The 288,358-nt window shown below is 44.9% G+C and overlaps 5 protein-coding genes across 6 annotated transcripts; 4 read left to right on the top strand and 1 right to left on the bottom strand.

Moving 5' to 3' along the window:
- The first annotated feature begins 31,716 nt into the window (after positions 1-31,716).
- USP40 (ubiquitin specific peptidase 40) lies at positions 31,717-95,438 on the top strand. Its single transcript, XM_044304120.1, is given in 33 exon segments — positions 31,717-31,916; positions 34,309-34,528; positions 39,936-40,003; positions 42,141-42,254; positions 46,689-46,853; positions 47,910-48,056; positions 52,162-52,305; positions 53,485-53,613; positions 58,885-58,968; positions 60,222-60,332; positions 63,086-63,359; positions 63,456-63,537; positions 65,010-65,181; positions 67,178-67,262; positions 72,781-72,851; positions 75,246-75,565; positions 75,675-75,801; positions 76,008-76,065; positions 76,169-76,219; positions 78,365-78,453; positions 78,774-78,860; positions 81,545-81,581; positions 84,979-85,046; positions 86,069-86,143; positions 86,260-86,365; positions 88,060-88,154; positions 88,811-88,852; positions 88,854-88,930; positions 90,682-90,747; positions 90,832-91,042; positions 91,271-91,366; positions 91,450-91,544; positions 94,465-95,438. Coding segments are annotated over 32 exon segments (3,630 nt in total). The 5' UTR covers positions 31,717-31,916; positions 34,309-34,329; the 3' UTR covers positions 94,550-95,438.
- A 14,525-nt stretch (positions 95,439-109,963) lies between these two features.
- On the bottom strand, positions 109,964-118,162 carry LOC122945271 (anterior gradient protein 2-like). Its single transcript, XM_044304295.1, has 8 exons — positions 118,005-118,162; positions 116,223-116,399; positions 115,967-116,030; positions 115,180-115,232; positions 112,829-112,905; positions 112,616-112,679; positions 112,449-112,532; positions 109,964-110,629 (listed from the first exon to the last, which is right to left on the bottom strand). Exons 2-8 carry the CDS (start codon positions 116,392-116,394, stop codon positions 110,580-110,582), a joined length of 564 nt encoding a protein of 187 aa, XP_044160230.1. The 5' UTR covers positions 116,395-116,399; positions 118,005-118,162; the 3' UTR covers positions 109,964-110,579.
- A 51,604-nt stretch (positions 118,163-169,766) lies between these two features.
- Positions 169,767-212,749, top strand: TRAF3IP1 (TRAF3 interacting protein 1). 2 transcript variants are annotated; one of them, XM_044303654.1, is made up of 15 exons: positions 169,768-170,072; positions 173,194-173,262; positions 180,603-180,764; positions 187,688-187,831; positions 189,936-190,499; positions 193,988-194,065; positions 194,694-194,775; positions 196,738-196,758; positions 198,301-198,370; positions 198,747-198,830; positions 199,296-199,419; positions 199,496-199,532; positions 205,507-205,574; positions 209,339-209,562; positions 211,616-212,749. In XM_044303654.1, exons 1-15 carry the CDS (start codon positions 169,950-169,952, stop codon positions 211,779-211,781), a joined length of 2,016 nt encoding a protein of 671 aa, XP_044159589.1. In that variant the 5' UTR covers positions 169,768-169,949; the 3' UTR covers positions 211,782-212,749. The 2 variants fall into 2 exon arrangements, with proteins under 2 accessions (XP_044159590.1, XP_044159589.1); XM_044303655.1 differs by lacking the exon at positions 196,738-196,758 and having other exon boundaries at positions 169,767-170,072.
- Positions 212,750-219,108: 6,359 nt separating this feature from the next.
- On the top strand, positions 219,109-242,167 carry LOC122945691 (ankyrin repeat and SOCS box protein 1-like). Its single transcript, XM_044304838.1, has 5 exons — positions 219,109-219,181; positions 232,573-232,717; positions 235,386-235,688; positions 237,585-237,967; positions 240,520-242,167. The coding sequence occupies exons 1-5, from the start codon at positions 219,115-219,117 to the stop codon at positions 240,648-240,650; spliced, it is 1,029 nt and encodes a 342-aa protein (XP_044160773.1). The 5' UTR covers positions 219,109-219,114; the 3' UTR covers positions 240,651-242,167.
- A 5,082-nt stretch (positions 242,168-247,249) lies between these two features.
- LOC122945672 (ankyrin repeat and SOCS box protein 1-like) lies at positions 247,250-285,297 on the top strand. Its single transcript, XM_044304815.1, has 5 exons — positions 247,250-247,305; positions 272,230-272,332; positions 279,221-279,523; positions 283,103-283,479; positions 283,798-285,297. Exons 1-5 carry the CDS (start codon positions 247,251-247,253, stop codon positions 283,926-283,928), a joined length of 969 nt encoding a protein of 322 aa, XP_044160750.1. The 5' UTR covers position 247,250; the 3' UTR covers positions 283,929-285,297.
- Positions 285,298-288,358: the final 3,061 nt, after the last annotated feature.

Here is a 288,358-nt window from a genome sequence, read left to right as displayed (position 1 = left end):
CGCAGGATCTCCAAGGTCTAAACCATTAAATTGTGGGGGGGAGCAGGACACTTGATGTCTGGACCATTATATCTGGGGACTGGCGGTGGGAGATTTAGGATGGGTGTGGGAGGTCTTGGAGGAGTGTGGGGATGCTGGTGTGGGAGGTACTGGAGGGGTGTTTGGGTGGGAGCTCTGGAAGGGGTGGGAGGTCTGAGAGGTATGTGGGGGTGGGAGATCCGGGAGGGGGGCCCATAATTTTTTTTGCTATGGGGCCCAGTCATTTCTAGCTACCCTGTCACTACAGCTTATGTAGAAAAGTATTCATACATTCTCATGCTTTTTTTTGGAACATTTGACTGGTGAAAATACAATATCAAAGTATGTAAAAAAAAAAGCCACTAACCGCTAGGTTTGAAGTGTGCCAAGGTAAGTACTACAAATCCATCTCCTATATTTTACCATAGTTTGGAGTATAAACATGTAGTACAAGTCCACTTATTAAAGGCTTTGTCTTAGCTCAACATGTATGGCATATCGCTAGGATTTCTCCAGAACGGGTCCCTTGGCGTGAAGGGAGAGCATCTGCACATGCGCGGCCACCCTCCATTCACTGCTATGGGAGCTCCAGAAAAAGTCAAGAGCTGGCTTGGCAGTCCTATAGCAGTGAATGATGAGGAGGTCGCACTTGCTGAGTTTGCTCTCCAAAAATAGTGAAGCACGCTGTTCATGGAAGTCCCATTGCAGTAAATGGAGAGAATGCTGCTCTTCAGTCGTGCGCTCATTCACTTCGGGGTCCAATGGGAGACGCACCTATCGGACATTTGTGGCATACCCTAGAGGGGGGACAAACCCTTTAATAACTCAAGCAGCTTTTCTTTTATTAATACATTTTAGTAAAGTATAAATAGGGGCGTAGAAAAACACAAATCTAGTTTTGCAACAAAGTGTTCTGTTGATTGTAATATTTAAGAACTGATGTTTTGTTTGTCAATTTTGGACCTACAGGTGAGGGGGCATTCACACCACCGTATTTTTGGTCCACATGCGATCCACATTTTTTGCGGTTTGGATGCAAACCCATTCATTTCAATGGGGCTGCAAAAGATATAAACAGAATGTCCGCATCTGTATGTCTGTTCCATGGCCCCACAAAAAAAACTAGAACATGTCCTATTCTTGTCCGTTTTGTGTATGGGATGTACTGATCTGCAAAATGCAGAAAGCACACGGCCAGTATCCATGCTTTGCAAATCCACAATTTGCGTACTACTGCAGCTGAAGATATAATATTTGAGTATTGATACTAATAGATATCTTGAGTATGAAACATTTTTACGGTAATTACTAGTCAGCTACATAGTCTGATGTCCTATTGATCTCACCAGATGATAACCTAGGCTTGCGCATCACCCATATCGAGTAATAGTATTACACTGTTCCATGATATTAGGCATATTCCCCCTTGGGTGCAGTGTAAGAGTAGCAATTTTGGGGGAAGTGTACTGGCTCGCCTTTACATTTGGGTTCCAGGGAAGACAAGCTATTATACACACACATTTCCAATGGACGCAGATACAGTTGAAACCTGTATGTACCTTATCCATCCCATGACGGTGGGACAGCTGCTGAAATCAGGGACTGCTCCGCTGGACCTGGAATGGTTGGAAGGTAAGCCTGATGCTCCGAACAATAATTAACGCTTAGAACACCACAGCATTATGTACCCACCAGATGGCCATGTGGGGGACTTAGTTTGGCCATTGGGAACCTTCCCGCTGGGGTCTATGAAAGTCTGCACCTGGCTGTTACCATCAAACTAAACTTCACTTTCTCATCAGGGTGGTGGTGTACAGTATTGAGCAGTGCAATAAACTAAGTCCCTTTTAGAGACCCTCGGGATATCAATATATAACAACTTGGATGGTCAATATAGACCTAGAATCCCTTTAGGGGTCTCTAACTAATATTAAAATTAATATTTTTATTGATATGTATTAAAAGAAGATTATCCTTCACACACACAAGAAAAGGGGAGTATATAAAATTATCAGTGTCTGGTAACATGTGAGCTAAATCCTCTTATAGTGACTGCCACAGTCACTAATTGCATATGTCGGTTCACGGACAACCAAATGGTGGGTGTGTTTGTGGGAGTCGCGCTAGTATTTGACATGTATTTCACACTTATATTCTGGTAGGCAATACGGGTCTCATCCACCCGTCTGTCACCACCATCAAGAGTTACTCAATAAATATTTTGCAGCGATCTCCTAGACACGGTACACCACTTGCTACACACGTGCACTCCTGTCAGGGCCCACAGTCTCTATTCCCTGCCAGGGGTAGACGCGCTGCAACAATGTTGCCACGTCTCGCCACTATCTGCACTTGAATTGGTCCTCAGCTGACTATCGCTGAGGGCCTGCCTCTATTACTATTGATAGAGGTCTAGCAGTGGCCTATTCCCTCAGTCTAAACACACCTTACACACTAGCTGTCCCTCGTCCTAGCTAAATCCGATCCTCACTGCCAAACAACTGTCTAAAACCTAAAGACGCGCTATACCACCCCTCCCGACATGTTTCGCCACTGCAAGTGGCTTCGTCAGGGGATATGGGGTATACATAGTATTGAGCAGCACATCTTTATGGTGCGTTGTGTACCTGAAAATTTTTGAACAGTTTATGAATCAACTGGAGGAGAAATTTGCAGGACTAAAATATATTTGGTGTTGCCGCACCCGTAATAACTGACACTACGCAAATATCAAGGCCCCCCCATGTGTGAGGTAACTGAAGTTGACTTCCAGCAAGATGGAGTAAAATGTCACACGTCGGAAAGGAACATGGCAGAGATTAAGTCCTTTTTCGGCAACAAGGTAATGTCAAAGGATTTTTGGCCACCATGGTTGCTGGATCTGACACCACCAGACTTCTTTCTTCGAGGTATACTCAAAGGAAAAGTCTATTGGAACAAGTATGGCACCGTGGAAGACTTCAAGGAAATCGATTACAGAATTTTCGGGTCCTCTTTCGAGTGACTCTCCCAGTATTAAATGGTCATAGTGACATAGCAAAAAAATGACTCTGACCCTTGATTCCAAAATGAAATTGCTGTGCAAATAGTGCTGTATCACGGCATGTCAGATCATCAGACAAAAAAAAATTATCTTGCTAACCTTGTAACAGTTTCGACACACAGATCCACGTGTCATCTTGGTGCTTATCCTACAGATGTAGTAGAGTTAACACACATGGTTTATGAGATGTGTTATCTAAACTAAATGCGTTAGGCAAACACCTTCAATTGCTTTTCAATGGCTTTTGTTTTAAGATAGCGCAATGAGTTAAGAAATTTGAGTTAGATCGCAGCTTACAGACCCTCACCAATAGTCACTACAGGTTATGTAGAAAAAAATATTCATACATTCTCATGCGCTCTCTTGGAACATTTGACTGGTTCCACCTTTCATTTTTGACTGCTCCTTTGGGAAATGAAAGGTGGAATCTGATTGGTTGCTATGGGCAACTAAGCCAGTTCTACTTTACACCAATTTGATAAATTACCCCATTTATTTCCATTCACATTAGCAGAAAAAACTAATATATCTATATATATGTATATATTGTGACAGTATGCGAGGCGAGGTGGTGGATGATAGGTATGTTTCACCTCGCATGCGCTCTGTTGTCAGGGACTGAACCGGAATCCGGCCCGGGTTTTTCCAGCCCCTGTGGCAGGCTTGGTTCCGGTCCAGAGATTGTGGTCCACTGGAGTTCACCTCCAGGTGGACTTTAAATAAACAGGAAAAGAGCACAACAGGGCTCTCATGTGCTGAGTCTCAGGACTGTAACCTGTGTTGCTGAAGAGAGAGCAATGTTTGGATGCGAGAAAAACAAAAGGTTTGCTTTACCATTTGTGTTGGCGGTGTCAGGGAGCAGCCCCACACCGTATAGTCAGGACACGACTGTATAGCTTAGCGCCGGATGGCAAGGATTTACTTTATGTTTTGTTTGTTTTCTGCTATACAAACCTTTTTGCCTAAATAAACCTGGCAACCAGACAGATTTTCAAGGAAACTGCCTGCTTACGGACTGTCTGTTTCAGAAAAAGTTGATCCCCACGAGCTAATCTCCCACACGTGGCGGGCATTTTCTGAAAATGGAGGAAATGTTAAAGGCCCTGCTACAGGCCAATGCTGCTCAGCGGGAATTCAACCGCCAAGTCGCAGAGGCCGCTGCAGCACAACAGGCAGCCCAACAAGAGATGAACCGGCAGTTCGCAGAGGCTATTGTGGGACTGAAAAAGGGGTTCGCACCTCCTGCGCCAGGGGAACCAAAATTGGTACGTGCCTCCTACCACCTACAGAAGATGACACCTACTGATGATGTTGAGGCCTACCTTGCAACTTTTGAGAGAGTTGCTGTCCGCGATGAGTGGCCAAAAGAACAGTGGGCGGGTCTAGTGGCCCCGTTTTTGACCGGGGAACCTCAAAAGGCGTACTTTGATCTTGAACCGGATAAGGCCCAGGACTATGAGACACTGAAGACGGAGATACTTGCACGCTTGGGTGTCACCATGGCAGTCCGAGCCCAGCGTGTGCATCAGTGGAGTTACTCCAGCGGCAAGCCACCCCGTTCTCAAATGTTTGACCTGATCCATCTCACCAGGAAGTGGTTGCAGCCATAGACCTTGACCGGCCCTCAGATCGTGGAGCAGGTAGTAATGGACCGGTACCTGCGTGCGCTCCCTGCGACACTGAAGAAGTGGGTCGGACAGGGGGGCCCCAACACTGCAACCCAGTTGGTGGACCTAGTGGAGAGGTACCTTGCTTCTGAGGACTTGCTGAATCCGTCTATGCCCCACCGTGGAGCGTCTTGGGACGCAAGATCACCGCCAGGATCTGGTAAGACTGTTCCAGGGTTCAAAAGCAGAGGTAATGTTAAGACTGATTTTGCAGCTAATGAGACTGTGGGTCTTAGACCTGGAGACTGGCCAAAGAAGCCAGGAAAGTCTTTGGGACCCTTCAAAGGACTGGGGGTTGAGCACATACAGTGTTATCGGTGCCATGCATTTGGGCATATTGCTGCAAACTGTCCTTTAAGTGATGAACCTATGCAGTGTGACTATGCTTACAGGAAAAGACACATTTCTCTTATTGCACAGGTCACGTGTACTGCAGCATGTTCGAGTCACACCGAGAGACAAATGTGTGCTATTTCTGTGGATGGAAAACCACTCACAGCCCTGCTAGACTCGGGAAGTGTGGTGACACTAATCAGGAAGGATTGTGTAAACCCCCCCAAACTACACCCCAGTACTATTGGGGTCATTTGCATTCATGGGGACACACGGGACTACCAGACAGCAGTGGTTGAGGTTCATACCCCTTGGGGCAGTGTGACACATTCAGTCGGGGTGGTGCCATCACTGCTTCACGAAGCATTAGTGGGGAGAGATTTTCCCCATTTTTGGAGCTTATGGGAAGGCAAGGGGAGACTGGTAGATAGAGCTCCCCCTGCTGGGGAGGCACGGGAGCTCTCGCCAGATCCTTTTTTCCAAAGGGAAGGGGACGTTGTTGAAGAAGCAGGAGATCCTCTTCCTTTCCCTGTCCTGGCTGGGGAGCCGGAGGACCGGGAAGCTAGCCCTCAGTACGAGGGTAATGAACAGGAGAACGTCTCTGACCCTGACAGTGAGAGTAGTCCAAATGTTATGCCAGATTTAGAAGTCAGGAGAGAGGATTTCTGTACCGAACAACTGCGAGATGTTACCCTCATTAGAGCTAGGGAAAATGTTAAGATAGTGGATGGGGAACCGGTGGTCCCTAACTGGGGGGTGTCCTTCCCCTATATGGCCCTCAACAACAATTTACTGCATCAGGTGATAAAACGTGGAGAAGACGAGGTCGAACAGCTACTGGTTCCCAAACCCTTCCGCAGGGTCGTACTAGACCTGGCACATAGTCACGTGATGGGGGGGACATCTCGGCGTTGAAAAGACCAGGGAGAGAATCGCCCAGAGATTTTTCTGGCCTGGGTTGCATGCAGATGTCAGGCAGTACTGTGGGTTGTGCCCCGAGTGCCAATTGTCAGCACCGGCGCCCCATTTTCGCAGTCCCCTGGTCGCTCTACTAATAATTGAGGTCCCTTTTGAACAGATTGGCATGGACCTGGTGGGGCCAGTGGTGAAGTCTGCCCGGGGTCACCAGCATATTCTGGTGATCCTGGACTACGCGACACGCTACCCTGAGGCCATCCCCTTGCGTAACACCTCCACTAAGACTATCGCCAAGGAGTTAGTCCAGGTGTTTAGTCGAGTCGGGATCCCAAAGGAGATCTTAACCGATCAAGGCACCCCATTTATGTCCAGGGTCACCGGTGATCCCTGACGTCCCCATAACGGAGTGCCTATCCCTGGTGCAACAAAGTGACGTTAGGGCGTTTTTGTACAAAAATAGAGACTTTTTCTCCCCCTTACCCGGACGAACCAACGTGATTCAGCATGACATAGTGACAGAACCTGGGGTTTGCGTAAATGTAAAGGCATATAGAATACCGGAGGCCAGGCGAGAGGCAGTCACAAAGGAAATAAAAATGATGCTAGAGTTGGACGTGATAGAAGAGTCCCACAGTGATTGGTCGAGCCCCATAGTGCTGGTCCCAAAACCCGATTGCACTGTTAGGTTTTGTAACGACTTTAGGAAACTCAACAGTGTCTCCAAGTTCGATGCCTACCCGATGCCTCGGGTTGACGAACTTGTGGACAGGTTGGGGCAAGCCCGCTACATAATGACCCTAGACCTGACGAAAGGCTACTGGCAGATACCCCTAACTGAATCGGCCAAGGAGAAACAGCCTTTTCCACTCCTGAAGGCTCGTTTCAGCATAAGCGGATGCCTTTTGGTCTGCATGGAGCTCCTGCATCATTCCAACGAATGATGGATAAAACTTTGAGCCCACATCGCTCGTATGCAGCTGCTTATTTGGACGATGTGGTCATCCACAGACTAGATTGGGAATCGCACCTGCTCCGGGTACAAGCAGTGGTAGATTCCCTTAAGAAAGCAGGTCTTACGGCCAACCCAAAAAAGTGTGCCATAGGCCTGGAGGAAGCCGAATACCTTGGCTACGTTATTGGCCGGGGACTGGTCAAGCCCCATACCAATAAGGTTGAGGCAATTCAAAAATGGCCCCAGCCGATAAACAAAAAACGGGCCTTTATTGGCATTACGGGGTATTACCGGCAGTTTATACCCGACTTTGCCACCATTGCCGCCCCTCTGACCGACCTGACAAAGGGCAGAGGGTCGGCCATGGTTAAATGGAATCCTGAAGCTGAGGAGGCCTTCCAGAAGTTAAAGCGGGCCCTTTGTGTACTACCGGTGTTAGTAACCCCGGACTTCTCAAAGGAGTTTGTGGTACAGACGGACACCTCTGAGGTGGGTATACCTGAGCACCCAGTGGTATACCTGAGCCGAAAGCTGAACAAGCATGAAAAGAACTATGCCATTGTCGAGAAGGAGTGTCTGGCTATTAAATGGGCCCTAGACTCTCTGAAATATTACTTATTGGGAAGGTCGTTTAAGCTCGTCACCAACCATGCACCCCTAAAGTAGATGTGTGACAACAGGGATAAAAATAGCCGCGTGACAAGATGGTTTCTGGCCTTACAGCCCTTTAAGTTTTCAGTAGAGCATAGGCCGGGCAAGCTCCAAAACAATGCAGATGCCCTCTCCCGGATACATTGTATGCTGGGGACAGTTGCTCAGCCGCGGGGGCTAGAGCAGGGGGGGGGGGGGGGGTATGTGACGGTATGCAAGGTGAGGTGGTGAATGATAGGTATGTTTCACCTCGCATGCGCTCTGTTGTCAGGTACTGAACCGGAATCCGGCCCGGGTTTTTCCAGCCTCTGTGGCAGGCTTGGTTCCGGTCCAGAGATTGTGGTCCACTGGAGTTCACCTCCAGGTGGACTTTAAATAAACAGGAAAAGAGCACAACAGGGCTCTCATGTGCTGAGTCTCAGGACTGTAACCTGTGTTGCTGAAGAGAGAGCAATGTTTGGATGCGAGAAAAACAAAAGGTTTGCTTTACCATTTGTGTTGGCGGTGTCAGGGAGCAGCCCCACACCGTATAGTCAGGACACGACTGTATAGCTTAAATAATATATATAAATATATAATACCACAGCTTGACAAAGGCCTCATTGAGAAGGCTGAAACGTTGCTGGGAATAAAGTTTGGGGTCGACACCCTATCACCAAAAACTGGAAGTGCTGCCTCTTCATTCGTTGAATATAAATATATATATATATATATATATATATATATACACAAACCGGATTCCAAAAAAGTTGGGACACTAAACAAATTGTGAATAAAAACTGAATGCAATGATGTGGAGATGGCAGATGTCAATATTTTATTTGTAATAGAACGTAGATGACAGATCAAACGTTTAATCCAAGTAAATGTATCATTTTAAAGGAAAAATACATTGATTCAAATTTTCACGGTGTCAACAAATCCCCAAAAAGTTGGGACAAGTAGCAATAAGAGGCTGGAAAAAGTAAATTTGAGCATAACGAAGAGCTGGAAGACCAATTAACACTAATTAGGTCAATTGGCAACATGATTGGGTATAAAAAGAGCTTCTCAGAGTGGCAGTGTCTCTCAGAAGCCAAGATGGGTAGAGGATCACCAATTCCCACAATGTTGCGCAGAGAGATAGTGGAGCAATATCAGAAAGGTGTTACCCAGCGAAAAATTGCAAAGACTTTGCATCTATCATCATCAACTGTGCATAACATCATCCGAAGATTCAGAGAATCTGGAACAATCTCTGTGCGTAAGGGTCAAGGCCGTAAAACCATACTGGATGCCCGTGATCTCCGGGCGCTTAAACGACACTGCACCACAAACGGGAATGCTACTGTAAAGGAAATCACAGAATGGGCTCAGGAATACTTCCAGAAACCATTGTCAGTGAACACAATCCACCGTGCCATCCGCCGTTGCCAGCTGAAACTCTACAGTGCAAAGAAGAAGCCATTTCTAAGCAAGATCCACAAGCTCAGGCGTTTTCACTGGGCCAGGGATGATTTAAAATGGAGTTTGGCAAAATGGAAGACTGTTCTGTGGTCAGACTAGTCACGATTCGAAGTTCTTTTTGGAAATCTGGGACGCCATGTCATCCGGACCAAAGAGGACAAGGACAGCCCAAGTTGTTATCAACGCTCAGTTCAGAAGCCTGCATCTCTGATGGTATGGGGTTGCATGAGTGCATGTAGCATGGGCAGCTTGCATGTCTGGAAAGGCACCATTAATGCAGAAAAATATATTCAGGTTCTAGAACAACATATGCTCCCATCCAGACGTCATCTCTTTCAGGGAAGACCCTGCATTTTTCAACAAGATAATGCCAGACCACATTCTGCATCAATCACAACATCATGGCTGCGTAGGAGAAGGATCTGGGTACTGAAATTGCCAGTCTGCAGTCCAGATCTTTCACCTATAGAGAACATTTGGCGCATCGTAAAGAGGAAGGTGCAACAAAGAAGGCCCAAGACGATTGAACAGTTAGAGGCCTGTATTAGACAAGAATGGGAGAGCATTCCTATTTCTAAACTTGAGAAACTGGTCTCCTCGGTCCCCAGACGTCTGTTGAGTGTTGTAAGAAGAAGGGGAGATGCCACACAGTGGTGAAAATGGGCTTGTCCCAACTTTTTGGGGATTTGTTGACACCATGAAATTCTGATTCAACATATTTTTCCCTTAAAATGGTACATTTTCTCAGTTTAAACTTTTGTTCTGTGATTTATGTTCTATTCTGAATAAAATATTAGAAGTTGGCACCTCCACATCATTGCATTCAGTTTTTATTCACGATTTGTATAGTGTCCCAATTTTTTTGGAATCCGGTTTGTGTATATATATATATATATATATATATATATATATATATAGTATATATATATAAAAATAATACTGAACAGAATGTAAATCTGCCCCTCATGTCTGGATTATCTCACCCACTGGCAGCGGGTACAATTAATGGTTTCTCCTCTGCCACTGACAAGAATTTCCACACACCCAATCTTATTATAGCTGAGTGGCTATTATCCCTGAACTTCCCTCAGCACAGGCCGGGTAAGTATCTCACACCACACATCACATACACCTCATTGACACTAGATGGTAGGTATAGGCACACTAGACAATAGGTATAGGCATACTAGACAATAGGTATAGGCACACTACACGACAGGTATAGGCACACTACACGACAGGTATAGGCACACTACATGACAGGTATAGGCACACTACACGACAGGTATAAGAATACTACATGGTAGGTATAGGCACACTACACGACAGGTATAGGCACACTACATGACAGGTATAGGCACACTACACGACAGGTATAAGAATACTACATGGTAGGTATAGGCACACTACACAACAGGTATAAGAATACTACATGGTAGGTATAGGCACACTACACGACAGGTATAAGAATAGTACATGGTAGGTATAGGCACACTACACGACAGGTATAGGCACACTACACGACAGGTATAGGCACACTACACGACAGGTATAGGCACACTACACGACAGGTATAGGCACACTACACGACAGGTATAGGCACACTACACGACAGGTATAGGCACACTACACGACAGGTATAGGCACACTACACGACAGGTATGGGCAAACTACACGACAGGTATAGGCACACTACATGGTAGGTATAGGCACACTACATGGTAGGTATAGGCACACTACACGACAGGTATGGGCACACTACACGACAGGTATGGGCACACTACACGACCGGTATAGGCACACTACACGACCGGTATAGGCACACTACACGACCGGTATAGGCACACTACACGACAGGTATAGGCACACTACACGACAGGTATAGGCACACTACACGACAGGTATGGGCAAACTACACAACAGGTATAGGCACACTACATGGTAGGTATAGGCACACTACACGACAGGTATGGGCAAACTACACGACCGGTGTGGGCATACTACACGACCGGTATAGGCACACTACACGACCGGTATAGGCACACTACACGACAGGTATAGGCACACTACACGACAGGTATAGGCACACTACACGACAGGTATGGGCAAACTACACAACAGGTATAGGCACACTACATGGTAGGTATAGGCACACTACACGACAGGTATGGGCAAACTACACGACCGGTGTGGGCACACTACACGACCGGTATAGGCACACTACACGACCGGTATAGGCACACTACACGACCGGTATAGGCACACTACATGATAGGTATAGGGACCCACACATAGTATAGAGACAAGGATATCGGCTTTGGTCCAAGGATTTATTCTGATCGCCATATTTGGGGTCGGGAAGGAATTTTTCCCCTTAGTTGATGACAATTGGCCTATTACTCACAGGGGTTTTCATCTTCCACTGGGTCTACACAGCCATAAATAGGTTTAGTATGATAGATTAGCTGACACATTAGTACTATAATAAAGATTTAAAAAACACAAAATAAAAATATAATTTAGCTTAAAAATATACTTCACACAAAAATTAATAGAAATCTATAAATTAGTATAAAATTCTTCTTATATTTATCCCCATATCACACAAGTATCAGCCTTTGATCTTGGGATTTAAGGTGGATTTACACGTGCCAAGGACCAATAGATTTTTGGGAAGGAAGCTTTTCTTCTCAACTGTCGGCTGCTCATTAAGATTTGGAGTCAGGAAGGAATATACAGTGCTTCCCATAATTATTCATACCCCTGGCAAATTTTGACTTGAAGTTACTTTTATTCAACCAGCAAGTAACTTTTTGACGGGAAATGACATAGGTGTCTCCCAAAAGATAATAAGACGATGTACAAGAGCCATTATTGGGGAAAAAAAAAAATTCTCAGCTTTTATTTACATTTGAACAAAAAGTGTCCAGTCCAACATTATTCATACCCTTCTCAATAATCAATAGAAAAGTTTTTATTGGCTATTACAGCAATCAAATGCTTCCTATAATTGCAGACCAGGTATTTTTGCCCATTCATCTTTAGCAATGATCTCCAAATCTTTCAGGTTAGAGGGTCTTCTTGCCATCACCCTGATCTTTAGCTCCCTCCACAGATTCTCAATTGGATTCAAGTCTGGACTCTGGCTGGGCCACTCCAAAACGTTAATGTTGTTGTCTGCTAACCATTTCTTCACCACTTTTGCTGTGTCTTTTGGGTCATTGTCCTGCTGAAATGTCCACTGGTGCCCAAGGCCAAGTTTCTCTGCAGACTGCCTGATGTTGTCGTTGAGAATCCTCATGTATTGCTCTTTTTTCATGGTGCCGTTTACTGTCATTAGGTTCCCTGGCCCATTAGCTGAAAAACACCCCCAAAGCATTAGGTTCACACCACCATGTTTGACAGTGGGGATAGTGTTCTTTGGTTTGAAGGCTTCTCCTTTTTTACGCCAATTGAAGGAAACATCATTGTGACCAAACAATTCAATTTTTGTTTCATCTGACCATAACACGGAAGACCAGAAGTCATCTTCTTTGTCTTCTCTGTCCAGATGAGCTTTTGCAAAGATCAAAAAATTACTTGCTGGTTGAATAAAAGTAACTTTAAGTCAAAATTTGCCAGGGGTATGAATAATTATGGGCAGTGCTGTAACCCCCTGTTAGGCGGACAATTGTCCCATTCCTAACAGGGGGTTATCACCTTCCTCTGGATCAACACGGCCCATAAATAGGTTTTAATAAGATAGATAAATAACTTACACATACATATACACACTAATAGTCTTAACACATATTATAAAATATTTCAATAATAATAAATCCCCCCAATTATCTATAAATAAAATTGGCTTTTTACCCCTCTATATCGTTGTCCTTGTCTTTAATCCTGCTGGGCATCCATGTAGTAATTTCTGAATAGGGCTGGGTGATTAATGAAAATAATCTTCTCTTTTACAGTCAAGAATAGGACATGTTCTGTCTTTTACGTAACTTACACACAGATGCAGAAAGCACATAGTCTAGATCTGTGTGCTTTCCACATACGCATTTCCATTCCCCAGGATAGGTCATCAGTGGCAGATCGGTGGGAGTCTGACATCCAGAACCCCCACCAAGAAGCTGTATGAAGAGGCCGTTGCGCTTACTGGAGCTCGGGGTGAACCCGGTGGCATTCTTGCAGCTTAGCAAGGACAGTGCCACCCACTGGTTGGTGGCTGTGCTTGGTATTACTGCTCAGCCCTATTCTCTTGAATGGGACTGAGCTGCTCTTAGGCCATGATGTACAGTGATGTCACTGGTCTAGGAAGAGACCTAAGGGCTCATGGAGTATCGCGGGCTCTTCGGACAGGTAATTAGCGCAGGTCCCAGGCCTCAGACCACCAATCTGAGGATAGTCTATCAATTAGGAAGCCGCCACCCGTATCAGGTCCACACCAGAAACTTCAGAAATCCCAGTAAGCGCTCATGTACATGACCGCAAACTTAAATGGGTCCGAAATCTGTGAGTTATGGCGCATGCAGTACCTTTTTGAAGTGCGGACTGTCAGAAGTGAATCGCGGACCTCAATCAAGTGAATGGGTCCTGTGTCCCCATATAGCGGCAACTTGTGGTCAGCAGCACGGGCCCGGCCGGCATACATTCGTGTGCATGAGCCCTAAACCACAGTCTAAGGGCTCATGCACACGGACGTTGCCCAGCTGTGCTCGTTATATGGCCCTCAAACAGCAGGTCCGTAATATGCGTGCACCCCGCATCACGGATGCAGATCCATGCACGGGCAACATCCCTGCGGATTCCGCAGATGGAGCCGAACCCATTCAACTTGAAAGGGTCAGTTCGCACCGCAAAAAAAAAGTGCATGCAAATTGCGGTCCCCAATGCACAGAACAGCCGAGCAATGGCCATGTGCATGAGGCCTAATACGAACCTAGGAGTCTGCTGTTGGTATTAGACTATCTTGTTGATAGGCCATCAGTATCAAAATTCAGGAGAATCCCTTTATGCCGCACCAAACCTGTGGAAACGTGATTCCCGCCAATCTGATACTGATAACCTAAAATGGCTCAACAATATCACTTGTATGAAATTGAATTGATAACTATTGCTTTTTATTTCTTCATTGATATATTTCTGTGCTCCATAATGATTTTATATTATTTGATATCTCATATTTTATTACCTATTGATTTTCAGGTATTTTATATATTTTTTAACATTTTAATGTTTTTATAGTTATTTATATATTTTCATTTAAATGCAACATGATACAATAACCATTTTTTCTGGGTGGTGACTATTCACTGCAAGATACAATATTTCCCAAAAAAACGCATATAGGAAATAAAAAACGCATGATCATATGCAGTTGAAAAAAACGCATAAAAAGCCGCACTTATAGAAACAAAGCCGAATCCTTGATTACTGACTCCACACCATCAATTTGGACATACCTGGGCGGCCTATAAATAGCCAGTCCAAAATGGGAGAGTAGCTGCCACTGAGGAAGGGGTAAGAGGTCCCCGAAACGCGTCTGGCGTGAACCAGCGTACTGCTCCCTTTGGACAATAAAGAGGCCTCTTTACAAATATCTGCAGAAAATTTGAAATATATCTTTTCGGTCTTCATCCCCGAAAGATTGGAGCGCTCCGAATTCCGTCACAGTTTCTTCCATCCGAAATCTCGGCACCAAGTCCCGCGATACTTCTAGCGGTGAATTACATGCTACGGCTTGAGACGTGACCACGTGACATGCTGGCGTCCGTACGAACAAGCCAGAGATAACTAACGCAGCAGCGCTTGTTCCAAAAGAACATTTCCTTCAACATCCAGGTCTGGAAGGCTGCAATTCTACATATATTGCCTCGACCAAGGAGAAGGTAAGACCCTATATAGGGTTCAGGATAATACAAGCCAGCATTACATTGCTCCAACAACTTGGACATTGACCCATTATTTGCAGTCAGACAGGACTTCTCTTTTCCCACAGAGGTCTGTGGATTGGGGAACAGACTATTATCCTTTCTAAGAACCATTGTACCATTTGTCTGCTTTGTTCCATACCATCGATCCCCAGCTACATTTCGCTATTGATTTATTCATTTATCTGTATACCCCCAGGTGATAATTGCATTTATTGAATTTTACTGTGTATTATATTATATTGTTCATTGTTTTAAATATTAAATGTACGTGATCACTTTATATTGTATTAAGGATTGTTTTTATCCACACATACAGAGTGCCAGTCCATAATTTTCTCTTTATTCACAATTTTCTATCTGTATGGGTGATACAGCTTCTTTGGACTAGAGCACCTGATCCGTATCACACAGAAGTGAGCTATTCCCATCACCTAACAAGTTTACACCTTTTTCCATTCACCCTAATTGGAATTTAGCTCCTTCAACTGTGAATATGGATGTGTGGAATCATATGGAGCACAAAATTAAAAAAGTAGATACGTTTATTTTTTATGTCTCCGAAGGTATTGATCCATCACAAAATAGAGAAAAATCAACATCTGAGATTTTTAGAGAGTTGGAAAATTTACTCTTAAAACAATTAAGGCAATACTGGGAAATCAGATCCTTAAAACAGTATTTGAGTCAAAATGCAATACCTATTGGCCTGCAATTGACTAAAATACCAGCACAGGATCTATGGAGTGAAGAATTTAACCAAGAATGGGACAACTTTTTAAATACACAGTCACGGGCATTGATTGATCTAATTATCAAACGTAGAACACAGATTCTAGCCACTATAGTAGAAAAAATTAACCAAATTAAGATTAGTATGGAACATCTAATAAAAGATGAAATATATAATAGTTGGCAAGAAAAAATCTGTAGAAGTTTGGATAAAGCAGAACAGGATATTATTTATAAGAAAAGCAAAAAATTAAAGAAATTTGAAAAACCAAATACACAAGAAATAAAATCCAAACCAAACGAAATACCAGATATGGGAAACACAATAGAAACAATCCCTATAGAAAAACAAAGATACAACATACCAGTTAGAAACCGGTATGAAAATTTTGCAGAACAGTCTTTTTTAGACCGGACCCCACCACACCATTCAACACGAATAAGACACAGACGGTCAATATCACCAGTACACAAGAAAACACCACCAAGACACCCATACAATTTGAGATACAACAATGCACAAGTAGAGAATCCACACCAACAGAAACATTCACGGACACCGAGATATGTGGAACATCAATTTACAACACCGATACACAAACAGCACTACCCAGAACAGAGAGATCAAAGAAAACACGTAGAGGAAGAAAGAAGACACAAAAACTACAGAAGGAACTAAATGAACAAAATAATATTATTAACTTGAGTAATGCAAACCTCACCCAAGCACAAACGTCACTTCTTAATAAAGGACTTAAATTTGCCCCATCTGCAAAATTAAACAAGTTTGATACCTACATTGGCATACAAAAATTCATAAGGAATCTCTGCCTAAAAAAATACTTTTTAAAAAATCCAGTGGTCCCACAGATACAAACAACAAATGAATTCCCACATACAAATCTAAAAAATAAATCAAAAAAATTTCCCAGAAACGAAATAGGCCCGGAATTATCTGGATTTCAAAAATGTGTTGAAACAGATCTAAGACATTTAAAAGAAAAACGTATCCATAAAAACAATCTATCAAGAAAAGAAATTTTAGCAATTAGAGAGTTTCAAGAAAAAGAAGAAATCACTATACGGCCCGCAGATAAGGGGGGCGCTATAGTGATCATGAACACCAAAGATTATAATAATGAGTGTTGGAGACATTTATCTGATGCCAGTACATATAAAATACTTAAGGGTGACCCAACTGTGACCTTTAAAGAAAAACTGCTGAAATATAGCAATAGAGGACTACACTTGGGGATCCTAACAAAAGCAGAATTTGATTTTATTGTGGGTACGCCAGGCAGACTTCCAGTCCTTTATTGCCTACCTAAGGTGCATAAGGACCCTGTTAGCCCGCCTGGCCGTCCCATAATATCTGGCATCGGATCTCTAACGGCTAATCTGTCCAAGTATATTGATTCATGGCTCCAACCGCTGGTTAAGAAAACAGCGTCATATTTAAAAGATACTACACAAATTATAGAAATTCTGGAAAAATTTACAGTAGAAGATGATTGGATTTTAGCAACTCTTGATATACAATCACTGTATACAGTGATCAATCATGATCAAGGTATTAACGCTTTAAAGATCCAATTAGAAAAAGATAAATTTAAAGAAGAACAACTGAAATTTATAATAGAGGGAGTGAGACATATATTGGAACATAACTTCTTCTATTTTGAGAAGAACTACTACCTCCAGATAACAGGGACTGCCATGGGTACCAGGTTTGCCCCTAGTTATGCAAATTTGTTCCTAGCATATTGGGAGAGCTTGTTCATCGATCCATCTAGAGGGGGCAGCCTGGTACTCTGGCAGAGATATATTGATGACGTTATCCTGATCTGGAGGGGTAATGAAACTACCCTACAGTCATTTATCTCTGAATTAAACACCAATATATACAACTTGACTTTTACAGCTAACATCAATAAACTTGAGACAGAATTTCTAGATCTAAATATTACTAAAAAGGGAGATAAATATATATGTCGAACATTCCAAAAACCAACAGCGAGGAATGGGTATATTTTATACTCAAGTTGCCACTTGCCATATTGGTTGATGAACGTACCTTTTGGACAATTTCGTCGGCTCAAAAGAAACTGCACTGAAAATTCCCAATATCTAGAGGAAGCCCAGACACTTAAAAATAGATTTATTGAAAAAGAATATTCTACACACGTGTTAGAACGAGCACTCTGTAAGGCAAATGAAATACCTAGAGAATCCTTTTTTGTAAATAATAATAAAAACAACACAAGGGGAGAAAATATAGATTTTAGGATTATATTGTCCTTTTCCATACAACATAAACAAGTTGAACATATTATCAACAAATATTGGAATTTGTTAACCCAAGACAAAACAATAGGTCCACTTATACCTATCAAACCGAAAATTACATATACAAGAGCACAAAATTTAGGACTCAAAATTGCTCCTTCTACCAAACACAAATCTAATAAAATTTCCCCTCATATAAACAATTGGATCAATTTAAAAGGGTTCTTTAGATGTGGCAAGTGCCAAGGTTGTAAGATAACCAAACCCCCTAAAAAGATCACAGAAGTTACCTATGAGAAAAAGAGGGGAGGAGGAGGGGAGGGACTGACAGTAAATCATTTGTAGTGTACGGGAGCTGTAATGCCCGTTACTACAGAAGGGTCACTGGTGTGCTGTCGTTCCCCCTTATGTATGGGGAGGTTGGTATCAAATCATCTTGCTAATGTAATGCTACGTACCTCCCTGTTACTGTGAAATGTGCATGTGCAGGCCGGCTAGGGGTGTTATTCCAGCTCTAAGTCACTAGAGGGAGCTAGGCTAGTGTATATAAGGCCCAGTCAGGGAGTAGAAAAGCTGCAGACAGTGGGAGAAAGAGTAGGAGATGAGACTGTGTCTGAGTAAAGGCCAGGCCATGGGCCTGTGAGAGTAGAGCAGGCCTGGAGCCTGCAGACTAGGAGAGGGTAGTGTAGGCCCTGTAACCGGGTTCCGGATCCAAGGAGAAGGTTCCCCTCCTGAGTCTTAGCTGCCCAAGCAGAAACGTCATATTTAACCAGCCTGGACACAGCGCGAAACAGAGGCAAACTTGATAAAGCAAGAGGTACTCAAAGCAACAGAGGAGGTACTTAATAAGGACATACCCAAGGATACGCCAGAGATAGGGCATCAGACCTTGGAGAATCAGTTCCATATTTTCAGGATCAGTCAGGAATAGAGTGCAAGCCGCCTGTACTGTAACTCCTGTGTTTAACCCTCTGAAATCCATCTTGCTACAACCGGCCTGTCTGTAACGTATGCAAACCAACTGTCTTCAATGGAACTGCGCTTCCAATTATGTCCATGCATGACGATTACAGAATACAAGTAAAGTTCCAGTTTTGGTTGGCTATCACGTGGCTTCTGCGTTGTTCTTGCTACCAACAAACGGTGTGCCACCGTTCAATTGGCACTGGCGTCACGACATTAATCACCTGCCTGTTCCAGTGCTGACCCGTTTGAAGACGACAGTGAGTCCCAGGTTAGTGGGTTATCCTGCACTACAAAGCCCAGCATACCTAAAGCTACACTACTGACCCCCTGGGACACTGCACATTGAGTTTTCACGATCTCAGTGAGAGCGTGAAAACTCAAATCCAATGGTATATTCTAACCCCCAGGCGTTCCCATGGTGACAGGGACGCTTGCCTGGGGGTTAGAATATACAGGGCCACGCCGCTCACAGGAGCACATTTATAAACTAAACAGTAACTTTAATCAGCGACTCTTTACTTGTATACCTTACTCTGTCTTAGCTCCGGTAACAGCAGGCAGTGCGGGCGGGCGGCGCTCACTCACTGGCGTCACGCGCCTGCTCCTCCCACTAGGCAACGCAGGCGCGTGACGTCAGTGAGTGAGCGCCGCCCGCCCGCACTGCCTGCTGTTACCGGAGCTAAGACAGAGTAAGGTATACAAGTAAAGAGTCGCTGATTAAAGTTAAAGTTACTGTTTAGTTTATAAATGTGCTCCTGTGAGGGTCATGGAGGGGGATCTGTGGATGTCACTGTTTAGGGGTCAGGGATCTATGGGTGTCACTGTTTAGGGGAGGGGGATCTGTGGATGGCACTGTTTAGGGGAGGGGGATCTGTTGATGGCACTGTTTAGGGGAGGGGGATCTGTTGATGGCACTGATTAGGGGAGGGGGATCTGTGGATGGCACTGATTAGGGGAGGGGGATCTGTGGATGGCACGGATTAGGGGAGGGGGATCTGTGGATGGCACTGATTAGGGGAGGGGGATCTGTGGATGGCTCTGTTATGAGAGGGGGATCTGTGGATGGCACTGATTAGGGGAGGGGGATCTGTGGATGGCTCTGTTATGAGAGGGGGATCTGTGGATGGCACTGATTAGGGGAGGGGGATCTGTGGATGGCTCTGTTATGAGAGGGGGATCTGTGGATGGCACTGATTAGGGGAGGGGGATCTGTGGATGGCACTGATTAGGGGAGGGGGATCTGTGGATGGCACTGATTAGGGGAGGGGGATCTGTGGATGGCACTGATTAGGGGAGGGGGATCTGTGGATGGCACTATTTAGGGGAGGGGGATCTGTGGATGGCACTATTTAGGGGAGGGGGATCTGTGGATGGCACTATTTAGGGGAGGGGGATCTGTGGATGGCACTGATTAGGGGAGGGGGATCTGTGGATGGCACTGATTAGCGGAGGTGACTCAGCTCCCTGCTGTTGTGTGCACTATGCACAGGGCAGCAGGGAGAGTGTAAAGTCCTTAAGGAGGCTAATAAATAAAAAGTAAAAAAAAAAAAAGTTTAAACCCCCCCCCCCCAAATATAGAAAACAATATATCGCGATATATATCGCATATCGCACGTGCTTTAAATTTTATCGCAATATAGATTGTATCATTGGGGGACACAGAAGACCATGTGATGTTAAAGAGCAGTACCATGGGGAGGGAAGAAGAATAGAACGAATCCAAGGCCGGTCATAAGGTCCCGCACAGGAACACCAGGAACCCTGAAAAGGGACAGGAAGACCCATTCCCGCAGAGGCTCCGGCTGGACAGCCCGGGGAATATAAGTCACGGCTTAGGAGACTTCAGAAGAAGTGGAGAGCACACAGAATATCCACAAGGTGGGCAAGAATGAAGACAAGACAGTCACCAAAAGCAATGGAACAATTGCGGAAGATACACGAGAGAAATACGTAGCCTGGATCCAGAGGAAGAAGACGAATTGAAAATGGCGTCTGGATATCAAGGGCCAAAGAACTGCAGATGTGACAAAACTAGACCCCATGGGGAAGAAATAGGGATTTCCGAAGGCAAAGGACCCACACACCACACCAGACTGCCAGAAGAGAAGAACACTCCAGCAGGACCATGACGAACACGTCAGGGCTAGAGAACCTGGAAGTCAGGCATGAGAACGGCCAACAAGAAAAAAATCCAGAACAGGAGGAGAGAAGCCGTCTGATACTCCACGGAAGGCTGACTGAAGTGGCAGACCTAATTGGAAGCTGCAGACAGGAACCAGAGATAGGAAAAATATTGCGGCAGGAAGGGAGTGTGGACCCCAAAAGCCACAAAGTCCCAGAAAAAAACTGGTAACAAAACCAACACCACCCACGCCGGCACCCCACAGCAGAAAGGGGGCTTTGGGGACTGAGAGAATACTCACCCTTATGGCGTTTTCTGCCCCCCTGGCTCCAGCCGGGTAACCAGCTTTAGTGTGCTACCCCTTGGAGAGGATAGATACACCGGTAACAGAGGGGATTTAACATAGGCTGGTCCTGGTGACCCGAAAGCTGGCGGGATACAGAGGCTTTAGGAACCTCTGGTCCTCCTTGCCTTCTGGAGACCGGGAACGAGCAGCAGGCTTGGGGACCCCCTGGACTCCAGTCTCTTGGGTGGCAACACAGGCAGCTTGGAGACTGCCATCAGCCCAGCTAAAAGAAAGAAAAAGAGAAAATTAAAAATAAATAAAAAATCAGACCTACAAAGCAGGGAGGTCTGCCTCTTACAGACACTAAGCTAAAACGGATTAGCTCAGTGTCTGCAGGAGGGATATAGCTGAGAGGAGGAGCTCACACTTTTTTTGCTTAGTGTCGCCTCCTAGTGGCAGCAGCTATACCGAAGGTCAAGACTGTGTCCCCCAATGATATGAGAGAGAAATGAAAAGGTCATGTGAATCCAGCTTAATCTGCACATAATCTGTATAATCCCATGTGTAGTAATAGCTGCAGTTTGATGAGATTATACACTGCAGACCTCGTGGTACATATGGCACATTAGTCCTCTACCAGGGAGACTCTTCAGGTCTCTTCTTCTGCCCTAGGGGGGCAGTGTGGCTGCTGCAGTATTCAGACTTCAGTACTACGCTAACCAGGGCCAGAGGCAGGTGGTGGTGGCAGCGGCGCTCACAAGCGGGTCGTCCTCAGCTGGGTTGGCGGGCGGTCCAGTAGTCACAGCGCTCCTGCTTCCTCATTGGCATTGCTGGAGTGTGTGCGACTGTGTAGATTGGTGGAGTAGTAGTTCCTGTTCACTGCTGCTCCACCAATCAGCTTAAGGGCACTTTCACACTTGCGTTGCTGGATTCTGGCAGGCAGTTCCGTCGCCAGAACTGCCTGCCATATCCAGCAATCTGTATGCAAACGGAAACCATTTGTAGACGGATCCGGATGCGGATCCATCTCACAAATGCATTGCAATACCATCTCTCAGGTGTCATCCGAAAAAACGGATATGGTATTTATTTTTATTTTTTACATTTTTAAAGATCTGCGCATGCGCATACCGGAACACCGGATCCGTCAATGAGGCACTAATACATTACAATGGACAAAAATGCCGGATCCGGCATGTGTTCAGGATTTTTGGCCGGAGAGAAAAATGCAGCATGCTGCGGTATTTTCTCCGTCCAAATACAGTAAAAGGACGGAACTGAAGACATCCTGATGCATCCTGAACGGATTTCTCTCCATTCAGAATGTATTAGGATAAAACTAGGATGGAACTCAATACCGGAAAACTTTGACGCAAGTGTGAAAGTAACAACACTTTCCGCAGTCAGGGTGAACACTTTCATATTCCCCAAAAGGAGGACATCGTACTCAGGACAGTGGGTGACGATAATACAATGCACAGAATGGAAACCATAATCTATATGACATTACAGGAAGGAGGTATAAGAGAAGAGGACTACAACTCCCAGCACACCCAAGCAGATATTATGTGATATCAGAGGAAGGGAGGGGGTACAAGAGACGATAACTACAACTGATATTATGGGATATCAGAGGACATTACAGGAAGAGGTGTAAGAGGAGAGAGAGGACTATAACCCCCAGAATGCCTAGTTCGTTATTCTGGGATATTAGAGGACATTTCAGCCAGGGGGTATAACAGGAGAGGACTACAACTTCCATTACATCCATGTTGTTATTGTGGAATAACAGAAGGCATTTCCAGGAGTGGGTATAAGAGCCAAATGCAGCATACGGGTAGGCTACCCGACACTGCTAGATTTGAATGTGCATTTCCCTTTAAGCCAGTCAGGCCGGTTACCGGCAATCCTTATCACAGCCAGCAGAGGGAGCCCCCAGTTCAGTATAAATAGGCTAGGGCCTAGCTCAGGAAGATTAGAAGTTTCCAGACTCAGTGCAGAGAGGGTTCCCCTCCTGAGTCCGTATGCATAGAAGTCAGAAGGGCATAGCTAATCAGCCTGAAGACACAGAATACCACAGAGGCCGATCAGATAAAGCAAGAGGTACTCAAGATAACAGAGGAGGTACTAGATAAGGACAGCTTCAAGGGTACGCCAGATAAAGGGCATTAGACCTTGGAGAGAAAGTCACATGTTTCAGGACCAGTCAGGAATAGTGTGCAAGCCGCCTGTACTGCATCTCCTGTAATCAACACTCTGTATAATACATTGCTAAGACCGGCCATTCTGTACTCCCAAGAACCAGCTGTATTCACTGATATTCAGTAAATGTTCCAGTTTTTGTTGGCTATCCTATGCTTGCTTCATTCTTCTACAATACCATACACGGCGTGTCACCGTTTAATTGACACTGGCGTCACAAACTTTTAAATACCTGCCTGTTCCAGTATTTGCCCCAATTGAAGACGACAGTGGATCCCAGGTTAGTGAGTCAATCTGCACTACAAAGCCCAGCATACACTACTGACCCCCTGGGACACTGCATCGCTCTTTTTGGCGTCACGAACAGGATCCGCATACTTCTGAAGTGCAGAGAAGTGTGAACTGTGTGCTTTAACTATTCCACCACCGTATTGCAAAGACTGTAACCTTTATTCCCAAATCTGTGGATTACAATTGTGCCTGGGAGGAATCGGAGGCGCTGTACTGTGTTGCGCTACCCCCAGAGAGAAAATCGTATTTGTGGACTGTGATTTATTAGACTTTGCAACACCCTGCTTGCTGTCAGGGAATCGTGATCAAGATGGCCACCGGCCGCCTGGAGTAAAGTTTCCCGCGCTGCTGAGGACCTCCGTGGGCGGATCCCTTCAAAGACACAGAGAATCCCGCCCCTCTTCATCATCGCACCGCCGCGACCCTGCTTTTCCTGCGTCAGCAACGTCACCGCGTACACAGGACGTCCGGAGTCTCACGAGATTTGGCCTGCGCGAACCCGGCGATACCGGTAAGAACTTGTATCCGGAGGGAAGGGGATTGTTCCGGCCCCTTTAGTCACCAGCGGCCACCTCGTAATAAGTTAACATGTCAGATCCGGGAGTTGCCGAGCGGCCGGACCCGGGAGAGCTTGCGGCTCCTAATCATCCTATAGCCCCCAGCATGATGCCCTTTACCATGCCTTACTATTTTGGGGCCCCATGGTTTCCCCGCTATAACGGAGAGGCCCATACCCTAAGAGACTTTAAAGAAAAGTTGCTGGCCTTATTCAAACTGTACCCCATAAATGCCGATCAGCAAATGGAAATCTTGCTAGCGCAACTGGAGGGGGCTGCCCGCAGAGAGGTATTATCCTGGCCTGCTGCTGAAAGGAGTACTCTGGAGCAGATATTCACCCGCCTCAGGGCCACTTTTGAAACGAGGACTGCCTCAGAGATAAAGATGCACTTCTTTGGCAAGAAACAGAAGTCCGGTGAGTCCCTCCGTGACTATGCCCTATCACTTCAGGAGGCTTTGGGGGCTGTAATCCAGATAGATCCCAAGGAAGCTGATAACCAGGATCAGACCCTGAGGGAACAATTTATTACCGGAGTGTCTAGTGAGCAAATAAGGACCCAATTAAAGATGCTGTCCGCCCAACACCCTAACAGTACCTTTCTGGACTTTAAAGAACTGGCTATAAAAATTCTGGGGTCAGCAGTATCTACAGAGTTGAGCACCCCACCTGAGTTATCAGCCGGCAGGTCAAAACCGTTTATCATTAACCGAGCTGAGGCCGGTCAAGCTGTTCAAGCTACAGCTACCGATACTATCGCCATGCTGACAGAGCAAGTAAATCACCTCACTAAAAGCCTAGAGAGAGTGTGCAGAAAAATGGAGGAATGGGAAAAACCTATGATGTCAGAAGAGGAGTTCCTGTCACCCTCTAAGCCGTTCCCACCTCCATACCAAGAGACTCACCCCAGGGATCCTGGGAGGCGCAATAGGGGTCGCAAGCGGCCCGTGTGTACATACTGCAAAAAGTTGGGACACACAGAATCCACTTGCTGGCAGTTAAACGGGCAACCCCTGAGGCTGAGGACCACCCCTCGGGAGGTAGAACACTAGGTCCAAAAGATCCAAATTGGATGCCACGGTATGTAGGATCCCATCCTAAAATCAATGTGGAGATTAACGGGGTCCCCTTTGAAGCCCTATTAGATACTGGGTCTCAGGTCACTACTATTCAGCTGCCCGCCTTTGAAAGATTCTGGGACACCAATCAATTGACCCAGCCGCCTGAATCCTGGGTAGAGATTATCGCCAGCAATGGCAAACCGGTAAAGATCCATGGATACTGGGAACCCACCCTGCAGGTGGGAGAAGTAACCTTGCCTCAACAGGGGGTGATAGTAGTACAGGCCGGCGACAGAGGAGGACATCCTGTCATTCTAGGCACCAATGTCTTCAAAAACTGTTATGCTGAAATACTTGCCGTATTACATCAGACTCTGCCCACCGCTTCCTCTGCATCCAAGAGGGTGATTCAAAAGACTATCACTGTGTTAAGTGCCCAGCAGAGGTTTGCTAACGGGAAAGGAGAAATTTGTACTGCCAAGATTCGTGATAATAAGCCTGTGACTTTGCCTCCTAATTCCCAAACTCTCTTATGGTGTCGTGCTGTCCTGGGAGTCCAAGGCCAAGATTATCCAGCCCTGGTGGAGCCAATCCAGATGGAGAACTACCCTTATGTGAGAGCTGCCAAGTGCCTGGTGAACGTCTCCCAAGGTAAAGTACCTGTCCGTCTGATTAACCTGAGTGATCATCCTGTTGCGCTTACTAAGCATTACCCTGTTGCCCAGCTTTCTCAGGTGTTCTTCCAAGACATCATCCGTCTTCCAGTGACAGAAAAGCCGCCAGCTGCAGTCAGCGGATGTCCGCCGGTGCCCCAGTCACAAGCACCCTGGTGGGAAGAGCTACATGTCGGGGACGAGACTACCCCCCAACATCAACAAGAAGGGATACTACGGCTTGTCAAAGAGCACCACCAGGCCTTCAGTAAACATGCTGCTGATTATGGAGAGGTTAGTGCCATACAACACACCATACCTACTGGCTCTCATCCTCCTATCAAGGAGAGATACCGACCCTTACCGCCTACTTCATATCAGACTGTAAAAGAAATGATCCAAGAGATGAAAGACTCTAATGTAATCCGGGACAGTCGTAGCCCGTGGGCGGCACCCCTGGTCCTTGTAAAGAAGAAGGATGGTGGTATCCGTTTCTGCGTGGACTATAGAAAAATTAACCAAATAACCCACAAAGACGCGTACCCACTGCCCCGCATTGAAGAGTCACTAACTGCTCTGGGCTCCGCTGCCTATTTCTCCACATTGGACTTGACCAGTGGCTACTGGCAAGTACCCATGGCCCCGGCAGATAGGGAAAAGACTGCTTTCACCACTCCCATGGGCCTGTTCGAATTCAATTGTATGCCGTTCGGGTTATGTAATGCCCCAGGAACTTTCCAGAGACTAATGGAGCGGTGTTTGGGTCACAAAAACTTCAAAACAGTGCTGCTGTATCTAGATGACGTCATTGTGTACTCAAAAACATATGAAGACCACCTGAAACACTTAGCAGAGGTCTTTGAAATCCTTGTCAAATATGGCCTGAAGGTAAAGCCATCTAAATGCCACCTGCTCAAACCTGCGGTAAAATACCTGGGGCATGTGGTAAGCGGGGAGGGCGTACAACCTGACCCTGATAAGTTAGCGGCTGTCCGTAACTGGCCGGTACCCACTACCGTCAAAGAGGTGAGGGGTTTCCTTGGTTTTGCCGGCTACTATAGACGTTTCATCCCCCATTTTGCTCAAATAGCCGATCCTATCCAGGAACTCTTGAGGGGGCAGCCCAAGAAAAGTCCTAGAACTCCAGTGCTCATTGAGTGGAATGAAGAGAGAGAGATAGCGTTCCAGTTGTTAAAAAAGAAACTGACCGAGCCTCCCGTGTTAGGTTATCCCGACTACAGCAAGCCCTTCCATCTGTATACTGATGCTAGCAAGCGGGGCCTGGGGGCTGTGTTAGCCCAGATTCAAGAGGGAAAAGAAAGAGTGATAGCTTATGCAAGCCGCTCCCTGAAAGGAGCTGAGAAAAATGACCAGAATTATAGTTCCTTCAAACTAGAATTCCTGGCACTAGTGTGGGCAGTGACGGAAAAATTCAAAGATTATCTAGCCGCTACCCCATTCATTGCATTCACTGATAATAACCCTCTGGCACACCTAAATACAGCTAAATTGGGGGCTTTGGAGCAAAGATGGGCCTCTCGTCTCGCCAACTATGATTTCTCTGTAAAATATCGCGCTGGACGTACTAATGACAATGCTGATGCTTTATCCAGACTTCCCACAGAGACAGCTCCTGATGATGTGCGAGATGCTTGGGAAGATGTAGAAATGCCGGCCTTCTACCATAAATTTGCTCAACAGGATCAGGCTCGGGCTACCAGTAACAGAGCTGCAGTTCCTTCACTCTCCAGTAGGCCGGAACTCAAAGAAGAAAAGTGGGTGAAACTACAGTCTGAAAGTAGAGTGCTGGGTGAATTGTTAGACTTCATTACCAGTGGCAGAGCCCCTGAGAGGATTCGGCGTAAGAGTACAGATCCTGAGCTCATCAAACTGTGGAGACAACGCCATCAACTCTTCATACAAAAGGGCCTGTTGCTACGGAGAAGCCTAGACCCAGTGTCCAACGAACGAGTGCATCAAATTCTCATACCCCGACGAGATGCAGGTATGGTGTTGGAGATGTACCACAATCAATCCGGTCACTTTGGGGTCCAAAAGACTGAGGCAAATATCCGCCAGCGGTTTTACTGGGTGGGCATGAGAGAAGACATGGAGAAGTGGTGTCGGGAGTGTGTAGCCTGTGCCTTGAAACGAGGTGAACACCATGATCAGAGGGCACCACTGAGACCCATTGTAAGTACTCGTCCTCTTGAACTTGTCGCCATCGACCATGTGAAACTGGAGCCTAGTCGCTCAGGGTATGTGTACGCTATGACTATTATTGACCATTTCACTAAGTTTGTTGTAGCGGTGCCTGTGAGAGACCAGACGGCCAAGACTACAGCCGAACTGTTCTGGAAACACTTCCTCCTGCCCTACGGTTGTCCAGAAAAGATCCTCACCGATCAAGGTCCTGCTTTTGAGTCCCATCTGTTCCAGGAACTGTGCCGCCTGCACAACTGTAAGAAGATCCGGACGACGGCCTACCATCCGCAAGGTAATGGATTATGTGAAAAAATGAATCAGACCTTGATAGAGATGCTGAGGACCGTGCCTCCTGAAACCAGGGGAGATTGGCCTAATCTGTTGCCACAGCTCATGTTCACATACAATCATACCATACACTGTTCCACCGGGTATACCCCCTTTTATTTGATGTTTGGGCGCCAAGGATTATTGCCTGCTGACCACTCCTTGGATGTACTCGTACCTGATTGCATCAACCCATTCCCTAATACCGACTGGGTTGCTGAACACCAAAGGCGATTGAATACGGCCCAAGCTATTGTTCAGGAACGTATGGACTATGCTAGAGACCGGCAGCAGAGAGACTATGACCAAGCAGCCCATGCAGAACCCTTGACAATAGGGGCTGTGGTATGGTTAAAAAATAACCGCCGTACCAGTAAACTGGACAGTAAATGGGAGCAAAGTCCCTATGTTGTCACTGCAATCCCAAATGTTGGAACTCACACTTATGAGATCACCCGGGAGGGCAGGGGATCCCAAATTGTGCACCGAAACCGGTTAAAGCTCTGCCTGACACCAGGACCCAGTGCCGAGAGTTCTATATCTGAACCCCCTGTGTCAGAGTCATCGATACAGCCTGAGGATCCTATGCAGGCTGTCCGAAATCTAAGGTATGACGCTGATCCCATGCATTGGCTTCTGACACCATGGTTGAACTTGTTGGTGCCCGCTCCGGCACCTACTGTGCCTTTACTTCCAGAAGAGCCGGTTCAAGATGCCCCGGATCCAGTTCCCCCTCTAGTGGATCCTGTTGTTCCTGTTGTTCCCGTTGTTCCTGACCAAGGTCTCACGGATGGAGATCCTCCTGTTGCTCCTCTCTCTTCTACCTCGGTGCTAAGGGAAGAGGAAACCCCTGTGTTGAGAAGGTCCACCCGGATGACCAGGGGACGTCCGCCAGTCCATTTAAGAGACTTTGACTATGCTGGTGGTGTCTCCTCCCGAACAGTTACTATCGGAAATAGCCTGCTTGATGTTTGTGCGCAAGAATGGACTCCTCCACGTGAGCCCTTGCCTGTTCTACACCCACGGGGAAACCCTGTGTAGTTCCTTATTATACTTCAGTCAAGAAAAATAGACTAACCTGGTTCACCTTAAGTCCGCTGTGCCAGGTCAGCGGCCGTGCCTAAGAAGAAAGAAGACGCCCCTTTTTCTTGCGTCATTTGTTGCAAATGTTATATTTTTGTGTGAAATAGTTGTTTATCATATTTATAATGCCATGTTTAACTTATGCATCAGCTTATGTTGGTTCAGGGATATGTGTGAGTACGAGGCCTTACTCACGTTAAAGTCTGGGGGTGTGCAGCATACGGGTAGGCTACCCGACACTGCTAGATTTGAATGTGCATTTCCCTTTAAGCCAGTCAGGCCGGTTACCGGCAATCCTTATCACAGCCAGCAGAGGGAGCCCCCAGTTCAGTATAAATAGGCTAGGGCCTAGCTCAGGAAGATTAGAAGTTTCCAGACTCAGTGCAGAGAGGGTTCCCCTCCTGAGTCCGTATGCATAGAAGTCAGAAGGGCATAGCTAATCAGCCTGAAGACACAGAATACCACAGAGGCCGATCAGATAAAGCAAGAGGTACTCAAGATAACAGAGGAGGTACTAGATAAGGACAGCTTCAAGGGTACGCCAGATAAAGGGCATTAGACCTTGGAGAGAAAGTCACATGTTTCAGGACCAGTCAGGAATAGTGTGCAAGCCGCCTGTACTGCATCTCCTGTAATCAACACTCTGTATAATACATTGCTAAGACCGGCCATTCTGTACTCCCAAGAACCAGCTGTATTCACTGATATTCAGTAAATGTTCCAGTTTTTGTTGGCTATCCTATGCTTGCTTCATTCTTCTACAATACCATACACGGCGTGTCACCGTTTAATTGACACTGGCGTCACGAACTTTTAAATACCTGCCTGTTCCAGTATTTGCCCCAATTGAAGACGACAGTGGATCCCAGGTTAGTGAGTCAATCTGCACTACAAAGCCCAGCATACACTACTGACCCCCTGGGACACTGCACAAAGACTACAACTCCCACCATGTCCAGGCTGTCAGTATGGGATATCAGAGGATGTTTCTGGGAGGGGGTATAAGAGGACTACAACTCCTAGCATACCCAGCCTCTTTTTATGGGATATCAGACGACATTACAGGGAGGGGCTATAAGAAAAGAGGATTACAACTCCCAGCATGTCCAGGCTATTATTATGGGATATCAGAGAATACGTCAGGGAGGGGTATAGGAAGAGAGGACTACAACTCCCAGCTTGTTCTTATTATTATGGGCTTAAAGGGGTTGTCCGGGTTCAGAGCTGAACCCGGACATACCCTTATTTTCACCCCGGCAGCCCTCCTGAGCCTAGTATCGGAGCATCTCATGCTCCGATGCGCTCCCGTGCCCTGCGCTAGATCGCGCAGGGCACAGGCTCTTGTGTTTTCAATAACACACTGCCGGGCGGTAACTTCCGCCCAGCAGTGTGTTCGGTGACGTCACCGGCTCTGAGGGGCGGGCTTTAGCTCTGCCCTAGCTGTTTTACTGGCTAGGGCAGAGCCAAATCCCGCCCATCAGTGCCGGTGACGTCACCGGGCTGCCTGTCAGCCCCATAGAGAGCCCCGGTACGTCACCGGAACTCTGAAAAATGCCTTTGCCCTGCGCGATTTAGCGCAGGGCAAAGGAGAGCATCGGAGCATGAACTGCTCCGATGCTCATGTCAGGGGGGCTGCCGGGGTGAAAATGGAGGTATGTCCAGGTTCAGCTCTGAACCTGGACAACCCCTTTAACAGAGGATATTTCAAGAATGGGGTATAAGAGGAGAGGACTACAACTCCCAGCATGTCCAGACTGTTATTATGGGATACCAATGGGTACTTCAGGGATGGGGAATAATAGGAGAGGACTATTTCTCAAGCTCACCACTTCTGCACTGATGAGATCCAGCCCCTCCTACACTGATCACATGACGGTGACGTCACCGCAGGTCCTTCAGCTCTTGCAGTGTAGCAAATACAGAGCTTGTATGGCCCTGCCATGAAACCGTTGTCCAGTTTGTTCGGTAGCTAATAAAGTTATCGGACGCTTACTGTTCATTTCCCGAAGCCGGGGCAGCGCACTGCATGCCGGTATTTGTAGTTCGATAGGCCATGTTACATATTATTATTGTCTACGCTAGGACTACATTTCCCAGTAGATCTCTCAGACTGACAGCCCATACAACAAAGATGGCAGCTCCCAGGTAGCAGACCTAGTACTTTGTATCATTTCTGTCCGCTTGGCCGAGTTGCTGGCAGGTAAGACATCCTCTTTACAGTGCAGGCAAGCCGTGCACCAGTCCTGTAATGTGAGCGCCAGGGTTTCATGGCCGTACAGGCCTCTGCGGGGAGCGCGCAGTCTGGCACTTCCTTTATGTCTGCAGTGATACACAGCTGTGATTTGTCAGTAGTAGATGTGACATGTGGCAGCTCCTGCTCAGCACATTGTATCTGCCCTCTTTCTTCCTTGTCCTGGAAAATTCATGTTTGCTTGAGGGTTGTGGTTGTGAATACTCATGGTTTCAGAAGAACTACTACACCTATCATGTTAATCCCGATCTCCACCGGCCGGTTAGGTGCTTATATGAGAGCTGCGATCAGGTTGACCGGGTAGATGCGGAATGTGTTTCATGTATAATCCAGAACTGGGGTTTTGTGATTCACAGATCACCTCACCCAGGTCAGAAAGGAGAACACGAGGAGCTCACCGATCCCCAATATTCTGTTTATGTAAAGACACTAGGTTTCAGTGCGTGGATTTGCCGTAGATGCTTTGCAAAGGGTGAAATCCGCAGCAGATATCCGCCATATCAATTGACAGGCTGCCTGTTTGAAACCCGCACCACAAAGGCAGATTTCAGAGCACACACGTTTTGCAGAGTATGGATGAGATTTTTTTTTAAAGTCTCGTCCACTTTGCTGCTATCATAACCACTGCAGATATTCCACACACGAATCCTCTGCCGAAACTCTGCAGCGTGTATGCTACATATGAGCGTACAATAAAAGAGTGAGGCAGGAGTAATAGCTGGAGTGGACTTCATGACACAATGCAATTCTCTAAGGAAACGTGTAGGATTAGAAATAATAGAGTCCAACCACTTGTGAACTGGCGGCTCCTTTACATACACTACTCGCAAAAAGTTAGGGATATTTGGCTTTCAGGTGAAATTTATGGAAACCGTTAAAAGTTCCCTCTACAGTGATATTATATCATAAAAGTAGGACATTTAAGTAGAAATGGTGAGTTCCTCATCTCAAACAATTATTGAAACAAAAGCTGACCCCAGTGGTGGGCATACCCCCACAAAAATGTCAGTGTCTCAGTAACTTGTCATGTGGCCTTGAGCATCAATTACAGCTTGACAAAGACGTCTCATGCTGTTCACAAGTCGACTTATTGTCTGCTGAGACATGGCATCCCACTCTTCTTGAAGGGCGGCCCTCAGGTCATTGAGGTTCTGGAGTACAGTTACGAGCCTCTACACAGCGACTCAGCTTATCCCATAGATTTCCAATGGGATCCAGGTCTGGAGAAAGTGCAGGCCACTCCATTTGAGGTATCTCAGTCTCCAGTAGCTGCTCCCTAAGGATGCGACCTCGATGAGCTGGCGCATTGTCGTCCATGAAGATGAAATTAGGCCTGTGTTGTTCATGCAGAGGCACAATGACTGGATAAATGATGATATTCAAACGAGTATGGGCTTGTCACTGTACCATTCACAAAGTGTAGGGCATTTCTGTATTGAATAGACACACCTGCCCAAACTGTACCACCACCACTAAAGGCTCATCTGGTGACAACAGTGGCTGATGCATAGCGCTCTCCTTGACGTCTGCAACAACGTTGGCGGCCATTATTTCTGTTTAGTGAGAATTGACTTTTATCATTGAACAGCACCGAGGCCCACTGCTCCCTCGTCCAGCGTAGATGCTCCCTGACCCATGCAAGAAGATGACGCCTGTGCCTGGTCGTATGGTCAGGTACCCTTGCAGGTCATCTAGCACACAGACCACACTGATGTAAACTGTTTTAAATGGTCTGACATAACACTTAGGTGCCTTTCATCTTTCTTAAATGTCCTGGAGTTGTGTGGCATTCATTATCTGGTTCTGCAGGGCATTGTTCACAATGAAGCGGTCTACAGTGTGGAATGTGGCCAAAGCACGTCCACTTCTATGCCTTTCTGTGACTCTTCCAGTCTCTCTGTATCTCTGTTGCAACCTGCTGGTGACACTCTAAGCTTAGTGGCCACTTCCGTCTGAGAACATTCTGCTTGAAGCCTCGCAATGGCGAGGTACTGTTGATCAGTTGTTAGGTGTTGTCTTGGTCTCATGTTGTCATAATGTGAACAGCATGATGAGGAGGACTATTTAAATACCAATTCTAATTGAAACAGGAAACTTTGCAGTTAAGCTCCTTGTTAGAGAACAGCAAGTTGTGCAAAAAGTACTGAAACACTGAACAGTTGGACATGTGCATTAAAATTTTTAGAGATGGTCACATTAAGTTCACCTGTAAAGGTTAGAGTACATTTTAGGTTCATCCTGAAATTTCACTCGCAAGCCAAATATCCCTAAAACTTTGTGAGTAGTGTATATAGTGGCTCCTTCAGCTGTTTGTGCATCTTTTTTCTTTTACATTTTGCAGGTTTACTCCACTCAATCAGAAATGTTTGGGGATCTGTTTGAAGAAGATGAAGACTTCTCATTCCTTTCAAGCAGTACAGCCACCAGTAAAACCAAATCCAAAGATTCTGAAATACTGGAACCAAGGGGAGAAACTAGACTAAGTGGCCTCAGGAACCAAGGAAGCACCTGTTACCTTAATTCCTTGTTGCAGACTTTACTTTTCACTCCAGAATTTCGAGGTATATTAGGAGTATTATCTATAGTACTGCTAGCATTTCCATGAAGGAAACATTTGTCTCAAGTTTCATAAAACCTAGGACAAGGAGGTGGTGGGTAACTCTCTTAGTAGCCATTCTGTTAAAGGAGTTTTCCGAAACTTTTATAGTTATGACCTAGTATCTGATTGGTGGGGGTTCCAACACCCAGGAACCCCGCTGATCAGTTGTTTGAGAAGGCACCGGTGCTCACAGTAGGCCCACGGCCTGCTTTCCCTAGGCTATGTAGCGTAGCTCAGCCCCATTGAAGTGAATGGGGCTGAGGTTCAATACCCAGCACAGCTGCTATACTGTGTTCGGAGCTGTGCTTGTTGAGTTGAGAGAAGGCCATGGCACTACTGTGAGCACTGTTGCTTTCTCAAAAAGCTGATCAGCGGGGGACCTGGATGTCAGACCCCCACCTATCAGATACTGTTGACCTATCTAGAGAATAGATCAGGGTTTGGAGAGACCCTTTAACTTCTTTTTTACAACAACTTGCGTGAATTCCATAAGCAGAATGCATAAATGTCAGTCTGTATTCTGACACATTCACTGGGAAATGGCAGCGTAAATCTATTTCCTGTGTTGAGTGCCTTGCCAATAGAGGTCATCTTCCCTGATACATTGGACTGGATCTGGTTGTAAATATGAGTATCTTTATCTTTATTCAGCAATAGCATCCAGACATCTTGGAAGTGGTCAGAGATTGAAAGTGTATTAGAAAGTTGTAGTATAGATTTAGTATAGAGGTATTCTAAAGACATTTATGAATGACATGCATGGTATTTATTTACACCTTGTCAGAATGGACTCTATGTATGTGTTTTGTGCAAGAAAAGTATATAAAATATAATTTGGTTACATCAAACCAGCAAGTCTGCAGATCCGTTTTTAAAGTAATGCAAAATGAGAAATGTATCATTGGGGGACACAGACTTTACCATGGATCCTGATAAGGATCCTCTGGACATGCTGCGTGGAGGGACACAGGCTGGGTAAGCGCTGTTTTCCCCTTCCTACAGGGTTAAACTACCCCCCTCATCCTCCTTCCTGTCACTGTAGGGTTGTCATTATGTCCGAGCCCAGACCCTAGGATCCGAAGCAGGAGGTCACTTCTGTGCGCCATTTTGTTTGTGCATCATGTCGCACAAAATTTCCATCCGGTCAATCGGATCCCCTCTGCTCTGCGCGTGCTGCTCCACCGTCAAGTGGCTCGGCCCTGGACCCAATTGCCCCTACTGCCCAGCCTATGGTAAAGCCGGAGTGGGCGCGTTCCCTGTCAAGGATGGTACAGGATGTCTCCAATACCGACAAAGCTATTGTGGAAATATTGGGGCAGTCCTCTGACCAGTCCGACCCTGGGTATCATGGGGCTCATGCCCATCGCGGCCGTCCGGCAGAACGGGCCAGAACATCCTCCCCCAAAAGGGTGTCTGTGTCTCCCGTTTCCTCGGCCTCTCCTCCTCCTCCTACCAGAGAGTCATGTTCGGAGGAGAAGGGGTCAGATGAGGATGTCGTCTCTCCGGAGGGTCAGTCATCCAAACTGTCCACCATGGAGGATAATCTTATTACAGCGGTTATTGAGATGTTGCACTTTTATCGGCCAGCTTGGGTTTTTCCTTTAGAAGGTCCCATTGCTCGCCACAAGTGTTTCTCCAACCACCAGGATTTTGATTCCTCTCTTTAAAATGAGTGGGATTTTCCTGATAGACGTTTTGCCTTGCCAAAAAGCTTAAACGTCCTTTATCCATTTCCAGAGGATTTGACTAGGAAATGGTCGTCCTCACCTATAGTGGACCCGCCAGTTTCCCGCTTGGCTAAACATACTACCTTGCCAATGGTGGATGTGGCTTCTTTCTCTGATATCAGGGATAAGAAACTGGAAGCTTTTGCAAAATCTTCCTTTGAAGCAGTGGGCACAGCACTGCAGTCGGTGTTTGCCTCTACATGATGAGCAAGGCTATGGGGGAGTGGACAAATAATTTACGTCAGGGTCTCGCCTAGGGAGTCCCCTCTGGGGAACTGGCCGAAATGGCCCTGCAGCTCTCTCATGCCAGTGCATATATTTGTGAGACCTCTTTGGATGCGGCCAGGCTTATGGCCCATTCGTCAGCCCTGTTGGTGTCTATTCGCCGTACCCTATGGCTCTCCTGCTGGGCGGCAGATAATGCTTCAAAGTGGACCCTGGCGGCCCTCCCCTTTACCGGCGGCAGACTTTTTGGTAAGCGCCTGGATGAGATCTTTTCTGATACTACAGGGTGGTAAGAGCACCCATTTACCACAGAACGGGGGGGAGCCTCTTTTTCGCCCTTTTCAGAGTTTTTCCAGCCCTGAGAGGTCGGCCGACAAGTCTGCCCCAGATCAGAAGCACAAGCCTTCCTTCAAGCCTCGCCCCCATCAACAGGGCTCCAAGTCCTATAACCCCAAGACCTCTGCGGCTTCCGGCAGCTGGCTTCATCTGTTTCGGCATGTTTGCCTGGCGCACATCTCGGATGCTTGGGTGAGAGAGGTCATTGCAGAGGGCTACAAGCTGGAATTTAGGTACTCCCCCGTCCCGATTGTTTTATTTTTTTTTATACATTTTTTTTGGGTCGTTTTTGCTGACGTCGGGCCGGTCCTTCCTTACTCTGGTGGACGGTGTTGACAAAGGACGCAAGCCTCAGGGGTTGGGGGAGGAGTGCTGGGAAATATCTCTGTTCAAGGCGTATGGTCACGCGAGGAACGCTCCCTCTGCGGCATTGGACGTCTGGCTCAGGTTCAGTCTGACAACTCCACGGCGGTGGCGTACCTCAATCACCAGGGCAGCGCCTGCCAGCCATGGCGGAAACAGCTCTGATCCTCAGATGGGTGGAGAACCATGTTCCGGCGCTGTAGGCAGTTCACATCCCCGGTGTCGACAACTGGATCACCTACTTCCTCAGCAGGGAGCGTCTCGATCCCGGCGAATAGGCTCTTCACCCGCAGGTTTTTTGGGACATCTGCGAGCAATGGGGTCAGCCGGATGTGAATTTCATGGCCTCCCACTTCAACAGCAAGGTCAAGGACTTCATTGCGCAGTCCAGGGATCCCATGGCTCTGGCGTGCGACGCGCTGGTGATTCTGTGGAGTCGGTTCACGTTCCTTACGTGTTGCCGCATCTTCCTCTCATTCTGCGTCTCCTCCGGAAGATCAGGTCCAAAGGACTACTCGTCATTCTCGTGGCCCCCGATTGGCCACGCAGAGTGTGGCATGCGTCTCTAGGCAGCCTTCTCGCCTACGAACCCTGGCGTCTTCCTCTTTGGGAGGACTTGCTGTCACAGGGGCCGATCTTCCACCCGAATTTATTGTCGCTACATTTAATGGCATGGCTGTTGAAGCAGCCGTACTAAAGGCTCGGGTTTTATCTGATGCCGTGGTCCGGACCATGATTCGTGCCAGAAAGCCGTCGTCTTCCCGAACTTACCACCGGACCTGGAAGTTCTACTTTAGTTGGTGCGAGCAGCATCAGCTGTCTCCGGTTTGGTTCGCTTTGCCGCAGCTCTTGTCTTTTCTGCAGTCGGGCATGGACTTGGGGCTGGCTCTCAGCTCCCTCCAAGGGCAAGTTTCGGCTCTCTTCATTCTTTTTCAGTGGAATTTTGCTTTGCTTTTGGTGGTTCAGACTTTTCTGCTGTGGGTGGCTCATGCTGCGCCCCCTTTCTGTCCTCCGTTGGATCCTTGGGATCTTAATCTAGTGCTCAACGCTCTCCAGTTTTCACCATTTGAGCCTTTGCAGCAGGTGTCGCTTCGCTTCCTGTCTTACAAGGTGGCATTTTTGGTGGCAATCACTTCCATCCGTAGGGTGTCTGAACTCGCGGCTCTTTCATGTTGGTCGGCTTTCCTGATCCCCCCCCCCCCCCCCCCCAAAATCAGGATAAAGTGGTCCTTTGCTCTGTTCAGTCCTTTCTTCCGAAGGTGGTGTCAGCATTCCATCTAAATGAGGTGATTATTCTCCCTTCATTTTGTCCAGACCCTTCTCATCCTCGGGAGCAGTCATTCCATACTCTGGATTAGACTCGAACGGCTCATATCAATCTGTCCCAGACATCATCTTTCCGGCGGACGGATTCCCTGTTCGTGATTCCAGAGGGGCCGAGTCGAGGGCTGGTGGCATCGAAGACTTCCATTTTCCGATGGATTCGTGTGGCCATTGTGGAAGTGTACCGTGTTAATAACCAAGCCCCACCCTTCCGGGTGAGTGCTCATTCGGCTCGGGCATTAGGGGCCTCTTGGACGGTGCATCACGGGGCTTCAGCTCTTCAGGTGTGCAAGGCGGCTACCTGGTCGTCTTTGCACACTTTTTCCAAGTTTTACAGAGTGCACACCTTTTGCGTCTTCTGACGCTACTCTGATTGGCCGGAGGGTTTCTTATTAGGCCCACCCTTGGGACTGCTCTGTACGTCCCATGGTCAAGCCTGTATCCCCCAATAATACGGATGAGAAAACAACTAGATATTTGTACTTACCGTAAAATCTGTTTCTCTTCCGTTCATTGGGGGACAAAGCTCCCACCCCTCTTGTTTACGGGTGTTTTCTGGTCTGTGTGGTTCTGTGTTTGTACATATTTTTATTTTTTTCCTTCTTCTACTGATTTAGCTTAGTCCCTGTAAGAATGGTATAGCTGAAGGGAGGAGCTCACACCTTTGTTCTTAGTGTCGCCTCCTAGTGGCAACAGCTATACCCCATGGTAAAGCCTGTGTCCCCCAATGAACGGAAGAGAAACAGATTTTACGGTAAATAAAAAAATCTAGTTTAGTATGGGATACACTGAATTATTAAAGAAAAGTATTTGATGCCTCATACTGAAAGGGGTTGTGTCATCTAATATATTGGTGGCATATCGCTAGGATATGCCCCCAATGTTTGATAGGTGAACCTATCTCTACAATTGACACCCGTGGGGTCCGCTCTCCTTCTTTTTGCAGGCTCCTGGGACCTGCACCTATCAGCCATTGGGTGCATAACCTAGCGATGTACACCAATGTATGAGATGGGCCAACCCTTCAAAGCAGCATTGTTAAAATGGACATTTATTACCAATCCACGGGATAGGTGATAAATATCTGACCACTGGGACCTCCACAATACCACTGCAGTTGTGACATTTGAATAAAGTGATAACACTTGAATGGTCCTAATACATTCAAATTCTGTGTGACTGACGGAGACCGACAAGTACCATGTTCAGTTGTTTTAGTCAACCCCAGTACACATTGAATCGAGCTGCAGGATGGATGCTGAACCACAGGTCATTTCAAATTCTGACCACAGTGAGGAGAAACAAGGTCTTGGGGCCCCTATTCTAGTAACTGTGAAATTGTTACAGTGTCTGAACATCTCCAATTCACAGTCCTTTGTATTTGTGTTTCAACAGAAGCCCTGTTTGCATTGAGCACAGAAGAGCTTGGAACTCTAGATGAGAAAGATGTCCCTGATTCCAAGGTATGTCCCTCGTAGGGAAGATTACTTACCTGCTTCCTGGCATTGGCTCCTCGCTCTTTCTCCACCAGGCCTGTGATGCTTCACTGGACTCCCTTGCTGAAAACATCCAGTTTGACATCACCTACGGCCAGTAATTGTTAAACCGGATGTTTTCTGCACAGAGGAGCATTGCAGGCAGAGAGGAGAAGGAGCCAACACCAGGAAGCAAGTAAGTAAGCTTACCTTTACAGGTCCGGCCAAGTGTGGGGATTTGCCAAACCCCCCCATACTTGCAAAACCCTTTTAAGGGTCATTTGGCTCAGCATATGTCTGCTCATTAAGTGATTAAGTCTTGTTTTTATCGTCGTAGTTGCTTGTAGTCTACTGTATAATCATTCTGTCCTACCTGGAAGGAAAATTATCTAAGTATTGACTTCCTAACAGACTTTTGCTGGACTTCAGCTCATACACATGAGGTAGCCTGGACACAAGCAGAATAAAGCATTAGGGGGGGACAGGACAGCAGCCTGAACTACTTATGAGATCGCCGCAGACTTCTTTTGTAGCTTCTGCCAGTTGGGGGGATATATCTGACTTAGACGTTCGTGGTATATCCACATGATGTGCCATGAATGTATTATAGAGGCAGATCCCACTTCAAGGACACACACCTTTCTATAGAAAATGGGATTTCCCCATCTCGAATAGTGAAATGGTGAAAATAAATATGCACTTCTATGGGAGTTGGATGACCAAGCATGCCATTTCTATAGATGTTAATGTAGGAGAGCCTCGTATATGTACGGCCACCACTTCAGTCATTTTCCATTAGGATGTGGAAGCCAATGGTCACATCACCAGGTGGGACAGGGCTCAAGGAACCTGTGCTATGGAGAAAGATGAGGGTCCTACCTTTGTAACCCACATCAGAAATGTATTGCCTATCCTGTGAATATGCCATAAATGTCTAACATTTCAATACCCCATTAAGCTGCACCTGCCAATTATAGTTACCTGCTAAAATAACAGGACTAAAAAGCAGCTAACACATAATGGGTTGTCCAGTAGTTTGATATTGATGGCTTATTCTCAGGGTAGGCTATCAATGCCAGATTGGCAGGGGTCCAATGTCCCACATCCCGGCCAATCCACTGTTAGGCCTCCTGCACATGAACGTGTGCTGCCCGTTGCCGTATTGCGGACCGCATTTGCGGATCCGCAATACACGGCACCGTTCTGTGGGCGTTCCGCATCATGGATGTGGACCCATTCACTTCAATGGTTCCGCAAATCCGAAGATGCGGAATGGTGCGGAACGGAACCCTACGGAAGCACTACGGACTGTTTCCGTGGGGGTTTCGTCCCGTACTTCCGTTCCGCAAAAAGATAGAACATGTCCTATCTTTTTGCGGAACGGGCACATCGCGGACCCATTAAAGTGAATGGGTCCGCAATCCGCTGCGGCTTCCCCACGGTTGGTGTTCGTGCATTGCGGCCCGCAGCACAGCCACGGGGAGCACACGTTCATGTTTAGGAGGCCTTACCTTGTAGTTTCAGCACCAGAATTCCACAGCCCCGTCCATTGTGTAGTGAATAGCAGCAGCGTTGCATTTGCACAATAGCAAAGCTGTGTAGTGCTTCAGCTACAAGGCTAACAGTGGATTGGCTCACGGGGTTGGACCTCAGCCAATCTGATGTCAGTATCAAAATCCCGGAGAACCCCTTTAAGAAACTTTTTTATCTATTTTCTTTCAACGTGCATAGATTGTAAAAGGAGCAGCAGTGTCCATGCTTGACTCCAGTCAGACTTCTCCTCGCCATGGTCATTCTGCACTCCCGGTTCTAGTGATGGATGGGGCCCCTAGCATTAAATCAGTTATTACCTATCATAGAGGTGATAAATGAAATTGGGGGGGAAAAACCCCTACAAGGGAAACAGATTCACCATTGGCAGTTACCACGATCATTTGTGTGGTACTTTCTTTCAAGATCCCTTGAATTTAATAAGACTGTGCTGCTTAAAAAAAAAAAAAAAAAAAAAAGGCCAGAAAATTGAAACCACAGAAATAGGACATACATTTTTCGCATGTTTGTTCCGCACACTTGCTTGTTGGCAGCTTCTTTATAAATGATTTTATCCTAATATATTATTTTCCAGGTTCGAATCATTCCACTGCAGCTGCAGCGACTGTTTGCACAACTCCTCCTGGTGGATCAGCAGGCGGCATCAACCTCCGACCTTACAAGTAGCTTTGGCTGGGATAATAATGAGGTATTTTTGCTTTTAACTATATATTTTTAATCAATGGATATCTGTATGGTTTCCCATTCACTGCAAAAAAAAAAAAAAAAAAGGTGAAATGTGTGTTTCCAGTGTTTGTCATAGGCAACAAGAACACGGTGGTAATATATGCTTGGCACTTCTTGGGTCTGCTAGCTGGAAAAATGTTCCTTTCCTAGCATTTTCATCTGCATCTTCCATCCAAAGAGATGAGGCATCTGGCTTCCATTGTGTGAAAACTTAAAAGGATTTTCCGAGATCTTTATACTGATGACCTATTTTATGGATAGGCAATCAGTATCTGATTGGTGGGGGGACGACACTCGGGACCCCCATTGATCAGCTATTTGAGAAGGCACCTGAGCTCGCAATAACACCACAGCCTTCTCTGAGCTCACCAAGCACAGCACAGTACATTGTATAGAGGCTGTGCTTGGTATCACAGCTCAGTCTCCTTCGCATCTATGGGGCTGAGCTGCGCCTAGGCCGTGTGACCAATAGACGTGTCGTCACATGGCCTAGGAAGAGCTGTGAAAAGGCCGCGGTGGTACTGTGAGCGCCCGTGCCTTCTCACACAGCTGATTGGTGGGAGTTCCAGGTGTTGGACCCCACCGATTAGATACTGATGACCTATCCAGACGATAGGTCATCTGTAAAAAGATCTCGGAAAACCCCTTTAATTGCCCCTATGGTAGACCCCAGACTATAGTATGAACGTCCTGGTAGACTGCGTGCTGAAGTAACACCCACCACTTTTACCCTGCAGAGATGTGCAAAGCTAAGTTACGCACACTCATAGAAGTCAAAGGGGGAAATGAGGTTTTTACAGTGTGAACCAAACCCTTATTTCTTTGGATGCTGCTTTCAGAGGTTTCCACTACTTTCCTGTGAGGAGACAGGATATGATTCAGGTATAAAATAGCATAGCAATCAATGGGGACATTTCTATGGGACTACTCATCTCTGAAGACTATGGATACTGCGGTAGACTGCACGCAGTATCCATTGTGGTGGAGACCTGTGAAAGCCATGTCCAGAACATATAGCTTAGCCTAGTAAACCACATCTTTTATCCAAAGAGATTGGACGTACAGCTTTGTGAAAGCCCCTCTCGTGATTTTTTATTTTTTTTGCTGGTTTAGGGTACTTTCACACTAGCGATTTTCTTTTCCAGTGTTGAGTTCCGTCACAGAAGCTCAATTCCGGAAAAAATCAGTTTTGTCCTAATGCATTCTGAATGGGAGAGCATTCCGTTCAGGATGTATTAGTTCAGTCCCTCTTACGTTTTTTGGCCGGAGAAAATACCGTAGCATGCTGCAGTTTTCTCTCCGGCCAAAAATCCACTTGCTGGAATGCCGGATCTGGCATTAATTTCCATTGAAATGTATTACTGCCGGATCCAGCATTAAGTGTTCCGGCAAAACGGATCCGGTTTTTCGGTCTGCGCATTCACAGATCTTTAACCTTCTCCGAACCGCCGTACGCAGGATTGCGTCCTGCCGGCGGTCCTGCTCTTCTGGGTGGACGCATATACGCGTCCTCCCGCGAGAGCCGAGATTTCCTGTGAACGCACGCAGGCGCGCGCGCTCACAGGAACGGAAGGTAAGAGAGTGGATCTCCAGCCTGCCAGCGGCGATCGCTCGCTGGCAGGCTGGAGATTGTTTTTTTTTTTTTAACCCCTAACAGGTATATTAGACGCTGTTTTGATAACAGCGTCTAATATACCTGGTCCTCTGGTGGTCCCTTTTGTTTGGATCGACCACCAGAGGACTCAGGCAGCTCAGTAAAGTAACACAAAACACTACACTACACCCCCCCCCCCGGTCACTTATTAACCCTTTATGAACCACTGATCACCCCATACAGACTCCCTGATCACCCCCCTGTCATTGATCACCCCCCCTGTAAGGCTCCGTTCAGACGTCCGTATGATTTTTACGGATCCACTGATACATGGATCGGATCCGCAAAACGCATACGGACGTCTGAATGGAGCCTTACAGGGGGGTGATCAATGACAAGGGGGTGATCACCCATATAGACTTCCTGATCACTTCCCTGTCATTGATCACCCCCCCTGTAAGGCTCCGTTCAGACGTCCGTATGATTTTTACGGATCCACTGATACATGGATCGGATCCGCAAAACGCATACGGACGTCTGAATGGAGCCTTACAGGGGGGTGATCAATGACAAGGGGGTGATCACCCATATAGACTTCCTGATCACTTCCCTGTCATTGATCACCCCCCTGTCATTGATCACCCCCCTGTAAGGCTCCATTCAGACGTCCGTATGTGTTTTGCGGATCCGATCCGTAAAAATCATATGGACGTCTGAATGGAGCCTTTCAGAGGGGTGATCAATGACAGAGGGGTGATCAGGGAGTGTATATAAGGTGATCACCCCATATACACTCCCTGATCACCCCCCTGTCATTGATCACCACCCTGTAAGGCTCCATTCAGACATTTTTTTTTGGCCCAAGTTAGCGGAAATATTTTTTTTTGTTTGTTTTTTTCTTACAAAGTCTCATATTCCACTAACTTGTGTCCAAAAAATAAAATCTCACATGGACGCACCATACCCCTCACGGAATCCAAATGCGTAACATTTTTTAGACATTTATATTCCAGACTTCTTCTCACGCTTTACGGCCCCTAAAAAGCCAGGGCAGTATAAATACCCCACATGTGACCCCATCTCGGAAAGAAGACACCCCAAGGTATTCCATGAGGGGCATATTGAGTCCATGAAAGATTGAAATTTTTGTCCCAAGTTAGCGGAAAGTGAGACTGTGAGAAAAAAAAAATAAATATCAATTTCCGCTAACTTATGCAACAAAAAAAAATAATTCTATGAACTCGCCAGGCCCCTCATTGAATACCTTGGGGTGTCTTCTTTCCAAAATGGGGTCACATGTGGGGTATTTATACTGCCCTGGCTTTTTAGGGGCCCTAAAGCGTGAGAAGAATCCAAATGTCTAAAAATGCCCTCCTAAAAGGAATTTGGGCCGCTTTGCACATCTAGGCTGCAAAAAAGTGTCACACGTCTGGTATCGCCGTACTCAGGAGAAGTTGGGGAATGTGTTTTGGGGTGTCATTTTACATATACCCATGCTGGGTGAGATAAATATCTTGGTCAAATGCCAACTTTGTATAAAAAAAATGGGAAAAGTTGTCATTTGCCGAGATATTTCTCCCACCCAGCATGGGTATATGTAAAATGACACCCCAAAACACATTCCCCAACTTCTCCTGAGTACGGCGATACCAGATGTGTCACACTTTTTTGCTGCCAAGGTGGGCAAAGGGGCACACATTCCAAAGTGCACCTTTCGGATTTCACCGGTCATTTTTTACACATTTTGATTGCAAAGTACTTCTCACGCATATGGGCCCCTAAATTGCCAGGGCAGTATAACTACGCCACAAGTGACCCCCTTTTGGAAAGAAGACACCCCAAGGTATTCCATGAGGGGCACGGCGAGTTCCTAGAATTTTTAATTTTTTGTCGCAAGTTAGTGGAATATGAGACTTTGTAAGGAAAAAAAAAAATCATCATTTTCCGCTAACTTGTGACAAAAAATAAAAAGTTCTATGAACTCACCCCGAAATGGGGTCATTTGTGGGGGTTTTCTACTGTTTGGGCATTGTAGAACCTCAGGAATCATGACAGGTGCTCAGAAAGTCAGAGCTGTTTCAAAAAGCGGAAATTCACATTTTTGTACCATAGTGTGTAAACGCTATAACTTTTACCCAAACCATTTTTTTTTTTTTTGCCCAAACATTTTTTTTAATCAAAGACATGTAGAACAATAAATTTGGCGAAAAATTTATATATGGATGTCGTTTTTTTTGCAAAATTTTACAGCTGAAAGTGAAAAATGTCATTTTTTTGCAAAAAAATCGTTACATTTTGATTAATAACAAAAAAAGTAAAAATGTCAGCAGCAATAAAATACCACCAAATGAAAGCTCTATTAGTGAGAAGAAAAGGAGGTAAAATTCATTTGGGTGGTAAGTTGCATGACCGAGCGATAAACGGTGAAAGTAGTGTAGTGCAGAAGTGTAAAAAGTGGCCTGGTCATGAAGGGGGTTTTAGCTAGCGGGGTTGAAGTGGTTAAAAATGCAAAAAAAAAATATACCGGATCCTTTTTTCCGGATGACACGGAAGACAAATGCCATACGTTTGCGTCCGCATTACGACAGAACTGCCTGCCGGAATCCTCTGCCGCAAGTGTGAAAGTACCCTTAGTATTATTTGGTCCCTCAAAAGTAAAAAAAAAAAAAAAAAAAAGCATCAATATTAGTTGCACTGCATAACCAGACTAGTTGTAATGTTGTGCATTGTTCAGTACATCTTATAACTGTTTCCATTACCTTTCAGTTTTTGTTTCTTTACCCTTGTTTGATTCCTTTGCAGCAAACTGGCCAGCATGATGTCCAGGAGTTAAACCGCATTTTGTTTAGTGCCTTGGAAAGCTCTCTGGAGGGCACTTCTGGCCATGATCTCATCAAGAACTTATATCATGGAACTATTGTTAACCGTATCCAGTGCCAGGAATGTGGACATGTCAGTGAGCGGCAGGTGAGCTCCGCTGAACCCTCAGTGACCACAGCATGGCCGCTCAAAAGTTGTTACCACTGAAAACAAAGAATAAGCAGGTTTCAGTATTTAATCAATGAATTTTATTTACCCCAAATACTTCAATTCATTTCTGTAAGCTGTCAAAATGACGCAGGTACTAGTATTTGTACGTAATATATGTGCTCTAAAGACAACCTGTCACCTTCCATTTTGTATCTTAGTTAATAACATCAGTCTGATATACATGGTATTTCTGGGAACGTGTTGTCAGACAATAACGTACTGTTTATTTAAGCATCGTTTTTTTTTTTAATTTTTCATGGTATGATTTATATATTTCAAAATCCTAAATCCTTACCATTTTTATTCTGGCCACTGAGCCTCATAATAGGTTGACACTCCCTATTCTGTAGAGAGCACTTCCCAGCAGTCATCTCGCTATAATACAGGCAGGATTACAATGAAAGGCAACAGATTTTTATTTTTATAGATAGATCCACCATTCACAATAGGTGATGGTCGCAGCTTATCGGAAAAATATAAATAAAAATGATTGCTTTCAAAGACGCGTGTACTTAAAAAACAGAAAATGCGCCTGCTCAGGAAGGCAGGGTAAATGGCCTGATCAGGAACTGGTTAAAATAAAATAAAATAAATGCCACCACAAGCTCACATTGCAGCTGCTGGCTTTGTCACGTAATCGTGATGTTCTCACTGAAACTACAGTATATAAAAATACTGGGATTTATCCCTGATAATATTAAATTACAGTATGTAACTGTGTGTGCGCCATCTACACTCATGTAACTGTGTGTGCGCGCCATCTACACTTATGTAACTGTGTGTGCGCGCCAGCTACACTTATGTAACTGTGTGTGCGCGCCATCTACACTTATGTAACTGTGTGTGCGCGCCAGCTACACTTATGTAACTGTGTGTGCGCGCCATCTACACTTATGTAACTGTGTGTGCGCGCCATCTACACTTATGTAACTGTGTGCGCGCCATCTACACTTATGTAACTCTTTAATGACTGTCTCTGTACTTTGTATACAGGAAGATTTCCTTGATCTTACAGTAGCTGTGAAGGACATGGGCAGTTTAGAGGAGTCCTTATGCAGCATGTATGTGGAAGAAGAAATCTTTGATGGAGACAACCTGTATCGATGTGGATCCTGTAACAAACTTGTCCCAGCTGCCAAGGTGCCTTGCTCTGTTTCCTTTGCTTAAGGAGCATGTCCAACCCTATGAAACCAGGCAGACTGCCTTGTAGGGTGGATCACGCTGATTAAAACAATGCCTCATGTATGTCTATACAATGCAGCGTTCCACAGGAAACTGTGCTTTTCTTAATATGCTAATTAGCTAGTCAAAGCACCGAGGGGTCGGCCAGAGCCTTTGGAGCACCAGGTGTCGGTACTCCTGCAGTCTTAGCCTCTCCCCTTTTCACCTGGATCTCGGGGGATGTCTCGCCCTGTCAATCCAGCAAATCCGATGATTTCCTTCAGTATTTTAGGTTTACTTTCATTTTAGCAGAGAGAGGTTAAAATTGGGTGAGATCCCCATCTTCTACCAACTGTGAGGAGGAGGAGCTGATTCTATAAAGCATCTGAAGGGTAAATGGAGCTTTGTGCTCAGATCTGGCCACGATTTGCCTGGTTCGCTGTTTTGTCAAGTTGCCGTCCATAGAATAGAATTGGAGGATCAATTCCGCTATTCCACAAATTTTGCCTAAAGCGAATTGTAAATTTGATTAATTATTTCGCACATACATCGTCAATGAACCAGCAACTTAAAGGGGTTGTGGCATTTATCATGTGCAGATTCCAACCCAAAATAGAACATGCAGCTACTTTCTTCCGTGTAGGAAAAAAATATAATATATGCTTCCTATTGAAATGAATTGAAGGCTGTTTTGAGGCGGCAAAAAACTCAACTGGACGTAACAGTTTCCTAGGTCATCATTATCTCTCCAGCGGGGGTATGAGTCCCGCGTTCCCCACCAATAAACTATTTCAGAGAGCGCCGGTCTCACAGGAGCGCTGGTGAGTGCTGCAGGCACCCGGCTGCTTTCCAAGGACAGCGCTGCACATGGTATAGTGGCAGTGCTTGGTATTGCAGCTCAGCAAGCTCATAGACTTGAAGGAGCTTAGCTGCAAATGGGCCACGAGACAGATGTACGGTCATGTCACATGGCCTTGAAGGGGGCTGTGGTGCTTACTGAGTGCTGGCCTGTTCTAACAGCTAATCGGTGAGGGTCCCAGGTGTCGGACCCCTGCCTATCTGATATTGATAACCTATATATAGTATAAATTCCCGCATAACCATTTTAAGGGACCAGATTTCCTATCAGGGTTTTCCTAAGTATGTATAAAAAAAAATAAAAAAAAATAAATATATATATATAATTGGATATAAAAAGTCTACACACCCCTGTTAAAATGTCAGGTTTTTGTGATGTAAAAAAAATGAGACAAAGATAAATAATTTCAGAAATTTTTCCACCTTTAATGTGACCTATAAACTGTACCACTCAATTGAAAAACAAACTGAAATCTTTTAGGTGGAGGGAAGAATACAAAAAAAAATAACTAAAATACTGTAGTTGCATAAGTGTGCACACCCTCTTATAACTGGGGATGTAGCTGTGTTCAGAATTAAGCAATCACATTCAAAATCCTGTTAAATAGGAGTCAGCATACACCTGCCATCATGTAAAGTGCCTCTGATTAACCCCAAATAAAGTTCAGCTGGTCTAGTTGTACTTTCCTGAAACTTTCTTAGTCGCATCCCACAGCGAAAGCCATGGTCCACAGAGAGCTTCCAAAGCATCAGAGGGATCTCATTGTTAAAAGGTATCAGTCAGGAGAAGGGGACAAAAGAATTTCCAAGGCATTAGATATACCACGGAACACAGTGAGAAAAGTGGAGAAAATATGGCACAACAGTGACATTACCAAGAACTGGACGTCCCTCCAAAATTGATGAAAACACGAGAAGAGAACTGGTCTGGGAGGCTACCAAGAGGCCTACAGCAACATTAAAGGAGCTGCAGTAATATCTGGCAAGTACTGGCTGTGTGGTACACGTGACAACAATCTCCCGTATTCTTCATATGTCTGGGCTATGGGGTAGAGTGGCAAGATGAAAGCCTTTTCTTACGAAGAAAAACATCCAAGCCAGGCTACATTTTGCAAAAACACATCTGAAGTCTCCCAAAAGCATGTGGGAAAAGGTGTTATGGTCTGATGAAACCAAGGTGGAACTTTTTGGCCATAATTCCAAAAGATATGTTTGGCGCAAAAACAACACTGCACATCAACAAAAGAACACCATACCCACAGTGAAGCATGGTGGTGGCAGCATCATGCCAAGGGGCCGGTTTTCCTCAGCTGGAACTGGGCCTTAGTTAAGCTAGAGGGAATTATGAACAGTTCCAAATACCAGTCAATATTGGCACAAAACCTTCAGGCTTCTGCTAGAAAGCGGAACATGAAGAGGAACTTCATCTTTCAGCATGACAACGACCCAAAGCATACATCCAAATCAACAAAGGAATGGCTTCACCAGAAGAAGATTAAAGTTTTGGAATGGCCCAGCCAGAGCCCAGACCTGAATCCGATTGAAAATCTGTGGGGTGATCTGAAGAGGGCTGTGCCCAGGAGATGCCCTCGCAATCTGACAGATTTGGAGTATTTTTGCAAAGAAGAGTGGGCAAATCTTGCCAAGTCAAAATGTGCCATGCTGATAGACTCATACCCAAAAGACTGAGCGCTGTAATAAAATCAAAAGGTGCTTCAACAAAGTATTAGTTTAAGGGTGTGTACACTTAGGGTCCATTCACACGTCCGTTTTTTCTTTCCTGATCTGTTCCGTTTTTTCAGGAACAGATCAGGACCAGATCTGGACCCATTCATTTTCAATGGGTCCTGGAAAAAATCGGACAGCACAATGTGTGCTGTCCGTTTCCGTTGTTCCGTTCCGCATGTCCGTTTAAATATAAAACATGTCCTATTCTTGTCCTGAAAAATCGGATCCTGGTACAATACAAAGTCAATGGATCCGCAAAAAACGGATGACATTCGGATGTCATTCCGTATGCCATCCGTTTTTTGCGGATTCCGTTCCTGGAAACACATACCAAATTATTTTTTTTTTTTTTTTTTTTTTTTTTTTTTCAATTTTTTTTCAAAGAAATCCAAACAACTTTATTTGATTATTGAAATGTATACATGCTCCCGTTTTTTGCGGATCCGCAAAAAACGGATGACATACGGATGACATACGGAAACATTTTCAGGAACAACGGATCCGCAAAAAACGGACCGTTTTTCAGGATGAAAAAAAACAGGACGTGTGAATGGACCCTTATGCATATTATTTAATTTTAATTTTCTTCCCTCTACCTAAAAGATTTCAGTTTGTTTTTCAATTGAGTTGTACAGTTTATAGGTCACAGTAAGGGTCCATTCACACGTCCGTTTTTTCTTTCCTGATCTGTTCCGTTTTTTCAGGAACAGATCAGGACCAGATCTGGACCCATTCATTTTCAATGGGTCCTGGAAAAAATCGGATAGCACAATGTGTGCTGTCCGTTTCCGTTGTTCCGTTCCGCATGTCCGTTTAAATATAAAACATGTCCTATTCTTGTCCTGAAAAATCGGATCCTGGTACAATACAAAGTCAATGGATCCGCAAAAAACGGATGACATTCGGATGTCATTCCGTATGTCATCCGTTTTTTGCGGATTCCGTTCCTGGAAACACATAACAAATTTTTTTTTTATTTTTATTTTTTCAATTTTTTTTCAAAGAAATCCAAACAACTTTATTTGATTATTGAAATGTATACATGTTTCCGTTTTTTGCGGATCCGCAAAAAACGGATGACATACGGAAACATTTTCAGGAACAACGGATCCGCAAAAAACGGACCGTTTTTCAGGATGAAAAAAAACAGGACGTGTGAATGGACCCTAAAGGTGGAAAAAGTTCTGAGATGATTTATCTTTGTCTCATTTTTTTACATCACAGAAACCTGACATTTTAACAGGGGTGTGTAGACTTTATATATCCACTATGTGTATGTATGTATATGTGTATGTGTGTGTGTTGTGTGTGTGTGTGTGTGTATTGTGTGTGTGTGTATATATATATATATATATATATATATATATATATATATATATATATATATATATATATATATATATATATATATATATATTATTTTTATTTTTTTTGAAAGAGGTCAGAAGCTCCAGTTTGCTCTTTAAAACTAACACCGTGACTCTTTTTGTCTCCGCAGTCTGCAAAACTGAGAAAATTGCCTCCTTTCCTCACAATTTCTCTTCTGAGGTTCAACTTTGACTTCACAAAGTGTGAGCGGTATAAAGAGACTTCACGATACACTTTTCCTACGCGCCTCAACATCCGCCCATTTTGTGAGCAGGTTTGAGAGGGGTTCACTTTAATTTTGTCTTATATCTTTGTACAAGCACTTTGCACCTGTTTTCATAAAAATTGGTAGTGGAAAATTTTATTGCCTTAATTATCATCATTATTTTGTTGTCAGACAGTCCGCCATGGCAATTAGTTTCATTCTGGTGTCGGCTTTAATTTTATTTTTTTGTACTATAATGCAGAGTGGTAACTACTTCTGCTCATCAAGTGATATCGGAGTGAACAATGTGCAGAGGAGGGTGTCCTGCCTAACAGATTTTTATGGAATGTCCTGTCAATAATGCATAAATGTTTCAGATGGGGAGTACCCCTTTACAAGTTGGAAGGTGGCATCAGAAAATGACCTATTGGTTAAATTACATTTTATATCAAACATAGGGGGACATTTATTGACTAGTGTTTTCCCCGCTGGTCTCAATTCCCTCTGTGCTCCAAAATTATTTAGGCGCCGGCCACTATATAAGTTTGGCACTTCGCGTGGGACCGACAACTCTATGCCCTTTGGGTGAAATAGATTTAAGCCATTTTCCACGCCAAAAATCAACGTGGAAAATGATAAATGAGCAGGGCCGGCCCGCACCACACTTCTTTTCTTTTTCTCTCCACTTTGAAAAAGTGGCGAGAGTGGGGGAAAAGTTCCAAGTTTTGCCGTACATGAGCAGTGTGCCAAGACTTGCAACAGCTTTACGGCACTTTTGGCATGGTAATTGTCCCCCAGGTTACACCTATATATAGATAACGCAAGATCCACCATTCACAATACGTGATGTCACAGCTTATCTACTCCCCCTCCTTGCAGAGTGTCCTCTGCTTAGCTCACGGACCGTGTCTAGTAAACTCTCTCATAGAAGTTAGAGTCGTCTCCTGACTATAGTTTCCTATGGTCCATGTGGCTACTGTAAAGCATATCTCTGAACTGCTTTTAACTCAAGCTCAGGCAAGATGGCCGCCCCCATAATAGTGCAGAAGATAGAATAACAAAATCTGCCATCTAAAAAAAAATATGCATTAGTATCTGGTTTTAATTAGTAAAACATACAGGGGATACTTTCCATTTGCATTTTGTAACGTTTTTAAGGCATATTCTCAGCTTTTAAGGAGCATTCTCATATTGCACATGCTTGTGCTCTCCTCTCTGGTCATTCACTGCCTCGCTTCTCTCTTTTAGAATCATTTGGAGGATTCAGTGCATTCGTATGAGCTTTTTTCAGTTATCATACACAAGGGAGGATGTTATGGAGGCCATTATCATGTATACATCCGGGACGTAGATGAGCTGGGACACTGGAGTTGTCAGGTAATTATGTCAGTTGCTAATCACAGACAAGTTATCAGTTTATAATGTAATGGTGCAGTCCACCTTTTCCTGTAGCTGGCCATAGACATTGGATTTTCTGCAGATCCTGTAGAAATAAGTGGCCTCTGCGGATGACTGACTATTGGAGGGGTCTGGCAGATGTTTCCCTGATTGCAGAGTGGGTTTTAACTCCTTAAAGGGAACCTGTTAACTCCCATATGCTCCCAGACCTGTTGATTTCAGTGGTCTGTCACTCCTGTGATGGTGGTCAGTAATTTTAGAGTACTGACCTGCTAAAGCCAGCGATGCAAGAGCAATGAGACCTATGAAGCATGTTGCACCCCACCCGTTCTCCCCTAGCTCTGGGAAATCACTGACAGTTTTCTTTCCTATGCACAGCAAAAAAGATGAGCAGTCGGCATCCAGAGGACGGGGCCAGCGTGCTTCATAGGTCTCATCTCTCTCTCAACAGTAACCTGCAGAATGTAGTGAGTCAGTCGAGCTATGATTGAGATTTTTTTCTGACTGAAACGCTTAAGCACCGTATTAAGGATTGTGTCTAGTGTCTTTGTAATAAAGAATTGGAGATTTTACACCACCATCTGGAGTGCCAGAGATGTCTGCTTAATATTCCTGTGTGAGTTCTCAAGCTTGTTCCCTTGCACCCTCCAAGATTAAGTAATGGGGTCTGCGTGAGCTGTGTGTGTGTTTTATGTAGTTAGGGTTAAAGGAGTTTTCCAAGACTTTTTTAACTGATGACCTATCCTCTAGACTACCAAACTACCAGGGTTAGGAGTTCTGGAAGTTCTTAGAGGAATTGAACACCTCATCCGTCCTCTGAAATGGAATAATCCTTTGGTGCTTAGACATGTACAGCTCTGCCTTCCAGGCTCTACAAATGTACAAACAACACGTATCCAGAACACGAGTAAAAAAAAATTACATTTTTACTTTGTCGAGGACACAAAAGATTTGCTTTTTTAATTCGAGGTCCAGATATCCTATCAGTTTTCCAAAACTGCAGCAGGAGCCTGGCTCTATATTTTTACAGCACTCCATCTGCTGATCTCGTGGCTACAATGACAGTGCCCATAATGTCATTGTGATAGATAGAGATATATATATATATATATCTATCTATCTATCTATCTCTATCATATATAGAAAAATGAGTGTCTGTCTGTCTGTCTGTCTAGACGTTCTTTATGCGCGACCAAACGACTGTACTGATCTTCACCAAATTTGGCACATGGGTACATCAGGTGTCCGGGAAGGTTTTAGACCGAATCTCAGCTCTCTAGGACGTACCCTTACTGAGATATTCCCCAAAAATTACCCCCCCCCCCCCTCCAAAAAAAAGACAAGCCTGCAATTCTTTCTCTTCAAAGCCCAACTGCCATAAACACGGTTTTACTCCAGGTTTCCATAACAACTCAGCCATATTTCTTTTCTGCTTAAAGGGGCGGGCACTGTAGAAGTCACTTTTATGAGGGAAACTGTTGATATTTTTTTACGACACACGGAAACATAAAAGGAAATAGATTAAATATACCCGTGCGAAGCCGGGTCGTTCTGCTAGTACTGTATATAAGGGATAGCTCTCTCACAGGGGGTCGGTAATGACAAACTTCTCATCAAACAAGGGGTTTCCAAGCCCAAACAGTGCTTTACCCTGGGTTCACACCTGCACGTTTTAAAGCGCGTTCCTACGCGCTGTAAAACGCTCAACAAGGAGAAACCAATGATTCCCTATGGGAATGGTTCTCACCTGGGCGTTTTACAGCGCGTACGATCGCGCTGTAAAATGCCCGACGCTCAAAAAAGTTCTTGAGCTTCTTTGGGGCGTTTTATCGCGCGTTCCCGTACATAGAGTTTCGGGAACGCGCGACAATGGGCGTTCGCTTGTCTCTGTATGCGCGATTGCAAATGCCGGTACAATCGCGCATACAGAGCGCTCCATTGCGAACGCTCAGGTGTGAACCCAGGGTTATTGTGTCACTTTAAGCAGTACAGATGATCTTTCCAGTTATCACGTCACTGGATGAGGTTCCAACACCAGCACCAGAAAGCATAAATACAAAATAAACACCTGCCCGTCTGGGCTCCAACTATTCACCATTCACACGTCCACAAAATGGATCCGGATCCGTTGCGGAACGGATCCGGACCCAGTAATTTTCAATGGGGCCGGAAAAGATGCGGACAGCACTTCCGTTCCGCAAAAAATAGAACATGTCCTATTCTTGTCCGGAGGCAAGGACAAGAAAAGGCATTTCTATTAAAGTGCAGTCCGCAAAATGCAGAACGCACATGGCCGTTGTCCGTGTTTTGCGGATCCGCAATTTGCGTACTGCAAAACACTTGCGAATGTGTGAATGGACCCTAACATATAGGTCTCTATCTCACCTCTAAGCCACTGTTCACACTAGGGACTAGTTCCAGCTCCACTTAGCCATATGGTCCAGCAGCCTCCTGGCTGTGACCAACATGTAACCTTGAGGGGATCACAGTCCAAAATCTGTGTTAGGCCGAATGCAACCAATGACGCCATGCACTCCTGCTGTCAGCCGTGTGCATTCAGCCATTGTAAGCACTTCTCCTTCGCCGAGATAATCCATCCCACCTCACAGGTGTGGCAGATCAAGGTGCTGATTAGACAGCATGAATATTTCACAGGTGGGCCTTAGACTGCCCACAATAAAAGGTCACTCTTAAATGTGCACCGTTTTTCCTTACTGGGGGAAGGGGGGGTCAGAAAACCAGTCAGTATCTGGTGTGACTTGTGATGGGGTGAGTCACCAAAAAGCAGAGCACCTCTACCATAGTATAAAAGGGGGGGGTGAGCCACTATATACGTTTTTGTATCAGTATCTGCTGTGGCCACCATTTGCACCAACACATCTCTGTCGCATTGAGTTGATCAGGTTGTTGATTGTGGCCTGTGGAATGTTGGTCCACCCCTCTTCAATAGCTGTGCCAAGTTGCAGAATATTGGCAGGAACTGGAACACGCTGTCGTATACGCTGATCCAGAGCATCCCAAACATGCTCAATGGGTGACATGTCCGGTGAGTATGCTGACCATGCAAGAACTGGGATGTTTTCAGCTTCCAGGAATTGTGTACAGATCCTTGCAATACGGGGCCATGCATTATCATGCTGCAACATGAGGTGATGGTCGTGGATGAATGGCACAACCAATGGGCCTCAGGATCTCGTCACGGTTTCTCTGTGCATTCAAAATGCCATCATAAAATGCACATGTGTTCGTTGTCCATAACATACGCCTGCCCATACCATAACCTCACCGCCACCATGGGCCACTCGATCCACAACATTAACGTCAGCAAACCGCTAACCCACACGACGCCACACACGCTGTCTGCCATCTGCCCTGAACAGTGAAAATCAGGACTCATCCGTGAACAGAACGCCTCTCCAATGTGCCCGACGTCATCGAATGTGAGCATTTTCCCACTCAAGTCGGTTACAACGAACTACAGTCAGGTCCAGACCCCGATGAGGACGACGAGCATGCAGATGAGCTTCCCTGAGACGGTTTCTGACAGTTTGTGCAGAATTTCTTTGGTTATGCAAACTGATTGTTGCTGCAGCTGTCCGGGTGGCTGGTCTCAGACAATCATGGAGGTGAACATGCTGGATGTGGAGGTCCTGGGCTGGTGTGGTTACACGTGGTCTGCGGTGGTGAGGCCGGTTGGATGTACTGCCAAATTCTCTGAAACACCTTTTGGAAATGGCTTATGGTAGAAAAATGAACATTCATTGCACCGGCAACAGCTCTGGTAGACATTCCTGCAGTCAACATGCCAATTGCACGCTCCCTCAAACGTTGCAACATCTATGGCATTGTGCTGTGTGATCAAACTGCACATTTCAGAGTGGCCTTTTATTGTGGGCAGTCTAAGGCACACCTGTGCAATATTCGTGCTGTCTAATAAGCACATTGATATGCCACACCTGTGAGGTGGGATGGATTATCTCGGCAAAGGAGAAGTGCTCACTAACACAGATCTAGACAGATTTGTGAACAATATTTGAGAGTAATGAGGGGACCCCGGACATTATGGAGGGGGACGCATGGCCATACTGGCATTTGCCTGATGGCTGTCTGCCCTGTGGGATTGTCTGCCCGGTGACAGGTTAGTTATTTTGGGAGGCAATTTGGCGGGAAAAGGGTTTCCCGCTCTTGTGGGATCACTGGGCAGAGGAAGATTTCTGCCCAGTGAGTGTCCTGCAATTGGTGGGATTTTTAGCCTATGTTGTCCCAGGCTTTCGGGGAAGGTTAGCGGAGCCCTGGAGACGACATCTGATTGGCTTATTGGAATGTTGGGGGGCTATAATTGTCCGTGCTCCGCAGGCTGGGCTTGTCTTTGATGTGAACCTGTCTGTGGAGCCGGACTCTTTGTGCCCCTCCCGCCCGCCCTTATGTATGGTAGGTATTTGGGGCCGTGCCTGATGTTGGGTGAAGTAATGATAGTCGTCCCGTGATGGGATGGACTCTGATATATAGATATATATATTTATGGTATTGGAGTCTGAGTTTATGACTAGGCTCTTAAAAGTTTGTATTTGGTATTTGTTTAATAAATCAGGCTTTGGCCGTTTACCTCCACTCTCTAGTCAGTGTATTTTTATTTGATGGTATGCATGTCTAATAGTTTTGCAGGTTGGGCATAATATGCCATGTATTGCCATGGCTCTTTTGTGTATGTAGAAAATGTTTCAGATCTTTGAGTTCAGCTCATGCAAAATGGGAGCAAAACCAAAAGTGTTGCATTTATATTTTGGGTCAGTGTGTGTGTGTATGTGTATATGTATATGTGTATATATATATATATATATATATATATATATATATCTATATCTATATATATAAAATAAGAATAAATGGCAGCACCAACCTTGGAATATATTGGAGATTGGGTGCAAGCTCCAGTGGGAATAGCGTCCCAGGATAATATCAATGAAAAACAGAGCAGCACTCCAGTAAGGTGAATTCTTTGTGTGTTATTAGTTTAAGCAGACTGCGATTGTCTATTGTTGTGACTTAGATGAAGATCAGATCACATTTTATGACCAATTTGTGCAGAAATCCATATCATTCCAAAGGGTTCACATACTTTTTCTTGCAACTGTATGTATGTGTGTGTATATGTGTGTGTGTGTGTGTATATATATATATATATATATATATATATATATATTGTGTATATAAAAAATTATATAAATTTTCGCTTCGGTTTCTATGCAGGAAGAGAAAAAAAGCAGAGAAGCAGGCGACATGTTGGATGAACAAGACTGTCCTGCTGTTATTCTTGCCACCATTATTGCAGAGGTACGTTTTCTAGTAATATGTACATTGGTAGGTTGCTTAGTTTGTGTAAACATAAAATGAGTCTGTGCAGTCACAGATATCTGCCACTTCCATCACCTTAGGCGCACGCCCCCTTTTTACTTGAATTGCCTGTTATTCCCCCCCCCCCCCTATATTTCTTCCAGCCTCCTCCTAGCGAATCAACATTTTTGTTGGTAAGTTTGGGGCATTTAGGACCTGCCCACGGCCCACTCGAAATCCATCCAGGAACTCGTACATCTGGGAAAGGTTTACATGGACCCTGCCCATTTTTGAGCCAGGACAACACAAATTTTCTGGGATTGGCTCTGAAAATTCAGGATAGTCCTGGAAAATTCTAGACTGTGGGCAACTATACCTCTAAATGTTGTATCCTGCTTCTGTGTATAGGCCCAATAAGAGGTCTGACACCCAGTGCATGCCCTGACCACATATTTCTAAGCTTTACTATTGTTTTGACCCTTGATGCTTCTATCCCATTAGCCTTTTATTTATGCCTGTCTTTATTGTATAATCCTAATACGTATTTTGCAGTTACAAAAATATATTTTTGTGTTTTTTTTTTTTTTGGGGGGGGTCTGAAGGGAATATTTTAAGCACTCCTTTCCCTTTCCACTTTTGCACAAAACATTAAGGCCTCATGCACACGACCATTGTTTTGGTCCGCATCCGAGCCGCAGTTTTTGCGACTCGGATGTGGACCCATTCACTTCAGTGTGGCCGCAAAAGATGCGGACAGCACTTTTTATTGCATTTTTTTTTTAATTGCGTTTTTATTCATTTTGGCCTACAAATGATTTTTTTCAATTGGTGTTTATTAAAAATGTTTAGCCGTTTCTGAGATGCCAAGTTAGAGTCAAAAATCACTATGTTTACAAGCTGTTATTTGTGTTTTATTTGAATCCCATCATCCGACTGCTCATTTGTTAGCTCTTATCTCTGATCCCCTGACCTCCTAAACGCCTATTTAAGCCATATTCTTATCAATTGGATAATAATGAAGCTACAATAAGTGTTTGTATGGTCTGGAGATCAGAGATTAGAGCTACACATGAACTGTCAGATGATACGATTCAAAGAAAACAGACTGTTTTATCTCTTGTATCTCAGAAACAGCTGAACATTTTTAATAAAGACCAATAGAAAAAGGATTTTTAACCCAAAATGAATAAAATCCACTCATAAAGGCATCTTTTGAGGCATTTTTTTTTTTAGACTTGCTTTTTTTTCCCTAGGCTGGTGTTGATAAAATGGTTCCCATGGATCAACTGAGTCAAAAGCTGCTGGAGCACACAGGATTTTCCTGGAATAGGGCTTATAGGAAGCAGCATGGAGCCCTCCGGAAGGTACAAGTATTAAACAGGGATACCTGATCTAGGCACATTGGACCCTTTTCTATTACATCAGTTTATATTGTTAAGTGTAAGGATAGGTATATAGACACTTGTTTTTCTCTGTTCGGCTTACATGGTGCATCAAAAATCTATGTACATGGGCAGTAGTGAACTTTATAGTTCCCTGATTTCTGAATTGGTCCTCCAAGGTCCACAGGTGGGAGTACTTGGAGACCAAAGTAAACCGGAAATGGATTGTATTCCCCACGTGACAATTTTGGTAATTTTTCTGTTTTTGCATTAATCTCTTGCATTTTGTAGAACTGTAACTCTTTGTCATAGTTTTATGGAACGCAGTTAAAGGGGTTATTCCATGACTAATGTAGAGATCATATAGTACATGGCAACCTCTTTCTAGCAAAGCTAGAACCAGCCCTGTACCTCACATGGATCCAGAGATCTCCCCATTCATTGCTCTGCTAGATTTATATCATGCTGGCAGCTCAAGGGGAGTGTCGTTTCTGCTGGAGCGAAGGGGGCGTGTCCATGCTCTCCCTATCACAGCTCAGAGGGCGTGTCTCAGCTCTCCTTATCACAGCTCAGGGGGCGTGTCTATTCTGCAGGGGCTCTCTCCCTATCACAGCTCAGGAGGCAGTTGAAGGATGAAACTGAGCATGTGCGGCCATCTCAGTGGGCAGGTCAAAGAAATAAGAAAAAAAAAAATGCAGGTGGCGCTATACAGATACATTTTATTGAATAACTCATTGGCTATACACATTTTTTAATTACAAGCAATTACAAAAGAATTCAGATCCTGATGCTGGTTTGAAAGCTGTAGGATATTTTTTTTTGTGGGACAACCCCCTTTAAAGACGACCTGTCATAATTTTATGCAATTAAAGAGGACCTGTCACCTCAAAATGCAATGCACTGTGTTATAGGGCAGGAGGAGCTAAGCAGATTGATATATATTTTTGTGGGAAATAATTCGGTAAAGTTTAGTAATTTATACATTTTTATCTTTGATTTTGTTCACCACCTGTGAAGAACTAGCGGTACAGGAGGGAGGTGGTATCAGTGCTTGACAGCTATCTCTTATGCACACTTATACACCCAGTGCTACTAATCACTGATAACGCCTCCCTCCTGTACCGATAGCTGTTCACAGGAGGTATAAATGTATAATATTAGGCTTTATACAGGCTTTACTGAATCGTTTCCCATAAAAATGTACATCAATCTGCTCAGTTTCTCCTGCTCTACAACATGGTGCTTTCAAATTGCATAACATTTTGTGGTGACAGCTCTACTTTAAATGCAAAACATTAGATGTATAATATGTGTTTTAAAGGGTTTATCCACAGGATAGATGATAAATAATGGATTGTGGGGGGAGAGGGTTGTACAGCTGCTGGGGCCCCTCATGATCCCAAGAGAAAGGACGTCTCCGAGTGGAGCAGTGTTGCTCACGTCTGTATTTACTTCCATGCTTCTGACGGAGCCCTGTCTACATGGCTAAATCGTGGGATAACCCCTATAATAGTCCAGTAGAAGTAATGGCCGTCAGGTAGAGCATGTTTTGGGAAATAAAGTGGCAGTTTACCATTTCCTAGGTATAGAGATTTTAGATTCACCCTATAAGTGCTAAACACAGTGATAGGAGTGTATGGTTTTATGCGCTGCATTTGTGTGAAGATATTTGTATGTTTGCACCCAGCAAGCTGCTGAGATAGTTTAGGGGTGGGTGGCCTTGCTACAATTTTGTGTGAAACCTCTTAACGATCAGTAGTTATTGCTGACACTGTTACCATTATTTATGTCACCTTTATGGAAAGTATGGTAATTGAAATTGCAGTAATAACATGGTACAATGTTGTGCCCCTACACCCTGCCTTACTTCTATCGTGTTTGACTTCTCCCTATTTTCTTTCCAATTCTCCTTTACATAAATGAAGTATGTCCATATAAAAATGTAAAGTACCGTAGAAAACGCCTTACATCTGTGATCCAGTACTTTAATGGCTATGTACACCTTCAGAGGCAATTTTTGTTTGATTGCATTTTACACATTTTTGGCTAAAAATCATATTTATAATTGGCCTTTATTAAAATTAAGCCATTCTGTCATAAAGGGTAAATTTTTTCTAAGGCTACATTCACACAACCATGTTTTGTGGTCCACAAATTGCGGATTTACAAACATGGATATACCGGCTGTGTGTGCGTTCCGCATTTTGTGGACTGCACATGACCGACGCTCCATAAAAAATGGCTATTCTTTTTGCCTGGCCGCGGAATGGAACAACGGATGCGGACAGCACACAGTTTGCTGTCTACATCTTTTGCGGCCCCATTGAAATGAATGAGTCGTGTGTGAATGCCCCCTAACTGTGTGACTGGTACTTTCCCCTTTACTTTGTGCCGGTCATCTAATAACCCTCATCTCTGAACTACTAAGAGGTCATAAACACTTATTTAAGCCACATGCTTATCAGTAAGATAGGAACTGAGCTATAATGAGTGTTTATAATGTCAGAGAGCAGAGTCAAGGAGCCTGTCAGCTCCCCAAATGACGGAAAAGACTGAAAATACACAGGCTGCTAGCAGAGCGTCTCAGCTATGTACAAAAGAATAGATTCCATATTTTTTAATAAAGACCAATTGATTTTTAGCTCAAAATAAGTGCAATGCAATAATGTAAAAGGTGTACATAGCCTTTAAGAGATCATCCTAGATCTCTGTATTGTTGTATCTTTTATTTCTAGTTCCTGCAGAACCATACCTCCATTTTTCAGCTGAGCTCAGATGGTTCTATGGTTGGTTTGGCTCATTCGGTGAACGGCACAGATCCGCAGTGTTGTAAGCCAAGTAATACAGGAAAAATGGCCCCTCCACAAAGAAGTTGTAGTCACTGGTTCGACTTCAATGACTCTGCAGTGCAGTGCATCCAGGAAAAGGGCATTGAGAAACAGTTTCAGGGAAAGGAGAGTGCGTATATGCTATTCTACCGCAAAAGCCAACTAAAGAGACCACAGGAAGGTAATCCTATGTACGACGGGTGCCCGCTCATGTAGTATCGTACTAGCAATATGTATAGTAGGATTTATATATATATATATATTTTTTTTTTAATAGCTAAAGGCAATGCTTGGTATGGAGTCCCTGAATACCTCCTACACCAGATGGATCAACTTAATGAGGAGCTTCAACAGAAAAGGCATGTTTTAATTTCCAGCTTTCCGTTTCACTTCACTTGTACTGGTATTGATTCCCTTTTGAGGACAATCTTTACTTGCATTTGTATTCTTTGAATATTATATTTTGTTAAATAATATAATATTTAAAGGGGCTATGTCATGATATGAATGTGTCCCCTATAAACAAGATAGGAGATATGCATCTGATCAGTGGGGGCCTGTCCACTGGGATACCCACAATAACAAAAATGGGGGTCGAGCATTCATTCTCAGTGGGACTGCCAGAGATAACAGAGTGCTGAATTTCTGGGAATCTAATAGAGAATGAATAGAGGGGCGGCACACATGCTCAACCTGCCGTTCCATTTATACTGCCCATGGGACACCCATTCTCATGATCCATGGCCCCCACTGGTAAGATTATCCCTATCCCTTATTCCCCATCCTGTGGATAGCAATTTCCCATTTCCACAACCCCTATTAATAAATACTTTAAATTATAATTAGGAACTTGTACTGTATTTAACTATATTAAAATGTTAAACTCCGCACCGTACTGTGAGTGTCAGTGTTAACACTGTTCCTGTGACTGCTGCCCGCTGCAGGTTATCTGATGAACAAGCAAACAAGCGATTGCTAGTTTTGAGAAAAGGACTTAAAAGTTCAGATTGAGGGACGAGGGCTGTTTTAGCTGCTTATATCTCAGGATTGGTAGCAGCTAGAGATATGGGCCTTGTCTTGTTTCAAAACTGGCATTTCAAGCTTTCAAACGACCGGAATCACTACCTCAGGAGATATAGCTGTTAAAAATCAGGTCAGGACTGAAAACAGTGAAACCTGCTTTTACTTTCACTTTCAGCTGCATTTACTGCCAATCAAATTTCTCACAGCTATATCTTCCGATGTAGTGGAGATAATGCTGTGGTCTTGTTTGAAAGCTTGGAATGCGCTTGACTATTTTCAACGGCCCCTGTAGAAATGAGCGGTGCGTCCTCCTTAACTTTGCTGTCTCAGTTTACGAGATAGGTGCGGGTCCCACCTCTGGGACCTGAACCTATCAGACAATGGGAGCATATTCTAGCGATTTGCCCCCCATTGTCTGAGATAGGAAATAAACTAAAACTAGTTATGTCGCTAAGGAGTTAGCAATGCAGTTTTGTGCCTGGAGTTGTGTGCCAACAGTATTTACTTCAGACTTAAAAATCTACAATAAAAAAGTGATATTTTGGGGAGGATATTTCCAATTTTATTGTGACTGTTAGGAGGTTAAAGAATTTGATTTTTTTTGAGTTATTAAACCTGGACTGGAAGAAAACATGAAAATGTTCTTCAAAATTGTAAGTGTTTTTTAGTTCTTTCATGTATTTTGGTTTATTCTTAAGAGTTATAAAGAATTACAATGGAAATTGATTTTTCTTATTTCCCTAGAAAGCCATACTACACATAATGCGAGAAGTTTCATAACACTTTCTAACATTTTCTAACTTCTTAGATTGGAGTCTGACAGGAAAGCCAATTGCATGAACCTGCGCCTCCACTTGTCGTCTTGCTACCGTTTGAATAATGGTGCTCTGCATCCAGTGACTTCCCAAGGAGATGCTACTCTTGATATCGGTGTGGACCAGCGCGGGACTGTTGGGGACTTCAGGCAAACCGTTTTCCAGGTAATATTGTCATTAAACATTACATTGCTCCAGTATTTTAAATTCTGTCTGCTCCTTATTTTATTTATTTTTTTATTCCCGCTGGATTTTTTTTTATTACTTTGCATTCTTTGCGTGTGCTTTTGCATAAAACAGAATTATTTGTAACATTTCTACAATATATTTGTATAAAACAATTATTAGGTCACATTATTTGACTCTATAGACAGGAATGAGGACGGGCACGGATTCCCAGATTTCTTTTGCCTTCTTTCTTTTCAGGAGCGCTCTGTGGGTGGCAGAGTCATTTATCAGAGGTGACATTAACAATGATTCCATGTCGTGAATGTAGCAAACAAAAGAATGATCTTGGACTGGAATGAGACTCTGCTGATCTTGGCATTTGTTTCATGGGGAGTGGGTAGAGAAGATGTTAAAACTCCATTGCAAGTTGAATAATTGGGTTTTGTGTAGAGTTTAATGAGGCTCGGTTTACACGCCGCAGACAAAGTCTGCAGAGAAGCCCTTTCGAAATTACCACTTATCTATCTGCAACTGCTGATGCCTGAACAAGAACAGGGGTCTTGTGTCCCCCCATTTGATTTACACAGCGTTCCCAAGCATGTACACTGCCGCTCTATGGGTATTCCACAGATAGTGCTGTACTCCGCAATCTTCAGCAGTTCTATAGCTTTGAATGCAGCGTTGGCATGTATGCTTGACTGGCGGTCAAGTCAAATGGGGGACACATGACCCCTTGTAACGCACCTAGTTGATCAGTTAGGATCTCAACTGCGGAAGCAATGGACATCCACTATTATCCCACCACCCTTGTGTTTGGCTGTGGGATTCGCGGTTACTCAGTATGTACCCCAGGCGTCACTCTCAGTCTTAGGCGGAGAGTTTGGGGTAACAAAATCATTTACCGCTATCCATCTAATTAGTTTTACTGATGGTAAGGGGGGACTCTCAGAATTACAGGAGTCACGAGTTAGTATAAGCTTGTGCAACGTTCAGAGTTAGCATCTAGTATGCAATAGCTTCAGAGTTAGTATATAGCATGTCCTCAGTTTAGTATATAGTATGCCATAGGTTCAAGGTTAGTATATAGCATGTCCTCAGTTTAGTATATAGTATGCCATAGGTTCAGAGTTAATCTAGCATATCCATAGTTTAGTATACACTATGCAGTAGGTTCAGAGTTAGTATAGCATGTCCACAGTTTGATATATACTATGCAGTAGGTTCAGAGTTAGTATAGCATGTCCACAGTTTAGTATACACTATGCAGTAGGTTCACTCTGAGTTCCAGGACATTAATCAGAGCAGGTAACAGGCATATACTTGCGGTTAGTTGGTCCTGGCTAGAAAGCCAGTGGCAAGAAGGTAGACAGTCCTTCACAATGTAGTTAGGCATCCAGGTTTGGATAGGTGGACAGAGTCTTCAGATACCATGGAGCTAGCAGGGTGCGCACTCCATTAGTGGAATACCCTGCTTAGCACCTGCCTTCAATTTAAGGGCTGAATGGTAAGTGGGCGGAGTCACAGACGGCCCGGCGGCCACTGCGTTCCACGCTGGAGCGCAAGCCAGCGTAACAACACAGGCGGTCGGTGTGTTCCACGCTGGAGCGCAAGCCAGCGTATCGTCACAGGGAGCCGCTGCGGTCCAGGCTGTATTGTTACACCCCTGTTCTTGTAATTAGTGGGGATCCCAGAGGTCAAACCCCCACAGATCAGACACTTATCCCCTATCCTGTGGACAGCCCCTTTAACATGTGGAGTTGCATGAGGTTTTTACTGCATTATTTCATCTCTCTCATCAGAGTAAGTGAGATGCAAATCTGCAGCAGTGTAACATCTCTAATGTGTGTTCTTGAATCCACATATCATCCCACATGTATGTACTGCACTTTGTGGATTTTTTTAAACATGAAAATGTATAAAAGTTTATGATGAAAATATTTTAATAATGTCATTATATTGTGTCTGTATTTTTTTTACACTTGTATTGTTACAGCTTTTAGATCCATCAGTAGAAGGACATATTCTGAGCATTGCAAAACTTCTACCTGCAGGATTACATGTCTTCCAGGACCTTTGTGGTGAGTATTAGAAATACCTAAATATGTACTGGGTGCAGCAAACAATGTATAGAAAGTGTCCGGTCTGTACAATGGTCCATACCATCGAGCACTTCCTGTAAGTCTCCATGTACAGCTAGTCTTTTTAAATAGAGTCGGTGCCCTACCTAAGATGCATACTCCGTACTGACGAGGGGCAAGCACGCGAAACGACTGTCTACGGAGGGATATTTGGCTTGGCTAGTTTCCCTTGTCATGTCCCAAGGCTTGTTAAAAAGTTTGATTTTGACTCCTAGGGAGTCCCTTCCACAAGGTGGTGCGAGATGGTCCTCTTTCCTTGGGAGACACCATATTTTTTGCTTTATAAGACGCACTTTTTTAGCAAGAAAAAATCTTCTTAAAAATTGCCTGTGTCTTATAAACGTCAGAGAGATCCAGCATGGCCAACCCCCTGACTGCTTCCTTCATGATTCGGCAGAGCGCACATTTGAGCGCTTCGCCCAATCAGTGAGGTAGCTGTGCATCTGCACTCATCAAGGGGAGGAGCCAGAACTATACAGCCGGCACTAGTGCAGGGAAATGTGAGTTTTTATTAAAGAGAAGTGTGTGTGCGGATTTGTGTAGCAGAGCTGTATGTGTGTAACAGAACTGGATGTGTGTAGTAGAGCTGTATTTGTGTAATGGAACTGGATGTGTGTAGCAGAGCTGTGTGTGTGTGTGTGTGTGTAGCAGGGCTGTATGTGTGTGTGACAGAGCTGTATCTGTGTACGGCAGTGATGTGTGTGTGTGTGTGTGTGTGTGTGTATGTGTATAGTACAGGTGTGTGTGTGTGTGTGTGTGTGTGTGTACCAGAACTGTGTGTGTATGTCACAGACAAATATTTAAAAATAATTTAGCAGATCAAGAAGCATGGCCAGATGCAACAGTAATGACAGGAGACACATCTATTTGGATAGGTACATTTAATGAGGTGACCACGCACGTGCGCCATTGCTGGTTGTTACAATGGTCAGCAGATGGCACGGTAAGGGTAACAAGAGCTGACCAAAACTATTCCCCCCCCCCCTCCCCACGTTACCCCCTAAAGTTACTGACCTTGACCCCACTTCAGTAAACCACATTCCCTTCAAAGAGGACCTGGAAAATATATTTCTCACTTTCTGTTGCCTAAACCTGGGGTGTGTCCTATAGTCCAATGTGTCTTATAGCGAAAAATACGGTACCTCTTTATATACAATAATCACAATGTATAAAAAAAACAATTGCTGTGCTTCACCAGTGAGTATATAAAGGTACAAATAGTATATAGGATACTGTGCACCTCCTCTTCGATAATCACACCGATTTCCCCCATTACAGGCAGCCACTAACACATGTCAATCCAAATCCAAGATTACCTTGCTGTTGATACTGTATCCGTGGCTAATGTTTTCTTTATCCTTCTCTGTGGGTTTTAATTCCGGGAATATCGGTCAGGTATCTGTAGCATGGAGCGCGCCCCGGCCGGTGGCGCCGCTCCGTATAGTTCAAAAGCTTGCACTCACGTGGAGCAACTAGTGACGTCACTATTAGAGCCAGGGAAAGTCGGCAGTGCCAAATGCCCAACGCGCTTCGAACAGTACGCTGTTCTTGATCAGGGAATCAATTTGGCTCCCATAGATACCTTACTTATATACTCCGTCGGACTTCCTATCTTAACCCTTCCCTCTCAGTCTCTAATGATCAGATATTTAAAACCACCAACGATTTTATTATCCATTTCTGACCGCATATAGCTCCATTTCTACATCTTACTGCGGTTTTCATGCTCTCACTCTAATCAAACGCAAATAGCTCTATTTCAGCATTCAAACCCATAGGTACTAATGTGTTCATATTAAAGGTCCATTTTGTTTCTGCTCTTGACATTTAATATAATCCCCTCCTCGTTTATCCATTTTAACCATCTCCAAGCTAGTTGCTCCACTTGAGCGCGAGCTTTTGAACTTTTTTGAGGTTTTGAACCTGGTAATAATTTCAAACATTCGGACTTAAAGCCGAAATCTAAATATCAGCCCCTACAAGAATATTCACCTGCCTTTTAATACCTTCATGAATTTAGTAACGAAGGAGATAAGGAAAATAAAAAAGCCAAAAAATCCTAAATATATTACTAATATCACAAGAAAGGAAAGATAAGCGGTTATCTCCATGCAAGAGAATAAAAAGATTATCATTCGTCCAGCAGATAAGGGTGGGGGCATTGTTGTTATGAATAGAGAGGATTATGATAAAGAGGCAAAAAATATATTAGGGGATGAGAAAACATATAAGTGACTAAAAAGTGACCCTACAGAAAATTATAAAAAAAGGTGTAAGGCAGGGTATATAATAGGTACATTAGATGTCAAATCGCTATACACGGTTATTGAAAATAAAAAGGGATGTGATGCGGCGCAATTTTTCTTACATAAAAAAAGGTAAGATGCCCAAAATGATAATTGAATACATAGGGGAATGCATTATGTTTATTTTGCAGAGGAATTATTTTATTTTTAAGGAAGATTTTTACCTCCAGACATGGGGGACCACGATGGGGACGAGGTTTGCACCGGGGTTCGCCAATTTATATGTGAGATTGTGGGAAGAACATTTTATACATCTGAATGGCGAGCTCCGTGCGTTTCTCGTCTTCTGGCAGCGTTTTATTGATGACGTGATTTTTCTTTTTGGGAAGGGTGGCGAAGAAGTCTTATTAGAGGTTTTTTTTTTTTAAGTATAAATAAAAATGATTTTTATCTAGAATTTACACCCAGTTTTAGCACTAAAGAAATACATTTTTTAGATTTATCTATTTATGTTGAGGGGGATAAAATATGTACCAAAACGTTTAATAAACCAACTGATGCTTTATTTCTAAAGAAAGTTGTCATCTTCCATGATGGCTCGAAAACATACCGAGAAGTCAGTTTTTACGCATTAGAAGGAATTGTACCCAGATAGAAGAATATATAAAAGAAGCGGAATACATGCAGAAGAAATTTGAGTCCAAGGGATATGATAAAGAAAAATTGATAGATCAAAAAATTAAAATAGGACAGTTGAACAGACAAACGCTGTAGGAAGATAAAGGAGATAAAAAAAAATGTTTAAACGAGAAAAAAAAATTAAATAAACCATTCCACCTATTATTATACCCTATAATGGTCAAACAAAACCTTTTAAAACGATCATTAATAGATATTGGGGCCCTCTGAAAGAAGATAAAATAATTGGAACTTATATTCCAGATACTCCGAGATTTGTGTATCTGAAGGCAAAAAGCATAGGTAATATGATAGCATCCACAGGGGCATGTGTGGCTATGGGTAGTCAAAAGATAGAAAATAAATGCGCTGTAAAAGGCTTCTCTCTATTGTAAAAGATGCATGGGGTGTAAAAAAATCCCAAAATAATAATAAAAAACAAGTTGGAATAGAAAACAAAGATGGATCATATAAATACAAGATTAGACAACACATTACTTGCCATAGCCGGGGGGTAATATATGCGATCACATGTCCATGTGGTAAATGTAAAATCTATATTGGCCGTACAAAAAGGCAATTAAAGAAAAGAATAGGAGAACATATGTATAACATTCAGAGAAAATTTGATGTGTACCCACTATCAAGACATGTAGAAAAACATGAGGGTAAATTTGGAGGGTCCACATTTTCTGGCTTGGAGATGGTTAATATGGATAAACGAGGAGGGGATTATATTAAATGTCAAGAGCAGACACAAAATGGATCTTTAATATGAACACATTAGTACCTATGGGTTTCAATGCTAAAATAGAGCTATTTGCGTTTGATGAGAGTGAGAGCATGAAAACCGCAGTAAGATGTAGAAATGGAGCTATATGCGGTCAGAAATGGATAATAAAATCGTTGCTGGTTTTAAATATGTGATCATTCGAGACGGAGAGGGAAGGGTTAAGATAGGAAGTCCGACGGAGTATATAAGTAAGGTATCTATGGGAGCCAGATTGAGTCCCTGACGAAGAACAGCGTACTGTTCGAAACGCGTTGGAAATTTGGCACTCACGACTCTCCGTGGCTCTAATAGTGACGTCACTAGTTGCTCCACGTGAGCTGCGAGCTTTTAAACTACACGGAGCGGCGCCACCAGCCGGGGTGCGCTCCATGCTATAGATACCTGACCGATATTCCCGGAATTAAAACCCACAGAGAAGGATGAAGAAAACATTAGCCACGGATACAGTATCAACTTGGATTTGGATTGACATGTGTTAGTGGCTGCCTGTAGTGGGGGAATCAGTGTGATTATCGGAGAGGAGGTGCGCAGTATCCTATATACTATTTGTACTGTGCAGTTTTCTCTTTTTAAGCAGCAGGGAGTGCGGTACTACTGCGATACCGCAGCATAGACGGACAAGGTGAGCACAAGCGCCAGTGGAATAGTGTTAGTATTGAGTATATAAAGGTAAGGAAGCTGTAACCTATTTTCACAAGAGTAGGCCGTTCACACCAGCCGTTGTCCAGTCCACAAAACCTTTGCAGACTCTGATAAACCAATCATTTCTCTGTTCATATGAAAGACAGACTTGGTGGGAATTGCCTACTCTTCACAGTAAGGCTCCATTCACACCCCCGCAATTCTGTTCTGCATTTTGCGGAAAGGAATTGTGGACCCATTCATTTCTATGGGGCCGCACGATGTGCTGCCCGAATCTGAAAATGCGGATCCGCACTTCCGAGGCCGCATTTCCTTCCCCGATCCGCAATTGTGGACAAGATTAGGCATTTTCTATTATAGTGTCGGTGATGTCCGGTCCGCAAAATGCAGAATGTACATTGCCGGTGTCCACGTTTTGTGGATCCGCAAAACGCTTACGGACGTGTGAATGGACCTTAATTGTACGAAAGGCACCTCCTCCTTACAGAAGCATATATATCATATACAGTTAGCTGTAACTTAACCCTGTCAAGTAAGTTTTTTGGGTTACATATTTGAGAGGATGTACAATATGTCTCCAGGTTGCTTTATTGCAGTTGTCGATACATTATTAGACCTATAATATGTATAAAGCAACCAGTTAGATGTACTGTATGATTGTTCTGATCAATACAGGCAGCTTATGTACATTTACCTGCGGTGCACTGTTCTGGGTAAGTGACTGGATGCGATTTCTAGCTTGTATTATTTCAAGAAACACAGGAGACCATGGGTATAGCTGTTGCCACTAGGAGGCGACACTAAGCAAAAAAGTGTTAGCTCCTCCGCTCAGCTATACCCCTCCTGCAGACACTAATCCGTTTCTAGCTTAGTGTCTGTAGGAGGCAGACCTTCCTGCTTTAGTAGGGCACCTATCTGCCATTTTCTTTTATTATTCTCTTTTCTTATTTTACCTTTTTTCCACTTTAGGCATGGGAAACAGAGACCCTTGACCTCTCTGTTATCCGGGTGTCCGTTGTGCCTCTTATCAGATACATTTTCATTTACATTTGTTCTTATAAGCAAACCTTATACCTTTTATGTTTCATCATTTTTCTAGATGCTGAGCAAAATCTCGTGAGTGTTGGAGTGCACGATGGATGTGATATATTTGTTTGGAATGGAAAGCAGGTAAGGCACAGCTTGAAATTATTTTGACCAAGTTTCCGGCAATCTGAACCGCATAAATATGTATGGCATATTTTGTGAGAGTTCTTCTTTAGTAGGCAAATTGTACCTAAATGGATATTCCCATCTTGTAAAGTGAAGATATGGTGTTACATTATGATGGGTGGTGGTCTGACCTGTGGCGCACTTACCAATTAAGGTCACCGTCCCTGTACAAGGAACCTGCAGCACAGCTCCGTTCTACTGAATTCCTTCAGTCTCCGGGTCTGTGTAGGACCAGAGGTCAGACCCCCACTGAATATAAAGTGATGGCAGATCCTAGTGATATTAAGGCTACATGCACACGAACGTTGTTTGTTTCTGTATCCATTATTTTTATTTATTTTTGAGGATAGGATGCGGACCCATTCATTTCAATGGGTCCGCAAAAAATGTATCAGTATGTCCGTTCCGTAGCCCCGCAAAAAAATAGAACATGTCCTATACTGGTCTGTTATAGGCATTGTTACAATGGATCCGCAAAAAAAACAGATTGCATAAGGATGTCATCGTATGCATGTAGCCTAAACAAAACAAAAAAAACTTTTTAGACTTAATAAATACATGTTTAATCTTGTAGCCTGATGAGCATCAGCATCCACAAATTGCGGATCCACAGAACACTGATGCCGGCCGTGTGCATTCCGCATTTTGCGGAACGCACAGGGCCAGCGCTATTCCTTGGGCTTGCTTCATATTTTTTGTGTTCTGTCCGCATCTTTTGTGGGCCCATTGAAATGAATGGGTCTGCCCCCGTTCCGCAAAAATTGCGGATCCATATTAGCAAGTGATGACCTGTCGCAAAGGATTCTGAATGTATCACTTTTAGTTGCAAAGGTTGTGACACATACTCCTATTTGACAACTGCCAGACCAGTCCCAGATATAAAGTTGCGGAAGATGGCAATGACGGCCATGACCCAGTAGTATATATCATATATCATTTTTGAATGCTGGGGTTTTGGTGACAGCCGGAAGAGACAGTCGCACCGCCTTATCCTGCCAGCCTTTCTCAAAGAGCATTATGAATAAGGCCTCATGCGCACAACTGCATTTTGGATCCGTGTCTTCCATGTGCTGTCTGCATCCGTATGTCTGTCCTGAAAATTATAGAAGGTGTCCTATTATTGTCCGTTTGCAGACAAGAATAGCCATTTCTATTAATGGGACTGAGAAAAATGCAGAAGGTATCCATATTTTGTGGATCCGCTGAAGAGGGGATTTTTGCTTCTTGGGAAATGGAGATTTATGTAGATCTCCGTTTTCCATCCCTTCTATTCTATTCCTAGCATGTTGCCCTTGTTTCCCATACAACCCGAATATCCTGTGTATAATTACACCTCCTCCAGTCCCTCATATACCCCAGGAGCAACACACAACCCTCGCAGATACTTGTATATAAAAATAGTTTACTGATAACATAGAGATGACAAAGTGATGGACATTATACATAAAGATACAGATAACACAATACATAGAGGACACCACCACACACAGCCCCCTCCGTTCCTGCCCACCCTGGATGCTAAGCAAATGTGGCTAATAATGTGTATGTATATACAGTACATCCAGAGTCCACCAATATACAGTCTACTGGATCTACTCTTCTAACCAACTCACATCCAGTACCTGACCATTAGTACATGTACATATAGAGACTCCTGCATAAACAGAGTCTATTGGTAATACAATCGCCGACTACAAATATCTGTATGTATGCATATAAAGTCTACTGGGATATTATACTTGTATACATACCCACACATATAACTTAGCTTGCTCCTGAAGTGCTGTTGTTCCAGTGGGTGGCAGGGTCTCTGCCTCCCTCCCAACTTTCACCTATATCTTCCTGTGTCCCAGCCCCCCACCATAGACTCCACCCTGTGACCACCCAAATATCTTCCCCCATCTCTTGGTCAAGAGGATGTTGTTCAACTGCCTTAGATATGCTAACAAGGAACACAATGCTACTGGCCATACTGAATGGGTGAATACCACTGGGTCCAATTATTAGGCATATTTGTGTGGTCATCCGGATGAGGTTCTGGCTAAAAGCCATATTTCACTTAACATCCGCGGTTTGTGGACTACAAAACGGATATGGTCATGTGCATGTAGCCTATTAAAAAAAAAAATATATATATATATATCCTATTGATTGCAAAAATTAAATTTTGTTGTCCTGCCCTAAAAACTATCAGTGCACAATCTTTGACTCCTTGTTACTGCATCGTTTTATGAGGCAACTTTATGCTCTGTCTGAAAGAGTCAACAATGAATCTTAGTATCGGCTTTTGTGGGGCTGATGTGTTCCTGTGCTAACGATATGCACTGAAACCTCCTTTCATTTGCAATGCAGGTTGGCGGTCTGTGTGTGCAGAGCGGAGCCGACTGTGCTCCTCTTCTTCTAACAATCATGCGTCCATGTCAAGCCGAAAGCAGCAGTTGCTCGCAGAAGTACTCGGAATGTCAGAGAGTTTTCCCGTCCAACTTTCAGTTGAGAGACCTGCAGCAGACATTGGCCGGGAGCCCCTCAAAAGAGTCATTGTTGTGCTCCCCTTCCACAGAAACCAGCGAGGGCTGGAGTGTTTTTGCCATGGAAGATATGAACAAAACCCTCAAAATGTTGGGCCTCAGAGACGGAAGCTCCCTTCTTCTACTAGATTCCCATGAAGAGGGGTAAGAACTCAACCCAATTAGGATGGTGTATACACAGACAACGTTTATTTGATAGGAAAAGTTCTTTACTTACGATGGTTACCATATAAAGGATAACTTTTCATTTCAGAGAAATGGTTCTTGCTGCGGGAAAAGAGATGGCTGTTGACCCGAGCTTATACTACATCCAAGTCCAGGACTGGTACAGTACAGGATCTGAGAAGAGAATCGTTCAAATTACTGCAGACCCTGATTCTGTGAGTCACTAAGATTTTATATTCTTCATCTGTCCGTTTTCCTCTCTGCTATAGTAATTGCCTTCCAGCTGATCAGTATAGTCCGTGTGAAGACACGAGGAAACCATTAGTCTTTTGTCATCGGAGCTTGCCATCTACAGTTTAGGAAATGGTGAAGAATAATGGGAAGACTCTTTTGAACTTTTTTCAATTTTTTTTGTTTTCAGACCATGTTAAGTCTCCGCAGAAGAGCAGCTGAACTGTTGGGGCTAGAAGGGGAATGCGGTAAGCAATTCACTTCTCTGTTCACACTTTGACAGGTTTGCTTTTGTTGTGCATGAACCTCGCTCTTAGTCTTACAGGTTGGATTTTTGTTTTTCCATATTAGGCGAAGCCTGCCTGAGACCTGTGCATAAAAGCGGAAAGCTGCTCCCACCGGGTGAGATGCCAATGCTGACGGTCTAAATTATTTGACACATCTAATTGTTTACAACCTAAGGCCTCATACACAACCGTGTCTGTTTTGCTCTCTGCAAGTTGCGGATCCGCAAAATACAGATGCCGTCTTTGTTGCATCTATGTTTGCAGACTCCGAGACTTCATTAGGTCCAGGGACAAGTAATAGGACATGTTTTATCTCTTTGCGGAACAGACATAGAGATACGGAATGTTTTGCAAAGTGTGTACCATGGATCCTTTGAAAACAATGGGTCTGCAAATAAAGACGGCACACACGCCACATCCGTTTTTAAGGATCCAAGCTTTGTGGACCACAAAACGGATACAGTCGTGTGCATGAGGCCTAAAACTGCACATTTTCTAGCAGTTATATATGATATGGACAGAGATGGATACTAGTCAGAAAATAAGTAATTCTGTTTAATAACATTCACAGGACACTTGAGCAGTGTGCTGTGTAGTAATGTTTAAAGACTGCCCTATAATTGGGCAGATTATCGAGGACGAACGTTCCTTCAAACAATCTGTCCGTATAAATGTGCTGCCAATCATCCAATGAACAAGGGAACGCTCGTTCAGCGGGTGATCCTGTTGTTCGTTCAGGCACACCAATTATCAGTTCTGGGCAACAGATCATGCAGTCTAAACAGCGATCTGCTGCCCAGACACAATTATTCTGTATGAGGACGAGCAATCGCAATAGCAATCCTTAGTTCTAATACCGTGAAGGAGATCGCTTCATGTAAATGCAGTGATCTCCTTCACTGAACGAGCTGCTGACTGTCGGGAAGAAACGATTCCTTCCCAACATTCATCTGTAACATTGTGCAGTGTCTTAAGAGTAGTGAAGGGAAGATGATGCAAACTGAAAAAAAACTGGGAGAAGGTGACACTTAAAGAGGACCTTTCACCGCTCCTGACATGTCTGTTTTAATAGCTTCATGCATTCCCCTTGTAATAACAATTCTGGAGCATCTATTCTTATGGCTCTATGTTGTGCCATTCCTCTATTATTTCTACTGGAAGTTATGAATAATTGCTAGCAGTCTGCAGTAAGGGTACAGAGGGGAGGTAACAAGTTGGGGGTGTACCTGCACAGTCTGAGAATGGCAGCACTGATTGGATGGAGTCTGTGCAGGTACAACCCCCCCCCCCCCCCCCAACTGGTTACCTCCCCTCTGTACCCTTACTGCTGACTGCTAGCAATTCATTTATAACTTCTAGTAGAAATAACAGAGGAATGGCACAACACAGAGCCATAAGAATAGATGTTTCAGAATTGTTATTACACTGGAAATTCATGAAGCTATTAAAACGGACATGTCAGGAGCAGTGAAAGGTCCTCTTTAAAGGAGTATTCCGGTTTTGAGCATTAGTTGACAGGAAGCAACACATTATCACTTACTAATAGTGACTGCTTATCTATAATGCTCCGTTTTTGCCGGATTCCATCTTGGTCACTGGACGTTTTCCGCTGTATTGGTTTACTATCCCGATTACAACACTTTGAAACCTGAGTCTTGGGAAGGTTTGTAAGGCTCTGCTCTGTCGACATCTCTTACCTGCTCATTCTCCTGGACCCTGTCTTGTAGACGTGATGTCGGCAATGATGCCGTGTGGTAGAGCTGGGTTTTTCCAGCAGGGCTTTGAGCAGGCTTGGATCTGTGACATTCGAGTTAGAAGGGGAAGGAAAGGCAGAGACCTGATGCCTCAGACACTCCTGTTAGTCTTGCACTGGGATGGAAACACAGGGTGCGGGTCGCATCTCGCAGATTTTTTGTGCAACTGAAAAACCCCTTCAGAGGGGTTCTCCAGGACTTAGATAGGTCCTCACTGTCAGATCAAAGGGAGTCTGACACCCAGCACCCCTACCGATCAGCTGTTTCAGGCAGCCGCTGGCACCAGAAACTATACCGTGCACAGAGCTAGAAGCAGACGGCACTGTAGCTCTGTGTGTGGGGCCTTCTGCTTCTGTTCTGTACACTGGCTGGAGAGTGTCAGACCCCCACAGACCTCTAAGGATAGGCCATCAATATCTGTAGCTCGGACTACCAGTTTCATTGATATGTTTTGTGTTCCGATCACTAGTAAAGCTGTTCCTTACTACCTGTCTCTCTTTCTCCAGTTTCTGAGCACAGCACAGTGCAGGAGGCTGACATTAAAGCTGGGAGAATTTTGGGTCTGTGTAGAGGCAGAGCACCCAACCCTTCGGAGGTATGGCGTTCTACCTGCACCATTGTGTATTGTATAAATCGCAGATTAAAGCTATGCTCCCCTATTAGAGCATATGAAGGTCATTGTGGAGGTTCCCTTACAGCTGATTACTGGGGGTTGTAGAAGTTGTTTAGATAAATCAGCTGCTTCTTGAACTCCTATAGAAGTGAATGGAGAGATCTGCGCACGTGCCCTTCCAGCTCTCCATTCATGGCGGCCAGAGGCAGGACCAACGTCTATAAGGCATTTATGGCAAGGTGGGAATACACTTTTAAACAGTGTAGGAAGCGTCTCATATAAACTGCATTATGTCTATGCAGGTCTTCCTCTCATTTGTTCTTGCAACTGATCTTCAGGAAGGACAGGAGCAAGACATTATCCTGGAGGAAACCGTGACCGTGAAGGAGGTATGTGTCCAGATGAATAGCTTTCCCAATTGCTTGATATGATGAGACAGATTTTTAATAATGCTTTAGGTCATGCTCCTACTACAGCCTAATAACACACACTTAAAAGCCGAAACTGAAAATTAGCAGGAAAAAATAGAAATGGTGTTTTTTTTTTTGTATATATAGCTATGGTAGACAGCACTACCAGCAGATTTCTGTACCCTCTTGACTTGACATGACTATGTATTAAACCTCATCGAAACTGTGAAATATGCAGGTTTAAAGAGTAAGTGCAGTTTCAAAAAATAGTGACTTATCAAGTGTTTTGATCCGTGGGGGTCAGAGTGCCGAGACCCGTGCCGATCTCTAAAATGAGGAGACAGAATGGCACGTCTGAGTGCTCTCTCTCCTCGCTACATTGAAAGAGACGGGAGCCCCTTATTCACTTAGAGCACACTCTACAAGAGGCATTGCTGCTTCTTGGGCAGAGAGATAGTCGGCCTTCATACAACAGATTTGTAAGGCGGCAACCTGGAAAGCATTACAAGCTAGACATTTTTTCTGGCGAAGACATGGCCTTTGGGTGGAAAGTCCTTTGAGCTATTGTTCGCCCCTAATATATTCTTTATTTCTCAGGGTGTGGTGTCATGGAGACGACTAGGGAAATGAGTATTACACTCGCCAGTAATCCGGTTTCCTGGAAGTCTCCATGACACCACATACTTCCCACCTGTTTATTTTAGTTCATAGATTGAATATATTTTATTTTCCTAAATCTAAGTCACTTATTATCCCTTTATCCTGGTTACGTTGGAAATACACTGGTGATGGAGGGGAAGGGCTGGGATTTAAACCTCTCTGTGTTTTTCCTGTCCTATCAGAGGACGTCATTCTCAGGGTGTGGTGTCATGGAGACTTCCAGGAAACCCGATTACCGGTTAGTGTAATACTCGATTAGACGCCGGTCGTTAATAACCCCTATACCTGGCGGTGGCTCCGCCATAGTTATGAAGAGGCGCCGGCCTCTACATAGCTTCGGCGTATTCACTGCCGATTCTAAATGTAAGACCGCTTCCTAGCTGTCTTAGATTTAGACCATTTTCTACGTCTGAACCAGTCGTAGAAAATGATGAATAAAACCAGCTCGCCCCCACACCACGCCCATGTTTTTTAGATCTGACGTGAGCAGAGAAGAAGTCACAGATTCTGCCCCACCATGGTGTGCGACAGAATCTGCGCCAGATATACGCCACAAATATTTCCTTTTGTTTCTAGCTTTGGCTTATAAAACAGCATTAAAAAACCTGAACATCGAAACCCTGGCTTAGAGTGAGTTCACAAAGAGTTTTTCCGGCGTGTATTTGGGTGGAGATTCCAAACCTATAATCTGCACAGAAAATGTGTGCAATTTCCCTCCCATTGATATCATGTAACAAAAGAGTGACATGTTCATTCTTGGTGTGGATTCTGCTCCGAAACTCCCATTGAAATGGGTAGAATTTTGAGTTTTGAAGCAGATTCCAAGTCTGCGTTTTGTTTTAGGTCACCATTAGGTAGGAAGTGAACAGCTAGTTTTTGAACTGGATGTGTTGGAAGCAGGAGAAATGTGTAAGGACCTGAGCAACTTTGAGAAGGGAATAATTGTGATGTCTGGACGACTGGGTCAGATCATCTCAAAAACAGCAGGATATTGGGGTATGTAGTGGTTAGTACTTACCAAAATGGTCCAAAGAACATGTACCACATACCTAAACTTGTATAGGCAATTGCACACCTTCATGGCAGTGGCCTCTTACAGCAATATAATGTGCCACACTGCAAAAATTGTTCAGGAATGATATAAGAAACTTGAAAAAGAGTTCAAGATATTGACTCAGACTCCAAGTTCCTCAGATCTCAGTCCAGTTGATTATCTTTGGGATGTGCTGGAAAAGCATCCCTCATCCATGGAGGCCCCACCTCAAACTTTCAGGACTTAAAGGATCTGCTGCTAATGGTGCCAGATACAAAAGGACACCTTCAGAGTCAAATCCTTGGCGGGTCAGTGCTGTTTGAGCAGCACAAGGGAGGCCACTGCAATTAGGCTGTTGGTGTATATCAGTTATCCATGTACCACACGTGGAAATTCATGATTTTAAAAGGGTTTACCAAGATTTTATAACAATATCTGATCGGTGGTGGTCTGACACCCGGGCCCCCCCGCCAGTTGTTTGAGAAAGCATCGGCGCTCCTGTGAGCCTTGCGGCCTTCTCTCTGCTCACCAAGCACAGAGCCGTACATTGTATAGCGGCTATGCTTGGTATCGCAGCTCGGCCCCATTCACTTCTATGGGGCTGATCTGCGCCTAGGCCACGTGACCGATGTACATGAAGTCACACGGCCTAGGAAAAGCTGATGGAAGACCGCTGCGCTACTGTGAGCGCCACCGCCACTGCCAAACTGTTGATTTGCGGGGTCCCAGGTGTCAAACCTTCACCGATCAGATACTGTTGACCTATCCAGAGGACTCGGAAAACCCCTTTAAGCATTTTTTATTTATTTTTTATTTATTTTTTTGTGGTGGTTGGGGGGCAGGCGGTTAAGTATTTCTCTGACAATATTCATTGAAGATTATTTACTCAAAAAAGTTGTGTTCTTATGCAAGTATCCGAGTATATATAGTCCTCAGTGCTGGACATCTTATGACCTATGTTTTATTTCAGTGCTTGGATCAAATGCTGCAGAAAGCCGGCTTACCAAGTGAGAAACATTTAATTTTTTTTTTTTACAAAAAATGTACATTAAGATTTCCTCCAGTCTCCACAGCATGATGATTTTGTGTTTGTAACATGACCTTATACATGGAACCGAGCTCAGCGCCTTGTTTCACGCTGACCTTTTGCATGTTTCTCTACATCAGGTTATTATAAAGGTGCAGGTATAAAGATTGTACAGTCCAAATCACAAGAAAAGTTCTGGTCTATAGTACAGGCTGTAAAGATCTTGGCTTTTTATTTAGATGAATTCATTATTTAGATTGAATGCATGTGAATCTGCACTTTAAAGGCTATGGAAACCGTAAAGGGTTTCTGTCACCACAATTTTTGCTATTAAACAGGCTGACATTATACATGTGCAAATGTCACCTGAACTTAACTCTGCTATTCTTTTTTTTCAGTGTGCCCCCATTTTGTGTGCAATTATAACTTTTATTATATGCAAATTAGCCTCTATGAGCAGGGGGGGTATTGCACCTGCTCCTAGAGGCTCGGTTCTCCCACCCCATGTCACGCTCTTCTACTCTTGATTAACAGGGCCAGGCCAGCATTGGTCTCCTCCTGCCAGCCCTGTCTGCCGGGGAAATCTCGCATCTGCATCGTCCCATTCAGTATTCGGCGAAGGCACAGTGAAGGAAGGACGCTTGCCGGCCGCCTCACTGCGCCTGCGCCGAATACTGAATGGAACGATGCAGACGCATGATTTCCCCAGCAGACAGGGCCGGCAGGAGGAGACCAATGCTGGCCTGGCCCTGTCAATCAAGAGTAGAAGAGCATGACATGGGGTGGGAGTACAGAGCCTCTAGGAGCAGGTGCAACGCAATCCCCCCCCACCTCCCATCCCCTGCTCCTAGAGGCTAATTTGCATATAATAAAAGTTATAATTGCACAAAAACGGGGGGCACACTGAAAAAAAGAAGAGTTAAGTTCAGGTGACATTTGCACATGTATAATGTCAGCCTGTTTAATAGCAAAAATTGTGGTGACAGAAACCCTTTAAGGGCATTTTTTTTAAATGATTAGATTGTACTCATTTTGGGCATAAATCAGTTTTGAATTGGTCTTTATTAAAAAATTTCAGCCATTTTTTAACTACAGGGTTTAAAAATCTGTCTTTTTGCAGAGTATATGACTTCTTAGTCCCGTCAGCTGAAAGCTCATGTGAGGCCTTATCTCTGAACTCCTGACCTCTTATTATAGCTAAACTTTTATCAAACCAATAAGAATATGGCTTAAATGAGTGTTTATGAAGTCAGGAGATCAAAGAGAACGCTTCACATGAGATGTCAGCTAAGGGGACTGAGAAGTGAAATAAAGACTAATGTTTTTTAGCCCAAAATGAGTAAAATGCAATAATAATCACTTTCCTCAAAGGTGTCCATAACCTTTAACCTTTTATAATGTTCTCTTTTGTGAATATCAAACATTTAAGAACTGAATATATGTAAAGGCGTTGTGCAAGATTTTGACACTGGTGGCCTGTCCTCAGGATGTAACTAATAATATCAGATTGGCAGGGATACAACACCTCACACCTCTGCCAATCAGCTGTTGCCTTGTAACTTTGGCGCCGTCCCTATACAGCTGCGTCCATTGTGTAGCGTACAGAGCTGGTTACTGCAGCAATGCTCCCATTCTCTTCAAATCGCATCCACCACATGTATTGCTAACTAACGTGGCTTCATAAGGGATGTGTGTAAAGAATGGCAACCTGCCTTTAAATCCGATTCATTTTAGATTCATCTGTAAATATCATACACGCTGGATATGATAACTTTTTTAAAGAAAAATGACGCACCCAGATAGAAATGTCAGATGGCTACAAATCCTCTGCTTGCATTTGTGTCTCAGGCTGTATGTAAATGATTACAGGTGTGGAGTGCATAAAAGTGCTCCCCCGCTGCCCTATACCAAGGTTCTCATAGGCTACTTTTGAGTAGTGCACCTCTTGGTGAGAGATCATGGACTGCTAGACATGCCTGTATGACACGTTTTGCCCAGTTGACAGACTCTCAGTGGGGGCACATCATTGGACTGAGAGAAGCAGCATGTTCATTTCAAAATATTGCCCACCATCTAGACCAGGCATGCTCAACCAGCGGCCCTCCAGCTGTTGTAAAACTACAACTCCCACAATGCCCTGCTGTAGGCTGTTCGGGCATGCTGGGAGTTGTTTTGCAAAAGCTGGAGGGCCGCAGGTTGAGCATGCCTGGTCTAGACTGTTGTGACCTAGCTTTTAGGAGCGGTGGCTCTGGACAGCCCAGACAGACCACCAGAACAGGGGGATCATTTGATCTGCCAAGCATCAGCAGCTCCCACAGTTTCGTTGTCCACCATTCAGACACAGGCAGCACCTTCATTACACACCCCTGGCTCTGCCTGGACCATTTCCAAACCCTTAGCAGAAGGACATTTGGTGTCATGGCGCCCATTCCGTGTCCCGCCATTGACAGCCTGTTACCATCATTTGCAGTGGTGTCTTGACCAAGAAACCTGGACTGCTACAGACTGGAGCCAGATCATCTTTAGCAATGGATCCAGGTTCTGTTTAGGATCCCACAATGGTTGTGTTCCAGCATGGAGGTGTCGTGGTGAGCACTTCAATCCTGCTGTGATGTGACACTGCTGGTGCGGGGGCCATCACATATGTAGTGATACAAGGGACACTAACAGCTCAGTGATATGTGCAGGACATCCTGCGGCCACAGATGTTCCTCTCATGACGGGCCTTCCAGCCTGCATTTTAAAGCAGGATTATTGTCGCCCACACAGAACATGGGTTTCCCAGGAATGTCTTCACCACATTGGAAAACTTCCTTGGCCTGCCTGGTCGCCAGATTTATTGCCAATTGAGCATTTATGGGATCAGCTGGGACACCAACCAGCGTCTGCAACCTACAAGTGTGCGGGAGCTACAGGCTCCGCTGCAACATCTGTGGGCAAATATGTAGCAGGACACCATACAGAACCTGTATACCTCCATGCCCAACCATATCTCATCTAGTATCCAGGCTAAAGGCGGCCCAACAGGGTCCTAGAGCCTCTTTTCAATTGTACAATTTTCCCCAATAAACGTATCCTTTCCCTCTAATATTGTAATCGCATATATCATCATTACATTCACACATAGAAAGTTTTATATACGGTATACACTGTTTGCCTTCTCTGTCCTAAAGGTAGGCCATGAATATCGATATCCTGGCCAGCCCTTTAATATGTTCTATTTAGTGACTATACAGTATGGCTTCACAGCACTACATACATGCATTTATTAATATGACATGAGTAATTTGAATAATACCTTTCTAATGGCACTTATTAATGTCTTGAAATTCAAAACCATAATTCAGTTCAGACTTGATATGAGCCTTTTTTATTAGGTGATGCTGGTTGGCACCTAAGAAGGATGGACTGGTGCTATGAAGCTGGAGATGCTCTGACTGAAGAGGTAATGGCACCAAGTGATGTTTTTAGTATATATTCTGGCATAGCCTCTTTTTTCACTTTTGTATATTCTTCCTTTTAGGAACTTGGCGGCACAATTAGACTTTGCTGCAGAGAAAAACTTCAGCCTCTTGCTTGTTTCTCCTTAAGGAACTGTCACCACAAACTGCAGTGCAATATGCAGGCAGCATATATAATACAGCATTATAGAGCAGGAGTAGCTGAGCAGATTGATATATAGGTTTATGGGAAAAGATTTAGTAAAATGTGTAAATTTATACATTTATTTCTCTGCTTTTTCTAACAGAAGACCATCCCTGTGAACACATCTCTGTACATGGGAGAGGTGTTATCAGTGACGGACAGCTATCTCTGTATACACACTTACACAGGGAATGCTATCAATCACTGATGACGCCTCCCCCGTGTACCGCTGTCAGTGACGGACAGCTATCTATGTATACACACTTACACAGGGAATGCTATCAATCACTGATAACACCTCCCCCGTGTACCGCTGTTGGTGACAGACAGCTATCTATGTATACACACTTACACAGAGAATCCTATCCATCACTGATAACACCTCCCCCGTGTACCGCTGTCAGTGACGGACAGCTATCTCTGTATACATAGCAAGATGTCCTTAGAAAGTAATAACTCCAATGTCTAAGTAGGCTGCTAGAAGATCAGGGTACCCTAAGGGCAGGCCCGCGTGTGACTGAAATGCTGCTGAGAATGCTGCAGCAATAAAAAAAAGCACACCTAATGGTGCGGTATTTATTGGAGACTTCATCGCAGAAACGCTGCTGATTTTATACCGATTTCACTCTCTGTATTGCAAAAAGTAAAATCTGTGATGAAAATACACAGCATGGACGCTGTAGATTTACCATCTGTACCACAGAACAGTGAAGGAGAGATGCTGGTACTGTACAACCTTGCAGGGGCAAATCTGCAGCATTTCAGTCTCATGTGAACATACCCTAATTATTATATATTTTCCTCCTTTCTCTGTATTTTCAGGACTCTTCATTGAAAGATTTAAAAATTCGGTCCGGAGACATTTTTGTTATAACAGAAGGAAGACTTCCGCCCAAGGTCAGTGTTTGTTAGCACTCTAATATCGCAGACCGCTTTGTTATATCATTGACTTTCCTATAGTCCATATTACTTCTGCTAAGAAAATCTCATTGTATGTGATCACTTCCTCACAGGGCTTCCTGAAGTTATCAATATGGCTGTACTGTCCCAAGACGCAGCACAATTCCATTAATCATGTCGTGTCTCATCCTGCCGCACTGCTGATACACCCATCTGGAGGTAGGTGCATTAGGAATGTTAAATCTATCAAAAACTTGGCAGGGGGGGATTTACTAAGACTGGCATTTCATTCACCAGTGCCCTGGAGTAAGATGCCACAAAGACACAGGCCCCTTACTAACTGTGTGGCATCTTAATCTGTCCATGCACCAGAATACCCAGAGCTACCATAGAATAAATGAAAGTAAATCTGTAGAGGTAGGAGCCATGGGAGGTCCCGCACCTTCTGCTAAGGGGGGAAAAAAGTGCCGTGAGTGGCAGGAACATCACAAAATTTTGGTCAAATTATGTTTTTGTAAAAATGTGTGTCTTTATGATGCGGGTGTTTTAGCACAAAGACAATAATAATTCCCCCCCATGTTGTTTTTCTTTTCTGGTTTTATTCCAGGTTACTAAATAACAGCAGCACTTAAACAATATCCTTCTCTTCCTTGATCCATTTTTGTCCAATAGTCCGTTTCAAGGCTTATCTACATGTTAGTGCCCGTACGAACACTTGTTAGGGTCCATTCACACGTCCGTAAGTGTTTTGCGGACCGCACATCACAGACACTATAATAGAAAATGCCTTTTCTGGTCCGCAATAGCGGACAACAATAGGACATGTTCTATTTTTTTCAGGAACGAAATTGCAGATCCCAAAACAACAGATGCGGATCCCGAAAATGCGGATGCGGATTTGCATCCGTTCCAGCCCCATTGAAAGTGAATGGGTCCGCAAATTGCAGAACGAATGCGGACCCAAATTACGGACGTGTGAATGGACCCTTATCAATCATCTGCCTGGGTAAAGGTGCCGCTGATTACCCGATGAACGAGTGAAACGCTTGTTCACCAGGTAATAGGTTGGTGTGGACACCTAAATCATTTTTTGCGTGCAGCAGATCCTACCGTCTAAACAGCCTCTGCTGCCGGCAAACAATGATTCTGTATAGGGACGAGCGATGGCATTACCGATCGCTCCTCCCTTCACTGATGAGCAGGCGATTGTCCGAAAAACTGTCTGCTCATTTGAGAAGTGTGAAGTGGCTTTAAGACAGACCTTCCAGAGTGGACGACCCACAGTGGAGCTCATACCTACCTGGTCCTGGCCACTGGGTTCAGAGTCTGGCGCTCCCGGGCCAGCTTTTCCTCTCCTTGTCACTCTTAGATCAACATCTGTTGACAGGGGGGGCACGTGACTGCTGCAGCCAATACCAGGCCTCAGAGGTGACCTGCTTCCCATGGATCACGTGCCTGGGAGCATCAGGCATCGAACCCTGCAGCGGGGACAGGTCATTATGCTCTCCACCGCTGGTCGGCCACTCTGCAAGGTCTCTATTACTCTTGGATAACCCCTTTAAGCTGCATTTTCTCTGACTATGAAGCAGATTGTGGCAGATATGTCTTTAATAGAGACCGGGCAAATTAAGCCCACCCGGTAGTTGATCCACTGGCAGAGGTGTAGGGGAACATGAGAAAGGGTTGTCCAGGATAAGAAAAACATGGCTGCTTCCTTGCCACACGTGTCCACGGGTCATGTCTGCTACTGCACTTCAACTCCATTAAAGTAAATGAGACTGAGCTGCAATACCTCTTACAACCTGTGGACATGTGTGGCACTGTGCATTTATGACACTTGTTGGCTCACCACCTGTGAGCGGCAAAACCTAATTGGGTCATTCAACAATTTGCTGTTTCTCTGCTTTTCACAGAGAATTCCCTACAGGCAGATGTGGAGTCTGAGTTCTGCTTTGTGTGCCACATAGAAATATCCAAAGATGCTTCACTACAAGACCTTAAATTTCAGGTATCTACAAGTTGGCAGCAAGTCCTTGTGTATTGCATTGTGGAGCTCACAAATAAGCTTGACTAAGGCTACTTTCACACTTGGGGCAGAGGATTCCGGCAGGAAGTTCTGTCGCCGGCAATCCGGACGCAAACGGATGCATTTGTGAGACAGATACGGATGTGGATCCATCTCACAAATGCATTGCAATAGTGGATCCATCTTTCTGGTTGTCATCCAGAAAAACAGATCTGGTATTTTTTTTTCCTTCTCATTTTTAAAGGTCTGCGCATGCGCTGATCGGGAAACCGGATCCGTTTTTTGGGGGCATCCGGCATTAATGCATTTCAATGGAAATGAATGCCGTATCCGGCATTGCGGCAAGTGTTCAGGATTTTTGGCCAGAGAGAAAACTGCAGCATGCTTCAGTATTTTCTCTGGCCAAAAAACGTAAGAGGGACTGAACTGATGCATCCTGAACGGATTGCTCTCCATTCAGAATGCATAAGGATAAAACTGATCAGTTTTTTTCCAGTATTGAGCCCCTGTGACGAAACTCAATGCCGGAAAAGAAAAAACGCTAGTGTGAAAGTACCCTTAGTGTCCATGTTGTCTTAGTATTGTGCGCTATGACTTGCAGATGTTTATCCATTTTCATACTTTCTTTCTCTGTTCAGATTATGACGTTAACAGTTTTTGATGCTCTTGGGATTCCTTCTCCCTGAGTACCTTCGTGTCTGGACCTTGGACAACAAGGGTTTAGGAAAATTGCTGCGGTTAAATCACGTGCAAATCAGGTGACCTGTTAGAGCATATGCACATCAGACAAAGGGGTTTCCTGTTAAGACAGTCCCTATCCATATGCCCGTGAGGGAAAATGGACATCATAGTGGAAGATTCCTCCCCACTCAAGATCCCTCTCCATGAACCAGAACAGAAAGCTGCTCTGTGACAGGGAAGCAACCCTTTTAGGGCATCTAAAAACTGGGATTCAGCTCCTTGGGATCCCCTTTAGTTCCGCATTGGTGGGAGCTGAGCATGCTTGATCTCCATTTGTAGAATAAACAGTAGGACATGTTCCTGCTGCTGAAGACTAACAGATGAGCTGATCTGAAGTGGGGGGAACTTAAGGGGGTTTTCTTAGAGGTAAATATTAATGACCTTTCCTTAGTGTAGGCCATCAATATCAGATTGGTACCGGATCTGCGCTGATACTTTTGACCAACTGAACTGTTTGATGTGAACGGTTTCCAATCCGGGTGGAGTCCTAGCAGGTTTAGTGCCTCGGTTCACACCCTCCTTGACTGCCGGCAATGCTGCCTCTCTGTGTTGTGGTCCTAGTGCACAGTCGTAGCACGAATAGTGACGTTCCACAAACGCAGATTGCGCAGAATAGACATTTATTTACTTTCAAGATTTTGCATATAAAACGTCACTTCAAACTGCACAAAAGCAGCTTTCACACATCGAGATAAAACTTCACTAAGGAGTCCGACCCGGGTTTCGCTCTGCTTCATCAGGGGCAAAAACACTGGGTCGGGGTTTTTAGTGAAGTTTTATGTCGATGTGTGGAAGCTGCTATTGTGCGGTTTGAAGTGGTGGTTTATATGCAATTTGTTGACGGCGATCTTGAAAGTAAATAAATGTCTATTCTGCGCAATCTGTGTTTGTGGAACGTCACTCGTTCTACGACTGTGCACTAGGACCACAACACAGAGAGGCAGCATTGCCGGCAGTCTGTGACCCTGGAGAAGGAAACAAGGAGGGTGTGAACCGAGGCACTAATCCTGCTAGGAGTCCACCCGGATTGGAAACAGTTCACACCAGACAGTTCAGTTGTTCCAAAGTATCAGCGTGGATCCGGTATTTATATTTTGTTGGACAGTGGAAACTTTTTTCCTGCTAATATCAGATTGGTGGTGGTCCGACTCCTTGGACTCCTTCTCTTAGTATACCAAGCACAGTGCCGTACATTGTAGTGGCTGTGCTTGATATTGCAGCTTAAGGCTAGGTCTACACGACGACATTTGTCACGCAACATTTTGTTGCACTAATGTCGCGCGACAATTTTTATAATGGCAGTCTATGGTGTCGCACTGCAACATGCTGCGACGCAACAGTCGCAGAAAATCCATTCGAGATGGATTTTTCTGCGACTGTTGCGTCGCAGTCGCAGCATGTCGCATGTGGCAGTGCGACACCATAGTCTGCCATTATAAAAATTGTCACGCGACATTAGTGCAACAAAATGTCGCTCGACAAATGTTGCGCCCTATCTGTCGCGCGACAAATGTCGTTGTGTAGACCTAGCCTAATCCCATTCACTAGAATGGGACTGAGCAGCACAAAGGCCATGTGGCTGAGGAAGTGCTTGTGCGATCTCAGTGACCCCTTCCATCAGCTGACCGGTGGGGGAGCTAAGAGAAGGACTTCTACTGATCATTTATGGATGCCCTAGGACAGGTCATCTGTATTTAACTCTTGGAAAACTCTTTAAAAAATTAGGTCTTGACCATATTATTATTATTACTTTCTCTATTCTTTGCAGTGACTGCAAACTAGGTTCTAACACAACCCTTTGTGTGGAGCCGCTGCAGGTGGAGGAGATTCTCGGGTGAGTATTGCACTACGCAATGGAATATTAGAAGGCATGTAGTATGAAATTAAAAATTCTAAAATTTCCACCTTGATCATATAGACCTCAAGATATACTTCTGCGGATTCAACTTTCCGTCCCAGGGGAGTGTCGATACTTCCCACCTGTGGACATCGCTTGGAATATTTCTCATGGCTGCACAGCATCTGCTCTGCGTCAGAAGATTGCCACCCATTGCTCTTTGCCCGTGGACAAAGTTGAGATTGCAAAGTACTTTCCAGATAAACATGAATGGCTTCCGATATCCAGCTGGGTGAGTGTATGTATTTTTGATGATATGAAAAAACTAGTGCTCCGTTCCATTCATACAATTGCCCACCCATTGTCAACCCATTAGTTTCATCTACAGTATACCCAATGACCATCCATTTTAATAATTTCTTCCCTTCGCCATGGATTTATCCACAACAGAAACCCAATGAGTGTTTTGTAGAGATTTAATTAGACTGCTTATGTATGTCTGAGATGTTGTCCTCCACAGACTCAGCAAGTTTCTAAGAAAAAGAAGAAAAAGAAAGCCGATAACCTGCAGGTGGCACCATATAACCTAAAAGATGGTGACATTATTGGGGTTAAGGTGAGTTGCATCTGTGATCAGACTATTTTTATGTATAATTCTGTGGAAAGGGTTCTGGGTATTGACTTGTTGGGTTTTGGCAGAACCTTTTCTTAGATGACAGAGTGGACTTCAGCTCAGAAGCAGATTTTATTGCTAAGGAAAAGCAAAGACAGATTGCAGAGGACAAGAAGAAGAGGTAAGAGTCTGGGGCATTTAAAAGGATTTAATAATCCAAAATGTCCACCAATTTCAAAGATGCCGGAACGAAAAAAAAAATGTTATGGTATTGTACATCCGCACATACTGTGATACCAAACATCTTTCTGACATGTCCTATCATTACAGGTTTATCAGTGTGATCACGTCAGCTTGCTAATTCCTCCTTTCAATGGAGCTATGGAGATATGTACATTATAGCCACTGCAATGGATCCTGCAAGTCAGGACTTACCTGACCCTGCAAAAATACAGCCCGGTCCATAAATATTGGGACATCAACACAATTCTAACATTTTTGGCTCTATACACCACCACAATGGATTTGAAATGAAACAAACTAGATGTGCTTTAACTGCAGACTGTCAGCTTTAATTTGAGGGTATTTACATCTAAATCAGGTGAACGGTGTAGGAATTACAACAGTTTGCATATTTGCCTCCCACTTGTTAAGGGACCAAAAGTAATGGGACATAATAATAATCATAAATCAAACTTTCACTTTTTAATACTTGGTTGCAAATCCTTTGCAGTCAATTACAGCCTGAAGTCTGGAACGCATAGACATCACCAGATGCTGGGTTTCATCCCTGGTGATGCTCTGCCAGGCCTCTACTGCAACTGTCTTCAGTTCCTGCTTGTTCTTGGGGCATTTTCCCTTCAGCTTTGTCTTCAGCAAGTGAAATGCATGCTCAATCGGATTCAGGTCAGGTGATTGACTTGGCCATTGCATAACATTCCACTTCTTTCCCTTAAAAAACTCTTTGGTTGCTTTTGCAGTATGCTTTGGGTCATTGTCCATCTGCACTGTGAAGCGCCGTCCAATGAGTTCTGAAGCATTTGGCTGAATATGAGCAGATAATATTGCCCGAAACACTTCAGAATTCATCCTGCTGCTTTTGTCAGCAGTCACATCATCAATAAATACAAGAGAACCAGTTCCATTGGCAGCCATACATGCCCACGCCATGACACTACCACCACCATGCTTCACTGATGAGGTGGTATGCTATGCTTAGGATCATGAGCAGTGCCTTTCCTTCTCCATACTCTTCTCTTCCCATCACTCTGGTACAAGTTGATCTTGTGGTGAACCCTCTGTATTCACTCTGGTGAAGTCTTGTCTTCATTGTTGACTTTGACACACATACACCTACCTCCTGGAGAGTGTTCTTGATCTGGCCAACTGTTGTGATGGGTGTTTTCTTCACCAGGGAAAGAATTCTTCGGTCATCCACCACAGTTGTTTTCCGTGGTCTTCTGGGTCTTTTGGTGTTGATGAGCTCACCGGTGCGTTCCTTCTTTTTAAGAATGTTCCAAACAGTTGTTTTGGCCACACCTAATGTATTTGCTATCTCTCTGATGGGTTTATTTAGTTTTTTTCAGCCTAATGATGGCTTGCTTCACTGATAGTGACAGCTCTTTGGATATCATCTTGAGAGTTGACAGCAACAGATTCCAAATGCAAATAGCAGACTTGAAATGAACTCTGGATCTTTTATCTGCTCATTGTAATTGGGATAATGAGGGAATAGCACACACCGGGCCATGGAACAGCTGAGAAGCCAGTTGTCCCATGACTTTTGGTTCCTTAACAAGTGGGAGGCTCATATGCAAACTGTTGTAATTCCTACACTATTCACCTGATTTGATGTAAATACCCTAAAATTAAAGCTGACAGTCTGCAGTTAAAGCACATCTTGTTTGTTTCATTTTCAAATCCATTGTGGTGGTGTATAGAGCCAAAAATGTTAGAATTGTGTCGATGTCCCAATATGTATGGACCTGACTGTATATTGTAGTCCCCAAAACCTCTAAAAGTACACAGAGTAGCTCTTCTGTATCCAGCTCCTCTCCACCTTTCTCCACAAACATCATTAGGGTCCATTCAAACATCTGCATGAATGGGTCCTCATCCATTGCGCAATTTTGGCAGAACGGGTGCGGTCCCATTCATTTCAATGGGGCTGCAAAAGATGCGGACAGCACACCATGGGAGGAGGGGTGTGTAGACGTCGGTAGGCGTCACATAGCGGTGCTCATACTGAAAAAGCCCGCCTCCTGGTGCTAGAAATTGCCTGCCAGCAAAGGAATAAAAGTATGATTTTATCAACAACCGTAGCGCTGACAGTGAGGACAAATGTATTGTTTTAAACTGCAGGATCACCCCCACCAGGCTATGTGCCTGGTTTAATAGGGGTGATCTGGTGACACAGCCTCTTTAAAGGCTTTGGTCAACTTTGGGAGATTTTTTTTATTTATTTTATGATTGCATTTTGATTATTTTGGGTTAAAAATCTTTTTTTCACTTGGTCTTTATTAAAAATGTTCAGCTGTTTTTATGATACAGGGGTTATAAATCATTCTGTTTGCAAAGTATCACTTCTCAGTCCCTTCAGCTGGCGGCACATGTGAAGCCTTATCTCTGACCTCCGGACCTCATAAACACTAATTTAAGCCATATTCATATCCATATTTCGCATCCAATTTGAGTTTAGCTATAATGAGTATTTATGAGGTCAGGAGATCAGAGATAAGGCTTCACATGAGCCGTCAACTGATGGAACTGAGAGGTGATACTCTGCACATAGACTGATTTTTAACCCCTATAACTCAAAAACAGCTGAACATTTTCTATGTACACCAGGAATGACCAACCTGCGTCCCTCCAGCTGTTGCAAAACTACAAGTTCCATCATGCCTGGACCGCCTACAGCTATTGGCTTGCTGGGAGTTGTAGTTTTGCAACAGCTGGAGGGTCGCAGGTTGGAAAAAATTTATTTTTTTCATGAGTAAAATGCAATCGTTAAAAAATAAAATTCCATAGCCTTTAACGTTTTTAGTAGACCTTCTTAATAATTGCCAAGATTTCCACTTCTTTTTTCCCTTTCTCTTTCACAGTTCAGCACTTTGCAGTGAAAAAGCTTGTCCAAGTGTGCGGAAGACGGAAGCATCTCTATCCATCCGAGTGGGAGTATTCAGATAACAAAGACTTGCTCCAGAGCTTGGGGCAAACAGTCTGGGATACGGTTTCCCTTCTTCTCAGGGATAGGCATACACGGTCAGTGGAAGGCAGTGTGATTTGTGGTATCTAGGTCTCTCTTCCCCTGGAGGTCGTGATCTCTATTTGCTGTAGACCACTGCTTGTCACAGAACTCTTCTGCAAACCGTCAGGGACATTTTTTTCCTCTGTGGATGTGCCTTCTCTTTTCTCATCATCTCCAAATTACTTGTCACGGTTCTTGTCCGGTTGCTGCTCTTGGGTGAAAAGAGAAAAGCACATTGCTGTATTCATCAGCTCTCTTTCACTGTGGCTTCTCGTAATGGTTCCATTCATTCTAGGTTTGCTCGGTGAAGGTTTACATTCCTGCTGGGGGGAAGAAGCTGCTCTTAATCGTGGTAAACTGCACCCTGTTAAGGGCTTGTTAAGATACTTGCAGGCTTGAGATCTTGTTGCATAGGGTAGGTAACATGTAAAGCGAGTCGTCTTTTACAGCGCAGCTGATATCTGTTGGTTTTCTACGTCACCCATAAGAATTTCCTTAATGTGCCTTTATCTGGTTAGCCGTCCCTTCCACCCTGCTGCAGGCATGACTTGGTGACCTGTCTTTGTCAGATTGCTACCATGTAAGTACTATTCTGTGTTCCACAGAAGGTTTGTGAAAAAATGAAAAAGAGACAATCTAAAAAACTGTTATTTCTGTATGCGGATAATAGCACTGATGATATGCAGGTTGAGTGTTTCCTTGTGTAAGACTCGTTAGAGTTCTGAAATGGTGGTTTTTTAGCTTGTTGGTTCCCAAAATAGAAGTCTTTTTCAGACTCCTCTCACCACATTAAAGGGCATCTGTCAGCAGATTTGTACCTATGACACTGGCTGGCCTGTTACACGTGCACTTGGCAGCTGAAGGCATCTGTGTTGGTCCAATGTTCATATTTGCCTGCATTGCTGAGAAAAATGATGTTTTAATATATGCAAATGAGCCTCTTGGCGCAACGGGGGCGTTACTGTTACACCTAGAGGCTCTGCTCTCTCTGCAACTGCCACACACTTTGTTGACAGGACTAGGCAGTGGAAACATCATCATATCTGACCCTGTCAATCACAATGAATAGGGCGCAGCAGTTGCAGAGAGAGCTGAGCCTCTAGGTGTAACTGTAACGCCCCCATTGCTCCAAGAGGCTAATTTGCATTTATTTAAACACCATTTTTCTCAGCAATGCGGGCACATATGAACATGGGACCATCACAGATGCCTTCAGCTGCCAAGTTCACATGGAACAGGCCAGCCAGTGTCATAGATACAAATCTGCTGACAGATGCCCTTTAAACATTTTTGCATAGGATGTCTGAGCAGTGAGTAAGCTCCTGCCTGCCTGCAGACAAACGCTGGATGAATGATGATCCTCATCTCTTGGCCAAAGTAGAGAATGGTTTTTAAAAGACCCCATACACATTAGTGCATTGTTGGCTAGATGGCCGTTTACACACACAGCTCTTTTGTTATACACACCAACTATTGGTCTGATTGGACAGAAATTGGTCAGATAATCTGTTGGTGTAATACAGGCTTAAGAAGTAGGAACAGCCTCTTTACCATTATAAACAACCTTCTATAATGCTGTGATTTTTATTTTATTTTTTGTTCATTGCTTTTTGCCAAGACTATACTTCCCAGTATGTGAATCGCCAGAGAAGTCCTGTTTGGACTGGTGAATGATTTTTTTTTTAAGGCTACTTTTACACTTGCGGCAGAGTGATCCGGCAAGCAGTTCCATCGCCAGAACTGATGGCATTTTTAAGACTGATCAGGATCCTGATTAGTCTTAAAAAAGCCTGATCAGTCAGAAAAATGCATTGAAATGCCGGATCTGTCTTTCCAGTGTCATCCGGCATGCGCAGACCGGAAAGGATGGATCCGGCATTCCGGTATTTTTAATGCCGGATCCAGCACTAATACATTCCTATGGAAAGAAATGGCGGATCCGGCATTCAGGCAAGTGTTAATTTTTTTTGGCCGGAGATAAAACTGTAGCATGCTGCAGTTTTATCTTTTGCCTGATCAGTCAAATAGACTGAACTGAAGACATCCTGATGCATCCTGAACGGGATAAAACTGATCATTAGGATAAAACTGATCAGTTCTTTTCCGGCATTGAGCCCTTTTGACAGAACTCGTGCCGGAAAAGAAAAACGCTAATGTGAAAGTACCCTAAGGGCTCTTTCACACCTGCGTTCTTTTCTTCCGGCATAGAGTTCCGTCGTCGGGGCTCTATGCCGGAAGAATCCTGATCAGTTTTATCCTAATGCATTCTGAATGGAGAGAAATCCGTTCAGGATGCATCAGGATGTCTTCAGTTCAGGACCGGAACGTTTTTTGGCCGGAGAAAATACCGCAGCATGCTGCGCTTTTTGCTCCGGCCAAAAATCCTGAAGACTTGCCGCAAGGCCGGATCCGGAATTAATGCCCATTGAAAGGCATTGATCCGGATACGGCCTTAAGCTAAACGTTGTTTCGGCGCATTGCCGGATCCGACGTTTAGCATCATTCTGGAGCGCCCCGGGAGCCGCACGGACTGTAAGTATGCCGCTCCCCCGCTACCACTATGGCAACCAGGACTTTAATAGCGTTCTGGCTGCCATAGTAACACTGAACGCATTTTGAAGACGGATCCGTCTTCAAATGCTTTCAGTTCACTTGCGTTTTTCCGGATCCGGCGCGTACCTCCGGCAAGTGGAGTACACGCCGGATCCGGACAACGCAAGTGTGAAAGAGGCCTAAGATTAGCACCATGCAGCTCTGGATGAGAGTAGGCCATATAACATGCTCACACACGAGCCATGCAAGATACGATTGATTGGTGTTCAGGCTTGAGCTTAAACTTTGGGTGAACTTACCTTATTCTGGGCAACGATCAGGACATTTCTCCATAGAAATACTAGCTGCATTAAAGGATTTTCCTACTTAAGACTACTTTACTTAACAGTGCATCCCATAGTAATCTGACTTATAAAGGAGGCTTCCCAGCATAAGCATTGCTAGCATATCAACGTAGGGCTATGGCCTTGTGGCTCTGTTTTGTAAAAGAGAAAAAGCTGTAGCCTTTGTTATATATCAGTATGGTATCAATGCTTATGGGGGTAGAACCCCAAAGAAACAATGATGAGCATAAGGGCTCATTCACACGATCAGGAAACATGGCTGCATCACCCAGACCGCCAGCGACTCCTCTGACCAAACTCACTGCGTGATTTTACAATGCAGTTATCTGACCGCTGGTGCGTTGTATTGTGCTGTACTCAATCATCGTGTGGGTACAGTAGCATAGACCAGTGGTCACATAGGAACTCTGCATGGGAAATGGCTGTAATGCAGTGAGTTTGGGTCAGAGGAGCCGGCGTCTGTCCAGGAGATGCAGCTGACACACTGGTCGTGTTTCCCAGATGGAGCGTGGTCGTGTGCATGAGCCCTAAATTAAAGGATCATTAAGTTACTCTTCACTCTGGATTCCTTTCTATGGCAATTCCATTACTAGGAGTGTGTCTGAATTTATATTTAAACCCACATAGGAAAGCTGGAGATGACGGCATGACCAGATGTAACTGATGTCTGCAAGTGGAAAGACCCTTTTCAATAGGAGCAATATACTGTATGTCTGGGAGGTGTAAAAAAACTGACCATTTCAGTTAAGAGATTGGAAAATAAAAATTTTCTCTGTTATAAATGTCACGTGTCTATCGTTTTTTTTTTCTCTTCTATAGCTTAAAGGGATTCAAAAGTTTACATGAAGTATGGCTAATCTACCTGCAAGTGTTTGTATGCCCGTTATCCTTTTTTCTGATTGATATTAAATGTTAGCCTCCTTAATAATTAAATATATATTTTAAATAAATCAACTCTGAATTGACTGTTCTCCCTTGGTTTAAAAGGTAAGAATGCTGACTACCTGCAGTTACCACTAGAGGGGGCAAAGCACTTACTGCATAATTATGCCCTGAACTCCAGTATTGTACTAATCTCCCTCTAGTGGCAGTTGCAGGTAGTGAAAAGCATTATCTTTAAAACCCATGTCTATGGAGACTATCTGATCTCTGTTCCAGAAAAACAAACATCCCTATAAAACTATGTAAAGGAAACAATCCATGCAGCATGTTTTAGCCTAAAAATATTATGTAAGGAGGAGTTTCACTTTAGAAAAGCAATTTTCAAATATGCTATCAGAACATTGTGGGCTAATAGAAGAGATTCTTTTTCAACTATTAGCCAGAGTGAAAGAAGATGGTGTTGCTGCATGAAATTAATAATATAAACCGAGAAAACAGGATGCATACAGCCAGTATCTGTATTTTGCGGATCCACAGTTTGCGGAACGCAAGACGACAGCAACGACAGTGTGCATGAGGTCTAAACAGAAACTTACCAGGACCAAACTAAGGAGGAGGGTTGGTCAACAAAGTGGTGTAAATTTAGGCTCCTGGGCCACAATGCAATGTCTGTAACAAGGTCCCCAGGTACCATGTATAACACTGCAGTCTTCTAGGCCTTTAGGCTGTCCTCCGGTGTCAAGGCGTGACTGCTGTATTTGCCCTCCTATAGCTATACTCCTGCCATCTATATAGAGTAGAGGAGTGCCGCTCAACCCCAACCTTAAACTGACGACGTTTTGAGCTGAGCACCCTCCAGATGACTACCTTCGCGTATGATCTAACAGCAGCGGAGAAGATTGTCTCTGAAGTCACAGTTTCTAGTGACTTCTTACACGTACCCCACAACGAATACCGTACACGTGACTGGGAGCGTGAGTCCAAAAAACAGATCTCTTCGGAGCTTCACTGCGCAACTCTCGCAGAATACTATAAACATAAGAGGATTCCCAGAGGATTACGAGTCCATCTGCGACCAACATTATTCCCGTCTAATATTGAATACTGTACTAAGTTTGAAAATATTATAAACAAATGTTCCCTTGATATAATTGTCCTCAGTATAGAATATCTGCAAAAAGCAATTCAAGACTCCAAAGAGAAACTTACGGCTATTGAAAGTCAGCTCCTTTCAACAACCTCCACCTCCGAATGGTCCGAACTAAAGAAGAAGACAGACAAAATACTAGACGAACATCGCAAATACCTGGAGAATACCAAGCGCACCAAATTCATCCGTGATACAGAGGACTATCAACTCAACAAGGTTTACAGATGGCAATGGCAAGACTCACGAACAGGATATGGATACACCCCATACACAGGCTACGCATCCTCCTCCTCAGGCAGCGAGAGATCTACAACATATCGCTCCCAGCGTTTTTTTCCCAGGCGCGGTTACCGACAACGACGAAGAAACACATACGCCGAGGACGAAGTACCCATGGACCCAAAACCAACAGGAATCCAGACCCGCTCACAGGTAGGAACCTTACAGTGAACATTTCCTCACGAACTCTCTCACCAGCTGAACTGAATGTCCTATCAAAGGGACTCTCATTCTGCCCATACGGCAATCTAAGATCCTTTCTTTTGGAACAGGAACTTAATAGATTCTACCGAACACTAAGGCTTAAAGCCCATTTCTCACAACAAAGCACACCACCACTTACAGTCACATCACCTACCCTCTTATCTATTAAGACACTGGGCTTGAGAAATAAAAGTAACTACATGCCCCCCAAAACATATTATGGTGTAGAAGCATTTATCGATCTCATAAATCGTGAAATCAAAATCAGCACTAGTGCCCTTAAAAATGGTGATTTACATGTTCCATCCAATTTAAAAAGTGAGGAACACATGGCCTTAAACACACTACAGTCAGACAAAACCATTACCATTAAACCAGCTGACAAAGGAGGGGCGATAGTAATAATGGATACTTCATTCTACATCCAAGAAATACAAAAACAATTAGCCGATACCACCACCTATGAACAGGTTCAACACAATCCTACCTTTCAACTTACCAAGGACATTACTACTTTCCTAGACCATCACCTCCAACTCAATACCATTGATAAACCTACTTATACTTTCCTTCTCAATAACAACCCTATTCTTCCAGTATTCTACATTCTACCTAAAATCCATAAAAATCTTACACATCCACCAGGTAGGCCCATTGTAGCCTCCACCGACTCTTTACTTTCACCGCTATCCAAGTTTCTTGAAAAAATACTAACCCCACTCATCAAACAAACACGTTCCTTCCTATTAGACACTTCACAATTCCTATCCATCATCTCAAATTTACAAGATCTACCCCCAGACAGTCTGCTAGTGACACTAGATGTCAACAGCCTATATACTTCTATTTCGCACGACAAAGGAATCAAAGCAGTCACAACATTACTAAACACCTCTGAACTTCTTCCATCAGCACAGACTTTCTGTATATGTTTATTAGAATTTGTACTCAAACACAACAGTATTGATCCTGATTTACAATTCACAGCTCATACTGACTCACAATCTATTAGCTTCTTAGACACAATAGTTATCAAGACTTCCACCGGTACACTAACCACTGATTTATATCGTAAACCCACCGACCGAAACACCCTCCTACACTACTCTAGCTGTCATCCCCACACTACTAAACAATCCCTACCCCGTTCCCAGTTTCAAAGAGTATCAAGAATTGTCAAGGACCCTTTACTCCAAAAACAAAGATTACAAGAAATGTCCCAAAAATTTCAGGATAGAGGATATCCACTTAACCTACTCAAACACGAACAAACCCTTCCCATACGCCCGGATTCCCTTTCCAACACCACCTCATCATCCTCCCGTCTTCCATTGGTAGTGACATACCATCCCATCATGCCCAGAATTCAAACAATTATAAAAAAACACTGGTCAGTTTTGCAACAATCATATCCTGATATTCCCGAATTTCAGTCTCCAGTACGGTTGTGCTACAAAAGACCCCAAAACCTAAGAGACAGATTAGTGAAAGCAGATATTGGCCCAATTAAACCCTCCATTAAACAAACTACACTGGCACCACCAAAAACAGGCACCTATCCATGTCTTAATTGCACCCAATGCAACAATGTCATCAGAGGCAATAGGATCATCCACCCCCACTCAGGCAAAATATACCATCCGAAAGGTTTCTATACATGTTCATCTTCATATGTTATATACTTGATCCGTTGCCCATGCGGCCTTGCATATGTGGGTGAAACTACCCAATGTGCACGGGACCGCATTTCTAAACACAAATCGGACATACGTTGCCATAAAACCGAATTACCGGTACCACATCATTTCATCTCGGCAAATCACCAGATAAATCAATTAAAGTTCCAAATATTAGAACAAGTAGCATCGGCAAGACGTGGAGGAAATAGGATTGCGCGTCTAAAACAACGTGAGGCTTACTGGATCTACGAACTCAATACCTTGTCGCCCCGTGGATTAAATAGAGACTTTGATTTTTGCATTACTTGATTTCCTGTATTTTCTAATTCATGGGTTGCTGCTCTTACTTTTATTTCCATACCTTACAATGTTCACCTTATTACATTACCTTTTCTCCCCTATAGTCTATGAATTAGGACAGCTCTAGGACTCCATGCTTATATACTGAATGTGATAAAAATATTTGTTCCATATATTAATTTTCTTTTTCTCTCCCCCCCTCCTTTTTATTCCCTACAGGTGAAATGATCATTATCAGACAGGTAGTATTATACTACTAGTAATATAATATGATGCCATTATAGTAATAGATTTAAATAGCTATATACCTATAGACTCTTGTACTACATATAACTATAGTACCCTGCTATTAGAATACACTCTTTCTTTAGTATATATGCTATAGGAGCCACCATGAATCCATATGTCCCTTACAACAGGCGGATACCTCTTTGAGATTTACCACTGTCAGAACACATGCGCCCGCCTCCCTAATTATTTTATCAACTACGAGTTGCCAGTTCCCTTCTTCGACTATATTGTGCCTCTGCGCATGCGCCCGTTCACTACAACTCCGGATACTATCCATCAGCCCTGCGCTGACGCGCGTCTCTCTGCGTCTCCCTACGTCATCACCTCAGCGCACGCCGCACCTCCCTTCGGCGTCCTCGCTGCCCCCTTATATTAAACAGCTTCACTGCGCTGCCGCACCATCCACCATTCTCCCTACTATACAGACTAAGGTATGAACAAGCTTCTGAGACGACTGTGATCTGATAACATGCCTATTTTACTTTACATTATAGATGTTCTGACTATCTATCACACTGATGCCTAATGGTCCCTCTTATTATCCTTTAGCTCTGTCCTAATGACTGTCTTCCCTAACTATATTGTGTTTTATTATATCTATGCAATCATTGTTCAATGTAAAATAGCAATATGTGATACGATACATCTCTTTGGTCCCTAATTCTAACATTATATTGTTTGGATTCCACAGATATAACATCCATATCCTGCCAACTCTTACTGGAGATCCTTATCTCACAATACTACTGTTCCATTTGATGCTATTATTCCCTTTCCCCTTTCTTTCCCCTCCCTCCCCCCTCCCTTCCCCCCCCCCCTTCCTGTCCCCCCCCCCCCCCCTTCTTTAGTCTATAAAGCCGACCAAATTTTTTTAACAAGCTCCATACTAGAACTACATGGTTGCTTTGGATGCGCTATTTATTCTCCTGCATATTAGACATGTTCTCCCTTATACATGTTATACCATAATATGACAATGTCAACATGAGATATATGTAATAACTCCTTGTTTCACTTTTGTATATATTAATGTAAATATTTATCTACTTGTCTATATACTAGGCCGTGATCAAGGTCTAAGATTAGACCGAAACGTTGGCCAGTGGCTACTATTATGGATGGATTTACAAAAAGATATGAAATATAATAATAAAATAAGCAACTTATAAATTCTCTATAGAGTGCCGTGGTTTTTTGATATAAATCTATATAGAGTAGACCATGTCTTATTATAACTATATCTACATTATTAGGAATTTGCATGTGTGTAATACACATAGAATGTATTGGGAAAATAGGGTTGTCTGGTGATCTTTGACACTTAGAGTATATTCACATGTTACAGATCAGTTATAGAAATTTCTGCAACTAAAAATCAGTTCCAGTCATCTGAATGGTGGTTATATTGATGGCAGGCACATGGATTTTTACAATCCCCATTTAATAAATGGGAAAGTGACAGAAATGTCTGCAAGAAAGCTGCAGCATATGAATATAAAGGGGTTATCCAATCCTTTTTTCTCTTAAATTTGCCCCCTAGCCAACAGGACCTGTGGAGAAATCTGCACTCACTTGGTCCCCTCCAGTTGGTTCCAGCTCCTGGGCTGCCTTCACTGGACTTTCAGACCCTGTCTGTTACTTGCATGGCCAGGGTCACGTGTCCCTCTGCAGCCAGTGATGATCTCAGCAGTGACATGTCCCCTAATGGCATGTTACTGTTGAGTGACATGCCGCTTAGGGGATACTTCACCGTTGAGGCCAATCATTAGCTGCAAAGGAACACATTGACCCCCATCCATGCAGGAAGTCAAACAAACAGGGACCAGATCCAAGCAGCGGGGATCAGGGGAGTATGGCTAGGGGGCATATTTTCTAAAAACCAAAAACTGGACAACCCCTTTAAGATGCTTATACTGGTAATGGTGGGTTCACACCAGCGTTAGGGATTCCGTTATGGTTTTCCGTTATAAAATGGTTATAACGGAATGCCCAGACAGAATGCAAAACGGAAGCCTTTAAAAGGCATTCCGTTTGCTTTCCGTCCTAATAGAAGTCTATAGGAAAGCATAACTGATCCGTCTGGGTCCCGTTATGCAAGACGGAAAACAAAGTCCTGTCGACAGGACTTTGTTTTCCGTCTTGCATTACGGGAAATAGACAGATCCGTTTTGATTCTCATAGACTTCTATTAGAACGGAATGCCTATTTAAAGGCTTCAGTTTTGCATTCTGTCATAATACAAGTCTATGGGCAGAAGAACGGATCCGTCCTTCCGTCTAATGGATTCCGTTATAACCATGTTATAACGGAAAGCCATAACGGAACCGACCCTAAGAGAATTGTTGACCTGACAGCTGATGAGAACAGGAGGGTAAATGGGGGAGGTGTACACGATGGGTTCTAAACAACTCAACTAGTTGAGGCTCGCACTCAGTATCTGCACTGCCATCCATCACGCCGTGCAGCGTGTACAGAGGCCTTTACCACCGGCCACCTTGCAATAAGAATAGTGCAAATATTGCTGAGTGCAATACCAGTACCTATCATATCCATTCATCCATCCAAAAGACTTGATAAAGGGGTCCCGGAACCCCGAAACATGTCTATTTTGAAAATGACACAACAATAAGGCTTCTTTTATCCATTTGCTGGTCGTTCCCTGCACTTGCCTCAACCAGTTGTGTTATTTGGAACCCATCAGGTACACCTCCGCTACTCACCCTCCTGTTCTTCTGGTTGGGTGGCAACCTTTGTCCAGAGGATTCCATCTAAATGCGTTGGCACTGGCTGCAACAATCTCATCATCTCCACCTATGAATCCTACATTTCCAACACACTCATCACCAATACTGGTGAGCACATAAACTGTTTGCGGCTTTTACCTGGTGCGGCGGCGGTGGTGCCATCGGGTCCCCATGGGGCTGTGGGGGGGGACCTGATGGCATGGAAGGTAGCGCGATGCCTTAATGAGGCATCTGCGCTGCCTTCCGGTGAAGAGCCTGTGAGATCCAGCCCCCTGGATCTCACAGGCCCCGGAAGCTGTATGAGTAATACAGACTGTATTACTCATACAGCCAATGCATTCCAATACAGAAGTATTGGAATGCATTGTAAAGGATTAGACCCCCAAAAGTTCAAGTCCCAAAGTGGGACAAAATATAGTGAAAAAAAAGTTGAAAAAATAAAGTTTTCCCCCAAAAAAATTAAAAGTTTCAAGTAAAAATAAACAAAAACGTCATTTTCCCCAAATAAAGTTAAAAAAAATTGGTAAAAAATAGGGGTGGGGGGGGGGAGTATACATATTAGATATCGCCGCGTCCATATCGACCGGCTCTATAAACATATCACATGACCTAACCTCTCAGATGAACACCTTAAAAAATAAAAACTGTGCTAAATAAACAATTTTTTTGTCACCTTACATCACAAAAAGTACAACAGCAAGCGATCAAAAAGGCGTTTGCCCACCAAAATAGTACCAATCTAACCGTCGCCTCATCCCGCAAAAAATGAGCCCCTACCTGAGACAATCGCCCCCAAAAAATAAAAAAAACTATGGCTCAGTATATGGAGACACTAAAACATAATTTTTTTTTGTTTTAAAAAAGCTGTTATTGTGTAAAACTTACATACATTTTTAAAAAAAGTATACATGTTTGTATCGACCGGCTCTATAAAAATATCACATGACCTAACCCCTCAGATGAACACGGTAAAAAATAAAAACTGTGCTAAATAAATAATTTTTTGTCACCTTACATCACAAAAAGTGTAATAGCAAGTGATCAAAAAGTCACACGCACCCCAAAATAGTGCCAATAAAACCGTCCTCTCATCCTGCAAAAATCATACCCTACCCAATGTTATCGCCCAAAAACTGAAAAAATTATGGCTCTCAGACTATGAAAACACTAAGGCCCCTTTCACACGGGTGAGTATTCCGCGCGGGTGGGGCTGTTCACATGAACTGTGATTTTCACGCATCACTTATGCGTTGCGTGAAAATCGCAACATGTTCTATATTCTGCGTTTTTCACGTAACGCAGGCCCCATAGAAATGAATGGGGTTGCGTGAAAAGCGGATGCGGTGCGATTTTCACGCATGGGTTCTAGGTGACAGTCTATTCACTGTAATATTTTCCCTTATAACATGGTTATAAGGGAAAATAATAGCATTCTGAATACAGAATGCATAGTACAATAGTGCTGGAGGGGTTAAAAAAAAAAAAAAAGTTAACTCACCTTCTCCTCTTGATCGCGTAGTTCCCGGTGTCTTTACTTCTTTAATGATGAGCTGTGGGCTTAAGGACCTGTGGTGACGTCAGATCACATGCTCCATCACCACGGTGATGGACCATGTGATTGGAGCATGTGATCTGATGTCACCACAGGTCATTTAGCCCACAGCTAGTAAAGAAGAGACCGGGAACTAAGCAATCAAGAGGAGAAGGTGAGTTAAAGGGATTCTGTCACCTCCCCTCAGCCAAAAAACTATTTAAAAGCAGCCATGCAGCACAGCTTACCTGGATTAGGCTGTGCTCTTTTATCTTGAAATCCGTCCAGCAGTTACTTCAAAAAACGACTTTGATCAATGAGGAAATGCGTCCTGAAGGTGCCCAGAGGGGCGTTTTTTTCTTCCTAGTGAGCCCAGTACCGCCCCTCTTTCAGTGCCCAGCCCGCCTTCCTTGTATTTTCTAACCGCCGCCCCCAGCCTGCCACAGCCTCCCCTCCCTCTCCTCCCCCTCCCTCACGCCGAACGAAGTCTCGCACAGGCGCAGTACCCACTGAGGGCTGCGCCTGTGCGATCATCAGGAGACTGAGGGCGGCAGCTTCATCTTCGTCACTGGGCATGCGCCGAGCCCAGTGACGTCCGATGCTCGCTCTTCCCTCAGTCAGCAGGGAAGAGAGAGCATCGGACGTCACTGGGCTCGGCGCATGCCCAGTGACGAAGATGAAGCTGCCGCCCTCAGTCTCCTGATGATCGCACAGGCGCAGCCCTCAGTGGGTACTGCGCCTGTGCGAGACTTCGTTCGGCGTGAGGGAGGGGGAGGAGAGGGAGGGGAGGCTGTGGCAGGCTGGGGGCGGCGGTTAGAAAATACAAGGAAGGCGGGCTGGGCACTGAAAGAGGGGCGGTACTGGGCTCACTAGGAAGAAAAAAACGCCCCTCTGGGCACCTTCAGGACGCATTTCCTCATTGATCAAAGTCGTTTTTTGAAGTAACTGCTGGACGGATTTCAAGATAAAAGAGCACAGCCTAATCCAGGTAAGCTGTGCTGCATGGCTGCTTTTAAATCGTTTTTTGGCTGAGGGGAGGTGACAGAATCCCTTTAACTTTTTTATTTTTTTAACCCCTCCAGCACTGATGTACTATGCATTCTGTATTCAGAATGCTATTATTTTCCCTTATAACCATGTTATAAGGGAAAATAATACAATCTTCAGAACCTCAATCCCAAGCCCGAACTTCTGTGAAGAAGTTCGGGTTTGGGTACCAAACATGTGCGATTTTTCTCACGCGAGTGCAAAACGCATTACAATGTTTTACGCTCGTGTGGAAAAATCGCACGTGTTCCCGCAACGCACCCGCCTCTTATCCGGACCAAAAATAAGACGCCTGTGTGAAAGAGGCCTAAAACATTAATTTTATTTTTTTTTGCTTCAAAAAAGAAATAATTGTGTAAAACTTACATAAATAAAAAAAAAAGTATACATATTAGGTATTGCCGCATCCGTGACAACCTGGTCTATAAAAATATCACATGATCTAACCTGTCAGATGAATGTTGTAAATAGCAAAAAATAAAAACGGTGCCAAAACAGCTTTCTTGTTATCTTGCCTCACAAAAAGTGTAATATAGAGCAACCAAAAATCATATGTACCCTAAACTAGTACAATACTGCCACCCTATCCCGTAGTTTCTAAAATGGGGCCTTTTTTTGGAGTTTCTACTCTAGGGGTGCGTCAGGGGGGCTTCAAATGGGACATGGTGTCAAAAAAAAAAAAACAGTCCAGCAAAATCTGCCTTCCAAAAACCATATGGCATTCCTTTCCTTCTGCGCCCTGCCATGTGCCCGTACAGCAGTTTACGACCACATATGGGGTGTTTCTGTAAACTACAGAATCAGGGCCATAAATATTGAGGGTTTTTTTGGCTGTTAACCCTTGCTTTGTTACTAGGAAAAATGGATTAAAATGGAAATTTTGGCAAAAAAATGGAAATTCTGAAATTTCATCTCCATTTGCCAATAACCCTTGTGGAACACCGAAAGGGTTAACGATGTTTGTAAAATCTGTTTTGAATACCTTGAGGGGTGTAGTTTCTTAGAGGGGGTCACTTTTCTGGAGTTTCTACTCTAGGGTTGCATCAGGGGGGCTTCAAATGGGACATGGTGTAAAAAAAAAAAAACAGTCCAGCAAAATCTGCCTTCCAAATCTGATGTCACCCGAAAGAGAAGACGTCATCGGCGCAGGCGCACTGAGGAAGTGCTGAGGAAGCGAGCGTCCTTCTCTCAGAGCGCCTGCGCCAAATGAGGTGCAGGTGCGGCATTTGAATTGCAGACAGGGCCAGCTGGAGGAGGAGAGTACTCGCTGGCCCTGTCAATCAGCAGGAGGAGGGGGCGTTTTTTTTTTTTTTAAAGGAGGATGCGGTGGCTACCAGCAAGTAGACTCCCTACTTTCTGGTAGAGAGGTAATTTACATATTATAAAAGTGCAGTTTTTAAAGAAACTAGCCGACAGAAAAGGGTATGAGCCCTATATATAGAAAAATCGCAGTATAAGGATTTTAATTAGCCTAAAAAAAATATGACTTTTGGGGGGGGGGGTGACAGAAGCCATTTAAGGCTACATGCACACAAAACACGGATGCCGCCTGTGTCCGCTTCACAGTTTTTGGAACGGAATGGGCTGCCCATTAAAGAAATGCCTATTCTTGTCTGCAAACGGACCAGAATAGGACATGTTATATTTTTTTGTGGTCCACGGAAAGGAGCAACGGATGTGGACAGCACACAGATTGCTATCTGCATCTTTTGAGGCCCCATTGAAGATAACGAGCTGCAAAAAATGCGGCTCGGATGCAGACCCAAACAACGTTCATGTGAATGAGGCCTAAGGTTAAAAAGTGAGATTAGACCTGGATTATGGCACATTTATTTTTCTGCGACCCTTAGAAATGTTGCAATAAAAGTGGCATCCTGCAACAAAATGTAGTTGCAGTACTTGAAAACTGCGCCATTTCATAAGTTTGGTGCAACCACACAATGCAAATCCTGACTTAACAGTGACATGAAAACAATCTCAAATAATAAAAGTCCCATTCCCCCTCCCCCAATTCTTTTCTTCACAGGTGAGATGAGCTGCCACCAGAGGCAGCAGCTTACTCCCTTCATCCCACTGAGAACATATGTAAGGCCTCATGCACACGGCCATTGTGCATGAGGGCCGCAAAAGATGCACGCTTTGCGGACAAGAATAGGCAGTTATATTAAGGGCTGTCCGTGCCGTTCCACAAATTGCGGAACGCACATGGACGCCATCCGTGTTTTGCGGACTGCAAAAAACTGAAATGTCGTGTGAATAAGTCCTAACTGTATTGCCCCTATAAGCACCAAACACAGTGACCTCGCCCTGACAAATATTACCGAAATAAGTGATTAGTCAACACAATTGTTGGGATAAAAACTGTTTATTTGTTACAAATGCATAGTAAATATTTTATATAAAATGTATACAGTTACAAAGGTGACCTGGATAGGACGTGGGCAAAGAGAAAACTGTGAGGATCTCTAGCCTTTTCAGTGTGGACTGTGTGAAAGTTGAGGAACAAATTGGGCAATAAAATATATTAAAAGAGAAGAGGAAAGACCACAGTGAGCTCATTATTAGCAGGGTGACGGTAATATATTAGGATCTCCGCTACGCCGCTACCTACTCGGTGATAATGTATTCATCGTCTACCAAGAATGCCATTATCGACCAAAAGGCAGTTTCCTATGTTTGCTCGGTGCAATGTAAAAAGGAATGACGATTGAGCAGAATGGCATGGATTTTAGCTGAGCGTGGGAGCGTGTAACCAAAGTTCAAAGACAGAAAGAGCAGTGAGAGGTGCCAACAGATACAAGCTGTAGCCTATACAAAAGGTAGGAAACGGTAACCGCAGGAGGAATCGGAATGTTCGCTGCTTCTTCTTTTTCTGGGGAGCTACTATAGTCCTGTGTGATTGGGGGCGTTCAGTGCATCGCGGTCACCATTGCTGCACTGGAGGATCTCCTCTGTGGTCAGACACTCACAATTCGGTGTGCAGGACGTTTTTAGCTTTCTTCATGTTTGTGACCACTGTGGGTTAAGAAGAAGATAAACTTTATTAATCCCTGAACAGGGAAATTGCATTGTTGTAACAGCAGCGTTCCCCACAATAAGGCCTCTTGCACATGAACTTTTTTTTTCCAATTTCTGTTCCGTATAGAGAACCATTCATTTCAATGGGTTTGCAAAAAAAAAAAACTGAAGGTACTCCGTATGCCTTCCATTTCTGTATTTCCATTTTTCTGTTCCGTTTAAAGATACAACATGTCCTATTTCTATTGTCCGCATAATGGACAAGGATAGTACTGTTCTATCTGGGGCCAGGTGTTCTGTTCCGCAAAAAACGGAATGCACACGGACGTCATCTGTCTTTTTTGCGGACCGCAAAATACTGAAAAAGCCATGCGTTCGTGTGCAAGAGGCCTAATGCCCATATATATTAAATAATACATACAATCATTAAAAAAAAAAACTCAGAAATTAAGTAATTACAAAAATTGCCACCAATTAAAAAATGTACTTCGAGAAGTATACTTACACAAACACTTCTTTCTAAAAACTGCACCTGACACGGTCTGATTAAGGTGGACCCGTCCGCTCTCCTGACATGTCTGTTTTAGTATACTTGCATTCCCCATGCAATAACCGTTCCGGAACATGTGTCATTCCTCTGTTAAGCCTCATTCACACGTCAGTGTTTCACGGACGTGTGCTGTACATGTTCTCCACGGACAGCGCGCGTCCCTCATTCATTTTAAATGTGTGTATTCACACATCAGTGTATTAGCACGGTCCGTGGGTCCGTTTTTTGGGGTTTTTTTTAGCACGGATGCATGCTCTATTTTGTCAGTGTTCATGGATCCATCATGCCCATTATAGTCTTTGGGCCCGTGAAAACCACGGATGCCATCCGTGTTTCACAGATCATTAAGAAGAGATTCTTTGAAAATTATTTTTCAGCTGTTCAGTGAAACAATGACAGCAAAACACGGACACCCCTGATCTTTCACGGACGCGTCACTGACCACCTGCTCACTGATTTGAGCACGGACACGGACGTGTGAATGGGGCTTTATTCCTCCTACAAACTTATGAATATACACTGACAGCTGGGTGTTGGGCGTTGTGTTGGACACAAAAGGAGAATTGTAACGCCCAGTTGGCAGTTTATTCATAAACGGCTAGGAAGAATAACCGAGGAATGGCGCAGGACAGCGTTAGAAAATAAGATTCTCCAGAATGGTTATTTTCTGAATAATATCTATAATCTTCCTCTAACCTTGGCTTTGATGCAGCATGGTATAGAATGGGAGGAGCTGAGCAGATCGATGGGGAAAGATTCAGTAAAACGTGTAATTTATACATTTTGCTGTAAATCCACTCAGCAATTCCTGCAGATTGCACTGCATTGTCTGCTGACAGGTCCTCTTTAAAGACAAAATAAAGGTGTCCTGGTGGGAAAACCTTTCCATATGTCCTATTAGGGTATCAAAAAAACACTTTGGGTGTTCCCCCAGTCCCCTCTATGAGCCACAGCCCCTAAAAAGAAGTCTCATTTGCAATGGCAGACTTACATAAATGGCCACTCTGAAGGCTTACTATCAAATATTACAGAAATGTCTGACTAGCGGCAGCTTTCCCCACAAAATCAGCTTTTTTGCTGGGGCACTTGGAAGTCAGACCCACTGCAGTCAGCTGATGACCGCCCCCGCCATACTAAAGGGGCTGTCCGCAACACATTGTTAATATCCTTTCACTGGAGGTTTTGTGGTTAAAACAGGAATTTCCACTTGTTAAACCAGTTTTTTTTTTTCCTTTGGAGATACAGTATATACGGTATAATACTCACACTCTGGAATATCGCCAGCTTCATAGGCGTACAGTCTGTTTGCGTATCTTCCTGCAAGATCTGTCCTGACGGTCATTGATGGATCTGCATTACAGAAAGTACAATAGTCAATACTTAGAATCACCCGTAAAGTATTAGTATATGATTAGTTGCCTAATAAAACTCACCCACAAACATGACTCTGGGTACATAGAATCCATCTGGAGACTGGTTCTCATCGGCCACGGGGTGCTGTAGAGACAGAGATCTGCATGAGCATATACAGGACCAGGGTACATGACTATCTAGGTTTACCACCGGGCCCTTCTGGCATACAGCATTACATCATGTACCAGGGCTACATAAGGCTCTACATAGTAGAGGAAAAAACATAAACTCACCACAACGTTTAACATGACAAAATCCTCTTGTGCCAATTTCTGTGCCATAACATCAGCAGCAAAAGCTTTCTTCAGTTCTACATGGGCGAGAGAAATCGTAAGGGTCTAGCTAAAAAGCAATATAGGAAAACCTTTAATATGTACAAGAGGCTGCAATGTGTCCAGCGTGCGCTATAGGGTAAAGGGGCTATACCGTGATGTAAAGATTAGAAATCAGATATCATATAGTACATGAGAATCAAACAAGGTAAGCCTACATTCACACTTGCGACAGAGTGATCCGGCAGGCAGTTCCGTCGCCGGAACTGCCTGCCGGATCAGGCAATCTGCATGCAAACGGACAACATTTGTAGGCGGATCCGTCTCTCCGGATCCGTTTCAATTTTTTTTTCACCGAAAGGACGGATCCGGCATTGCGGTATTTTTAATGTCAAATCCGGCACTAATACATTTCAATGTAATGTGTTCCGGAATTTTTTGGACGGCATGCTGCGGTATTATCTCCGTCCTGAAAAGTCAAAAAGACTGAACTGAAGACATCCTGATGCATCCTGAACGGATTACTCTCCATTCAGACTGCAATAGGATAAAACTGATCAGTTCTTTTCCGGTATTGAGCACCTAGGACGGAACTCAGTGCCGGAAAAGAATAACGCTAGTGTGAAAGTACCCTTAGAACCAGCTCTGTATCTCACATGGATTCAGAGATCTCCTAATTCATTGCTTCAATTGCTCAACTAGCATGTGTCCATCTCAGGGGCCGTGTCCATTCTGCTGCAGCTCTCTCCCTGTAATGGCTGGTGGCAGCAGAAGATTTAAAGGGGTTGTCCAAGTTATATTTATTGATGACCTATCCTCAGGATCGGCGGGGGTCCGACACCCCCTCCGATCAGCTGTTTGAAGAGAAGGCGTGCGCGGTGTCAGCGCTGCCCCCCCTTCACTGTTTACCTTCTAGCCGTTGCATCTGCAGTGGTGAGCAGGTGTAATTACACCCAAGCCTTCCTATTGAAATTAATGGGACTGCATGGGTGTAATTACACCTGCTCACCACTGCAGATGCAACGGCTAGAAGGTAAACAGTGAAGAGGGGGCAGCGCTGACACCGCGCACGCCTTCTCTTCAAACAGTTGATCGGAGGGGGTGCCGGGTGTCGGACCCCCGCTGATCCTGAGGATAGGTCATCAATAAATATAACTTGGACAACCCCTTTAATCTGAGCGTGCGTGACCACCTCAGTGAGGTGGACAAGAAATAAGGAAATGAGCAAACAGTAGGTGGCGCTGTATAGATACATTTTATCGAAAAACTCAGCGGCTATACAAAATTTTTAATTACATGCAATTACAAAAGTATTCAGATCCGGGCACTGGTTTGAAAAATGTAAACTGTGTTTCATGGCAAACCTCTTTAAATGTAGATGAAATGGTTCTATATATACTCCCCAAACTGGACACATCATTGTGTTATTGAGCATAAAGTCTGTCTCATTAATGATCTGTCTCATTAATAGGGAGACTATTATAATTGATTAGGCATATATGAAAGGGGGGCTTCTATAAGCCAAAATGGAAAGTCACTAAGAAAGAACAGTTCTGACAGACCAGACCAGCCATTTATTACATGGACGGCCATTCATTTGAATGGCCAACATGTACAAAAATACTAAACTTCCTTACATCCCAGCATCCCCTTAGATCTCCCTGATTTAGCTGCACTCGCAGTTTGAATTTGGACAAGCCTTTAATAAGCTGCTGGTATCAGATCTGCTGTTCAGGGGTTTTCTGACATTCTGATATTAATGACCTATCCACAGATGGGAGTTCGACACTCAGGATCAGCTGTTTGAAGAGGCTGCGATGCTCGGGTGAAGGCTGTGGCCTCTTCCTTGGCCAGTGACTTCACATTCATCGGTCATGTGGCCCAGGCGCAGCTCAGTCCCATTCAAGTGAGTAGGCCTGAGCTGTAGTACCAAGTATGGCCACTATCCAGTGGATGGCGCTGTGCTTGGTAAGCTGCGATAAGCACAGCAGCCTCCTCAAACAGCTGATCGGCGGGGGTGCAGAATGCCGGATCCACCTGCCAATCTGATGTTGATGACTTATCCTAAGGATAGGCCATTAGTATCAGAATCAAAAAAAAAAAAAAAACTTTAAACAGCAAAACTTAGATATTCCAAACAGAATCCTGGACATATTAATTAGATAACCTGCAGGATGTATACAGTTACAGAAGGCATAACCTGCCAGGATCTGTCAACAGCAGCTTATTTCATAGTTTCCAGGCAGAAAGTTCCTGGAACTTTTAACTATAGCAATCTTATATAACAATCCCTCTACTGGAATCAGGTTTACCTTGGCTGAAGGGACAGTCTTCCAAGTGATGAATCACCATAAGGGGTTTTCTTCTGCAGAGGGAATTGGACAAGTACATTTAGGGGAAAATACTTAGATATTTAGTATAGGATGTATATATAATACTGAAGACATTATCAGGATAGCTCATCAATATCAGATCGCTGGGGTTTTCACTCCTGGCACGCTACCTATCAGCTCTTACCTTCACCAGAACTACCACTGAAAGTGGAAGAGGAGGCACAGCGCTGTTCAAAGTGTAGTGGCCATGTCAGGTTACTGCAGGCCATTAAAATGAATGGAACAGAGCTGCAGTAACCCAGTATGACCACTACACTTTGAACGGCGCTGTGCTTCCTCTTCCACTCTCAGTGGTAGTTCTGGTGCCAGCAGTTGCAGGTAACAGCTCATCAGTGGGGGCGTGCCGGGAGTCGGACCCCACCAATCTGATATTGATGCGCAGTATTGTTAGCCTGAAAACCCCCTTTAACATAACATATCATTACCATTTTATTCTGATTTCAAAATGCAGAAAATGATCACCGGTATGTGATATAAATAATTACATAAAACACATGGGTAAAAGCAATGTCAATTTAGAATATTTGACTCCCGCTGGACCAGAAATGGGTAGCTTATATCCTCTATGTAATATTCCGTTGCTCCTAAGCACACTGCTAACATTTGCATTTTCGCTATGAACCAAATCTAATTTCTTTCTGTACAAAATGAATTGGTTCTGCATTTTCTGCGTTGTTTTATTTCATCTTATAAGGCATGTACTTACAGTTCCCTACACTTGGCCAAAGCTTCTTCATAGGTCTGAATCCACTCAATGTTGTCACCCCAGCCTGCAAAGAAGAACCACCATTAGTAATGCCTGCTGGGCACTGGGGTTGAGAATGAATTGTATTAGCCTCAGCTCTCTTGATATTGATAGGACTGGGCTTTGTAGGGTCACATTGTCTCGCTCCTATCACCTTTGCAATACATAGTAGAACAAAATAATAAATTATAATTCATTGTACTACATAGACACTCGCCTCTTGCAAGGGTTTTGACTTGTGGAGTAGCCGCAGGGGCTTCTGCTTCGGGTTCAGCTTTGACTGTGCTGCCGGCATCCGGTACTGGCTGCTTTTTTGGCTTTCTTGTAGCCGCCTCTCCCAACGCTGAGCAGAGGAGAAGGAGGCAACAAACAAACAGGTTGGTCTGCATGGTGTCTGTAAGGGAAAGTATAATGCTCAGTGAACAAAAACCGGATTAGAGCACGTAACATTACTGAGCAAACGACAGTTTATGACAGGTACAATATGCAAACAATGCGCAGGGCGATGGATTTATCAATATCCTATCATTCTACTGACTGTCTATTAATCAGCATGGGTATAAACCACTGAGATGGGATCTTGGTTTATTGATCACCGTACATACAAGTAATTGCCAAGTCAAGATTGCTATCTATAGGCGAGGGTTTGCCTGAAAGAATTTAGATTATGAGCCCCATCATGGACAGAGATGTGAGTGAATGCATTCTTTGTACAGCACAGCGGAACCTGTTGACGCCATATAAATGCGTGTTTGATTGTAAGGCCCCCATGCACATGACCGTATTTTGGTCCATATTTTTTGCGGATCGCACACGGACCCATTTAAAAAAAGACGTATGTCCATACATAACATAGAACATGTCCTATTCTTGTCCGTTTTGCGGACAAGGAAAGGCATTGTGACAATGGGTTTTGCAGATCTGTGGTTTGCAGACTGCAAAATACATACGGTCGTGTGAATGCACCCTAAATGTCATTGTAAAGCACTGCGGAACATGTGGGTGCTATATACATAAAGATTATTATTCATATGTATGCATTTTAGAACCTACTATGATTTTTTATTATTTTTTCTGATGTCTCAAGTTTAGAAGTCCAAATCCTGAGTGTTTTATACTAGGCTGGACTCTTTAGAAAATTCATATAGCAATACAAATTCAGCTGATATAATATGCTATGTTGAACTAAAGAATCTGCATTGGTCACTTTTTTAGATCTAGAAGTTCAAAAAGCAGTGGAGATCCTCCTTGTATCATTAGAGATCTTTTCTGTCTGTGTTCACCTAGACGTGGCGTTAGTCTGTGTTCACCTAGATGTGGCGTTGGTCTGTGTTCACCTAGATGTGGCGTTGGTCTGTGTTCACCTAGACGTGGCGGTTTCCATTTAAAGTGGAAAGCATGATGCATAGCTGTATCCATCAGGGTGGGTTCACCCTTGGGTTTTTGAGGCATTTTTTTTTTTAAGACAAAGTAAGAAGTGAATCTATCAGGAAGGAGAGGTTACAAGTTACATTTTTCATTCTCTTCCAACCCACTTCTGTCTTTGGCTGAAAAAAAACACCACAAAAACCTACAGTATGTGATTAGCACTGCCGCTGGATGGTCCTCATTGACTTACAATGGGGTCCATCCTTTTGATGCAGTGCTGTTTTTCAAGTCAGACCTGACAGAATCTGCATCAGATGTCAATGTAGTGAAAAAATGCCAAAAAAACAAACAAAACAATAGAATGTAGATTTTTAACCCAATACTAAAATCTGGAGAATGAACCACATCATGGTTGCGACTGTAATCATTATGTACAGTAAATTATGTAGCCAATTAGTTATGATGACTAATTTATGTCCTGCAGATAGGTATGTTCATGTAGATAGACCCCTATTAATATACACCTCATATAATGAAGAGTGCAACAAAATAAGTGAGTGCAGAAGAGAGACGAGGATAATTCTTGCTCTCTGCAGAAGGTTACCTGTGCAGGCTTCTTGCAGCCACTCACCTGAGGTTCTGTACTTTCTCTGTCAGTGTCAGGAGACCACCTGGAGGATCAGTGCTGTAAGCTGGGAGATGAGGACCTATTTATACCCAGGTTGCCAGAAATCAACGTCAGCTTTAGAACCAGGATGTCCTGATCCCTGGAGCCGACTGACCCAACCCAGAGATCAGCTCAAGAACTGCCCCCAACACACCTTTCCCTTAGCTTTAGATTGCTATTGTTTGTCTAGCTCAGATATGCAGGGGACACACCCGGCCTGGCTCTCTGTCCTGGATGTGTCCTACACTTATTGGCTGATGGGTACAGTGGTTGCGAGACTGGTAAAGCAGATATGGCATCATGACGTTATAGATGTTTCCTTAAGGTATGCCTGCAGAGTTCAGCCATTAGTATGATAATTAAAGGCATTTTCCCATCATTCAGGTTATTTTTTTTGCCTATCTTAAGGCCTATGAATAAAGCATTTAAGTACATAACATGAGACAATAAAGACAGAAAGTACAATAAACATGAGCTTAATGACTAATAGATTGGTATAGAAGGAGAGAGGACCCTGCCCTCGAGGGTTTACAATCTACAATCTAATGTTAAAGTAATTGTCAGACCCCCACCACCAGTGTTGGACTGGGGTTCCTTGGGCCCACCAGAGTAAATTTATTTTTGGGGCCCAAGCCATATATCATTAATAAAGTCTAAGACTAGTTTAACACCTCTGGTGTTAAATTTTTCATTTGGCTGTTCCAGTAGACATAGCCGGGAATCATCCGGACACAAACCGCACCATGCAGCGATTTGTGTCCGTCCGATCCTCCAAATTGAATGCCAGAATGTGTACGGATCTCCGCCCGACCCCATTATACTAAATGGGGCTGCCAGACATTTGTCAGCATGCCGCAGCGAAAGATCCAGAGAATTGATGGGATCCAAAGGCAGCTCCAAATGGGATTTTTCTCTTGGACCTTTGGAGTCCACTATGGCTTCAGAGCCTGGGCCCATAAGAAGATCGTCTTGTACTCTCGTGGTCCAGTCCGACCCTGCCTGCCACAGTTGTAGTTATGGCCTAAATCTGTTCTGCATAAAGAAAGAAAACCACTTACCTATTCACCAGCACTAATGGTCCCATCCCTGCTGCTTCTTGTCTTCTGTGGACCAGATGTGTGATGCCCCAACCATGGTCACTTGTACCGCTGCAGCAGTCTACAAGGGTACAGAAGCAGCGGGGATGGGACCTCGGCGCTAGAACGAAGTGCCGCTGAATAGGTAAGTGTTCTTCTTTTGGCATAGCAAATTTGGGGCCATGGGGGGAGGACAACCACTTTAAAGAAGAAACTACTTGCTGTTTAGATGTATTCATTACCATGTAACCCTCAACCCAAAATTAATTAATGACTAATTGTATTTCAAATAAAGAAAAAAAGCAACTCACTCCTTTTGCAAACAGCAATTCCAGGAGCACATCCAGACAACCAACGATTTTAATGTCCAAATGAAAGACGCAATCAAACAAGAAACAAGTGTTTGCTCTTTTGTCTTTTCATTTTTTAGCCAGTTTACTTGGGCCAGTTGTCCGGAGTGAACATTTGTCCAACCCATCACTAGCCCAAGTAAAAGGGCCTTTAAAGGTTTTATCCAGGAGTTTTACACTGATGATCTTTCCTCTGGATAGGTCATCAGTATCTGATTGTGGTGGTCCCCTACAGAGCAGATACTGATGACCTATCTAGAGGATTGGTCATAAGTGTAAACTCCCTCAGGATAGGTCATCGATATCTGATTGGCAGGGGTCTGATGCCCTGTACACCCACCGATCAGCTGTTCTGCAGTAGCTTCAATGCTGGAACTACAACAGCTCTGCTCCATTGTGTAGTGGACAGAACTGGTCACTGCAGTGCTGCTCCCATTCACTTCAATGTGAGCAAAGCCTGGATATATGGTCTATTATTTAGATTTTTATCAACCCTGAATCCCACCTAAGGTTATACTTTTGGTGTGCCAGTAAATTTAATTGTAGTAATGCAGTAAATCTGAAATATAGGTTTTTAAGTATTCCAGTAGCACATACAGTATATTGAAACAACTGTAACTCTGGTTAAGGCCTCATGCACACGACAGTATTTTTTCACGGTCCGCAAAAACGGGGTCCGTAGGTCCGTGATCCGTGACTGTTTTTTCGTCTGTGGGTCTTCCTTGATTTTTGGAGGATCCACGGACATGAAAAAAAAGTCGTTTTGGTGTCCGCCTGGCCGTGCGGAGCCAAACGGATCCGTCCTGAATTACAATGCAAGTCAATGAGGACGGATCCGTTTGACATTGACACAATATGGTGCAATTGCAAACGGATCCGTCCCCCATTGACTTTTAATGTAAAGTCAGGAGTCCCTTTATACCATCGGATCAGAGTTCTCTCCAATCCGATGGTATATTTTAACTTGAATCGCCCCCATCACCATGGGAACGCCTCTATGTTAGAATATACTGTCGTATATGAGTTACATCGTGAAACTCAGATCCGACAGTATATTCTAACACAGAGGAGTTCCCATGGTGATGGGGATGCTTCAGGTTAGAATATACTAAAAAACTGTGTACATGACTGCCCCCTGTTTTTAACTCATTGGTGGCCAGTGCGGCCGGCCCCCCCCCCCCCTCCCCCCTGTAGTTAACTCATTGGTGGCCAGTGGTCCCCCCCTCCCTCCCCTGTAGTTAACTCGTTGGTAGCCAGTGGGCCCCCCCCCCTCCCTCCCCTGTAGTTAACTCGTTGGTAGCCAGCCCCCCCTCCCTCCCCTGTAGTTAACTCGTTGGTGGCCAGCCCCCTTTCTCCCTCCCCTGTAGTTAACTCATTGGTGGCCAGTGGGCCCCCCCTCCCTCCCCTGTAGATAACTCGTTGGTGGCCAGTGGGCCCTCTCCCTCCCTCCCCCTCCTAATTAAAATCTCCCCCCCTATCATTGGTGGCAGTGGAGAGTACCGATCGGAGTCCCAGTTTAATCAATGGGGCTCCGATCGGTAACCATGGCAACCGGGACGCTACTGCAGTCCCAGTTGCCATGGTTACTTAGCAATTTGCAGAAGCATCATACTTACCTGCGAGCTGCGATGTCTGTGTCCGGCCGGGAGCTCCTCCTACTGGTAAGTGACAGCAATGCGCCGCACAGACCTGTCACTTACCAGTAGGAGGAGCTCCCGGCCGGACACAGACATCGCAGCTCGCAGGTAAGTATGATGCTTCTACAAATTGCTAAGTAACCATGGCAACCGGGACTGCAGTAGCATCCTGGTTGCCATGGTTACCGATCGGAGCCCCAGCGATTAAACTGGGACTCCGATCGGTACTCTCCACTGCCACCAATGATAGGGGGGGGGGGATTTTAATTAGGAGGGGGAGGGAGGGGAGAGGGCCCACTGGCCACCAACGAGTTAACTACAGGGGAGGGAGGGGGGGGCCCACTGGCCACCAATGAGTTAACTACAGGAGAGGGAGGGGGGGCAGGCAGCAGGGGGCAGTCATGTACACAGTTCTTTTAGTATATTCTAACCTGAAGCATCCCCATCACTATGGGAACGCCTCTGTGTTAGAATATACTGTCGGATCTGAGTTTTCACTTCGTGAAAAATCAGCTCAGAAAAAGCTTTTATGCAGACGGATCTTCGGATCCGTCTGTATGAAAGTAACCTACGGCCACGGATCACGGACACGGATGCCAATCTTGTGTGCATCTGTGTTCTTTCACGGACCCATTGACTTGAATGGGTCCGGGAACCGTTGTCTGTCAAAAAAATAGGACAGGTCATATTTTTTTGACGGACAGGATACACGGATCACGGTCTCGGCTGCAAAACGGTGCATTTTCCGGCCACGGATGCACACAACGGTCGTGTGCATGAGGCCTAATATATACAATGTGGGATCAATTTTCCATGTGTGGTGGGATTGTTCAGTGATTGGTAGATTTTGGTCTGACGTGTTCCCTCTCAAAACACCCCAATTAGCATTATGCTTCATTAGAATAGATACGATCTCAAAAAGGGCTCGAACACTGATAGGCCACATTCTATTAGCTGCAAGGACAGCAATTATTAAAAGAAGGAAGGACCCCAATCCTCCTTCAATGGCCGAGCTGATTAATATTTTACAATATAATCATTCTATGGAGGAAATGATCGCAATCAAACTAAACAGATATGAGACATTTAAAGTCTCGTGGGACCTATGGAGGAAGCACACCAAAAACCTCTCCGACATAGCTAGACGTATTTTTATGCCAAGACTACTAAGGGGGCAAGGACAGTGAAAATAGAAGAGAAGTCTTATACTTTCACACTCGCGTTTGGTGTGGATTTGTCATGGATCTGCACAGAGGGATCCGTTTAGATAATAAAACCGTCTGTATCCGTTCAGAATGGATCCGTTTGTATTATCTTTAACATAGCCAAGATGGATCCGTCTTGAACACCCTTGAAAGTCAACGGAGGACGGATCCGTTTTCTATTGTGCCAGATTGTGTCATAGAAAACGGATCTGTCCCCATTGACTTACATTGGCTCAGTTTCATTAGACGGACACCAAAACGCTGCAGGCAGCGTTTTGGTGTCGGTCTCCAAAGCAGAATGGAGACTGAACTGATGCAAACTGAGAGGATCCTTTTCCATTTTCCTTTTCCATTCAAAATGCATTAGGGCAAAACTGATCTGTTTTGGACCGCTGGCGAGAGCCCTGAACAGTTCTAACAAATGGAAAGGGAAATCTCAGATATTCCCTCTAACTCTTGATCTTGAACTGTTGCCGTAATTAGGTGAAATATAGTATTCTCCCTACAAACTCGGACCATACCTGATACTTGGTTATAAGGCCTCATGCACACGACCGTGACGTTTTTTGCGGTCCGCAAACCGCGGATCCGCAAAAAAACGGAAGCCGCCCATGTGCCTTCCGCAATTTGCGGAACGGGCGGCCCATTGTAGACATGCCTATTCTTGTCCGCAAAACGGACAAGAATAGGACAGGCTATATTTTTTTTTGCGGGGCCTCGGAACGGAGCAACGGATGCGGAAAGCACACGGAGTGCTGTCCGCATCTTTTGCGGCCCCATCAAAGTGAATGGGTCCGCATCCGAGCCGCAAAAACTGCGGCTCGGATGCGGACCCGAAAAACGGTCGTGTGCATGAGGCCTTACTTTCATTTTGTTTTGTTTATGTTTCTCTTCTTATGTTTCTATGTGGCAGTTTAATATGTAATGTGAAGATAATCATATGATAACGAAATATGTTATATCTTTATTACTCCTGTAACAAATGTGAAGCTGCTACATATTTGTTGGATGTAAAACTTTAATAAAAGAAAAAGAGTAATGTTAAAAAAAAGAATATATGATATATTATATATATATATATATATATATATAATATTGATTCTCTGTTCATATCCACCTGTTGTATCAGTCTCTGCTATTTCTATTGCAGGTGCTCTGAATTAAGCAGGTGCCTGTGTCGGGTGGAGCACACGGCTCTAATGCAGTCGTTTAGGCTCAGGGACCAGGATGCAGATAAAGTTCACAGATAAAACTGTTCTCAGAGTGGGAAAGGACTAATCAGCAGATTACTGGAGTGAGAATTGTGGAGAAACTGCGGGAAGTTGTCTACTTACTAAAACCCTGTGAATACTAAATTACTCTTCTCAGTCTCCGTTAATCTAAATTAATGAGACAGATAAATTGACTGCACTAATAGCAAAATAAGGCTGAGTTCACACGGGCGTGACGGATTAGGTCCGGGTGCGTTCAGTGAAACTCGCACCATTTTGCAAGCAAGTTCAGTCAGTTTTGTCTGCGATTGCGTTCAGTTGTTCAGTTTTTTCCGCGCGGGTGCAATGCGTTTTGATGCGTTTTTCACGCGCGTGATAAAAAAAATGAAGGTTTACAAACAACATCTCTTAGCAACCATCAGTAAAAAAAACGCATCGCACCCGCACTTGCTTGCGGATGCAATGCATTTTTCACGCAGCCCCATTCACTTGTATGGGGCCAGGGCTGCGTGAAAAACGCAGAATATAGAACATGCTGCGATTTTCACGCAACGCAGAACTGATGCGTGAAAAACAACGCTCATGTGCACAGACCCATTGAAATGAATGGGTCAGGATTCAGTGCGGGTGCTATGCGTTCACCTCCCTCATTGAACCCGCGCGGAAATCTCGCCCGTGTAAACTCAGCCTAAAGACTGTGAACCAGCAAGGTGTCTGGAATATTACAGTTCCTTTCCCGAGTAAGGGCGTGTTCATGTCTGCATTGAGTTTTCCGTCCCGTCAGAGGAGCAAGAGAACGAAAAAGTGTTGATCCCCATTGTTTTACATGGGGGCTTTTTAGCATCTGTTACGCACAGTTAGTGGGGGTCGTTTATCATGTGCGTCTGTTTTTCCGAGAATGCGATTAGACCGGCGCAGTTGATTAGCCTGTCATTATATGGCATAGTATATACAAGGAGTCGCCCAGCTGGGGATGAATAAGGCGAGGTGTCTTTCTATTCATCAGGGCTGAGGTGGGTCCTGTGCAATTAGACAACTCGTTGGTCGGCTCACTAATTAGGCTCAAATGTTTAGCGAAAAAACACATATTAAAAAGTTGCAGCCATATACCTACACGTTTAATGTTTTAAGAAAAATTGCATGTCTACCAGAAGATGCAACTTTTTAAATAAAATGTGTCGCAGGGCCACACATGTAATTGACTAACAAAACGACGCTACCCCTGGAGTGGAGTAAAAATAAGACAATTTTTTTTCGCCAAATTCTTACTTAAACTAGCCCCCCACACCATGAAATCTAACGAGTCTAAAAAGACTCCAAAACAGGAGCAGCATGATTAGTAAATGCGGCTTAAACAATTAGGCCCCTTGCAGACGAGCGTGTCCGGATTAGGTCTGGATGCATTGCGAATGAGTTCAGTGAAAAATTGGCGATTTGCCTGCGATCGCGTTCAGTTGTTCAGTTTTTATTGCGTGGGTGCAATGCGACTTAATGCATTTTGCACGCGCGTGATAAAAAAACAGAAGGTATACAAACATCTCTTAGCAACCATCCATGAAAAACGCATCGCATCCGCATTTGCTTGCGGATGTGATGCGATTTTCACGCAGCCCCATTCACTTCTATGGGGCCAGAGTTGCGTGAAAATTGCAAAATATAGAACATGCTGCGATTTTCACGCAACGTGCAAGTGATGCGTGAAAACCAACACACATGTACACAGCCCCATTGAAATAATTGGGTCCGGATTCCGTGCGGGCGCAATGCGTTCGCATCACTCATTGCACCCGCGTGGAATACTCGCTCGTGTGAAAGGGGCCTAATCCGGACACGCTTGTCTGCAATGGGCCTTAGTCTGTCCAAACGACAAAAAATTAGACAAAAACAGGTGCAAGCCACTATGGTAAATGACCCCCAGTGTCTGCTCATGTGGGTTTCCATTATTTTTAGTGCAAGAAAAAGAAAATCTAAAAATAACAGACATATGGCTGAATGAACATTTCTCTTTTTTTAATAGTCAGTGAATGACAGAAATGGAAGGCGTTCTGTTTGCATCCTTCATTCAATCTGTTTAACGGATCCATGTTTTTCTGTTCCACTAACAGAGCAGAACAAGGGAAAAGTCAACACAGATGTGAACACGCCCTAATACTGCATTCTCATGACACCAGTTGAGTTCGTTAGGTGGTCATATACAGGAGATAACTTTTTTTCATTTTTAAGACAATGGATGTAATTTATTAAGACTGGCGATTTACAGTATATGCTCAATCCCCATGCGCTGGGGGCAGATGCCCCAAAGTTATGTAGAGGTGCAGGCCTCTACATAACTTTGGCACTTGGTGCCACCAGCTGTATGGCATGGTTTAAATTATGCCAGCTCCCTTGCTGGCTTAGTTTAAATCCATTTTCCACTGGCATAGAAAATAAAAAGTGAGATGGGCCGCCCGGCCTACCATCTTCCCTTTTTTCCACCACCTTGGAAAAGTGGCGTGAGCGGGGAAAACAGTCAGATTTTGTTCAAAACCCCTTTGCAACAAAATCTGCACCTTTAATACACCACAAAGTGGCTTTATTTTTTAATAAATGACCCCCTATGTTCCGTTTTTTTAAAACAACAAGTTGTATGTTTGTTCAGATCATTTGGAATATATATGTTAAAGTTTTTTTTTGTTGGAGATTCTGATATTGATAGACTATCCTTGGCACAAGTTGGGGTTCAGCACCCAGGACTCCCACCAATCAGCTGTTTCAGGAGGCTGCGGCGCTCTAGTAAGTGGCGCGACCTCTTAATAGGCCAGTGATCTCAGGCTCATCGGTTACATGGCCTAATTTCAGCTTAGTCCCATTTAAGTGAATGGACCTGGGCTGAAATCGTCATCCAGCATCAAGGTCGGATTTGCCATAGACCCTACAGGGAAATTTTCTGATGGGCCGATGCCCAGGGAGCTGCCCAATCCTTCCTCATGGCCATGGGTTGGAGCATATTAATCTGATGTTCTCAGCGTAGGGGCAACAGGTACTTACACACCTGGCTACCAGTCACACGGGCTCTCCTGAATTGCAGCCAGGGCAGCAATATTTTCTGCTGCACTGTGGCATTTGGTTCCAATGGGGAAGTATTTTGTTTTGCGCTGTAGTATTTGGTTCTGCTGGGGCAGTACATTGTGCCTCACCGTGGTATTTGTTTCTGCTGGGGCAGTACATTGTGCCTCACCGTGGTATTTGGTTCTGCTGGGGCAGTACATTGTGCTTCACCGTGGTATTTGGTTCTGCTGGGGCAGTACATTGTGCCTCACCGTGGTATTTGTTTCTGCTGGGGCAGTACATTGTGCCTCACCGTGGTATTTGGTTCTGCTGGGGCAGTACATTGTGCTTCACCGTGGTATTTGGTTCTGCTGGGGCAGTACATTGTGCCTCACCGTGGTATTTGTTTCTGCTGGGGCAGTACATTGTGCCTCACCGTGGTATTTGGTTCTGCTGGGGCAGTACATTGTGCCTCACCGTGGTATTTGGTTCTGCTGGGGCAGTATATTGGTCTGCACTGTGGTAGTGCACATTTCTATACCTTCTGCGTGCTTGGAGAGGTGCTTTGCCAAGACCTTTTATAGCTTGACTTGAACATTTGAGAAAACTGACACTGAAGACCTGAAAGGTAAAATCTTGAAGGTGCTCGCACCGATCAGCCTGTTAGTCATTTTTATTTGATGTGCGCTGTGACAGTGCAGGGTATGGTCTGGGAGGACAGGTGTTTTCCTCCTAGTGTGTGCTGCTGGGCTGATTTGCAGCCAGGTGGGGTCAAACACCGGACTGGATTTTAAGTGCCGGTCCGGGTTTTGGACAACACCTAGCTGTCCTTAAAAGACAGCTGGGCTCAGCAGCAAAGTGTCTCTGTTTTGGGATCTGAGGCATGGTGCTGTGCTAGAGGGCTGAGAGCCGCACGCTGGGGAACCAGGCCTAAAGCCTGTTGGGGATCGCAGGAGATTGTACCGCCAACAAGGTGATTTTTTTGTTCTGTGGACTTTCCTTTAGGTGAACTAAGACTAAGGCCCCTTTCACACGGGCGAGTTTTCCGTGCGGGTGCGATGCGTGCGGTGAACGCATTGCACCCGCACTGAATCCTGACCCATTCATTTCTATGGGGCTGTGCACACGAGCGGTGATTTTCACGCATCACTTATGCGTTGCGTGAAAATCGCAGCATGCTCCTCTTTGTGCGTTTTTCACGTAATGCAGGCCCTATAGAAATGAATGGGGTTGCGTGAAAATCGCATGCATCCGCAAGCAAGTGCGGATGCGGTGCGATTTTCACGCATGGGTTCTAGGTGACAGTCTATTCACTGTATTATTTTCCCTTATAACATGGTTATAAGGGAAAATAATAGCATTCTGAATACAGAATGCTTAGTATAATAGTGCTGGAAAGGTTAAAAATAATAAAAAAGTTAACTCACCTTCTCCTCTTGTTCGCGTAGAGGCCGGTCTGTTCTTTAGCTGTGGCTGAAGGACCTTTGATGACGTCAGATCACATGCTCCATCACCATGGTGATGGACCATGTGATTGGAGCATGTGATCTGACGTCACCTCAGGTCATTCAGTCCACAGCTAAAGAACAGACCGGGATCTACGCTAACAAGAGGAGAAGGTGAGTTAACTTTTTTTTATTATTTTTAACCCTTCCAGCACTATTATACTAAGCATTCTGTATTCAGAATGCTATTATTTTCCCTTATAACCATGTTATAAGGGAAAATAATACAATCTTCAGAACATCAATCCCAAGCCCGAACTTCTGTGAAGAAGTTCGGGTCTGGGTACCAAACATGCGCGATTTTTCTCACGCGAGTGCAAAACGCATGACAATGTTTTGCACTCGCGCGGAAAAATCGCGCATTTTCCCGCAACGCACCCGCCTCTTATCCGGGCAAAAAACATGACGCCCGTGTGAAAGAGGCCTAAGACTGGAAAATGTCGTTTGGTTTTGTGTGTGAATAAACACTGAAGTTTTTTACTTTAAAAACAGTTTTTTTTTGCCTCTGTTCTGCATCCTCTTAACCTGCCTACCAGAGCGAATCCCCACAGCGCATAGAAAGGATTAATTTGGCATTGAAACCTAGCATTTTATTTGCTATAGGTTGTAGGGAGTGTGGATTGAAATCTCCTAAAAGACCAGCCCAGCTTTTACACAACAGAGAAAAGAGAATCACAACAATTCCTTATTGGACCAACTCTAGTTCTTCATAATGCATATAACATAGGCCGTATTATCGCAGATTACAACACAAGTTCAGCATGAAGTAATTTTTTTATACTTTCAGATGAAATTATACAGTACAGTGTGTAACAAGGTATGAACAGCGCTTAGCTTAAAGCAGTAAAGAAAGTAAGCGTGTTCCACAAATTTGTGATTTTTTGTATTATATTTTTGGGGGTTGATAACATCAGAATGGCAGCCCTATTAGACTATAGTTGTAACAATTGAAAAAAAAAAAGTTACGTCCTGAGGCCATAAACTCTCCCATGTGGTACATGCAAGATAATTTTGGGATGATTTAGTGACTTCAAATACTTGTGATATAGTAGGATTAATTAAATATAATTACATTTTGGATATATTTTTTTTTATAAAAGCTAGATGGCTACAGAGGGGACGTCATGTATCTAGACAAAGGAATTCCCTTGGTTTGGTTTTCCTGCCTAGAGTATTCTAATTGCATCCATATGCGCAGTGTCAAACTGGGGTACCTAGGGCCCACCAGTAAAATGTATTTTGGGGGCCCGTCGAATGGATACATTCAAATATGATAAATAAATAAACAAGTAATTTATATGAACACAGGCGGGTTGAGGTGCTGTACATTAAATATATGTATGTAGTACAGTAAGTCTACTGTGTTATGTGCCACTTGTGCAGGGGGTGGGAAGAAGAAAACGGAAATACCACCAAGAGTCGTATCTTTTCATTCTTTTTCCCCTAGACTAAGGGTCCATTCACACATCCATGTGTGTTTTGCAGATCCACGGACAGCGGCAATGTGCACATTGCCGGCACTAAGAGAATATGCCTATTCTTGTCCGCTATTGCAGACAAGAATAGGACATGTTCTATTTTTTTCAGGATCGGAATTGCGGACCGGGAAGTGCAGGTCCGCAGTTTCCGGATCGGGGCTGCATTCGTTCGGCCCCGTAGAATTGTATGGGTCCGCAATTCCGTTCTGCAAAATGCGGAATGGAATTGCGCATGTGTGAATGGAGCCTAAATGTTAAGATTTGGAGCATTGCAGACAACATGGTTAGATCCCTTGTTTAGGGATCATACAAAAATTCTACCATGACAATTAAATAAGGTCCAGGATATTGTTTTACACCAGAATTCTAGCATAAGTCGCACCTGCTTTTTGGTGTAGATCCATTTACATATACTTATTATTGCTTTGCGCCAAAATGAACAGACGTTTGCACTTTGCTAGACACTTTTGTAAAGTCGTGTGGTTCAGTGGAATTAATGAAATACGCCAGATTTACTAATGCCATGTCCCAGTTTTTTGGCACAAAGATGGTGTAACATTAGTCCAGCTTTGAAAGTGTCAATACATCAACTCAATCACACAGCGTGGATCACTGTGATAAATTTGGTATATCTTGTGACTGTCTGTTCTAAGTTTACTGTATTAGACAGCATTAATAAATATGTCACATAATGTCTGTAAAGCGGAAATTGAATTGTAAACTAAAAAAAATAATTTGAAGAGCGACACAATAAATATTGACTTATGTTTATATGTATTACATTATGCCAATAAAGGAAGAGTATTATCTGGTACTTGGCTTAGTGCCATACAGCAACTCACTTAGGTTACTTTCACGCTAGCAGCAGACTTCTCCGGCGGGGGAACAGCCTGCTGGATCCGTGCTGCTGCTAGTGCACCGTGCCGCCTTAAGGCCATTCCGGCCCCATTGACTATAATGGGGGGTGGCCGGAGGTACGGGCGCAGCATGGCAAACATGCCGAGAGGCGGACGGAATAAAACTAAGAAATGTCATAGTTTTATTCCGACCGCCTTTCGGCATGTTTTCCATACTGCGGCCGGACCTCCGGTCTGCCCCCATTATGGTTATGGTTAAGGCAGGCTGTTCCCCCGCCGGAAAGGCCTGCCGGAGAAGGCTGCCGCTAGTGTGAAAGTAGCCTTAGGATTATCAGCAGGGTTCAGTTATTTGTCACAATAAAAATAGGTAATATACAATATGGAAAATTTCAAATCAAGTCAAATGATCTGCTGCAGTCTAGCAAATATAGAGGAATAAGAAGATCACATAAGTAAAGTCTGTCATTTTGGACCACCAATAATTTCCAGAATGAAAGCTTATTCAGAGGATAGGCCATCAGTATAAGGCCTCGTGCACACGACCGTTGTTGTGTCCCGTCTCCGCTGTTCCATTTTCCGTGATTTTCTATGGACCCATTGACTTTTAATGGGTCCGTGGAAAACTCGGCTAATGCACCGGTTGTCATCCGCTTTCGTGATCCGTGTTTCCAGTCCGTGAAAAAAATATGACCTGTCCTAATTTTTTCACGGACAACGGTTCGCCGACCCATGTAAGTCAATGGGTGCGTGAAAAAACACGGAGGCACACAAGATCGTCATCCACGTCCGTTTTTTTTCCTATCATTTGCATGGCAAACTTGACTTTTTTTTTACTTTTACTTTATATCTGGAGATCATCCAAAAATAAAGGAAGGCACACGGAAACAAAAACAGACACGGATCACAGAACAACGGATACTGTCGTGTGCATGAGGCCTAAAACAGTCAGAAAACACCTTTAAAGGGGTTGTGTGGTGTCAAGATATTGATTACCTATCCTCAGGATAGATCATCGATATCAGATCGGTGGGAGTCCAACTCCTGGTAGCGGTGCTTGGGTGAGTGATGCTTCCGCTTAAAAACTAACTGTGAGTCTTCTCCTTTGGTAGAGGCGGTTAAGTGCAATTACAACTGCTCCTCGACTGCAAATGAGACATTGCACAGGAATTTTTGAAGAGGGAGCAGCCAGTGCCATTACCCCTTCAATCAGCTGATCAGCGGGGTTGCCTGGAATTGGACCCTCATCGATCTGATATTGATCACCTATGCTGAGGATAGGCCATCAGTATCTTTGCACTACACAACCACTTTAAGAGTTGTCTGGGATTACGTAAGCTTTCAGTTATCCCCTGTAGCATGCATGACCAGTTAAGAAATGTATACTTGCCTGCTCACCATTGCTCCGGTCCTGCACTTTGGCTCCCACTCAAGTCCAGGCTTGTTAGGTATGGACATGGTCACCTGCACCTCTGCGCCCTATGGCTGGCTTCAGCGGTAACTGGCTCTTGGAGACACATCACTGCTAAAAGCCAGTCAATAGCTGCAGCACCACAGTTGACCATGTCCATACCCAAATGGAAGTAAACAAGCCGGAACCAGAAGTTGACTGCAGAAGTCTGGGTGGAGGACCAGAACACAGGGTGTAGGTAAGTATGAATTTTTCTATAGTTCATACATGTTACAGTGCATAACTGAAAACATAAGTAATCCTGAAAAACCCTTTTAGGTGTTTTATAGTACAGTAATCAAATGTATTCGTACACAAATGAAAACCTGACTGTGCTATGAAAGCTGACCATACGCCTTAGGCCTCATGCACACGACAGTATTTTTTTGCGGCCCGCAAAAAGTGGTTCTATTGTTCTGTGATCCGTGTTCGTTTTTGTTTCCGTGTGTCTTCCTTTATTTTTGGAGGATCTCCAAACATGAAGGAAAGTAAAAAAAAATCTAAGTTTAGTTTGCCATGCAAACGATAGGAAAAAAACAGACGCGGACGCGGATGCGGATGACAATCTTGTGTGCATCCGTGTTTTTTCACGGACCCATTGACTTGAATGTGGCCCACCCGATTGACTATGTAGAGGTTTAGTTTTCTCATTAAATTTAGTTATTTTATCCTTTAATAGGGTACTATTGCTGAACTTTTGGTTTTTCTCTATTATTACCCTTATTCTTCATAATATCGATATCATTTTTGCTGGACTTTCATTGACTTGAATAGGTCCGCGAACCATTGTCCGTGAAAAAAATTGGACAGGTCATATTTTTTTCACGGACTGGAAACACAGATAACGGACGCGGATGACAAACGGTGCATTAGCCGAGTTTTCCACGGACCCATTGAAAGTCAATGGGTCCGCAAGAAAAATCACGGAAAACGGAACAATATCGGAATTGGACCTCCAGTGATTGACAAATAGTTGCCTTCTCTGAGTCACGCTTTCTGCATCATCGAATGGATGGATGTTGGTGTGTCAGATGAGCAGCATGAGAGAAAAAACATCTTGCAACCATTGCTGGAAGAACACAAGCTGGTGGTGGTAACATTATGGTCTAGGAAATGTTTTGGTGGCATTCTCTGGGCCCAACTCATCCATGTCTTCCCTGGGTTGGATGGGATCTTCCAGCAAGACAATGCGACGTGTCACACGGCTAGAAATGTCTGACATTGGTTGGAAGAGCATGATCAAGACTTCCAAGTACTACACTGGGCCCCTAATTCCTCTGATATGAAATTAATTCAGCATCTGTGGTACCACCTCAATTGTCGTGTTCGCTCTATGGACCCCCCTCCCCCCACACACCCTCCAGCAGTTGTGGGATGCACTGCAGTCATCATGGCTCCAGATACCTGGGACAACCTACCGGGACTTTATTGAGTCACTCCCAGCCCATCTAGCTGCTCTGTGCTGCACATGGTGGTTACTCTGGATATTAGCTAGTGGTCATAATAATGTGACTCGTCTGTGAATGAGTCCTTGCAATGTTATTATAAGTCAGGAATATGGAGGATGGACTACTCTAGTGACCTGTGTGGATTTTATCTATGTTTATTTTAGATTTATTGCTAAGCCTGGTAAAACTGCAGTATCAGTTCTGCCACATTTACTTTAATGTAATCCTTAGGTTGCATCTTTGGCATTTCGTCATAGTTTCCTGAATGCGACATGCTTGTGCCAGAGACATATTTAGTTTTGACATTGCCTTAGGCTCCGTGAATAGGCTCGTTATTGGTGACTGTGCGCCCAATGGGACACATTTAGCAATGTTTTCATGCAGAGATATCGCATTAGAATGAAAGCAGGGAAAATGATTCCCTCTGTAGCAAAATAGATCTCTGCTCTTTAAGGCCTCTTGCACACGACCGTATGTATTTTGTGGTCCGCAAAAAAATGTATCCGCAAAAAATATGGATGACATCCGTGTGCATTCCGTATTTTGCGGAACGGAACAGCTGACCCTTCATAGAACAGTACTATCCTTGTCCGTAATGCGGACAATAATAGGACATGTCCTATTTTTGAGGAACGGACATACGGAGTAACTTCAGTTTTTTTGTGGACCCATTGAAGTGAATGGTTCCGCATACGGTCCGCAAAAAAAACGGACACGGAAAGAAAATACGTTTGTGTGCTAGAGGCCTAAATCTGGATCAAGTATCCGGACCCATCTTGGTCACCCTGGCAGACGTCATAGGTTTGATTGCCGGCAGATCACTCTACATCCACTTAGATCTCATGTCTACGGGCTGCACAAGGCTGAGTCAGCACTCGAGCTCTAGAACATTCAGCATAGTGTGTAAGGAGGCATCCTGCTCCGCTTCCAGAAACACAGACGTGTCAGTGGAAATGTACACAAAGAATGGGGTGTGTTAAATCACGGTTAACATGCCCAGAATACTAGCTGTGACACAAAGTGAAAGCCACAAGCACATACACACAGATTACTGCGGACAATGGCCCGGCTTTTCAATGTCCTCAGTGTTTTATCAATCATTTACTTGATTATATAGAAGAAATGGTCACAATAATGGATATTGTAATATAAAGCCGCGTAAAGCATAGGATGAATGAGAAAGCAATAAATTCCTTCTGATGATAAAGTTTTGAAAAGAGATTGTCCTGAGAAAATGTTTTTTTTGCTATTTTGTCTATTGTTGTTGATGTTTCCCTATTAAAAAAACGAATCACCAATAAACTAGCAGAAAACCCGCCAGAAAACGGCATAACCTGTGCATTTTTTATGATTCAGGGGTTGCAGTCATGGTACAGATGCAATTTGGGCTAATTTCTATGGGATCATCTCTACATTTTGATGCCCCTGCAATCCTGGCGGCGAAAACCTGTCCAAATAGCCATACCCTTAGGCCTCTTGCGCACACGGCCGTTGATCAGCTGTTCCGTGCATTCGGGACTGCAATTTGCGGTCCCCAATGCACGGGCACTATCCGTGCGGCTGCCGCCATGGATCCAGACTCCGTAGTGCTTCTGTGGGGTTTCGTGCCTCCGTTCCGCACCGCACCTTCCGGATTGTGGACCCATTAAAGTGTTTGCGGGCCAAAATACGGGCCACGACCGGCAACGGTTGTGTCCATGAGGCCTAAAGGTGAGGTCACACATAGCTTTTTCTAGCATTTATGAGGGATCTTGCTGCTTTTTTTTTTTTTGGGTTTCCGGGTTTTTGCAGCATATTATAGACAAAAAACAGCAGCACCAGATTTGCATGAATGGAAAATATGAAATGTAGGACAAACAAGCTTTTTTGTAGCAGTGTTTTGTTTCAAACATATTTTTTTTTGGGGGGGGTGGGGGTTTAAATTGCATATTTTTTTTTATCTCAGCATGCTGTTCCTGTGGCATGTTTTTCAGGCATTTTGTTATAGGCTTCTCTATACTGTATATAAAAAAAGGCTGAAAAAAACATCAAGAAGAAGGCTGTGTGACTAAAAAAAACCTCTAAAAATGCTTATAAAAATGGCAGAAACTCCTGGCATTTATGACAAGCAAAAAAAATAAAAAAAATTCCCTAAAAATGTACTCTTTAACTAAACAACTTCAGCATGAATGGGATGACATAAAATCGCATTCACTGCAGTGTAACATCAGCGATAGTCTAAAAAAGTGTTATTTTTTCTCTTTCTACAACCCCTTTGGTTTTGGCAAAATAAGATGCACCTAGGTTTTTAGAGGAGGACAATGAGAAAAAAAAAATTCATTAGACCACCAATCAGACCCCCAATGTTAATCAGACCTCAGCTGACAGACCCAATCAGACCCCCAATGTTAATAAGACCCCAATAAGATCTCAGATCAGCCCCCCAATCATACCTCAGCTCAGACCCCAGTGTGAATGACCCCTAATCATTCCTCGGCTAAGATTCCCATGCCATGATATGGGGGTGATGAGAGGCATGGGGGCTGATATTCGTTTAGAATATGCATTCCATAGCGCAATAAAATGTATGGGCTCAGCTGAGGCCTTGTTCTTCTCGCCACAAGTAACTCGAGACTTGCTAAGTCTAGTGCCTGTGACGTTACAGTTCGGTTCTGCGCATAAATTACTGTTTCAAAGTCGAAAGCTGAACTGGGACACAAACCTAATTATGGCTTCATATTTTGAAACAGTAATGTATGCGCAGAACCGAACTGTAACGTCACAGGCACTAGACTTAGCAAGTCTCGAGTTACTTGTGGCGAGAAGAACAAGGCCTCAGCTGAGCCCATACATTTTAATGGAGCACATATTATAAACAAAGTTTTCAAATGAATCGGGTTCAAATAGAGCAGTCCGAATCCAATTCGCTACAACCTTTTTTTTATACCTCGTACCTCACATGTATGTACACTGCTGTATATAACCATATATCTTAACACACTGCATCCATTGTATCTTGTACCTCGTATATCAGTACACTTTTGTATATAATATACAGACCAAAAGTTTGGACACACCTTCTCATTCAAAGAGTTTTCTTTATTTTCATGACTATGAAAATTGTAGATTCACACTGAAGGCATCAAAACTATGAATTAACACATGTGGAATTATATATATAACAAAAAAGTGTGAAACAACTGAAAATATGTCATATTCTAGGTTCTTCAAAGTAGCCACCTTTTGCTTTGATTACTGCTTTGCACACTCTTGGCATTCTCTTGATGAGCTTCAAGAGGTAGTCACCTGAAATGGTCTTCCAACTGTCTTGAAGGAGTTCCCAGAGATGCTTAGCACTTGTTGGCCCTTTTGCCTTCACTCTGCGGTCCAGCTCACCCCAAACATCTCGATTGGGTTCAGGTCCGGTGACTGTGGAGGCCAGGTCATCTGGCGCAGCACCCCATCACTCTCCTTCATGGTCAAATAGCCCTTACACAGCCTGGAGGTGTGTTTGGGGTCATTGTCATTGAAAAATAAATGATGGTCCAACTAAACGCAAACCGGATGGAATAGCATGCCGCTGCAAGATGCTGTGGTAGCCATGCCGGTTCAGTATGCCTTCAATTTTGAATAAATCCCCAACAGTGTCACCAGCAAAGCACCCCCACACCATCACACCTCCTCCTCCATGCTTCACGGTGGGAACCAGGCATGTAGAGTCCATCCGTTCACCTTTTCTGCGTCGCATAAAGACACTGTGGTTGGAACCAAAGATCTCAAATTTGGACTCATCAGACCAAAGCACAGATTTCCACTGGTCTAATGTCCATTCCTTGTGTTCTTTAGCCCAAACAAGTCTCTTCTGCTTGTTGCCTGTCCTTAGCAGTGGTTTCCTAGCAGATATTCTACCATGAAGGCCTGATTCACACAGTCTCCTCTTAACAGTTGTTCTAGAGATGTGTCTGCTGCTAGAACTCTGTGTGGCATTGACCTGGTCTCTAATCTGAGCTGCTGTTAACCTGCGATTTCTGAAGCTGGTGACTTGGATGAACTTATCCTCCGCAGCAGAGGTGACTCTTGGTCTTCCTTTCCTGGGGCGGTCCGCATGTGAGCCAGTTTCTTTGTAGCGCTTGATGGTTTTTGTGACTGCACTTGGGGACACTTTCAAAGTTTTCCCAATTTTTCGGACTGACTGACCTTCATTTCTTAAAGTAATGATGGCCACTTGTTTTTCTTTACTTAGCTGCTTTTTTCTTGCCATAATACAAATTCTAACAGTCTATTCAGTAGGACTATCGGCTGTGTATCTACCTGACTTCTCCACAATGCAACTGATGGTCCCACCCCCATTTATAAGGCAAGAAATCCCACTTATTAAACCTGACAGGGCACACCTGTGAAGTGAAAACCATTTCAGGTGACTACCTCTTGAAGCTCATCAAGAGAATGCCAAGAGTGTGCAAAGCAGTAACCAAAGCAAACGGTGGCTACTTTAAAGAACCTAGAATATGACATATTTTCAGTTGTTTCACACTTTTTTGTTATGTATATAATTCCACATGTGTTAATTTATAGTTTTGATGCCTTCAGTGTGAATCTACAATTTTCATAGTCATGAAAATAAAGAAAACTCTTTGAATGAGAAGGTGTGTCCAAACTTTTGGTCTGTACTGTACACCATTTACAAAAAGTTAGGGATATTTGGCTTGTGGGTGAAATTTCAGGATGAACCTAATATACACTCTAACCTTTATAGGTGAACTTAATGTGACCTTCTCTAAACTTTTGAATGCACATGTCCAACTGTTCAGTGTTTCTGTATTTTTTCCACAACTTGCTGTTCTCTAAAAAGGAGCAAAATTCACAACAGGTGTTTGATCCATGAATCGCCCAATAAATGTCCTGGTTCAATTAGAATTGGTATTTAAACAGTCCTCCTCATCATGGTGTTCACATTTCGACATCATAAGACCAAGACGACACCTAACAAATGATCAATAGTATCTCACCATTGCAAGGCTTCAAGCAGGATGTTCTCAGACCGAAGTGGCCATTGAGTTTAGAGTGTCATACAGTGTCATCAACAGGTTGCAACAGAGATACAGAGAGACTGGAAGAGTCACAGAAAAGCATGGATTTCCTTTTGTCACATCCCACACTGATGACCGCTTCATTGTGAACAAAGCCCTGCAGAATTGGATGATGAATTACACACAACTCCAGGCACATTTAAGGGAGGTAAGAGTCACTCAAGTGTCACGTCAGACCATTCAAAACCACTTACACAAGCGTGGTCTGCGTGCTAGATGACCTGCAAGGGTACCTGACCACACCACCAGGCACAGGTGTCATCGTCTCGCATGGGCCAGGGAGTATCTATGCTGGACGAGGGGCTAGTGGGCCTCAGTGCTGTTCACTGATGAAAGTCGATTTACGTTGAGCAGAAATGCTGATTTAGGCCCCTTTCACACGGGCGAGTTTTCCGTGCGGGTGCGATGCGTGCGGTGAACGCATTGCACCCGCACTGAATCCTGACCCATTCATTTCTATGGGGCTGTGCACACGAGCGGTGATTTTCACGCATCACTTATGCGTTGCGTGAAAATCGCAGCATGCTCCTCTTTGTGCGTTTTTCACGTAATGCAGGCCCTATAGAAATGAATGGGGTTGCGTGAAAATCGCAAGCATCCGCAAGCAAGTGCGGATGCGGTGCGATTTTCACGCATGGGTTCTAGGTGACAGTCTATTCACTGTATTATTTTCCCTTATAACATGGTTATAAGGGAAAATAATAGCATTCTGAATACAGAATGCTTAGTATAATAGTGCTGGAAGGGTTAAAAATAATAAAAAAGTTAACTCACCTTATCCTCCTGTTCGCGTAGAGGCCGGTCTGTTCTTTAGCTGTGGCTGAAGGACCTTTGATGACGTCAGATCACATGCTCCATCACCATGGTGATGGACCATGTGATTGGAGCATGTGATCTGACGTCACCTCAGGTCATTCAGTCCACAGCTAAAGAACAGACCGGGATCTACACGATCATGGGGATAAGGTGAGTTAACTTTTTTTATTATTTTTAACCCTTCCAGCACTATTATACTAAGCATTCTGTATTCAGAATGCTATTATTTTCCCTTATAACCATGTTATAAGGGAAAATAATACAATCTTCAGAACATCAATCCCAAGCCCGAACTTCTGTGAAGAAGTTCGGGTCTGGGTACCAAACATGCGTGATTTTTCTCACGCGAGTGCAAAACGCATGACAATGTTTTGCACTCGCGCGGAAAAATCGCGCATTTTCCCGCAACGCACCCGCCTCTTATCCGGGCAAAAAACATGACGCCCGTGTGAAAGAGGCCTTACTGTTTGTGTGCAGGCAGGGCACTTCACAGCACTGGAATGGAGTCTGGACTGGTGACGCCGCTGGATCAGATCAAGTCCGCAGTCACACTGCGATGCATGCTGGCAGAGGAACAGGGCCGAGGCAAAGTATTTTGGTGTCTCTGGCACTAGATTAGGCAAATGGAGCCCTATTGTAGAAATAATAAAAAAAAATACCTTACTTGCTAATAAAATGAATTATAAATATTTTACAATATTTAATCCAGTCACTCATATCAGATTTTTCTGACTGCTTCAGAACCTCATGATACACACCTCAGCTGCTGCAGAACTTCATCATACAAATCTCTGGTGCTGCAGAACATCATTATACACACCTTAGCTGCAGCAGAACCACATAATACACCACTCAGCTGCTGAAGAACATCACAATACACACCTCAGCTGCTAAAGAACCTCCAATCCACACCTCAGCTGCTGCAGAACATGATAATACACACTGCAGATGCTGCCAAATATCATAATACACACCTCAGCTGCTGCAGAACCTCATGATACATAGCTCATCTTCTGCAGAACATGATAATTTGATGCTACAGAACACATAAGGCTTTGATCACACCTGCGTTAGGGGCCTCACTTGCTGGACAATATTTTGCAGCCTGCCAGGCTCCATGATGGAAACCCATCAGATTTCATCATAGTCAGCAGGATCCGTCCGGTGTTGCCAGATCTGGCACTACCGTGATTTTCATTGTTCTGCTCCTATGATAGAACAGAACACCAAAAGTCACCAGTGCGGTTGTGAACAATGCCTAATACACAACTCAGATGCTGAAGAACGTCATAATAGTGACAGGAGAACTACTACTCATCGTGACCAGGTAGTTATTGGAAATTAGAGGGCAATACATGGAGTGGTAAAAGAAGAGAGCACTACAACTCCCAGCATGTCCAGGCTGTTATTATTGGACACAAGTCAACATTACAGGGAGAGGGTATAAGAGGAGAGGACAACAACTTCCAGCATGTCCAAATTGTTATTTAGTGCATCAGCTGGCATTACTCGTTGAGGGTTTGAAAAGGAGAGAACTACAACCCCTAGTATGTCCAGACTGTTATTATGGGGCATCAGTATACATTACAGGGAGAGACATATAAGAGGAGAGAACTACAACTCCCAGCATTTCTAGGATGTTACTATGGGTTATCCTAGGACACCACTAACCTCACCTCCATGCACGCCAGTGGCGGATTATAATGGGGGCATTTGGGTCGGCAGCCCTGGGCCCAATGTCTCTGTGGGGCCAATTGCCGCCCCAAATGGCCATTATTGGTTGGCACAGTGTAACAGCGCAGCGCTGCCGTGAGACACAGTGCCACACTAACAACTTACAGCGAAATCCAGAGTGATAACGTCCTGACGCTTGCATCAGGACATTCTGTGCGGGACTTAAAGCCAGCACCGCCCGCCTCCTTGCCGGCCTATGGAGCCCGAGAAGTACGACAAGAAGAGAAGAAGGAGGCGGCTCCATCATCGAGCGTGAGCATGGTGCCCAGAGCTCCGCACGCAGCGGGGAGCACTGCGCTGGGCAAGTCCAGCAGTCAGGCGCTGCCCGGACAAAGCGCTGCAACAGCCTGCAGAATAACACATTGTAGCAAACTACCAGAGCGATATATATACAGTTGCTACTTCATTTCTTTAGTTTTATTGCTATCATTAAAGGGCACCTGTCAGCAGATTTGTACCTATGACACTGGCTGACCTGTTCCATGTGCGCTTGGCAGCTGAAGACATCTGTGTTGGTCCCATGTTCATACACTCACCTAAAGAATTATTAGGAACACCATACTAATACGGTGTTGGACCCCCTTTTGCCTTCAGAACTGCCTTAATTCTACGTGGCATTGATTCAACAAGGTGCTGATAGCATTCTTTAGAAATGTTGGCCCATATTGATAGGATAGCATCTTGCAGTTGATGGAGATTTGAGGGATGCACATCCCGGGCACGAAGCTCCCGTTCCACCACATCCCAAAGATGCTCTATTGGGTTGAGATCTGGTGACTGTGGGGGCCATTTTAGTACAGTGAACTCATTGTCATGTTCAAGAAACCAATTTGAAATGATTCGAGCTTTGTGACATGGTGCATTATCCTGCTGGAAGTAGCCATCAGAGGATGGGTACATGGTGGTCATGAAGGGATGGACATGGTCAGAAACAATGCTCAGGTATCCTGTGGCATTTAAAAGATGGCCAATTGGCACTAAGGGGCCTAAAGTGTGCCCAGAAAACATCCCCCACACCATTACACCACCACCACCAGCCTGCACAGTGGTAACAAGGCATGATGGATACATGTCCTCATTCTGTTTACGCCAAATTCAGACTCTACCATTTGAATGTCTCAACAGAAATCGAGACTCATCAGACCAGGCAACATTTTTCCAGTCTTCAACAGTCCAATTTTGGTGAGCTTGTGCAAATTGTAGCCTCTTTTTCCTATTTGTAGTGGAGATGAGTGGTACCCGGTGGGGTCTTCTGCTGTTGTAGCCCACCTTTCTTTCCCATTCTGACATTCAGTTTGGAGTTCAGGAGATTGTCTTGACCAGGACCACAACCCTACATGCATTGAAGCAACTGCCATGTGATTGGTTGACTAGATAATCGCATTAATGAGAAATAGAACAGGTGTTCCTAATAATTCTTTAGGTGAGTGTATGTGTCCGCATTGCTGAGAAAATGAAGTTTTAATATATGCAAATGAGCCTCTAGGAGCAATGAGGGCATTGCCATTACACTTAGAGGCTCTGCTCTCTCTGAAACTGCTGCGCCCTCTGCACTTTGATTGACAAGACGAGGCGGTGTAAAAGTCATCATGCCTGGTCCTGTCAATCAAAGTGTAGAGGGTGCGGCAGTTACAGAGAGAGCAGAGCCTCTAGGAGTAAGAGCAACGCCCCTCCTGGAGGCTCATTTGCATATATTTTTCTCAGCAATGTAGGCACATGGGACCAACACAGATGCCTTCGGCTGCCAAGTGCACATGCAACAGGTCACTTTGGATGCCACGGACTCTCTTGCATCTTAGCTCCATCGAATAGCACTAAACTGCGAGTGGACTCTCGCCATGTCCCTTCTTGGCATGGTCGTGGCTTTAAACCGCCGGCCCGCAAACTGCAGCGCTGCCTTCCATTCAGAATAACGGCAGGCAGATACTCAGCGGCTGCCAACAGAATTTTGGCAGGGTATCCATGCCAAAATTCTGCCAGCAAATTCCACTGTGTGAATGGCTCTAAGAGAAAATGAGACCAACAATTTTTTTTTTAAATAACTTTTTATTCTTTTGCTGTATTTAGCTCACAGAGCATTGACTAGACTGGATGTCAGTGTACCCACTTCTCAACTGAAAGCAGGACTTGATGTATAGGGATTGCTGCATCGGGAGCTCATGAAAATATGCAGTACGCCGCCCTGCAGGGTATTGCGATGGTGAGGTCACGGTTAATAGGCAAACAAGGGTTGCTCTGGGTTACTCACAGTTTCTTGAAAGACCCTGGGCAGGCGTACAGCAGTGATGGAGAGGCTGGCACAGGGGACCTCTGGGGCACTCTCAGTGTATGGGGACCAGGCCTGATGGTAGATGAGGTGCTCTGGATGTTGCAGGTGTTTAATGTGCCGGGAGCAAGGTCCCATTAAGATTCGTGACGCCAGTGTTGGTAACGGTGGCACACCGATTTATAAGAGGAATAATTGAGGAACATGATGTTGTAGTGAACCAAAACTTCCTTTTACTGGAAACAGTCAACTTTGTACAGTCTAGGTTCAGTTCCACATGGCAGTAGCAAATAATAAGCAGGCTTTTACAAATGGCAGGCACAATGTTCTTGCAAGATACTCAGAGGGTTAAAACACTTACAGAACAGGCTGCACTTTTCCTCAGAAATCCTGTGCACTATTCCTCAGAACTCCTATCTGTATTTATCCCAAGGCCCGTATGCCCTAATGCTGGCTTTATCCTTGGTCACCAAAAACTTCCTCAGGTATATATCCTTGCATTAAGTAGATCCTTCTGCCCTTCAGCTCTCTGGTTCAGCTGGAAACACTTCTGCTCTGCTCTGCACTTTGCTTTGTGGGAACTGCAGGTTTCTCAGGAGGTAGCTTCTTCTCCTGGTGGCAATTAGAAGCCTGGGCTATCTAACTGCATGTCAGAGCCTGCACCTCAGCTCCTCTCTGGCTAAAGTGTCCTCTTGCTTCTGACTCTGCATACAGACTGCCTCTTCCCTGTCTGGGCCTAACTATATGTATTAGGGGTTCCCTAGCTCCCTCTACTGTCTAGGAGAAGGAATTACACCCTAACAGGCCTGATACACAGATAACAGGGGAAATGCACATAAAAACATATAAAAAATACATTAAAATGGACTGTTAAATACAATGCCACTGTTCCACAGGAGGTGGAGAACAACGTGGCTCAATTGACCCTTGTGTAGTGCCCACATTTACCTAGTGGGACACTACATATAGGACTCCTGAATCCTGAGCATGTGCAGTACCCAGCACTCGGGTCCTACTGAAGCTGCTCATCAGTGATTTTGAGAAAATCCATGACTGATTGCCTAACGCTTTGCAAAGATTTTATTTCCTTGTCCAAAAAATAGTAAATGACCCTGCATTTTAATCAGAGTATTCACATGTTTCAGCAGCCCTTACATAGGACATGAAACGGGTGACAGATTCCCTTTAATTTTCCCAGCAGTAGTTGGGATAGGATAGCTGAACTATGATTGGTTGCTGTAGGCAAATTCTTAATTTTTCCACTTTTCCTGTGCTAGTTTTTGCAGGATTGGTGCCATGTAATTCTTAGAATGGCCACATAGTGGCACTGTGTTATTCTTTTCAAGAACACTAGGACAAGTTACAGTGTATCATCTTTAGTTTTTTTTTTTTTGCACCATTAAAGGGGTATTTTGGTTGTTTGAAGTTATCCCCTATCCATAGGAACTGCCACTGGAACTCCCACCGGGGCCCCGTACCACCTGCAGCTCCCCTGAAATGAATGGGGTGGCCAGTCACACATCCGGAGATAGCAGATACATCGCTCACCTATCTCGGGATAGGAGCAGCTGCACACACGTGCAACTGGCCACTCCGTTAATTTCAGGGGGGCTGCAGGGGGTAAGGAGCCCCTGGTCACGTGATTGGTAGGGGTCCCAGCGGTAGGACCCCACCGATCTAATAGTTATCCCCTATCCTGTGGATAGGGGATAACTTTAAACAATCGGAATACCTAAGTTAATGTTTAGGGGACCTCCAGGGCTTTGCCTAAGGGTCCATTCAGACGTCTGTAGTGCATTGCGGATCCGCAATACACCCGGCCGGCACCCCCATAGAACTGCCTATTCTTGTATGCAATTGTGGACAAGAATAGGACATGTTATATTTTTTTCCGGAGCCGCGGACCGGAAGATCGGAGGCGTGCTCCAGAAATGAATATGCGAAGAGCACATAGTGTGCTGCTCTCCGCATCCATTCCGTCCCTATACAGAATGAATGGGTCCGCACCTGTTCCGCAATTTGCGGAACCGATGCGGACCCATTATACAGACGTGTGAATGGAGCCTAAATCCTAGAATTCAGAGAACCTGTGGAAGGAAGATAGCTTCACCACTGCCTACCACTCCATAGCGCTGTCGATACCGCAATCTGTGCTGTGCACACGTGATTGCCTGACTGGCTGCAGGGTCATCCTCTTATGCTAGAAGACACAGTAGCAAATCTGGTCAACATGTCAGAGGAAAAGCCTGCAGCAGGACACATGAGCTCTGTGTGCAAAGCCCAGATTGCTGGATCGGCAGTATGATGGTGTGGTAAGTAGTGCTGAAACTGTCATCCTTCCACAGGTTGTATGAACACTAGACTTAAGTCATAGTCATGGAGAACCCCTTTAACTTGTGAAAACATCTGTGGACTCTTTTGTATAATCACTACTAGACCAAAGATTGACTCAAACTGAAAAAACAGACACATCCCATCTAAAGCTACTTTCACACTAGCGTTAATATTTTCCGGTATTGAGATCCGTCATAGGGTCTCAATACCATAAAAAAAACGCTTCCGTTTTGTCCCCATTCATTGTCAATGGGGACGAAATGTAACTGAGCTGAACAGAATACTTTATAATGCAGTTTGTTCTGTCATCATACCGGAGAGCAAACCGCAGCATGCTGCGGTCTGCTTTCCGACCTTGGATGCAGAGCAAAACGGATCCGTCATGACCCACAATGCAAGTCACTGGGGACGGATTGACTTTCAATGGAGTTCTGGAGTTCATGTCTTGGGTATGTTATAGATAATATAACCGGATCTGTTCATAAAAGATGCAGATGGTTGTGTTATCAGTAACGGAAGCGTTTTTGCTGAACCCTGCCGGATCCAGCAAAAATGTTAGTGTGAAAGTAGCCTAAGGGAGTTAAAGGGGTGTCCGAGATTTTGGTATTAAAAGACCTATCCCCAGGATAGGCGAACAATATCTGATTGGTGGGGGTCTGACTCCCAGCACCCAGCCGATCAGCTGTTTGAAGAGGCCGCTGCACACTGCCTTTGCGGACAAGAATAGGCATTTGTAGCATAAAGCGGGACCTGCAGAAAGGGAGAATGCGGGATGAACGTGACCAGTGTCTGTGTTTTGCAGATCCGCGGTTTTCCATCCACAAAAAAACTCGGTTGTGTGGATGCCCCCTTACAGAAAGGCAGGACTTGACTATAATGTAATGATCAGAATCAGTGTTGTTGTGCCTTTTCATAGGTATATAACATTTATATCTAAATATCCTAATTATAGTGGATTTGGTATATAATAAGCCATGTGTGTTATATTCACCATTGTGTATGTATTTTAAAGATGGCCGAAAGAAGTTCATGGAAAGGACGTTGTTCATAAGGTTTATTCTCTCATAGATGTACGAGTCTGAGAAGGGCCATTCTTGTCTCCTTTTAGATTTATTACTGAGATAAGAATATTCTCTGGACGCAGCTGGTACTCATTACCTCTACAGTTTGGTATCTATTAATGAAGCAGAAAATCTGTAATATCTATATACACTTATCAACTTAGCAACATATATAACAAGGCGGCACAGCTGTGAACATTCGGATGCAGCGACCGAAAGACGGCAATCCCACTGGCCTCCTAATAAATCACACTCCCGGTGGTGCACAGCTTCAGAATAGCAAGAGCTCATATGCAAAAGTTCCAAGGAAGAAATACTAAGCGGCACTCACCAGTGTGAAATTCAAACTTGATGCGTTATTCGGTAACGTCACGCTCCAAGTGCATATGGCATGGGGCAGACGAACAACCTACACGCACCAAACAGCGACGGCCGTTTTGCGCTAGTTGCGCTTCGTCGGGCTGTACATCAGCGCGTATGTTTGCGTCGCCTTCTTAAGCACAACAACAGCGCGTTGTCATGGAAACAATCACCATTGTCATGCCATATATAAGCATATATAAAAACATGGACAAAAAGCAGCAATAGCAGTATCATATATGCACATATGACACAACATCATTTACAGGAAGACACTCATGTAATTTCTGTCATTTAAACCCAGCTCACCTAACGCTTGAGTACCATTCAGAGCTCCTCCACCAGGTGGCCCTCCAAGACCGCTGTTACTTAAACTACTACATTTCAAGGATAGAGACACTATTCTGAGGAAAGCAAGAACACATGAAGGTCTCCTGATAGACGGCAAAAGAGTACTTATTTTTCCGGACTTTTCAACGGAGGTACAAAAAAAGAGAGCAACATTTATTGAGGTGAAACGCTGGCTGAGAGAGAAGCAAATAATGTACTCCATGTTATATCCTTCCAAACTGAGGGTAGTGGCGGAAGGCAAGGTGCATATCTTTGAAACACCCAATGAGGCGGCCCACTGGATGGACTCTACACGTCTGCCGGCGAATTCAGTTCAAGCGGTCAAGACCACCTGCGACACTTCTTCGGCCTTCACACATGGAGTAGCAAGGGACAATAAGTATTTCCTGGACACTTTATCCTTAGTCTGGAACATAGGATAGGGACGTCCGTGACTCTGAAGTTAGTTTCCCATATCTCAGGGCTTTACGTGGAATAAGTAAGCGTATAAATTTATGTTTACTACATTGTTATTGCACTAAACTGTATTGCAGGGATGCATGTTAAGCATTGCTATAAGATTAGTTGGGGGAGAGCAACAGGCTAGAAGATAGAATTGTTGATCTAAGCACTGATTAACCAATAGTCCTACTACTAGATCTACTCACATTGCCCACGACAGCTGGGTATTGTTTTGGTTTTACTGCCCTAATCCCCACGTTACAAAGGGGAATGGGGTTGCATTGTTATGTTACACCTGTTAATTTAGGGGAACCGCACCGACGCAAGTATATTTCTCCACTTAGTACCAGAAGGTCTGACACGAAAATCCAATGCACGTCATTTTGGGGTTTTGATAATGGCGGTTAATATAGTAGCGTGGAACGTACGGGGTCTTGGTGACGCATCCAAGAGATATGCAATATTCAATTCAATGAAACAATTACAACCAGCCATTCTTTGCCTTTCAGAAACTCACTTGACAAAAGATTCAATGGCGGTTCTGAAACGAGCATGGATAGGCCAGGTGTACCACTCTGTGTATTCTAGTCACGCCAGGGGGGTCAGTGTGCTGATACACAAGCAGATCCCGTTTCAGTGTTCTGACTCAAATATAGATAAACATGGTCGATATGTCTGCCTGAAATGTGTAATATTCCAAGTACAATACTAATAATAGCAGTGTATGTTCCTCCTCCGTATACGGGTGAGGTACTAAAACACATATTGACGTTTCTGGAGTGGTCACCAAATGTCCCTGTGCTTATATTGGGAGATTTTAACATGGTTTTAGATCATAACCTAGATAGACATAGAGAAACTCCTAATTCTGGAAGACCATCACCAACAAATATGGCTAAGATACTTGCGGAGTCTAACCTGAGCGATGTATGGAGAATACGTAATCCTAGCACTAAACAGTTTTCATGTTACTCAAACTCCCATAATACACTCTCTCGCATTGACCTAGCGCTGGGCAATCAGCAGATGTTGGAATTTGTACGAAAGGTGGAATACCTGCCTAGAAGCCTCTCTGATCACCCCCCCATCAGAGTGGAGATATGCCTTGACAATGCCACTATTAGAACCAAAGGTCAATGGAGGCTGAACCCCTTTTGGATCACTCTGCTGCAGGATGATGTGGGAATGTTAACAGAGATGCAGGAATTTATGTCATTTAATACTGGCTCGGCTTCTGCTGCCATAGTCTGGGATGCTTTTATATATCAGATGTATTCAGCGTCATAAATCTAAACGCAGGGAGCTTCTCCAGGAGTTACAGTCTAGGGTTACAAACACTGAAAGTACTTATGTTGACAATCCCACAGTGGCAAACCGGTCCAGTTGGTCCAAAGCACAACAGATGTATAGAGACCATCAACTTGAGAATGCAAAATGCTAACGTTTTTTCTGGAAGCAGAAGTACTTTGAAGAGGGAGAAAGTGTGGGGCATATGTTGGCTACGGTTATCAAAGCCCAACAGGGACCCTCATATGTGGGATGCATCCAAGATAATATGGGTACCCAGTTCTCAAATAGTCAGGACATTCTGGGAGTATTTAGTGAATTTTACAAACAGTTGTATACCACCAGATTGCAGCGCAATGAAAACGAGATTAAGTCCTTCCTCTCCTCTATACGCTTGTTGGTTTTAACGGCGGAGCAGAGGGATAGTCTGGAAGCACTGTTAAGTTTAGAAGAACTTGAAGTAGCGGTAAAAGGGCTCCCAAATGAGAAGGCACCCGGGGCGGATGGGATCCCGGGGGAATTTTTGAAAAGATATAAGGATTTTATCTTGCCACAACTCCTTAAGGTATTTGAGAAGGCAGAAGTGTCAGGCACTCTACCAAAAACTATGAGCGAAGCTATTATAATTGTATTGCCTAAACCAGGTAAGGATCCCACGAACCCAGACTCATACAGACCTATTTCGCTCTTATGTACGGACGTCAAGCTGCTGGCCAAAGTTTTGGCTAACAGATTGACCAATGTTATCCTTAGCTTGATCCATGGAGATCAGACGGGCTTTATGCCTGGTAAGTCAACAGCCATTAACATCCGACGATTACAGCTCAACCTACAAATGTCCAAGAAAACAACGGGAAAAAGGGCGATCCTCTCGCTCGACGCTGCAAAGGCTTTCTATAGCATCGAGTGGAGGTTCCTATGGGGGGTGATGGAGGCCATGGGTTTCGGACCTATGTATATGAAGTGGGTTAAACTCCTATATGATCAACTGAGGGCACGGGTGCACACTAATGGATTGCTTTCAGAGTCATTTACCCTGGAAAGAGGCACGCATCAAGGCTGCCCCCTTTCACCGATGCTCTTTGCGTTGGCCATAGAGCCATTGGATCAAATGGTGCGTAGTGATCCTTAGGTGACAGGCCTTAAGCATGGTATCATAGAAGTAAAAAGATAGCATTATATGCTGACGATATGCTGTTGTTTCTGGATAATATCATGCACTCTATACCATATGTAATGAAGATGATAGGAAAATTTGGCTCATATTCAGGACTTACTATTAATTGGGATAAGTCAGTTATGCTCCCTATAGACCCTATATCACAGATTGATCGGGATAAAGTATTACCACTACGAGTGGATTCAACTTTCAAATACCTGGGGATAATGATATCTTCTAGAACACAGGACTACATTGCCCTAAATCTAAACCCGTTAATAGAAGCATACCAAAAATAAACAGTTGGTGTAAATTACTGCTCTCTATTATAGGTAGAGCTAATTTGGTGAAAATGGTGCTCATGCCGCAATTCCTGTATGTACTTCACAATAGCCCAATTTGGTTACCGATGAAATATTTCTATAAAATACAGGGGTTATTCAGATCTCTGATATGGAGCAGAAAATCTCCCAGAATTAGAATAGAAACTCTACAAAGAAATAAAGATAATGGAGGGCAAGCAATCCCCAACCCGTGGTTATACCTTTTGTCTTCGCAAGCTCAGCAGTTTAATTTGTGGGGGAAGGAAGGCAATATTAACCCAGTGGGTACTTTGGTCTCCTATTTAGTAGGGGGAAAGCCACCAAGTTATATCCTGGAACTTAGCTCAGACACACGTCCACCAGATAATTTACCGAGCATTATATTATTCCGTAAAGTGTGGCAAAAACGTAAAGACATTACAAATATCTCAGGTTACACTGCTGTCACCCCTCTTTGGAACCATAATGGGCTACCGGAGATTAAGAAGTTAGTGGGCTTTGGGACATGGAAAGAAAAAGGCATACTTTGGCTGTCGCAGTTATATACTAACAGAACCTTTAAGAGTTTTGAGCAATTAAAAGAGGAATTTACCATTGCTAATTCCAATTTTTATCAATACCTCCAACTGCGCCATGCCCTCTCGGTACAGGGGACCTTGCAATAAAGGCATCTCTCATAGCGCACCAGATCAGGAAGGGAGGGGATACTAAGGGGGTTATCTCCACCTTTTATAAAACCCTGCTGTCATTTTATCATGACCGCTTCCCACTAAAGGTCAAGGATAAATGGAGTGCAGATGTGGGCCCTTTGACGGACTTACAATGGATGGAAGTGCTGGAAAGAGGTCCTATGTTGTCATTATGTGAACCTCAAAGGCTTTCACAGTTATACTTAATACATAGAGTGTACAGGACACCCATGTTCCTGCACAAGGTGGGACTGCAAGACACTTCTCAATGCCCCAAATGTAATGCACCTGATGTTTTGGGAATGTACAGCTCTGGGCCCCTTTTGGCGGGATGTCTTAGATATCATCTATGAGGTATATAGTATCAGAATTCAGACTGACCAACAGATCTGTGTTTTGGGCCTCCTACAAGACGACTCGGTGGAGGGTGTAGCAATTGGTATTGGCAGACTTCTGTATAATGCTAAGAAACTGATTGCAAAATACTGGATAAGCACTGAAGTGACAACCAGACAGGAATTTATCACCCACATGAATACGCTAATAGAGATGGAGAAGGGTATATATACCAAGAGAGGTACACTCAAGAAATTTGAATCTATCTGGGGTTTGTGGATGACAACGCCAGGGCTGCCATCCAGGCATCTTCTGATGGTAAATATGAGGAGTAACACTTTAAGATAAGAAACTTAGAGGGAAGGAAAGACACAATATGGTTGTCAGCAAAATATCTTTATTGATATGAATACTGGTACTATAAGTTAAGAGAATGATAACGATATACATTTCACACCTAGCTGGGTGCGGTTCAAGAGGGGGTGGGGGGATTAATTGTTTGGTCTTTTTTTTCCCGTCTTTTAGATGTGAGCATACAAATGTAATTTCTTATTATCTTTTCATTCTGTGCATGATCTGATACCGAAGCTGGATTTAAGCATCTGCACTTTGTTGATGTTTATATTTGTATCCCAAATGTATGCCTATTTTATATTAAAATAATAATAAAAATGATCTCATAAAAAAAATATAAAAATTCTGATGCAGACAGGATCAGATTCCTACCATGGGCATTTGAAAATAGGTACCTCCACTACTTTATTTCCTTCAGAGACAGGGGGATCCGGGATTGGCAGGATGTTTTGCACGAGGTTAAATTAGAATTCGGCCCTGACCGTACTATTACTGCTGCGAAACGTGCTATTTATAAACTCATATGTAGACCCAATCAAAGTCCCTGGGAATTCCTCTCTACCCTTAAAAATGCCTATGGGTTAGCGTATAGGTCCCCAAATTGGGAATCTGGGGAATTCAAACAGCTGATTTATGATGCAATGCCTATGCAAATTAAATTTAGCCTAGCTAGAGATCTCGACGGTGACGGCTGCCACTTCATTGTATAACATCAGTGAGTGCCATGTTACGGGTGAAAAAAGATACAAAAGGTCCCCAGAACAAAACGTAGCAAAGGCTAAAATAAACCCCAACCTGGTATTTGAAAAGGAGCCACGCAGGTACCCTCCATCTGCAGGACCTTTCCAACAAACCCAGCGACAGGCAGGACCCAAGCAAACAAAACCTCATAGCCCTAACGAGTCGGGGGGGGGATAATAATGGCAGTCTAGAAGGTCTAACTACTGTCCCCAATATTACAATAGGGGTCCCCCGGGATACAGGCGCTGGAATAACAGGCCCAGACAACAGCAGAGAGGTAGGCCTAAACCCTCTACTTTACCTAGAAGTCGGTCACCCACCTCTGTTTTACCCTTCATCATGTTGAGGCTGGTGTTTGGGTAACTGATCAACACTGGGGATTGCTATACGCTGAAGATTTGCTATACTCCCCTGGCTATAACTACTAGCTCTTGTAAGAGCTTGTTCATGGTTCCTGCTCTCTGGATTTAGGAGAGGTTCACCCACTGGAGCTGAAGCCCGGTCTTGGGTCCAGCGTGGGTGGAGGACGGTGAGACCCCAACCAAGCTGCGGCGGTTCGTGGGGTCTGTGGTGGTTATGGTATCAAGTTGCGTGCTTGGAGCCCTCGGGAAGCACTAGGAGCATCCATCAACGTAGGTACCCAGTTGGGGTGCCAGGAGATCCGTTACAAAAGGTTCCTATCCACAGGACCAATGGATTCATGATCTGGATAGAGATTCTCAGAGTCATAATGTTATTGCAAGAAGTCTATTGTCTATTTTCATAGGAGATAAGACTACGCAACATTTATTCATCGTATTGAATGAACCACGGTACCAGATGTACATAGGTAATAACCTTCTACACCGATTTGCCGTGCAGATTGATCTGGTCAATAATACACTATGGTCCAGATTACCTGGAGACTTGGAGGGGTTCCAGGATGAAGAGCAAGCCTTGAGATGGGGACAACAAATGCCCTATGCTGTAAGTATTATGGTTGCTGATGAGGTTAAAATCCCTGAAGGGTGCAAGCCATTTCTTCTCATTGAAGTAAAGAAGGGGCAAAAATTGAAGAATGCAGATGCTTTGACCTGTTTGTCTAACCGGATACAGCAACTCGGCCTGAAGGTAAAGCCCACTCCTATGTTAAACATCCATCATAATCCATTGCATATGGTAATTCATAATATGGCTCTCCATAGTATATCCTTACAAAAAGGCATCATAATTGGTCTATGTATGGATTAATGAGTATTACACTTTTGGATTCCAGAATTATGTCATTGGACTTATTCCTGATGAATACTTAACAAAAGAACAAGTAGTGGAACAACATTTTTCCCTTAACCACCTGAGGGGTGTAGGGGGATCGTCTCTTTTCAGGGGGTCACACTCACAGATATCTTCAAAGACACGATTATAATGTCCAAACTCTTGGTTTATTTCAGACACTTTAGCAAAGCACAGGTTAAGAAGTCGCAGCTTCAACTTATCACGTGTGACAGCCACACAACATAACAAACCCTTGCCCGGCTAGGCTCTAACTAAACACAAGTGTATCCCTGACTCACCTAGAGAGCCCTGTTCACACATGGAACACAAATGCAGCTTTCCTCAGACATTCAGTCCAGCAACCTCCAGGCTGTGACTTCAATACCTTTTGGGGGATTGTGGCCCAGTAGTCCTCCCGACTCTGTCCTTGTGATCCTTGTTTCACAGGTGTCACCGCATCCCCCAAAGTTCAGGATATCGCCTAGCCTCGTGGCCCCTCAGCCCATCCGGCTGAGACCACTCACACAGAGCCTCACCAGGACTCTGCTTCACAAGACACTCCAGAGTGAGACACACCCAAGATCCAGTAGCAGGATTAAATAGGATCCCTGGACATGAGCATGCCTCAAGTCCCGGACTGGAACCTGGGGAAACAACACCTCAGTGTTCACATTGCCACAGGGGTTATTCAATATCCACTCTGTTTATCCTTTCAGTCCTGAAGAAAGTACAGTACATGCCACATTGAAGATACATCTTTGGTTTTCAACCAAAAGATCGAAGAGAAGGAGTACGAGTCATGCCAACAGGGAAAAGAGAAGGTATGTGATACACAAAACGATTTAACTAGTGAGCTTGAAGAAGCTTATGAGTTAAGTCAACCTGAAATCTTCCCAGAATATCAGGAACGGGTGGAATAGCAAATCTCTGAAGCTGACGCATGCTCCGATGCTCCAATGAGTTGGAGCGTCAACAGCTAAAGGGGCTCTTCGCAGAAATCCAGGACATGTTTGCTAAGGATTCTTATGACTGTCGGGAAACTGACCTACAGTGGGATGCGAAAGTTTGGGCAACCTTGTTAATCGTCATGATTTTCCTGTATAAATCGTTGGTTGTTATGATAAAAAATGTCCGTTAAATATATCATATAGGAGACACACACAGTGATATTTGAGAAGTGAAATTAAGTTTATTGGATTTACAGAAAGTGTGCTATAATTGTTTAAACAAAATTAGGCAGGTGCATAAATTTGGGCACCACAAAAAAGAAATGAAATCAATATTTAGTAGATCCTCCTTTTGCAGAAATTACAGTCTCTAAACGCTTCCTGTAGGTTCCAATGAGAGTCTGGATTCTGGTTGAAGGTATTTTGGACCATTCCTCTTTACAAAACATCTTTAGTTCATTCAGGTTTGATGGCTTCCGAGCATGGATAGCTCTCTTTAAGTCACACCACAGATTTTCAATTATACTAAGGTCTGGGGACTGAGATGGCCATTCCAGAATGTTGTACTTGTTCCTCTGCATAAATGCCTTAGTGGATTTTGAGCAGTGTTTAGGGTCGTTGTCTTGTTGAAAGATCCAGCCCCGTCGCAGCTTCAGCTTTGTCACTGATTCCTGGACATTGGTCTCCAGAATCTGCTGATACTGAGTGGAATCCATGCGTCCCTCAACTTTAACAAGATTCCCAGTCTCTGCACTGGCCACACAGCCCCACAGCATGATGGAACCACCACCATATTTTACTGTAGGTAGCAGGTGTTTTTCTTGGAATGCTGTGTTCTTTTTCCTCCATGCATAACGCCCCTTGTTATGTCCAAATAACTCAATTTTAGTTTCATCAGTCCACAGCACCTTATTCCAAAATGAAGCTGGCTTGTCCAAATGTGCTTTAGCCCACCTCAAGCGGCACTTTTTGTGCTGTGGGCGGAGAAAAGCCTTCCTCTGCATCACTCTCGCATACAGCATCTCCTTGTGTAAAGTGCGCCGAATGGTTGAACGATGCACAGTGACTCCATCTGCAGCAAGATGATGTTGTAGGTCTTTGGTGCTGGTCTGTGGGTTGACTCTGACTGTTCTCACCATTCGTCGCTTCTGTCTATCCGAGATTTTTCTTGGTCTGCCACTTCGAGCCTTAACTTGAACTGAGCCTGTGGTCTTCCATTTCCTTAATATGTTCCTAACTGTGGAAACAGACAGCTGAAATCTCTGAGACAGCTTTCTGTATCCTTCCCCTAAACCATGATGGTGAACAATCTTTGTCTTCAGGTCATTTGAGAGTTGTTTTGAGACCCCCATGTTGCTACTCTTCAGAGAAAATTAAAAGAGGAGGGAAACTTACAATTGACCCCCTTAAATACTCTTTCTCATAATTGGATTCACCTGTGTATATAGGTCAGGGGTCACTGAGCTTACCAAGCCACTTTGAGTTCCAATAATTAGTTCTAAAGGTTTTGGAATCAATATAATGACAACAGTGCCCAAATGTATGCACCTGCCTAATTTTGTTTAAACAATTATAGCACACTTTCTGTAAATCCAATAAACTTCATTTCACTTCTCAAATATCACTGTGTGTCTCCTATATGATATATTTAACTCACATTTTTTATCGTAACAACCAACGATTTATACAGGAAAATCATGACGATTAACAAGGTTGCCCAAACTTTCGCATCTGTCATGGTCTTACCTTCTTGCTGTTCTCCTTCGTTTGACATGTGCTGGCGGCCATCTTGGTTTCTGGGTTTCTTGTAGCCTCCCACCCTGCGGCTTCTCCTTCCCACTGGGAGGAGCTGGATGCCTAGCTCATATATATAGGAGGTCTGTGGCTTCAGTTCCTTGCTTGGTCCTCCTGTGTTCACATGCTTCCAAGACTGCTGCTGCTTCTGGTTCCTGATCCTGGCTTCGTCTGACTACCCTGCTGGTTCCTGATCCAGGCTTCGTCTGACTACCCTGCTGGTTCCTGATCCAGGCTTCGTCTGACTACCCTTCTGGTTCCTGACCTCTGGCTTCGCAAGACCCTGCTTCGGTTTAGCCATCCGTTTGGACTTTTGCCTTACAGCTTGATTTTCAATAAAGCCTTCTTATTTCCACTTATCTCTTGTTGTACGTCTGGTTCATGGTTCCATGACATTAGGACCAAGCCATGAATTCTGACGGTACAGGGCCTTCCTCGCTACCTACGCTGGTTGCCAGACTTGATCAGCAGGATCACCTGTTGGGTCGGTTCGCTGTGGCGTTGCAAACCCTGCTTGAACGCACGGCTCATTTAGCTTCCGTTGCCGATGGGTCGGTTGTCGCTCCTGGGCCCGCTCCTACTGCCGCTCCGGTTGTTGCGCCAGAGTCTACCCCGACACCTGTTGCTGTGCCTGCGGTGTTTCGGGGTATGACCGGTTCTGCCCCCCTTCCACAGCGCTTTGGGGGAGAGCCAACTCAGTGCCGAGGTTTCCTTAACCAGATGGGCATTTATTTCGAGTTGCTGCCACATGCCTTTCCTACTGAGAGATCAAAGGTGGGCTTCTTGATCTCGCTGCTCTCGGACAAGGCCTTGGCCTGGGCCAGCCCTTTATGGGAGAACAACAATCCGGTGGTTGCCGAGTTTTCCGGTTTTGTTGCTTCTCTTCGGAAGGTATTCGATGTGCCGGCTCGTGCTGCCTCTGCTGCGAAGCTCCTTATGTCCATCAGACAGGGTTCACGATCCGTAGCTGAATACGCCATTGAGTTTCGTACCCTGGCAGCAGAGGTGGGCTGGAATAATGAGGCTCTGGTTGCTGCTTTCTCTCATGGTCTCTCGGATGCCTTGAAGGATGAGGTTGCAGCTAAGGACCTACCAGTGGAGCTCGAGTCTCTTATTTCTTTCCTGATTTTGATTGACACCAGACTCAGGGCGAGACCTTTCTTTAAGGAGAGCCTGCGGAGGTCTTCTAACAGATTGGCGCCTACGTTTGCTGTCCCACCCGTGCCTCCCTCTCCTCCCACGCCTCCTGGGGATGACTTGTCTGGGGGTGAACCCATGCAGCTGGGGTTTGCTCGCCTGTCCGAGGGGGAGAGGGTACTCCGGAGACGCGAGGGCCGATGCATGTACTGTGGTCTCGGTGGGCATTTTCGGTTGGCATGCCCGAACCGTTCGGGAAACGCTCGCACCTGAGATCCTGTCGGGGGCAGATCTTGGGTGGAGTCTCCTCGTCCCCGGTTTCCCGTGTTGACAAACCACTGATTACTGTTGTCCTCTCCTGGGTCGGGGGCTCGGTGACGACCCAGGCGTTGGTGGACTCTGGTGCTGGTGGTTTGTTCATTGATAGTGTGTTCGCTGCCGCCAATTCCATTCCTCTGCAGCCTCGAGGTTCCCCACTGGCTCTTGAGGCGATAGACGGCAGAGAGTCGGTCTGTCTCCAGGTTATTTCGTCTCCACACTACTCGGTGGTCTTGGGGTACCCCTGGCTCCAGAAGCATAATCCGACTTTCGATTGGAGATCGGCCGAGATCCTCTCGTGGTCACCGCAGTGTGGGGCTAGTTGCATCCATGGGTCTGTCAAGTTGCTGTGTACTTCCTCGGACTCTCTGTTGCCTCCTGAATACGAGGAGTACCGGGACGTATTCGATAAGGTGCGTGCGGTCGCCCTACCTCCGCACCGCCCATACGATTGTGCCATAGAGTTACAATCTGGTGCCGTTCCTCCTCGTGGCAAAGTCTATCCACTGTCGGTAGCGGAGAATGAGGCCATGGAGGAGTACGTAAGGGAGGCGCTTTCACGCGGACACATTCGCAAATCCTCGTCCCCGGCAGGGGCTGGATTTTTCTTCGTGAAAAAGAAGGGCGGTGAGTTGAGGCCTTGCATCGATTACAGGGGTCTCAATCGCATCACGATCAAGAACGCTTATCCGATACCCTTGATTTCCGAGCTGTTCGATCGCCTCAAAGGGGCCACGGTCTTTACCAAACTCGACCTGAGGGCGGCATATAACCTGGTAAGGATCAAGGCGGGCGATGAGTGGAAGACCGCGTTTAACACCAGGACCGGTCATTATGAATCCTTGGTTATGCCCTTTGGGTTGTGCAATGCGCCCGCAGTCTTCCAGGAATTCATCAACGATGTTTTCCGTGACCTGTTGCAGCAGTGTGTGGTGGTCTATTTGGATGACATCTTGGTATATTCTGAATCCATGGAGGCCCACATTCTGGATGTCAGACAAGTGTTGCAACGGTTACGAGAGAACAAGCTGTTCGGTAAGCTTGAGAAATGCGAATTTCACCGATCCCAGGTAACCTTCTTAGGTTACATCATTTCCGCTGAGGGGTTCTCCATGGATCCTGAGAAGGTTTCGGCTGTCTTACAGTGGCCCCAGCCCAGTGGTCTTCGTGCCCTGCAGCGCTTTTTGGGCTTCGCCAATTATTATCGGAAGTTCATCAGGGACTTTTCCATGCTAGCCAAGCCTCTCACGGATCTGACCAGGAAGGGCAGTAATCCCCAGGTCTGGCCGCTCGAGGCCATCCGAGCTTTTGAGGCTCTAAAGTCCGCCTTTGTGTCGGCTCCGATTCTGTCGCATCCCAACCCTGGGTTGCCTTTTGTCCTCGAGGTGGACGCGTCTGAGACGGGAGTAGGCGCCCTTCTGTCTCAGCGTAGAACACCAGAGGGTCCTCTGCTTCCTTGTGGGTTTTACTCCCGGAAACTGTCTTCCGCGGAGTGCAACTATCAGATTGGTGACAGGGAGTTATTGGCCATCGTGCAGGCCCTTAAAGAATGGAGGCACTTGCTCGAGGGCTCGGTGGTTCCGGTTCTCATCCTGACGGACCACAAGAATCTGACCTACCTCTCTGAGGCCAAGAGATTGACACCACGTCAGGCCAGATGGGCTCTGTTCTTGTCACGTTTTAATTACGTGGTCTCCTACCTACCCGGTTCCAAGAACATCAGAGCGGATGCCTTATCACGGCAGTACTCCGAGCTGTCCGGGGAGGAGTCGATTCCGACTTCGGTCATACCTCCGAATCAGATCCTGGCCGCCATTCGCACCAGCCTGACCTCTCCCCTGGGTGAGCAGATTTTGGCGGCTCAATCTGGTGCTCCCTCTGGGAGACCCAACGGCAGATGTTTTGTGCCTGAGGAGTTGCGCACTCGGTTGTTGCGAACCTACCATAACTCCAAGGCCGCGGGGCATCCTGGAAAGAATCAGCTGTCCTGGGCTGTTTCACGTCTGTTCTGGTGGCCTTCTCTACGTTCCGACATCGCCGCATATGTAGCGGCATGCTCCGTTTGTGCCCAGAGTAAGTCCCCTCGGCACCTTCCGTTGGGCCTTTTGCAACCCATAGCCACCGGGGAGCGTCCATGGTCACACCTGGGGATGGATTTCATTGTGGACCTCCCTGCATCCCGAGGCCATACGGTCATTCTCATGATTGTGGATCGGTTTTCCAAAATGTGCCACTGTGTTCCTCTCAAGAAGTTACCCTCTGCACAAGAGTTGGCCACGATTTTTGCCAGGGAGGTCTTCCGGTTGCACGGTTTGCCCAAGGAGATTGTGTCGGATCGGGGGAGTCAGTTTGTGTCCAGGTTCTGGCGCTCCTTTTGCTCCCAGTTGGGGATTCATCTCTCTTTCTCCTCGGCCTACCACCCTCAGTCCAATGGGGCCGCAGAACGATCCAATCAGGCCTTGGAGCAATTCCTTCGTTGCTATGTCTCCGATCACCAAGACAATTGGGTTGACCTCCTGCCTTGGGCTGAGTTTGCCAGGAACACGGCGGTGAACTCTTCCTCTGGGACGTCTCCCTTCATGGCCAATTATGGGTTCCAACCTGCCGTGTTACCGGAGGTATTCTCTCCCCAGGATATTCCGGCTGTGGAGGATCACCTTTCCGTCCTACGTGCTTCTTGGGTACAGATCCAGAGGTCCCTTGAGGTCTCTGCGCAGCGCCAGAGACTCCAGGCTGATCGCAGACGAGCGCCCGCTCCTTCCTACCAGGTCGGAGACCGCGTATGGTTGTCCACCCGTAACCTCAACCTTCGAGTGCCCACTCCCAAGCTGGCGCCTCGCTTTGTTGGTCCCTTCCGAGTGCTTCGCAGGGTAAACCCGGTAGCCTATGCCCTTGCGCTTCCTCCTGGCATGCGGATCTCCAACGTGTTTCATGTCTCCCTGTTGAAGCCACTGGTGTGTAATCGTTTCACTTCCTCGGTTCCTCGGCCTCGTCCGGTCCAAGTGGGCAATCGTGAGGAGTATGAGGTGAGCAATATCCTGGACTCACGCCTGGTCCGCGGTCGGGTGCAGTTTTTGGTCCATTGGCGTGGTTATGGTCCAGAGGAGCGTTCCTGGGTTCCCTCCGCAGATGTCCATGCTCCTGCCTTGCTCCGAGCCTTCCACGCACGCTTCCCTCAGAAACCGTTCTTTACTCCGCGGAGGAGGGGCCCTTGAGGGGGAGGTACTGTCATGGTCTTACCTTCTTGCTGTTCTCCTTCGTTTGACATGTGCTGGCGGCCATCTTGGTTTCTGGGTTTCTTGTAGCCTCCCACCCTGCGGCTTCTCCTTCCCACTGGGAGGAGCTGGATGCCTAGCTCATATATATAGGAGGTCTGTGGCTTCAGTTCCTTGCTTGGTCCTCCTGTGTTCACATGCTTCCAAGACTGCTGCTGCTTCTGGTTCCTGATCCTGGCTTCGTCTGACTACCCTGCTGGTTCCTGATCCAGGCTTCGTCTGACTACCCTGCTGGTTCCTGATCCAGGCTTCGTCTGACTACCCTTCTGGTTCCTGACCTCTGGCTTCGCAAGACCCTGCTTCGGTTTAGCCATCCGTTTGGACTTTTGCCTTACAGCTTGATTTTCAATAAAGCCTTCTTATTTCCACTTATCTCTTGTTGTACGTCTGGTTCATGGTTCCATGACAGCATCCCACTGTACATGTTGCAAGAATCCAGACAGATCCCAATGCACCCCCTGTATATGTCAAACAGTACCGACTTCTACTGGCAGCTTACGAGTCGCTATCGGAAATCATCAAGAACTTGGAGAGTCAGGGAATCATCCGTCTGGTTCACAGCTCGTTCAACCATCCTATACTTGGGATTCTCAAACCAAATGGTCAATTTCGCCTCTGTTCGGACCTAAGACAGTTAAACAAACGGGTATATATGTCCGGATGGCCCGTGCCGTATATTGACCAGTGTTTGGCACAGATACAAGGGTCCAAATTTTTCACTGCTCTTGACTGTGCGCAAGGATATTGGACGATTAAGGTGGACAAGAAGGATCAATACAAATTGGCCTTCACATTTAGGAAGCAGCAATATGCCTGGACCTGATTGCCTTTCGGGTACATTAATGTAGGCCATGAGTTTGCTGTGTTCATGCATAAGGTGATGCCTGATGCCACTGAACGAGGTACCTTATCCTATGTGGATGACGTCCTGATCAAAAGCATGATTTTTGAGGAACACATTGCGGAACTGAGGCATGTACTAACCCAAATGAGGAAAGCTGGTGTGATTTTTTTTTTTGCAGAAGGCTCAATGGTGTCGTACCAAAGTCCATTTCCTAGGTCATGAAATAACTGGTTATGGAATCAACCCACAGAAAAAGAATGCGGAAGCAGTGACCAATACAAAGTCACCTACAAATCTCATGTAAGTTCATAGACAACTATCCCGAGATTACGGAACTACTTTTGCAGTTGCTGAAGAAAGGAGTGAAATGGGGATGGAGTGAAGCCACAAGCAAGCTGTGATTGAGCTCAAAGCCAGACTCACCCAAGCCCCATGCCTCGCTTACCCTGAAGGTGAGAAACCTTTCTTCATTGAAACAGGCTTCACCGACAAAAGCGTGAGTGCAGTCCTCTTCCAGAAACAGGGAAACCTAAATAAGATCATCGCCTATGCTAGCAAGTCCTTATCACCGGTTAAGGTAAAGTTCAATGACTGCAAAAAAGCATTACTGTCAACGGTGTGGGCTTTGCAATATTTCAGAGTTTTATCCAAGATGAAAAGATCATTGTGGACATCAACCGCTGCAATATTTGCAGAGTGATAGAATCAAGGATGGAAACCTGTCAAACAGCAGGATAACTTCTTGGTCTATGTCCTTAATGGGATGGCCATTGGAAATCAGATACAAACAAAATAAAAAGAATCCAGTTGCTCAAGGATTAGCTGAACTTCACGATTGTACCAATGAAGGACATAATGATGAATCAACCGGAAATGATTTCCTGGAAGAACAATCTTTATCTCCATACAAGTCTTATGAAGAAGAATATTACAAATCCTTACCATGTGTATATGTAGACGGCTGTTCTTTCAATATCAATATAGGAACTGAACGTACATTGGTTGCAGGTATTGGAGTCGTGTGGAATAATATTTTCCCAGATGTGTCCGTGTGGTACAAAATTGGTTCCAAAAGTAGCCAAGTCGCAGAGCTTACCGCTGTGTATAAAGCCGCACAAATGGCTATCGAATATGGTATTAAGGAGTTTGTTATAATCACAGATTCTAATTATGTTCGCAACAGCTTTGTGGAGTACTTCCCTGGATGGAAAAGCTCTAACATGGTAAGAAGCAACAACAAGTCTGTCAAGCATGGTAACATTTTTGTAGGATCGACGAGATGGTTATTGCCCACGGTCTCACCATTTACTGGAAAAAAGTAAAAGGCCACTCAAAATATGTGTGGATAAGGAAGGGAATAATTTGGCAGATTCCCTTGCCAAACAAGGAGCCATTAATGGAGAAGTCCTGAACGTTTATGACCTCATGGGAACTGTTCAAGTGGAGGCAACGACAAGAAGACAGGCCCAAAAGAATGCCGAAGCCAATGTGGTGCAATGGAGCCAAGATTCCCCTAGTGAGGATCTCATCGCGAGTCAAAAGGGGGATCCAGTCATTGGTATCTTTTACAAACACATTGAAGATCCACAGAATAGTCCCATGACTGTGGAAGACTGTGTAGGCAGAAAAGAGTTTCGGATTTTGATGAAGGGTAAGTCCCAATTCTCGTTACAGGATGGATTGTTGTTAAGAACCTGGAAGAATTGTATCTCACAATGGGTGGTACCCGCAGTATTCCGAGGTTTGATGTTACAGCACGCCCATGACGGCCCAACGGCTGGTCATGGAGGTGAAAAGTTAACGTATGAATTATTATGGGATTATGCTTATTGGCCTCATATGTTGCAAGACGTTCGCACATATTGTCAAGGATGTTTAATCTGTCCTCAATTCCAGCCACAACCACCCACTCATCGGGCACCGCTGATGAAAAGGGGGATGTCCATGCCATGGTCAGACATCCAGATTGACTTTATTGGACTAGTAACAACTTCATCAAAAGGCAGCAGATATATGTTAACAGTGACTTGTCTATTCACAAAATGGGTGGAATGTTTGCCTTGCAAAACATGCAGTTCAAATGTGTGCGCGTCTCTACTCATAACCACATATTTTCCAGGTTTGGACTTCCCCAATGCATCGAATCTGATCGCGGAAGTCATTTCACTAGAAAATGTGGGAGATACTGGGGGTAAAAGGAAAGCTACATATAGTTTATTGGCCAGCCTCTAGTGGTGGAGTCATTCTTGTCTCCTTTTTAGATTTATTACTGAGATAAGGATATTCTCTGGACGCAGCTGGTACTAATTAACTCTACAGTTTGGTATCTATTAATGAAGCATAAAATCTGTATTATCTATATACACTTATAATCAACCTTTGTTTTTGTTTAGGAAAATTAATAGGACCCATGTATTGTTTTATATTGAATATTATGAAGGACATTTATGTATCTGTTATCATATATATATTTCTCAATAGGGACGCATATATTCCTAGAGTATGATGAAAACTGTTTAGGTATAAACCTTGCTAATGAGTCTCTGTCTAGGGAGAGATGTGTTATTTTGACTAACCATCAATCACCCATTGGAGTAGCAGAGGAGGCACAGATATCTCTGTGAGAGAACAATGTTCATTATATTATTATCTGTAACATAAATTAACAGTGTGAGAAACATCTAAATGGTGCCCAAAAGTCTGTGTTTTAGTTAGTTTTTGTGTCAAAATTATTCCTTCAGCTCTGATTTAAGGTTCCATATACATGTGTATAGAATGTGAGATAAAGTCATACTTGGATATTTAACCCTTACTAGAATTATACTAATAGCTTAGGTCAGTGGTCGACAAAGTGCGGCTCGCGAGCCACAAGCGGCTCTTTAGACCCTTCAATGCGGCTCTTTCCCACGGCGACCCATCCTGCACTACAGAGGAATTGAATCTTGCCTGTGGGATGCATTTGCGTTCCACAAAGCAAGAGAGGGCCTACTGTGATGCGCGGGTGCTAATACTAGTTAGCGAACACGCCCTCTCTTGCTTTTTGGAACGCAAATGTGTCCCACAGGCAAGATAACTAGTATTAGCGCACGCGCATCACAGAGGGGCCGGCAGTACGCACCTCCTTCCAGAGTAGACGTCTGAACGAGGAGGAAGTGACGAGGTGTATTGAAAACTTACCGGGCAGTGAAATCTGCCAGAGACAGAACACCGCTGCAGGTTACAAGTCAGAGTCAGTGTACCTCCTTCTACCTCCTTTCAGAGTCAGTGTACCTCCTTCTACAGGTGACTCAATTATTTGGCATCAGCATTTACTTGGCATGTGTTTAAACAGCAAAAGTAATGTCTGCAGACAAGTTTAATAAAAGTAAACAATGATGCCCGCACCGCAAAAAAGTAGTGCATGCTGAAGTGAATGGGTCCATGATGCGGGCTGCACACGGCCGTGTGCAGCCCGCATCATGGACCCATTCACTTCAATAGGTCCAGGATCCGGGATATGAGTGCTACAGAGTGCTTCTGTGGTGCTTCTGGCTGTGCCTCCGCACCGCAAAAAAGTAGCGCATGCACTACTTTTTTGTGGTGCGGAGGCACAGCCAGAAGCACCACGGAAGCACTCTCTAGCACTCATATCCCGGATCCTGGACCATTGAAGTGAATGGGTCCATAATGCGGGCTGCACACGGCCGTGTGCAGCCCGCATCATGGACCCATTCACTTCAGCATGCGCTTCCCTTCCTATATATTTTAGGTTTTAAAAATGTGGCTCCGAAAATAAATTTCAATCGTGGTTTTGGCAATATTTGGCTCAGTTGACAAAAAATTTTGCTCACCACAGGCTTAGGTAATAGTGTCACCTAGGGGTAAATGTAACGTTACACCAACAGCATAAATGCATTTTGGGTAATACAGTGACATTACAGTCATCATTTGCACACGCCTAGCCGACAATGATTGGAAAACTCCAAGCTAGGAAGGTGTTTCTAACTGATAAGTTTGTGATCATAAACCACACACAGAGGAGAAGAAAAAAAAAGAGCAACAGGAAAAAGACAGGGGGGAACAAAACACAAAGAAACAAAGAAAGCCCAGGAGAAAGATCCCAATGACCAGGACAGACTTTGGAGCTGACTTCCCCTAGTCTCTGCACATCATCTGCATTCTCAGGTAACTGTCTATTACTGTCTGGTGGCCAAAATAAGAATTGCAGTTTGAATACTCTGGGTCTCTTCAGCGAGACCCAGGGCATTCAAAGCAATTACCAGTTTCCCCATTGGCCGCAGGGGATGTCGGTAGGATTCCCGAAAGCACGAGCTTCTGAGTTTTTGACACTTTAGATGCCATGATCTCAAGGCTTTAATTACCATGATTGGCATTGCTGCCGGTCGCGGTAATAAGTGGCAGGTCTCTGCTGTTTGAAACAGCAGAGACCTGCTGACCATGATGCCCGCTGCACGCACGTGCGAGCGGACGCCATGTTTGCCTATCGCTCCAGTATTGTAGTGAAAGGGTTTTAAACGTTTTGATATTTTTAATTTTCCATAAAATCATAGATTCCTGCAGTTTTCACACTAGCCAATAAAGCTTAATAATAGGCTCCACTTATTGGTGTGTTCAGATCACTTTTACTGCAGTCATCTCCGTATCATTAGAGGTAGGATTAGAATGATAGATATCACCACTCTGTATAGATAACTCAGGTTATATCACAGCTTGTCTGCTCCCTCCTGATCTCTGCACAGAGCATGCCTAGAAAACTCTCCTGTAGAAAGTCAATGAGGCCCTGTCCTGTCCATTGTGTCTATGGCCCATGAGAATGCCATAAAGCAATTCTCTAAATGCTGTTAAGAACAGCTCAGGTAAGATGGCCCCCCCGAAAATCGTGTTCAGAAAATCAAATAAAAATACAAAAAATCACAAAATAAAACAAGGATGTATGTCACTATCTGGTTTTAACTTGCAGAAAATGTTGTTTTTTTGTGACACTTTCCTTTAAGTTTGATATCCACTTCTAAAAGCCTCATTAGCCCAATCTGATATGCTTCTCCCTACTTTAGCAGCCTCATGGATAAAGTTTGCGCCTAAACTAAATTTGGCTAAGATCCCAGGTCCCCTCTCTATGCTCACTGACCATCCAGATTTACCTATGGGACTGAGACAGGTGCCCGCCCTCCGAACTAACCACACATTGACTGTCAGACTGAGAGACGTCTGTTCTTCTACTGGGATACGCCCTCTCGAAGACCTATCGCACATACTCCCTTCTTCTCCTGGAAGATGGTTCCTCTATTTTCAACTCAGGGGATTTGTTGGTTCTCTGATGCCTGGTTTGCGGTCCCACACATCTCTAACAGATTTTGAAAAGCTATGTGTTGCTCAGGCGGCCCCTGGCCATGCTATTTCCTTACTTTACATCATGCTGAACGCCGAGGTGACTGAGGGCAGCCAATCTGTAGATTCCTACCCCAAACTCAAGTTTATGCTTGATTGGGAGACGGAATTGGGTGTTACTTTTACTGGGGATCAATGGAAACGTGCATTGCTTTTTACGCATAAGATCTCTATATTGTGTAATTTACAAGAACTCAATTATAAAATACTTACCAGATGGTATCGGACACCGGAGAAACTGCATCGACTCTTCCCCTCGGTTTCTGATCTATGTTGGCGGTGCCAGGGTGCTAGGGGGACTATGACCCATATATGGTGGGATTGTCCGAGGCTTAACCCACTATGGATAGATGTCTTCAAGCTCTATAATTTTCTTTTCCGGGCCTCTATAGCATTTTCCCCTTCCATCGCTCTGCTATCTATTTTCCCGGGGCAGATCTCACAGGTTAAGAGAGGTTCATTGCGGCTCTTCATTCTGGCCATGAGGCAAATAATCCCACGCAATTGGAAGTCAACCGAGAGGTTGAAAAGGATTACTTGGACCTCTGCATTGGAGGAGCTGATACACAGGGAGGAGATGTGTGCCGCTGATCTCAACAAGATTCCGGCGTTTCTTAAGAGTTGGGAGCCATGGTCCAGGTTTAGATCATCTACGTCATTTGCGGTTTGGTTGGCATCTGGGGTACTCCCTGATTCTCCTCCTTAATAATGCCTAGCCATTCTCTAGTTATGCCCTATGATTTCTCCCCCCCCCCCCCTCCTCTTGTGTGTCTTCCTGTCTCCCCCCCTTATATGTCAAGTTTGTCTAGAATTATTGGCCTATACATCATTTGTTTGAGGCCTTATTTTGCCCTCCAGGGCCTTTGTTTCCGTTGACTTTTTGTCAGCTGACTGTTTGTTATTCAGATACATGCTTTTACCTTGTGCTATGCTGTACTGCGGTTCATGATTGCATGTCGCAATGTATCTTTGTATGCGGTATGTATACTGCAATTTGTGTTGTTCTCTTGTGATTGTAATTGATAATTATAATAAAATCTTATTGAACCATAAAAGCCTCATTAAAGGGATTCTGTCACCAGTTTTTGACCCCCACATTCAAAAATATGGTTATGTGCATGGAGCCCTTGTGATTCCTAATGTGGTCTTATAAGCTAAATCTGTAGGCTCATTTAGTGTAAAAAACGTTTTATCTAACCTGTCATTCATCTCGGTAAGGTGCCCAGGGGGATGCTCATGTCTTCCAGATGCCGCCCGCACCCGCCGCCGTTCGTGCCCAGCTCCTCCTTTGCTGTCATCAGCGCCGCCTCAGAATCCTTTGCTACTCCTCCGGCTCTCCCTCACTCCCCCCTCCTTCTTCTCTAACATTCCGCGTGCTTGCGCACAGGCCTGTGCCTGATGCGCCCGTGCGGACTTCTCCGTTCGGCTTCACTGAGTGAAGTGCGCATGCGCCGGCACTTCGCTCAACCTCCCGATGACGGCAGCCTTCAGGTCATCGGGAGGTTGAACGAAGTGCCGGCGCATGCGCACTTCGCTCAGTGAAGCCGAACGGAGAAGTCCGCACGGGCGCATCAGGCACAGGCCTGTGCGCAAGCGCGCGGAATGTTAGAGAAGAAGGAGGGGGGAGTGAGGGAGAGCCGGAGGAGTAGCAAATGATTCTGAGGCGGCGCTGATGACAGCAAAGGAGGAGCTGGGCACAAACGGCGGCGGGTGCGGGCGGCATCTGGAAGACATGAGCATCCCCCTGGGCACCTTACCGAGATGAATGACAGGTTAGATAAAACGTTTTTTACACTAAATGAGCCTACAGATTTAGCTTATAAGACCACATTAGGAATCACAAGGGCTCCATGCACATAACCATATTTTTGAATGTGGGGGTCAAAAACTGGTGACAGAATCCCTTTAAACGTAGAAAAACGCACCTCATTTTATTCATAGAATCTTTAAAAAAAAAAACTAATATACACATGTCCCTCACCGCACTGCTCTTGTATAGAACAGTCTGGACTGTAGCTGACGGACGGGCCAGCTCCTTGTAGTCCACCACTAGGATGTAGACTGCACTACAGAGCCGCACGTCCGTCAGCAGAACGCTGGTGGAGTGGAAGTCACGTGACTGTCAACCTTTTCAGCTCCGCCCCGGGATGTGTTACGCTTTGTTGCCATGGCGGCGAACGCTTGGTAACGGCGGAGGCGGTGCATGCGCAGAACGGTGTTTGCTATGGATTGTGGGAAGGGAAAGGTTGGCCGGTGGTGAGTGTACGGTACCCGAGCCTAGGAGACGAGTGGAAACGAAAACCAGGGATCAGAGGGGGATTCCTGGGCTTACGGCACCGCTCGGCCCCTCATCCTCCAGTTTACAGCAGTGACGTCCTCCGGTCCCCGGAATGGATCCTGGCGTTGTCCGGCGCACACAGGAATCACTGGGGAAGGTGATCAGGAAACCGCCACTGACTGATAAACTGCTGGGGAAGCCGCCGTTCCGGTACCTGCACGATATCCTGACCGAGGTGAGAGTCCATTACACCAGAAGTGATGAAGGTGACAGCAACCTGTAGCTCTGCGGAGTGTGAGGACTACAACTCCCAGAATTCTCTTCACCAGTCATGCTGAGGCTTGTAGTCCTGTGGAAGCTGCTGTATAAGATGTTGGTGTCAGTCTGTGCCTGGGAGGTAGGTGATCGCATCCAGGGGTCAGCCTGTGCCGGGGAGGTAGGTGATCACATCCAGGGGTCAGTCTGTGCCGGGGAGGTAGGTGATCACATCCATGGGTCAGTCTGTGGCGGGGAGGTAGATGGTCATATCCAGGGGTCAGTCTGTGGCGGGGAGGTAGGTGATCACATCTATGGGTCAGTCTGTGCCAGGGAGGTAGATGATCACATCCAGGGGTCAGTCTATGCCGGGGAGGTAGGTGATCGCATCCAGGGGTCAGCCTGTGTCGGGGAGGTAGGTGATCACATCCAGGCGTCAGCCTGTGCCGGGGAGGTAGGTGATCACATTCAGGGTTCAGCCTGTGCCGGGGAGGTAGGTGATCACATCCAGGGTTCAGCCTGTGCCGGGGAGGTAGGTGATCACATCCAGGGGTCAGGAGCGCCCCTTCCTCTTCATTACACCGCTCGTTGTCTCGGAGGTGCACGTTATACAGGTGATCGGAGCGAGTACTTGTCATTACACAATGCCACCGCTACACAGGGGACGACGTGTAGTGTAATGAACAGGAAGTAGCGCTCACATGGTCGCCGCCTCTTCGGCATACGGCTGACCGGTGGGGATGCCAGGTGTCTGACCCCTGCCGATCTGATATCGATGACCTATCCTGAGTATAGACTGGCGAGATGGTATTAAAGGGATTCTGTCACCTCCCCTAAGGCAAAAAACGATTTAAAACCAGCCATGCAGCACATCTTACCTGGATTAGGCTGTGCTGTTCAATCTTGAAATCCGTCCAGCAGTTAGTTCAAAAAACGAGTTTGATCAATAAGGAAATGCGTCCTGAAGGTGCCCAGAGGGGCGTTTTTTTCTTCTGAGAGAGCCCAGTACCGCCCCTCTTTCAGTGCCCAGCCCGCCTTCCTTGTATTTTCTAACTGCCGCCCCCAGCCTGCCACAGCCTCCCCTCCCTCTCCTCCCCCTCCCTCACGCCGAACGAAGTCTCGCACAGGCGCAGTACCCACTGAGGGCTGCGCCTGTGCGATCATCAGGAGACTGAGGGCGGCAGCTTCATCTTCGTCACTGGGCATGCGCCGAGCCCAGTGACGTCCGATGCTCGCTCTTCCCTGCTGACTGAGGGAAGAGCGAGCATCGGACGTCACTGGGCTCGGCGCATGCCCAGTGACGAAGATGAAGCTGCCGCCCTCAGTCTCCTGATGATCGCACAGGCGCAGCCCTCAGTGGGTACTGCGCCTGTGCGAGACTTCGTTCGGCAGTGAGGGAGGGGGAGGAGAGGCAGGAGAGGCTGTGGCAGGCTGGGGGCGGCGGTTAGGAAGTAAAAGGAAGGCGGGCTGGGCACTGAAAAAGGGGCGGGACTGGGCTCTCTCAGAAGAAAAAAACGCCCCTCTGGGCACCTTCAGGACGCATTTCCTCATTGATCAAACTCGTTTTTTGAACTAACTGCTGGACGGATTTCAAGATTGAACAGCACAGCCTAATCCAGGTAAGCTGTGCTGCATGGCTGGTTTTAAATCGTTTTTTGCCTTAGGGGAGGTGACAGAATCCCTTTAAGAGCCTAGATCAGGCATGCCCAAACTGCGGCCCTCCAGCTGTTGCAAAACTACAACTCCCAGCATGCCTGGATAGCTTACAGCTATTAGGGCATGCTGGGAGTTGTAGTTTTGCAACAGCTGGAGGGCCGCAGTTTGGACATGCCTGGCCTAGATAGACTAATAGCGATGTGTTCATTGCTCTGTTATGAATAAAGTTGAGTGACGTTTACAGTTGAGAGATGATGGTCGCCTGTTGGAGAGGAAGCGGATATAATGTAATGATCAGGCACATCTGTAGATGAAGCGTGGAGGCGGCCATCTTACAGCGGGAAGGGTCACACAGGTGTAATAAAGGGTTTGACAGACTAATGTACGTAGATTGGTGCAGTCGTAATGACTCCGCTTTTATGGATGTAGAGTGGCTGGAGAAAGGCAGTAATCAGCTGAAACCTGCCGTTCTCCACGTACTGACGGGTTTAGGATAAGGACGCAGGGCGAAGACGCGGGCTACTTGTATTTTATTCTCTATGCTGAGGATAGGTCCTCAGTGTAAATCACTGTACACCCCCTTCATGTTCCCAGTGCGCCCCTGTCCAGGTAGATTCCGTATTTTTCCCACTTCCATCCATAGAAATGACTTCTCGTCCTCCATTCAGACCAGAATAGGACATGTTCTATAATTTCCAGAAAGGCCACAGGGATGCGCAAAAAATACGGATGCGCATGACCTCGTGGAAATAAAATGCAGATAGCACACAGATTAAAAATAGGGTCGCCAATTTTTATGATAGTCTATGGTGACGCACTGCGACGGCAACACGAGAGTCGCAAAAAGAAGTTACACAGCTGTAAAATCTGCGCGCTCCTGCCCAGGCGGACACACGGGTGACTAAGAGCGCGGTTCATGCGCTTCTGGTAATAGACCTGGGAGTTGATCTCATCGCTCTGTCCTGGTGTCAGTATGACGACAACTACCTCCAGCATCTACCCACCTGGCACTGATGATGGTTAAAATATGAATCCTGCCGTCCAGGGTTTTGATTGTTACTAACTATTCCAGTACCATAGATCTAACGGTAAGGCCGTGTCCGCCACTGCAGGATCCATCCTGTTTGGTGGCCAAAATGGTGCTGCATGCTGCGCAGTTTATTTATTTTATTTCGTGTCAAAATGTCGGACAGCTTGATGGACCCTATTGTGTCAGTACACACAATGTGACGATTGGCCGAGACTTCATGCACACAGCCATGTCCGTTTTTCAGAAGGTACCTGCAGAATTCGCACACGGATCTGCCGAAACTACGTGTGTGTTCATGGCCCCCTAGAAATGTCATAAATGGGACAGTGTGCCATTCTGCGTGTGGAGACTGATGTGAGGACTATGTCTGGCCATCTTAGATCGCTGTTCTTTACCTGATGTCTTTTCTTTATAGGTGATTAGAACGACTGGGTTTTTTAAGGGCTTGTACGCAGAATCTGAACTGAAGTCGGATAACGTGAAGGTAAGTAGTCACCAGGCGATTCTTGTTATTCCTTTCTATGATTGTAGGATTGATGCAGTGTCGGGGTTCATACAGAAGGCCAGCCAGTGATGTCGGCCCATGCTGCTCCTGTGAAAGCCTCGGGTTTTATATGGAGGCGCTCTGAGGTTTTTGGGCGGCAGTGTTCCCATTCATGGCACATTATAGGACACTTCACCCCTCGGAGCATCGCTTCTACGGGAGAATACAGAGCCTCGTGGGGACAGGAACTCCTTGTGCTTCCATCATGGGGACCTGTAGGGACTCTTTGGGAAGAAGTGTAGGCTCCACACGGCTGGCTAGGTGTTCCTTTTTTCTGCTGGCAGTTACGTTGCTTATTATCCCATTAATATACAAAGTGCGCACTTTGTCCTGGGGAGAAAACCGAATTGGATTGGGGGGGCCTCGCTTGTCTTTGCTACCAAGAATATTGGTCCCTTTAACACAGGACGACAATCTAGCACAGGGGTCAGCAACCTTAGGCACTTCAGCTGCTGTGAAACTACAATTCCCAGCATGCAAACATGCTCCGCTGTTAATCTAACTCCCATAGAAGTGAATGAAGGACTCTGGGAATTGTAGTTTCTGAACAGCTGGAGTTCCGGAGGTTGGTGATCCCTGATCGAGCAGATTGTCGGGAAGGAAGCGTTCCTTCCGGACAATCTGCTGATCGCTAGCGGAGGAGACCGGTGCATTTACATGTATGGGGAGGAATGATCGCTAATGCTGTCGCTCTTCCCCATACTGTCTGGTTGTTTCCCGGCAGCCGATCGTGTTTGCACAGCACAGTCTGCAACTGGGAAACAATGATCTTTTGGGCATTTGCACCGCCAGATCATCGCTGACAAGCGTTACTAGTAATGCTGGATAGGGATGATCTGTTCAATTGTCGGCCTGTGTAAAGGGCCCTTATATCAGGTTAGGTCTGACTGCCTTCTCTATGCATGAAAAGGCCTGTCAGTCAGGGGTTAAAGGGGTTGTCTACGATTTAGGGTCCATTCACACGTCCGCAATGTGTTTTGCGGATACACGGAGACACGGATCCGCAAAACACGGAAAGCGGCAATGTGCGTTCCGCATTTTGCGGACAGCACATTGCCGACATAATAGAATATGCCTGTTCTTGTCCGCAATTGCGGACAAGAATAGGACATGTTCTATTTTTTTGCGGAAACGGAAGCACGGATGCGGAAATGCGGATCCGCAAATGTGGATGCGGACAGCACATTCCGTCCCCATAGAGAATGAATGGGTCCGCACCCTTTCCGCAAAATTGCGGAAAGGATGCGGACCCATTTTGCGGACGTGTGAATGGAGCCTTAGGGTCCATTCACACGTCCGCAAAATGGATCCGCATCCGTTCCGCAATTTTGCGGAACGGGTGCAGACCCATTCATTTTCAATGGGGCCGGAATGTGCTGTCCGCATCCACATTTGCGGATCCGCACTTCCGCATCCGTGCTTCCGTTTCCGCAAAAAAATAGAACATGTCCTATTCTTGTCCGCAATCGCGGACAAGAACAGACATATTCTATTAGTGCCGGCAATGTGCGGTCCGCAAAATGCGGAACGCACATTGCCGCTTTCCGTGTTTTGCGGATCCGTGGCTCCGTGTATCCGCAAAACATATTGCGGACGTGTGAATGGAGCCTTAACCAGGTTCTCTCAACCAACTACAGTGGCGCTAATAAGGCTACTTTCACACCAACGTTTGTGCTGGATCCGTCATGATAATACAACCATCTGCATCCGTTATGAACAGATCCAGTTGTATTATCTTCAAAATAGTCATGGCGGATCCGTCCCCACTGACTTGCCTTGTGAGTCATGGCGGATCCGTCCCCACTGACTTGCCTTGTGAGTCATAATGGATACGTCCCCACTGACTTACCTTGTGAGTCATAACGGATCCGTCTTGCCTCGCACCGCATCGCGGACAGAAAAATGTTATTCTGTCCGCGATGGGGACGCAACCAAATGGAACTAAATAAATTTTGGAGCACTCCGTTTTGTTCAGTTTTGCCCCCATTGACAGTGAATGGGGACAAAATGGAAGCGTTTCCCCCTATGATGGATCTCAATAGCGGAAAGGGAACGCGCAGATGTGAAAGCAGCCTAAGACATTCTGTAATTTATAATAAAACCGTTTTCGGCCAGGTTTAGCCGACTCCCACAGCGCAGTGATCCGTCACTCACTGAACCCCTACAGCAGCCATTACATTACACGATCCATGTTGTCTGAGCCACTAAGAGCTGTATTACATTACACGATCATGCAGGCGATTGTTGGGAGGGAAGCGTTCCTTTCTGCCAATCGTCTGCTCGTCAGTGGAGGAGACTGCTGCTATTACATGCAGAGATCTCCTCCACAGTATGGGGAGGAGAGATAGCTAATGCCCAAGCTTGTAGCCATACAGACTCGTTGTTTGCCGGCAGCAGATCATGATTAGACACCGTGATCAGCCGCCGGCAAACAACGATATTTAAAGGGATTCTGTCACCAGGTTTGGGGCTATAGAGATACGGACATGCACGGCTAGATCGCCGCTAGCATGTCCGCAATATACCGGTCCTATAGGGCTGTGTGGTTTTAATTTCTTTAAAATAGGATTTTATAGATATGTAAATGAGTGTTGAATGTGTCCAAGGGGCTGTACGAACCTTACTTGTGCCCAGCCGTGCCAAGCCACGCCCGCCTGTGAAGGAGCCCAGCACTGCCTATGTCCTCCGTATCTCCTCCTTTCATCAACTATAGATTGCCATAATCCCGCGAGCTCGCGCATGCGTAGTGCCGGTATAGTGTTCCTTCCCTGTGCTGGCATCAGCCTCAGGAAAAGAACTGCGCGAGCTCGCGCATCGCGAGATTGCGGCAATCTATCATTGATGAAAGGAGGAGACATAGGCAGTGCTGGGCTCCTTCACTGGCGGGGGTGGCTTGGCACAGCTGGGCACAAGTAAGGTTCGTCCAGCCCCTTGGACACATTCAACACTCATTTACATATCTATAAAATCCTATTTTAAAGAAATTAAAACCACACAGCCCTATAGGACCGGTATATTGCGGACATGCTAGCGGCGATCTAGCCGTGCATGTCCGTATCTGTATAGCCCCAAACCTGGTGACAGAATCCCTTTAAACCTGCTGAAAGATTGCGATTGAGCGATGAACGATCATAACGAGATAATTGGCGGCGGTATAAGGGTACTTTCACACTTGCGTTGTTTGATTCTGGCAGGCAGTTCCGTTGCCTGATCAGGCAAACTGTATGCAAACGCATTTCATTTTTTTCTGACTGATCAGGCATTCTTCAGTCTGAAAAATGCCTGATAAGTCAGAAAAATGCATTGCAATACCGGATCATTTTTTCCAGTGTCATAAGGCAAAACGGATCCGGTATTTATTTTTTTCACATTTTTAAAGATCTGCGCATGCGCAGACTGGAATACCGGATCCGTCAATGTGGCAGTTTGAATGCTGGATTCGGCGCTAATGGAAAAAAATGCCGGCATTCAGGCAAGTGTTCCGTTTTTTTGGCCAGAGATAAAACCGTAGCATGCTGCGGTATTATCTCCGTCCTGAACAGTCAAAAAGACTGAACTGAAGACATCCTGATGCATCCTTAACGGATTGCTCTCCATTCAGGACGCATTAGGATAAAACTGATCAGTTCTTTTCCGGTATTGAGCCCCTAGGACGGAACACTATGCCGGAAAAGAATAACGCTAGTGTGAAAGTACCCTAATACAGGCAGATCATTGCTGACAACTGTTCCTACCAACGCTTGTTAGCCATGATCCGATCGACAATCGCCTGGTGTAATACAGGCTTAAGTTTATATAAGCAGAAGACCATCTGTCTAGCTGCTGCCACTAGGAGGCGACACTAAGCAGAAAAAGTGCATTTCGTCCAATCAAATTTGATGTCGGTGGCATCTCTCGGAGGTCTTTGCAGCTCAACGTGACATCACATGGACAAAGTAGAGGGGAACTTTGAAACGAGACGTAATTTTTGAAGTTTTGTAGATTTTTTGAAGTTGATTTTTGATGTGCGTTGCCAGGGATGAAATTGGCACCACATTCTGCACCATTTTAAAAATCTGCACCTGCGTCTTTTCTGCCCGGTGTGAAGCCCATGAAATGGACATGCTGCGGGTTTAAAATCTGCAGTTTTATGAAAGCTCATCCATTTTGCTGTTACTGAAAACGTTGTTAATTTTCTGCCTGCAACATTTTTTATTTTTATATTTTTCCAGCAGATGCCCTTTTTCAGACAACCCTTTTAACTCTAAAGTGTAGACAGCGCTGTATAAAATTCTGATGCGCTCCGAATCCCTACGCTGGATATAATAGTCATAGGCTTGGCTATGTAAATATGTCCTGTTATACTGGGAAACCAAAGAAATAATTTCACGCCTGAAAACACGTGACATTCCCGAGCTATCACTTACATAACAACTGCCACATACACTGCTCTGCTGTTGCCCAGTGACAGCTGAATACAAGGGCAGGCTACAATGGTGGATATTAATGGGAGGCTGCCAGGGGACGGCGATCGGAGGAATGATTGTGTAGTTCCTCGGGTGGGGTATTAACAGGTTTAGATTAGGACTGTATGATTGCTGGACAAGATTAATCTGCAGAGTACTATGCTGTATATCGGGGGCCACATGCTCACCCTGACCCCTGCTTTGCACTTCAGAAACGATTATGAGTTCAGTGGCATTCACACTACTGCATCCACGAACCGCGGATCCGCACAATGTGGAGACCGGCCGTGTGCATCTTGCATGTTCCCCTTCCGGCACTTATCACTTAATTATGACATATACTTTTATTATGCCATAAACGTCTCCGATCATAAAACCCCTTTAAGTTTTATTGCAGACCTTGGGAGTGGTTCAGCATCTCAGTGTGGTCCTCGTATGTCGCCTCCAGTATGTTAGGAATGTGGACGGACATGGCGACTGATGTCATTAAATTTAAGGGAGGCGACTGATGTCAAAGTGGTATTTCTATGGAGACACAGAATATGCCATAAATGTTCTATAGGTACGGATCCCACCATTTAGACCTGCACCCGTCTTTTGAACGGGGCATTGTCTCTCAGCTGCTGAGAACTGAGAGGGGGACGCAGCTTTTTTCGGTCACTAGGGAGTTCCCAAAACTGGCCACCTCTAAATAACCACTGTCCGTGTTCTTCAGATAGATGCAGACCACAGAGGTGCCACCCACACCTACTGGACATTCCTGGCATATCCTGATGTGTGTGTGTGTGTATATATATATATATATATATATATATATATAATGTAGGAACACAGAATCTTGATATGAAAAGTTTAATAATTTTGAGTGGCCGTCAGGGTGACCCAGTATCCTCATTCATATCATGGTGTCCTATGTAACTGCGTTGCAATATGTCATCCTTTGTCCATCCCTGTCTGTTATTACTTAGTGATAATATTAAGGAGGGGGGGGGGGATACAATGTTGTCTGTGCAACAAATGTGCAGTATATGATGAGGTATAATCCTGGCTCAGGTGTAAGCTGTATTAATCCGCAGGCCTGTTAGACTAAGGTCATCGCAGTGACGGCCAGCACCTTCCTTCTCCATGCAATGAATGAAATTCGCATAGAAATCTACAATGAATTAGATCTGCAGGTGAAACTCGAAAAATTAGAATATTGTGCAAAGTTCATTTATTTCAGTAATGCAACTTAAAAGGTGAAACTAACATATGAGACTCATTACAGGCAAAGCGAGATATTTCAAGCCTTTATTTGTTATAATTTGGAGGATTATGGCTTACAGCTTATGAGACCCCAAAGTCACAAGTCTGAGGTACCCTTTGCTCAGGGTACCTCAGACCAGGATTAATTATTTGACTAGAGGGTGACACATTGAGGCTAGAATATTGAACCTTTTCACAAAATTCTCATTTTAAGCTGCATTAATGCAATTCCTTTTAATTTGCATTACTGAAATAAATAGAGTTTTGCACGATATTCAAATTTTTCGAGTTTCACCTGTACATGTGAAATGAGCGGATCTTCTTCCAGAACAATTACTTGATGTGTGCCATCACCCTCGAAGGGGTTGTGCTGTGGCGTAACATTGATGACCTAAGCTCAGGGCGTCTGACTACTGAACGCAGTTAAAGGGGTTGTCCGAGTTATTTTCTTTGTTCTTTGTATGTTTCTAAGTAGGCAAATGAAAGGACTTTACAATTCACTTACTTTATCTCCAGTTGCTGGTTTCTCAGATTTCACTGAGGGTCACATGACCTGTGATGTCAGCCTCTCTACCTGCTCTGATGATGTTTTGTGCACAAGCCTGAGTGAGCAGATCTGTGTCTGTACACCAGACGTCACTGTGCTGGCCACGCCCCCTGCACTGCAGACTGCTGCTTATTGCTCTCTCCCTGGATTCTTAAGGAAAAACATTAACCCCTTCAGCTGCACAGACTCGGGGCTGAAGGCTTTACTGAGTAGCTGCAGGCAGTGAGGAGACAAATGCTGGGCATAGGAGCTCACAGACTAGAGGAGTTCTGATCCTGTGTGTATCAGCAGTGTCATTGTACAGCTGGGACTTGTAGTACTACACCTACAACATGCTGCTGAGTCTCCCAGCAGGCAGACATGTCACTCAGGGCAGCATTTGTATTCACTCCCTTTGCAGAGCAGGGGGAGGGGCAGAGATTGTTGTTATTGCAGGTAAACAAAGAGCCAGAAGAGAACCAGGGAAATGAGAAATATAAGAAAAAATAAAATAAAATAAAAATACCTAAAACTTGCTTAGTTATATATTGCTGCCCATAAGATTTACAGTGATATATAATTTTTTAATTTTTTTTCCATAACTCGGACAACCCCTTTAATATTGAAGAGGACGCAGCGCTCACACGAGCAAACAGCTGATTGGCGGGGGAGTCAGTAGCCGGACCCCCCTCTCATCTGATATTGATGACCTATCCGTTGGATTAGGTTATCCATTTTTTTATACCACTGTGACTGCACAACCTTTAACATGTCAGATATTGACTTACCTATACCTACCTATAGGTGACAGTAGAGAGTCGGTGTTCTTCCCTCTGGAGGAAAGCTGTTTTGCTCCAGTGAGCAGTAATTGTCGCAGTCCTCCCTGTTACAGCTGGTTTTCATCCTCTGGATTTCGTAGTACATATTTGATTGTCTCTGAGGTTTCCTGGGCAGCACTGGAGCCTGTGGTGAAGAATCCTTTCTAATGAGCCTGGTCGCTTCCAGAGTCTGTGTAATTGACATGCATCACCTCAAGTCATTTTTGCCTTGTTCTTGAATCACAGGATAAAGATGCCAAAATCAGCTTCTTGCAGAAGGCCATAGATGTGGTCGTTCTGGTCACCGGGGAGCCTCTTACTGTCAAGCCAGCTCGTGTTGTGGCCGGACATGAACCGGAGAAGACCAATGAATTCCTACAAGCCATAGGAAAATGCTGTTTGAATAAAGTAAGTGTCTGGCAAATCCATAGGATAGCAAACCAACTTTATTCTGTTACTTGACTTAAAATTGGGGGAACTACACTTAAGATCTACTATAAAACACACAATACCATACTTCGGAGCTATCACGGTGCTGTTTACTGATCTAGCTGAGTACATATGTGTATACACAGGGACATTAGCTCCTATATATTCAACTGGGAGCGGCCTATAGTGCACACAGTAGGTCTGACTGGTTACCTATGATATTTAAATCTGTGGCTCCTGTATAATATCTAAAGTGAGGAGGCCGGGTTCAGGTCTAGGATGTGATTGATACCTGATGGTAAACACTGCTCTCACCTTCAGCGTAATACCATGCAGACTCCCTATCCTCCGACACCCCCACTGCAATGCTGACCTCGCTCACTGCTGGTTCACATTAAAATAGAACTGACGCTGCCTAAGGCCTCTTTCACACTTGCGTTGTCCGGATCCGGCGTGTCCTCTACTTGCCGGAATTAGACGCAAGTGTACTGAAAGCATTTGAAGACGGATCCGTCTTCAAAATGCGTTCAGTGTTACTATGGCACCCAGGACGCTATTAAAGTCCTGGTTGCCATAGTAGGAGCGGGGGAGCGGCATACTTACAGTCCGTGCGGCTCCCGGGGCGCTCCAGAGTGACGTCAGAGTGCCCCATGCGCATGGATGACGTGCCATGCGATCGCGTCATCCATGCGCGTGGGGCTCCCTGACGTCACTCTGGAGCGCCCCGGGAGCTGCACGGACGGTAAGTATGCTGCTCCCCCGCTACACTTTACCATGGCTGCCAGGACTTTAGCGTCCTGGCAGCCATGGTAACCACTCTAAAAAAGCTAAACGTCGGATCCGGCAATGCGCCGAAATGACGTTTAGCTTAAGGCCGGATCCGGATCAATGCCTTTCAATGGGCATTAATTCCGGATCCGGCCTTGCGGCAAGTCTTCAGGATTTTCGGCCGGAGCAAAAAGCGCAGCATGCTGCGGTATTTTCTCCGGCCAAAAAACGTTCCGTTCCGGAACTAAAGACATCCTGATGCATCCTGAAAGGATTTCTCTCCATTCAGAATGCATTAGGATAATCCTGATCAGGATTCTTCCGGCATAGAGCCCCGACGACGGACCTCTATGCCGGAAAACAATAACGCAGGTGTGAAAGAGCCCCTAATACGTTTTCAATTCGTCTGCTCACGCTGGCTATGGATCAACGCTGGCTCGACTCATCAGGAGCCTAAATGTTATTGATGCCAGATTGGCGTGATTGTAACAGACAGACATAAAGCGAGCACGCAACCTCTCACATGTGGCAGTGCACCCGTCACATGTGCGGCCATGAAGTGAACACGGAAACCAGGATACTTTAACCAAGCGGCTGAGGAAGCTGAAGGGACACAGGATGGGCCAAAGTAATCTTACCAGGGCTGAGATGTCAGCGCTGAGGTCTCTAGAATCAGATTCCTTAATTGTAACAAAACCTTCTGACAAGGGGGGAAATATTGTGATTCTAGATCGTCAACATATGTATGAAGATCTTGAATGACCGACAGTGCTATGCAGTCCTCCCATCTAATCCAATGGCAGCACATTGCCAAGAGCTGCATGCAATTTTATCACGGGCCCTAGAGCTTAAACTGATAAGCAGATCTGAGTTTGATTTCTTACTGCCCAAAAATGTTCAAATGGCCTGCTTTTATGGCCTTCCAAAAATTCATAAGGGGCTGGACCTGCTCAAGGGAAGGCCCATCGTGTCGGACATGGACAGCCTGACGCACCCCATCAGCATGTATGTGGACCACATATTAAAGGGGTTGTCCGGGTTCAGAGCTGAACCCAGACATACCCTTATTTTTCACCCAGGCAGGTCCCCTGAGGCTAGCATCGGAGCATCTCGTGCAAGGGCAAGGGCTTTTTTGTTTATCATAACACACTGCCGGGCAGAAACTTCCGCCCGGCAGTGTGTTCGGTGACGTCACCGTCTCTGATGGGTGGACTTTAGTGCTGCCCTAGCTGTTTTACTGGCTAGGGCAGCGCTAAAGCCCGCCCATCAGTGCCGGTGACGTCACCAGGCTTCCTGTCAGCCCCATGGAGAGCCCTGGTATGTCACCGGAACTCCTAAAAATGCCTTTGCCCTGCGAGACTCAGCGCAGGGCAAAGGAGAGCATCGGAGCATGAACTGCTGCAATGCTCAAGTCAGGGGGGCTGCCGGGGTGAAAATGGGGATATGCTCAGGTTCAGCTCTGAACCCAGACAACCCCTTTAAGACCATTTGTCACTGCCCTGCCTTCGTAACGCCAGAGACTCCATGGATGTCATCAAAGGCATTGAAGGCATCCAGATGGAAGATGACATGCTATTAGCAAGCCTGGCCATAGAGGCATTATATAGTTCTATTCCTCATGACAGAGGATGTGGGGCAGTGGCGAATGTCTTATGTGAACGAGGTACCCCCCTCCAGATGCCTAATATGTTTGTGCTCCAATTGATGTAATTAATTTTGGAACATAACACATTTCTCTTCAATAATACGTTTTACCAGCAAATAAAGGGATTGGTCATGGGAAGCCCATGTGCCCCCACCTTCGCTAATATATATCGAGGCAGGTGGGAACGTGATCTTGTCACTGGAGAGACATTTAGGGAAGAAACATCATCAATTATAATGTGGATCAGGTACATTGATGATGTGTTTGTTCTCTGGAAGGGGGACACGAACACATTTGGATCGTTTGTGACCAAACTCAATGACAATTATTGGGGTTTATTTTTTACATGGGGAACTCGCCCATCAAGCATTACATTTTTGGACCTGCCATCTATAAGAAAGAGGATGGTACCTTGGGCACGAGGCTGTTCCAAAAAACGACAGACACAAACAGTCTTTTGGGCTGGAAGAGTTGTCATCCGTTACCCCTTAGACGTGTTATTCCTAAGGGTCAGTACTTGAGACTGAGGCGCAACTGCTCGACCATATGGGATTTCCGTGTGGCGGCCGCAGATCTGCGGCAAAGATTCACACATCAGGGGTACCCTGATAGGGTTCTGAAGCAGGCGTACCAACATGCCCTCAATCAGGAGAGAGCCTCATTACTGAACCCGCGAGAAAGGGATGAGTCATCGGAACAGATCCGCATCATAGGGAATTTTGACGAATCACATGAGGTTGTAAGGGAAGTATTGTCTGAATTTTGGGGCATCTTACCTGCTGATCTGGATGTTGGACATCTGGTTGGAGAGAGACCAGCCATCACATACCGACGAGGCCGGAATATTAAAGACCGCCTGGTACATAGCTTCTACCAACCGGTCATAGCCGATAGCAACTGGTTACAGAATCCGTTGAAGCGCATGTTTAGATGCGGCAAATGTATTGCCTGCAGTTCTATCAAAAAGGGCAGCACCTTTACAAGTACATCCACGGGCCGGTCCTACAGGATTAGAACATTCATTAATTGTAAGACCATGGGACAGGTGTACCTGTACATGTGGTACGCAGGATGTAGGCAAGACCCTGAGAGAGTCCAGGCAGCGCATAGGTGAACATCTTGGAGATATACGCAAAGAGGCTGATACTCCAATTGTGCGCCATATGACTGAGTGTCATTCGGATGATACGACCAGCCTGAGCTTCCAGGGCATTGAAGTGGTCAGACCATCATCAAGAGGCGGTGATATAGACAAGTGTCCGTTTCAGAAAGAGGCCCAATGGACCGTTTGTCCAGAGGGTCTAAATAATATTTCCTACAGTTGTTTTTTTTATAATATGTCATATGATGCGCAAGGAACCTCAGTGTCCCGTTTATGCCCTTGATGGATATGTATCCAGCAGAGTAACCCACTTGTCCCCAAATGAATTTTGAAGTGATGCTGGCTGATTCAACAATTCTTTTGGTGCCTTTACAGAGTTCAATACCAACTAGGACATCACATTATTGAGGGCAGTAACATCAGGACAATAATGTGTCAAGGTACGCTAGAGTGAGGTAGGGCCATGGTTTGACATCATATTCACCTATAGCGCCCATTCAACCTTGACACCTGATGGGGCATGTATTGTGCGGCCCTCACCACTTAACATTGTGATATTCAGGTTATCAAATTACATGTGATGGCAGTAAAGTACCCACCGGGCACTCACAATTGGGGACATTTTGGTTGTCCCATGGTGCTTATAATCGGTCGTGTTCTATGCCATCCCTATGTTATCTCTATCTCTGTGATGAGGTTGAAATAGACACCTGCGTATAGTAGTAATCGTATTGATAGAGTGATGGGTAGCCTATACAGGGTTAATATCTTGTTGTGGTCTCTTTATGCCCTGATCTCTGCTCTCTGTATTTTGGTGTCGTTTATTGAACTTTGCGGTTGGCAATTCTCTATCTACATGTCATGATTTATATCAATATATAAGTCATTATCTGAAGGTTTCCCCTTTCTATTTCAATAGGGAATCTGGCATCGTATTGTCTCCGGTGGTTGGATAAATTTAGGCTCCTGATGAGGTGGTTTCACCAGAAACGCGTCCGAGCCAGTGTTGATCCCTAGACAATGTGATCAGACGAATTGAATACGTATTAGGCAGCGTCAGTTCTATTTTAATGTGAACCAGCAGTGAGCGAGGTCAGCATTGCAGTGGGGGTGTTGGAGGATAGGGAGTCTGCATAGGTATTACGCTGAAGGTGAGAGCAGTGTTTACCATCAGGTATCAATCACATCCTAGACCTGAACCCGGCCTCCTCACTACTGTGTGCACTATAGGCCGCTCCCAGTTGAATATATATGAACTAATGTCCCTGTGTATACACATATGTACTCAGCTAGATCAGTAAACAGCACCGTGATATCTCCGAAGTATGGTATTGTGTGTTTATAGTATATCTTAAGTGTAGTTCCCCCAATTTTAAGTCAAGTAACAGAATAAAGTTGGTTTGTTATTTCTATTTTAGCGTCCCTACAATAACGAATTATTGGCGACGTAATTGTGAATATCCATCAATAATTGCGGTGAATTTTGGTTAAATCCAGGCATCCTCAAACTGCGGCCCTCCAGCTGTTGTAAAACTACAACTCCCAGTATGCCCGAACAGCCTACAGGTATCAGCCTACAGCAGGGCATTGTGGGAGTTGTAGTTTTACAACAGCTGGAGGGCCGCAGTTTGAGGATGCCTGGTTAAATCCACAGGATATAAGAAAAACAATAGAAAATAATGCATTTATACAATAAATGCAAAAATTATATATGGACTAAGCCCTCACTCTGATATGATATAATCCGAGACTCTCGGCCAATATATTTGGATCAAAACATATTTGTGCCCGCCTACCCGCGCCAAGGTGGTCTCAGTCAGGCAGGTCCTACTCTAAACCTACCTATTCCGTATGGGCATCTACATCCAGGAGAGCAGACTCTGCACAGATAGTGTTACCTCTGTGCATCAAGTAACCAATGAGGGGAGGAGCGCGCACAGCTATATGTACCCCTAATCAAGGCCGCCTGTGGGATAGGAGGGGCAAAAGTGCACAAGAATGCTACACGCCAGATAGAAGCGCATTCACACCTGAAGGTGCCACTCCTTCAAGAACATAAATTTATCAAAAATCACAGAAATAGATGAAAAAAAAACATCCTGCACGTTATGATAACTGAATATGCAGATGTACATGGCAACAATGTATGTGTATATTAGCCCTCAAAACAAAAGAATATAATCGGTCGGCCTCCCCTCTACGCCAGTTCTCCCGACACTCAGGTTAATGGGTGAAACTGAGACGACCGTGGTGCTCAGTCGGAAAAAGTCAGGTACAATCCAGTCATCTGCTATATACGATTTCTCCCTATGCCCTGCGCAGTTTGTTATTTCAATAAATGGATTTAACGAAGACTGATGAGTGTCGTGGATTGTTTTCCTTTTCTTGATCATATACATTAGTACACGGCAGTCTCCTTCTAACAAAGCTAGAACCAGCCCTGTACCTCACATGGGTCCCGAGATCTCCCCATTCATTGCTCCGATTGTGCTAGATTTAGGGAACGGCATGGGCTCAGTTTAAATCTTCAACTGTAACCAGCCATATCTTCTTTTAGAAGCTGTGTCTGTTACAGGGAAAGAGCTGCAGCAGAAAGGACACACCCCATAAGCTGACAGCCTGAAATATGGGTACAGCTACATGGCGATACTGGTCACGCGACCAGGTTCGCCGAGTAGCGATAATCGCATAGAAATGAATGGGATCACTGCGTCCACTGCAAAAAATCCAACACTGCTGGATTTCTCGCGACAGATGCGGTGATCCCATTCATTTCTATGGGATTACCGCTACCCAGCGAACCTGGTCGCTTAACCAGTATCACCGTGTAGCTGTACCCTTATTTCAGGCTGTCAGTTTATGGGGTGTGTCCTTTCTGCTGCAGCTCTTTCCCTGTAACAGACACAGCTTCTAAAAGAAGATATGGCTGATTAAGGTTGAAGATTTAAGCTGAGCCCATGCGACCACCTCAGGTGGACAGGAAAGGAGCAAACAGCAGGTGGCGCTATACAGATCCATTTTATTGAATAGCTCAGTGGGTATACTACATTTCTAATTACATGCAATTGCAAAAGTATTCAGATCCAGGTGCTGGTTTGGAAAATGTGTACCTTTCATTTCACATCCCCTTTAACATTGGGCAAGAAAATTTGATGAATGAACATGCTAGGTCCTTCAGAGAACTGGAGAGCTTCTTTTCAACCACACTTTGCTCTGGCTTATACTTGAAGGTCCTCTGTAATACTAATAGTGTATTCATAAAAGATTTAATACAATACTTGTAGCAATAATAATCTGCATTCTTCTGTTTTATTTAGGACCAACAGATTGATTTGCAAAGTAATTCTTGTAGTCGCACATTTATTTTTTATTTTTTTTCTAAACCAGCTTTCCAGCGATGATGCAGTGAAGAGGATATTGTCGGGAGACAAAGTGGACCTCAAAGGCAAGCCGCCACCAAGTTCCAAATCTCAGGACAAAGAGAACAGGGAAGCAAAGGATGAAGAGAGGAAAAGTCACAAGGAGAAAGAAGTAAGATGGCGTCACTGACGTAATTTTTATTTTATTTTTTGTGTGCAGATTAAGAACAATTATAGAGATCTGTTCCGGTCATGCTGTCTCTTTTCTACTCCCAAGGCCAAGTTCACATCAGCGATGGAGGCTCCGTTTGGGACCTTCGTTGCAGATTCCGTCAAATGACCGGGAAAAAAAAAAGGCCTGCGTTCAGTTTCGGTTCAGGATTCTGATCAGAAACTGAATGGACTCAATTGTAGTCAGTGGAATCTGATCAGCTCAGTTTGGGTCAGTTATGTGCGTATCTGGAGACCTGTAACGGAGCAGAACGACGGAAATATCTAGCGGTGATGTGAACTCCTTTCAAGATGGTCACCACAAACGTGCCCAGCGTAAGAAAGTCCAAAACAAGCCCCCCTGCCAGTACCTTCATCACCTACATTAGCGGCGTTGGTCCATCCACGGTCATTCCTTCCGTCCCCGCAGCTTGGACATTTACCCCCGCTGTGGCGGTTAGCAAGCGTTGTTGTATGATCTCCACAGCTCACTGTGTCTTACTGCCATTGATAGGACTGTAGAGAATCATTGATTATTCAGAGTATAAGGACATCTGACACTTTATGATATGATTATGGTGAAAAATTGTCACTGTGTTTATGGAAGTACCGGTATGTCCCCCGTGACACACAGCACATGCCTCTATAAAGCTCTGTTCACATTACAGATGTACGTTTATTATATTCAAAAAGAATACGTCGGATGCTCATAGATTATCAGATTATACTCAGCTATACGGAAGGGTATAGTCAAACACTCTATATCAGTTTGACTATGCTGGCAACTACGCTAAATATGTCAGGTTGTAGGGCCCCAATAACCTGACGTATGCTAAAAGAGTATCCTTATGGCATGTGTTTTAATGCCTACACAATTCAATACAGATGCATCCAGTAAAAATGTTTACCGGGCACAATACTTTTTTTATACAGTGGTGAGTGATATATGCCACTGTATGCTTATACCACGATTTACATCGGAGCCTTCCGTTGGAGGTATACAGGAGCAGTGTAGGACTGGGGTTCCTAGTGTCCACCAGAGGAAATCATTCTGGGCGCCCAAACCGTATATTATTAAAGGGGTTGTCCGGGTTTTGAGCTGAACCCGGACATACCTCCATTTTCACCCAGGCAGCCCTCCTGACTTGAGCATCGGAGCAGTTAATAATCCGAAGCTCTCTTTTGCCTGCGCTAAATCGCGCAAGGCAAAGGCATTTTCAAGAGTTCTGGTGACATACCGGGCTCTCAATGGGGCTGCCAGGAAGCCCGGTAACCTCACCGGCACTGATGGGCGGGCTTTAGCGCTGCTCTAGCCAGTAAAATGGCTAGGGCAGCGCTAAAGCACGCCCATCTGAGCCGTATGTTATTAAAAAACAAAAGAGACCTTGCCCTGCGCGATCTAGCGCAGGGCAATGGAGCGCATCGGAGCATGAGATGCTCCGATGCCAACATCAGGGGGGCTGCCTGGGTGAAAATAAGGGTATGCCCGGGTTCAGCTCTGAACCCGGACAACCCCTTTAATAAAGTCTAATAGGTTTTGATTAAAAGAAATAGACCCTAGTGGTACGTGATTGGCTTTAGAGGCAGCTCCAAAGGGCTTTACTTCTACTGGGCTTTTGGGCCCACTTTGTTATCAGAGCCCGGGCCCCCCAGAGGCACCTGTGGTCCTCTGGTGGGGCAGTCCGACACTGTACAGGAGATACTCCTGGTGTATATCTCCAACAGAAAGTTCAGACTTGCCTAAACTGCCTAATATACATACCGTATTTATTTTCCTTTTCAGTGGCATACAGTTGCATAGTTTGGCTGCACTCTCTTGAAAAGTGTAACCCAAATGCAGTGGCCAAAATCTATGGACCTTTTGGCGTACAAGGACAACATTAGTTTTGTATGATATTTGTCTTTTGATGCAGTGTACATGGAATAGTGCACTTGTATATCGGGTGGAGTTGTCCTACCATGGCTTTTAAATGGACAGTAATGTGCTTTTGCTTTCTTTAGAAATAAATTACCATTTAATTTTGAGAAAATGTCTGTTAAGTCTTTTTTTTTGTTCTACCTTTTAGGACAAAAGAGAAACTGAAATCAGAGAAAGAAGTGGAAGCAGAGATAGGAAGGACAGACAACTCAAAGAGGACGAGAAAAAAGAGAGGGAAAGAAAAAAGGAAAGGGAGAGAAATGGGGAGACAGAGAGAGATGGCTTGCGAGAGGGAGAAAAAAATGAGAAGGAAAAGAACAGAGCGAGAGAGTCCCGGTCTGATAAGGATAAAGAAAGAAGTAAAGAAACGTCTGAGCGAGAGAAAGGCAGGGAAAGGGAAAGACAAAGTGATGGGAGTCAAGGAAAAGAGAAGGACAGAACGAGGGAGAAAGTAAGAGAGCGATACAGGGAGCAGGAAAGAAACCCGGACAAAGAGAAGGACTCCGAACATCGCAGTCGCGACAGAGACAGTGACCGTGGGGAGCGTAGTAGGGACCGCGAGCAAGAAAAAGCACGAACCCGAGAAAGGGATAAAGAGCGCAAAAGGGAGCGAGACCCTGAGAGGGAAAGAAGGAAAGAACGTGGAAGGGATAATGATTACCAGACGGGAAGAGAGGAAAAACCGCAAGTTGAAGAAAAGACGGAACGCAAGGTAACGCTGCGAGCTACCAATACTAAATAATCTCTGCGTCTGTGAGATGGCACATGGGCATCAGAAGCACTGGAATAACTTCATAGTTTAGCCTGTTGCTTTATGGGCCCATCAGTACAGAAATCCATCCCTTTTTTTAAAGCTTGTCCAGTGGGATTATACTTTTTCTACCTCGAGCAGAGTGGGTTAAACAAGCATTATTCACCACGCCTGTTTTCCTGCTGCTGCTGCAATTCCTACACGTACCGGTTCCCCTCTGGTCTCTATGTGCCTCGGGACTGACTGCGGTAGGTCACTGCTGAGGCCACTGATTGGCTAAGCAGGCAGCCCCTGCCGTTTCCTGTACAAGCAAACAATATTTGCTTAAAGGGGCACTCCAGTAGTTTCAAGTTGTTCCCTATCCACAGGATAGGGACTAACTATTACACAGGTGGTGGCCCTACCCCTGGAATCCCCACAGATTATGAGACTGGGGGCCCTTTACCATGCAGGGCCCCCCAAAATGAATGGAGTAGCAGGTTGGACATATGCATACATCTCTATGGGACCTGCTGTAAATACCTGAGGTCTGTACTCTATCTCCAGCAGGTCCCCTATTGATATATGGAGGGGCAGTACACAAACTGCTGCTCTGTTCACTTTGGGGGACCATGCCAGAGTACAGGGGTCCTGTTTTCATAGGGGGCCCAGTGGATGGACACCTACTTATCTAAAAGTTATCCTCTGTCCTGTTGGGGAGAACATTAAATTACCGGAATACTCCTTTATAGCATACCTGTCACTTTGAAAATGTAGAGCAATCTGCAGGCAGCAGGTTATAGAGCAGGAGGAGCTGAGCAGATTGATATAGAGTTTTATGGGAAAGGATTAAGGACAACTTGTAATTTATACATTTAAAGCTCTGCCCTTTCTATGCTTAGGAGTCCAGTGGATAGTCCCGATCAGTGACGGATTGCTTTGTACACACTCATACGGCGGAGGCTGTCAGTCATTGTAGGACCACCCACTGGACTCCCAAGCACAGAAGGGCAGAGTATTATGCATCAATCTGCTCAGCTCGTCCTGCTCTATAACATGCTGCCTGCAGATTGCTCTGCATTTTCAATGTGACAGGTTAAACAGCCAAACTGTGTACGACCGTGTGCCCTAGTGCCTCTACTCGCCTCTCACTCTGCTTCCTCAGGAGGTGTCACAGACATTGCTAGCCATTGTGCGCTGTCTTTGTGCGATCATGTAGGAGGTCTTATGGTTTTTAAATAGAATGTCAATACATTTTTCCTAATTATTAACCCCATATAGTGCACTACTTCATTATACAGCCTTTATTGTCATGCCTTTGGACCATTTTGTCGATGTCTCATTTTGAATGTTCACTTTTTGCTATAAAATCAATGATGAAAGGCAAACCTTTGATTTAGCGTTTTCTGTTTCATCTCTCTTCTGAAAGAAACCTTTTGATCGTGTCTTTTTTTTTTTTATTGAATGACCAGAATGCAACAGCAGTTCTGTCCAAAGATCAATCATAAAGTCCCACTGTACATTTCATCCTGCTTCTGCCATTTTGCAGTGTCAGGGTGCATATACATGACTGTGAAAAATGGCCGTTTTCAGAACCATTGCGTCTGTGGGGCTATTCACAAAGCCATTTTTTGAGAGGTTAAAAAAAAAATAAAAAATAAAAAAAGCTAATGAAATAGACAGGTCAGAAAATGAATGCACACATGGATGCAAAATGGCCACTGACAGTGTATCTGTGTGAGTGAATGTCCCTTAAAGGTGTTCACTGGTAATTAATACAGTAAAATTGCTGAAAATACTTAAATATTACTTTATTACAAATATATTCCCAAATACCTTTCATTAGTTATAATGGCTCATTATGTCTAGGGAGCAATCCTTAGGGGAAATAAAATGGCCGCCGTCCTATTAGTACACACAGAACCTGTCCTAATCGCACAGGAGGATACGTTACTTCACAACACGGACCCAAAGAATTGCCTGCTCTACTTGTCAGGGCTTACGATCCCAAATGCAGCTGATAAGATCTTCAGCTGAATCTCTGTAGGAATGGAGTTCATGAGGAGACATGAAGTACAAAGAGGAGATGGGGATGTGACTAATGAGCAGCAGCACTTTATAAAGTCTTGATTACCACAGTCTGTCCTGTCCGTGCCCTCTGTACTTCATGTCTCCTCATGGACTCAGATTGGTACCGCAGTCGTTCCACCCTCATTCTGTTCTATTCATTATTGGCAGAACATTACGCAAGGAGATAACTGGGCATCTTTTATCCTGATGAAAGATGCCATCAACTGCTCGTTCCTCGGCTGATCGATTGCTCGATTATGTGAGCCAATTATCTGGAGCTTTAACGCTTATTGCTTATAAACTGCGCGGTAATCGGGCAAACTAAGGCCTCTTTTACAGGTCAGTGTTTGATCAGTGATTGTGAGCAAAAACCAGGGGTGGAGCCTCCACAGAGTTAATGTAGAATGAAAAGATCTGCACCTGCTCTGTATTTTTGACCCACACCTGGTTTTGGCACACCATCACTGATGAAAATACGGATGTGTGAAAGATGCCTAAAAGGGTCTCCAAAGTGCTGATGAGCCCTCAGGAATTCACAGATAAGAGCTAAAAAAGCAGAGAGTCAGACCGCTCCTGTGATGGATTTCATAGTGAAATCTTGATGCATGAATTGATACTCTTGCTAGAGGAATGAAGCCTATAGGTCAGGGATCGGCAAACAAATGTATAACACCCTTCTTTGGCCTCTGTTGGGTGAATGGATAATTTTGACCTACGCCAGGACCTTTATCCGGCATGCATGCCAAACTAAGGGCACAAATGTGATGTGAAAAGAGTTTTATCCATTTTCGAGAAGCACACAGGACTGCATGTCCGTGACATGGTGGAATCTATGCCTGGGGGTTGTCCCATTTTGGACATTGCGATAGCAATATGCCTCCAGTGTCCGATAGGTGCAGGTCCTACCTCTGGGACATGTACCTATCTCTAGAACAGAGCCTGCACATAGGCAGCCGCCCTCCATTCATTCCTAGGGGAGTGCTGAAAATAACCAGCTCTGCGCTCGGCTATTCTCGGAAGTCCAATAAAGATTAATGGGAAGTGCACAGCACAAGCGCAACCTTTCCATTTACTTCTATGGGGCTGACAGAAATAACCACGTGCTCGGCTATTTTTGGCAGAAATGAATGGAGTTGTCCACACTCCTTGAGTTTGAGGGCTCTGTTCTAGAGATAGGTGCGACCCGCACAGCCACCACCCCGTAGACCAAGCTGTGCCACCAGCTTTATTCTTTGTGTTAGTTCTGGCTCCTGCTGCAAACAGCTGATTAGGAAGGGTGTCGGACACCCACCAGTCTGATTCTGATGACCTCTCCTAAGGATTGCTTATCAATATCTAGAACCTGGAAAACCTCTTTAGCTGCTCCTCAGAGATCTGAGAAACGTATCTCTCTTTTACAGCATAAAGCATCAGACGATTCTACGAGGAAAACCTCTGAGGTCCCTTCAGGAGAAGACAAACTCATCCCACAGAAGGAGGTAATGTAGAGAAGCACTGCGTCCACCATCTGTAATGTTCATCGTAGGTTGCACCAATATTCCCTACCGCCCCCGGGAGACTTGGTGTAGGACTTTATTAGCAATTTTGGTTGTAATCAGGGCCCTCGGTCACAGAGTAATAAAAGTTTATTGCGGCATAAATATTAAACTCTTGTTAAAGGAAGATTTTGCTGCTGGTTTTAGATGTTCATCATTAAACATTGATGTTAATTGGGAAGAAGGAAACAGTACAACTCCGTACTGAGAAACCTCTCGCCAGTACAATATGCAGGCTCTCGTGGTAGTCTGGTGATTACCATGGAATGGATGGTATTGCTTTGCCGTTCATCTGATAGTGATTAGCAGTGATTAGCAATGTGTGACTGTGGTTATCGTGGCTACATCTTGTAATTGTAATAATTGTGCTTGTCTTTGCATTGTCCATGGAGTCCTCTCATGCCGGAGATGAGGTCTACTGTCCGCTGCTTTAGGCCACTATATCCTTGCTTATGCGTTTGCAGTTTCCCAGTTTCTCTATATATGTCTCCAAATTATTATAGTATTCATTATTTGTTACATTTTAAAAATTTTCAATTTTAATTGTAATGTAATTTTTCTTCATTTTTAGAAGGCCCCTGCCCAGTCCAAATCATCACGACCATCAGCCTCAAAACTGCGAGAGAGACGACCAGCAAAACCTAGTGGTGAAGGTAAGGTTGGGCAAAAAGGACAAATCGCGAGTGGTAGATTTTTATGGACTGCAAAACACAGCCTTTTCCATTAGCACTCGATCTCCATGGTATGAAAATGTCTCCGTACCTCCATGATTACAGAATAGACCCAAACTCCTTTAATCAATTTTCCAGGAGCTGAACTAAAGTATGCCCCGTTCATAGTCAGACCTGCGGGACCAAATGAATTTCAACCGTGCACCGCACCTTATCAGAATGTTACCTGTACATTCAATTTCTTTAAAGGTTCTTTAAAGAGGGTGTCCGGGATTGGGGAGATTGGTGTAAGTGTACTAGAGTGACATACATATTACACACATGTATGTCCTACCTTTGCCACACATTTCTGAAGCCCCGTTTTGATATAGGATATTCTTAGCCGGAGGTGCCTGTTTTCTTATACTCAGTGACGTACCGGGTCCCTTGCAGGCGAGCGAAGCTTCTTCTTCCGCGACACAGGGAGCCCGGTGACGTCACAGTCGGCCTAAGTAATTATGCAGAGCGCACGGAGGGGCGCTATCTAGGCTGGCAGACATTGCGCTAAGCCACGCCCCTCCGGTCCTGTGACGTCACCGGGCATGGAGCTTTCTAATGAATGAAGGCGGCAGATCACTATGCTACTTAGCATAGAAAACTCCTTCCATGTAAAATACAGGCTAATGGGGCAGAAGGCTGGAGAATCAGGGGGGCGGATACATGGAGAAGTGGACTATGTGCGGCAGGAGGCGGAATATGTATGAGGGGGCGGGTGCGGGGACGAGTTGATAGACAGTTGAAACCAGGAGATGCCGCGCTGCGCTGGGACCCGCAGTGCGGCAGGAAGTCATCACACACATAAACATCAATGTCAACAATCTGTTGGGGACCATAGGAGCCGTGCAGAAGTGTAAAAAATACCTAAAAACATCAGGGGAACCTTGACTCGGCTAGTAATTGTGAGTAAAGTATTTTTTTCAAAAAAAATTTGATCCCGGACAACCCCTTTAAGAGGAGCTGTCACCTCTCCTGACATGTCTGTTTTAGTAACTACTTCCACCCCCCCATGTAATAACAATTCCGTATCCTCTATTCGTATGACTCTGTGTCACAAGACATTGAAATTATGAAGGAATCACAAGTAGTTTGCAATAAAGATCCACCTGGGTGCTACCAATTGGGGTGTGTCCCTGCACAGTCTACCGCTGGGAGCACTGATTAGATAATGTTATACTGGGCAGTGACACATCCACAGCTGCTAACATCCAGCTGGACCCTCATTGCAAACTGCTGGTAGTTCATTCATAACGTCTAGCAGGAATAATAAAGGAATCGCACAACATAGTCATAAGAATGGGTGATCCAGAATTGTTGTTACTTGGGGGATGCAAGTTGTTGCCAAAACAGACATGTCAGGAGAGGGGACAGGTCCTCTTTAAATGAGAAATAACGCAGAAATAAAATGTCTTGCATTGTGGCTCAGTGGTTAGCACTGGTGCCTTGCAGCGCTGGGGTCCTAGGTTGGAATCCGACCATGGACAACATCTGCATGGAGTTTGTATGTTCTCCCCGGGGTTTCCTCCCACACTCCAAAGACATACTCTGATAGGGACCTTAGATTGTGAGCCCTATTGGGGACAGCGTCATGCCAATGTCTGTAAAGCGCTGCGGAACATAGCACCACTATAGAAGAGCATAAAATAAATAAATTAATATATTTATAGATATATAAACCGTTTTGAAAAATGTTCTGCATGATTTCAGATTTTTCTACGTAGGCAAAATAAAGGCCTCTTTTGTAGCTTGACATGTCGGTATAGTGCTTCCAGTTTTCTTACGGCTGGAAACCCCCTCGAGATACATTGTAGCTTCTAATGACCGGCTATGTGTTGTGTAGAGTTCAGTAACTACAATCTCCGCTCAGAGTGGCAGCATTGTGATCTTTACCGTTTCTCCCTTTTACAGGAGGGGCCACCAGCGATGAAGGTAAGATGCTTTATTTGGTAGTATTCACATGCTCAGTATACAAGCACATTATCGTCTGGAAGAAAACTTGTCGCGTCCTCCCCTTTTGGAGGAGAAAAGTGTTTTTACTAAAGAAGGTTATTAAAGGGGTTTTCTCTGATTTTCATATTGAAGACGTATCCTTGGGATAGGCCATCAATATATGATCGGTGAGGGTCCAACTCCTGGCACCCCTGCCGGTCAGCTTCAGTGAGCAATGCGACCTGTGATGTCACGTTCATCAGTCACTTGGCCTAGGTGCCGCTCTGTTTCATTCTGGTTAAATCGCGCAGGGCAAAGGCTCTTTTGTTTACAATAACACACTGCCGGGCGGAGGCAGTGTGTTCGGTGACTCTGAGGGGCGGGCTTTAGCGCTGCCCTAGCCGTTTTACTGGCTAGAGCAGCGCTAAAGCCCGCCCATCAGTGCAGGTAATGTCACCGGGCTTCCTGAGCAGCTGGAAGAAGAGGGTTTAGCTCGCCTGCAAGAGACCCGGTACGTCACCAAGTATTGGAAAACAGTAACATCCGGCTAAGAATATCCTATATGAAAACAGGGCTTCAGAAATATGTGGCAAAGGTAGGACATGCATGTATGTAATATGTATGTCACTCTAGTACTAGTACACCAATCCCCAATCCAGGACAACCCCTTTAAAGGTTCTCAGCTTACCAGGGCAAAAAACAGAACCTCCAGAACTTTAGAACCTCCAGTCTAAGCTGCAGTACCAAGCACAGCCACTATCCAATGGATGGCGCTCTGTTTGGCAAGCTGTGAGGAGGCTTTGGTGCACAACAGAGCTACAGCACCGTGGCCTCATCAAATACCTGATCATCAGGGTTGCCGGGAGTCGGACTCCCCTGATCACATATTGATGGCCTATCCTGAGGATAGACCATCAGTATGAAAGTCTCGGAATACCCCTTTCACAATTTGTCAATGCAGTGACTACTACTACCCCACAATTATTTTGAATATATTAAACCCTTATTCCCATCTTGGATGTTTTATGGAATATCCACAGGATATTCCGTAAATGTTTGACAGATACAAGTCCCACTTCAAGGACCTGCACCTATGTGCTTTAAGGACTATTCTGTGAATATGCCATGACAGTTCATGTTGGGAATACCCCTTTAAAGTTGCTGTAATGGCAGTAGAGTGCTCCTAGCATGCTTATTCTTCAAAGTTCTGTGCTGCACAATTTCATTGATGTGATATATAGGGGTCAACGCTCTAATATTAGACAATGAAAATGAGGCAGCTTTCAGCTGAATACATTGGATCACTTTGAAGACAGTAATATGTTAAAAGTATGTTCGTTTGTGAAATGTCTACCCCTAAGTGTCCATCTGAACACGCATGGACAGTAGGATGTCATGTTACCTTGTCAATAATTATAGTTTTCAGTAGCAGGGAATGTAAAAAGCTGTTTCTCTATCATTTCTTATCCTGTGTATGTTGCTAGGACAGTATTTATTGTCTGTGACCATTGAATGGGGGTTGATTTCTGTTTCTTCATTTAGAAGGTGGAACTACAGAGTTGCATCATTCAGAAAGCCATGATGTTGCTGATACAAACATTGCTGCGCAGAGGTAATTCCCTAGCGACCTGCAATCTGTATATTCTAAGGCCCCTTGCAGAAGAGCGTTCCTCCCGCAGCGAGTCCGCATCGCAGCTCCCGGCCTGACCTCCCAGCGCTGCCGGGGGTCACATAGCATTATATTGATTTATGATGCTATGTAACCCTTCCAGTTCTGTAATGTATTGGATAACGCCGGCAGTGTTATCCAATACATTCCAGAACTGTAAGGGTTACATAGCATCATAAATCAATATAATGCTATGTGAATCCCGTCAGGCTGGGTGCTGCGATGCGGACTCGCTGCGGGAGGAACGCTCATCTGCAAGAGGCCTAAATCAGTCGATCAGATGATTTGTCATTTTTTATTATACTTTTATCTGTTGTAGAAAAATCCCTCGACCTGGAAGTGCCCGACCTGCACCACCAAGAGTCAGACGTGAGGCCAGCGCAGAAGTAGTTGCTCCAGAAAGGTGGGTTGGTGACGGAGGTGAGGCTTGAAGTTCTTGGCCTTCAGTGCAAAAGCTTTACCTAGGCCTAACTGCCCTCTGCCATAAGCAAATATATCAAGAACTATATTGTATGATCTAACACCTATAGCAATATCTGATGCACTGATAATAATTTATCTGTGTAATATGAAGCATTAGAAAACATGACTTCTAATGCAGTTGAGGTTTTGACTAGAGAAACACTAATATTACAGTATACATGTCTATAATGATATTGTGCGTGACCCATCACAGCAACTACATATGCACAGTATACAGTGGTGCTGCTCATTCATGCAGCATCAGGGGCCCAGTTGCGTCTTCTACCTCTGCTGTACATCTCCTGCCACTATGCCACTGGAAGTGGTGGTCTTCCACGGTGTTGTAGAAAGTAACGATTTGTTAAAGTACTTGCGCCTGTTGATTTATGTCCATGTCTTTACATAGGGTCAGCAGTGGAAAAGGTGTATCCAACGTCATTGTTGACAAGCGGAAAGATGACGACGACGACAGGGAGTTTGTGGTGGAAGAAGCTTCTCCTCAGTTATCAGAGATGCCCAAAATGGAGCTAGTAAGTGCCATAGACAGTAAAGCTGTGCCGTGCGGTAGATCACATGGAAAAGTCTTACCGGGCTTCTCTTTTTCAGGAGCCAGAGCTGGATCTCGCCGGAGATGAGAAACACGGTAAGTTATAAATTTTCTTTATTTATATCGCGCCAACATATTCTGCAACCCTTTACAATCAGGGGGTTTGTGTACAAACTGAGTCATAAGTAACATAGCAACAAACAAGTCAACAATTAAAACAAGAGGAACGGGGGCCCTGATCTTAAGAGCTTACAATCTATGAGGAGATAGGGGTGACACAGGAGGTAAAAGTGCTTGTTTTGTACAATGGTCCGGCCATCTTTACAAAATAGGGGAGTGGGTATAAGGCTGCCTACGCCAGCCATCAGTCAAAATCTGTAGTGCTTCTGAGTGAGCGGGGTTTGGATATTTGATCAGGTTCAGAAGAATGCTGATGAAGGGGATGAATGGAGTAAGATTAGGGGATGCGCTAGACCTAAAAACATGTGTTTTTAATAAGCGCCTAAAACTGTGGATGTTGTGAATTAGCCTAATTTCTTAGGGTAAGGTATTCCGGAGAATTAGAATTAGTGGAGCTCAGGAGAAGTCTTTGAGACAGGAGTTAGAGGTTTGGAATATAGTGGATGGTAGTCATAAGTCATTAGCTGAACGGAGAGCATGGGTAGGGTGGTAGACAGAGATGAGGGAAGAGATGTAGGGGGTGCAGCACTGTGGAGAGCTTTGTGGGTGAGAATGAGAAGTTTAAATTGAATCCAGTACTGTCCTGCACAGGATGGAGGCATTGGAGCAGCGGCTGGACAGATAAATGATCCTAGCTGCAATCAGGATAGATTGGAGAGGGGAAAGTCTTGTGAGGGGGAGGCCAATTAGTAATGAGTTACAGTAATCAAGACTGGAATGGCTCAGGGCAACAATGAGAGTTTTTGTTGCTTCCATAGTAAGAAGGGGGTGGATTCTATGTGATGTTTTTGATATGCAGGTGGCATGAGTAGGCAAGCGGTTGAATATAGGGAGTGAAGGAAAGATCAGTGTCAAACATACAGTGCCTTGAAAAACTATTCACACCCATTGAACTATTCCACATTTTTTCACGTTACACCCACAAAATTAAATGTATTTTATCTGATAGACCAACACAAAGTAGCAAGTATGTGTGAAGTGAAAAGAAAATGATTCATGGTTTTCAAACTTTTTAATAAATAAAAATGTGACAAGTGTGGCATACACTTGTATTCAGCCCCCTCTACTTTGATACTCCTAAATAAAATCCAATGTGATGACCTGGGAACCCTGGCGACAGTTCAGAAGTTCAGCCCGCCTCCAAACGTGGTTGGATTCAGGTGATTGCACCTGGCACGCATGATATGTTGCCTAGCTATTCTTTCCTCTCCCTTCCCATCCCCCTCCCCCCTTTCCTTCCTTGTCTTTGTTCGTCGATGTCTTGTCTTTGTCTGTCCCCCTGTTATTGCTTGTTTACGGTTTTGGTTTGCCATGCCATGAGCTGCACCTAGTAGCTCCTTGTTCAACAGGCTAATACTGAAGAATTGGTTATATGTCCTTGTCCTCATTTCTGCCATTGCCCACGGCTTGCTATGCCAAGCTTTATATCTCCCCAGCTACTGAGACATTTGATGGGAACATGCTTTTGGTGTTTGTCACCTCTGGACCATATTGCACGTGATCAGGGGGAATGTAATGCTTTATATGTCCATTTATATGCTGGCACGGTATGTTTTTATTGCCCGGAAATAAGTAATGTCTTGGTCTTTCACTGTTATAGCTGTTATGTCTAATTTATTGCTATATTTCTCTATGCAATAAAAAAAGAGATTCAACACTAAAATCCAATGTGATCAATTGCCTTCAGAAGTCACCTAATTAGTAAATAGAGTCCACATGTGTGTAATTTATTCTCAGTATAACTACAGCTGTTCTGTGAAGACCTCAGAGATTTCTTAGTGAACATCAGTGCTCAAACAGCATAATAAAAACCAAGGAACACACCAGACAGGTCAGGGATAAAGTTGTGGCGAAATGTAAAGTAAGGTTAGGATATAAGGAACACACCAGACAGGTCAGGGATAAAGTTGTGGCGAAATGTAAAGTAAGGTTAGGATATAAAAAAAAAAAAATCCAAACTCTGAACATCTCATGGAGCACTGTTCAATCCATCATCCGAAAATGGAAGGAGTATGGCACAACTGCAAACCTACCAAGACATGGTCGTCCACCTAAACTGCAAGACAGTAGTTGTATTTGAATCACGGTTATTTCTTGGTAAAGTGCTGTATACCTTGCTGTAAGGTACTGTATTTTCACATATCATGAAATAGTGTTTTTTCAATTAATCATCCTCTAATGCTTGGTGTGTAAATATATGTAGGCATAGAAGTAAATATAGATATCTAATGGCCAGCTTAACACTTTCAAGTAGGTGAAGACTGCATTTACTGTAGATCTTGGCACACCCACATGTTTATACAGTCAATCTGTGTACTAATGGCACACTTTAAAGCGTACATCTTGTTTGATTTTCTAAGTAGGTTTCGCAGTTCTTCACCAATTAGCTTCCAACTGTATCTTCTCTCTCAGCAGTCATAGATGTGTGCTATAATTCAGACCTGTTTCCACAGCATCTAAATAACAAAAAACCTGGAAGCACATTCCCCTGTGCGGTGATTGGGGAAGCCGGTCCTTCCTTCGAATATGCTGAGTCTCTCTGAAGAGACCAGCGTATTAGAGCTGCAGATCCTATAGAAGCCTGCAGGTTGCAGGCCTCATAGGATAACTGAAAATTGAGCTTATACTGTAGTTCTATGGAAAAAAAAAAGTCTGAAACGCCTGTACTTTCAAAATATAAAAATATTTATCCCATATAGTGAATTACATAAAGGAAACAAAAAGTCAAAATGGCTGATTCGACATTTTTTTTTCAATGCTTCACCCCCAAAAATTGAATAAAATGTGATAAAAGTCACACACACTTCAAAATGGTATTAATAAAAACTACAGCCCACCCCCCCCCACACACACCCACCTAACTATACAAAAAGTAATGGAGGTCAGAAAATATGGCGATGTAAAAAAAAAATATTAAACTTTTTTTTTTTCAGTATTAACACACACAAAATATAAATATATGGTATTGTTGTAATCGTACTGACACAGAGAATGAAGGGCATAGGTCAGTTTTGCTGCCTGGGGAACTATGTAGGGGCCAAACCCATAAAACACTGGTGGAATTGTGTTTTTTCTCCAATTCCACGCCATATGGAATTTTTTTCCCCCTGATTCTTACTACATTGTATGCCATAATAAATAGTAGCATAAGAATGTACAACTTGTCTTGCAAAAAACAAGCCCTCATTGGACTATGTGAACAGAAAGGAAAAAAAAAGTTAAGGTTATGTGAAGACAGGAAAGAAAAAGAAAAACGCAAAAACAAAAAAAAATTCCAATATCTAAGGGGTTGTCTCACTTAAAGGGAACCTGTCACTATGAAAATGCAATGTAAGCTACAGGCAGCATGGTATACAGCAGGAGGAGCAGTATATATTGGTATATAGTTTTTATGGAGAAAAAAAAAATCTGTAAAACTTTTAATTTATGCATTTAAATGTTCTGCTTATTCTGAGCTTTAAAGTCCAGGAGGCGGTCCTATTAGTGACTGACAGCTTTCTCTGTATACACAGTCATAGAGGAAAAGCTGTCAATCGCTGATGGCTCTGCCTCCTGGACTTCAAAGCCCAGAATGAGCAGGAATATAAATATATAATATACAAGTTTTACTGAATCTTTTCCCATAAAACTATACATCAATATATACTGCTCCTCCTGCCATCCAAACACCATGTTTAACGTGACAGGTTTACTTCAATACAAGGCACTTACTACTGTATTGTGATTGTCCATATTGCCTCTTTTGCTGGCTTGATTATATACTGTTCGTATGCAGGTGTGACGACCACCCTGCAATCCAGCAGTGGTGGTCGTGCTTGTACACTATAGGACAGTGATGGTGAACCTTTTAGAGCCAGAGTGCCCAAACTGCAACCCAAAACCCACTTATTTCTCACAAAGTGCCAACACGGCAATTTAACCTGAATACTACAATCCAATAGTATATCTTCCATGTACTTTATCGTTTAGCTATAATATCCTGCCTACATTCATTGCCCTGCCTGTGCTGTTCATAGTGCGCCCTGCGCTGATGAATGGCAGGAAAAGCCTAAAGCATATTGGCACACCTTAGACTTTATTTTCAGAGTTTGGGCGCCCATAGAGGCTCTAAGTGCTGCCTCTGGCACCCGTGCCACAGGTTCGCCACCACTGCTATAGGAGAAAGCTATGGTGGCCGGGACCATGGGAGCGTGCATAACAACACACGTGCAGCAGCCCTGCCACTTCGTATCTATGCTGCAGCAGTGGCCATAACCCCTGGAAACGGCCAGTATACAATGTAATGGAAAAATGTATCCAGCCAGCAAAGGAAGCAATATGGATGATCACAATACATTAGTAAGTGCCTTGTATTAACTTTGTCTACAGGATAAATGCCATTTGCTGAAGTGAGACAACCCCGTTATTATGTCGGGCCACGGGAGACCATAAATATGGAAAAATACATCATATTTTGTGCAAAATGCAATAAACTTTTGAAGGCAAAAAACTGGCTAAATTCTCCCATTTAATTTGGCCATAGACTTTCATTAACGGTGTGTTCAGCCATCAAATATTTGAGTCAGAATAACATTTGGAAGCTGAATAGCCCTGGTACTAGATGTTTGGAAATGTCTTAAATTCCCATCCTAATGTTCATTCAACTGCTCCATGGTATGTAGACCTATTTGCAATGCTCCATGGGAAAATAATATGCCAAGATGTATTGCCCAGTGAAGGAGAACCATCTCGCTAGCGCCACCTCTTGGAAGTGGTTCCAGTCAAAGTCTGACTTTTTTAATAAGCCTTGGAACGTGACAAGGGACAATAGCCAAGCCAAATATCCATCCGCAGACCGCTGTTTTGGGGTTCTTGCCCCTCGTGAGTATAGTTGGAGTCTGGCTGGCTGAGTAAGACGCCTTGGATGCAGCTTAAGGAGACCAGCTGTGTATGGAAACTTGGTGACAATGCTATTTTTCCTCATCATGTCCCAAGGCTTGTTAAAGGGCTTCTGTCAGCCCACTAAACCGTTTTTTTGTTTTTTTGTTTAATAATAATCCCTATACTGCGAGCTCTGCATATATAAGCTAAATAATCATTTTGGTTCAGTAGAATTTGATAAAAAGCTATTTTTATAATATGTAAATTACCTTGCTACCAGTAAGTGGGGCGGCTACTTGCTGGTAGCAGCCGCATTCTCCGATACTAATGACGCCCCCTCCGCATTGTGATTGACAGGGCCAAGGAACGGAATCGTTCTCTGCTGGCCCTGTTTGAATTCCAAATCTCGCGCCTGCGCCGTACCTGTCTTTAATCGGCACAGGCGCACTGAGAGGCGGCCGCTCTCTCGGCCGCTCCATCCTCAATGCGCCTGCGCCCGATGACGTCACATCTACACCCGGCGTTGGCGCATTGAGGATGGAGCGGCCGCCTCTCAGTGCGCCTGCGCCGATTAAAGACAGGTACGGCGCAGGCGCGAGATTTGGAATTCAAACAGGGCCAGCAGAGAACGATTCCGTTCCTTGGCCCTGTCAATCACAATGCGGAGGGGGCGTCATTAGTATCGGAGAATGCGGCTGCTACCAGCAAGTAGCCGCCCTACTTGCTGGTAGCAAGGTAATTTACATATTATAAAAATAGCTTTTTATGAAATTCTACTGAACCAAAATGATTATTTAGCTTATATATGCAGAGCTCGCAGTATAGGGATTATTATTAAACAAAAAAACAAAAAACGGTTTAGTGGGCTGACAGAAGCCCTTTAAAAAGTCAGACTTTGACTCATAGGGAGCCACTGCCAGAAGGTGGCGCTAGTGAGACAGCTATCTTTTTCTCTGGGAGATTCCGCTTTGCGTATTAACGTTCATTCAATAATTGCTGCGATTTTAACTTTGTATTCCATGTTTTTCAGGTAGTCTCGTCAAGAAAATCTTAGAAACCAAAAAGGACTATGAGACGCAGCAAGATGCAATCAGTAAGGTAGGAGCTAGAACTGAGCATCATGTGGATGGGAAGGATCTTCTACAGTGGACTTTCTGTTGCAGATTTGCTGTGGGTTTCACCCTCTGCATTGCAAAGCACTGAGACCAGATATTTGCTGTAAGGCAATAAGTGACGATGAATTTTGCAGAAGGTCTGCGGATCCATTCATTTCTATAGGCCCTCAAAAGATGTGTGCTGTCCGCATCCGCTATTCTGTACCGCGGCTCCACAGAAAAGATAGAACATGTCCTATTTTTGTCTACGGACAAGAATATGCATTTTCTATTATGGTTGCTGCCATGTGCGGATCAGTCATGGATCTGCAAAAACGCTTCCGTTACAATAATCCAACTGCATACATCCGTTATGAACGGATCCGGTTGTATTATGTCTTCTATAGCCATGACGGATCCGTCTTGAACACCATTGAAAGTCAACGGATCCGTTTTCTATTGTGTCCGAGATAACGGATCCGTCCCCATTGACTTACATTGTGTGCCAGGACGGATCCGTTTGGCTCTGCTTCGCCAGGCGGACAGCAAAACTCTGCAGGCAGTGGTGTCCGCCTCCAGAGCGGAATGGAGACTGAACGGAGGCAAACTAATGCATTCTGAGCAGATCCTTTTCCATTCAGAATGCATTGGGGCCAAACTGATCCGTTTTGGACCGCTTCTGAGAGCCCTAAACGGATCTCACAAACTGAAAGCCAAAACGCCAGTGTGAAAGTAGCCTTAGAAATCGGATTGCAGCTGAAAGTAAAAGCAGGTTTTACCACACTTATTCCTGACTCGATTTCTAACAGTGATACCTCCTGCTTATCTTGGGCTAATGCTGTCTTGGAATGCTAGCTTTCAAGCAAGACCAGGCCCATGCTCCTAGCTGCTACCACTTCTGCCTGAGCCCAGCTCGGACAGAACACTTAGGTTCTTTTCCCAGAGCCCAAGCTGAGCTCCGGCAAAACAGTTAAGAGTATTCCTGTTATAGCAAGTTATCCCCTGTCAAATTGGTGGGACCCCCACCAATCATGAGAAAGGGGACCCTGTACCCTGTGAAGCCCCACTTAAATGGACGAAGAGGTTGGTCGGAAATGCGTGCCACCTCTTTATTCATTTTGTATTGGGAACTGGAACTTGTTATAACCAGAATACCCCTTTAATAAAAAGTCAGAAATGTATATATTAGGGTAACATTTTGAGCTTTTTTATTAAAGCTTCCCAAAATCTTACATTTTCTTACAATCTTATATTTTATTTGACTGGTATTCTAGAATATTGGATAGTGCAGCATCTATAGGATACTATTGGTGTGTTCACCAGATCTGATAAAATGTACCTCTTCACGCTCCTATTATAGGCTCTTTTTGTGGAACTGACTTCTCCATAATTACACACTTAAGTCCATCACATGAGCAAAAATGATGTCTTCTCATATCGGAGACAATCCACCTGTGCTCAGTTTACAGACATCATTATACCCATGGTCTAGATGGGATTTGGAGCAATGGAAATGGTTGTTTTTCTGGCAGCAGAGTTGATTGGACTCCGTTTAGTATATGGACCCTTAGAGATCTGCGGTTCTTCAGCTGTACAAAGGAAATTATAGTTTTAATAAGCTTCCAGTTAGTGGACTCTGATGACCACCAGAGCTTGAGATGTAATGTCTGTATAGTTGGCGGATAGACTTCTCTTGATGCTCATTTTATGATGCTCATTAATCATTTATAAAAACTGAGCATGTGGAGCAAGATGGCGGTGTCACGTAGTGCCAAGCCTCAGTATACAGACAGTGCAGGAATATGGATATGTAACATGCAAACCATCAGACATGGCCAGGAGGAGGGGAGAACCATAAGGGTCCATTCACACGTCCGTAATTTCGTTCCGCAAATTGCGGACCCATTCATTTCTATGGGGCAGCACCATGTGCTTCCCGGATACGGTATTGCGGACCCGCACTTCCGGGTCCACAATTCCGTTCCCGAAATAAATAGAACATGTCTTATTCTTGTCCACAATTGCGGACAAGAATAGGCATATTCCATTAGTGCTGGCAATGTGCGGTCTGCAAAATGCAGAACGCACATTGCTGCTGTCCGTGTTTTGCGGATCCGTGGATCCGCAAAACACGTTACGGACGTCTGAATGGAGCCTAAGAGAACTGCACATGTTCACACAAGCATGACGGATTGGCTCCGGATGCGTTCAGTGAAACTCGCACCATTTTGCAAGCAAGTTCAGTCAGTTTTGTCTGCGATTGCTTTCAGTTTTTTTCCACGCCGCGCATGATAAAAAACTGAAGGTTTACAAACAACATCTCAACAACCATCAGTGAAAAACGCATCGCATCCGCACTTGCTTGCGTTTTTTAACTGAAGCCCCATTCACTTCGATGGGGCCAGGGCTGCGTGAAAAACGCAGAATATAGAACATGCTGCGTTTTTCACGCAACGCAGAACTGATGTGTGAAAAAATTTGCTCCTGTACACAGACCCATTGAAATGAATGGGTCAGGATTCAGTGTGGGTGCTATGCGTTCACGTCACGCATTGCACCCACGTGGAAAACTCGCTCGTGTGAAAGGAGCCTTAAGCACCAAGAGAGCTTTAGGGCTTTTCCCACAATTGTTTACTTATTCACATGATTGGTGCTTTAAAGTTTGTGAATCCTTCAAAATTTCCTAGATTTTTGCATAAATTTGACCTAAAACGACATGAGACTCCTCTAGAAATGTTCTATCGATGTCTGCATAACGGACAAGAATAGGACACATTCTGTCTTCTTTGTGGGGCTGCAGAACTGACATATGGATGTGGACAGCCCCAATGAATGGCTCCACATCAGATCCGCAAAAAAGGCAGATCAGGAAAGAAATTACGGTGGGGTGCATGAGGCCCTAGGTTTTGCAGATAATTTATAGGAGAGATAGTCAGGTGTTTTCAATCAATGGGATGACAGCTCGCTCAAAAAATGAGCCCTGTAGATGGAAAAATAAAAAAGTTTTTTTTTGTAGTAAAACATAATAGAAACTATATAAACTTGGCATTGCCGTAATCATATCAAGCTGCAGAATAAGCTGATCATATAATTTTTTGCGCATAGTAAACACAAACCCCCCAAAAAACAGGGCGGAAAAGTGTTACTTTTCAGTCTCAGCCCCTCAAGCTATGGTAAATATAATTTCTATTTAAAATAGACAACTTGTCCTGTGAAAACAATGCCTCCTATGGCTATGTGAATGGATAATGGAAGGCGGGGGGGTTATAAAACTAAAATGCAAAGACGAAAATTGTCCCCATCGTTAAGGGTATGTGATATTTCTCAGCTCGTGTTGGCACTGTAGCGAAGGGGAATAATACTCTCTTTAGCAGTGTTTTCCACCATGAAACATGTTCTAATAAGATGAAATCTCATGAGCAGCTCTTAATTGCAAAATGCCTACTTCACCTTTTGCTACTTTGCGATTTCCTCATTGATGGCGTAAGAAGTTGCTGCCCCCTAGAGGATGTTTTCTTACCAGCAGCCGTAGTTTGCTGTACTTCACTACTGTGGGCGAAGAAACGCTGACCTGACGCAAATGATTAACCTACTAGTAGTCGTTTTCATCATATTTATTGCTTCAGATCGGAGCTGTAGCTGTGTCTTCCTGAAAGGCTCTTAGGTGCCCGGTACAGAAATATGTGCATATCCTATAGATGTATGTGCAGGCAGCTTGCTGTATATTCCGGCATTTTTTTATTCAATTTTTTATTTTTATTTTTAAAGAGCAAATTACTCTTGACCGATACTGGAAGAAAAAAGGAGAAGGACTTAGTGACTAAAGAGATAGAGAAACTGAGGGGCTCCATTCAGATTGTGTGTCGCAGTGCTTTACCGCTGGGTAAAATGATGGACTACATCCAAGAGGACATGGACACGATGAAAAATGAATTGCAGATGTGGAGGACAGAGAACAGAGAGCATGCAGAAGTCCTTCTGCGGGAGCAAAGGTATCTGTAACGTTTAGGGCTTGGGTGCAGTATTGGGGTTGACACAAACATGCTGGAAGAAATAGCTACACCTGGTAGGGACTATAGATCAACTATAGATCAGTGGCCTACATAGGGAAGTAAGGGCCCCATAGCAAGGATCAAACCAGGCCCCCCCACAGGACAGAAGGGTTACCGCCTAAACCCCTTTCAGTGACCCTTGGGCCGTTTTTTCCACTGCTTCATTTGCTAAAAGTTGTTCCTTTTTGGAGGGTAGAGTCCTGACCAAGTTTTCACTCCCAGTAGAAGAGGAGATAATCCCAACTAAGACTGGGCCCCCTCTTTCCCTGGGCCCCACAGCAGTCGCGTGGTTTTCCACTATGGTAGTTACGCCCCTGATATAGTTACGCTCACTGAGGAGGCATGATGAGAATGAAATTCCGAATAAATGTCCTACTACTATTCGGCAAACAACGCAGGCACATAATGAAAGGAGTAGTCCGGTTAGAGAGAGTCTTCTCCTATCCAGAGGATACTCGCTGTTCTCGGCTGTCTCCCATAGAAATGGAGCCGCGGCGCGCATTTCTGACCAGCCGCTCTGTCCATTTTAGGTGGGCTCCACGGGGTATAGGGCTCCCGTTCTCGTGCTCGGTGATGGTCCCAGCGGTAGGTCCCCCCACCAATCTGTTATCATGTGGATAGTGTATACCTTCTCTAACCGGAATCCCCCTGTAAAGAATACATCGGACTCTTAGTTTATAAGTCCGGTGTATTCACGAGCGCTGTGTGTAAAGATCACCAGGGGCCCGGAGTCAGAGCCAGATCAGCTCAGCCATAAAAAAAACGCCACTACATACCACAAAGCAGCTTCTAAACCCCAGACCCCAAAACAATACCATAACTTATACATCCCAAATATAAAAACCATTATGGAAAAAGGAAATAATTAAATATTTTAGTTTCATGTTGTGCGATGAAGGTATGGTGTCTGTACCTTGGATTAAGGCTTCACACGAGCATTGCAGATTCTCTCGGGGTCTGTTCTGGAAAAAAAAAAATGATTTGATACATATGCAAATTAACCTGAGATGAGTCCTGTGTGTGAGATGAGTCAGGGACAGGACACATCTCAGGTTAATTTGCATATGTATCAAATCGTTTTTTTGACACAATAAAAGCACACAGAGCTATGGGGACTGGGTATTGCGGATGTGCTAGCGGCCATCTAGCAACCCATGTCCTCAGCTCTATACACAAAATCCTTTAAACCACTTGTTCGCGCAGCCCGGCTTCTCTTCTGCCTTCATCAAGCCGGGCAACGTGAACAAATGGTTTAAGGTGAGTTAAATAATTTTTTTACATTTTTTTTTTTAACCCCTCCATCCCTAATTTACTTAGCATTCTGTTTTAATAATGCTATTATTTTCCCTTATAACCATGTTATAAGGGAAAATAATTACATCTACACAACACCTAACCCAAACATGAACTTCTGTGAAGAAGTTCGGGTCTGGATACCACATTCAGTTTTTTTTATCACGCGCGTGCAAAACGCATTGCACCCCGGACGCATCCGGAGCCAAAACGTGACGCCCGTGTAAAAAGAGGCCTAAAGGGCATCTGTCAGCAGATCTGTACCTATGACACCGGCTGACCTGTTACATGTGCGCTTGGCAGCTGAAGGCATCTGTGTTGCTCCCATGTTCACGCCAGGCAGACATGATCACGTTTACACCGCCTGGCTCTTTCAATCAAAGTGCAGAGGGTGCAGCAGTTACAGAGAGAGCAGAGCCTTTAGGTGTAACGGCAACGCCCCCATTGCTCCTAGAGGCTCATTTGCATATATTAAAACATAATTTTTCTACGGACACATATGAACATGGGACCAACACAGATGCCTCCAGCTGCCAAGCGCACATGGAACAGGTCAGCCAGTGTCATAGGGACAAATCTGCTGCCAGATGCCCCTTAAGGTTTAGCTGTATGTTTTATGCTTTTTATTTCCAGACTTTTGCACGCCTCCTGAAAGCCTACCACTAAATCCATGTGATTCTATCTTTTTGTGTGTTCTCAGCGTCACGGACACAGCTGTGGATCCTCTCAAGGCAGAACTTGCTGAACTTGAGCAGCTGGTCCAAGAACAGCGAGATAAGATTTGCACAGTCAAAGGGAACATTCTACGGAATGAAGAGAAAATCCAGAAGATGGTTCAGGGCATCGGAGCGTCCGGAAGAGACTGAATTATGCTTTGACGTTCTCATTCCATTACTCAGAGACATACTTTATATCTTTCCACACATCCAGTCATAAAAATCTATTTATTTTGGCTTTTGTTCGGGGTGAGTGTTTATATTCTATGCATTGTTGGGAGGTTTGTGACCATTTTCTTTGTAAATGGCAGCCTCCATCCTGAAGCATTGGCCGATGTCTGTGATTAGGAGACTGACTGATCCCCCTTACTGGACCACTTCCATTACAATGCACTTATCTAAAGAAAAGTCTAATTTTCAACCTTTTTCTTTGGAAAATGAGTAATGCCTACGGTATAATTTTATACATTGGATTGTCAGCTGATCACGCCAAAAGTGACTGAATCTGGCTACAAATATTTCATGGCTCTAATGCCTTAGGGCGAATTCACACAGTGGATTTTGCAAAGGCAAAATGTGCCACGTATTTCATAGAAGAAACCCTTGTGGTTTCTGTAGCGGCTTATCAATTTGAATGTCACGGACCTGCTTGCAGTTTAGCCCCATTGAATGGAGCTAGACGGCGAGCGGACACAGCGCCAAAAAAAGGACATGTCCTTTATTGGCGCAGAGAGGCGGCTACAAACTGCGGCCTCATGGAGTGCATGTCGGCAAAAGGGAATGACCACCATGAATGCCATTGTTTATTAATTAAAAAAAACTCTAAAGACCCAGGGAGGAATTAATTAAGCCTGTATGTTTTTTTTGTTGTTTTTTTTTGGTGTATAAAACTGCATTTTGTACAAAAAAAAGGGCCTCCTCTGCCCGACACATTTATTCGCCCATAGCTATATGGCACACTGTCAGCCGAAGATGTGACAAATTTATTAAGAGCCATCTTCCTCTAAATAAAATCGGTGAATTTTACTCCACTAGACTTTTTTTTATGGAGACAGGCTGCCCTCTTATTAGGGTCCATTCAACACGTCCGTGGTGTATTGCGGATCCGCAATACACCCGGCCAGCACCCAGCCCTCCCATAAAACTGCCTATTCTTGTCCGCAATTCAGGACAAGAATAGGACATGTTCTATTTTTTGGGGGAGCTGCAGCCCGGAAGTTCGGGGCCGCGCTCTGGAAATGCGGATGCGGAGAGCACATAGTGTGCTCTCCGCATCCCGTTCTGCCCCATTGAGAATGAATGGGTCCGCACCCGCTCCTGATATTGCGGAACAGCTGCGGACATGTGAATGGACCCTTACAGTAACAACACAGTAGGCAGTAAGCTCCCTCTAGTGCTGGCTGCAGGCAGTCAGCATGTTATCTTTTTAAAAATTCTGTATTTTTGCAGGGGATTTGGACCTCTGTATCAGGAAATACAGAGACCCATGTACTGTAAAAATGAATTGGCAAAGAATCCTGTCTCTAATTTTTCAAAAAACTTTTGATGTGTCAAAGAGACGTATTAAATATTTGATTGGTAGGGGTCTGTGTGCTGAGATCTCTAGTATGAGGGGAGAGAAGCGCTCGCACATGGTGTTCTTTCTCCTCACTGCATGACACAGACTACTTAGAAGTCTATGGGCCCATCTCCATTCTGTCCTCGGCAGTGAGGGGAGGGAGCGTAATATGTGCAGGCTTCTCTCTCCTCGTTCTAGATATCGGTGGGGGTCTCAATGCTCGGAAAATATTCTGTATAACTTGTTTTTCATTCATTTAAATTCCTGCTCATTCTGGGCTTTGAAGTCCAGGAGGAGGTCCTATCAGTAATTGACAGCCTTCCCTCTATGACTGTATATACAGAGGTAGCAGTCAATCATTGATAGATCCGCTTCCTTGACTTGAAACCCAGAATGAGAATCTAAATGTATAAATTACAAGTTATCCTGAATCTTTCCCCACAGAACTATATAGCTCAGCTCCTCCTGCTCTATAACATGCTGTCTGTAGATTGCACTGCATTTTCAAGGTGACAGGTTCCCTTTTAACAACGATCCATCTGATCCTTAATCTGCGGGAGACAATAGAAATGGCTCAGATCTGGACCCCATCGTGGTGGCCAAATCTCTAGAACATATACCCCCAGGAACACATTCATTTTTAATGTTTGGTACAAAATTTCTAACTAGACGAAAGCATCAATCTCAGAGTCGGTCTGTAAGTTTGCTGCAGGGCCCTGAGCAGTTTCCTAGAAATCATTCATCTGGTATTGGTCATAGATCAGCATCCACTCGGTATATCGTACCTTCCAGTAATGCCCACCCATCCACCCATCCACCCATCCATCCACCCATCCATCCATTTGATCTCCGTTGATAAACAGACTGCTGCTAAATCAAGTCAGAAACTTCTGTGTTGCACAGATGGATGATCAAAGATAGATGACTGCAGATTTTATATTTTGTCGTGTACAAATTATTTATATTCCTATTAATCACATGATGAAATGTGTGTGAACATTTTGTAAAACTTGGAGCATTACACTTTATCAGATTATTATGTTTTAATGTTTTCTATAAAATCTATCAAAACAGGTGATGTCTCCACTTCATTATATGCTCCTGTATGTCTGTGTATTCTGTCTGGTGGTGATGGAGGGTTGCATCTAATGTTTCTAATTACCGTATAGCCGCTCTCTATTAATTTTTTATATATATATATATATATATATATATATATATATATATATATACACATACACACACTGTGGGGATTTGCTCTGGTAGACAGGACAAGCAGACGCAGTATAGAGCCAAAGACAAGTTTGTAATTTAAAAACCTCAGTGTTTTATTAACACTTATGGCAACAAAACAGTACGATAGTCCATTTGCAGTTTTGGTGTTCGTTCACACCTAGACAGTTCATACAGCAAAAGAGTCACCTGTTATCCAAGGTGTTAGTTAACACCCGATCAGCATTGCTCAGGACAGAGCAGACCTCCCAAACTCAGGCCTCCAGCCTAGCACAGGGCTTAGATCCTAGTCCAGCGATTGCCAGAGCTCCTCTGTCAGAGAGAGAGAGAGGTAATTACCACCAGCTGACACTGCTGGGTGTTTTTTTTTTTTTTTTTTTTAAATAGGCCAGTCAAGACCCAGCCTGGAATGTGGGGAGTAGTCACCCACCCAGCACTTTGACTACTCCTAGTAAGAGCCGTCCCGGATAAGCTATTACAGCTATACTAAATAGCAAGGTGTCAAACAGCAACTGCTGCTGACACATAAAAACTGGCTCTTACTCCGCCGAGGCCAGGAACCTCTGTGACACGTACCTATCATCCACAATGATTCCTTGTACCTTCTTACAATACACACAGAAATGTGTTTTGGTGAAAGACTGTGTGCATGAGATCATTTGGTTGTTTGTCACCAAACAGATGGGTGGATGTACTAGTGCAGGGGTCAGCTGTTGTGGAACTGGAATTCCCAACATGCTCTATTCACCTCTATGAGAGTTTTGAAAAGAGCAGGGCAAGTATGCATGCTGGGAGTTGTAGTTTCACAACAGCTGGAGTGCCGGGGGTTGCCGACCCCTGTACTAGTACATGTCCCTGTGAACATAGACAGAGGTGTATATACTTATATACTGGATTTTTCTTCCAATAAGATGCACCTAGGTTATTAGACTTCACATCAGACCGAGCCCAAGTAAGACCCCCAATGTTAATCAGACCTCAGTTCAGACCCGCAATGTTAATACGACCCTCAATGGGACCTCAGATCAGACCCCCCTGTTACTCGTACCTCAAAACAGACAAAAAAAATATATAAATTAACTGGCCTCTCCTGTTCTGGACGCTTCTCCTGAAATCCGGCACTCTTCCTGGTCTTCCTACCATGCTGTGCTGTGACCCAACGTTGCGTAGCATGAGGTTACAGACGACGCCAACGTCCTCACGCGTAGCCCTGCAGAAGACCAGGAAGTGGTGAGTACAGAACCCAAGCAGCGCTGTATTCACTGCTTCCCCCGTCCTACTGTACTAATGAACGCTTCCATAGTGACACAGTGATGTTCCACACATACACACACACTTGGGGGTGGGGTGCATCTTATAGGGTGAAAAATATGGTTCTCAGCCACGCACATTAACGTAGATTTATCAAAACTGGTGTAAAGGAAAACTGGCTTATTTGCCCAGAGCAACCAATCAGATTCCACCTGTCATTTTTCAGAGCTCCTTTGGAAAATGAAAGGTGGAATCTGATTTACACTTGTTTGATAAATCTCCACTATTGACTTCCTTTCATTCATATAAGAATGTGGGACTTAAAAGGACCCTTTCATGTGGATATTTGATTATAATCTAACTAATTGTATACAATCATTAACTACTAAAAAGTGCCTTAGATGTATTAACTTACTGGTGTGACAGATGGTTACCTCATAATATACACACAAAGATGCCACATGCCGCATGCTAATCAGCGGATTTGAGTCCAGCGTGATGTCAGTGAGTCCAGCGTTTTTTTTTATTCAGAGCTATAGCCACTCCCCTGCCCACCTGCTGCTGATTCATATGGAAAATAACTGTCAATCAGCAACAGGTAGGCGGGGAGAGTCAGGAGCTCATAAATATTCATGACTCATCATTATCAGCTGGAGCTTTTCAATACAAGATGTTGGCAGATTGACTGGGTCAATTAAAGAAAGTGACCCAGCATTTTGCTAAGAGAATCAGTCACTTATTTATGTTGCCCTTAGTTAGGACACCATAAAACTGGTGACAGGTTCCCTTTAAGAACGCATAGGAAGATGTCCATTTGTTAGCACATGCTGATAGCCTTCTGGATGAAGTGAAAGTGTATACCAAGGGATTAGCCTGGGTAGGGTGCCATCCAATCCAAGGCCTGCCCAGAATATAAGTATTTACATTTATGGTCTGGGTACAAATGCCTAGTGAGTAGTTCATTGGTTAATATTAAAGAGTCACTGTACTTTCACACAACCTCATTTAATAGAGAATGGTGTAAATACCAAATTTCTAAATCCCTTCCTTTAAGAATATGCATGCATCTACCTGAAAAAAAAACCTGTAAATTCATGGCCACTAGGGGTCTCACTGCCACTTAATTTTCAGTCCTCTGCCTGTCATCAGGCAGGATCTGTCCCTAGTAACAAAGACGCAAAAGGTGGCAGAGGGGAAGTGGGGGCATGTCAGAGTTAGCTGAGGTCCTGAGCCTGATAAAAGAACTGCTTCTGAATTCACATAAGCACCCTGCCTTTCTGTAAGTGTGATTTATCCCTCAACTGATCTGTGAGCGCCAGAGCTGAAAGCAAACATAGTGGGAAAGGACATCATAGCAGTACACTGCTGGCAAATTCCACAGAAGGGAGACACCCCCTGCTTGTGAGAGAAATGCATCTATTTGTGCAGCTGAATAGGGGAATAATTAGGCTGAAAAAGACATTAGGGAAGCCCAAAAAATACTTGTTCTTTCACAGCTATCATTGTACAAAGAAGAAAGATGCAAACTTTTTTTGAAAACATAGGTACGCTTTAAGAATATCTGTTAACAACAAAGCAAACAAGTATGAATATAAATCATAATGATTCAAAAGACTTGACAAAAACAGAAGGGGAAATAAGAGAAGCAAGTCATGGTCCTCCTCAGTTCCGTTTCTGTACTAAAGATGAGCAACATAGCCACACCACATGACCAGCCGCTGCTTCTCAGAGGAGGGCTATGTGGTTAGGCTCATTGTAATGTGGCCCAAAAACCCCATTCGGTCTCTATCAACTGCTTGTCAGGGTAGGAGAGAAGAACTGGGCATGCTCAGATTCTCCTCTGACAAGTAGAGTAGAACCATGGGCAAAATAAATGCTAGATCAATGGCGCTGCACCATGGAGGAGCTGAGAAAGATGCAGCAAAAAGGGGCGTAACTACCACCTAAGGCGGGCAGCAGTAGCACTGGCACAAGACACCTCTGTCCAGCGCTGTGCAAAGGGAAGGGGGCACAATTTTATTGGCAACATAGCCCTGGAGAGAGAAGTTGTGGTGAAGGACCTGAGTGATGTCGTCGTCATATGACCAGTGCAGGAAGAGAGAGCTCAGCAGTGCAGAAGAGAAGTGGTGAAGGACCTGCGTGATGTCCTGATGTGAGGGGGTGCACCTTATGGAGGAGAGGTTAGAGGTTTCTCTTCTTTTACAAGTTGTCAAATACTATGACTTGTAGTTCTTTCCTTATACCCACTCCCAGTAATGTTTTGTGATAACCCATTAAACAGTCTGGTCATGCTGGGAGTTGTAGTTCTCTCCTGTTATATCCCTCTCCCTGTAATGTCAACTGGTGCCCTATCATAACAGTCTGGACTTGCTGGGAGTTGTAGTTCCCTATTAAACCTCTTTCCATGTAATGTCCATAAAAAACATCCTAGAAATGCTGGGAGTCCCCCATGTAGCAGGTGACCCATCCCATCACTGCCCCAGTGGTCATGTCTTCCCTGTCAAAATTAATGTTGATAATGTGGAGACCTGGAACCCACAGAGCCAGCGGTGGAGCCGGAACCCACCGGCGGCAATCAGGTAAGCATGATCACCACCGCAGGTCTGGTGACGAGGTGATCCTGGGCAATAGGTGGCGGGTGCCTACTGGGTAGGGAAGTTGCTGGGGAATGGCGTACAAAACAATTTGCAATGGGGCTCAGTCATTTCCAGTTATGCCTCTGGCAGCAGCTGCATCCTGGCTGCGACCCGGGTCGCTGTGTACCCCTGGCCTAAAGATAGAACACGTCCTACTCTTGTCTGTTTTGCAGACAAGGATAGGACATTTCTACAGGGGTAATAAAAAAATTGGCAGCATGCACACGGCCGGGATCTGTGTTTTACGGACCACAAAATGGATACAGTCGGGCACATGAGGCCTGTGACAGGTTCAACCATGTGCTGTATGGCAGAGCTATTCTCTTCTGGGGGAAATGCCGTCCTGTTTGTGACACACAGTGGGGGAGATTTAATAAATCTGGTGTAAAGGAAAACTGTCTCTGTTGCCCATAGCAACCAATCAGATTCCAGCTTTCATTTTCCAAAGGAGCTCTGAAACATGTAAGATGGAATCTGATTGGTTGCTATGGGCAACTGAGACAGTTTTCCTTTACACCAGTTTTGATAAATCTCCCCCAATGAGCTTTAATGCGAATGAGTAAAGCAATGTTTATCTATCCCTCTAAATTCTTTAGCAAATATAGGTATACTGTATCCACAGTGTGCATGTCCTGTACACACAGCCTCCCACTAATGCCAGGACTGCTGCGCCCAGTAAAGATTTAGTCAGTCAGGTAACAGTTCCGCCCGACAAGTGCTTGAGTGACAGACCAAACAACCAATCAGACGCATCTGCAGGCGGGGCGTCTAGAACAGACTATGCAGCTATTGGCAGAAACTGCGCATGCGCAAGGTCCTAATGGAAGAGGATGAGAGAGGGACAGAGCGGGCAGTTGGAGGGGCCCCAGTGGGTAAGAACCGCATGTCTGCGACATACTCTGTGCAGAGGAGCCAGCGACTGCACATACATGCGTGTTAATGTCGTCAGGCGCCGTGCTTACTTGCAAGAGAGGGCTAAAAAACGCATATTCACTTACTGGCAATGGGACCAGTTATAGTTTTGCAGTGCTGACATCAACATTGGTGCAAATAATAACACTGCAAATCTAAGTGACCGGTTCCCTTCTGGTAAAATACATGTCCAGGGAAGAGAACCGTTGTTTTTAGACCCCATTGGTCTCTGTTTACATTGCTGCACCCATGATGTGCGGTTGTTCTATAAAAAAAAAAAAACGACCCCATGAAAATACCATACCCCACGTGGCTTCCGGTGAAGCGATCAGCTGGAGAAGTGGGTGTGCGCCTCAGCGCAAACGCACTATCTCGGGTGCGCAAGCGCGCTATCGGACAGGGAACGCTCACACAGTGAACCGCAAACCACCATCCAAACTCCCTACCCCTCAGTGCGCACGCGTGGACTAACGGACACCGTGCGTGCGCCCTCAGGGGCAAGGAGATCTGATGGTTGTTTATCTTCTGAAATCTGGGAGCAGGGAGAGACCGACCTGATCAAAGCCAGCCAGCAATGCATCTGAAGCGCTGTGTCCGCGCGTGCGCAGTGTAAGGAGATTTCAGAAGATAAACAACCATCAGATCTCCTTACCCCTGAGGGCGCACACTGAGGGTTAGGATGAACCGCTGTGCGAGCGATCCCAGGCAGATAGCGCTTGCGCACCCGTGGTAGTGCGCTTGCGCTGAGGCGCACACCCCCTTCTCCAGCTGATCGCTTCACTGGAAGTTACGTGGGGTATGGTATTTTCACGGGGCAGGGTTTTTTGATAGAACACCGTACAGCCGCACACACCTTTTGCTGCGATCTCTGCAGCCAGTTATTAGTTATTTAACCTCCAAAGGCCTCGTCCACATTTCCATGCCAGAGACACGTCTGTGAAAAAGCGTACATGTTTCATCCGTGAAGATGTCCGTGAAGGATCTGGGGGTGGTCCATGTGTCCGTTTTTACCATCCGTGTGTCATCCGTAATTCACTGACGTTTCTTTGTTGAAAATTAATTTCCAAAGAATCTCCTATTAGTCTTCAGTCTTCATGGGTGCCATCCGTGTTGTGTCAATGATTTTATCCATAGACAAAATAATAGCATTCTGAATACAGAATGCATAGTACAATAGGGCTGGAGGGGTTACATTTTTTTTAAAAATAATTTAACTCATCTTAATCCACTTGTTCGCGCAGCCGGCATCTCTTCTGTCTTCTTTTGTGAGGAATAGGACCTTTGATGACGTCACTACGCTCATCACATGGTCCGTCACATGATCCATCACCATGGGGGCCAGGGCTGCGTGAAAAACACAGAATATAGAACATGCTGCGTGTTTCACGCAACGCAGAACTGATACGTACTATATCCTGCGTACAATGCATGTAGCATTTTATTGTCCAGATAAAAGCCAGCACATACGCTGGTTAGTGGCCGGATCGCCGCTGGATCCTATTACAGTGAATGGGGATCTGGCGGTGCCGGATACGGTAAACTCTGGCTGTCTTTTCCAGAGACAAAACTGCAGATGCAAACCCAGCCAGTGTTCCCTGTAAGCCGCGTGCGGCCGTGCAGCTTCCTTTATGCCTCCGCTCTGCAGGCCCGCTCAGTCCTAAATGACCATGTGCCATTACATAATATTTTCACATTTTTACATGTATACACAGCACTAGCGCTGCGATAAGATCAGCTGGGCCCAGAGTGGAAAGGAGAGTGAGGGGGAGGGACTTGTGTCGCTGCACAGCTCCTCCAATCAGGTGGCAGCTAAGTTCCCGCCGTACCCGCCCCTCTCTTTTTCATCTTCAGTGGAATATTCGTCCCAGTGGCAGCTTTATCTTCACCCCGTGGAGTGTTTGGCGCCTGTGAAGAAGAGGCAGAGAGCAGTGACAGCCAGAGAAAGAGTAGGCCAAAGCTGTAAACAGGGGGTTTAAATAAAATCTTTTTTTTATTATTATTTTCATATAAAGTACATAGACATGAATAGTACAAATATATGCCTTTGATAAAACAGAGATTCGGGTATCAAATAATGCACATAGTAAAAAGAGAGAAAAGTGTACATTTACATACAAATGTAGAAGAAATTTACCCCCCCCCCCCTTTGAACCGCACCTAACCTAATATAGTAAGTATACCTTTCTCATTCTCTTACTGTACCAGTGGTTGAATTAATAAAAGTTTATGTCTTTGACTAGGGATGAGCGAACTCGAACTGTATAGTTCGGGTTCGTACCGAATTTTGGGGTGTCCGTGACACGGACCCGAACCCGGACATTTTCGTAAAAGTCCGGGTTCGGGTTCGGTGTTCGTCGCTTTCTTGGCGCTTTTGTGACGCTTTCTTGGCGCTTTTTGAAAGGCTGCAAAGCAGCCAATCAACAAGCGTCATACTACTTGCCCCAAGAGGCCATCACAGCCATGCCTACTATTGGCATGGCTGTGATTGGCCAGAGCACCATGTGACCCAGCCTCTATTTAAGCTGGAGTCACATAGCGCCGCCCGTCACTCTGCTCTGATTAGCGTAGGGAGAGGTTGCGGCTGCGACAGTAGGGCGAGATTAGGCAGATTAACTCCTCCAAAGGACTTGATTAACTGATCGATCTGCAGCTGTGGATCATTGAGCTGCTGATCCTCAATTGCTCACTGTTTTTAGGCTGCCCAGACCGTTTGTCAGTCACATTTTTCTGGGGTGATCGGCGGCCATTTTGTGTCTTGTGGTGCGCCAGCACAAGCTGCGACCAAGTGCATTTAACCCTCAATGGTGTGGTTGTTTTTTGGCTAAAGCCTACATCAGGGTGAAGCTGTCACACCAAGTGCATTTAACCAGCAATAGTCTGTTCATTTTTTGGCCATATACAAAATCAGGGGCAAGCTGCGCCTGTCACCAAGTGCATTTAACCCTCAATGGTGTGGTTGTTTTTTGGCTAAAGCCTACATCAGGGTGAAGCTGTCACACCAAGTGCATTTAACCAGCAATAGTCTGTTCATTTTTTGGCCATATACAAAATCAGGGGCAAGCTGCGCCTGTCACCAAGTGCATTTAACCCTCAATGGTGTGGTTGTTTTTTGGCTAAAGCCTACATCAGGGTGAAGCTGTCACACCAAGTGCATTTAACCAGCAATAGTCTGTTCATTTTTTGGCCATATACAAAATCAGGGGCAAGCTGCGCCTGTCACCAAGTGCATTTAACCCTCAATGGTGTGGTTGTTTTTTGGCTAAAGCCTACATCAGGGTGAAGCTGTCACACCAAGTGCATTTAACCAGCAATAGTCTGTTCATTTTTTGGCCATATACAAAATCAGGGGCAAGCTGCGCCTGTCACCAAGTGCATTTAACCCTCAATGGTGTGGTTGTTTTCTGGCTAAAGCCTACATCAGGGTGAAGCTGTCACACCAAGTGCATTTAACCAGCAATAGTCTGTTTATTTTTTGGCCATATACTACATCAGGGGCAAGCTGCGCCCGTCACCAAGTGCATTTAACCCTCAGTAGTGTGGTTGGTCAAGCTGTGACACCAAGTGCATTTAACCAGCAATAGTCTGTTCATTTTTTGGCCATATACTACATCAGGGGCAAGCTGCGCCCGTCACCAAGTGCATTTAACCAGCAATAGTGTGGTTATTTTTTGGCCATATCCCAGTCTAATTCTGTCACTAAATCCATACCGGTCACCCAGCGCCTAAATACTAGGCCTCAAATTTATATCCCGCTAAATCTCTCGTTACCGCTGTCCTGTTGTAGCTGGGAAAGTTATTTAGTGTCCGTCAAAGCACATTTTTTGTTCTGGGTTGAAGTACAATTCCCAATTTAGCAATTTCATAATTTAGTGGTTTCTGCTATATCAGAGCTATTTGAAATCTATCCCTAAAAGGGTATATAATATTCAAGGTGCACATTGGGTCATTCAGAATAACTTCACACACACCCGCTACTGTGTATTTCCAAGTCTAATTCTGTCACTAAACCCATACCTGTCACCCAGCGCCTAAATACTAGGCCTCAAATTTATATCCTGCTAAATCTCTCGTTACCGCTGTCCTGTTGTAGCTGGGAAAGTTATTTAGTGTCCGTCAAAGCACATTTTTTGTTCTGGGTTGAAGTACAATTCCCAATTTAGCAATTTCATAATTTAGTGGTTTCTGCTATATCAGAGCTATTTGAAATCTATCCCTAAAAGGGTATATAATATTCAAGGTGCACATTGGGTCATTCAGAATAACTTCACACACACCCGCTACTGTGTATTTCCAAGTCTAATTCTGTCACTAAACCCATACCTGTCACCCAGCGCCTAAATACTAGGCCTCAAATTTATATCCTGCTAAATCTCTCGTTACCGCTGTCCTGTTGTAGCTGGGAAAGTTATTTAGTGTCCGTCAAAGCACATTTTTTGTTCTGGGTTGAAATACAATTCCCAATTTAGCAATTTCATAATTTAGTGGTTTCTGCTATATCAGAGCTATTTGAAATCTATCCCTAAAAGGGTATATAATATTCAAGGTGCACATTGGGTCATTCAGAATAACTTCACACACACCCGCTACTGTGTATTTCCAAGTCTAATTCTGTCACTAAACCCATACCTGTCACCCAGCGCCTAAATACTAGGCCTCAAATTTATATCCTGCTAAATCTCTCGTTACCGCTGTCCTGTTGTAGCTGGGAAAGTTATTTAGTGTCCGTCAAAGCACATTTTTTGTTCTGGGTTGAAGTACAATTCCCAATTTAGCAATTTCATAATTTAGTGGTTTCTGCTATATCAGAGCTATTTGAAATCTATCCCTAAAAGGGTATATAATATTCAAGGTGCACATTGGGTCATTCAGAATAACTTCACACACACCCGCTACTGTGTATTTCCAAGTCTAATTCTGTCACTAAACCCATACCTGTCACCCAGCGCCTAAATACTAGGCCTCAAATTTATATCCTGCTAAATCTCTCGTTACCGCTGTCCTGTTGTAGCTGGGAAAGTTATTTAGTGTCCGTCAAAGCACATTTTTTGTTCTGGGTTGAAGTACAATTCCCAATTTAGCAATTTCATAATTTAGTGGTTTCTGCTATATCAGAGCTATTTGAAATCTATCCCTAAAAGGGTATATAATATTCAAGGTGCACATTGGGTCATTCAGAATAACTTCACACACACCCGCTACTGTGTATTTCCAAGTCTAATTCTGTCACTAAACCCATACCTGTCACCCAGCGCCTAAATACTAGGCCTCAAATTTATATCCTGCTAAATCTCTCGTTACCGCTGTCCTGTTGTAGCTGGGAAAGTTATTTAGTGTCCGTCAAAGCACATTTTTTGTTCTGGGTTGAAATACAATTCCCAATTTAGCAATTTCATAATTTAGTGGTTTCTGCTATATCAGAGCTATTTGAAATCTATCCCTAAAAGGGTATATAATATTCAAGGTGCACATTGGGTCATTCAGAATAACTTCACACACACCCGCTACTGTGTATTTCCAAGTCTAATTCTGTCACTAAACCCATACCTGTCACCCAGCGCCTAAATACTAGGCCTCAAATTTATATCCTGCTAAATCTCTCGTTACCGCTGTCCTGTTGTAGCTGGGAAAGTTATTTAGTGTCCGTCAAAGCACATTTTTTGTTCTGGGTTGAAATACAATTCCCAATTTAGCAATTTCATAATTTAGTGGTTTCTGCTATATCAGAGCTATTTGAAATCTATCCCTAAAAGGGTATATAATATTCAAGGTGCACATTGGGTCATTCAGAATAACTTCACACACACCCGCTACTGTGTATTTCCAAGTCTAATTCTGTCACTAAACCCATACCTGTCACCCAGCGCCTAAATACTAGGCCTCAAATTTATATCCTGCTAAATCTCTCGTTACCGCTGTCCTGTTGTAGCTGGGAAAGTTATTTAGTGTCCGTCAAAGCACATTTTTTGTTCTGGGTTGAAATACAATTCCCAATTTAGCAATTTCATAATTTAGTGGTTTCTGCTATATCAGAGCTATTTGAAATCTATCCCTAAAAGGGTATATAATATTCAAGGTGCACATTGGGTCATTCAGAATAACTTCACACACACCCGCTACTGTGTATTTCCAAGTCTAATTCTGTCACTAAACCCATACCTGTCACCCAGCGCCTAAATACTAGGCCTCAAATTTATATCCTGCTAAATCTCTCGTTACCGCTGTACTGTTGTTGCTTGGAAAGATATTTAGTGTCCGTCAAAGCACATTTCTTGTTCTGGGTTGAAGTACAATTCCCAATTTAGCAATTTCATAATTTAGTGGTTCCTGCTATATCAGAGCTATTTGAAATCTATCCCAAAAAGGGTATATAATATTCAAGGTGCACATAGGGTCATTCAGAATAACTTCACACACACGCTTCTGTGCATTTCCAAGTCTAATTCTGTCACTAAATCCATACCGGTCACCCAGCGCCTAAATACTAGGCCTCAAATTTATATCCCGCTGAATTTGAATACAATACATTGGGCCAAATAATATATTTGTTGTTGTGGTGAACCATAACAATGAGAAAAACATCTAGTAAGGGACGCGGACGTGGACATGGTCGTGGTGGTGTTAGTGGACCCTCTGGTGCTGGGAGAGGACGTGGCCGTTCTGCCACATCCACACGTCCTAGTGTACCAACTACCTCAGGTCCCAGTAGCCGCCAGAATTTACAGCGATATATGGTGGGGCCCAATGCCGTTCTAAGGATGGTAAGGCCTGAGCAGGTACAGGCATTAGTCAATTGGGTGGCCGACAGTGGATCCAGCACGTTCACATTATCTCCCACCCTGTCTTCTGCAGAAAGCGCACAGATGGCGCCTGAAAACCAACCCCATCAGTCTGTCACATCACCCCCATGCATACCAGGGAAACTGTCTCAGCCTCAAGTTATGCAGCAGTCTCTTATGCTGTTTGAAGACTCCGCTGGCAGGGTTTCCCAAGGGCATCCACCTAGCCCTTCCCCAGCGGTGAAAGACATAGAATGCACTGACGCACAACCACTTATGTTTCCTGATGATGAGGACATGGGAATACCACCTCAGCATGTCTCTGATGATGACGAAACACAGGTGCCAACTGCTGCGTCTTTCTGCAGTGTGCAGACTGAACAGGAGGTCAGGGATCAAGACTGGGTGGAAGACGATGCAGGGGACGATGAGGTCCTAGACCCCACATGGAATGAAGGTCGTGCCACTGACTTTCACAGTTCGGAGGAAGAGGCAGTGGTGAGACCGAGCCAACAGCGTAGCAAAAGAGGGAGCAGTGGGCAAAAGCAGAACACCCGCCGCCAAGAGACTCCGCCTGCTACTGACCGCCGCCATCTGGGACCGAGCACCCCAAAGGCAGCTTCAAGGAGTTCCCTGGCATGGCACTTCTTCAAACAATGTGCTGACGACAAGACCCGAGTGGTTTGCACGCTGTGCCATCAGAGCCTGAAGCGAGGCATTAACGTTCTGAACCTGAGCACAACCTGCATGACCAGGCACCTGCATGCAAAGCATGAACTGCAGTGGAGTAAACACCTTAAAACCAAGGAAGTCACTCAGGCTCCCCCTGCTACCTCTTCTGCTGCTGCCGCCTCGGCCTATTCTGCTGCTGCCGCCTCGGCCTCTTCCTCCGCCTCTGGAGGAACGTTGGCACCTGCCGCCCAGCAAACAGGGGATGTACCACCAACACCACCACCACCACCTCCGTCACCAAGCGTCTCAACCATGTCACACGCCAGCGTTCAGCTCTCCATCTCACAAACATTTGATAGAAAGCGTAAATTCCCACCTAGCCACCCTCGATCCCTGGCCCTGAATGCCAGCATTTCTAAACTACTGGCCTATGAAATGCTGTCATTTAGGCTGGTGGACACAGACAGCTTCAAACAGCTCATGTCGCTTGCTGTCCCACAGTATGTTGTTCCCAGCCGGCACTACTTCTCCAAGAGAGCCGTGCCTTCCCTGCACAACCAAGTATCCGATAAAATCAAGTGTGCACTGCGCAACGCCATCTGTAGCAAGGTCCACCTAACCACAGATACGTGGACCAGTAAGCACGGCCAGGGACGCTATATCTCCCTAACTGCACACTGGGTAAATGTAGTGGCAGCTGGGCCCCAGGCGGAGAGCTGTTTGGCGCACGTCCTTCCGCCGCCAAGGATCGCAGGGCAACATTCTTTGCCTCCTGTTGCCACCTCCTCCTTCTCGGCTTCCTCCTCCTCTTCTTCCACCTGCTCATCCAGTCAGCCACACACCTTCACCACCAACTTCAGCACAGCCCGGGGTAAACGTCAGCAGGCCATTCTGAAACTCATATGTTTGGGGGACAGGCCCCACACCGCACAGGAGTTGTGGCGGGGTATTGAACAACAGACCGACGAGTGGTTGCTGCCGGTGAGCCTCAAGCCCGGCCTGGTGGTGTGTGATAATGGGCGAAATCTCGTTGCAGCTCTGGGACTAGCCAATTTGACGCACATCCCTTGCTTGGCGCATGTGCTGAATTTGGTGGTGCAGAAGTTCATTCACAACTACCCCGACATGTCAGAGCTGCTGCATAAAGTGCGGGCCGTCTGTTCGCGCTTCCGGCGTTCACATCCTGCTGCTGCTCGCCTGTCTGCGCTACAGCGTAACTTCGGCCTTCCCGCTCACCGCCTCATATGCGACGTGCCCACCAGGTGGAACTCCACCTTGCACATGCTGGACAGACTGTGCGAGCAGCAGCAGGCCATAGTGGAGTTTCAGCTGCAGCACGCACGGGTCAGTCGCACTACAGAACAGCACCACTTCACCACCAATGACTGGGCCTCCATGCGAGACCTGTGTGCCCTGTTGCGCTGTTTCGAGTACTCCACCAACATGGCCAGTGGCGATGACACCGTTATCAGCGTTACAATACCACTTCTATGTCTCCTTGAGAAAACACTTAGGGCGATGATGGAAGAGGAGGTGGCCCAGGAGGAGGAGGAGGAGGAGGAAGAGGGGTCATTTTTAGCACTTTCAGGCCAGTCTCTTCGAAGTGACTCAGAGGGAGGTTTTTGGCAACAGCAGAGGCCAGGTACAAATGTGGCCAGCCAGGGCCCACTACTGGAGGACGAGGAGGACGAGGATGAGGAGGAGGTGGAGGAGGATGAGGATGAAGCATGGTCACAGCGGGGTGGCACCCAACGCAGCTCGGGTCCATCACTGGTGCGTGGCTGGGGGGAAAGGCAGGACGATGACGATACGCCTCCCACAGAGGACAGCTTGTCCTTACCCCTGGGCAGCCTGGCACACATGAGCGACTACATGCTGCAGTGCCTGCGCAACGACAGCAGAGTTGCCCACATTTTAACCTGTGCGGACTACTGGGTTGCCACCCTGCTGGATCCACGCTACAAAGACAATGTGCCCACCTTACTTCCTGCACTGGAGCGTGATAGGAAGATGCGCGAGTACAAGCGCACGTTGGTAGACGCGCTACTGAGAGCATTCCCAAATGTCACAGGGGAACAAGTGGAAGCCCAAGGCCAAGGCAGAGGAGGAGCAAGAGGTCGCCAAGGCAGCTGTGTCACGGCCAGCTCCTCTGAGGGCAGGGTTAGCATGGCAGAGATGTGGAAAACTTTTGTCAACACGCCACAGCTAACTGCACCACCACCTGATACGCAACGTGTTAGCAGGAGGCAACATTTCACTAACATGGTGGAACAGTACGTGTGCACACCCCTCCACGTACTGACTGATGGTTCGGCCCCATTCAACTTCTGGGTCTCTAAATTGTCCACGTGGCCAGAGCTAGCCTTTTATGCCTTGGAGGTGCTGGCCTGCCCGGCAGCCAGCGTTTTGTCTGAACGTGTATTCAGCACGGCAGGGGGCGTCATTACAGACAAACGCAGCCGCCTGTCTACAGCCAATGTGGACAAGCTGACGTTCATAAAAATGAACCAGGCATGGATCCCACAGGACCTGTCCGTCCCTTGTCCAGATTAGACATTAACTACCTCCCCATAACCATATATTATTGGACTCCAGGGCACTTCCTCATTCAATCCTATTTTTATTTTCATTTTACCATTATATTGCAAGGCTACCCAAAGTTGAATGAACCTCTCCTCTGCCTGTGTGCTAGGCCTAAATATATGCCAATGGATTGTTGCAGTGGTGGCTGACGTGAAGCCTCATTCTCTGCTATGACATGCAGACTGATTCTCTGGTGACATGAAGCCAGATTGTCTGTTACGGGACCTCTCTCCTCTGCCTGGGTGCTGGGCCTGAATTTATGACAATGGACTGTTGCAGTGGTGGCTGACGTGAAGCCTGATTCTCTGCTATGACATGCAGACTGATTCTCTGCTGACATGAAGCCAGATCCTCTGTTACGGGACCTCTCTCCTCTGCCTGGGTGCTGGGCCTAAATTTATGAAAATGGACTGTTGCAGTGGTGGGTGACGTGAAGCCTCATTCTCTGCTATGACATGCAGACTGATTCTCTGCTGACATGAAGCCAGATCGTCTGTTACGGGACCTCTCTCCTCTGCCTGGGTGCTGGGCCTAAATTTATGAAAATGGACTCTTACAGTGGTGGGTGACGTGAAGCCTGATTCTCTGCTATGATATGAAGACTGATTCTCTGCTGACATGAAGCCAGATTGTCTGTTACGGGACCTCTCTCCTCTGCCTGTGTGCTAGGCCTAAATATATGCCAATGGATTGTTGCAGTGGTGGCTGACGTGAAGCCTGATTCTCTGCTATGACATGCAGACTGATTCTCTGGTGACATGAAGCCAGATCCTCTGTTACGGGACCTCTCTCCTCTGCCTGGGTGCTGGGCCTAAATTTATGAAAATGGACTGTTGCAGTGGTGGGTGACGTGAAGCCTGATTCTCTATGACATGCAGACTGATTCTCTGGTGACATGAAGCCAGATCCTCTGTTACGGGACCTCTCTCCTCTGCCTGGGTGCTGGGCCTAAATTTATGAAAATGGACTGTTGCAGTGGTGGGTGACGTGAAGCCTCATTCTCTGCTATGACATGCAGACTGATTCTCTGCTGACATGAAGCCAGATTGTCTGTTACGGGACCTCTCTCCTCTGCCTGGGTGCTGGGCCTAAATTTATGACAATGGACTGTTGCAGTGGTGGCTGACGTGAAGCCTGATTCTCTGCTATGATATGAAGACTGATTCTCTGCTGACATGAAGCCAGATTGTCTGTTACGGGACCTCTCTCCTCTGCCTGGGTGCCGGGGCCTAAATATCTGAGAATGGACTGTTCCAGTGGTGGGTAACGGGAAGCCAGATTCTCTGCTATGATATGAAGACTGATTCTCTGCTGACATGAAGCCAGATTGTCTGTTACGGGACCTCTCTCCTCTGCCTGGGTGCTGGGCCTAAATTTATGAAAATGGACTCTTACAGTGGTGGGTGACGTGAAGCCTGATTCTCTGCTATGACATGAAGACTGATTCTCTGCTGACATGAAGCCAGATTGTCTGTTACGGGACCTCTCTCCTCTGCCTGGGTGCCGGGGCCTAAATATCTGAGAATGGACTGTTCCAGTGGTGGGTGACGGGAAGCCAGATTCTCTGCTATGGAACCTCTCTCCAATTGATTTTGGTTAATTTTTATTTATTTAATTTTTATTTTAATTAATTTCCCTATCCACATTTGTTTGCAGGGGATTTACCTACATGTTGCTGCCTTTTGCAGCCCTCTAGCCCTTTCCTGGGCTGTTTTACAGCCGTTTTAGTGCCGAAAAGTTCGGGTCCCCATTGACTTCAATGGGGTTCGGGTTCGGGACGAAGTTCGGATCGGGTTCGGATCCCGAACCCGAACATTTCCGGGATGTTCGGCCGAACTTCTCGAACCCGAACATCCAGGTGTTCGCTCAACTCTATCTTTGACAACCGTGTTATGTTTTTCCCCCGTTTCCTCTGAACTCCTTATCTTAAAATGTTACTTCTCTCACTCATAAGCAGAAGGCGCCTAGATGGTAACCCTGGCTTTGATATCCACAGTCCCCAGATAGATTCAATTTTTTTAAAGGTACCTCTCTTGATATATATTCCTCTCTCCATCTCTATTAACGTGTTCATACGGGCAATAAACTCCATCTTGGTAGACACTTCAGTACTAATCCAATATTTTGCGATCAGTTTTCTGGCATTATATAGTAGTCTGCCAATACCAATTGCTACTCCCTCCACTGCTTTATCTTGTAAGAGGCCTAAAATACAGATTAAAGGACCAGCCTGAAGTCTAATACTATACACTTCAAGGATGATATCTAAGACATCAAGCCAAAAAGGGCCCAAAGCTGTATATTCCCAGAACATATGTATGGGGGGGAGGGGGGAGCGTTTTTAGCAACTGCGTCGGCCATCATGGGGATGGGGGGGGATACTTCACCAGCTGCGACAGTCCCTCATGGTGGAGGGGAGCTTCTTCACCAGCTGCAACAGCTCCTCATGGGGGGGGGAGCTTCTTCAGAAGCTGCAAAAGCCCCTCATTGGGGGGGGGGGGGAGCTCCTTTTAGCAGCAGGGACAGCCTTTCATGGAGGGGAGCTTCTTCAGCAGCTGCAACATCTCCTCATGGGGGGGGAGCTTCTTCAGCATTAGCGACAGCCCCTCGGGGGGGAGCTCCTTTAGCAGCAGGGACAGCCTCTCATTAGGGGGAGCTTCTTCAGCAGTAGCGACAGCCCCTGGCAGGTGAAGAAGTTTTGTTGATGAGATTAATTGGTTCATCGAATCACTCATCTCTAGAGAGAACATCTTCAAAATGCAGTACCTCCGCCTGCACCCCTCTCAGCGGATTCTGCTGGGGACAGCTGCAGCCAGTCAGGCATTTCCAGTGAATAGCGGAACATAGGATACAAGGACGGCTCAGTTTTAGCTCATAGTCCCTGAGGCCTTTCTTTTTTTTGTCTTCAGCTGAGCGCTTCTGACTCCTCGTTTTATTGATCAGTGGGGGTCTCAGCACTCGGACCCCCACCGATATGTCACTATTACATAATGAAAGTTTTTGGAAAACACAGTCTTTAATGAGTGAAGCAAGTTTCTAGGACATATGCACGGTGACATGCGTATTGTTCTGCAGGGCATTAAACCAGAGCATCCAATATGTTAATTACTGAGATGCCATATGGTCAGGAGCCTAGATGATTTATGAGAGTGAAGAAATGTACGATACAGACCCAACAGAATAATGCAGACAGGTCATAAAACAGTACAGTGTGAACAATCACCCGGGAGACGGCCCAAGAAGTCATTTATCTTATTTCTGCTGCTGCTAGGTCTTGTATCAGACTGGTGAGACAGCAGCTCTTTATTCCTCTCTCCCAGCAGGACGCAACCTGAAGGCCTGGCTGCAAGATCAGTACTGCGACCATGATCTGGAGCAGTGCCAGGACACACTGTTACATAATGCCGCTTGTGTGGGGGACATTAATACCTTGAGGACCCTGTTACAGGAGGAAAGGTTCCTGAGGTAAGGGACTGTGTGAAGTGCATGAACCTTGGACCCTTATAACTGTCAGCCCCAGAAACAGCACTGGCAACTGATTATAAATGGTTTTAAAAAATATTAATTTTACAATATAAATTTTGTTTTTATTGCATTTTTTTAAAGCACTGCAGCTGTAGTAGACACTGAACTGTTGCTATTCCTGATATGTGTTATACTATTGCAAACTGTAAATCCTGTATATACCGTATATTATCCATATGTGCGTTAGTTATCACTGTAATCCTGTCTGTGATGATGATAATAAGATGACTACTGAAAAGTGATCAGAAAGTATCAGCAGGCTATTAGGCTTTATGGCCAGAGTAAAAATTGCACTTTTGCACAATTTTTTTTTATATGCATTGTCACATGAAATAAAAAAAACCACAAAAAATGATATCTAACATAAAAACTTGAAGGGGTTGTCCGCTTTCCCATATTAATGACCTATCCTCAGGATAGGTCCTCAATATCTGGTCGTTAGGGGTCCGACTCCTGGCACCACCGCTGATCAGCTGTTTGAAGAAAACGCATCACTTGTACAAGCGCTGCGTTCTCATCACCGCTTACCTGCTCGCTGCCATCATTGCCGTGGCGAGCAGGTCAATTACAGCTCCTTCAGAGTGTAACTACAACTGCTGCTCCTCATTCTGGTGATTGGGATGGAGGAGCTGTAATTCCACTGCTGCTGCAGTGCTGACGGAGAACAGGTACATAGTGCAGAGAACGCAACGTTCGCCGAAGCTCTGTGCTCGAAGGGGTGCCAGGAGTTGGACCTCTGCTGATCTAATATGGGATCCAATCAATATTGGACACTAAACAACCGGTTTAGTTTAACCCTTTTGCTGCCAGGGGTTATTTTTACACCTCCTGTAGCTAAGATAGTTTTTACACTTTCGATATGTACAAAGAAAACCTAAACTACAAAATAAGAAAAAAAAATACAGCACCCGCTCATCTTATCATTCTATTTCTGGAATACAACAAGACTCCAATATGTGACAATTAAAGAGCAACTATGCTCCCTGAATGATATGGAGGGGAAGGTATTTTCATGCACAGAAGTCCCTACCCCTTCCTGGGTTCATGTACGGTTATGTGTGGAGAGGAGGATCCATACCTCGCCTCCTCTCTTAGCCCTCCATGTTGGCTGAGATCATAGCTAGAGGAGAACTGCCAGTCTGTTATATCTCAGGCTGTATAGCAACCAAAAGTATAATCCAGGTGTTGTTTTAAAGCTATGAATATAAATATTAAAAGCATCCTCAGTTCAGCCTCAGATATAGAATTTAGAAATCAGTTCGGGAGTGAGTGCTGTGCGGCTGTTTCCCGCTGTATGTCCTGCAGTATCACGGCTACTACACTCTTGGTCTTGTTTTCACTTGCCATAGCTGCTAGGTCTCTGCTGTTCTAAACAGCAGACATCCGGCGCTAATGTCTGTGATTGACGATAACACCTATCACACACATTGAACCCCTCAGATACCAAGGTAATTTGGGCCACGCCAGCTGAGGCAGTTGTCCCCAGGAGTGCTGCATTTCAGAGGCCCAAACTGCTTCCCCACGCTGAGATTCATTGGTGGTGGTACCCTTGACTCTGCTCGAGACCGTCATGTCTACCACAGGTATATTTCTATGAAGGCTAGCAGGTGGCAGTGCCACGTTAGAATATATTGAATCTCCCATAGGCTGCATTTTTAAATACAGTCTATGGGAGAAGTGAGATAATGATTGCATTTTAAAATCTCTTTTAAAGTCTAAGGGGATTATGAAAGTTTAAAAAAAAAAAGTTTTTAAAAATATATCAATTCAAATCACCCCCTTTCCCCATATTAAAAATAAATGGAAAAAAAATCATTTGCACCGCTGCATTTCAAAGTCCCCATACTATTAAAATATAAATGCATGGTGTTTATTCTGTACAGTGAATGCTGTAACAAGGAAAATAAAAAAGCTACAGGGGACAGAATACGGCGATGCAAAGAAAAAATATTTTACGTATTAAACAGGAAAACTATATAAATGTGGTATTGTTGTAATCATACTGACCTGCAGAATGATGCTGACGTGTCAGTTTTTCCATATGGGGAACGCTGTAAAAACAAAAGCCATAAAACTGTGATGGGATTGCATTTTTTCCCATTGTTCACTACGTTGTATTGCAATAGTAAAGTACAACTTGTCCCACACAAAAAACAAGCTCTCATACGGCTATTTGAACGGAAAAAAGTTATGGCTTTGAAAAGGCAGGGACTGAAAAAAAGAAAATGCAAAAAATAGAAAATCGCAGGGCGCTAAAAGGGGTTAACGCTTAGGTTATACGCTGCCATACAGCCTGAGATATAGCCAGTAGTAGCAAGGACGTGTTTTCATAAGTCCTTGACTACTAAAGTGCCACCCTACAAGGACGTATGTGATATGTTCTTGGCACGGAAAAGGTTAAACATTTTTTTCTGCTGATCCATTCCCACAGTTCTTTAGGAGACAAGCCATGTGGGCACTGTAATAACAACCGCTAGTTATATGTAATTGAATATACTACAAAGTACTATTCTTATTATTTAATTGAATTTTTTGTTTTTTCCAGTAAATCTGGAACTGGGAACTCATTTTAACTCTCTAACATATCTATATTCTGTTCTGCTACCAGACGTATTAATGAGAAGTCTGTGTGGTGCAGTGGTTGGCTTCCCTGCTCCCCGCTCCGTATTGCCTCCACTGCTGGTCATGCAGATTGTGTCGCTCTCCTTATTGATTTCGGAGCACAGCTGGAACTGGTGGATGTTAAAGGCCAAACACCACTGTTTGTGGCCACAGAAAATGGACACTTGGACTGCGTGAAAGTTCTTCTGAAGGCTGGAGCAGATCCCAACGGGAGTCCGCATAATAGGAGCTCCCCAGTATACCATGCTGCACGAGTGGGCCGTGCTGATATACTACAAGAGCTAATCCGGTAAGCCTAGAGGCACTAGTGTGCATATTAGCATGCTTTAGGTCATGTACAGACCTTTCCAAATGTAACCCAAGTAGCATAACTTACAAAAAGAGGTCTTCTGATCTATTACACAGTATGTAAATGAGGCTTGACGTGTCTGTTGACCATATACTAAGCTTGGTGTATGCCATTTTTATCTCCCACCCAACCCATCTTTTCCTGACTGACATGGATGATGCCTCCTGCATTGTTCCCCGTCTTCCCGGGACTGGCACATGCACAGAAGAGAATTAAACCAGTCCACGTCTGCCCATCCCAATTTGACGAAGATTGGAGTTTGTGGGAGATGTCATCCACGTCAAAAGTAGGGTTGGAAATGGACATGCTGGACACTTCTAAGAAGGGTATATGCCCATTGGACACTTCAGGCTTTATTTTTGTAAATTATGCTGTGCTTCTGGGCACAGACGGACATACAGTCAGGCCCATAAATATTGGGACATCGACACAATCATAAAAGTTTTGGCTCTATACACCACCACAATGGATTTGAAATGAAACAGACAGATTCCTACACCGTTCACCTAATTTGGATGTAAATACCCTCAGATTAAAGCTGACAGTCTGCAGTTAAAGCACATCTTGTTTGTTTTCATTTCAAATCCATTGTGGTGGTGTATAGAGCCAAAAATATTAGAATTGTGTCCATGTCCCAATATTTATGGACCTGACTGTACATTTAGAAAGGTCTTTACATGACCTGGAGTATGGTGGCACTACTTCAGGGGGGTAAAAACTGATGACTGTTTCTATTTAAGTTGCTTGATAAGCCTAAAAATGTATGTAGGCTGGATGGAGGGATGAGTAAAGAATTGGTCATTTTAGGCTATGTTCACAGTGGCATCATAGGGTCTTTTTTTGGGGGGGGGGGGGGAGAGAGAAAGAATAACAGCAGAATACATTATTCTGTTCTTGAGGACCTACGAAAAGAGAAAAATTGTTAAAGCGGTCAGGCCATTGTGTAGCTTTATATCAGGCATGCTCAACCTGCGGCACTCCAGCTGTTGTAAAACTACAACTCCCACAAGGCTTGCTACTTGGTCCCATTATGTGCAGGAGCATTGTAACAGGGAAAAGCATAGGAGCCACTATTTTCGAATCGCTCCCTTCTATGTGCTAGACAGGCTACACAGCGCAGGGCATTCTGGGACCAGTAGTGTTACTCCACATTGCTGAACTGCAGGAGGACGGGGGTGATATGTGAGCATTTATTTTATCTGGATCATTTAGGCCCCTTTCACACGATCGAGAATTCTGTGCGGGTGCAATGCGTGATGCAAATGCATTGCGCCCGCATGAAATCCGGACCCATTCATTTAAATGGGTCTCTGTACATGAGCAGTGGTTTTCATGCATCACTTTTGCGTTGCGTAAAAACCGCAGCATGTTCTAAATTCTGCGATTCTCACGCAAAGCTGGCCCCATAGAAGTAAATGGGGCTACGTGAAAATCGCATCGCATCTGCAAGCGATTTTCACAGATGGTTGCTAAGAGATGTTGTTTGTAAACATTCAGCTTTTTATCACTTGCCTGCAAAACGCAGTGAATCGCATTGCACCCACGCGATAAAAACTGAAACAACTCGATTGCAAACAAAACTGAATCACGCAGTTTTCACTGAACGCATCCAGACATAATCCGGACACGCTCGCCTGCAAGGGGCCTTAGGGTTGTTTGGCTGCTGAATTAATGATATAAAAATTGGCACTGTTCATGAGCCAAAATCTTACAAACCTTGTCTTATGGGGTAACCTTTGTCCATACAGGGTGTTTATGGATCATCTTTGTATATATGTACTAGTCTTGTATGAGGGCTATCAGCTTGTCATTTCTTTTATTTATTTTTTACACCAGATACGGAGCCGATGTGGATGTTGACCGTCAGCTGTCAGGTGGTCTTGGTTCTTCACCACCCCGAGCTCTGGCATCATTAACTTGTACCCCACTGTACATAAGTGCAGCCTATCACAACCTCCCATGCTTCCGCCTCTTGCTTCAAGCTGGTGCCAATCCTGATTATAATAGTTGGAGCCCAGTGTGTGAAGCAAACCTTGTACGCTCATCTCCAATATGCTTGCTGGAGGCAGTTTTGCGCCATGGTTGTGACAAGCAGTTTGTTGAACTCCTCATTGATTTTGGAGCAAATCTGAGTCTTTTACACAGAGAACCAACTTCTGAAGAGCATCCCAGAAAGAAAGTGAACCCAGAGGCCTTGCAAGTCTTCAGAGAAGCAAAATGTGAGTCCAGCATTGAAACTTATTTGATTTTAAAAATGTGACTTGATACAAAGCACAGAGTAGACTCAAAACTTTCTGAAATATGTAGGACAGGAGTCAGCAACCTCCAGCTGTTGTGAAACTACATCTCCCAACATGCTCCATTCACCTCTATAAATGTTTTGAGAAAAGTCAAGCAAGTGTGCATGCTGGGACTTTTAGGCTCATGTGGAGTGCCAGAGGTTGCTGACCCATGATGTAGGACATGCAGTCACATTGGAATAATACCAATCTACACTGCTGTAGTTCTTTAAAATTTCTTGAAACCTTCTATTCACTATAGGTTTTTTTGTTTCTCTATAATTGTCAGACTTCGCCGAAGTTTGCCAAGAAATTTGATTTGTTGCAAATAAATTTTTCACGAATCTCTATAAATCAGGTATATCCAGGCTACTTTGCCTTAGGCTATGGCCACAATGAGCGACCATGCTGCAGTGAAGAACCGCATGGCCAATTAGCCCTCAGCTGCCTTTCATTTAATAATGAAGACCATGCTGTATAGTCCTTCATTGTTAACGGCAGCTTTAAACAGGGGCTGTTGCTGGTTGCTGTTCTGGCCTGCAATCTCCTACAGGTTATTTGACAGTAAACACGTAATATTAATCAGCGCTGGCTTACCCCACTTCTCCAACCTCAGAGCTCTCCTGCCCTACAGGTGGGAGGCCTCCTTTTACCATCTGCTTTTCCTCCTTTTCCACATCATCTACTATCAATGAGAATATGTCATCAGGAACATCCAGCTCCTCCTCTCTCTGCATCTTGCTGACTTTTTATAGGACGTAGAGACTTTGAAGGATGATTTGGAAGAAGTAAAGCCAGCAAAAGATGAGCATAATCATCATTAAGACCTGACTTCCTAAGGGGTGCAGAGTGGATAGTATTGGTTGGCACACTGGATTCGGAATAATAAAGGCTTCCATCTTATTGGTATTGAATTACACATCTTAGTTTACGCCTGATGTAGGAATAAGTCAATTAATAAATAAAACTGAACAGAATAAGTCTCCCTGCACTCTCCCTCTCCAGTATTCTTCTGTTAACCATTTTCAGCAACACTGTCCCTAGTGCATGATCACATGCCACATCTCTCCCTATGCTTAGCTCACAGAACAATGTTGGAGACCGGTCGGGATGAGGGTTTTGTAGGACTGTGACATCACAGGGGAGATTGGCTGGCTGCACGGTATTACGGGTGATCGTTCCTGAGCTTCGGCCAGAATTCCGCTTCGCTTAACAGTAATGGGCAGCACACATAACAGAAAAAGGGTCACATGAATAAGACCTTACTCTTATTACTAAAAGGTGTACATGTTGCAGATCAATGTCAGTTGCTATTTATTTATCACAGGAGAAGATTTATGTGTGATATTTGTGACATATCATCAGATCGTATGTAAAGTTGTTCAAACACCTTTAGGGTATGTTCAGATGGAGGATTTTGTTCAAGGCAAACCATTGTAGAAACCACTGTGCTGTGGGTTCTGCTGTTTTTTTTTATGTGGACCTGCTCTAGGTTTAGCTCCATTTAAGGGCTCATGCACACGACCGTATGCCGCTCACGGATCGTATGTCGCAGGGTGGCATATGTCGAGCGCACAGCATCATAGGTTACTATGATACTGTGTGCATCGGGCCGCCCGCGGGACTATTGTCCTGCACTCATATCCATGCAGGACAATAGCCCCGCGGGTGGCCCGATGCGGACAGTATCATAGTAACCTATGATGCTGTGCGCACGATGTATGCCACCCTGGGACATATGGTCCGCTCACGGACCATATGTCTCGGAGGGCATACGGTTGTGTGCATGAGCCCTTAAATGGAGCTAAACCTAGAGCAGGCTCCCGCTGCAGATATGAGAAGTGTCTGCGCAGTAATTGCGCCAAGAATGGACCTTAACATTCTGTCTTGAAAACCACGTGGCATAAACCCTTGGCTGCATAAACTGCGTCACAGACTCAGATTCAAAACAGTGCGTAAAATTCCCCCATTTGAACATGCCCTTTTGTTTTCTTTCACACTATTTTTGGCTTTAGCTTTTTATCATTTATTTTTTTTCATGCATATTTATTTATTTTTTAAACTGTTCCTCCGTTTTATTATAACCTGTTTTTTTCAGTGTGTTTCTCTCTATTTCATGGGGCGCCTGCTGCACTCCCATTTGATTACATACCAAGCTTCCAGGTTCAGCTTCTTCCTCTGAGCACTTCCCACCTTATCAACTCAGCAAGCATAGCACTCTTCTTTCAACAGGAGGAAGGGAATCTAAGTTATGGCACTTGTTTCAGAAAAAAAACTTTTAAAAGGTGCTGTCCCATCTCACCATTTGCATGGAGAGCTGGGATTAACCAGATTGGCTTGGCTTCCACAAATAGTTGACTGGGCCAGCATAACTCTCATTGTAATGAATGGCAGCTATTCAAACTGTGCAGCAGAACAAGCTATGCTTCCACGGAAATGACCACCAGATTTTGAATTTCATAAAATCTAGATCATGGTCTTCTCTATTTCAGGTCTTCCCCGGACTCTGTCAAGCCTTTGTCGTATTGCTGTGAGAAGAGCGATTGGTAAACTCAGACTGTATTCGATTAGCAGCCTTCCTGTTCCTGATCGTGTCATACGTTTCCTTCTCTGTGAGCAGTAACACAACCTAAATATCTAATATGAATGCGCGCACACACACGTCTTCCTAACAATGGAAATTAAGGAGTCTTTTTTTTTTTTTTTTTTTGCTTCAGGAAGGTTTTTTATCACTGTGTGAGTGCCTTATTCCAACACCTTTTAGATTCTTACTTCCAATTAATTTTCTTCAAGAGTCACTGTACTTTCACACAACTTAACTTGTACAATAGTACAAGTGATCACAAGAAACTTTGTAATATGGTTTATCAGTGAGAAATGTCTAGTTCTCCTGTTATCAACTGTTTACCCCTCCTTCCTAATTGCTTTTCACTTTAAAAAGTGCTTTGAATTCTGTCTCGAGACACAGCAGGGCCACAGGAGAATCATATTGCACATGTCAGAATAGAGGTTTTCTGATTAGGACAGACCCTGTTTATTTGACTGGTCCTTCAGTGCGAAGTTGATCATGGGGTATAATGCTGCTAGAATCCCCAAATATGTTCTGTAATCTGCTAGGCCCCCAGCAACCCCTTTAAACTTGATGCAACATAATGGCCCTTACGTATCTACGCCAGAAATCTGTCTAAAAAGTGGTACAAATTGGCGCATCCGGGGAAAATTGATCAAAGGTTTTATGGCACAATAGTGGCATAAAAAAGTTGAAAATTATGGTGCATGCTATATTTGCCTCATAGTTTGCTACTTTTAGAAATTCTAAACTAAAAGTGACAAGAAAAGGGGCCTGGGCTATGGAGAAGGGGCAGGGTTTAGCAGATTTACAATAACGTACGGCATAATCTGGCACAGACTCGAGTTTCTGGCACATGGCAGGGCAGAGATGCGCCAAACTTGAGAGGCATCTGCCTCTTAATGAATTAGGTGCATCTTCCTCCAGTGCAGAGAGATCAATCCAACATAGAAGCGAAAAATCTAGCACTGGGAGGTGGCAAATTATCTGTAAAAATCAGTTCTTAATCCATGGAAAAATGGGTTTATAAACAAATTGCATACCCATGCGTTTCAAGCATGGAAATTGCTCTTACTCATGGCATCAAATCAAGACAGGCGTAGGAGAACCCCAGACACATTACAGTAGTAAATCTTGGCCAATGTGCCAAATTTTGGTGCATTTTGCTGCAAGTTTTAGTTGCAATCACATTAGTAAATGTGGGTTATTGATTTAGTAACAATTTACAATTTAATGTTGGAAAGCTGTAGGAGGAGAAGGGTCCTTAAAAAGTACAAGGTTTTATTCAGTCTTGAATCAGAAATTCCTGAGACTGAAAATCTGTTCCAATTATCTGAATGTAGCTGTTTTGGCGGCAAGTATGTGGATGTTTGCAAGCCCCGTTCAGACGACTGGGACAGTGGCAGAAATTTCTGCAGTAAATTTGAATATTTGCATTTGAATATACTGTAAGGGTACTTTCACACTAGCGTTTTTCTTTTCTGGCATAGAGTTCCGTCACAGGGACTCTATACCGGAAAAGAACTGATTAGGCATATCCCCATGCATTCTGAATGGAGAGTATGTCTTCAGTTCAGTCAACGCAGCATGCTACGGTTTTCTCTCCGGCGAGAAGAAAAACTGAAAACTTGCCTGAATGCCGGATCCCGCATTTTTCCCCCATAGGAATGTATTAGTGCCGGATGCGCATTCAAAATACTGGATCCGTCTGCGCAGACCGAAAAAAAAAAAAGGTGAAAAAAGTAAATGCCGGATGACACCAGAAAGACGGATCCGGCATTTCAATGCATTTTTTGACTGATCAGGCATTTTTAAGACTGCTTAGGATCCTGATCAGTCTTACTAATGCCATCAGTTGGCATACATTTTGCCAGATCCGGCAGGCAGTTCTGGTGACGGAACTGCTTGCCGGATCTCTCTGCCGCAAGTGTGAAAGTAGCCTTACACACCCTCCACTTGACTGCTGGTGATTGACTGGCTACATGTAGATAACTATGCAGCTGTGCGTGTGTTTTAAATTATCGTTATTAATTTATTGTATGCACAATTAAAAGGATCTTTGTAACGTAGACACTTATGTCCTGTTTTTTTTTCTGTCTCGATGGATTGGTAACCTTTCCAATTTTTATGAGACTAAGCAGACTTTAGGGCTTCTCTTTAGGTACAATCACCCAAATCCAGAACTTGAAAGCTTCCAGTGTCACAGATTTTTATTTATTTTTTTATGTTTTATATGCCATGATTTTTTTTGCTTAATGGGGGTCCAAGTGGTGAGACCCCCACCGATCCCTAGAACGAGGAGAGAGAAGCACTTGTATATCGTACTCTCTCTCCTCAGTGCAGGAGATAGAATCGAGATGGGCCCATAGACTTTGTATTAAGCCGTCTCTTGCAGCAGGAAGAGAGATCGTCGATGGGTTGGGGTCTCAGCACTCAGACCCCCGCCGATGAAAACCTTTGATATGTCACTGACATCAAAAGTTTTTTTGTTTTTTTTTCTTTCAGTAAAGCATATGCAGAACATAACATATTGTTGGTAATAGAAGGCATTTAGCAGCACAAGATATGGACAGGACCTGTCCAGAAGCCCTGTTAGGGCGCACAGCGCCATAGAGAGGAACCGCTAATATCAGCTAAAGCTCCTAAGAGACTGCAGTTCAGATATTTGATTTAAAGCTTCCGTGTATTATATGGACAGACATAAATTTGAATAGCCAGTATGTAATACTACATTTCCACTCAGCCTTTTGCTGGGGGTTTAAGAAACTGCAGTTTTTAATCTGGTGACCTTTGTGAAAGGTTTTCCCAAAATGTAACGTAATGATAGTAGTGATAAAAATCCTGCCCTGACTCTCTCTCTACAGTATAGTCGAGTGGCTACAGTCTCATCATCTAAAAATAGATTCCCCAGCTAAGTGTTGTGTGCATAGTCTTTCCCACAAAGCCTGGGTTGAAATTCTAACACTAGTATATTTTAAAAGAACCTGTCGAAGGTGCTGAGCAGATTGATTATATATTTTTGTAGGAAAAGATTCAGTAAAACTTGTTCTTTATGAGTTCAGTTGTACACGGCGGCAGTCTGATCTGTGACAGCTATCTACGTATACACACTTACACAGGGAATGTTATCAATCACTGATAGGATGACCCCGTATACAACTGAGCTCAGAAAGCACATAGGTTTAAATGCATAAATTACAAGTTTTACTGAATCTTTTCCTACACAACTAAATATTAATCTGTTCATCTGTTCCTCCTTCTCTATAACATGCTGCCTGCAAAATGCACAGCATTTCGCGGTGACAGGTTATCTTAAAATTGCATGTCTTAAAAAAAAAAAAAAAAAAAAAAAAACATTTATGTATTTATACTAAAACAATTACATTCTCAGGAAATCTATTAATGATGGGTCCTGGTACTATTGCTGACCTGCATGGAAAACTGTTCCAACTATGGCTATATCCCTGCAATCATGTAGTATCCGATATCCTACACCTCCAGTGTTTTACAGTTGTATTGGCACAGTTCCATTGAGATGGTGAAGTTACCTCAGTGAACCAGAGCTGTTGGTGACAGCTGCCCCTGCTGCTGTTGGCATCTCGTCAGCTGCTCTTGACATCATGTAGCTCATGCTGGTAACGAGACTACATGTATTGTGGGGATGAGACATCTATTGAACAATTAATTAAGAAATTCTGGTCTGTTCTTCAGGTAGTCATGGTTTATCCAAAATAGAATATTTACACCTGTTCACAGGATAGATGATACAAGTATTATCTCTTGGGACCCACCGATCACAAGAATGAGGGTCCCCAAATCCGCTGTGTGAATGGAGTATTTGCCTGATTTCTTTCTGGCCTGGCATTTAAAAAGAGAAAGTACAATTTAATACACGAGCCCATAAAGTAGATTAGGACACGTCACCCAACAAAAGTAGAGAGGAGCACCTTATTGCCATGGACAGACAGCATCCTGTGCATGCTCAGAAGACAGTGTTCTACTGCACCTGTGCCAGAACCCAAATAATGAAGCTGCAACCCCACAAACTAGAAGAGGAAATGAGCAAAAACAAGATCCTGCAAGAAACAGTACCTCAAGCAACAGCACCTGTGCCAGAAAACCAACGAAGGTGCAGATGTCCGAGAATGCAAAGCAAGTACTGGAAGGTAAGAAAAACGCTACAGTACAGAAAGGGACAGTAAGTGTGCGACCACATGGAGTGGTTGCGATGCTGCCTTGCTGCGGTTGAGTACGGTGGCATCCAGTATAGAGGCCTCTATTTAAACTAATTAGGACAGGACTGTGTAGCCAGTCTACCATGTTAATGGGTCCTTGGCACCCGCAATACAGTGTGTGCCCATTAACAGACTGACTAAACAGTACTAATTAGTTTAATTAGAGTCCGCTGCGCCCTTTACAGCCGCACCATGTGGACATACCAGTATGCGGGCGGTAGTTACAGTGCTTGTTTACACAGCAGGTGGTATACTAAGGATATTACCTGAGTGAAGCAGGTGGCAGTACCAGACATCGCACACACAGCAACCAGGATATCTTCGGAAAACAAATTACTGAGGGACAACAATATCACTGAATATAGTAAAGCTCCGTGCAAAAGAAAAGACTCTCTAAATAAAATCACTTCTAGCAGAGGGCCAGACAGTATCTAGTCTAGTTAGTCATGTGTGGTTATTTCTGTTTTATATGGCGCACCACTTCATTTTAATTGGCAATTATCTCTGTGTGCTTCAGGGTTAAAGATATCTTAACACATTGCTTTTCTAACATAGGGCGACCAGGAGTTATGTATTTGAAATCTGCCATAATATAGCATATCTATGTGCCAAATATATTTACTGAAAGGCTAGGTGCAAAGTCTAGATTTCCGTATGGGATACAGTGGAGGAGGAGATGGCATCCCAGTTGATTAATAGTGGGATAATGGCATGGGGGGGGGGGGCAACTGAAACCACTGCAAATTGTAGAATAGTCTAAGAGGAGTATCTATACTAGCCTAGCACTCTGGTCAGATGTGCTACAACATGAGACTGTGCATGGGGATGGAGTGGGATATACACAGAGGACCAGGATGACAAATACATCTTGACCATAGCTCGCAAGGGGGGGGAATAAAAAAGAAATGGATTTGGTGTGGAGGTGTCTGAAATAGGGTATTGGGGTTGCCAGAAAAAGGACCCGCTCAGGGTGCCAAACACCCTAGACACGCCACTGAGGATGAGGGCGGGTATAGTCACATTTAATATAAACATTGTCCAGGAACTCTGATTTGCCTAATTGTTTAGATTAAATATCACTATAACCCCCCCCCTTATTCTTAAGAATTCACTTTCTGCAGACTGATTGTCTGGCACCTGTGGCCCTTGTTCTGGAGGCGTTTGGCCGCAGTGGGTTCCTATGGCCGAGGTCACACTTGACGAGTTTCCATTTAACCCTTTAATGCATATTCACATACATGTACATCATATGCGTTAAGGAGATGTATGGCGCGAGCTCACTTCATACATGGTGGGTACCTCCTGTATAATAGCACCCACGGAGGGCTCTCTCTGCCTTCTGATCAGAGCCCCGGTGGTAAAATCACTTTGTCATGACAGCCTGGGCCCTTGTAAAGGTTCTTAGGCCTGTCCTGGTTAATTGCGTGAAAAGCCGTGCTTAGAGATTGCAATAATATTCTATTGCAGTGTATGGGACAAGTGAACAAAAGATCACATGTTCAAGTTCCCTTAAGGGGGCTAAAAGTCATTGTATAAAAAGTAAAAATATAAAAAAATTCTAAAATCACATCCTTTCCCCAATTTAGGCTACTTTCACACTTGCAGCAGTGATCCAGCAAGCAGTTCCGTCGCGGGAAACATATGCTAACTGATGGCATTTGTAAGACTGAACTGAATGTCTAAATGAGCCGCATAAGGCCTGTTCACACTGGCGGGGTTACAGCCTGCCGGATCCGTAACTACAGCGTACAGCCGTGTGCTGCCTGAAGTCAGCGTTTTGTCCGGCCGCCTCTCTGCCTATTTGCTGTGCTCCGCTGGTCCCCATTATACTGAATGGGGCCGGGCGGACTTCCGGCAGTGCACACGGCTGTACGCGGTAGTTACGGATCCAGCAGGCTGTTCCCCCGCGGAACGAGTAAAGCCAGTGTGAAAAAGGCCTTAGGCTAGAATCACACATGCAGTTTTTGATGGAATTTTTTTTTTGTAAGGAGACATACAGAAGTTTCTTCTTATATTAGTACTGTATTTAGTGACATTAGACACAAAAAATTGACAGTAATAAGACAATTTTGGCAGATAATTGTTGTACACCAAAATTTGCCTCTTTTACCAAAGTTCTAGATTGTATGGGGAGGGGGGGGGGGGGCAGTGCCTAGGGCAGCATGGACTCTAAATACAGTCCTGTTCTTTAGCAAATATAGGTATACTGTATCCACAGTGTGCATGTCCTGTACACACAGCCTCCCACTGCTCCCAGTAAAGACCAGTCAGGTTACAGCTCCGCTCTCAGCGCTCCCGCCTGACAAGTGCTTGAGTGACAGACCGAACAACCAATCAGACGCAGCTGGAGGCGGGGCGTCTAGTACACCGACTATGAAGCTACTGTCAGAAACTGCGCATGCGACGGGCAGGGTCCGCGATGGAGGACGATGAGACAGGTGCAGAGCGGGCAGTGGACGGCGCCCCTACAGTGGGTAAGAACCGCATGTCTGTTCACTTCCCTGTGCGACATACTCCACTCGCGACTGCACTTACATGTGCGGTAATGTCGTCAGGCGCAGACCCACCCGCAGTGCAGAGGGGTCTAAAAACCGCGTACCCCCTGTGCATGCTGCAAATAACGCAGCAAAACGAAATGACTGGTCACTTCTGGTAAAATGCATGTCATGGGGAGAGAACTTTTGTTTTTTTGTTAAGCCCACATTGGTCTCTGTTTACACTGCTGCAGCCATGATGTGCCGTACCGCCCAGGGTTTGTGAACCGTTCAGAAATTTCTGGAGAATCCGTTAAAATAGGTGACTGTTTTGTGATGGTCACTGTGTCTGTGAAAGAAAAAAATAATAATATATATATCTATGATTTTTTATTTTTATTTTTTTAGGCTGGTGGTACCGAACTGGAATTATTTTGGCGGTAATTACCATCATTTTACAGCTGACCGTAAATGCTGGTAATGCGGCGTTGTCCGTATACTGAGCTGTAGACAGGTACGGTATTACTTATCTTTATCATTCATTCTGGGTTTCCAGTTTGACCGTAAAAAAGTTTGCCTGTCCGTAATTTTGGGAAAACTTGTCCAGAAAGAAGAAAAATTCAGGTTAGCCACCCTGGTACCGCCCAGGATTGACAACCTAAATTTTTATTTTTTTCTGGACAGTTTATCAAAAATTGCAGACAGACTACTTTTTTATGGACAAATTAGAAATCTATAATAAATGCAAAAAATTGTAAGTAATCCATGTCTGTAGATCAGACACTGAGTTTACTGAGAATTACAATCAAATAAATGGACCTGCTGAAGTACCACCAACCTCCCAAAAATTACGGACACGTCAATTTTTTTTTTCACGGACACTGCAAAAAAAAGTCCCCTATTTTTATGGACTCACCAGGAATATCTGGACGTTTGGCAACCCTGGTACTGCTGTATTACCGGGGCAGCTGGATGGTGCAATCTCTGCGGCCAGTTATTAAAGGTGTTCTGCAGTTTTTTTTAAACTGATGATCTAGATGGATAGGATGGATCGTCAGCATCTGATCGTCGGGGGTCCGACACCCGGGACCCCCGCCGATCAGCTGTTTGAGAAGGCAGCGGCACTGGCAGTAGTGCCGCGGCCTTCTCGCTGTTTACCGCAGGCCCAGTGATGTCACTGGCCTGGGCAGGCTAAGCTCTGTTCACTTGAATGGAGCTTAGCCCCGCCCAGGCCAGCGATACTAGTCGTGACTGCACTGGGCCTGCGGTAAACGGCGAGAAGGCCGCGGCACTACTGCCAGCGCCGCTGCCTTCTCAAACAGCTGATCGGCAGGGGTCCAAGGTGTCGGACCCCCGCCGATCAGATGCTGATGATCTATCCAGAGGATAGATCATCAGTTTAAAAAAACTGCAGAACCCCTTTAAGTATTTAAAGGGGTTTCCAAAAAGCTACTTTCACACTAACGTTAATTTTTTCCGGTATTGAGATCCATACAGAAACTGAATGCACACCAAGTAACTTCCGTTTTTCTTTGCGGACCCATCAAACTGAATGGTTCCGTATATGGTCTGCAAAAAAAACTGAACAGACACGGAAAGAAAGTGCTTTCCTGTGCATGAGCCCTAAGACATATCTCCAAGAGTGGCCAACCCGTGGTGGAAATAATACTTACATGGTACCGCCGCTGAGTTCGATGTCTGTCTTTCCTGGGTCGGCTCGCCCTCTTCCTGCTGCCCCGAGATCAATGTCCGGCAACCAGGGAACACTTTACTGCTCCCCTTGCAGCATGACAAACGATCACCACTGCAGCCAATCACAGGTTAAAATATCATCAAAGTTAAAATTGTGCAGTAACAGGGACATCCATAAGCATAAGATTAGGAAAATTAGGGTCTGCTAATGTCAGCCAGTTTAATAGGGTTAATTCTGGTGACAGAAACCCTTTAAAGAGGACCTGTCATCGCTCCTGACATTCCTGTTTTATTACATGGGGAATGCATGATTTTTGGATCCCGAACCCAAACTTTTCAGTAAAAGTTCGGGTTCGGCGAGTTAATGGCGCTTTTTGAAAGGCGGCAGAGCAGCCAAACAACAAGTGTTTAACTTGTGTGCCCTTAGAAACCATCCCAGCCATGCCTACTAATGCCATGGCTGTGATTGGCCAGTGCAGCATGTGACTCAGCCTCTATATAAGCTGGAGTCACGTAGCGCTGCACGTCACTTTGCTGTGCTTAGTGTAGGGATAGGATGCTGCTGCTGTGAGGGGGAGAATAGGAAAGAATCTTTAATCAGAAGTGCTTGTTAACTCAGAGATCTACCTAGATATTGTTGTGTGGGTGCAGTGCACAATCTTTTTACCCTGCCCTGAGCCTAGTGACCCAGAAAAATTACTTTTATCCTTCTGTTAGTTAGGTGGGCAGTCGGCTGCCATTTTATGCAAGTTCTGTGCACCATCTGGGTTATTCTGTGCTATTCTGGGTTTCAAAAAAAGTCACCCATTTTTGGCAAGACCCTATATCTGTGGCCTTTGCAGCATTTGTCTGTGTTCAATTTAAGCTTGAAATACTGCAATAATTTTTGGGGTTTTTAAAAGCACCCATTTTTGGCAATACCCTCCATCTGGGGCCTACGCCGCATTAGTCAGTGTGCAATTTAAGCTAGAAATACAGCAATAATTTTCTGGGTTTTAAAAAACACCCTTTTTCGGCAAAATATTGAATTTTACAGCCCTTGTTGCATCTGTCAGTGTGAAATACAAGCGTTAGATACTGCCATCATATTCTGATATTAAAAAAAACACCCATTTTGGGCAAAATACTGAATTTTGCAGCCTTTGCTGCATCTGTCATTTTGAGATACACGCGTTAGATATTGGTGCTCCATTCTGGTATTAAAAAAAACACCCATTTTGGGCAAAAAACAAAATTTGGAGCCTTTGCTGCATCTGTCAGTGTGAGATACACTCTTGAAATACAGCAATAATATTAAAAGTTTAAAAAAAACACCCATTTTGGGCAAAGTACTTAATATTGGAGCCTTTGCTGCATCTGTCAGTGTGAAATGCACGCATTAGATACTGTTGTTTTATTCTGTTATAAAAAAAACACCCATTTTGGGCAAGATCCTAAATTTGAGAAATATGAGGAGCGCAACAAATAAGGAACGTGGCCCCGGTCATGGTGCTGCTGGTGGAGCTCCTGTTGCAGGGAGAGGACGTGGTCGATCTGTGCCAGCTACACGCACAAGTGAAACACTTTCCTCAGGTGCGAGTAGGTGACAACCTTCAGCGGTATTTGGTCAGGCTTAATGCAGCTCTACGAATGGTGAGGCAAGAACAAGTACAGGCAATAGTAGATTGAGTTGCTGACAGTGCCTCCAGTTCCTTCACATTGTCTCCCACCCAGTCTCCTGCTGAAAGATCAAAGTTGGCACCTGCAGCCGATGTCCATCAGTCTTTCACCTCACCCCCTTGCAAATCAGCCAAGCAGTCTGAGACCCAAGTCAAGCAGCGGTCTCTTCTGCTTTTTGGTGACTCTACTAGCAGGCTTTCCCATGGCCATCCACCTAGCCCTGCCCCAGAAGTGGAAGAGATTGAGTTCATCGATGCCCAACCACTTATGTTTCAAGATGAGTACATGGGAGGACCATCGCAGCACGTCTCGGATGATGACGAAACACAGGTGCCAACTGCTGTGGCTTTCGAAAGTGTGCAGACCGACAAGGAGGGCAGGGTGAAGACTGGGTGGAAGATGATGTGGAGGATGATGAGGTCCTCGACCCCACATGGAATCAAGGTCATGCGAGTGACCTGTGTAGTTCGGAGGAAGAGGTGGTGGTTGCACAGAGCCACCAGCACAGCAGAAGAGGGAGCAGGGTGCAAAAGCGGAACGGCCGTCCCCTAGACAGTACGCCTGCTACTGCCCACCGCAGCAAGGGACCGAGCACACCAAAGCCAGCTCCAAGGAGTTCCCTGGCGTGGCAGTTCTTCAGACAATATGCTGACGACAAGACACGAGTGGTTTGCACGCTGTGCAATCAGAGCCTGAAGCTAGGCATAAACATTCTCAACCTGAGCACAACCTGCATAACCAGGCATTTAAGTGTTAAGCACAAGCTGCAGTGGAGTAGACACCTCAAAAACCAAAAAAAGTCTTTGGCTCCTCCTGCTTCCTCTTCTGCTGCAGTCTCGGCCTCTTTATCTACAGTCATGTGAAAAAATTAGGACACCCTTTGAAAGCATGTGGTTTTTTGTAACATTTTTAATAAAAGGTTATTTCATCTCCGTTTCAACAATACAGAGAGATTAAAGTAATCCAACTAAACAAAGAAAACTGAAGAAAAGTCTTTTCAAGATCTTCTGTAAATGTCATTCTACAAAAATGCCTATTCTAACTGAGGAAAAAGATAGGACACCCTTGCCCCTAATAGCGAGTGTTACCTCCTTTGGCTGAAATAACTGCAGTGAGACGGTTCTTGTAGCCATCTACCAGTCTTCGACATCGGTCTGAGGAAATTTTACCCCACTCCTCAATGCAGAACTTTTTCAGCTGTGAGATGTTTGAGGGGTTTCTTGCACGTACAGCCCTTTTCAAGTCACCCCACAGCATCTCAATGGGATTCAAATCTGGACTTTGACTTGGCCATTCCAGGACTCTCCATTTCTTCTTTTTCAGCCAATCTTTGGTTGATTTACTAGTATGTTTTGGGTCATTGTCATGTTGCATGGTCCAGTTCCGCTTCAGCTTTAATTTTCTAACTGATGGTCTCACATGTTCTTCAAGCACCTTCTGATACACAGTAGAATTCATCGTGGATTCTATGATGGTGAGCTGACCAGGTCCTGCTGCAGCAAAGCAGCCCCAAACCATGACACTTCCACATCCATGCTTCACAGTTGGTATGAGGTTCTTTTCTTGGAATGCTGTGTTTGGTTTACGCCAAACATGTCCTCTGCTGTTGTGTCCAAATAATTCAATTTTGGACTCATCTGTCCAAAGAACATTATTCCAGAAGTCCTGGTCTTTGTCAACTTTATCTCTGGCAAATGTCAGTCTGGCCTCGATGTTTCTCTTGGAAAGCAAAGGTTTCCTCCTTGCACACCTCCCATGCAAGTTAAACTTGTACAGTCTCTTTCTGATTGTAGAGGCATGTACTTCTACATCAACAGTAGCCAGAGCCTGCTGTAGTTCTCGAGATGACACTTTAGGGTTTTTGGAGACCTCTTTTAGCATCTTGCGGTCTGCTCTTGGGGTGAACTTGCTGGGGCGACCAGTCCTGGGCATGTTGGCAGTTGTTTTGAAAGCCCTCCACTTGTAGACTATCTTCCGAACAGTGGAATGGCTGATTTCAAAATCTTTTGAGATCTTTTTAAATCCCTTCCCAGACTCATAGGCTGCTACAATCTTTTTTCTGAAGTCCTCTGACAGCTCTTTTGCTCTCACCATGGTGCTCACTCTCACTTCAACAGTCAGGAGCACACCAAACTAAATGTCTGAGGTTTAAATAGGGCAAGCCTCATTCAACATGCAGAGTAACGATCTACTAATTATGTGCACCTGGTGTGATATACCTGTGTGAGATCTGAGCCAATTTAAGAGGGAATACATGTGAGGGTGTCCTATCTTTTTCCTCAGTTAGAATAGGCATTTTTGTAGAATGACATTTACAGAAGATCTTGAAAAGACTTTTCTTCAGTTTTCTTTGTTTAGTTGGATTACTTTAATCTCTCTGTATTGTTGAAACGGAGATGAAATAACCTTTTATTAAAAATGTTACAAAAAACCACATGCTTTCAAAGGGTGTCCTAATTTTTTCACATGACTGTACCTCTGGAGTGACAGTGCCACCTGGCACCCCGCAAACCGAGGATCTGCCAGTAACACCAAAACCTGGGTCACCAAGCATCTCCACAATGTCCCACGGAAGCGTTCAGCTCTCCATCTGCCAAACACTGGAGCGGAAAAGGAATTGCCCCCCTACCCACCTGCGATCCCTGGCCCTGAATGCCAGCATTTTAAAATTACTGTCCTTTGAAATGCTGTCATTCCGTCTGGTGATGACGGAGAGTTTTAAAAGCCTTATGGTGGTGGCTGTCCCACAGTACGTCGTGCCCAGCCGCCACTACTTTTCCAGGCGTGCTATCCCTTCCCTGCACAACCAACTGGGGGACAAAATCAGGTGTGCACTGCGCAACACCATTTGTGGCAAGGTGCACCTAACTACGAATACATGGACCAGTAAGCACGGTCAGGGCCGTTATATCTCCATAACAGCACACTGGGTAAATGCAGTGGCGGCTGGGCCTGAGGCGGATAGCAGTTTGGCGCATGTCCTTTCACCACTGAGGATTGCAGGGTGCTTCAGTTTGCCTCCTGTTGCGTAACACCTTCACCACCAACTTCAGCACAGCCAGGGGTAAACTACTGCAGGCAGTTTTAAAACTTATCTGTTTGGGGGACAAACCCCACACCGTGCAGGAGCTGTGGACGGGCCTTGAACAACAGACCGATGAGTGGTTGGTGCTAGTGAGCCTCAAGCCCAGCCTGGTGGTGTGCGATAATGGGCGAAATCTAGCAGCTCTGGGACTAGCCAGTTTGACGCACATCCCTTGCCTGGCGCATGTGCTGAATTTGGTGGTGCAGAGATTCCTTAAAAATTACCCTGATATGTTAGAGCTGCTGCAGACAGTGCAGGCCGTCTGTGCACGCTTTCGACGTTCTCACCCTGCTGCCGCTCGCCTGTCAGCGCTGCAGCGTAACTTCGGCCTTCCCGCTCACCGCCTCATATGCAACGTGCCCACAAGGTGGAACTCCATCTTGCACATGCTGGCCAGACTGTGCGAGCAGTAGCAGCAGCAGCTGGCGATAGTGGAGTTTCAGCTGCAGCACGCATAGGTGAGTCACTCGGCGGAACAGCACCACTTCACCACCAATGACTGGGCCTCCATGCAAAACCTGTGTTCCTTGTTGCGCTGTTTTGAGTACTCCACCAACACGGCCAGTGCCGATAATGCAGTTCTCAGCGTTACTATCCCACTTCTATGCCTCCTTGAAAAAATGCTGGTGGCGATAACGGAAGAGGATGTGGCACAGGAGGAGGAAGAGGGATCATTTCATAGGGTTTCCGGCCAATCATTCACAAGTGGCTCCGAGGGTGGGTTCCTGCACCCACAAACGCCAGGTACACAATTGTCCAGCCAGGGCACAGTTCTCGAGGAGGAGGAACAGTGTTTATACTGTCCTCATACACGTTAGCACGGTGTGTAATCTGACATGTAGCTAAACCTTTTTGTCCTCTGAGAGAAAAGAGACTGTTCCGCTTTAAGGTTCTCTTTATTGCTCGTAGACTGACAGGAAAAGGTGAAACTACAGAATAAAACAGTAGTATTTTAGAACATAAATACCATGGTATATGGCATAAAACACAGATTAACCTGCTATACATCCAGTATATGATATAATACAATGATAGTAATGAGCTATCAATACAAGAAACATAATACAATGCAGTAAATGACACATAGATAGTGCTCTTACCGACTATGCTCAAAAACAGGCTGAATAACAGATGATATGACAGGAAAACCAGTGAGAGAGCATGATTGCTAAGACATAAGATGGTGGCTGCTTGCTGTACCAGCACAAGACTGGCAAGAACCAGGAACTACCCACAATGCACTGGGACTCCCATAATGCATAGAGAAAAACAGGCTGGGTGAAATACCTAAACTCATCAATAGATGGTGCTGTTACGACACAATGTAATGCAAATGAATTACAACAGTTAAATGCCATGTCACTGATAAAGAGACAGAAACAACTGGAACTGAATCTGGGGACAGAACACTCCCTGCTTGACGTCAACCGACGTCACTATTGTATTCTTTTGGTGCAAACAGTAGAACGAGTTCTCCTACTGGTCTGAGGAACAATTTGGTCTCCCCCTGTCTCCGTATTTTCAATTCTACTTTGCGTATAATTCCGTCCTTACTTGGGAATGTCTTAGTCACAAGTCCTAACGGCCACTCGTTTCTCCGTGACTGGCAGTCTTTCATTAGGACTACATCGCCAGTCTGGAGGTTAGGCTTGTTGGTTTGCCACTTTCTCCTCGGTTGCAGAGTGGGAATGTATTGCTTTTTCCACTTGTCCCAGAACGAGTTTGAGAGACTCTGTACTTGTCTCCATCGATTTTTGTAAAGATCTTTGGAATTGAATTCTCCTAGATGGAGCACAAATTTGTTCAGTCTTTTGGGTAAGCAGTGTGGCGGGTGTGAGAACTGTTGGGTCATCAGGATCGCTAGAAATCGGGGTTAGCGGTCTGGCATTTATGATAGCCGATACTTCTGCCATGAAGGTAGTCAGGCTTTCATGAGTCAGCTTTGAAGATCCTTCTTGTAAGAAGATTGAGTCGAGGATTCTCCTGTGCGATGCCTATCATCCTCTCCCAAGCACCTCCCATGTGAGAAGAGTGTGGTGGGTTGAAGGTCCAAGTACATCCTCGTTCACTGAGGTATCTTTCTATGTTGTTAACATCCAAGTTGGAAGAGAGTTGTAGTTCTCTTGCTGCTCCGACAAAGTTTGTGCCTCGGTCAGAACGAATGTGTTTGACAGGTCCTCTAATGGCAATGAAACGTCGGAAAGCATTAATGAAACAAGAAGTATCCATAGATTCAATTACTTCAATATGGACAGCTCTGATGGACAGACAGGTGAACATAATCGCCCAACGTTTCCCGTGCGCACGGCCTCCCCTGGTTTGTCGGACAACCACAGGCCAAGGTCCAAACACGTCTAGGCCAACATTGGTGAAGGGTGGATCCATACTTAGTCGGTCATACGGGAGGTTTGCCATCTTCGGTGCCTGTGACATACCACGGAGTTTCCGACAGGTAACACATTTAAATATGAATCTGCATACACATCTTTTAGCTCCAACTATCCACATTCCAGCTGTTCTTAGAGCTCCTTCAGTAAACAGACGACCTTGGTGCTTTGTCTGTTCGCGGTAATGTTGCACGAGTAGCTATATGATGCTGTCCAGGAACTATCACAGGATGTTTCTCTGTTAGGCCTACATCGGCTTCCATAAGGCGTCCACCTACCCTTAAGAGCCCATCTTCATCGATCACTGGGTCTAGTTTCCTTAAAACACTACCTTTAGGCACGGGTCTTTGGCTGACGACACAGTCGATTTCCGTAGCATAGGTTTCATGCTGTACAGCCTGGATAATTACATTTTTTGACCGCTCTAGATCGAGAGCTGTGTAGACATGTTTACAATGATGCCAACCTCTACAGATATCTTTATCTGCCGATGAGGTTGCTTTTGTACGACCGAGCAATGTGGGTCAGGCAAGTGATGGCACGGACAAGAGATCTCCAAGTAGAGAACCTACTGAATCTGTGGGATTTCAGGTGGTGGTCCAGAGTCTCCGTATGTAACACAGATACCTGAGGACGTATCTCAACATCAGCATGGGGGTCTACTAGTTCAAACATGGCAGTTTCTGTTGTGTTGGGCGTCGGTTTATACAAAAAGGTGGGGCCTGTAAACCAAATTGTATCCTTGAGACGGTCAGCAGCGACGGATCTGGTTGCATGGTCTGCAGGGTTGAGATGAGTAGGTACATATTTCCATTGTTCAGGAGAGGTAGATCTTCTGATCCTTAGAACTCTGTTGTTGACGTAGACATAGAAGTGTCTAGATTCATTACAGATATATCCCAGTACTATCTTGCTATCTGTATAGAACTCAGAATCTTTAATCTCTAGGTCCATTTCTGTAGCGATGAGTTCGGCTAACTCCACCGCTAACACCGCAGCACATAGTTCCAGGCGTGGTATTGTGTGTTCCTGGAGTGGCGTTAGTCTTGCTTTACTCATGACGAACCCTACATGGCATTGTCCGCTGGTATCTAACGTCTTCAAGTAAGCTACCGCCGCAATTGCTTTGACTGAAGCATCGCAGAAAACACAAAGTTTTTGTGTCTCAACCTTGGTAGTTGGTATAGAAACATATGGACGTGCTATGTGAAGATCCGATAAGGCTGTAAGGGAATTCTTCCAGGCCTCCCACGTGGTTCTTTCCTTCATGGGAAGGGGAGTGTCCCAGTTCGACCCTTCTCTGGTGAAGTCTCTTAACATAGCTTTACCTTCGATGAGTATAGGAGCTGCAAATCCCAGTGGGTCATATAAACTGCTTATGGCCGACAGTACTCCTCTGCGAGTAAAGGGTTTTTCTTCTTTGCTAACCTGGAAAGTGAAAGTATCAGCTTTTATGTCCCATAGTAGGCCAAGGCTCCGTTGCATCGGAGGCGAGTCAAAGCCTAGGTCTAAATCCTTCAAGTCTTCTGAATGGTCCTGAGAAGGAAAGGCTTCCATCAATTTCTGGCTGTTAGAAGCAATCTTGTGTAGCCTCAGGTTAGACAGAGAGAGCATCTCCTGGGTTCTTTTAAGAAGACTGATTGCAGTCTCATCTGAGGGCATTGATTTCAGACCTTCATCCACATAGAAGTCCTTCTCTACGAAGAGTCTGACATCCGCTCCGTACTTTTCTTCTACTTTCTGAACTGCGCGTCTTAATCCATAGATAGCGACTGCAGGAGAAGGACTATTGCCGAAGATGTGAACTTTCATATGATACTCTGTAACATCTTTAGAGGGATCGTTGTCCTTGAACCATAGGAATCTCAAGAAATTTCTATGTGCCTTCTTAACTAGGAAGCAATGGAACATCTGTTGGATATCAGCCGTGAATGCAACGGAGTCTCTGCGAAACCGGAGAAGCACTCCTATGAGCTTGTTGTTTAGATCCGGGCCTGACAGCAAAACGTCATTCAATGATACGCCTTCACACTTGGCACTTGAGTCAAACACTACTCTGATTTGACCTGGCTTCTTCGGGTGATACACGCCAAACATGGGCAGGTACCAGCGCTCTTCCGAGTCTCGAAGTACAGGTGCTAGCTCTGCATGACCATTCCGGAATATCTTTTCCATGAAGGTAAAGAAGTGATCTCTCATCTCAGGTTTGCTTCTTAGGTTGTGCCTGAGAGAGACAAATCGCTTGAAAACTTGCTCTCTATTGTTGGGTAAGCGTTGTCTTTGAGGTTTAAAGGGTAGAGGTGCAACCCAGCTTCTTGTTTCGTCCTGCACCATTCCCTGCTCCATTATATCTAGGAACAGTCTATCTTCGAATGACATCGCTATACGATTGTCTTCTTTAGTCTTGCGGAAGACTGTGGATCCCAGGTGGTCTTGATTGGCATCCCAGACGAAGTCATCGTAGGTGGGACCTGCAAAGGTACCTGGTGATGAAGTGCTTTGAGGCAGTTCCTTGACGAAGAAGTGATTTTCGCATGGTTGGAGAAGAGATGGGCGTCCATTCTCAAGTGTACTGGTAAGCATGCTGTAGACAGTTGTTGGTTTGTGTACACCTCCCAAACAGACTTCTCCTACAATGACCCATCCTAGGTCAAGTCTCTGGGCGTATGGAGCGTTGTGAGGTCCATTAATCTGCTGTCTAACCTTGTGGACCTGTAGGATATCCCTCCCGAGGAGTAATACTATCTGAGCCTCAGGATCAAGGTTCGGGATCAGGTGTCCTATACGCTTCAGGTGAGGCTGATGCGCTGCTACTTCTGGCGTGGGTATCTCGGACCTGTTGTCAGGAATCTGGTTACATTCCAGTATAGTTGGTAAAGGCAGACGCACTTGACCATCGCTGGACTCAACTATGTAGCCGCTTGCCCTTCTTCCGGCTGTTTCCACAGTACCAGCACAAGTTCTTAGAGAGTAGGGGGCACCGGGTCCTTTGATGTCGAAGCTATCAAAGAAAGCAGACTTCGCTAACGACCTGTTGCTTTGATCGTCTAGAATTGCATACACTTTGATGGCTTTGCTTCGGTCGTCTGCTGGGTAAACCTTCACTAGGGAGATTTTAGAGCAGGATCTGCCTCCTCTGAGGTCTCTGCAAACCTCTGTACATTTAGAAGTAACTGCCAAAGTGTCAGTATTTGTGTCCTTCAGCTCCCCGCTTTGCTCTTGGGTTTTGGATGAAGCCCACGATGGTGGCCCAGGGTGTAGAGCTGTGTTATGGTTTGAGCTGTCACATTCGGTACACTTTGCACTAACCTCACAGTCCCTGGCGAAGTGCGAAGTTGACGAGCAGCATTTAAAACAGATGTTGTTCTCCTTGAGGCAGGTCTTGCGGTCTTCCAGTGACTTTTCTCTGAAGGTTCTGCACTTAAGTAGAGAATGAGGCTTCCTGTGTAAGGGACACTGTCTGGTCGGGTCCTTGGGTTTGTCTCCTCCTTGATAGGAGCTGAACTCTTTATGGACTGCACCTGTGGAAGAAACGTTAGTTTTGTGGACCTCCACCGTTGCTCTACGAGGTTTACTGAGTGAGGTGGTGGCACATGACATCATGAAATCAAAGCTAGGATCATTTCTGATTTTTGCTTGTTCAGAGACAAAATCTACAAACACATTAAATGGAGGAAATGGTACATTGTAAGTCTGTTTATACCGAGAACCATACATGACCCACTTCTCTTGCAAGTTGTATGGGAGCTTCTGAACTATGGGATTCACACCTCTAGCAGTGTCAAGAAATGTCAATCCCACCAGATCCCCTTCTGCCTTTGCTACACTCAGTTCCATTAATAAGTCACTTAACTCTCTAAGCTTTGAATAGCCTTTGTTCACTATTTTAGGAAAGTCCTCAATTCTCTTAAATAAGGCGCTTTCTATGACCTCTGCTGCGCCATAAACCTCATTAAGTCTCTCCCAGACCCTTTTTAGACCAATGTCTGGATAATTTACATTGATGTCTCTAATCCTTCTAGCGTGTTCGGCGGACTCACTTCCCAGCCATTTTACCAGGAGATCCAGTTCTTCACTACAAGACAGACCTAAGTCTCTGATGGCATTTTGGAAGGAAGCTCGCCAAGCTCTATAGTTCTCAGCACGGTCGCTGAACTTTACAAGTCCCTTGTTGACCAGCTCACGTCGAGCAAGGAACCTGGCAAAGTCCATTGTGGCTTGATTGGCGCTGGAACCGGCTGGTGGTGTGTTGTCAGAGTGAATGTGTGGTGCATGGCCATACCTGTTGGAAGTCTCTGGTTTAATCCTGTCTGTGTAATACCGCTCTGAAGCAAAGGGCATCTCTCTTAGCAGGGGCGGATTTCTGATTCTCTGTTCTGGAGAGAAGTTGTTGTAGGCAGTTTCACTCTGATGTGTATTCTCTAGTCTGCTGCAAGGAGACCGATAGTCGACTTTCTGATGATCCAAATAAGCAGGTAGGCTTGGCTTGTCAACAAACCGCTTTGTATTAAGCTGTGGATCTGGGTCGTCGTCCGACTTGGAATGTTGATAGACATATTGTAAGGTACGCTGTTCTGGATCTTGGTATTCAACTTCTGGATGGACATTGCTGCGATGACTCTTGGTTTCCTGAAGTTCCGTGGCTTCTAGATACTCTGCTTCCGCTATGGCAGCTGCTGTCTCTTTATCTGCAGCCAGTTTTTCTAGAGAAGCTTCAAGTTGCGCTTTCTCTAGCTTTATCTGCACCTCTTGTTCTATGAAGCTGGCTTTTGCCTTTGCTGCTTCTGCTTTGGCGCGGGCAATGGCAGCAGCTTCTCTGATTGATGTCCTATTAGAGCCACTTATCTGAGACCTTGTCTTAATGGAAGATGCTCGACTAATAGACATGTTGCGACTGTTAGGAGACTGCTGCGATATCCGTAAGTAGGCTCTGCGTGGATAATGGCGGGCTCCGTATAGTCAGATATTCGGTGCGACTGTTAGAAGACTGTTGCGATATCCGTATGCAGGCTCCACGTGGATAATGGCGGCTCCGTCAGTCTGATCTTCAGAGCTTGTCCTCAGCAGTCATTTCACTGCTGTCTTTGGCAGTTATTCACTGAGCTTGTTCTCAGCAGTCGTTTCACTATACTGTCCTCATACACGTTAGCACGGTGTGTAATCTGACATGTAGCTAAACCTTTTTGTCCTCTGAGAGAAAAGAGACTGTTCCGCTTTAAGGTTCTCTTTATTGCTCGTAGACTGACAGGAAAAGGTGAAACTACAGAATAAAACAGTAGTATTTTAGAACATAAATACCATGGTATATGGCATAAAACACAGATTAACCTGCTATACATCCAGTATATGATATAATACAATGATAGTAATGAGCTATCAATACAAGAAACATAATACAATGCAGTAAATGACACATAGATAGTGCTCTTACCGACTATGCTCAAAAACAGGCTGAATAACAGATGATCTGACAGGAAAACCAGTGAGAGAGCATGATTGCTAAGTCATAAGATGGTGGCTGCTTGCTGTACCAGCACAAGACTGGCAAGAACCAGGAACTACCCACAATGCACTGGGACTCCCATAATGCATAGAGAAAAACAGGCTGGGTGAAATACCTAAACTCATCAATAGATGGTGCTGTTACGACACAATGTAATGCAAATGAATTACAACAGTTAAATGCCATGTCACTGATAAAGAGACAGAAACAACTGGAACTGAATCTGGGGACAGAACAGTGTTCATAGCAGGGTGGCACCCAAACCAGCTCATGGCCACCACTGGTGCGTGGCTGGGGGGATACAGAGGACACAGACAATACACCTCCCACAGAGGACAGCTTTTCGTTGCCTCTGGGCAGCCTGGCACACATGAGCGATTACATGCTGCAGTGTCTCCGCAACGACCGCCGAGTTGCCCACATGTTAACTTGTGCTGATTACTGGGTGGCCACGCTGCTGGATCCCCGTTACAAGGACAACGTACCGTCCATAATTCAGTCATTGGAGTACATTGGAGTACAAACGCACGCTAGTAGATGCGCTGCTGGTGGCATTCCCACCTGACAGTGGAAGCACAAGGACGAGGAAGAGGTCGCCAACGCAGCTGGGGCACCACCAGCACCCCAGGAGGCAGGGTTACATGGCCGAAATATGGAAAAGCTTTGTCAGCACGCCACAACAACCAGCACCACCAGCTGATATGGAACGTCTTAGCAGGAGGCAGCATTTCAGCAACATGGTGGAGCAGTATGTGTGCACACGCCTACACGTACTGAATGACGGGTCTGCCCCCATCAACTTCTGGGTCTCCATATTGGGCACATGGCCTGAGCTTGCCCTTTACGCATTGGAGGTGCTGGCCTGCCCTGCAGCCAGTGTATTATCTGAACGTGTGTTTAGCACTGCAGGGGGCGTCATCACAGACAAGCGCAGCCGCCTGTCCACAGCCAATGTGGACAAGCTCACATTCATTAAAATGAACCAGGCTTGGATCCCACAGGACTTGTCTGTACCTTGTGCAGAATAAACATGTATACCGGCCTTAACCAGCCATTGTTATACTACAGCACAGTTGCTCATTGTTGTATTTCTCGCCCATATTCATTGGGGGACACAGAAACCGTGGGTATAGCCATGTCCTCTAGGAGGCATTGACACTAGTAAAAGCTGTCAGCTCCTCCCCCGGCAGCTTTACCCCCTCCAGCCTGGAGAGAGAGCTTCAGTTTTTTCTAGTGTCAATAAGAAGCAAGACCTCCCTGCTCTGCATGGAATCTCCTGAAGATTTTTTATTTTAGTTTATTTTTTTCCTTCTTTTCAGATGGGAAACCGTGGACGCCTCGCCTCCCTGTTCTCCCGGGGTCGAGTTGCGCCAGTGCCGGTCACCCGCACTGCTGCCTCCCCCACAGAAGGCAAGGTGGACCAGGGCAGCCTCGCTCCCCTGCATCCCGCCAGCCAAGGGGTCACCCATCCAAGCCCCCCATTTCCAGCGTCCTGCCACTACGGTGCCAGTAGCTGAAGGGGTGACTAAGCTGGACCAGAGGAGGGGTGAAGATGGCGGCAGGAAAGAGAAGAGAGGTGAGTACACCGGACTAGTTGAGTATGTTAACCCTCCTGGCCCTCCCTCATGGTAATAGTCTTCATGCCCGGAGGACATTTCCCTGAGGCCATTTCCAGCTCACCTTCAGTACTAGCAGACCTATAGTCATCTGTGCGCAGACATTTTCCATGCCCAAATTGCCTACAAAAGGACATTTTCTCTAGAGCTGCTTTCTTTTATTCACTGAAATAAACCTTGTATTTTATTAGTATATAATATAGGAGTATTATTTTCAATAGCTCCCCTGAGGCCATCGTGGAGGACAGCTCATTCCCTTCACTCCCCCCCTTGTTGTCTCCAAGTAGGGACATCGGCACATGGGGGGTTAATACCGCCGTCTGGAGCATGCATGCAGAGAGGGGAGCGCAGGAGGCTCCCGCTCCCCGACAGTAATCCTAAGGTGGAGGTCATACTGAAGGGGCCGGAGCCGTTCCCTATTGCCGCACCTACCTAATTACCACCCCCTTCGGGAGTGGACGCCGTCCTGGCCGCTCCGGAGGGGGTTAATTGCATACTTTCGGCCGGCAACACATCGGTGCTCCGGCTGCGACATTCTTAGCCTGGCCCGCACTGGCGTCTGCCCTGCCCGCTGCTCTGTTCATGTGGCCGGCCGATGCAGGGCTACCATGCCCTAATTGGCTGTGCGCAGGGGCTTGGTCAGCCATCTTGCGGCCTGCTAGGTCGCAAACTTCGTCCCGTGGAAGGGGGGGGTATTGGGCCTCTATGGCGCAAATTATTCCCGCCACACTCCCCCCTCCCCCAGAAACATGCCGAGCTCCGCCCCCGGTCCTCAACTGGCCTTAACCTTTTCTGCGGCCACCTCTAGACGGGCATATCTGGGGGTATGCTCTAGTGCAGTTTTTTGTAATGGGGAAAAACGTAACCCCTTCCTGCCTCTGGTGCAATTGAGGCCGGCACCTTGGTTTAAAAAAATAAATTAATAAAACAGATGTGCGCCATACGGGTCCCCCCTCCTCTGCCCTCTCTACTGCAGGACCACCCTGTCTGGTGGTATCACGCTGGGCCCGTGTCATATCGGACAAGGAGGACCTCTCATAGTTCCCAATCCGCCCTCCCGGGCCGTTTGGTTGATAATTTCCACCTGCGCAATTCAGTGAAGGACCTCTGCAGGATTCCAATCTGTCCTCTGGGGCAGTTTGATAATTCTCCACCTCCGCAATATAGTAGAGAGCCCCTGGAATTCCCAATCCACCCTCCGGGGTTGTTTGGTTGATAATTCTCCCCCAGCGCATTCAATACAGGACCTCTGACATCCCCAATCCACCCTCCTGGGTCTTTTTGGTTGATAATTCCCCACCTACGCAATCCAGTGGGGGCCCGCTGGAACTCCCAGTCCACCCCCTGTGGTCGTTTGGTTAATAATTCTCCACCTGTGCGATCCACCCTCCGGAGTCGTTGGATTAATAATGCACCGCCTGTGCGATACGGTGGACAGACCTCTAGAATTCCCATTCCACTCCCTGGGTTGTTTGATTGCTAAGCCCCCTCCTGCGCAGTCCACAACTGCCAAGGGCGATATTCTGAAGGGCAGACCTGCGCGTTAGCGGACGACAGCAGGTCATCTTCTCCTCAGATATCTCCACACTCCCTCCCTTCCTTCCCTGGTCACACTCGGGCACACCCTCTCTCACAGGAGCGGGTCCGTCCGAGGGAGGGGGGGGGGGGGATCACTGATTCAGACCCTGACATGAATCCGAAGCAATCTCCTAAGATTGCGTCTACGGTGGCCAGCAGCACTTGTCGTAGACATTACCCCCTTCCTTGGGCGGAGTAATTGCACTACTTGGGATACAGTACTGACCTTATACATTGTCCCCTGCCATAGGTGGACTAAGTACAAGAACACCGTTTCAGTGCTGGATGTATGCATTCCCCCTTCTGTAGGTGGCGGAATTGCATCTCCACTGGGTTCAGTACCTGCCGTATTCATTAGCTCCTTCCATAGGTGGCGGGATGACATTATCACTGCTTACAAGGTGTGCTGTATGCATTACCTCCTTACTTAGGTGCTAATTGCACTCCCACTGGGTACAGGACTCGCCATATGCACTAGTTCTCGTCATGGGCATTAACCCCCCTTCTTAGGTGGGGTATTTCCCTACCACTGGCTTCAGTACTCCGTACGCATTCCACCTTCCATAGGTAGGGTAATTGCACCACCATTAGATACGGCCTGACTGTCGCGCTGTCCTTCCATAGGCGGAGTGTTGCACATCACTGTGCTTCCTGCCTGCCTTACCCCCTTTCGCAAGTGATCCACTAGTGGGGGAATATCTGAACATCTTCAGATACGGCAATTCAACAGTCGGTACTCAACGGTGCCCGGTACTCTTACTCTAGTACTATATGAGTGCCAACAGTGGATACGGTGGCTATTCCTAATTGTGTTCTTTTGGTGCTGGTTATGGCCATGATTATAACTCCTCTGTCTTCTCAGGGGATTTACTAGCATCACTTGTGTCCTAGAGACTCAGTCTCCAGGGGCCTCCATTGTTCCAGTCGGTCATATTGTCCGCATCAGTAGTAGTGCGTACACCATTGCACATATATGGTCAGTACTTTCCAGCGAGTCAAGTGCTTCACTGACTGTATTCTCTATCCACCACTTCTCCTCTGGGAAAGTGGTTATGCTGGCACTCTGGTAGCAGCTACACCATGTTCTCCTCCACAGGTGCAGCTATTCACTAATGCTCGAGTTCGTGGTTGCTGCAGTGGGACATCCCCTCAGGTGGGGACCCTACCCTGGCACCAGCGTGGCAGTTGCTCCTGTTCAGTGCCGTTCCAGGTAGAGTTAGTTATGGTTGCACTACTTAAACTGGGGCAGTATGGTACGTGGCTTCTACGGATAGCCTCAGGCCTCCCTCTCAGTTTTTGCGCTGACAGGGCATGCGCTGGCTACTACTGTGGGAGCGGTATTGCGTTACCACTACATACTTGGGTTCTGTCTGTTCAGCTCTTTCGTCAGGTGATGGACTCTTCTAGCACTAGGTTCGGTGGCCTTGCGGGTGACCCCCTCTTCTGCTGGGGTAAGAGGCTAGCAATACAATGTGACCCCCCCTTGCCTGGCTTCCTCCTCAGGCAGAGTTTTTTTTTGCGCAGCCACTTACTTAATCCTTGGCTACTTCTGTATAGCACCAGTCTCAGACGGGAAATGGGCTTGGACTGGCCTATTCTTCCCCTATCCTTTTCCTCCTCTGGATCACTGACACCCTACATGCCTTGGTAGTTCCTATGTTACTACCTTCCCTCATTTGCATTGCACGGGGTATTCTTTTGGGGCCTTCCATTCCAGACACGCTCCGGTCCCGACTGGTGGGCTGTGGCGCCCTCCACATCCCTCCTTCTATAGGGACTCCTTCCATGGGTGTGGGTGTGCTAACAGCATCTACACGAAAGTTCCCCACCTTCTCTCCCGAGCAGGAGCTCCGGAAGCATACGACATGGATGCCCTGACATCTCCTTGGCGGGAGTTCTCCCTCCTTACGTGTTTCTTCTCTCCTACCGAAGGTTCTACAGAGGATCAGATGAAGGGTATTCCGACAAATCCTAGTCGCTCCGGATTGGCCCCGTAGCGCGTGTACCCGGACCTCGTTCTCCTTCCAGGAGATGTCCCTTGTTACTGCCACTCAGAGACGACCTTCTTTCAGGGTCCGGTCTTGCATTGGCATTTAGGGCCTTGGTTGACAGCATGGCTATTAAAACTGTCATCCTGAGGTGGAGGAAGTTTTTTTCGGCGGACGTCATCTGCACTATGATTCAGGCCGGGACGCCTGCACCGCCCAGGATCTATTATAGGACCTGGCGGTCCTGGGCTTCTATGAAAGCTGGGACATTCCCTCACTCCGTTTTTTTTTCTCACTCCACGGTCCTATCCTTTCAACAATCCGGGTTAGACCTTCGTTTAGCCCTTAGTTTTCTTGATGGCTCAGGTGTTGGCGCTTCTATCCTGGGGCAGCTTCCAGCGTCCTCTGGTTCCCCTGGTGCCCATGGGAACTTTCCTTCAGGGAGTGGCACATACGGTTCCTCCGTACCGTCCTTTACCGCCTTGGGATCTGAATATAGTTCTCTCACCGTTCCAGTCTTCTCCCTTTGAGCCCTTGGGGAGATATCTCTCCGGCTCCTGTCCTAGAAGGTGTTTTTTTCTTGTGGCTCTCACATCAATCAGACGGGTGTTCGAGTTGGGGATGCTCTTTTGCAGAGAACCTTCCTGGGTCTTCGCCGGGGATAAGGCGGTTCTCCGGCCCATCCCCTTTTTTCTCCCGAAGGTGGTCTCTGTCTTCCAGAGTTTCCACGTAAAGAATTGGCGGCCTCCGAGGTGGCAATTGCACAATGGTTTCGGTCTGCAAATGCTGTACCTTCCGCACCGGTGTGGGGTTCCGGCCTTGGGTGTCACGGCTCGCTCCATTGAGCGGTGGATGCTTCTTGGACTCTGGGGCATCGCGCCTCGGGTGCGCAGTTGTGTGACGCGTCTACCGGTCCTCCTTACACACATTGACAAAGTTTTTCCAGGTGCATTCTTATGCATCGGCGGCCGCTGCTTAGTCCGCAAGGTCTAGCAGGCGGCAGTTTCTTAGCTACCAGCAGGGATGCTTGCTTCCATGGGTCTGTGTTTTTTTCCCTCCCCGTGGCTCTTGAACTTCCCACGGTTTCTGTGTCCCCCAATAAATATGGGCGAGAAAAGGAGATTTTTGTATAACTTACCAGTAAAATCTTTCTCGCTCTTCATTGGGGGGGGACACAGCACCCACCCAGTATTGTCGTTCGGCCACAGTGTGGCAGTTGCTGGTTAGAACCCTGTTGGGTCTTTTGGCATGGTTGGTGTTCCATGTTTTTCGTTGGTTTACTTGCTTCTCCTACTGCTTCTCACAAACTGAAGCTCTCTCTCCAGGCTGGAGGGGGTATAGCTGCCAGGAGAGGAGCTAACAGCTTTATCTAGTGTCAACGCCTCCTAGAGGACATAGCTATACCCACGGTTTCTGTGTCCCCCAATGAAGAGCAAGAAAGAGATTTTACTGGCAAGTTATACAAAAATCTCCTTTTTGGATATTTCCCACTCTTTTGGAGTGTACCCTAAAAAAAAATTAAAAATTAAAACCAAAAAAGTGTTGGCTACCTCGTCCTCCTCCACCACCACCGCTTATACCTACACCGCTACGTCCACCGCCTCCTCAAACTCCTACTCCATATGGACCTCCACCTCATAAATGAAGTTTATTTTATTTTATTTGTACATATTTTATTTTATGTCATTTCACTAATTTGTCTGTTACATTTTCGGGTGTGATATACCCCGGCTGTACCTAGTAGACAGGTAAAAACATTTCACAAATTTGTTACATTTTCGGGTGAAATTCAACAATTATTTGGTGTGATATACCACTGCTATACCTAGTAGACAGGTAAAAAAAAAAAAAAAAATTACTAATTTGTCTACATTTTCGGGTGAAATTCACCAATTTTTGGGTGTGATATACCCCTGGCTGTACCTAGTAGACAGGTAAAAACATTTCACTAATTCGTCTTACATTCTTGGGTGACATTTGATCATTTTTGCCGTGATTAAACCCCTGCTCTGCATAGGTGATAGGGACATAAATTAAAAAAAAATCTGTTACATTGTCAGGTGACATTTTACCAACTTTACCGTATACAAACCCCTGCTCTGCATAGGTGACAGGGAATTCAATTTCAAAAATTCTTCTTTAATTGATGCGTGCCCCCTCCTTTAATTCAATGCTTAAACTTTAACAACTTGTCCCACATTTGCGCTTCAATAATTTGTCCCACTTTTCCGCTCCATCTTATTTAATTTCAAACAACCTCCCTTGGATGCGGTATCTCTTTCTCACGCTCCCTCTCCGACGTGGAACCCTGATTCGCTGCTAACCGTGATCAACATGGTAGGCGTAGAAAAGAACATCCAAAGTTGATAGAAAAGATAATCAATTGGATCATGGACATCACGGGGACGTGCGACATGGTGGAGCAGTATGTGTGCACATGCCTACACGTACTGACTGATGGGTCTGCCCCCTTCAACTTCTAGGTCTCCAAATTGGGCACATGGCCTGAGCTTGCCCTTTACTCCTTGGAGGTGCTGGCCTGCCCTGCAGCCAGTGTATTGTCTGAACGTTTGTTTAGCACGGCAGGGGGCGTCATCACAGGTTGTATTTCCCAATGTTTTGGGGTGTACCCTAATTAAAAAAAAATATAAAATTTAAAACCAAAAACCTACCTCCTCTTCCTCCACCACCGCTTCCACTGCCTCCTCAACCTCCTACTCCATATGGACCTCGTCCTTCTAGATCCAGATTATTATTTTTTATTTTTACGTATTTTATGTTATTTTTAAGTCATTTCCCTATCCACATTTGTTTGCAAAGCACATGCCATGCTCTTACCCACATTTTGCTGGCATTTGCAGCCCTCTAACCCAGGACATTTTTAGAGCCATTTTAGTGCTCAAAAGCTCGGGTCCCCATTGACTTCAATGGGGTTCGGGTTCAGGGTCAAGTTCGGGTCCCAATCTTGAACTTCTTTGTGAAGTTCGGCCGAACCCGAACATCCAGGTGTCTGCTCAACTCTATTTATTATTTCTACTAGAAGTTATGAAAGAATTGCTATTAGCCTTAAGTAAGGGTACAGAGGGGAGGTAATAAGTTGGGAGGGTGTACCTGTACAGTCTGACTCTATCCAGTCAGTGCTGCCATTTTCAGACTGTGCAGGGACACGCCCCAACTGGTTACCTCCCCTTTGTACCCTTACTTAAGGCTAATAGCAATTCATTCATAACTACTGCAAATAATAAAGGAATGCCACAACATAGAGCAATAGGAATAGATGCTCCAGAATTGTTATTACATGGGGAATGCATGAATCTATTAAAATAGGCATGTCAGGAGCGGTGACAGGTCATTTTTAATAATATCCTAGAGTCTCCAAAACCCAAGCCATTCATGTGCATTGTGCTATGGATTGTCGCATATTCAATATATCTGTCGTGTGTGAATGTGGATTGTACTCTGTGTCCCATCAGAAGTTATTGACAGGACTATGTCCCACTGGGCCCAACCAGAGAAGACATCAGGCCATGGTCCATGACGACTTGGGACATGAACATAGGACATGCAGTGTTACACCACACGCATTAAAATTAATGGGCGAATATATAGCACATCTTTACTACGAGTTTACCAGATGCACATTCCAGGGGACCAAGGCACTCTGGCTAACATATTGGGTCTCTCAAGCAGTGGACCTTCCCATGTCAATGTGACATAGGTGGGTGTATGCTTTTAGGGTTACAGCGACATGACGACATTTCATGTAATGTATTGCAATGGTGTCGCAACGCGACAGTCTAAAAAAATCTGTCAGTTTTTTTAGTGACTATTGCGTCAAAGTCACAGCATGTTGCATTGCGACACCAGTCGCTGTGTAACAGTACTCTAAAGGGGTTGTCTCATCAGAAAGAACTAGTGACAAGCTAATCCGTTCATCTTACCGAGAGTTCCCGCTGCTTAAGAAGCTACTCCCATGACGGGCTGTTGCGGCTGCCAAAGAAACTCCCACTATGATGGGTTGTCCTCGCTGCCAAAGAAACTCCCTTCCAACATGAGGGGTTGTCCCGCTGCCGAAGAAGCTCCCCCAATGAGGGGCTGTCCTTGTTTGCCAAGAAGCTCCCCCATGACGGTCTTTTTCGGCTGCCGAAGACCCTCCCCCCCATGATAGGCTGTCCTCGCTGCTGAAGAACACCCGCCCCCATGAGGGGCTTTCCTCACTGCTGAAGGAACTCTGTGAGGGGCTGTCCCTGCTGCTGAACAAACTCCCTTCTGCTGCTTCAGCTTAGAGGCTCTGCTTCCGCTACTGGCGCTATGACTGTGACACTGATCTGGAAGCAGAGGCTCTGCGCTTGCACAGCTACTCTGAGCAGTAAAGCAGAAGTGAGCTGGTCAGGGCTGGGCGAAACCTCCGGCCTGTCCAGCAGATACAGCCCCTCATAGGAGTTTCTTCTTCAAAACGGGGGAAGCCCCTGCAGGTGAAGAACTCTTGTTGATGAGACTAATCAATTCATCAAATTGCTCATCTCAAGAGAGAATGGGGCACATTTACTAAGACCAGCTTTTTACGCCAATCTTAGTTCCCCCCTTGCGCTGCCCTAAGTTTCATCTACTTTATGACGAGGTGCATGCCTCTATGGCAGTCCTTGCGCCTGGTGATAAAACTGGACTGGTGTGTAAATGTTAGTAAATTTGCTGGGACTGGAGTTCTGGCCCTGACACTTTCCTGTCCTGCTCAGCTGGCGAACTGGGTGTAAAACCAGCTGTGTCACTAAATACTGTCACGCAGCCGGTTAAAAAGGGGACTTAGACAATTTTTTACTAAAATAGTCGCAAGTACCTTGCCAGAATGCCTTCAAAATGCAGTGCCTCCGCCTGCACCCCTCTCAGCTGATTCTGCTGGGGACAGCTGCAGCCAGTCAGGCATTTCCAGTGAATAGCGGAACATAGGATACAAGGACGGCTCAATTTTAGCTCATAGTCCATGAGGCTTCTTTTTTGTCTTCAGCTGAGCGCTTCCGACTCCTCGTTTTAGCGATCAGTGGGGGTCTCAGCACTCAGACCCCCACCGATGTGTCACTATTACATCATAAAAGTTTTTAGCGCAGTTACTCTTTAATGAGTGAAGCAAGTTTCTAGGACATATGTACAGTGACATGCGTATTGTTCTGCAGGGCATTAAACCAGAGCATCCAATATGTTAATTACTGAGATGCCATATGGTCAGGAGCCTAGATGATTTATGAGAGTGGAGAAATGTACGATACAGACCCAACAGAATAATGCAGACAGGTCATACAACTGTACAGTGTGAACAATCACCCGGGAGACGGCCCAAGAAGTCATTTATCTGATTTCTGCTGCTGCTAGGTCTTGTATCAGACTGGTGAGACAGCAGCTCTTTATTCCTCTCTCCCAGCAGTAGATCTGGAGCAGTGCCAGGACACACAGTTACATAATGCCGCTTGTGTGGGGGACATTGAGGCCCTGAGGACCCTGTTACAGGAGGAAAGGTTCCAGAGGTAAGGGAATATTTAACGCACATAAGCCTTGGGCCCTTATGACTTGCAGCCCCAGAAACAACAATGGCAACTGATTATTATATTATTCCGTTTTACAAAATAATCTTACTATATACATTTTGCTTTCAATCTATCATTTTATAGCATTTTAAAGCACTGCAGCTGAACTGTTGTTAATCCCGATATGTGTGTCATACTATTGCAAATGGTAAAGGGGGTTGTCCCATGAAAAATATTCTACAGTTTTCAAACCTGCATCTGGATCTGAAATCTTTTGTAATTGCATGTAATTAAAAATTTTGTATAGCCAGTGAGCTATAAAATAAAAATGTACCTGTATAGCTCCACCTGCTGTTTGTTCTTTTTCTTTGTCCAGCTCACTGAGAAGGCCGCACATGCTCAGTTTCATTCTTCAGCTGCCTCCTGAGCTGTGATAGGGAGAGCTGAGACACACCTCCTGAGCTGTGATAGGGAGAGCTGAGACACGTCTCCTGAGCTGTGTTAGGGCGCTGAGACACGCCTCCTGAGCTGTGATAGGGAGAGCTGAGACACGCCTCCTGAGCTGTGATAGGGAGAGCTGAGACACGCCCCCTTAGCTCTCTGAATCCATGTGAGGTACAGGGCTGGTTCTAGCTTGGTTAGAAAGATTGTCATGTTACTGTATGATGTCCGATTTTCATTTTTTACATTAGTCATGGGATAACCCCTTTAATGACCTATCATCAGGATAGGTCATCAATATCAGATCGGCGGGGGTGCAACTCTTGGCATCCTCGCTGATCAGGTGTTTGACAAAAACGCAGCACTTGTACAAGCACTGCGTTCTCATCACTGCTTACCTGCTCGCAATCATCATTGCAGTGGCGAGCAGGTTAATTACAGCTACTTCGGAGTGTAACTACAGGTGAATGGAACGGAGGAGCTGTAATTACACTGCTTACCGCTGCAGCGCTGACGGAGAACAGGTAAATAGTGAAGAGAATGCAACGCCCGCCAAAGAGTTGAACTTCTGCGGATCTACTATTGATGACCTATTCTGTAGATAAATCATCAATATTGGAAACTGGGCAACCGGTTTAGTTTAACCCTTTTGCTGCCATGTGTTATTTAGCATTTTACACCTCCGGTAGCTAAGGCAGTTTTTACACTTACAACATGTACAAAGAAAACCTAAACTACAAAATAGGAACATCATACAGCACCTGCTCATCATCTCATTAAATTTCTTAAATAAAAAAAAAAAGACTAATATGTGACAAAGAGCAACTATGCTCCTCGAATGATATGGAGGGGGAAGGTAATCACAGGCAGAGAAGTCAATTGTATCCCTATGGATCTATGTCTCTCCTCCTTTCTCGGCCCTCCATGCTGGTTGAGATCATAGCCGGCTAAAGCCTCATTCATACGTGGTTTTAGCACGGAAGCATGCTCTTTTTTGTCTGTGTTCACGGATCCATCACGCCCGTGTTTCTCGTAATTTTTTCCATTGGGGGACACAGACTATGGTATTAGTAAGAGGGACACTATGCAAATACAAAAGAGCTCCTCCTCCTCGTGCTATACCCCCCGACTCCACCAGGAGGAACTCAGTCTTTGCTTAGTCTTTGAGCATAGACACAGACTTGTGAATGAGGCTTTAGTGGGGGACTTTCAGTCTTTTATATCTCAGGCTGTATAGCAAACAGTGGTATAAGCCAGGTCTTGTTTTAAAGCTATGAATATAAACATTAGAAGCAGCCTCAGATACAGCATTTAGAAATCAGGAGTGAGTGCTTCAGGAATATGCAGCTCCTACTTCACGGCTTTGTTTCCAGCTATATGGCCTGTGGTATCATGTCTAGTACTGCAATCTTTGTCTTGTTTTAACCCCTACCCTACTGCCGCCGCACATTTAAGGCGTAAGTCGGATCTTTTAAATATGGAGCTTGCTATAGCCATAGGGTCTCTGCTGTTCTAAACAGCAGACACCTGGAGCTAATGTCTATGATTGGCGATAACGCTGATCGCACACATTTGACCCCTCAGATGCCTTGGTCAGTTGTGACCATTGCAGATGAGGCGGCTTTGCCCAGGAGTGCTGCACTTCCGAGGTCCGAACAGCTTCCCCATGCTAAGTATTTCAAAATATATAAAAATCAAATCATACCCTTTCTCCATATTAAAAATAAATGGAAAAAAAAAAAATCATCATTTGCACGGCTACGTCCCAAAATGTCCATACTATATATAAGTGCATAGTATTTATCCTGTACAGTGAATGGCGAAAACAGGGGAAAAAAACTAAGTGACAGGAGACAGAATACAGCAAGAAAAAATATTTTTGAGTAGTAAAAGACAAGAAAACAATATAACTGTGGTATCATTATGGTCTATTCGGATTGTAACCTGGAATATCAGAGGGCTCGGTGAAAGGGTAAAAAGGCAAGCCATTATGGATGCACTTAAACGATATCTTCCAGCAATTATTTGCATGGTAGAAACCCATCTTACCAAAGAAACCGTGTCCCGCTTGACAACGGGATGGCACTTGCAGTCTTATCACTCCACTTTTAGTGGCGCCTCTAGGGGTGTGTCAGTTCTGATCCATAACTCTGTGGACTTTATCCTTATTAAATCCTATATAGATGACCAGGGTAGATTTATTTTCTTGCATGGTAAGTTGTACGGCCATAGCTATATTCTCGCTTTTTTTTATATACCTCCGCCCTTTTCAATGTACCCATTGGTCCAGCTAACACACTTTTTTGAAGGGAGATCTGAATGCCGGCTAGTTTTGATGGGGGACTTTAATGCAGTAATGGACCCCAAGAAAGACAGATTCACACTAGATGCAGAATGTGGGAGGAATCTATCTGCCTCCCCGCTGCCACAATTCTGCCGGGAAGTTGGACTGGTGGATATATGGGAACATCTCGGCGGAGGCAAGCGAGTATACTCTTGTGTCAGCAGGGGTGGCAGAGCTATGTCTAGAATTGATTTAGCATTTACCAATGAGAATAATCTCTGTAATATCCGTAGGATACGATATGGGGTAAGAACAATCTCGGATCACTCACCGGTATTGATTGAGGTTTGTGCTGGGAAGAACAAGGACAACAGGGGGCTAGGATTTAAGCTGAACCCATATTGGTTTTCTATTATGGATAATTTAAAGTCCACTAAATCATTGATATCCTTTTTTTGGGAAGTGAATCGCCCCTCTGCTAACATTAACATAGTATGGGATGCCCTGAAAGCATATCTGAGGGGGGTCTTTATAAGCGAGATTGCTGCAACAAAGAGAACATTTAAAAAAAAAGAGGAGGAATTGACCAGGGCTGTAGCAGGCGCAAGCGAGCGTTTTATCGCCCAACCCACTGAGTATAATAGGGAGGAGATGCAGAAGGCCAGCTGCTCCTTGGATAAATACATAACAGAGAAAGCAACTCATAGAGTATTTTTCAAGGGTTTAAAATATTTTTCGGAGTCTGGACGCCCCGGCAGGTTGCTGGCTAGGATAATTTCACAACAAGGCAAGAAAAATCAGTCTATTGTTTCGATCCGTAATACAGCAGGGGAAACTATAACAGATCCTGAAGGAATCAGGGACACCTTCCTACAATATTTCACCCAGATATATAGCCCCTCTCCTGGCTTGCCGCCTGACCTAGCGACGCGGTTTCTTGAGAGGATCTCACTTCCTGTATTAAATGAAGCCCAAGTAGAATATCTGGAAGAGGAGTTATCCCTTTTGGAACTTCAAGAGGCTTTGGGATCCATCACAGGGAACTCGTCGCCGGGGATGGATGGCCTTCCATATGAGGTTTACCGCAAGCATAGCGACGTGATTCTCCCTCAGCTATTAGAGGTCCTTTCTCAGGCAACACAGGGAGGAAATCTACCATGCACTATGATGGAGGCTCTGATTGTCTTAATTCCCAAAAAGGATAAGGATCCGCTAGAAATGAGCGCCTATAGACCGATCTCGTTATTAAACACAGATGCTAAGCTACTATCTAAAGTTTTAGCTAGGAGGCTTTCACAGGTTATATCAACTATTATTCACCCAGACCAAAATGGCTTCATGCCAAAAAGGGGCACTCACCATAATCTGCACAGGTTATTTATTAACATTCAGTCTCCGGGGTGTGGGGCCCGCTCCATCCTGTCGCTGGATGCCACCAAGGCCTTCGACAGGGTGGAGTGGACTTTTCTCTGGGCGGTAATGAAAAAAATGGGCTTTGGCCCTAGATTTATGGCGATGGTTCAGCTATTATATAGCTCCCCAACTGCTAGGATCAGGATTAATGATACGGTCACAGAGAGCTTTTTCCTAGGAAGAGGCACCCGTCAAGGCTGTCCTCTTTCACCTCTTCTTTTCAATATCTATATTGAACCTTTAGCAGCCAGCATAAGACAGGATTTGCAGGTGGCTGGCTTCGGTTTAATGGGGAAGCATGACCGCGTATCTCTCTACGCAGATGACATTTTGATTTTCCTTCAGCAAACAGAAACTAGTCTCCCTCGTATAATGGATTTGGTTGGCTTTTTCTCCGCTCCGTCTGGCCTAGAGATCAATTGGGAGAAGACTGCTCTCCTTCCCATAGACGAGCTGCGAGGTAACTGGGATGATCAGCTAACTGTCTCTGAATCAATAAAGTACCTGGGGATTTTAGTTTCTGCTAAACCTCTGGAATATTTACAACTTAACTTGATTCCCCTGCTGACAAAGCTGAGGGCTAAATCCAAGATATGGCAAAAAATTCTGCATACGAAAGCTGATAGAATTTCTTTAATCAAAATGGTAGTACTGCCCCAGGTTCTTTATGTCCTGCGCAACTCGCCTGTATGGATCGCAGACAAGTACTTTAGATTAATTGAGCGGATGCTTAATGATCTATTGTGGGGGAGGAAGCGCGTCAGATTGAAGGCGCTCTACTTCTCTATGCCCTATAGTCAGGGAGGCCTTAACCTCCCTTACTTTAGGGGTTACTTCATGGCCTCTCAGCTCTGCCTTTTTAGTGATTGGGAGAATAGCCATTTCTGCAATAAGGTGGTGAAAGACTCAGGCTTTACGGATTTCTTTACTGTATTGGAGTCCGACTATCTATTAAATTCACAGACCGGGTATACACTTTTTTGCAGAATGGCTACAAAGACCTGGCGGGTCATCAGGAGCTGGTGTGGAGTTGAGGCATCGCTTATTTGCACCCCACTGTGGCATAACCTAAAGCTTGTGAATATAAGGGACCTGAAGTGCTGCCAGTACTGGAGGACGAAGAAAGTTCAGTATTTACATCAGGTGGTTAGTGGTGGACAAATTCTGTCCTCAAGGGAAATAGGGGAGAGGGCAGATATGGGTGAGGTGGCTTGGTATGCATATTTCCAATTGAGGTTTGCACTCTCCAGCACTTTGAATAGTCACCTTCTTTTTATAGATTCTCCTGAATTTTTACACAATCTTATTATTAAGAAAACTGCTACAAAAATTAAAATGTCATATTGTTATAGACACTTAATGAAACACTTTTTTATGGGTCTTCTTTCTCCAGGACAGAAGTCCTGGTCTTTGCTACTTTCGGAGGTGGGTCCCCCAGATTGGGAAACTATAGGGGAAAACTTAAAATATGTTTCACACAACTTCAATCACACTGTTGTACAATTTAACATTCTGCACAAAATATATGTGACACCTATGTGGTTATATAGAAGAGGATTTAGGACCTCCTCCGATTGCCCACGCTGTGGCGACTCCGGGGCAGATCATTTACATCTGTTCTGGGATTGCCCGATGGTGGGTGGTTATTGGAGATCAGTCCAGACCACTTTGGCCTGCAAACTGAATATGCTTGTTCCTTTGTCCCCCAGGATATGGGTCCTGGGAGACCTATCGGAGGTTAACTATCAGCCTACAAATCGTCAATTATTGATTAAGGTTATGTTCCTGGCCAGGCTTATTGTTGCTAGACTGTGGCTTAGCTCCTCCATCCCAGATTGTGGTAACTGGATGGCTATGGTTGAGAAGGTGAAGAACTACGAGAAGATCTTGTACAAACAGAGAGGGGCCTACTTAAAATGGAGTGGTCTGTGGGGTGAGTGGGTTACGGCTTAATCCACTAATTTTTTCCTTTTTTTTTTTTTTTTTTTCCCCTGCAAGGTTGGGAGGGAGGGGGGTGGTTGGGGTGGGTTGGGGATGATTTCAACATTTAAGATATTATAAATGTCATGTCGATATGTATTTTTGTATTTAAAAAAAAAAACAAAAAAAAAAAACTGTGGTATCATTATAATCGTACTGACCCGCAGAATGAAGCTGACATTTCGTGTTTTTCTGTATAGGGTGTGCTGGAAAAACCAAAGCAAAAAAGCTGTGAAGGAATTGCATTTTTTCCAGCTCCAGCCCAATTAGATTTTTTTTCCAATGCTCACCACATTGCAATAGTAAAGTACAACTTGCCTCACAAAAAACAAGCCTTCACACAGCTATCTGAACAGAAAAAACGTATGGCTCCAGAAAGACAGGGAGTGAAAAACAAAAATGGAGGCTAAAAGGGTTAAAGCTTAGATTATACGCTGCCATACAGCCTGAGATATAGCCAGTAGTAGCAAGGACGTGTTTTCATAAGTCCTTGACTACTAAAGTGCCACCCTACAAGGAGGTATGAGATATAATCTCGACAGGTAAAAGGTTAAACATTTTCTCAGTTTTTTTGTAGACAATCCACGTGGGCACTGTAATAACAACCGTTAATTATATGTAATTGAATATAAAAACAAAAGCTTTGACACTATCTTGACTTGGTAAGAAGTATTATTCTTTTTAGTTAATTTGGGGGTTTTATTTTTGTTTTCCCAGTGATTCTGGAATTTTAACTCTCTAACATATCTATATTGTGTTCTGGTACCCAGACGTATTAATGAGAAGACTGTGTGGAGCAGTGATTGTCTTCCTACCTCCCCGCTCCATATTGCTGCCACTCTCGGGCATGCTGATTGTGTAGCGCTCCTTATTGATTTTGGGGCAGAGAAGGACCTGTTGGATCTTAGACTCCAATCACCCCTGCTTGGAGCCACAGAAAATGGACACTTGAACTGCGTGCAAGTTCTTCTGAAGGCTGGAGCAAATCCCAATGGGAATCCAGATAATTGTTACTCCCCAGTATACCATGCTACAGGAGTGGGCCGTGCTGATATACTACAAGAGCTAATCCGGTAAGCCTAGGGGCACCAGTGTATTATATTTGCACATCATGTCTTTAAGGGATCTGTCATCAGTTGGTCCCACTGTTCTGTAGGTCATGTACAGACCTCTCCAAATGTAACCCAAGTAGCATAGCATAACTTACAATGATATATTATGCAGTATGTACATGAGGCTTAAAGGGTCCACTGACCGTATACTGTCTAGCATTTTCGACTCTAACCCAACTCATCTTTCCCTGACTGACATGGATGACGTTTCCTGCATTGTTCCCAGTCTTCTTGTGGCAAGGGCACAGAAGGGATTTGAAGCCTCTGTCCACCACAAGAAGTTCCCAGTGCACACTTTCCAGGCCAACTTGAAGAAGACAGGATTTTGTTGGAGAGGTCATCCACATCAATCTGAGTAAGTACGGTTGGGTTGGAAATGGACATGCTGGACACTTCTAAGCAGTGTATATGCCCATATTATACTCACTTTGTAAAGCGCTGTGGAATAGGTCAGTGCTATATAGACATTAGCATCACACTGTCCCACAAGTTTCCCATCAGTATGTCTTTGGAGTGTGTGAGGAAACCAGAGTACCCGGAGAAAATCCACCTAAACACGGGGAGAACATAAGAACTCCATGCAGATGTTGTCCTTGGTCGGATTCTAACCCAGGACCCCAGCACTAACCACTGAGCCACCGTGCACAACATTGGACTTTTTGAAGCTTAAAACTTTTTGTCAATTTTGCCATGCTACTGGGCACAGACGGACATACATTTAGATCTTTAGATGACCTGGAACATGGTTGACCACTTTAAGGGTACTTTCACACTAGCGTTTTTCTTTTCCTTTATTGAGTTCCGTCCTAGAATTGATCAGTTTTATCCCCATGCATTCTGAATGGAGAGCAATCCGTTCAGGATGTCTTCAGTTCAGTCTTTTTGACTGTTCAGGACGGAGATAATACCGCAGCATGCTACGGTTTTATCTCCGGCCAAAAAAAACTGAACACTTGCCTGAATGCCGGATCTGGCATTTTTTTTCCATAGGAATGTATTAGTGCCAGATCCGGCATTCAAAATACCGCAATGCCGGATCCCTTAGGGCTCTTTCACACCTGCGTTCTTTTCTTCCGGCATAGAGTTCCGTCGTCGGGGCTCTATGCCGGAAGAATCCTGATCAGGATTATCCTAATGCATTCTGAATGGAGTGAAATCCGTTCAGGATGCATCAGGATGTTTTCAGTTCCGGAACGGAACGTTTTTTGGCCGGAGAAAATACCGCAGCATGCTGCGCTTTTTGCTCCGGCCAAAAATCCTGAAGACTTGCCGTAAGGCCGGATCCGGAATTAATGCCCAATCGAAAGGCATTGATCCGGATCCGGCCTTAAGCTAAACGTCGTTTCGGTGCATTGCCGGATACGACGTTTAGCTTTTTCTCAATGGTTACCATGGCTGCCGGGACGCTAAAGTCCTGGCAGCCATGGTAAAGTGTAGTGGGGAGCGGGGGAGCAGCATACTTACCGTCCGTGTGGCTCCCGGGGCACTCCAGAGTGACATCAGGGTGCCCCAGGCGCATGGATGACGTGATCGCATTGGCACGTCATCCATGCGCATGGGGCGCTCTGACATCATTCTGGAGCGCCCCGGGAGCCGCGCGGACTGCAAGTATGTTGCTCCCCCGCTCCTACTATGGCAACCAGGACTTTAATAGCGTCCTGGCTGCCATAGTAACACTGAACGCATTTTGAAGACGGATCCGTCTTCAAATGCTTTCAGTACACTTGCGTTTTTCCGGATCCGGCGCGTACCTCCGGCAAGTGGAGTACACGCCGGATCCGGACAACGCAATTGTGAAAGAGGCCTAACTCAGACCGAAAAAAAAATGTGAAAAAAATAAATGCCAGATCAGTTTTTCCGGATGACACCGGAAAGACGGATCCGGCATTTCAATGCATTTGTAAGATGGATCAGGATCCTGATCAGTCTTAGGCTACTTTCACACTAGCGTTCTGCTGTCCGCTCGTGAGCTCCGTTTGAAGGGGCTCACGAGCGGAGCAGAACGCTTCCGTCCAGCCCTGATGCAGTCTGAATGGATGCGGATCCGCTCAGACTGCATCAGTCTGGCGGCGTTCAGCCTCCGCTCCGCTCGCCTCCGCACGGCCAGGCGGACAGCTGAACGCTGCTTGCAGCGTTCAGCTGTCCGCCTGGCCGTGCGGAGGCGTGCGGATCCGTCCAGACTTACAATGTAAGTCAATGGGAACGGATCCGCTTGAAGATGACACCATATGGCTCAATCTTCAAGCGGATCCGTCCCCCATTGACTTTACATTGAAAGTCTGAACGGATCCGCTCAGGCATCTTGCGCACTTAGAAATTTTTCTAAGTTATTAATGCAGACGGATCCGTACTGAACGGAGCCTCCGTCTGCATTAATATGATCGGATCCGTTCAGAACGGATCCGATCAAGCGCAAGTGTGAAAGTAGCCTTACAAATGCCATCAGTTTGCATACGTTTTGACTGCCTGACTGATTCCTCTGCTGCAACTGTGAAAGTACCCCAAGTTCCTTGATAAGCCTATAAATGTATGTAGGCTGGATGCAGGGGTGAGTAAAGAATTGGTCATTTTAGGCTATATTCACAGTGGCATCATGGGTTCTGTTTTTTTCTGGGCAGAATAGATTATTTTAGCCACGAGGACCAACGAAGAGAGACAAATTGTTAGAGCTGTCAGGCCATTGTGAAGCTTTAGATTTTGCTACTTGATCCCATTACATGAAGGATCGTTGTAACTAGGAGAATAATAGGTGCCACTATTTGCCGATCACTCCCTTCTGTGTGCCAGACAGGCTGGGCAGGGCATTCTGGGACCAGTAGTCTTACTCAGCATTGTTGAACTGCAGCAGGAGGGGGTGATGAAAATGGCTGCACTGGAGCACTGTGATATGTGCTTTATAAAGTATAGTCGTGTGATACTCCACAAAGGAGTCCATTCATTTTATTTGGATCACTTAGGGTTATCCAGTTGTTAACCGAATCTGGCTGCTGAATTAATGATATACCGTATTTTTCACCATATAAGACACACCTGCCCATAAGACGCATAGGTTTTAGAGGAGGACAATAAGAAAAAAAATAGTTTTCATTAGACCTCAGATCAGACCCTCAATTTTAAAAAGAGCTCAGATCAGACCCACAATCAGACCTCAGCTCAGACTCCAATGTGAATGACCCCCAATCAGACCTCAGATAAGAGCCCCAATATAAATAAGACCCCATTCAGACCTCAGATCAGACCCCCATGCCTCAAATGCCCCCCCCCCCCCATGACGCAGAGCAAATAAAAATAAAAAAATATCAACTTGCCTCTCTTGCTTCGGACACAGCAGGTTCCCAGGAACCAGCTCTCGCTCTCTTCTTCCTGCCGTTGTCTGTGCTGTGACCAGATGCACACAGCACTGTTTATAGCCGAAATTTTAGGAACCTCACTTTACGGGGGTAACCTTTGTCTGTACAAGGTTTGTCTATGGACCATCTTTGTATATATGCATTGCTCTTTTATGAGGGCTATCAGCTTACCATTTTTTTTCCGCACCAGATATGGAGCAGAAGTGGATGGGGACCTTCAGAAGGCATTTGGTTATACATCATCAACGCTAGATATGCCATTGAAAGCCACCCCACTGTACACAAGTGCAGCTCAACACACCCTATCGTGCTTCCGCCTCTTGCTTCAGGCTGGTGCCAATCCGGATTATAATAGTTGGGACCCAGTGTGTGAAGCAAAACTTATACGCTCATCTCCAATATGTTTGCTGGAGGAAGTTCTACGTGATGGTTGTGGCAAGGAGTTTGTTCAACTGCTCATTGATTTTGGAGCAGATCTGAGTCTTTTGCACAGTGAACCAATTTCCGAAGAGGACTCCAGTAAGAAATTGGACCCAGAGGCCTTGCAAGTCTTTAGAGAAGCAAAATGTGAGTCCAGCATTAAAACGTATTTATCTGAATTAAAAATGTGATTTAATACAAAGAATATACCCTGCTGCAAAGTTAAATGTATTTATAGTAAAATCTCACAGACCACCACCACTACTCCCGTTGTGATGCTTCTCAGGTCTGGGTTTACAGGAATGGCTGAGCAGGCCAGCGCTCTGCAGTTTCCGTAACTCCTGTTGTAGTGAATGGGAGCTACACAAACTGTCCAGCACAACAAACTACGCTTCTGCAACTCCCAGAAATGACCTGCAGACATTGAACACGATAAAATTTAGATCATGGTCTTCTCTATTTCAGGTCTTCCTCGGACCCTGTCAAGTCTTTGTCGTATTGCTGTGAGGAGAGCGATTGGTAAACGCAGACTGTCTTCAATTAGCAGCCTTCCTGTTCCTGATCGTATCATACGTTTCCTTCTCTACGAGCAGTAACACAACCTAAATATCTAATCTTTATACACACAGCTATCTTTCTGACAACGAAGTGCATGAGTCTTTTTTTTGCTTTAGGAAGGTTTTTCATCAATGTGTGAGTGCCTTCCTCCAACAGCTTGTTGATGCGTGCTTCTCTTGAGGCACTATACTTTCACACAACTTTGCATAAATCAATAGTATAATTGACAACAAGAAACTCTAATATGTTATCAGTGAGAAATGTCTAGTTCCTCTGTTATCAACTGTTTACCTCTCCTCCCCCTTTTTGCTAATTGCTTTTCAATAATTACACATGTCAATACAAGTCTATGGAGAGGGGAGGAGGAGAAATGAGCAGCAGTGGTGAGAAGTGACCCAGAGAGAAGCTAAAGAGGTTACACAACTACACAGAAGATTTATATGGCAACACAAGTGCTAAATTCACAACCAATACAGGTCAGGACCTTAATGATCCTGGGGCATTTTTCTCAGTGAGTAACAGAAGTTTAGGAAGCAGCTTCTTCTCTACTTTCTATGTGAGGTGGCTGGAAGCTAGTCTTTACCCACCATGTCAGAGATCTGGAAACTAGACATTCAGCACACACAGAGAAAAAAAATGCCAGATACAAGACATATAGTGACCAAAAACTGTCATGCCTCATGTACATGCCGTACTGTTGACTAATGCAGAGTTTGTTAAAAGATTAGGTACATCACAGGTGTAACATGGTTTTCTGCTTAGGACAGACCCTGTTAGGCCGGTCTTTTGGTGAGAAGTTGATCATGGGTTATTATGCTGCTAGAACCCCCAGATATGTGTTGTAATCTGGTGGAGTCTAGCACAACGCCTTTAAACCTGATGCAACATAATGGCCCAGATTTACTGATGTACCCACACCAAAAATCTGTCTAAAAAGTGGGGCAAGTTGGCACATCTGGGGGGGACTTCATCAAAGGTTTTATGCCACATTAGTGGTGTAAAAAAAAAGTTGAGAAGTATGGTGCACACCATATTTGCCCCATTATTTGCAACTTTTAGTTCTTGCCACTGCCGTAAGTTGTATCTCTAAAATCTGTGGCGCTTTTACACCTGCTGATCTAATAAACACTTGTGCTGCGGTACCACAACAGTACCGCTACTACAGCATATATTTGCGGGTGCTATAGCTGGCGGGTCTGTGCTGTTTAAAAGAGCAGAGGCCTGCACAATGATTGGGGATGCCGGACATTAATTCTAATACACCAAATCTTTATGAGGAGGCCCAGCGTATTAGAGCTGCCAACATAGGAGATCAGCAATAAGAGATTTTAAAATACTCCTATGGGAGTATAGTAACAATCGTGTAACAACAGTGGACATTGTAGCCTCCTACCGGAGAGGGGCTAAAAAAATAAAAATAATATCTATCTATCTATCTATCTATATATATATATATATATATATATATATATATATATATATATATAAAATTTAAAGCACCGCCCATTTCCTTAGAATACAAAAATATATAATAAAAAATATAAATATCATGGACATCGCCACATGTGAAACTGTGTTTACTATTAAAATATAAAATTATATTTCCAGGGCGGTGAATGAATTAAAATGTACAGATCATCCCTCAATAGACATAACTATTAAAGGGTTTCTACCACCAGAAATACTGTTATGTTATGCGATGCGCTAATGTCAGCACTACATAACAGTATTTTTTTTTACATTTCTCCCTGCAGCCGTTCTGATAAAAAAAAAGTACTTTTATTATATGCTAATGAGCCTCTAGGTGCTATGTGGGCATAAAATCAGCACCTAGAGGCTCCGTCTACTCGCCCTTTATCCCTCCCAGGTCCCCTGTTCTGCCCGCCCAGCTCCTCTTGATTGATTCCACGGTTCGCAGCATCGCTGACGAAATCCCGCGCCTGCGCCGTTCACTCCTGTATTCGGGGCAGGCGCAGTGAGTGAATGATGCGCTCCTGGTGCCGGATTCCTCACTGCGCCTGTGCCGACTACGTCACAGTGAGGAAGCCGGCATCAGGAGAGCGGCCTTCACTCACTGCGCCTGCGCCGAATACAGAAGTTAACGGCGCAGGCGCGGGATTTCGTCAGCGATGCTGCGAACTGACATTAATCAAGAGGAGCGAGGCGGGCAGAACGGAGGACCTGGGCGGAATAAAGGGTGAGTAGACGGAGCCTCTAGGTCAGGGATGGCCAACCTGAGGCTCTCCAGCTGTTGCAAAACTACAACTCCCAGCATGCCCAGACTGCCTACAGGTATCAGCCTACAGCAAAGCATGGTGGGAGTTGTAGTTTTACAACAGCTGGAGAGCCACAGGTTGGCCAGCCCTGCTCTAGGTGCTGATTTTACGCCTACATAGCACCTAGCGGCTCATTAGCATATTATACAAGTGCTTATTTTATCAGAACTGCTGCAGGGAGAAATGCAAAAAACGTGCTGTTATGTAGCGCTGACATTAGTGCATCGCTAATTTCAGTCAGCTACATAACAGTTTTTTTGGTGGTAGAAACCCTTTAAAAAAAAGTTATAGGGGGCATTTTTTTCAGTATTTAAACATATAAAACCTATACATATGTGGTATTGTTGTCATCTTTACTGACCCAGAGAATGAAGGGCACAGGTCAGTTTTGCCACATAGTGAACTCTGTAGGGACAAAACCTGTAAAGTGGTGGAGGAATTTTTATATTTTTTTTTTCCAAATTCCACCCATTTGGATTTTTTTTTTACCACCTCCCACTACATTGTATGCCATATCAAATAGTGATATTAGAAAGATCAACTTGTTCCGCAAAAATCAAGCCCTCATATGGATATGTGAACGGAAAAATTCAAACGTTATGGCTCTAGGAAGAGAGAAGATCGAAAACTAATAAAAACCTCTGGTATGCTTAGGGTTAATGTATGTGCTTGGAGCATATAAAACATGGAGCGAAACTCTGTACAAATATATGGGAATAGATATTCCTGATAAATAGAAGTTATTTTGGTAAAAATAAGAGATTAAGGTAGTAAGGGAAATCAAGACTGGCATATGGGATCCCCAGGCTTGATAAATCTCGCCCCTAGGGTTTAGACAGATTTTTGGCTCAGATATATTAGCAAATCTCAGCCAATGTGTCAAATATTGGTGCAAATTACAGCAACTTCTATGAAATCTGGGTTATTGATGAGTGGTTTGCAGTTTAATGGTGCAAACAGAGAGAGGTCCTTTAAAGTGACAAGGCTTTATTGGGCTATATTCACTCAGAAATTTCTGTAACTGAAAATCGGTTCCAATTATCTCAATGTAGCGGTTTTGGTGGCAGGTATGTGGATGTTTGTAAGCTCTGTTCAGGTGACTGGGACAGTGGCAGAGATTTCTGCAGTAAATTTGCTGCACGTGAATATACCGTAACCCACCCTCCACTTGATTGATGGTTGCTGGTGCATGACTGGCTACATGTAGATAACTATGCAGCTGTGCTGGTTTCATTCTGTTTAGTTAATTATTATAACAATGTATCTTTTGCACAATTAAAGGATCTTTGCAATGTAGAAACTTTTGTCGTGTTCCTTTTTTTTTTTTCGATAGGTTGGTAATCAATGTAATTTTTACGAAACTAAACTGACTTTTGGGTCATTCTTTAGGTATAATCACTCGAATCCAGAAATTGAATGCTTCCAGGGTCACTGCAACCTTTTGAAGGTTTTGATCAGTGGGGGTCTGAGCGGTGAAACCCCCACCGATCCCCAGAGTTAGGAGAGCAGCAGCACTCTTCTCCCGGGGGAAGACAGAATCAAGATGGGCCCATAGACTTTGAATTGAGCCGTCTCTTGCAACGAGAAGAGAGCAAGCTACGTGGGAGCGTCTCTCTCCTCCTAGCGATCGGTGGGGGTCTCAGCAGTCAGAGACTGCAGTTCAGATATTTGACTTTAAGTTTCTGTATATTATATCGACAGACATTCATTTGAATAGCCAGTATGTAATACTACATTTCCACTCACTTTTGCTAAGTGTTTAAGAAATTGCAGTTTTCAACCTTAACAGTGGTGGCCTTTGTGAATCGTTTTCCCGAAATATAATGACTGCTAATATACTAGTGTTAGAAATCTTGCCCTGACTCCTGCTGGATCGATGCCTCCTCTATATGTATACAAGAGAGTCAAGTGGCTGCAGTTACAACTTCAGAAGAAAGATCCCCTAGCTGAGTTGTGTGCATAGTCTTTCCCACAGAACTTTGGCTGAAATTGTAACTTTTTTTAAAAAAGAACCTGTCGCCACAAAATGCATTGAATTCATAGACCAGGAGGAGCTGAGCAGATTGATTACCGTATTTTTCGCTTTATAAGATGCACTTTTCCCCCCCAAAAGTGGGGTGGAAATGGGTGTACGGATAGCGGATGCGCCGCCTGCCTGCTTATCTCACTTTATGAATGAACAGGCAGGCGGC

The sequence above is a fragment of the Bufo gargarizans genome, chromosome 8 (genome assembly GCF_014858855.1).
Source record: "Bufo gargarizans isolate SCDJY-AF-19 chromosome 8, ASM1485885v1, whole genome shotgun sequence".
Lineage (NCBI taxonomy): Eukaryota > Metazoa > Chordata > Amphibia > Anura > Bufonidae > Bufo > Bufo gargarizans.
This window is presented reverse-complemented; position numbering and strand designations above follow the sequence as displayed.

Bases quoted from the DNA above. Each gene is read 5' to 3' on its own strand.
- LOC122945691 (XM_044304838.1), top strand. From the start codon at position 219,115: ATGCGCAAGGTCCTAATGGAAGAGGATGAGAGAGGGACAGAGCGGGCA. The intron at 235,689-237,584 runs GTAAGCCTAGAG...TTTTTACACCAG, and splicing joins ATACTACAAGAGCTAATCCG to ATACGGAGCCGATGTGGATG. The intron at 237,968-240,519 runs GTGAGTCCAGCA...TCTCTATTTCAG, and splicing joins AGTCTTCAGAGAAGCAAAAT to GTCTTCCCCGGACTCTGTCA.
- TRAF3IP1 (XM_044303654.1), top strand. From the start codon at position 169,950: ATGGATCCTGGCGTTGTCCGGCGCACACAGGAATCACTGGGGAAGGTG. The intron at 170,073-173,193 runs GTGAGAGTCCAT...TTTTCTTTATAG, and splicing joins TGCACGATATCCTGACCGAG to GTGATTAGAACGACTGGGTT. The intron at 194,066-194,693 runs GTAATGTAGAGA...CTTCATTTTTAG, and splicing joins AACTCATCCCACAGAAGGAG to AAGGCCCCTGCCCAGTCCAA.
- LOC122945271 (XM_044304295.1), bottom strand. From the start codon at position 116,394: ATGCAGACCAACCTGTTTGTTTGTTGCCTCCTTCTCCTCTGCTCAGCG. The intron at 116,031-116,222 runs GCGAGTGTCTAT...TCTTCTTTGCAG, and splicing joins AGTCAAAACCCTTGCAAGAG to GCTGGGGTGACAACATTGAG. The intron at 112,906-115,179 runs GTAAACCTGATT...TCGCCCATGTAG, and splicing joins AGACTGTCCCTTCAGCCAAG to AACTGAAGAAAGCTTTTGCT.
- LOC122945672 (XM_044304815.1), top strand. From the start codon at position 247,251: ATGGAGGACGATGAGACAGGTGCAGAGCGGGCAGTGGACGGCGCCCCT. The intron at 272,333-279,220 runs GTAAGGGAATAT...TCTGGTACCCAG, and splicing joins CAGGAGGAAAGGTTCCAGAG to ACGTATTAATGAGAAGACTG. The intron at 279,524-283,102 runs GTAAGCCTAGGG...TTTCCGCACCAG, and splicing joins ATACTACAAGAGCTAATCCG to ATATGGAGCAGAAGTGGATG.